The sequence below is a fragment of the Carassius auratus genome, chromosome 24 (genome assembly GCF_003368295.1).
Source record: "Carassius auratus strain Wakin chromosome 24, ASM336829v1, whole genome shotgun sequence".
Taxonomy (NCBI): Eukaryota; Metazoa; Chordata; class Actinopteri; order Cypriniformes; family Cyprinidae; genus Carassius; species Carassius auratus.
Window position 1 is genome coordinate 6,773,594 of NC_039266.1, and position 288,358 is coordinate 7,061,951.

At 37.8% G+C, this 288,358-nt stretch overlaps 4 protein-coding genes across 8 annotated transcripts; 3 read left to right on the forward strand and 1 right to left on the reverse strand.

Annotated features, from left to right (window-relative positions):
- Positions 1 to 35,677: 35,677 nt before the first annotated feature.
- Positions 35,678 to 194,096, forward strand: adarb2 (adenosine deaminase RNA specific B2 (inactive)). The gene is made up of 10 exons (XM_026200840.1): positions 35,678 to 36,149; positions 141,481 to 141,567; positions 142,187 to 143,112; positions 165,104 to 165,218; positions 176,466 to 176,634; positions 178,949 to 179,100; positions 179,325 to 179,493; positions 185,176 to 185,357; positions 188,326 to 188,507; positions 189,949 to 194,096. The coding sequence occupies exons 1-10, from the start codon at positions 36,077 to 36,079 to the stop codon at positions 190,108 to 190,110; spliced, it is 2,217 nt and encodes a 738-aa protein (XP_026056625.1). The 5' UTR covers positions 35,678 to 36,076; the 3' UTR covers positions 190,111 to 194,096.
- A 520-nt stretch (positions 194,097 to 194,616) lies between these two features.
- On the reverse strand, positions 194,617 to 235,576 carry wdr37 (WD repeat domain 37). 5 transcript variants are annotated; one of them, XM_026200843.1, is made up of 16 exons: positions 235,374 to 235,576; positions 234,164 to 234,269; positions 233,125 to 233,300; positions 227,256 to 227,352; positions 226,750 to 226,845; positions 226,139 to 226,203; positions 224,045 to 224,128; positions 219,615 to 219,750; positions 218,163 to 218,234; positions 217,959 to 218,003; positions 217,363 to 217,439; positions 215,619 to 215,853; positions 215,347 to 215,488; positions 197,440 to 197,574; positions 196,890 to 197,004; positions 194,617 to 195,487 (listed from the first exon to the last, which is right to left on the reverse strand). In XM_026200843.1, the coding sequence occupies exons 3-16, from the start codon at positions 233,257 to 233,259 to the stop codon at positions 195,356 to 195,358; spliced, it is 1,566 nt and encodes a 521-aa protein (XP_026056628.1). In that variant the 5' UTR covers positions 233,260 to 233,300; positions 234,164 to 234,269; positions 235,374 to 235,576; the 3' UTR covers positions 194,617 to 195,355. The 5 variants fall into 5 exon arrangements, with proteins under 5 accessions (XP_026056628.1, XP_026056626.1, XP_026056627.1 ...); XM_026200841.1 differs by having other exon boundaries at positions 234,164 to 234,353; XM_026200842.1 differs by lacking the exon at positions 234,164 to 234,269.
- An 821-nt stretch (positions 235,577 to 236,397) lies between these two features.
- idi1 (isopentenyl-diphosphate delta isomerase 1) lies at positions 236,398 to 240,207 on the forward strand. The gene is made up of 5 exons (XM_026200847.1): positions 236,398 to 236,680; positions 237,237 to 237,400; positions 237,520 to 237,612; positions 237,824 to 237,954; positions 239,380 to 240,207. The coding sequence occupies exons 1-5, from the start codon at positions 236,565 to 236,567 to the stop codon at positions 239,695 to 239,697; spliced, it is 822 nt and encodes a 273-aa protein (XP_026056632.1). The 5' UTR covers positions 236,398 to 236,564; the 3' UTR covers positions 239,698 to 240,207.
- A 43,202-nt stretch (positions 240,208 to 283,409) lies between these two features.
- On the forward strand, positions 283,410 to 287,239 carry slc35g2b (solute carrier family 35 member G2b). The gene is made up of 2 exons (XM_026200848.1): positions 283,410 to 283,883; positions 285,756 to 287,239. Exon 2 carries the CDS (start codon positions 285,776 to 285,778, stop codon positions 287,018 to 287,020), a length of 1,245 nt encoding a protein of 414 aa, XP_026056633.1. The 5' UTR covers positions 283,410 to 283,883; positions 285,756 to 285,775; the 3' UTR covers positions 287,021 to 287,239.
- The last annotated feature ends 1,119 nt before the right edge of the window (positions 287,240 to 288,358 follow it).

Here is a 288,358-nt window from a genome sequence, read left to right on the forward strand (position 1 = left end):
AACGTAATCCACTGCATCCTCAGCGACTCTGATGTCAGGAGTAAATTATGACTGCTATGTTCATTATAACATCCAACAACAGAAGACCTTAATCGCTTAAGAGTCATTCTTGACTGGATCTGCTCCAGCGGTGAAACAATGGTGGACTGATGACAGTTACTCAGGGGCGGAGCTAAGGTAAGACGCCAGTCCAGTCTGTGCTGAAACGCTACTGTCAATCAAACTATCAAGGGAGGGGCATCTGAGATCGACTCGATTTGAGAAAGGGGTAAAGATTTTAGTAGATTTAAAAATATAAAAATAAATCATTATAGGGTGGTTGTGTACACACACTGCCAACACACATTTCAGTTCAAACAGCTTGTAAAAGTGCATGTAGCATCTGATGACGCCTTTAAAGACTTGACTGAACTTAAACATTAATAGAAAGTGTTTAGTCTGTGACCTCTGTGTCTTTACCCATTCTATTATTTACCAAGTGGAGTGACCTACACCGATAGCACTCCTGGGAATGACAAAAGCAAGCTCACGTGCCCTCCACACACCGCAGAAAAGGGAAAAACACAGTGGACAGTGATTGAAAAGGGTTTTGTATTTCTTGGCTGGAACAGCTTGTTGTCTCAGACTGAGAGATGACAAGACGTTCCTGGGTGCTGACGAGGTAACGATGATTGCGGCAGGAATAATGAAGGGCATGCTGACAGCGAGCGTGATTACATTTAGATCTCTATCTCCCCTGCCAATAAACCAACATGGCTGCTCCTTTACCTGCTGGGATTAATTAAATCAAAGATAAAGATAATAAAGGTAATTGCAACTGCCATCATCATGGTTCATAGTTGGATTCATGCTCCTGCTGTTTACACACACACACACACAAACACAATCACACACACACACACACACACACACACACGCACACACACACACACACACACACACACACTCACAAGAGTGAAGGCAGACACAGGAACATACACATTGAGTGTTTCTTCAACTATAGAACAAATTGAATCTCTATTTTTTGTTACATGAATGGTCACATTAAACTGCCATGCAAGATTGATTCATTCACTGATTTTAAACAAGCAGATTTATTTATTTATTGATTGATTTTACAACATGTATAATATAGAAAGCTTCCCAGAAGTTCCCATAACAAATTAAATAAAGCTTATTGTTCTCTTTTACATGTCATTTTTTTATTGACTATTGTGGACAGAATATGACAGGTGTTACATTGAATCTAAAATTATATAATTTCCACTAAAACTATTAATTAAGTTTATTTAATGTGCATTAAGTTTATTTGGCTTTTATATTGTTATTTGTTTATAATTATAAATAAATTAGGAAAATAGTATAATAAATAGTTTCGATGAAGTGTAGCACATAACACCACAAGACTTTAATTGTCAGGAAAAAAAAAAGTTTCTAAAATAGGCTTGTTTCATATAATTCATGTAATTTTATTTCTTTCTCTTTTGATTTTGGTGTAGAATATGAGCTGGACATGTTTCCATGAGATCCACACATAAAATGCATTATATTCTGATCACTGTTCATTATGGACTGTTAGACTAGATGAAGAACTCCATGCACAGTGCAGTGTTTCATCCCTGAGCCATCATCCTCCAAATCTCAAGACTTCTGACTCCGCATCAAAGCCTTTTGTTATGAAAGAGGTGGAAAATTGCAGAGCATCATCCGATATGAAACAGGAAAGGATATCATCCCTGTGATCTTCAGCCCACGGAGACCCACAGCTATAAACTGCATAATGATCATATTATAGGCGTCATAAAGCTCTGTTTTTGTAGTCCCACAAAGCTCGTTAGAGAGCGATATCAAACTTAAAGCATTACCCTTGAATAACTTTGGCTTCAGAACTTCATTTCTTTATTCTCAGGCTCTCTCACATCTTCATGTAGCTGCCAGCTATTGGAATGATTCTTTAATGTGAACATTTTCATCCATTACTTCTCTTTATACGCTCTCAATATAAAACGTTTAATGCAAAAAATAACTTTGAGTGTTAATCGACCAAGCGTATAAATGAGGCCTAGGGGTATTGTGGTTCTTTGTTCATTGGATGGTTTCTTTTGCTTTTTGTGTTCATTAACCTTTTTCCATCAGGTTTCCCTTTCACACAAAGTTGGTTACACATAGCAACAGTTCTGTTCAGTGTTATCATTTATACAAATATTCAGCTAATAAATGTAGCTGAAGTGTTAATTGTAGATCTACCATAAAAATGCATTGCTGTGTTGACAAAACACAGTTTGAGACTTAATGCAGAATGTCTGTTTTATTTCTTTATTTTTTCATTTTGCCGACGAGAAACAATCGAGATATTAAAGCGGTTTCATTTGTGATCTTTCTAGTGTGTGTCAGATAATCCCCCTCAGTGGACCGGGCAGCGGTGGGCTTGAGTGTCTGCTTGTATTGAGATTACTCTCTAATGACACTTGAAGTCCCTCTCCATGAGGCATGATGAAAACAAACTCTGATCAGAACCCGGCGATGGCGTTTTTCAGGAATCAGCTGCTTTGTTCGATAAACTGAGGTGCTGCTTGTAAATGATTAGATCTGAAAACTAAAACTGTTCAAGGGACTGTTGTCAATTCCCTGGTGGTTTACTTGGCATTTGTTAAGGAAGTTTTGGGCATATGGTGGATTTACGTGCGCACAGATAGGCTTTCCATTGTTTTCATTAGCTTACAGACCATATGGGTTTTGACACATTAGCAGATACTTGATGGCCAACGCATTAGTGTGGAAAACACAGAGGTGAGGACGAGTGAGAGAAAAATGATTGTGAACACGTAACAGTCTTTACTTGTACACTCATATTTTATTAGTTTATGAGATCATCTCTGAAGCTCTTGAGAGATTGCTGGAGACCAGTGTTAATTTTGACACTAAATTTTAATTTAGTTTTAGTCTTAGTCTTTTGACTATAATTCTTTTTAGTTTTAGTCAAGTTTTAGTCATCTGATTTGTTTTAATTTTAGTCTTATTTTAGTCGACTAAAATTGCTTGGTATTTTAGTCGACTAAAATTGCTTGGTATTTTAGTCGACTAAAATAAGACTAAAATCAATAACAGATTTACTAGACAATTTTTTACAGCTGGTATAGGAAACAAACTTAACCAAAATATATAAAACACAAATTCAACTTTATTTCAACACAACTGTGTCTTTATTTCGATTCAAAAGCTTTTATGCAGCAACAAACACTGTCATGATAATATAAACAATAACTAGCTGCCAATTGACCATCAATAAAAGAAAAATAAAGTTAAGTCCAGGACCTTAAAGTTTACAGCTGAGCTGAACAATAAGTGCATACATTTAAAGTAAATATTTAATAAGTTGGCAGTTAGGTGGATAAAAAAAGTAACAAGATTTTATAAGGTATTCATTTGTCTAGCAATATTGTATGTTTTAAATACTACAATATTGCTAGATTTGTATGTATAATGATAGGATGTGAACATTCATGTTTCACATGACTAATATAGAAATATTTGTGATATTGTCAACAAGTAGAACATTATAAAATATACTAAACATTAGTATTAATCAAATGTATTTATCATGATATTACGTATTAGTATTGTGCTCTCATCTAATTTGAAGAAGGGGCTATTTTACATTACTTTTCAGTTCGTAATATTTAATGCTACAACATCTACGCACTGCACTATTCCAATTTTGCTTAGCTCAATAAACAAAAGAACATCGTTGTAAAATTACATTTGAGAAAATGCCCAGGTGGCTCGTCTGTAAATGTCTTTTCAAATTGGTTGTGTTCTTGCCACGAATGAGCGCTCTGCGTGCTTTACACTTTGTTTTGTTTTGTTCGTCGTCAAACGTGAAGTGAGCTGTGGACATTTTGTCGCTCTTTTAGACAGTAGGGACTTTAAGCAACAGCTGCGAATGGAACGGCTACAGCGACCGGAAGTTTGCCGTCACACCGCTGTAGCCAAGAACGTAAAAGTCACTAAGCAACGGTAAAACAGAACAGCGCAACGCAGCATTAATTCATTTATTGAGATCCAAAAAAATATATAATTTAAAAAAGCAAGAGAAGGATTGCTTTTGGCGTTAAATGACAATCTTTTGTCAGAAGAGGAGTTTTTAATATTGTATGATGTAAATAAGTCTAAAAACATAACATTTATTTACCTAACCTCTCACGTTGTAGCGACTCTGGCAAATCAGCTGTTCTCCAGTAGTAGACCGTTAAATTAGAACGTCACAAAGTAGCAGTTAAATTCGCGCAGGCGCAATACAACGCCAGAATGGCGTTGCCGTTCCACCAGAGGCTGTTGCTTAAAGTCCCTATCACCTCTTCGAATGCCGAAAACCTTCGCTTCACGTCTCAATAAGTCAGGCTCTGATTGGTTCTCTTCTCTCATGCAGTCTGTTCTGTTTTGCCGGTTCTTTTGCTCATTCCTCGCATCTCTCCCGTCTGCTGATTTGATTTTCGTCACAGTCTATTTTCGTCTCGTCCTTTATTCGTTGACGATAATGTCAATCAATTTAGTCATAGTTTTAGTCTCCATCAGTGCCTTCTATTTTAGTTTTCGTTTCGTTTTCGTCAGCAAAAATATATTCGTGACGAAAATAATGACGAAAATATTTAGTCAACGAAATTAACACTGCTGGAGACTTGAGTAGCAGTCTGCATTTGCTGTACAGTACATTTATTTTCATTGCTGTCTACGAGAAACACTCCAGATATTTATAGACGTGTCATTTGTGATTTGTCTTATGGTATTTAGCAGACATGAAGCTTCTTGAATGTTCTTTCACATTTCCCTTTGTGCATGCCAGATGCATGCCATTAATAGAACATTGATTGGATATTGTAATGATCTGAACATGTCTAATTAAAAGTGTATGTATAAACAAACAAACAAATAAATAAAAAGGCATATGAATTAAAAATAATTGTAGTTTATTAAGTATGTAACTTTAATAATAATAATAATGAAAATACAATTTATTTTTATTATTATTCCTTTTTTCCAGCCATTGTAGTTTATGAAAAACACAACTTAATTATATAATAATAATAATAACTGTTATATGTTTTGTTTTCTCCATTCACTGTGATTTATTAAATATGCAACTTTAATAATACTAATAATGATAATAAAATGTATTATTGTTGTTGTTGTTGTTGATATTACTGTTACCCTTGCCAGCCATTTTAGTTTATGAAAAACGCAATTTAATTATATAATATTAATCATAATAATACAATTTTAGTAGTATAGTATTAGTAATGATAATCATATGTTTAATTTATATAGCTCCTTTCCCAAGCTTGAGGACACTGTACAAAAGCGGTAACACAATAGACAGTTGAGTCACATAATCATAAACAGTCATTTCACAGTCAACTAATCAATTAATCAAATTAAGTGGACAGCAGACATTTGCCCAGTCCAGAGATAGCCATGATTGCATTTGCATATCATGGTATAATTATATACTGGAAACAGAAATCCATAACCTAGTATAGGTAACAACAGTAAAAGGATAGTGTCAAAGAGTAGTAAATGTAACAACAATACACAGAACGAAAATACTCTTCTCAGCTTGTAGTACAGGATAAGCAGAGTGTTTAAAGAACATGTTATGACTGCTAGTATTGAGTGAACAAGTAGGTTTTGTGTTGTGCATGATTTGCTTTTGTCAGATGAACCTCTGAAAGGTAGCTGGTATGGCAAGCATTCACATTCAAGGGCATTTTATTGCAAAAACAATGTTTTCTCATTCTAAGATATCATCCATACTATTTAAAATCTCTTAATGACAAATGGCTAAATAAATAAATAAATAATGGGAAGTAAAACCTTTCCCGAATTAGAAAAGTCCAGCGTTAAGGGGTCACTGGTGTCCAGATCTTTAGAGACCTCTGGCACTGAACACAACATATTTCAAGGTGTCAGGGAGGCCAGTGAGCCAGTTCTCCTGTGTAAGCACTACCGTCGAGAAGAGCCAAAGAGGCCAAAAGATTTCTGGGATGCTGACTCAGAGCATTCTGCCTTAAGAGTCTTAGCTCAGAAAGTGCATCTGAGGAAATACCAGTGCCCTACTTTAAATTGCGTGTGTTTTTATTCCATGAACCAACTGATGGGCATAAAGAAAGCAGCTCCTCTTTGCAAATCACAAAAATAGTATGCATATTTTTTTATGCATTTGAAACTATATACACACATATATATGAATCACACACAATTTTTTTTTTTAAATATATTCACAGAAATACATTTATGTAACTTTAGTCAAATTTTCTACATTTTGTAGTATGTTGTAAATCTGTTGTTGTCCATCAGGTGAGCTCTGTGTGTGTTGAGTGATTTTTTTTCTCCATGCTTTAGGTTGGATTGTAGTCCCCAGTGTAAAGGACTGGAGAAGATGGACACATCTCTTAATCACAGAGCGGTGGCCATACAGAGACTGCAGGAACACAGACTCATTATGAACAAACCCTTGTGTTCACCGGCACCAGATCAGTCTCTCCACCTCCAGAACCTAGGAGGATTCAGCAAACACCTGACTTAATCCCTGAGCTGGATCAGTGGCCGGACCAGCTGAAGCCCTTTAGCTAATGAGGCGCCACAGAGACACCCTCACACTAAGGATCAGTAAAGTACACTAAATCAAAGAGCAGGTAGATGATGGACAGAGACAGAGATGGAAAGGGCACATTTGTTTCTTTTGCAAATTGATCAGTGGATCGGGTGTGTTTGCAGAAGACCAGTCTACCTAAAATCTAATTTATAAATTTGCATTACTGTCAGCAAACATGTCAGCAACACAGAGATAATTATGCAAAACAGCAGTTTTATTGACAGATGGGCTGTGGCAATGAGAAGCAAAGATCAGAAGGAGAGTAATATGCAGATGTAAATGTTTCAGGTCTCTTAGCTGATGGTAACAGATGATGGCCTCTTGCATGTGATCTGGAGGAGCGGTGGAGAATGGGAGCGGTGGAGCAAAGAATCATCTAATGGTGAGTAAACACAGGTAAGTAACTAGGTAAGTAGTCAGGCTTAGTTCGGTAATGAAAACTGTACAACAGATGATGAGGCAGTGGGGATGAGTGCAGTTAAATAGGGAACCTAATAAGCTGAGACAGGTGTGGGCAATCATAATTTGGGTGATTGGTTAGTCCGGCTTGGCGGGTCCTGGTGCAGAGGGAGAGAAGGGTTTAACGAGGGAAATGTAAAAGGCGGGATGAATATGATACTGTTTGGGGAGCTCGAGCAGGTAGGTGATCTTGTTGATCTGCCTCTGAATGGTGAAGGCAACAATGTAGCGGGGACTCAGCTTCTTGTAGAAGACACAGATACCTGGTGGACAACCAGTCCCATACTCTATTGCTTGCTCAGAACCAGTAGTCAACAGCTGGAAACTCCAAAGGCTCTTCAGTCCAGGGGAAGAGTGGGGGCTGAAAGCTGAGCATGCACTGAAATGGGGTCATATTGGTACTATTTACTTGAGGGAATTTTGGACATACTCGGCCAAAGGTAGAAAGAGGCTCTAGCTATGCTGATCTTTGTGGCAGTATGACTGGATGTACCGTCCAAGCTCTTGGATCTAGCGCTCAGTCTGGTCATTTGTTTGGGGATGATATCCAGAGGACAAGATGACTGTAACTCAGATGAGCTTGAAAAATGGCTTCCAGATGTGGGAGATGAACTAGGGACCCCAGTCCGGGATGATCTCCTCTGGATGTTCGAAGTTTTGGAAGACGTAGCAGAAGAATCACTGCAGTCTCTAAGGCTGTAGGGAGACTGTCACGGGGATGAAATTCCATGCTTTAGAGAATCGGTCCACTGCTACAAGGATACATGTGTGGCCCTCTGATTTGGGGAGATCAGTGACAAAATCTACACCAATTTGTGACCAGGGCCTTCATGGCGTGGGACCAGCTTGCCCGCCAGGAGTTGACGAGGAGATTTAGTCATGGCACAGACTGAGCAGCTCCGGACGTACCGGATGGCATGCTTCACTTTGTCAGACAGGTGCTATTTAAGTAATTTCTTGATTCAACATGTCTGAATCAAGTTATTTAGTTATTATATGCACTTGTGTTCCCTAACGAAAGGAAAATATATTTACCAATATATTTCTTAAAATATATTGTGATATATTGTAATATATTATTTTCCCTTTTTATTTTCTAATATTTTATATATTTGAATACATTTAATAATATATTGATGATACATATATTATATAATATATTGCAAAATATACAAATGATTGCCACTTTCAATATATTGCAATTATTGGAAGTTGACGAGGAGATTTAGTCATGGCACAGACTGAGCAGCTCCGGACGTACCGGATGGCATGCTTCACTTTGTCAGACAGGTGCTATTTAAGTAATTTCTTGATTCAACATGTCTGTGTCACCCCTCTGAACTCATTATATTGTGTTTTCCCTCCAAAATGTGTTCTGTGTCCCTGGTATAATACAGATTTATTATTTTGCACTCCTGACAGAAATTACTAAATAACTGTCACTGCAACAATGTTCTATCAAAACATTGGTCAAATATTGAAGCTAGAGTTTTTAAACTTTCAATTGATGCACAGTTTGTCCAGATCAAGTAAGAGAGTGATATTTAACGTGCTGTGAAAGTGCAACAATATCCGATCTGTGACGGCAACAGGGTTAATTAGTTATTGTATTACTATTATTATTATTATTATCCTATCTTTACAAGCCCTAATCCTGTCCGTCTGTGTTTGTCGGTTCTTGAACATCTTCCATATGCTCTATGTTCCGATTTGAATTATTAAAGACTCTCATTCCGTGAATTCCTTATCTCCTTATTCATGTCTTCGTTGACTCCTTATTTAGTGTGACAGAAGAACCGACCTAAACAGTTTATTGTGTTTTACCCCTCCATTTTGTTTCTGTTTTTCTCCCAGTGTTTTCTTTCCATTGTGTCCCATGGATCCCCTCCTTTGTCCGGAATACCACCTCCTCCTGCTGGAGCAGAACGACATACTCTTTGCATTCTATGATGCCAGTTTGAACATTGCATACAGAGCGCCGTCGTCCAAGGATGGTCCCCAAGTGAATTCTGCCGCCTTCGTGGAGTGGACACTGGTGAGAAATGCATCTCCATTCCCCGCCGGTTCCCAGGAGTTAATCACCAGCGACTGAGTGGAGGATCGCCCTGGATGGAGTGCCCAAGCCGTCAGACCAGGCGCGAGAGCCGGCTACAGAGCCCACCACAAGGGAGAAAGCCGCAAACGTTGAGCAAGGAGATGAGTTTCACTCCCTGCATCGCAGCTGAGGGTGAGCGGGGTATGGAGTGGTGTTGGTGGCAAAACCGGGAAGGGATTCTAATAGACTGGGAGTCTGAAATGGAAATCGAACAGCCCCCTCTTGTCTCTCCGTCATCTCAGCTGGTCCCGTCCTTGGTTCCCTCATCCAGCCCTGAGGGGGCTTGAGGTCCTCCAGTGCATGCTCCTAGAAAGTGCTCTCCAGTTCCTGGTCCTAGAAAGAGCCCCCTAAAGCCTGCCCTCCCACCTGCTCCAGCCTCCTCCACTGCTGTTTTCTGGCAGCCCCTCTGCTCACCTTCGGCTCACTATAATTGCAGTGTGAGCTCTTCCAGCGTCACCCTATTTGGAGTCTCACCTCTGCCACCAGCCTCCAAGGCCTGGACTCCGCCTCAGCCCGTAGATCCAGCAGCTCTGTCAACTGTCAACCATCAATTCATCCGCTCCACCAGGCTCCCTCGTCCCTCTGGCTCTGACTTGGTCGGGTGTCGACCTGCCATCGCCTCTGGACTCCTCTCTTCTGGCTGTGCATCGTGACTCCGTCCTGTCAGCTTCATTGGGCTCCTTCCTCCCGCCAGCTCCACCTTGGTCCTCAGTCTCACCTTGGCGTCCCTCTAGCTCGTTGCCTCTCCATCTCTGCCTCGGGCTTCTCCTCCATCTGCTTGTTGATCCTGGAACAACATTCCAATCAACCAATCAGAATTGAGATATAACTTTAAAAAAAAAAAATCTGTTTTAGTCTTAAAATCAGGGGTTTTTAGGAATTTTTGGAAAAAATTATGGGTAGGGTTAGGTTTAGGGGTAGGGATTTGGTTAAGTCTATATTTTTAATAATAATGTTGATCCAGGATCAACAAAAGATGTCGTACTAAGCAAAATCACGGTGACCTTCCCACCCACTCCCCTCTTCATGTTGTTCCTACGGTACAAGCTTGCACCTTCCGGGACGGGGGAAGTAATGACACGCCCCTGGACTCATTATATTGTGTTTTCTCTACATGTGTTCCGAGTCCCTGTTATTTAGTTATTATATGCACTTGTGTTCCCTAACGAAAGGAAAATATATTTACCAATATATTTCTTAAAATATATTGTGATATATTGTAATATATTATTTTCCCTTTTTATTTTCTAATATTTTATATATTTGAATACATTTAATAATATATTGATGATACATATATTATATAATATATTGCAAAATATACAAATGATTGCCACTTTCAATATATTGCAATTATTGGAAAAAAATAAATATATATAAGAATATATGCCTAATATATTACATGATATTTTCCAATATACTGCAATATATTTTTGTTTCATAAGGGTTTCCCCAATTATCCTGTCATTATAAGCCCTAGTCCTTTTAGTTTGTGTTTGTCGGTTCTTGAATGTTTTTCATTTGCCCTATGTTGCCCATTTGGATTATTAAGACTCTCGTTTTGAGAATTCCTTGTCTCCTTATTCCTGGCTTCATTGACTCCTTGTTTATTGTGACAGTCTGGCAGTAATCATGTCTGGATGTGGTTAGTAAAGTTATCTTTAAATCACAGTTATTTCATGATTTAAAAAGAGGGGGCAATACATTTTTCACATAGGGCCAGGTGGGTTTGGATAGCTTTTTTTCCCTTAATAAATGAAATCATCATTTAAAAACTGCATTGTGTATTAACTTGCATTATCTTTGTGTTATATTAAAATGCATTTGACGATCTGTATCTTTAAAGTGTGACAAATATGCAAAACAAGGGGCCAAAACCTTTTCATGGCACTGTTTTTAAATCCATTTTCTTGGTCTGAAATATTTAGAGGGCAATATGTATTTTTGAATGCTTTTAATAATACTTTTGTACATTTAATATATTTTAAAATATTTCTCAAAAGTATACTTGTAACGATATGCAAATCTCCATATTGATCGGGAAGAAGGAGGCGGGAACCGGCGCACAATCAAAACATAATTTTAATATTCAAAGTAAACAAAACAGCGCGTCAGCCCCTCACGGCGACTGACGCGCACAAATAAAAAGCAAACACATAAAATAATATCCCAGGCCTGGTCCTCTCTCGTCCTTCACGGTCGTCACTCCAGTTTTATATCCTTCCATCTCCTACGTGGGACTCGATACTAGCGGTGGGGCTCAGGTGTAGCTCATCTCCAATCACTACACCTGGCCTCACTCCTCGTTCCCACGCCTCTCGGCCCCGCCCCACTCGCCACAATACTATATATATATATATATATATACATGCAGAAGCTACATTAGTATCATAAATGTTTTTGCTCTCACACAAAATGCCAAAATGCCTTAACACCACAATATAGCACAAGATAGTTTTTACTCTGAAGTGCTTGTTGTTTTCTGTACTTCAATAATCTCCCTCTAAGTAGATGTTAAAGAAAATCAGCAGCATCTGTTGTTACCATTGGCATGTGTGCAGAGGGGATTCAAAGAGGTGTAACCTCTGGCACATAACCCACTTTCATTTAATGATCAGAGACAGGGAGCATGTGTGTTTGTAAGGGTCCTAAGCAGCAGAATCTCTTATTCTGTCTCTTTTTGTGTCTCTATGCATCACACATGCACTATTAAGAATACTGTAGAAAACTAGAACTATCATTTGTAAGTACACATGTAAATAAACGATCAACCTGAACCTGCTGCGAAATCTGCATGGTAAAATCTTTCACCTTCACACAAAATTCACAGTTGCTTTGATTTATTTTGAAGTGACTGGATTTATTTCAATGAACAGCAATAAATGTGACAGCAACTTTAGTTTTAGGGGATTGTTCAATTGTTTAACCCTAATTATAAATAACATTTAGTGATAAATATCATTTGGGGTAAGCTTTATTTTAAGGTGTCATTTTTACAGTGCAATTATACATTTAAGTACAGAGTAATATTTATTAACTACATGTACTTACTTTATGGTTAGGGTTAGGATTGGAGTTTGGCTTGGGGTAACTCACGTGTAATTATGCATAATTTATTGTTATTATAGTAGTAAGTAAATGTAAAGTGTAACAAAGACACAGAAAAATTAATTGTTACCAGCATTTGTTTCCCAACAGTATTCAATGGAAGACCATTTTACCATGAAATGAAAAAAAATCTCATATTTTTTACTTTTTTTCCCCAATTCATAACTTTGAGATATATGTTCAAAATTGCAAGACAGAAACTCACAATTCTAATAAAAAATACTTTATTCTTACAGTTCTTGCTTTATATATATATATATCTTCCAATGATGATTTTATATCTTGCAAAATATAACAATTCTGACTTTGCAATTTCTACTTCTCAGAATTTCATTTTGCAAATTTGCAAAAATGCAAATGTGAGGATAGTCTGAGAAAAAAAGACAGCTCTTAATAGCAACAAAAACCCCTTGTGTGAAAATGTGTGCAAATAACAATGGAATGCAAAGAACATGCAAGAACATTCACTCTTGAGGACAGGCAGGAATCTCGATCTCGAATCTCGAACAGCTTGAATGTCCCTTAATGTGTCAGTCTTGAAGGCAGTCATGCATGGCTCTGTATTCGTGTTTAATTGCTCCCCAGTGATCACTCTACGGGACGCGTTCACTTGAGTCTTGAAGGGGTCTGTGGAAGGCGAGAGTATAGGCGTTTCCCGGGATGATGGCATAATATATTACTGTACATGTCAACAAGGTAAATTTTCCCCTCTACTGCTGATTGAACTCCTAAAATGTGTAAAGGCATAAATAATCTTGCCTTGCTGACATTTCTTTTTAAACTCCAGCAATCTGAGTGTGTGCTGAGTCAAGCGTGATTAATTAAAACTTGCGGCACTCGACATCAAGGGATTAATTTTCGAGATTTAACTGTGTGAATAGGTTTTGTGACTGTGTGAAAGTAATGTTTCAAAATCACACCGCTTTTATGAAGCTTTGATTGATGTCAGGTTGTTCGCAAACCTTGGTTTTGTCATGCATTTTGACATCTGACTATAGACTCTGTTCAAACACCTTTTAGCTCCCTTGCTGTCTTTGGTCTACATAGGCAGCTGCCTAAGGTCAGAATCCTAACTGAAATGTATTCTTATAAGTAACTGACTTTAAACACTCTACTTAGGCCACAAATCCTTATGTCATACAAAATGCATTGGAGATTCAACAATTAATTCCAGTGGAGTTTGATGTTAGCATGTTGCTAAAATAAAACCACAATGTTTTAACCAAGTACATAGTTCACACGATTATTGGGTAAAATATTAAGATTTTTTTAGTTATATAATAGTGTTATTATAAGGTGTCTATAATATCTCTGAATATATTTTTGGTCTTTTGGCTTCATTTCATATAAACCGTGTTAAAAATAACATCTGTTTCTCTAAGAGCATTGAGACGAGATTTAGCGCCATTCTTGCGAGACAACTCAAGCTGCTCCTATCAGTAGAAATCACTGGAGAACTATTAAGTTTGATAGAATGATTACAGTTTCTGCAGTTTCCACCGCTGCCAGGATTTCCAGCACTTCAGGTTTGAGACAATGCAACATTTGTTAAACCTTGAATGTGAAAGTAAAACTACACTTGACTTGTTATATTCGAACACTGTTCGTTTATTTCACTATAGTTCAATACGAGATGTTCATACTTGTAGAATATCCCTGTTTGTTGACAGAGGCTCAAGGCTTTGAAAAAAATAAATCATTTATTTAGTAACCCACCAGAAGAACCATGAGTAATCCTATGGCGAAATGTCTCCTGGCTGAAATATTGCATTTGTGAAGGAAAGTTTACCTTTCGAGAAAGACGGATGTTGAATTTAGCCTCATAAATTTAATATTAACCTTTCCTTAGGGTCGTATAAATCTTTTTTGGCAGGAAGGGAAATGTATATTCAAGCACAATAGCCAGCAAGTTGCATGTATTCCAGAATAGAAGATTACCAGTCAACTTTATGATGTCCCGTATGTATAATCTGACTGTTGACGCACGCTCTAGAATTGCTTCAGAGTTAAGCTTTGGTGAGTTTTGCTGAGTGTAGTCCCTTCCTGATGCAAGTTATCGTAACTTTGCAGAGAAACTTATTCACAGGCTTCACTCAGTTCTGTTTGATTGCAGCAGAAAATGTCATTTTGGATGATGCAGCACAATGTTTATTTTTACGTCTGTGAAATATGAAGACGGCCCATCAAAGTAATTCTAATCACTGACAGAGGCCAGAGGAAGAATTAGTTTGTGTGTGTATGTGTGTTTGTCCTTGTAATGTATGTTTTCATACTGCGTTCCCGCACACTCCTCAAATGTCCTAAGCAAAGCTGATTAAAGAGTGAGAAAATTATTAATATTCACAGCGAATGAGGAAAGTGATTTTAAAGTTAGCACGTTTTAATTATGGAGAAAAATATATATTTTTCTGTGAGATACATATACTGTATATATCACAACACAGGTAAAGCGTGAAAGACCTCAGAAATCAAATGTATATGCCTCAACTTATTGTGAATGATTTATTAGTGCATGTTATTCCAAAGATGTTAAATATGTTTAAAATATGTTTAAAAATAAGACTATTGTGTCAATGTAACTTTCTGCCATCCTTTCAAATAAATTGACAAATATAGTTTATTTTAAAGTTTGCAAACTTTGTTTTGTTATAACTGAGTTCTCATTAGTTACATTTAAATACTTCCATGTAATCAGTTTATAGATGGCTCAATCAGACTGACAAGCATTCATGTAAACATTGATCTGGATGAGTGTGTTATTTCTTCTTGAAAATGTATAAATATTTCTCATTAAGGCTCATGAATGTGAACGGTTTTGTTGTTTCTTTCTTTGTTTGGTTGTTTTTTATATAAACCATTGCTTCTGGATGAAATATCTTAATGATTTTAATTTAAAACTTAATGAATGAAGTTTTTCACTTCACAATGTCAATTAATGTGGCATACTTGTGGATCATTGTGATGTTTTTATCAGTTGTTTGGACTCCCATTCTGATGGCACCCATTCACTGCAGCTTGGGGGAGCGGGATCATGTATGGGGGGGGGGGGGACTTCACGGGTCTATGTTGTTTCCTATATAAAATGTCAAAATTCAAAACAGAAGCTGGATGTAAAATATTATCTCAGCAATTATATGAACATGGCAGAGCAGCAGATTGTTATTCTTTATATAATTTTGACTAGTTTTGGCTTATTTGAAGGACATCATTGGACCCTGACTGGACCTGGATTACATTCTGCAACATCTAGACAGACCAGGGACTTATGTGAGGATCCTGTTTGTGGACTTCAGCTCTGCTTTTAACACTATCATCCCAAACCTCCTCCTGCTCAAACTAACTTCTGACAGACAGGCAGCAGCTAGTGTGGCTTAGAAAACTCTCATCCAGCACCTGTGTGATCAGCTCTGGTACCCCCCAGGGTTGTGTCCTCTCCCCACTGCTCTTCTCCCTGTATACCAACAACTGCATGTAAAGGCCACTCTGTCAAGCTCCTAAAGTTTGCAGACAACACCACACTCATCAGCCTCATTCAGGATGGTGACGAGTCTGCTTACAGGGTCGCTGTGATTTTGCCAAGTGAGACGTGTTCCTGGATCAACATCTTTTGATGATCCTGGATCAACATTATTATCCAAAGTTATAGATTTAACACAATCCCGACCCCTAAACCTAACCCTACCCATAATTTATTCCTAAAATCAGAGGGAAATGATAGCTGATTAACAAGGGTGTAGATGCACCTAACTCTGATTGTAAGCCTAAAACAGATATTTCCTGAAACGTTATATCTCAATTCTGATTGGTTGATTGTAATGTTGTTCCAGGATCAAAAAAGATGTGGCAAAGATGTTGCAATTTATTTAATTTCCATTATCAATATCAGTTCTTACAAATGAGTATGGTTTAGTATCCAGGTTATGTAGTTTAGAGTAAGTTAGAGGATTTATCTACCAATTTTCACTCTGAGCTACTTCAATTGTATATTTGCGACCATCCCACAAACAGATAAACACTGTCAATCAAAACTCTGCCACATCTGAAATATGATAATGAAGCTGCCAGAAGATTTAAAATCGTAACTATATGGAAAGAACTGATTTCAGATAAATACCACCCACCTGTTCATTTAGTCTCGCACATCCAGCAGCCAGATTTGCTTTGTTTCTGACCTGATTTTCTCGTAGAGTCACACGATATTCTGCTATTTTAAATGACTTCCATTTCTAACACAATACTGTCATTACTTCAGAATGACTGACGTGTCTTGCTGGAGGTTTGATCTTTTTGCTATTATTTTTATCTGACATCTCTTTGCCTCCCAGGCAGGTCTGTCTACGTTTGTCGATGAGGGAAGGCAAATGGGATGTCTTACTCCTGCGTTATCTCACATCGGCCACGACTGCCCACGTCGTCGGTTTAATTTACAGAGGTTTGAGGAAGTGAAACCCCAGACGGTGTTAGCCCTCTGTGATCTTTGACATGACAAAAGACGAAGCACAGGCCATGCGGCTTAACTTGCAGGATTTATACAATAGCCTTTCTTTCATTTGTTCCTAAATCTGAGGCTAACTTTGACAGACAGACAAGCTTTGTTCTGTGTCTTCAGTCCGATTTAGTGCTAACATCCCTCTGGAAACAATTAGGAAATCTTTTCCCATGCCCTTATGTGACATCCTTGTACATTTTGAACTTTTTGCACAATCCAAATTAAGATTCCTCTTGTTAAACATTATAATATCATTCAAGTTTTAATGCTTAACTGCATATCGTTCACTTTGATTGCTGCCTGCATTCGTAGCATGCTAAGTTGTCATCTGCCAAAAGCACCAATCTGAGTGGTCCAAAATCAATTCTAAATGTTTACTACTACCATCTGCTGTTCATATGGAGAAATATGATTTTTCTGAAACATGTGGTGGCATATTAAGTAAAAACATTCTAGCTGAGGTAAAACCTCCAATATTTTTCCTCTCTGCTCGCCTGTAACCATGTGTATTTAATGTGAGAATAGGCGATGTATCACTTTACTGCATTTAATCAACCATAATAAATGGCTCTAATATGATCGTTAACACTCACTTAGAAAAACCCCGTCTCATCCTCTTAACTGCTTCTAACACAATAAAGGATATTTAACTCTTCACTTTGAAGTCGTTTTGGAGCCGTTTTATTTGTTGTTGCTAAGGATACCCTGTCACCATGGCAGTAAAATCTCTGATACTAATATGACTGCGTTGTTTGGCTGAAGTAGACCGTAGGGAAAAGAAAGCCGTTGATAGCTGATGAGAATATCTTGGTCCACGTTCTGTGGGTGGTTAAAGAATTCTTTGCCATGTATCGTTTATAATAGAGGCCAAACGGTCAGGAATGACATATGAGTTTCATATGGAATCAGGATGACAATCAATGCAAAGTGAGTTATTTAGGAAAATAATCTTTACTAGTTACAGTACGCCACAATTAACTATAGAAATGGCATCAAGATCTTGAGATATTGAAAATATGTACACACACACACACACACACAAACACAAATAAATAAATACAATAAAAGACATTACTGTTCTATAGTTTTTGGTCAGTAAGATTTTGTTTATTAATATTATTCAGCAAGGATGCATTAAGTTCATCAAAACAAATATTTCAAATAAATACTGTTAAAATAAATACTTTCTATTTCTCAAATAATCCCCCCCCCCCCAAAAAAAAAAAAAAAATAATAATAATAATTTTGTGACTTCTGAAGGATCATGTGAAACTTAAGACACTGAAGATTAATGATGCTGAAAATTCTGCATTTCATCACCGGAATAAAATACATTTTACTACATATTCAAATAGAATCTAGTTATTTTAGAGTATCATATTTCACAAATAACTGTTATATTTAATCAAATAAATGGACCCATAGGAAATATGTTTTGCTCAGTGTTTGCTTTTCCTAAGATCAGTAGACTTAGATGTGATTCTCATGTACCTCTCATTTTAGTATCAACAGCATTTCAGATGTTTCTCCTAAAAATACTTAGGAAAAAATGGAAGTAGACACAACTGAGACATGAGAAAGTTCTGGAAGAAAGGAATCCAAAATGACAATGAGAGAGAAACGTGCTAGAAACATGGGATATCTCTTTATTGTCTAAGTTAATCTATGCTCAGGATACTAAGCGTGATTCTATTATATGTCTTAAGATGTCTTCAGTTTTATTTTAGGACAAACATTAAACTTTTATTAATATATATATATATATATATATATATATATATTTTTTTTTTTTTTTTTTTTTTTTTTTTTTTTGCTTTGCTTTGTTTAGTATAAATATTTTGTCTTGTACAGCCCATTTGTGCATGTATGTAAATATAGTTTATGGTTTCCTCTGTTAAATCACAGTGCAATAAAACACAGTCTACATTAAACAACTTCAAAAATGACAATTTAGTGCCTTTCACATACTTGACTTGATGCACACTTTGTAAAGTTGTTGAGATATCTTCTAAAGAATTACAGGAGACAAATATGAGACCCCCCAGATTATTTAAGAGATCAATCTAAGCACATTGTGTGATGTTCTTAAGATCTCTAACTATAGCTTTAAATGAGACCATTGTGAGAGTGTTAGAGTTTTTGTCTCAGGAGACAAGTTTGAGAAGCAGGAGACTCAAGCAAAAATCTCCATTCGATCTTAAAGTTATCTCATTTCTGTCTAGGACAAATATTTGAGATGTAAAAGGGACCTTTTATTTATTTTTTATTTTTTTTCTTCTATGGGCAGCCTTGATGAACATAAGAGACTTCAGGAAACATTAAGCAGTCTTACCAAGCCCAAACTGCCTCGGGGTCTCTGACTGTCAGTGACCTCTAACTGAAACACTGACACTTGTACACAAGTCATTGCACACGTAAAATTGATATAGACAGATAAACAGCACATAATACCTTACTGCAGCTTTGATGTTTTTAATTATTTGTAGCATTGTTGCCTCTTTTGTAATTTATTATACATATAGATTATTCACACAACTGCAACTTTAGTTGTTTTATCTGTGATCTACATACTTGTTTTTTGAACATTATATCTTGCAATTGTGACAAGAGGCTGCCATAGAGGCTTCTGCCCTGGGTCCTCATAAGGATTTTGTTTTTGCAGAACACTGCAGAATACTATCACTTCTCAAGACAGTAACTGATGGAAAGGAGTGGTTTGGATTACTTGTGCATTATTGTGATGTTTTTGTCAACTGTTTGGACTCTCATTCTGATGGCACCCATTCACTGAAGAGCATCAATTGGTGGACAAGTGATGTTATGCTAAATTTCTCCAAATCTAGATCTTGGATGGTCTAAGGGTACATTTTCATTTTTATGTAAACTTTTCCTTTAAAAACCATTTTACACTTGATGGAAAATGCACTGGAATTTTAATTTCTGTTAAAATTCCTAATTCAAGCTGCAATTATTTTTTAATTGACTGTTAACTGTTTTTCTCCTTCCTTTTGTCTTCTTCTTCTTTTTCTTCTTCGTATTCCTTCTCCTAGGCTTTCATGTAAATGTCTAAGCTCTGAGGTTCTGACCATCAGACCTTCTCTGCAACCCTTTTTGTGATTGATTATATGCCATTCAGAATAGTACACACAAGAAAAAAAAAACCTGAATAAGTGAGAGTGAATAAGAGAGAGAAAGAGTTTTCATACTGTGTGGATTTGTAATCAGTGGCAGGCAAAAGGAGCTGCATTGGAGCAGCAATCACACGACACATGAATCACCGCTGGTGTATTCAAATTTAGCAGCTATTACGGAGAATTTCCTCTTATTATTACTAACTTTTTTGACCTTTATATATATATTCAACTCCTTTAAAACACATTTCACACTAGTTAATTTGTCCACAAACAACGTAGAATTGTTTGTTGTTGTTTATTTGGTGGCACTTTATAATATATTTCATAAGATGCCCATTTACAACAAGCTGAAATTATTCTTTAGGGTCTTAAAGGAAAGTCTGTAATATTGTTTGGTTAAAATTTCTCAAAAATATATATATATTTTTTACCCTGTCAAAAACAGCTCACGCAGTTTTGTAGCATCTTCCTTTAAATGTCAATGAGCTCCGCTGACCCCGCCCCTCCCTTCCGAGCCGCTCTCAGACGGTTTGTTCCAGACGGGATATACTGTATCGCCCACCGAAGGGCAATTCAGAGTGAAAGCAATCATAGCCACCATATTGAAGGGTCGTTTCCAATACAAAAATGTGAAGAAGAAAAAACAGCCCCTTCAAATGGCCTTCCGGAATGAAGGATAGACACTTTGGGCTCCCATGATCCTTTGCGCAGATTCTTTACATGGTGATGGCACCTCTTTGTGGACACATGATGATGACGCAGAAGGGCACTTCAAGAAATAGCTGTTTGGTCCCCTACACCCTTCAACCTTTCAAAGCTCTCACTCTGGAGGGTAAACCTTTTGAAGGCTTTGGGCGTAGGGATGTGCCCTTCCGAATGGAACGCAGAGACTGTTTACTTTAGCCATATTCGTTGTGAAACTTGCTAATTAGCACATTATTAGCAAAGGCAATTTGCTAATGAATCGTGTGAAGATAGACACATTAATGTAGATCAGGGGTGCAAAAACAAACGTAATCCACTGCATCTTCAGCGATTCTGATGTCAGGAGTAAATTATGACTGCTATGTTCATTATTACATCCAACAACAAAACACCTTGATCACTTAAGAGTCATTCTTGTCTGCATCTGTTCCAGTGGAGAAGCAATGGTGGACTGATGACAGTTACTCAGGGGCGGAGCTAAGGTAAGATGCCAGTCCAGTCTGTGCTGAAACGCTACTGTCAATCAAACTAACATGGGAGGGGCCTGTCTGTGTGACATCACAAAGACAGACAACTGAGATCAGCTCGATTTAATAAAGGGCTAAAGATCTGAGTAGATAAAAAAAAAAAAAAAAAAAAAAAACATTAGGTTATTTTTTATCATCTTTGGGTGGTTGTGTACAAACGCTGACAACACACATTTGAGTTCAAACAATTTGTAAAAGTGCCTGTAGCATCCAATGAACGCTTCAAGGCAAAACCAACGTTTGTTATAATATTTCATAATCTTTGTTAACGATACAACTGTTTATTGTTAGTTCTCATTAGCTTAAATAATAGTAACACATTCAACTTTAGATTTTTAATGTGTTACTAAATAAACTAAGGTCAGTATATGCTTTAAAAGTATGTCCATTATTTGTTCATGTATGCAAATATAGTAATTTAATACAAAATAACAAAATAAACATGTTTTGTAAAATGTCACTTTATATAATTAATTATGTGGTAGAAACAACCTTTTAAACAACCATTACAAAAGTTCTTTTTTTTCTTAGTAAGGTTAATTTTATAGCTTTCTTAAATACAATTAAATAACATTTCACACAATTTGAATACAACTTCATGAGTGGAAAAGATGCACGCAGAAATAGTGGAAAATACATAAAATATGTAAAGGAAATTAGATCAAATAAATTTGTTTGAAAAAAATCAACCCCTGGGACGTTAAAGTGCTTGAAGTTGAAGGAACACCCAATTAGATCTGCCACACTATAATTTGAAGTCTTTTAAAGCAATTTATTTAGTCTTTTTTTTTTTCTTGCACATTCCAAACAAGGTAATTTCATAAGAATCATTATCTAAAAGCCATGCTTTTAGCATTTAAAATAATTTTTTGACGTACTAAAGACAGAAGTTATGGCTGAGTGACTGTGTTTAATCTGAAAGCATCATCCAAGCAGAAAATGAGAAAATGTTTTATAGTTTCACAAATCGTACAAATGAAACAACAATGCAGGCCATCTGTCGCCAGCATCAAATCACTGAGAACACTGTGACCTTTTCTGATGTCACAGGCAGCATATGCTGGGCCGCAAAGCCATCCGAAAGCATGTGTGAATTCTGCCAACTTAATAAACAATAGAATTATTACAGTACAGGGCTAAATACTGTGCTTGTATTCCTGAGGATTTAGACACCAGGACAACATATGGCACAATCAGTGTAGTCAAAATGAAAAATACATTGGGGAAAAAAGGCAAACAAACAAACAGCGACTGTATTTTTCAACCTAAATCCTCCCATGAATGCAATCTGCAGCTACCTTGCACCCCCCACCCCCCTTTTAGTAAATCCAAGGGGGAAAAAATGAAATGTTTCTGCCTAAGTCCTGTGGAGTGTCAGGCAGGATATTGGTGAAGTGGCTTAACATCTTGCGCTTACGTTTCTCTCCAAACTTGACGAGCGGCTTCAGATGTAGCCGAGCTCGGAGGAAGTGGTCTGAAGGATTACTGTCGGGGCGTAAAAGAAGCAATTAATCGCAGGCTCGGAAATACTGCGATATACAGTGGAACTTCAAGGACTTGTGGAGTCTTTTCGGAAGATGATCCAGTATTCGCTAATTTGTGCCGAGTGGGCAGAGGGAGAGAGATGGAAAAACTTCTTTAATGTGTTTGTGCTAAAGATATGTGACTAATTGAAATATGCTGGGCCGTGCCATCAATAAGCTTGTGAAAATGGTCTACAGTGTGGGATCAAATATTTTACTCAGCTTAATGAATTGAGACAGATGATTGTGAATTGAATGATATGAAAATATACAGTAGACATGTTATAGTTTTGTCACTTAAAGAACTGTGATGTCTAGAATGTTTAAAATGAATGGACATGTTTTGTATATAGTGTTCCATCTGGCTTACAGAGATAATGAAATGTTAGATTTTAAAGAGTGTTTGTCAGAAACTTTTGTGGGGTGTACCTGGAAATTTCAGTTACTTCTTAAAGTTGCTGAGATCCAACACGGTTCTCAAGCTCATGTTGGGATTTCTGCAAAGGTCAGGCTTTTGCCTGGAGGTTTTCTCATCTCTGTGCTTGAGCTCAGATTATAACCACAACAGTAAATGTTTCTGTGTGTATCGTCACTATTGTGTAAATCTTCAGAGAAACAGCATCAAATATTTCCAATAAGACAGATGACTCTTGATTAGTGTTATTTAGGTAGCACTTTATTTTACAGTCCTGTTCCTTATGTACATACTATGTACTTATTATAGTAATTACAATAACTATGTGATAACTAGGTACTAACCCTGAACCTACCCCTAAACCTAACCCTACCCCATGTAGTTACCTTGTGTTACCAGAACTTTCTTATATTAATACACTGTAAGTACACTATAAGTACAAGTGCTCGTACTGTAAAATAAAGTGCAACCGTTATTTATTTATTTATTTATTTATTTATTTATTTATTGCACATGGTATAAAGCCCTTTTCTAAAAATAAATAAATAAAATGATAATAATTCTGAGTTCATATAAATATGAATAAACAAGTCAGAATTATGGGATCAAAATTCAAACTTTACCTTCAAAGAAATGAGGAAGAGTAAGTATCTAAACATTATCAAAACTAACATAAACATATTATTTTGAGATAAACAATAAAAAAATAAAAATAAAAACCTTAAATCAGCATTTGGTTTAAAATAGTAATTTCTTTTATTTTATTTAGAACAGGGGATACACATATCCAAAACTTGATTTCTTACATTTATGTATGTGCTTTATTTATTGCAACAAGACTGATAATGCAGAAGCTACAGTAGAAGTGATGATTATCAGTCAATAATGGCTCAAATATTGCTCTGTCCCTCAGCAAGCATGTGATTTCTAATGATTTGAAATACTGCAAGCTGTATTTAAGACATATAATGAGGGTGAGTAAATTATGGTCAGATGTGAAGTTTTGCTAGTGTATTTTTATAGTTTTTGACACAGGAGCAATTCACAGCCTCTAACTTTGTGCCACAACTTTGACAGCCCAGAATTTCTATCAGAAACCTTTCCACTGTACCTGACAGAAAGCGCTAGAAAAGCCCAGACAAACACAAATGCAGTTGTACAGCTCACCTTCACCAGCGCGGGTCGGTCTGATTGGAACTGGCACAGCCGAGGCATTACCGCAGGACTTGCTTTTGCAGTTCTCTGTGCGCTACTGTCATGCTGGATATGTGCTTCAGTAACACCTGACACAAACGGAAGGGAAAAAGCAATTTTACACACTTTAACGACTCATGAAGTCGCCTCATGTCCCCAAGTCTCCGCCTAGCCCTTCCGCTTTCTTGTAAACATAGATATCATTTATTTTCCCCATTCTTTTTGTTTCACCTTTTAACTTTTGCTGTTTTTCTGTGATAAGCTCCACAGACCGGAAATGTGCATAATTAGCCCATTATGAAAGGCCAGTGAGCTGATTCACTTCTATGACATTCAGGACACCTGTGTCTGTCTCTATCCTCACACTGAATTAAATAGAGCTGTTTATTCAGACAAAGAGCAGCTTGATCAATTTGAAACATGAAAATGTCATAATTCTAATTTTTTTCCTTCCCCTGAAGTCCACTAATTTAAGTTTCACATCCATCCATCTCCAACTTATTCTTGCCCATTTGAAGTCTGTAATGCAGAGAAAGCTCATAGCGTTCTATATAGATGTAAAATGCATGAGAAAGCTTACTGTGCGTTTGTTGTTGTAGTCACATCCCTCTAATTTACTGTATATTAACTCTGTGTTAAACTGTGACAGGCCAATTTTGGAAGCTCATCTGTTTAAGGAATAGTTCAACCATATGACAGGATGTATATGAGTTTGTGTTTCATCAAAACATCATCAGCGTGTTATCACTTTCTCACAAGTGGGTCCTCTGCAGTGAATGGGTGCCGTCAGAATGAGAGTCCAAACCGCTGAAAAAAACATCACGATAATCCAAAAGTAATCCACACTCGAAAAGCTGTGTGTCTGAAAGAAATAAAGTCATCATTATGACCTTTTTACTGCTTAAGACATTAACTGATGGACTGGAGTGGTGTAAATTACTTGTGGATAGTTGTGATGTTTTTATCAGTTTATAGGACTCTCATTCTGACGGCACCCATTCACTGCAGAGGATTCAGCTCTGAAAGTTACATAATATTTTCATGGAACATCAAAATATATTTATTTTATATATATTTTTAAAGATTCTGTAAATATTTCATAGCAATTTTCATATTGTTTTAAGATAGTTAACAAAAAAAAGAAAAAGAAAGAAAAACATTTAAAACCTGATTTTAAAATGCAAAACCCTTTTTAAAATGCAACACATATATATATGAAGTTGGAAGTTGGGAAGTTGGGAAAGAATTTAAAAAAGCTGGTCCAAACTGATCAATTTAAAATCAGCATTTTGATTTGTAACACTCATAGTTTTCATACTGTAAGATTTACAGCTTTCAGCTCCCATCTGTGCACTCTGGAAAACTTGAAAATGTCCCCGCCAGACCTCGGTGTTGTTCTTGCATAAGAATGGACATTTCTATCAGGATGAATATATCATCTTCCTCTGTCTTCTTGCAGACATACCTTTGGCACTTCCAGGCTGCAATGTTAAGCACATATTGTGTTCTGTGATGGCCCCAACCCCCACCACAACCCCGGCGACGCCAGCTCCATAATAACAGTCATTCTGAATTAACCTTAGTCCTCCCAGAATGCCCCACTGTCAGTGTGATTATGCTCCGCCTCCACAGCCCCCTGCCACAGGAAGTCAATTGTTTTGTGTCTGTGACCGTGCATATGACTGAATTTATGTGCCTGAGACCAGACAGAATAAGATGTGATATTTCATTCTCCCTTTTCAAAATCCTGTCTTTAAATGGCAATATTTTTATTAAATATTAGTATTGCTATTAGGCAACATTTGCGCTGTGAACATGATACTTCCAATTGTGTAGCTTGTTGAGCAATTAGACACTTGGTTTTAACTTGATGGTTAATAAGCAAACAAACACATAAAAATCAAATAGACTTTTATTAAAGGAGATGCAAGAGACTTATCAACACATCAAAATATCATTGAAACTTGGGAGCTGGACCAGTAAGCAACTACCATAAACACCCTAAAACAGCATGACAGCATGTTGAAAATGTACCTGCATACCTTGCCAAATACATAGTAACACCATAGGCATGCATAATTACTGTATTATACATGGCTATGCCAGCAACCAGCCACAACATTGTGACAGTCACTTCTGCATTTTTGTTTGATTTAAATATTTTATAAGCTTTCTGAGTTTGGTTTCTTTGAGCTTAGAGACTGTGACCTGTGATTGTGCTGTTTAGATTTTGAAGATGGAGGGTGAATTTGTGCTTCAGGCGGGTATGTGTGTTTTGCCTATGGACAAGAGGTTTTTGTAGAAGTGTGTGTTTGTGTGTGTGTATGTGTGTGGGAAGGGGGTAAGACATCTATGGCGGGCAGATGAAGGCAGATCTTCAGACCCTTCGCAAACCACATGTGAGGCGCCTCAGCACAAGATAAGACCTAATCCCTCCCAGAGAGCTGAAAAGTCAATATCCACACACACACACACACACACACAGACACAATCAAAAGAGGCTCCAAATCTATGTCCATGGTTTCACAGTAACTAGCAGAAACAACTATGAAATCTTAAAGGTTAAAGGAATACAGTAGTTAACAAAAAAAAAAAAAAAAAAAAAAATGTAATTTACACATTCTCAAGTTATTCCAAACCTGTATAACTTTGTTTCCTTCTGGGGAGAACAAAAGGAGATATTTCAAAGAATGTTCATGCTGTTATTATAATTACAATTAAAGTGAATGAGAAAAAAAAATGCAACAAAAAGCACACGAAAAATTATCCAAGTCAGCTGAAGCCATCTGATAGCTTTGTGCAATTCACAAACTGCAAAATAAACAATTTGTTGAAGATCTATAAATTCTGTCCATACATTAAAACTTTCTTATTGCAATAAAATAATTCTTAACTGCAATAGTCTTATTTTCTAACTTAAGAATTAAGTTTAGAATATTTTATTTTTCCGAAAACATTCATAACTTCTTTTCCTTTAATTTTTCATAACAAGTTCAACTTTAAAATAATTAAAATTCCTGAAAAGAATTTAGATTTTGGATAACGTTGAACTTGGATTAAATCCTCAAAGATAAGATGTTTTAATTAATTTCATGAATCTGTTGGGTTGTTTTATAAATACAAAACAAATAATAATAATAATAATAATAATAATAATAATATATGACTTATTCTCAAGTTGACTGTCAGGTCAAAAATAACAAATTAATTACTTAATCAACTCAAATGAATGAGATTAATTAATTAACATGCACATCATGTGCCGATTAAAGATAAAGTTATTATTAAAGATAATAGTTATCATTGTGTTTATAAAAAAATAAAAAATAATAAAAAACACTAAATAGACATTACAGAAAGGTAGCTGAAATATAAGTAGCTTTATAGATAAATATTTTAATTTAACATACAAAAAAAAATAAAAAAAATAATACAACTAAAAGTGCCAGTAGGTGGTGGCAAATACCTGTCTTAAGTCAGTGAGTTATTTAATCATTTATTCAATTGATTCGTTCAAACAGCTGAAGTGACTGCCTTTACTAATTGTTTACTGAATCATTGATTCACTCAATTCATTTAAAATGTGAATTCATGATTGAAACGCTGCTGTGTGTTGATCCAAGATGCACAACAGTTCTACTTGGGCTTTATTTTCATTAGTGAAATTACTGAAAATTTGCTTAAAATATAATTATTCCCACATTTGCCTTATCTTCATTTTTACGTAAGAACTGTTATGTAACTTATTTTTGTATTTCCACTAGCCAATGATGATTCTGAAAGAAAATTTGTTATAGTATCACATGCAGCTTTCACGCGTATCTGACAGAATCACCGTATTACTTTTAACGTTTATTTTAGCAAATACTCCGTAAATTCAGATCAACAGCATTCATTTGAACAGGGTAAACTTTATCACTCGACTGAATCTACACATGCATTTAAGGTGTTCTTGCTCCTTCCAAGCAATAAATGCACATTTTTAATGATTGCTGTAGTGTGTTCATCAACCATTCAGGTAAAGTCAATACGACCCATCAGGGGCTGCCAAAATTATATTAAATTAAAATTTTGCATTTAGCAGACGCAAGCGACTTACATTACATTCAGGCTAACCATTTTTTACTATCATGTGTTCTCTGGGATTCGAAGCCCCAACCTTGCTAACCTTGATAACGCAATGCTGTACCAGTTGAGCTACAGGAATCAGCCAGGGCTATAGAAATGCATATTAATTTTTTATATCAAGTAATTCTCCATATTATGCTTAGGCTACCCGTCTTTCTATCCGAACTTACATCTAGTTTTGACGTCCATTCGGGGGGATCAAGTCTTCTTTAGGCGGGTCAGACCCCTAAACCCCCTCCCCATGCATGATTAATGTTGAAGTTCCATTTTTGTTTGGAAAAGAGCAGCTTGAACATTCACAAAATAGCTCCTTTTGTGTTCAACAGAAGATAAAAAATAAAATAAAAATCATGGCTTTTGCATGAGATATGGCTGAGTAAATGATGGTAGGATTTTAATTAACGGCTACCAATAATGGCTGGAATTCCACTGTCATTTATTATGTTATGATGCTTCATGTTTATGAGAAAGCTGGTGGCAGGCGAGAGTCCTCATCTCCCACGTTCTCCTCTCTCGCTCTCTCTGTCTTCCTGTGTTACGCTGCAAGTATATAGAATCTAACGAATGACTAACATTCCCCCGGGGAGAGTGTTAAATAAACAGACCACTAGGCACTCTGACAAAATGGAAATGATCATATCATTAGACATAACGCATCTGTCATAAGAGACAAGACGTTGAATTCACTGCACAATCACAAGGAGTCACACTAAATTTGATTACTGGCTATAAAACACCGCTGCACATTAACAGCCTAATAAAACTGGGCATCTCTCATAACATGCAATGTATTTTATGATTCACAATGCCACTGCTGCTGAAGAGTTTCATTTTGATTGGATCATATCAAATTTCCTTGAACAAATTAGGCTTTTCACGTAGCGTAACGTCATGCTTTCCTCACACTGAGCACAGAACACAAAACATATTGTTTTGATTTTTCCCTTTCCTGTTTTCATAGGATCAGGTGAAGTATGGAGTTCCCAAAAGTGGTAATGACAAAACAACCAGAAAAATGAAGAGGGAAGAGATAAAAAAAAAGTAAGTAATGTTCAAGAAAAGAGACGATGTGGACAAAGGGGGAACCACAATTTTTTCCCTCATCACATATTTTACTAATCTTCGTAAATTAGATACAATTTGAAAACTACTCAAAATTCATCCTGTGCGAACTGTTATGAAATCAGACGTGTTAGTATGGAAATTGTACTTTCAAATATTTTAGCTATATCCTCCCTATAGTGGTTGGTGTCAAGTGTCATATTGCAAAGTTTACTGATGTTTCATAATCAAATCTTTTTTCAAATCTGACAAAATACATATCGTTGAAAAGGTCTGAATCTCAAGGTCCCATATTTCGTGTTTATTTTAATAGAATCTACCAAAGAGCAAAAAAACTTGATTCTTGATATTTATTTACATGCCAAGAAACTAGCAAACTTCTTTATTCTTATAAATATTCATTTTTCAATTCCTTATTTTGTATTCATCAGTTCCTCACATATCAACTGAATTGAAATCATGTTACATGTGAATGGAACAAAGCACAAGATACTCATTTTCTAATATATATATATATATATATATATATATATATATATATATATATATATATATATATATATATACAGATGTAATGTTGTTATCTAAATTAATATATTTGAGACAGGATAATGCAACAAAAAAAAGTTTGGGTGTTACAATTATTACAGCACATAACCTTGCATAACCTCACAGGAACCTTTTTAATATCAACTTCAAATTTGGAACATAAGCAATTTAGACGTATGCATTTGATTTTATATCAGTTTTAGATTGCAAAATATTTTGAAAATATATTAAAAAAAATAATTAAGTACATTTACAGTAAATTTAAAATTCTATAAGTTTTTTTTAATGCTTTCACTTCAGCAAATTTTCATCTTTGAAAATAACTTACTTTTAACATTTTATTGGTCATCATACATTATGCAATTTACTGTGAAATCTGTCAACTGGACCTCTTACGTTTGACAAAAAGCTTTGCCTTGCCCATACTGTAAATCTGGGCAAAAGTTGTGTACTGTATTCCAGTTTTTAGTTGATTACAGTAGTTGGGTTCTTAGAGGGCCCAGGCACCACAGTGGTCAGTCAAGGGGTCATAATAATTACCTTACACAGTATACTCCAAGGGCCCTACAGTGGTCAGCTGTTAACACCAAGGTTCCTAGAGTTATTAGCAGGGAGCTCATGCTCTGTGTGCTCAGGGGCCCGGGGTCCCTAGAGGTCAGCTTGTGCTGTGTGAAGCCCTGAAGGTCACTGCGGTCAGTATACACTGTATGAGCTTAGGTGCCAAAGGGCCTAGGAGTCCAGCAGTTTAGTGATTATCTCACACTGAATGCATTAAGGATCCTGGTGTTGTACTGTTTTGGCATCTCAGGTCATGGCCTCTTGTATGTTATTACTTAAATATGAACACTTTTTTTTTTCTTTTTCTTTTTTCTGTAAAACCAGGATTTGCACACATAACTCTGTCTTGTGAAGTTATGCCCCAGTCATTTAACAAAGTTTAGCCCCATGGACAGTGATCAGTAAAGTGAAAACTTCCCAGAGCAGTCCAGCCTGTCAACATTAAATTACAATCAATATGAGTCAGACCACATGTCTACATCTACAGTGTAAAGCCTTCTGCAGCATGAAGAAAAAGCTAGAATAGGCTGTGATAGTAGCTTAACATATAATTGGGTATATGAGACAGGGACATTTTATTATTATTATCATTATTATCATTATTATTATTATTAGTTGTTTTGTTGCTGTTGATGTCACTGTTGTTATTGTCACTGTTATTTTATTATTTACATTTGTATTTGATTTATTATTATTATTATTATTATTTGCATCCTAGCGACAACATAGATTGTTTACTTGAATTAATTGAAAGCTGCAGGTTTATCTGTTTTAATCCCTAACAGCAGTTCTTCTATGATCCTGAAAGCATATGAACACACAAGCAATGTTGTGTTTTTTTCTTTTCTTTTTCTTTTCTTGCAACAACCCTAAGCGCGCAGTTCTTTTCCTGAAGTGGCCATTTGAATTTTGTCCATAAGCCGTAAAATACTTAAAATGAAATGTGGTGCAATGAGGTGTCACAGTGTGTCATGGGAGTGACATATAGACTGATGCCATTTACAGTAAGTACAGGGCAATTGAAGTGAGCACACTGAAGGTCTCATATATGACTGGCACTTTATTTTAAATAGGACAACAACATTAAATCAATGTTCATCGTACAGAAGCTTAAGAAAGATGATGAAAAGTTGTGCTAAAAAGAACTGTCATTCTGTATTTTTATTTATTTATTCAGGTTAGTTTAGTCTGTACTCTTCACTAATGGCCTCAACAATTCTACAATAATAATTATTATTATTGTTGTTATTATTATTATTATTTAGGCAAATGCTACTTTACGGATTTACTTTTCTGTCTCAGAATTATAAATTAAAGTAATAATAATAATAATAATAATAATAATAATAATAATAATCATAATACATTTTCGTTGTCACCGATTTTCGCTGCCGTCACATCCTGTTTGGTGAGACAACTTGATGCAAACATCCTCTCAGATCTGACCTGAAATCAGTAAATAACTATCTCATCCCTTTTCAGTTTGTGTTGGTCTCAGTTTATTGTCCCTTGTTTACTTGTGCATATAGAAGAACGTGAATAGACGAGCTGTGCTGATGTTCTTTCTTACACACACACACATACACACACACACACACACACACCCTATGGGGTTATCAGGAGGCAGTTTACCTTGCCAAATGTTCATTATGTCCCCAGATAGTGGCATTGGCAACTTGTCACCATCATTGATTTCTCTTAAACTGCAATTTGCATGGATATTTGTGGGTGTCCTCCAGGCAACCAGTGTCCCCTCAGACCAACCAACACCCTCTCCTATCCATCCTTTCACACACACACACACACACACACACACACAGGTACCCATGCAAACACACACTTTTCCCCTATAGCCCTCATGGAAATGTTCCAAGCGCACAAAGGAATCTCAAAGTGACTTTTCTGTCAGCAAATATGCCGTGTTTTCAAATGTACTTCCATTCGCTCTCCATTTTTTCCTGCAGTAAATGTCACCAAGTAGTCGCACTGCTGGTATTTTAGACGAAGTCTAATGACATTTGACAGGGGAAAAAAATTGCCTTTTGTTTTGTTAGCAAAATGTCAACATCAATGCATGTATGTCTACGATTATTTCAGTTTAGAAATCTGTCGATCAGCAGATTGGAGGAGGTATTTGTTTTAAGGGAGAATACGGTTGCTTCTGAATGCATTTCCAAATCTGCACACATCATAAAGTTATTCTTCTGAGGATTTTTATTATTTTTTGCTCCTCATAGTGGTGTTAACATGGATGATGCCTTTTATACTTTCCTCATAATACCACCTAATTTTGAGTGAGATCAGCAACAACAACAACAACATATCAGTATTTACTGAGACAACCCTTTAAATAAAAAAATATATAATTAAAAGACAATAAGTAATTGTGCTAAGTTAAATAGCTTGACAGAAGTCAGGGGAGTGTTCTCTCGAGGACCATACAAGACTGTTCTGGCTGTTAGCTAGCACCACCAGCTACACGGACAACGTTTATCAGAGCCCAATCGTCCGAGGATGGTCCTCGAGTGAATTCCTTTGCCTTTGTGGAGGATTGTCGTCATGCCCCATGGATGATCTTGTCAGATCCCAGTGCCCAGCCCACCATCTCCCCGCGGTGTGGAGCCAGGTACAGTGTGAGCGCAGAGAGGAGCTCCACCCCCTGCAGTGAGGTAAGCTGAGTATGGCACGGCGAAAGTGCCAAGACAAAGAGGAGAGGGCTCCAGTCCAGAGCTCCCTCCAGTGCCCATTCCAGTGCTCGCTCCTAGAAAGCGTCCTCAAGTCTCCGCTCTTCCAGAGTGCCATCCTGTTCCAGTGTTCAGACCAGAGGGAGCCCCTGATCCAGAGTTTAACCCTGAATGCCCGGAGGCTCAGAAATGCCCACCCTCCCATCCACTCTTGCCTCATCCACTGCTGTCATCTGGCAGCCCCACTGCTTGCCTTCAGCCCACCATCTATGCAGTGCTATCCGCCTGCATTACTGTGGCTGGAGTTTTCTTTGACTACTCCTCCAGCCTCTTAGCACCAGACTCTGCCTCGACCCATTGACCTGTCAGCTCCATCATGGCTCCTAACTCCCTTCTCTCCACCATGGCCCAGAAGTCCACTAGCTCCGCCAGGCTCCCTCGTCGCTCCGTCTCTGCCTTGGTCTGGCGTCGACCATCCTGCACCTCGGGACTCCACTCCTCAGGCTTTGCCTCATGCTTTCGTACCTGTGGCTCCATCAGCTCCTCCTCTGTACCCTGTCTCTCCGGCTCCACCACGGCCTCCCGAATCCACACCTTCACGTCAGTCATCGCCGCCATCTGCTCTGCCTAGGACCTCTGGATCCTCCCCGTCGCCCTGGCTCATCTGCTCTCCATCTCGGCCTCCTCCGCCACCTGCTCCACCACCGTTGGTCGGCCCCCTGGAGTTGGTGGCCATTCCTCCTCCATGGCACCTCCCTCCATCGGCTCCACCGCTGGTCAACATAATGGCTGTGGCCTGGGTCCAGCTGGGCTCCTCCTACTCCAAGCCCCTTCTGTCTCCCCCCTGGCTCCTCCCTCCATCTCCTCCCTGGACTCTGTATGCTGGACTATGTATCCTCCTGAGCCTCCTCCCTATCCTCACTCCCCCCATTGTCCTACAGTGTGAAGATGCACCTTCCAGTAGGGGGTTTATGTACTCCACGTCTCCTTGTTTCTGATCCCGCACTCCACCCAGCACAGTTTGTGACACAGAAAAACAAACAAGAGTTTCACCTGGGCTTCACCCATTTAAATGTCAAAAATATTCAAGTAACCTCATGATAATTCTCTGACAAACAGGCTGTAGGTTCAGTTTGACGAGTGGTGGGGACACGGCATGGATCTTATAAAGTGATTTATTTTTTTATTTTTTTGAAAAATTTAGCATTACATCACTTGGTTAGCAATGGATCCTCTGCAGTGAATGGGTGCCGTCAGAATGAGAGTCCAAACACCGAACACTAATAATCCACACCACTCCAGTCCATCAGTTAACCTTTTGTGAAGTGAAAAGCTTTATGTCTGAAAGAAATAAAGTCATCATTAAGGTGCTTTAACTTTAAACCATTGTTTCCGGCCAAAATATGAGTTCATGATCTAAAACACATTCTAAACTAGAAAAAGTCCATCCCCTGTTGGGATTCACATCAAAATACTCCAACACAGTTGTTTGGAAATGTTTTGGACTGTTTTTGATTGTAAATGGTTTTTGATCTGTGCATATTTCTCTCCTGATTCAGGCGAGATTACCTTTTCACTGGAGAAAGCAATATTGTGAACAGAGGAGCCATATTTTTTTCACAAGCAACAAAGTAAAACAAAAACAAAACATGTTAATAAAGGATTTGTTTCTTACAAGTATGTTTCTCATTTTACAAGATGTTTACTAATGGACTGGAGTGGGGTGGATGACTTGTGGATTTATTGTAATGTTTTAACCAGCTGTTTGGACTCTCATTCTGACGGCACCCATTCACTGCAGGGGATCCATTGGTTAATAAGTGGTGTAATGTTTCTCCAAATCTGATGAAGAAATAAACTGGCCTGAGTAAATTTTATAATTTTTATAATAAATATTAATATTATTATTTATTATTTTTAGTTATTATTATTATTAAATGCTAATTGACAACAATAGCCTCAGCTATCATGATACATCCAATATAAAAAGGTAGATTTGCATAGTGCCACTGTAAAATAACTTTCATTAAAAAAGGCTATTTACATTATCACATTATTTAATGATTAGCATATTAATCATACAACTGGAAAAATGGTAACACTGCTGGATAACACGAATCATCTGGATGACACAAACTTGTCCAAATGCTGTAGTTATTTAAAGCAAAAAGGAGAAAGTCTCATATTTCTAAGCTAATAATTTGATTTCTAATTTAAACATTTGTATTTTATTGTCTAATCAGAAACATTTTCACTAATTTTCTTAAACTTTTAAGGCCTCACCTAAACGTGTACTGTAAATGTGCAACTTTTGCTGTCCCAGCCACATCTCACCTCCTGTCTGTCCTCTCATCGGCGCGCATCAGTGCCATCATCAGTGCCATCGTCACTCATTCAGAGATGAAGGCTGAGTTCGCACGGACCCCTGGGATGGGATGGGATGGAGCAGATGGAGGTGTGCCATCGGTCGTGATGTCAGAGCGCAAGGACTCTCATGATTGGCTCTAATTAGAATCTGCGGCAGCAAATAGACACGCGTCCTGCATGATTGGACTCAAAGTGGCTGTTGCCAAAAAGCGCAGAGAGGCGCAGGAGCTCCAGACGCGGGAGGAGGACCGCTCCAGATACGGTCAGACAGGCGAGCAGCACTTTTAGCTTGTTATCGAGAGCTTATTAGAAGAGTGTGAGGCGGAATAAAACGCAGCTGATATTCCCGGAGCGTTTCGCGTGCGCAACTGCAGCACGACAACTTCAGAAACATCAAGCAGAACAAGTTCTCCTAAATCTGAGCACCATGGCATCGGTCCCCAGCAGCCAAGTCAAGTGCAAGTTCAAGAGGAGGAGGAGAAGGAGGTGCAAGCGAAAAGGTAAAGTTTGTTTGGGTCGTAATTGAACGCTTTTCTTCACAAAGCCGAGGTTGCGCGCACGCTGCCTGGTATACACCGCGTGCAGTGGCGATCATCTCCGCGTAACTGCGCAGTCTGGATGTCTGGACGCGGGTTTGTGTTTGATGCGCGTCGGTCGCGTCGCAGTCGATCCTCTGTCAAGTTTGTGTAAACATATGACAGCTCGCTTCAGATGCGCACGGATTCACGCTCGCACGGGGAAAGACTCGCTCGCGCCGTTTATTTCTCTCGTGCATCCAGTATTTACGGTACTGATATCTGTCCTTGTGGTAACCTCAAATTTAAGATTTGACCTCATTTACGCCCTTTGATCGTAATGTTATACGACGTTTTCAGCCTCGTGTTACCGTTGTATGCGCATTTATGGGATTTTTCTACTTTTAAATAAACTGACTAGCCACAGTGAAAACTTAAATGGGGTTTGTTATGAATTCCTTAAGGTGCCATTTCTACCCAATTTATATCTGGAAGCTTGTATAGACGAATTAAATCATACATGTAGATGCTACAACAAAACATTCTACAGTTTAAACTGTAATTATGTGTAAACGCTCTGTCAAAGTGTTTTATGGCTCGATAACATTTTGTCTAAATTGTGAATGTGAACATTTTTCTTTTTTAGCACATTAAATATTAAACTGCTAGTGTACAAAATATCAGTAAATAAAATGATCTGTGACAAACTCCCAGCTACCAAGCTTTATACTGAAACTATGTGAAGTTCCTTATATACCATAAACTGTTTTGTGAGATAAACAAAAATGCATTATGCAGTAACAAATGCATTTATTATTAATATGTCAGAGTGAACTTGCCAACATGAGTTTACAGTACAAAATGAAAATCTTTTTCAAAGGTCAGGTTGAGTAGAAATAGCACCTAAGGTAACAACAGCACGTTTTCACTGTTTATTATTATTATTATTATTATTATTATTATTATTAACTAGTTAATCTAAATTACCTGCTTTAATTTAAGTAACAAAAAACATGACTGAATTCATCTAAATTAGTTTACTGGTATTTTAATGGTCCGATCATTTAGAAATAGTCCCTCAAGGTATTCGATTGGATCTCCATTGGCACTATTATTATATTCCTAATAGGTCTAGTATAGTTCTACAAACTAGTATAGAATATATTAAAGTACTCTAAATTAGTTCAGAAAAAAATATTTGCATGTATAACATGGCTCTTTTGTTTAACAGTTTAATATTTTTTTAAACAATTATGTTGTCAGCACATAGATTTATTATTATTATTATTATTATTATTAAAACTAACTATAATTTAAATCTATCATTTAAAACTTAGTATTTTTTTATGTGAAGCAGGAATTTTTAGGGAAATAATTTGCAGCATTTCCATTATCAACTCTGAAATGTCATTATATTGTAATGAGACCAGCGCAGCGTAATGTGATTGAATGACAGCGGGCACGCGTGCTTCTCATCTTACTTTGGTGGCTGCTAATAAATGGAGGTGTGTGACGGTGGGGAGGTTCAGGAACACCTCTGCGTCTGCTGTGGCAGGTTTTGCGCTGCGTCTCACCCCGTCTCTGCTTATGGTGTGACCCGAGAGAGGCTCGGGCCGTGGGCTGGATGGGCTGATAACGTGACATTGATCAGCAATGTTGCTCGCGGTCAGTCTGTCCGTGTGCCTTTTCGCTGGCAAATAGACACGGATTTGCCTGGAGATTAATGTCTGCATTGCATGGTTTTGCAAAACTGTTAAACATGTGAACAAACAGTTGTAAATAAATCATTATTTTTTTTAATGTAAATATTGAATACAGTGGTTATGCAATATAAGACTGCATATCCATCTCATTGTTCCTGGTTTTGCTTACGAGGACATTGTGATGGAATTACTCTGGTGGCCTGCGGTGTGGAGTCATTTCATGAAGTATCATTAGTGTTGTGCAATACACACACTGATGTCTGTCGACAACTGCGGCCTGACCTATAACCCAGAGTATTAATAACCCAAGCAATCGTAAGAACATAGACAATAGTTGTAGTGTAACATCGAGGCACATATATTTACATAATGGAAACGACAGAATCGGTCACACAACATTAAGCATTGCGTATAAACATTAGGGGAATGCGTGTGAATGCGAGTGTGTTGGAAGGGCTAATTTATCAGCTGAGCTAATGGGAAATGATGGTGCTGGACAGAAGAGTAGAATCTAGGAACGTAGAAAAACATGCTAGAAAGTGTACGTACTGGTCAGATCATTTCGACCGCCAGATTTTCACAATCATCTTTATCTATTTCATCATCATTATAATAAAAGATTTTCATTTCCACTGGGACAATGTACTTTACTCGGGGGAATTCAGACAAAATTAATCACATAAAACCAGATAACGCCAGCAGATTGTTTTAACTTCTCCCATCTAATCTCTCATAATGGAGATGAAAACATAATGCCGTGTCTCGTTCTAACAAATGCTCATTTTTCTGAAAGCCGAAACAATTCGTTTTATTGTCTTCCTGGCAAATGGGCGCCGTTCCGGGATTATATCGACATGGCATTTGACGGTCTAATCCTCAGCAAATGCTTCAGATTATTACAGAGCATCCAGTGCATTAAAACCAATGTGTATTCAAACGCACATAAGAAGATTTTGCTCCTGATGTGTGTGTTTTTTTGCGCGCCAGTGTAGTGTAGCGTTAATGTTAGCAGAGGTTACTGAGGTAACACACATACAAACAATAGAGATTAGTCCACAAAACTGGGACCGTTTCTCTTATTGCGATCAAGTATGTGCTTTTTTAACCTTACATATTTGGTACTCAAATGCTTTTGAACAAGAAAGTGTGTGTTGAGGAATTGTAAAGTTGTTTGCTGATAAGTTCAAGGTAAGCAGGTCAAAAGCAGACCGTATTGGTGCAGTATATGAGAAGTATTAAATAATACAGTGTTGGATGAGTCAATACATTGGTGCAGAAGAACTACATTTAGTTGTGAACTTGTTAAAGGTTAGTGGTTGCTGAAGTGTGTGACTGCCCCGCTGTGGCTCGTAGCAGAGGGTCGTTCTGTTAGCTGGCTCCGGTGCAAATTAATCACGGCCCAGTTATTTACCCCCCGAATCTTTTGGGGAAGAGTGTAGTGAAACCCTATCCACCATTAGAAAGAAAATTTATACTTCCAGATAGAGTAATTTTAATGAAATAAAAGGCCACTTAGGTGTACTTAAGTCCACTTTTATTTAGGTTTAAGATTTGAGTACACCTTTTAAAAAAATGCACTTTTGAAATGTTGTAAATCATTGCTTTAATAATCTTTTATCATGATTTTAAGTGCACTTATTTTTATGTTGATATGTGGTTATGAATTAAACTGTAGTGTGTTATTCATTATTACATTTAGAGTTAATATATATATATATATTTTAAATGTAGTAATTTGCTAATTCATCAGAAAAAAATAGTTATTCATTTGAGTGTGTGTGGTGAGAGAAATACAAATTTATATATATTTTATATGCTATATACACACCACACATTATATGTTAGTATATCTGTATTGTAAGCGTAGTATGAATTGTTTCCATACATTTTTTTTTTTTTTTTTGTCAGTATATTCAACAATGCACATTAAGCAGATTTCAAAGGCAATAAAAGTAATTCTGGAATTGTGCTGAAATTGTGAAGTCCTATTAAAAAATGCTCTAGATTTCAGCTAATTGCTTTTAATATGAATTTAAACTGTAATGCATTTGAATTGTATTGCAACTAATATAAAATTAAAGTATATTTGTTTAAAGTGTATTGGCTTTTATATAAATACTCTTGTAAAAGTCTACTTTTGTTACACATATAATAAGATTTGACTGAGAGCTGAAACCCTGTATTTTGTTTGGTTTATTTAAATGGATGTAACAGCCTTGCGTTGGTATCCTATTGTGTATGAATGTATCTGCTGTTACTTTTTGCTATGTCTAACAGTGTGTCCTGGTGTGTGTGGATGTTGACAGACATGTTGTCAAATCGGTGAAGTAATTGCCACACACATCTCGAGCTCCAGAAGGTCGAGCGGTTGCGGCGATGCGGTCAGAGGCCAGCAGAGACTCAAACAGTTCTCCAATGTGGCACATATTCCCCATAGGCCAGTTTAGAAAGCAGTTAGGCAGCCTTTCTCGCTGTTACTTTGTTAGAATTGTTCATTATCTGTCTTGTTATTACACCTGATTCTACATCGTATTCTTGATTGAAGCAATCGGAGGTGTGTTTAGTTAAACCGCATTGAGCAGTTAATAAGAACAGATTTACACTGCCTTTATTATATCCAAAATAAATATATATGATTGGTTTGAGGATGAAGATTTAGCTCCGGCATAATCCAGACACCCCAAATCGGTTGTACCGGAAAAGGAAACGCTTTTAGCCGTAATCAGATGTAAACACAATTTTTGTCCCGAGCCCGACTTCATTACACTTTCCTCTTTGTGAGCAGTGGTGATAAGGATTTTTTTGGTGAACGCCGGTATAACACTGCTAGCATTTAAGAAGTTAATGAAGGTCGTCACTAGCGTCAACCAGAGACCTGTGTGACGGCAGCGTTTCGATTCACAGACACCTCCCTGATTAAGCGTGAAATATTCCGTGGTTTAGGACACGTCGTCCTCCACAGAGCGTTTGGATGGGGAGGGGAGGGAAAAAAAGATATTAACCCTGAACGGTTTCGGCTTCCTCCAGAGGGACCGTCGATAAAATGACCGAAAGAAAGAAATGGCACAACTTTACAAATTAGCATAATTAGTAATTATCTCTTAATAGGCCCTCTTGGCTTTTGAGACTTGCTTCTTGAATGTCTGCTTAAAGTTCAGCGAGTGAGAAATAAAAAAAGTAAAAAATAATGTGTAAATGTCTCAATGCCACACATGAGCTGCTGAGATAACCGTCTAATTGAGGTGAGACCGTCTGTAACGTTCTCGGGACAGGAAGAACAATCTGGATCTTTAGTATTTAAAAATCATTCTACAACAGTAGTGGTGGATGCTATGTGGCCAACATTGTGATTTAGGTCATTTTATTCCTAAAATAAAGTTTGATTGAATGAATTTTCATTTTATATTATTTGAAATGAGATTCAACATTTAAATGTGCATTTTTATCCATTCAGGTTGTGATGTTAAATGCATATCACCATATGTGATGAGCGTTGACCCTTAATCGTGCTTGTATTTTATATATGTTATTGTTCATACTGTTCGTACTGGGTAAGAGTTTTTTTTTGAAAAAAAAAAAAAACAGGAAGACTTTTTATTCATCAAGGATGCTTTCAGTTGTTTAAAAGTGATTTGTTATCGCACAATGTCGGTTCTTTTTCTTTTGCACTTTTTATTCATCAAGTGATTTAAAAATAAAATGCATGGGTTTAATATTGTTAATAATGTTTCTTAAACAGAAAATGAGCATAATCGAATGATTTCTGAAAGATCATGTGACACTGAAGACTAAATACTTTACATGTTAAAGTAACTAGTTTATATTGTAGTAGCATTTTACAATGTTACAGTTCTACTCTTATCTTTCAGCAACATAAAACATTGAAAAAAAAAAAAAAAATGACCCTAAACATTTGCATGGTATCGTCATATTATACATTCAAATAAAATAAAACCTAATTTAAAAAAAAAAATTGGGAATTACTTGATTCATTTCATAAGGTGAAAAGAAACTTTCCCTTTTATTTAATAATTTATGCATTAGATGCTTTGTTGGTGTTATTTCATCACTGCTGTATAGCTCAGTGTGTTAATTATACTTTCGTCCATCACATTAAAGTGAAATATAGATATTTTAGGTTCTGCCTGATAATCAAAAGTACATAAACCTGTTTCTGGCATACGCTGCTAGTGGACTCATCTGATCTGCCTGCCCACTTGTGATTGTGCTGCGAGCAGTTATCAGATGATCAGAGTAATAATATTACAGGCTATGAGAGCTGACAGCACAAGCACATCTCCATAAATACCTCCTGCCTGGAAAACGAGCACCGCACTGCTATGTGGGCCACAAATCAATTAACAATGCCCACGAGCGAGAACTACTGACACCGAGACTTCTAATACTGTGAAATCAGTAGCTTTGCAATAATATTATTAAATCTAATGCTAAAAAGTTTTATTGTTGTTATTATTATACATGCACATAATTTTTTTTTTTTTTAATGTCTTATTTTGCTACAGGGCCCAAATTTTACATAGCACATGACGACCTTACACATTACTAAAATGGTTTATCGTAACAAAAAGTCCTTATTTACTGTTGTTTAAATGGCAAATATTAACACGACACTGTCAAATAGAAAATATGACACATTTTGGTTCCTAAATGTGACTTTTGAATGGCTTAACGTTTTCAATGACCGCACGAAATGCATTGTGTTTTGCATATTTTTGACTCTGTAAACCATATTAATATTAGTTTTTAGCATTCTATGGTTAGTAGCATTTTATTATTTGCAATTAGCCTTGTTTATTCTGTTGAGGTTCGCTATGCTTAAGGCCGACGACACACTGGATGTGTGGCACAAGCGTCTCAGCTGTTTGGCATGTCCATTTTTAATTCGGCTCCCATGTTAACAGGTTAGAGCTTGCAGACTGCCTGCGTGAGAAAACGCATGCATGCTAGAAATAGAACCGACGGCTATTTTTCACGCAACACGTGCGCGTGTTGGAAGCATTTCCAGGCAAAATACATGTCTTTTTGTACACAAATACATATTAATTCATGACATTTTGATATTTAAAAGTCTATAGGTTGACATAAATTCAGAAATAAATGTAATTTTAAAAATAAATAAATAATTATCGATTTTCAAATATTGCACCTGTCAAACATACAGTAGTCTATTTTGCCGTCAATACTGTTGACAGTGTCCTTTATCAGTAGGCGTAGGTGTAGGTGTGTAAAAAAAAAAAGTTGATATTGTTGTCATGAAGTCAAGAGCCTGGTCTGTCGGCGGCCTCCCTCTATTGTCACCTACAGCAGCAGCAGCGCGCCAGCGCCGCGTCAGGAACGCTTCTGGTGTGTAAAGACACAGAAAACAGGAAGCAGCCGCCCACGCTCCTGAGACGCCACGCAGCCAGTGTGTCACCGGCCTAACAGGCCTGTGACTGGTTTTTGGGTTGTGACACGGGTTTCAGTCTATATGCTTTTAATATGTTGAAATCATTTGACAGATTTAGAGGATGATGATTCCAGTATAAAAATAAATCTGAATGTCATTGAATATGTTCAAAATAAAGATGAATGTGGATTTAGATTGTCAGCTAGATGTTGTTTTATTCCTCGTGACCTTCACGAGAGAGCAGTAATCCATGAATCTCAGTAACAACGTTCCCCATAAAATGCTTATTTAGCACTTAACCACACCGACCACATCCCTGCTTGTGCATATGCCTGTCCCGGTTGTGGTATTATTTAGATATGATTATTAAGACAGGTGTGAGTGAATGCGATATGAGATATTTGCTTTGTCTTTGTTGGCAACGGTGAGATTATATGACGCTATGACGCATCATTCCACATGATGCCATCTTTAAATAACGTTTCCGTTCCTCATAGCCTTCAGTAAAGCTGCCCTCATCCATCGATTTCAACATCCTTTAGGGGCCATGAGCGGAGACTAGGCTTATCTTGCAAATCCTTGCCGTGCATTAGCTTTTTCGAATCTAATTCTTCTTGCGTTCCTTTTTTTTTTTTTTTTTTGGTTTCGCGATTTATTTTTTTCACTCTCATTCCTTTCGTTATTGTGTGTTAGGCCTGTTTGTTTCTGGGCAGGTCTGATTTGAACAGCTTTTGGGGACGCTGGCCGATGTATTTGTATTCAAACACTGTATGTTCGAATTGCTCCTCTATTTCGTGTGATAGCCCAGAGTGTATTTGGTTTTCACACAGAGTGAGCTCTGACACTCTCTCGGGGTGAGATTTGCTCTCTCGTTGTTTGCGTACTGGCTGCCAGGAGTCAGAAAGGATGGGGTTTATGTACTAGAGAGCAACACTTTCTCTCTTGTGTGCTTTCTGTGGTTGAACTACCTGGTCTCCTCCAAAGCCGTGTCTGGTCAGCCGATGGAGGTTGAAGGATACGCCGGACCCCGGGCGATGTGTGATATCAGGCTTATAGGACACAGAGGATGTGTTGCCATAGCAAGAGATTGCATGTGCGCTGGCGTGTTCATGTATTGCAGGTTTTTTGGTTTCTCTAATATCTGAGCATACAAAAAAAACTATGCAATCGCTTGTAGTAACTTAGGTGAAGCAGAAAAAGTGACAAACACTGTAAAAAAATGACTGTGAATTTAACTGTAAGACACTGTAAAAATGCTACATTAAAAATCTGTTAAATGGTTTACGGTAAATTCCCCTACTATATACACTGAAAAACTGCATTGGACATTACATGTAATTTTACAGAAGTATATCGTTTTTGTAAGGGGAAAAGGCTGTATAATTTACAGTGGAAAAAAACGTATTGCATCGCATTTCAAATTTAACATGTTTTGGTTGAAATAACCATGTTTTCTTGGTTTATTCTGAGCAATTTTGTATATTAGGGTTGTGTGTCAGATCTAATGTTGTTAAATGAATGTTTATTGCATTACTTCAGTATCATGTGTGTTACATCAATGTGTTTAGTGTCTGTGTGAATGACTCTGTGCACTTTTTATGAATGTTGTTATTCAAAAGCTGATTGTGATGGGCTTTGGTTCATCATGTGGCTTTCTCATCACCATCTGCATTTGCTGGTTATCAGTGTATTACAAAGGTACAAACAGATTTCAATAGGTTGGTATATCAACATTATAACAGTTTAGTGTTGTCATGGTACCAACATTTCAGTATTTGGTACGAATACCAGTGAAAATCCACGGTTCTCTGTACCAATTTCGGTACCAAAGCAAAAATGCTAATTAAAAAAAAATGTGGTTATACATTAATTTAATCCAAACTGTGTACTGGGCTTTTGAATTTTAAAGCCAAGAATAACAGCTTTTTTTAAAACAGTTTGTTTAAAAATAGATTATACATATACACATACTTTTTTTTTTTTTTTATTACAGTGAACGATACCTTCTGTAGGAAAAAAAAAGAAAACTAAATTTCTCAATTATCACCTCCAGGTAAAAGAGAAATGTTTTTTTTTTTTTTTTTTACCTCACTTTCTGTGATGTCACTTGTCTCTTGTGTTTATTATGATAATTAAAACTATCAGGTTTTAGCAATTAAATTATAAATTCATACAAGGGAAAATGTGTCTGATTCTGTGTGAATAAAAAAGACGATGGGTCTCATTTACTAACCAAATTTGTTGGAGTATGAACATTTATATATGTGTGTGTATTATATCATTCTATGGCATGGGAAATGACAAGTTATTCTGTGCATATAATGCAATTAATAGTGAATGAGACCCATTACTTGTTTTTTCTTTTATAATCTTTCTAAAGGACATTTCCTACTTATATTTTAAAGTAATCTTAATATTTTTTTTTTTTTAATTTTATGTTTTCGTGCACAATTTCACCCTTGTGTGCACACACTCATACAACAAAAGTCATATCATCTCTGACCGCGTTTCAAGAAAATTCAGTGGCTGTTCTATCATTAAAAAGACTCTTAGCAAAGGCAAAATAAGTGTTCTTTCAAGTGCTGGCGAAATGAATACCTCATAACACTTATTTATTGTGTATGAGAGCGAGAGAGAGGGAGAGGAAAGCAGTGATAATGTTTGTAGTTGTTTCTATATATAAGGCTGATAATCGTACTCTCTGCCCACAGCTGAAAGAGGGTCATTGTGCTATTCTCGCTAATGTGATGGAGGTTCATTTTAATTTGAATGGACCGTCAAAACAAGAAGAGGCTTGAATGTGTCGCCCACATGCACACACACATCAGTGCATGGTGATACACACACACATGCATACAGTCTCTGTTCTGAAACCCAGTGCCACTGTATATACTGTCTGCTTACACAGCATCTTAAACTTATAAATCTTATGTGAATGTTTAGACCTCGGTTTTCCTACACAGCATTTGATGTCAACCGAGTTTGGCATTAGCATATAGCATTAGCAAGTAGAATAGACATTCAAAATGCATATAATTGTAGCATTCACTTTAGATGTGTTTATACAGGAGTGCAAAAAAAAAAAAGGAACTTCGAACTATAAAATATCTTCAGAACTTTACATTTGAAACGAAAACCACTAATAGGTGATGGTAAATCACGGTTTTAATTGTTAATTATAGTAATTGATTCAATCATTCAAATGATTCATTCAAAATGAAGCAAGTGAACTGCTGATTTCAGAATCCTCCTTTTGCTATGTGGCGAGTGGGGCGGGGCCGAGAGGCGTGGGAACGAGGAGTGAGGCCAGGTGTAGTGATTGGAGATGAGCTACACCTGCGCCCCACCGCCGGTCTTGAGTCCCACGTAGGAGATGGAAGGATATAAAACTGGAGTGACGACCGTGAAGGACGAGAGAGGACCAGGCCTGGGACGTTATTTTATGTTTTGGTTTTTATTTGCGCGCACCAGTCGTCCGCGAGGGGCTGGTGCGCCGTTTTGTATTTATTTTGTGATTATTAAAATGTATTTTGATTGTGCGCCGGTTCCCGCCTCCTCCTTCCCGATGAGTAAGAAGTTCATATTGTTACAGTGGTGCCGAAACCCGGGAGAAGGAGGGACGCGCTGCTGAAGATCCCTCGCCACTGTGGTGAATCCGCGGTGCCCTCGAGCTGGCGAGGTATGTGCCGCCAGGGACGCTCGAGGCGGTGGGCTGGAGCGAGTTGCCGGGGACGGGCGAGCTCGCTGCTGGCCGCCCACGATATGGAGGGGCGGCTGCCGTCCGTGAGGGAGCGGAGGAGTCGGCGCCGTTCGCCAGGGGGCCGGAGCCTGCTTCCTCTGCGATGGAATCCGGAGGGGCAGGGAACGGGGGACTCCTGCCGCTGCCCAAAATCGGAGGAGCCGTCGCCGTCCATCGGGCGGCGGAGGAGTGTCGCGCCGTCCGCCGAAGGCCGTCCAGTGCCACCGCCAGGCACCGCGGAGGAGATCACCCAGCTGGTGGAGGGCCGAGCAGCAGTGCGTCTGGGAACCGGATTTTTTTTTTTTTTTTTTTCTCCCCTCTCTCGTCCTTGTCGCTCCTCCTTCCATCTCCTTTTCTCTCGCCTCGTCTGTCCTACCCCCAGGTCCCTGCAGGTCTCCGTGAGCGGTCCCCCCCGGAGGGAAGGGGGGGGGGGGGAGTAGAGCGCAGTCTCGAGGGTACCCCCCGGCCTGCGAGGGGCGATGGGGGTATGTGGCGAGTGGGGCGGGGCCGAGAGGCGTGGGAACGAGGAGTGAGGCCAGGTGTAGTGATTGAAGATGAGCTGCACCTGCGACCCACCGCCGGTCTTGAGTCCCACGTAGGAGATGGAAGGATATAAAACTGGAGCGACGACCGTGAAGGACGAGAGAGGACCAGGCCTGGGACGTTATTTTATGTTTTGGTTTTTATTTGCGCGCACCAGTCGTCCGCGAGGGGCTGGTGCGCCGTTTTGTATTTATTTTGTGATTATTAAAATGTATTTTGATTGTGCGCCGGTTCCCGCCTCCTCCTTCCCGATGAGTAAGAAGTTCATATTGTTACATGCTATTTCTGCCCTAGTAAGATATGCTAAAAATGGTAAGAGTAATATACTAGTATGCAGTTTTGACTTTAGCAGCTGTCTTTATGATGGTTTATCGTAATCATTTACATTGACTCAAAAATGCTAAAATAATTCCGGAACTAAATTGTGTTAATAAGAGATGCAGTGATTGTCAAAACAGAACAGAACAGTCCATACTGACAATATTGTGTCCTTATAACACCCCAAATGTACTTAACTTAATGTGAACTTGACCATAACAGTTTTGGTTGTATAACGTATAAGGTAGCTATAAAATAGTGATCTAAAAATGAACGTCTTGCTCAAGTCTGTGCTGGTAGACAAATATATTATTTCAAAACTGGACTCTTTGACCTGAAAGCGGACAGATGGCCACCCTAGATCACCCAGTCATTAAAAAATTAATGACCTATACTGAATTTTAAAAATACCTTAAAAAAAAAAAACACATGTATAGTCACTAGAATTTAAGTTATGCAGTCTCTCTAAAATGAAATTTTTTAAAACCCCTTTTCCAGTAGTTCATGATTACTGGATAAGTCATGGACCATTCATTAATCAAGTTCATTAATCAAAAGGTTTCACATTTTCATTTACTTCAAGCTTACGTTGATCTTGAATTAATCTGATGGTAGGAAATCCCTGTTTACAGAAATTATGTACGGATCAGATGCATAATCATGATAAATGAAAATGTTAATTTGACAATGTTGAAGCCATTGCAAGCTTGTTGCAATGCATGCTGGTATGGCTTTCATCCAAGATACATGCGTTGCTGCCTTAAATTTTGAACCTTAAAGCAGTGGTTCTTCTTAAAAACAGTACTTTTGTTTCTTTAAGACTCAAAGACCAAAAAGTACCAACATTAGTGTAGTGTACAAAAGTAATCAGGCACAAGCCTATGATGCCTTCAAATGCAGTCTGCTTTAACTGGATTACTTGGTTTTGGAACAGATCCATGGAGTTTCTCGTACTCATACACGCGCTATGAGATACACTCTTTCTCTATAAAACACACACGCTCCTGCAAAATCGAGACAGGGCAGTGTGATGAACTCTCTGCAGTGGAAGCTATTATCTTGTTGTCACCTGTTCCTGCAATTCTTCCTGCCTGCCACTCTCAGTTTGAGTTTAAAAACTATTGGAAGGCCGAGAGAGAGAAAGCGCAAGAGAGACTGCTGTGTGGAGCACTTTGTACAGCAAGGTAGCACTTAACTTACTGCTCTGTAATATGTACTTAACTGAGTAAATTTTGAGTGTAAGTCAAGAATGGAATCAAGAGCCTGTTCTGAGCAGTAGTGTGTGTGTGTGTGTGTGTTAGCAACAGGGTGGTTGTAAATTGTGGGTCGTCTAGTTATGGGCAGTAGTAAATCAAATGATGGCCAGCAGTGATTAAATTACTCCTCTCTCATGATTCTTTATTGAATTTGAGGTGTTGGTATGTTGCCCACACTGGATTTGAGAAGCGGGTCGCATGTAATACATGGCTTGCCATTGAGAATGTATAGACCAAGCAGCCGCAAAGCACAAAAGGACCCTGACGGGGCCGTCCACCCGTCGGCCTACATCCTTATACCTATCTGGGCTTAGCTAAGCATGAATGGCCACAGAGTATCAGAGGGTGAGCGAGACAGCGAGATAAATGGGAGATGGGGCTTGCTGCCAGATGGAGCTTATAATGTCACTAATCTGTGTCTGCTTGTTTGTGCGAGTGTCTTGGAGAAGAACTTCTGACAGGAACACAATTCACTCCCGTGGCTGGATCACACTGATAGCAATTCAAGCTTCATATAGCTGCTCCTTATCAAGAGCCCAAATCTGGACGATTAGCGGCTACATAAATATTAGTTTTCCACTTTCTGCTTGCTTAGCAGTTTCGCTTATTTTACCCAGGTTGAACTTTATGGCATGTTTTAAAAAAATTAGGACAGTCATTATTTGGTTAGTTTGCAAATGGCAGAGCTGTAGCATAGCAGTTAGCATACAAATCCAGACATGTATCCATCTTATTTTGCAAAGTGCAAGCTATGTTCTGTAAATGTGAGACTCAGGATTTATTAGCCAATGTTGGTAAATATCGAGAAGAATATCAAAGTGCAGTAAATAGAAAAACTATTTTCAGTACAAACCAGTGTGTTTGATTATGAAAAATGCATTGAAGATTTGATAACAAATACTAGATTCAGGCAGAAGAATGGACTGTTTATGTTTAACTAAAATCACTGGAAGGAAATTACATGGAAGCCTCACACATTCAGGTTACAAATGGCTGCACACACGCTTGAATTAAAAAAGGTAGATATTTGGTGCATCGAAACCATTTCTTCCATTGTCCTTGTCATTTCCTGTCGTCTTTCTCAAGATGACCAAACCAGCCTAAGTACCAAGCAAGAAGCTATAAAAATTATTCTGAAATAAATTTAAAAAAAACTAAAAATATGCTATGATTTGGGTTTAATTTTGAACTAAAGATGCTTTATTATTTGTAATTATTTTGATTTGCTAGGACGCAGTGTCTTCTTTGCTTTTCATTTACAGACTTATCAATAAAAATATAATGATTAAATTTTAAACTTAATGATTTAAATGCTGATTAATTAATGAGATTAATTGCACTTAAATGCATCTATCGATATTTGTTTAAATAGAAAAAGCCCTTAAATGAAGATCATTTAAAGATAAAGCAGATGGCTGGACTGACTGCAGACTTATGGAGTTGTATTAATGTTTGAATTGTTCAGATACTAGGAGATTTATGCACAGGAAAGGGGACATGAAAAATTGTGTTGGGTTACAAAAAATTGCAACTGTCTTGCAAAAATGTCACAATTTTGTGGAAGTAACACAACTGACTGAATAACATCAGAAACGATAAAACTGTGAAATGTCTAGGAAACTGATAGTGCTGTGTTTCAGAGAGGTGGGCAGAGCGAAGGTGTTAGGTTGATCCCCTACAGAAGATGGATTCTGCTCTGGTGTGTGGGTCATGATCTATTACACACGCAGGGCTAATCGCTCTCACTATAATTCCACGCTCTTGCTTCTCTCTCTCTCTTCGTGCCTCTCCGTGGCTCTCTTCCTCTGACACCGCAATACCACACAGGCCCGGAGGTCAGGATTACAGAGAAATAGCGTGAAATGAGAAATCTTGGTTTGAGGGTACTTTCTGAGAATATGAAATGTGCAAATTTACAATCATTTATAAACCGCTCTGTCTTTTTGATTGGTTTATTCCTCCTATTGTCCCAAGAAACTGCACCCACCTGTGATCTCTGAACTTTGGGGCAGTTGATTTTGTTCTACGTTTGGTTTGGAATGTTTTTATTTGGAAGAACATAACATTCTATGATTTTTGGGAGGGCCTTTAGCCCAATTGTACTAATCTGTTTATCACCTGTTGCTTTTTTATTGGTTGTTACCACAAATTGAGGACCTTTTACAATAGTTAAGAAAACTGCGATGGGACTATTCTTACTTGAGGAATTGGCTTCCTAGGTTGTCCGTTCTAGCCATCCAATCATTGAGTTCTCCGATGCGGATCATTTGGAGATCACCGATCAGTCCTCTGCTGACTATCGGTGTGGTTTGAATTCAGAGCAATCTTCAGGAAACTATCAGGGGACATATGGACTGGCCCATTGTTAAAAGGCTGAAATGCAATATCATTAAGTTTAGGAGTCCAGAGCCGAGGAGCCAGTGGAATAGATTTATTGTCTAATTTTCACTCATTAGTGTTCCATAATGAACACCCTGTTCACCACACAGAAGAATTTCACTCCATGATTGAAGACATCCTGTCTGGCCCGCCTTGTCTATACCTACAAATTCCTCTAGCTCTCAGTCCACGGGCCAACGAAAGATTGCAATTTGATCCTTTATTGGCAATCCACAGGGGCTAGCGGCCAGCCGTCAAAATGCACATTATCGCCTCCTAAGCAGGTGTTCCAATGTATTGCACCTTTATCACAATGCAGATTTGTGGCAAGTTGGGCAATCCATTTTTCAATTTGGTCTCCTGCCTGAGATAAATGAACAGATGTCCATTGATTTTCTCCCCACTGCACTCACACGCCTTGTTTACACCTGACAGCCCGACTTTATAACTGAGTGATTATTTGAAGTAACACGCATTATAATTAGCCATTTTTAATTAGTCTGACAATTGGCAGGCCATTTACAGAGGCTCTAATTGTACACATCCCTTGAATCTCTTCTTTCGTTAACCTCCAGTGAAGTGAGTCAGCTGAATTGCTCTGCAGTGCTCAAGTTAAATCAATGTGACCCTCCACCCTTGCCAAGGGGCCTCTCTCTACTTGTCACATGGTTCTTTAGAGGGAGCCCCTTTTTTCTTTTTCTTTTTAACACTCTTTTATTGACTGGCCTTGAGTGCCAACACTTTAGTGGAAAAAAAAAACATCCATTTCAACTTAATTTGATAGGCATTATAGTTGGCACACATTACTACAATTGTTGCTCATAAGGGCTAGATGTCTTCCCTTGATTAAACATACCACTTCAAGGTAAAGCACAACAACTCTTTATTCCAGCACCGAATGCAGCCTGGATCGCATTTCAACGTTTGAAATCCCCCAAAGTAGTGTTCTGTTAGGCAGTTGTTTTTGTCTCCTTCTGAAACAATATGCAAAGTCCCCAAGCACTTGTCATCTATGTGTCTCCGACTCTATTTGACAAGATCACAAAGCCCAGAGCATCTTCACAGGATTCTGTTCACCAGCTGGTTATTTAGCTATAAATATACACATATAAAACAAGACTTGCTTGGTACCATCTTGTACTAATGAATAGAGTCAAGTGGCGCGCAGCAGATATGCCCTCAAATGCATGCTGTCACCAGCGATTTAATTGAGCCTCTGAAAACGGCCCTATTGTCTTAATGTCAGCATCCCATCAGCCCTCAGTAATGTGCGGCTCTTACTGTTGGTGGAGCTCTGGCAGCTATGACAGTGCATAGCTATAATCTCTGGCAGGGGGTTAGGAAGGGTGGAGAACCTTCATCAAGCTCTTCAGGTGGCACAGGAGAGGAAATTGCAAAAGAGGGAGCCACGAAATGGGGCGTGCGGTGAGGCTTTATCAGGAGAGCCAGGAAAGTGGAGCAGAAACATTCGGTTAGGGTCGGTTTTGAGAGAGCACGAATGTAAGCGAGGATGAGAAAGTGATGAATGAGGAAACAGGGACACTTGTCACGGAGAGGTGGGCAGCACGCTGGGATAGAGGGACAGCTGTGACATCTTCCATACAGGGGTCAGTGGGCCTGGTCTTCCGTAGGCAATCCTCCGAAGACCAGTGGTCGACATGGGAAAGGACATGCTCCGCAGTTGCAGGAGAAAGATGGATTCCTAAAGCACAGAAAGAAACTGAGGGAAAGAGGGGTTAAGCACAGGGGTGACTGGCTGTCCCAGTTTAGAAAAGGACAGGATGATGGATGGAGTCTGGAGGTGGAGAGGTAAAGGAACAAGGTTGTGGAGACAGGTGATAGCGTGTTAAACCACGGCATTGCCGGGAAGGCTGGCTGCTGCTGAGCTGGAGAGTTGCTTGGGTTAAGTGCAATGCACTTGTTTGTGTCGAGCATCTACAGAAAGGCAGCGCTCTTAGGCACAAGGCGGAGAGAATGGAAAGGCTTAGAACACCAAGGAGACACGGGAGAGTAGATCTCAAGCTCCATTGAGCACAATTACAAGGAAATGACAGGAGGATTGGGACAACAAAGAGTGCCGAGAGGTGCTGTTATTTGACAGAGCGATCCAGAGGGTGGAAGTTAAAAGGTTAAGGCCTTGCTGTTTGTTGCCTTTCTCCTTTTGCTCTTCCCATGGCCGCAGCCATTTAGACAGTGGTGGAGATAGGAGCCTGGGAGTGATGGGATTAAGTTTGGCTCGTTTAAGGCAAATTGGCAGTTTCAGAGAGCCAGAGAAGAGGAGGGAAGTTGGCGTGCAGGGAATGTCAGTGATTATTATGGGGTGGGCACAAGTTGCTGCTGTCTTGCTGTAAAGGGGCTGTGAAGCACGGCTCTGCCTCTGCTCAGCTTGAAGATGACAAGCACACAGTCTCTGCAAGCTGGTAGTACGCTCATCGGAAAAGCATCGCCTGCTTCTCTGGCATCTCGCCTTCTAACTGTCCCTCACATTGCACTGAATGTGTGTCAGAATAAAGCTGCCAATGAACTCCCTGATCTTTTGCTCTTGGACCTGGAAGCTCCATTTAAATGGTCTGCTGTTGATTCTGCTTTAAGTTTGAGATGGATAAACAATCCAAAACCAGGTGTAATTTGGCCCTAACACAATTACGAAAGAATTAAAAGCAAATGTTTTATTTATTCAACACTATTTAGGAGGCATTCCAGCAAGGCTACATAGGTGGGGATTCCCTTTGCCATGAAAGTTAAATTCCCTGGAAGGGACGAGCATTTGAAGCCAGTTGGTGTACAGTTTGGCCCTGCATTTTTGACACTTTCCATTAGTCTAAAACCTGATTCTAAGAACTGCATACTGAAAAAAGGGTCATTAAAAGAAAAACATTTGTGCTGGGCCAGTAGTGAGGGAGGAAAAACGGTTGGCGGAATTAAAAGTAGGACAATTGCACAGCTGTGGTGCATTGTCGAGGGACTCTTACATTGGTGCCACTGTATCTCACTGTCACAGAGAGCAGAAAAAAGTCATGACAGGGAGACCCTGTTGCAGGTTGTCTGTTATTTCCTGTGTTTCTGTGATTTGGAAGCAAGGGATGGAGAGAAAGCCAATAGGGAGGAAAAGGAGACATAACATGGGACATTTTAATAATTTATTGATCAGTTACAAGTTAATGTTGACTGGAGCTTTCAGGCTTCAGGATTTATTGACTTTATTATTCTCTGAGAATATTCCTTCTCTAATAAGCTGTTAAACACATCTTGAAAGCCAGACCTGATTCCTGAACAAATAATTTAAACAAGTTTTGTGGAACAGATCAGATGATTAATTTATAAAGTTCTCAAAAGAGAGATAAGTGAGCTTACAGTAGATGTCAAGATTTTTAGTCCGTGTCAGATTTTGACCTGTTAAGCTGAGTCAAAGACCACCACACAGTTGAAGATGGCTGTCTAGACTGCTATTAACCTACTGATCAAAAGAGAATCGTTTTAAACATCATTAATATTGTCTTCTGATATGTTCACATTTATTGCTTTAGAAGTGGTTGTGGGAGTCCCTTGGGATGAACTCAGAGCTGTATATTCTCCTGTTTCAGAAATGTAACTGCAGATTTTGGGTTAATAGCTTATCCCATTGACCATTTAATAGCCCGTAGTATAATTCAACCCCAAATTCCTTTTGTTTAGTAATTACTGAGATATTAAATGCCTCTAGACCATTCCAGCACCATCTTCAGTTCAAATAGATCAAGTGAGTTTATAGCCTTGGTTTGGTGTTTATCCCTTCTTTCATGTCATATAAATTAAAGCCATGTTACTGAGGTTGATTCTTACAGGCAGTTGGCACTAGAGAGCCCTGAAGTGAATGATGGTGTCAGTGAATTGCATTGACTCTGTGCCTGAATATATGGGACAGCTAAGGTGATGACAGATAAACGGGGCTCGGGAGAGAGCACAGAGAGCCACTCCAGATTCCCATCTCCACGTATTTCATTCTAAATTATTGTTCTCTTTCACCACAGAGGGCCCTCTTGCCTACTTGAAAACCTTGCAGTCAGGCTACTACAGATGCAGGCCATGGTTGCACAAACCTGTATGCCAAAGATGCACTAGGTATGATCGGAATGTACACATACTGCATACTACTAACTTTCAGGAACTAAAATATGAAGTGTACAATTTAAGAACACTGCATGGAGTACTGTATCATACAATACAGTGCTCTAGACTTGACGTTCCATTACCAAAGTGACTAAAAGATCCAGAATTAATTGACCTGTTTGGTTACACTTTTTTTAAATGTCCAATTTATACATTCTATGAGTTTTGCAGCTACAGTAGATGTGAACTATATCAACTACACAAGTATTGATAGACTGATAGGTTAGGGTTAGTAGAATAAGTTGACATGCTTACAGATTTACTTAGAGTCAGTAGAATGTCTGGAAACCATCACAATAAAGTGTTAGCAGATATTAAGCAGACCATTTTCTAATAGTGTAAGGACATGTATCTGCAAAGTGACTTATAGTTAGCAAAGGTGGACCATCAAATTTGAGGTTAAATTCATGTTTCATGTGTTTTACCAGTTTGTATTGATAATATAAATATTATTTTCAAAACCGTAGTATGCAGTACACTGTATAGCATGGCTAATAGTCTGCTAAATATTTCACAAGAACACTTAACCAATTTATGTAAGCATGATGCAGTTCTGTCTTGGCATTAGCAGGTGGTATTTTTGAGAAATGCTTTTGACTCAGTTTGTTTAAGCCTAAAATGTTTCCTAATAGAGTCATCAGGCCCCACTCATTGGCTAATAGTTTAATTGGGTCCATCTGGAGGTGGCTGTGATGGGGAGGCCACCACCGTCTGAAGGCGCGTAGAGGGTAATTTGTCATCCTGTATTCAGTGACTGGCGTGCTGTTGCAGGAAAAGTTTAGGGAAGCTTTTTGGCAGATGCCCAGCCCCTCCAACCCCTATCAGAATTGTGTGATGATTGGACGATTTCATGTTCTCCTGGGATTGTAGAGGAGTCCAGATGTCCTCCATGTACAATCATTCACTATATTTGATTGCAAGTAATAAATGGAAATTACCACACTTTTTAGTGCGCTAAACACCATATTAGATATGAAATATCACATTTTCACTCTAGTGTACACCACATACATTCTTATATTCCATAAAATGCCCAAACAAACTTCTGAAGAGCATGTAGCTGTAGTCAAAAACATTTTTTTTTTTTTTTACAAGTTTTGCACTCCAGAATGTACTTCTGATAAGAGTGACTGTGAAAGCTTGGCTTAGAATGTATTAATGTTGACTATAATAATTCTGCAGGTGAGTTAAATGAGTCTCTTTTAATTGTTGTTAACATAACATTTTATTCAAAGTAAAATTGATACCTCAATATAGAAAATATTATTGGCATAAAGTGCATGTTAAATGCTTGTCTTCACTGATTTGTATGGTTTAATTTGTCTGTTTATTTGAGACCATTTTGCTTTTTTATCAAACAAGCATAATTTAATTGAATCAAAAATGATTTTTAAAATGTTAACATTTAATTAGATGATAAAACAGATCAATTAATCAGATTATGCTGCATATTGCCGGGAATACGCAAAATAAACAGAAAAAAAAAATGCATTATTACAATACATAGTTGTACCATTGAAATCCAGACTGTAGCATATGAGGCAAGACAAAGGCAAATAGGAGCTTAATAAGGCACCCTTGCTGTTTTCAAACGGCATTTCTGAAATGCATATGCTGGTTTTCTTACATGTGCCTTTTACTTTTACACAAAATAGGATGCATCTCACCTGTATCATTAGCTTTCCATATGTTGCACCACCTAGAATACACTTTCTACTAGCCTGCCATTTTCAGGACTTACTCTTCAGCCATGTCTCAGGTTAAAAAGCAGTTTTAGAAGTGCACATAGATTGAAATCCAACCAGAGAAGCTGCTTCCATGGGATAATACAGTCAATACATTCAGTCGCTTCCTCAAATCTTTAGCTGCTGACACACAGCCGGTGAAATATCCCTCTACCAGAACATGCCTTTGAACTGTCAGTGCATTCCCTTCTCTTGTCAACTAGTGTCACTTTACCTCCCTGATCTTTTAATATTTATTTATTTATTTATTTTCCAGTAAGAAACATTTGACTTTTCTTTTGCATTAGATGACACATATTTGGGAAAGTGTTGGCGCAGTAAAACACAATCTGTATAAAAGGTGTTGAATCTCATTTGATAGATGAATGGAGCCACGTTCCATTATAACAATGATGTGGCCAATGAAATGACCTTTAAATGCAAGCTGGCCTGTATGCTAACTAGCCCAAGGTCACCCATGCATTGCGACTGTACTATAACAGCATGACAATGCCCACGGGTCTGAACCACATCCACTGATTGAGTGCGAGTGTGAACTAGTTGCATTCCCTGCTCGGACGCTTGGAGACCAGAAAGGTTGAATGCACTGTGGCCGTGACCGTAAAATGGAACGCAGTGTTTCCATTAGCTTCTAACAAAAGTTGGAGTCACTGGGCCAACCTTTTTCCATTTCTGCAGCAGATACCTGTGAAATTATGTCTGAGGTCGACAAATTGTGCTCCCGTTAAAACAAAAGAGGACATTTGGTGACCCAGTAATATGTGAAATGCTAATTCAATATGCAGCACTGCTGTTTCATAATGTGACCTAGAAGTAACAATGACTTTAGGTCTTTCCAGTGTAGAAGAACACTATGAATTTATTAATATTGCATTACCGTCAAAACATATTTGTAAATTTGGGCCCTGTATGCGTCTACATATCTACATAGTTTGGGGTCTATAGTCTGTACATACAGTATCAATAGTTTGGGGTCTTAAAATTTAAAGTTTAAAAAGTTATTTGAAGGATCATGTGACTTGCAAAAAAGTTTGAAATAGCTTTGCCATCACTGGAATAAATAAAATGTTTAAATATAGTAATATAGAAAACATTCTAGACTAGACTAGACTCTAGACTAACATGCAGTTTTTTTTTTTTTTCTTTTGTAAAGTTTGACGTAAAATACGGCCAACTAGAAGTAAATATGAAATTGATGGGAATGAATAGTTTAATATAAGTCAACAAAGTCTTACAGTAAATACTCTCTAAAGCTAAACTTGATATTTTGAATGCGCATTTGAATGAATAAGCAAAATTCCAGTCCAGTGCAAACTGCGACTCGGACCAGCATTCCCGTTTACATTATCGCCGAGCGTGTGTGCCATCTGAACACAGATGTGCTCTGATTAAGAGGATGCAGATGATGACAGAACTGCATTAGTGTGATGTATGTGCTGTTAGCCAGTGAGCAGCTAATTCCAAATTTAACACTTGATTTGCACATGTAGTCACACCTGGGTGTGAGTGAAGATTTAGTGCTTGTCTCACTGCTTTTGATGGCTTTTAGAAGTCCTTTTTTGGAGTTCTGATTTATTTGTTTGGTATCCACTAATGAATTATGTTTATAGGTCAGAAATGAGCTAAAAAGCTACATTACAGTCATTCGTGCTACACCTGGCAGTTATTGCATGTCTGTATGGTGGAAGAAGCATGGCTGTTTATCAGCAGCCCCACCACAGAAATGCCTGACACACAATAGTGAAGGGTGAGATTTATCTTCATTTTACTGACGTTGCACTCACCACACATTAACTCCTGAAGCAGCGCTGACAAGAATATGATATGAATTACTACAGATATCTTATAAAAGCTTGCATGACACTCTATTTGAATAACTGACAACGTACAATAGTATCCCATGAATGCATTTGTGCTTTATTGTTTAGAGCAGTGTATTGTCTAGCTATGAGCAAGTTCTTATTCTTTTTGTAAAGGTTGATATAAGACCCTGCTGAAAGAAAAATGCTAAAACTTTCAGTTTGTGTGTTTGGTTTCGGTTGTCATTAGCGTAGCAAAATGTTAACATTAGACCATGTTGAAAAAATGCTAAAACTGACCTATGTTCTTTGTCTGTGCTTCACTTGTTTAAACTGGTCAATCAGGTCAAGGAATGCAAGTTTGTTGTTTTAGCTAGAATTACTAGCTTAGCACAATGTTAACATCCAACTGAAAAGGTATAGGAGTTTGAACGTTTTTTAAAGTACTTTTTTTAAAGACTATATTGTAATTAACTACGAAGTGTGCAAACCATCTAATAGAATCAGGTTGTTGCTAAAGAAGAGCGTTTCAAATTAGTGAAGTCCGTTATGTTGAAGATGCTCCCTCAGAAGCCATCTATACTTATCTCCATAGATGGGCATCTCCTTAGATGGGTTCTCCTATCATTACCAGGTGTTTTCCTCTGCTGTGTCCAAGCTCGTATTTATCCTAATGAGTGCCGTTTAGTCACTCAGACCTCCTCTGAGGCCCTGAGGTTGAATCAGGTCAGCGGTGTCTGGTGAAGGGCCCGGTCTCCCTCCCTCTCTGCTGTCCTCTATGCCTTTCCAGGTCACCGTCGCACAGTGTGATCATGGCAGTGTCAGCAAGCCACCCGCCCATTACAGACACCAGAATGAAGCTCTGACATTGACACTGTTGCTTTTCCTGAAGGGGCTGGTTTGGCGAGAGATTGGCTGTGTGTGTGCCCCTATGCGTGAGTATTAAAACACATTTCAGGCCAACAAAGATGTTGCGGTTCACAGATTGTTCTAATGCCGCACCTGTTTGGCAAGCCTGGCTGTGCTGGCTGATTGGATTGACTTTTAACGTGTGTGTGTGTGTGGAAGTGTTATAGGATTTCCGTGTGTTAATCCTCATGTACACATACTGAATATATCAAGTTGGATCGATTTTTGACTGTTTCTGTTGTTTGAGAGTAAATTTAGGGGATCACAAGAAAACTGATGTTGCACATAAAATTGGCAAAAATGGAAAAGTCAACATTCACAATTTCTTTTGTAACACAAAGAAAGCAACATTTTAAAATGTGTCGTTGTTTTGAAATAAAACATTCTCATGGACGCATGAGCCTACAAATGATTTCTTGCATAGTCAGAATTTTGATAGCCATGTAATGAAAAACCAATAGGAGGTTGGAAATTGAAGCAGTTGCAATTATTCTCTAAACTTTGTTCATATGATTAAAATTACCCGGTGTTCACTCTAAATGATGGGATACTTTTGGAAATGATGGGATTTGAAAAATGGGCATTGACGATGTCAGAATGTGTAACCGTATATTCTACAATCTGAAAAAATAAAAATAATAATAATAATAATGACATCGCACAGTCTGCCTCGGCTTTTATTCAAGATCTCACTAGGGGTTATATTGTGCAATCTGACAAGCAACAATTATAAAAAACTGAAAGATATTTTATGCTATACTAAACATACTTCATTGAATTCCTTTTAGTATTGCCTACAGAGTCTTGTTTTCTACTTAATGTGGAATAGTGAAAAATGTCAGGAATAGTACAGATGTGAGTGGTCCAGTTGTGGTAATTCGACGCCTCCCTGTTATGCCCTCTCCCAGCCCCGCCTTGAGGAGGATTTGCTCGCTGAGGCTGGAAGTCATGCTAGATTAATTAAGAACGAGCCTGCTGACTTTCAAGTGGCACTGGCGAAATTAACCTCACATCTCAGCTCCAAATTCAGTGTTATTCCAGCTCTGATTACGACTCTTATTGCTTCGGCTCAAATGAGCCTTACAATCCAGCACACAGTTGGAGGCGGCCAATTCCTCAAATCAGAGCGCTGGAGATGAGGGGACCTTTTTCAAAACCCCATCAGATTAGAGAGGGTAATCATAACACAACAAAAACACATCGATATTTGCAGTCATTTGTTGAACTGTTGAAGGAGGCAGGTGTTGGGTTGAAGCGCTGATTTCTTATTCAAAATGTTTAAAACCTGTAAATCAACTGTTTTTGAGTTCTACATGATTAGAAATCATAAGAGTTTCACCATATGAAATTAAAGGTATAGGTTTGCTCAGCATCTCACTTCACAACCATGATACTAACATTTCCTGCCAGGTGTTGAATCTTGGATTTTAATTGAATGTTGATGTGCTACTAAAAAAACTCCTCTTTATCTTGTTTCACTTATTAGTGGCAAGAGTCTTTGTTGTATTACATGTATTGCACTGTTTGAACTATATGACCTTAATTGACACAATAACTGTGATCAAGAGGTGTGCTATTACTTGAGTAATCGAACTAACGAGTTCGGACAGAAAATCCCATTTGCTTGAACTGAAGGACTTCAGAAATTTCTTAGGACCAGTACATTTATTGTAACTTGTTGGTGAGCTCCTAATTGCGCCTTGAGCTAGTAAGCAACCACCCAGGACACTTTAGTAACACAGCATTGGCCTGGCATTATAATGGCACCAAGCATTCAGTCAAATGTACATGAAGTTTACGGATTCTCTCTGTTTTTAGATTCCTCCGTGTTCATGAATGTCACCCTGCCTTATAGTCAGGCGGCACCTGCCTTTGGGACAGTGATTCCTTGTCAGGATCAGACAAGTAGATTTGGAACAGGAGTCTGCAGGAGATAGTGACTGCCTCTGCATCTGTAGCATTAGCTGTCCATAGATATCACTCACCACCAGATGTATGAAGCACAAATATGTGTGGAAAGTTTTTCAAATTTATGACCAGGTCTAGTCATGTTGTCAGGTTTGCCAAGCAGTCAATGTTTGATTTTATAGCCTTCAATAAATGAAACTATATGTTGTCCACAATAAATAAATTGATTAGAATAATTGTTTTATTAAATATTGCTGTCAAATTGTAGACTTGTAGGCTATTTTTATATATTATATTAAGCACCTTTGACTGGTGCGAGAACCACTGTGTCCTTGGACTTTTAATACTCTCAACATTTACTTTCCTATTGTCACTTTACATTAGATCTCCCTTAACATATACACAGCACTTGACATATATACCCGTGCACACACACATACACATTTCCCTTGTGTCGCTCACACTGCCCTCCAGGTCTTTCTGTTGTTGTTTTCCTAGCGCTAGCCCAGTGCCCCTCCTGCAAGCACTCTCTGACCTTCAGTACTAACGTCCAACCTCCATCACTGTCTCATGTCAAGTCCACCCACCCCAGGCTTGCCTACACACACACATCAAGTTCACACTTTTCAAGAACTCATACCAGGTTCCAGCAAGGATTGGTGTTCTTCAGTCTTTTTGTTGTATTTGGTTGATGGCCACATACCAAAACAAACATCAACCCTGTTCTTCACTGAAAAGACCAGAATATTTTGGACTGTTTTGGACCGATGTCCTCTAAAAGCTTTTTAAGTAACTTAACAAGCAAGACTCACTTAGTCAACCAGCTTAATTACATTTATTCATCCTGGTCTGTTCTGGAACACTCTTATCCATATTACAGATCCAGCATGTTTAAAGGATTTCTTAAGGTTTGGGTTGGATTGCGACGGGCCTTGTGGGACCATGATCCCTGGTTTTCTTAATGTCTTGATTAACTTGGGAAATTACTTGAACAAGGTTCCCCTGTTCCAGGAGATATGCAAACGGTTTCAAATAAAATATAGCTGGGTCTGAATCCACCTCGTCGAGTGTGAGTCTAGTCCTAGCTTTTACCTTATTTGTGACGAGTGGGACGGGGCCGAGAGCCGTGGGAACTGAGCGAGGCTGGTGGAGTGATTTGGAAATGATCCACTCATCACACAATGGAGTCAGAGTGGGAGATGCTTTGTTAATGTCTTTTTGTCTTAGTTTTATAGTGCTAATTAATGTTTTTTATTAATTTTGTATGTTACACATGATGTGGATTCATCTGTATGCTGAAAGTTTTCTGTATCCAAAATGTCCAAGTCAGAGTCCACACGAGTCCATCCTAGACCAAGTTCATTCACAATTGCAAGTCCAAGTACCCTAACGCTATCAAACACACCAGATTCAATTCATCAGATTGTTAGTATTACTTCAAGACCTGAAATGGAGGAGTCAAAAAAATCCAAAATGTGTACTGTTGGTGTGTCTTCAGAAATAAGGTTGGAAAATCCTGGGCTGGCATGTGCATCGTGTGCACTGCTGCATGGAACCTCAACCGACCTTTTTTTTTTTCTTTTTTTTTTTAGGTGTTTCTCTCTGTTAATCTAAAATGTTTGTGTTTGTACCAAACACTAATAATCCAGTTTTTTCCTCCAAGCCGTTACACAATACTTCTGTCTAAAATAAGCTCTTTCTGTTGGTTACGGAAAATAGACCTCTCTCTGGAAGTTTCAACAAGCCGGAAAGTTCTGACATTGTGTGAACAGCCTCTAATCTGGGGAATTTGACAGGTCGAGGACATACCTGTAGGCCTAAGCCCTAGTTATTACCCAGAACACATGGCTGTTCTCTTTCTGCCCATTGGCCACATACTTTCAAATATACACACATTGTATGAATCTAGGGTTTTTTTTTTGTTTGTTTGTTTTTTTTTAGTTGTTTAAGATATCTGTCACTTATACCAACAATGTCAAGGCTTATGATTTGTTGCTGAATTATGGCTCCCAAAAACATCAACGGAACAACATAATTATATTTATGATGGTGGAGAGGAAAGATGGTACAGTGGGTATGAAACAGTAACTCTGATTAACTACATCAAGCAGACATTTGGCAAAGGCATTACCCAGTGTGCACTCCTTCCGTGCACGCTTATCTCTTCTACTGCTGATGAGGTCCCCTCTTGCTCTAGTACCACAAAGGTTTGGGGGAACTGTTCTCCAGACTGAAAGGTAAGGCACATACCTGATTTGGTCATGACTAGTGATAGACTGAAACATCAACCAGGCCAACAATTTACCATTTTGAGATTAGCAACACTGGCCAAAGACGGTTTATAAGGACCGCTTATCTACATAAGCAAGTCTTTCAGGATAGTTAAACTTGAAGAATTACCCTTGATGAGGGCTGTTACAGACATGAATGGCCCTTTGGAAGTAGCTCTACTGTCAGGTCAATCCTTACAGTCTCCTCTTCTACTGCTGTTAGTTACTTAACCTGTAGAATTTAGGCAGGGTTTGTGCATCCATCCATTCAGATTTTGCTTTCATTGTTTTGTGAACCACTTCATTTCATTGTGGCCCAGTATTGGTCACAGTATATTTATTTTTTCCTCATTGTATAGATTTTGCCAGCTCTAGTGAATGCTTAGTGGAGCTATCATACCTATCTCTTGTGATTATTGCAAGCTCTGAATCTGAACGGAGTGGAATGGACCGTTCTGTCAAGAACGAGATCACAACATATCAAAGGTGCAGTATTATAGGAAGTTAAAGAATGTCTTTGCGCTTCAGCTAGTGTGTATTCATTTTGCTTTTGTCTGGCACTGGACACTGCATCCATTGTTACGCTCCTCAGTGAAGGAATTGGATTTTTTTTTTTTTTTCATTCCTACTCTCTGTGTGCTGGTAGGGAACCTCATATGTTGTGATGGGAAACTTAATTAGGAAAGACATTCACAAAAGCCCCCAGATGAACTTACTATTTGCTATTGTGTTTTACTATGTTATGAAGTTAAAGGAGAAAATGGCATCCACTTGCTTACTTTGAGCATTGTTCTCGATTTAACCTGTGTCCTTTGGCTCAATATGAACAAACTACCACCTGAGGAGTTTTGGACATGGTTCAAAAGGCCTTGAAAACTTTCCTCCCGCAGTTGTTCTTCCTGTTGCAATGCTGTGCCATCAGTCTTAATGTAAGCTCTCATAGCTGGCTAATAACATGCCAAAAAAGACTGTTCACAAATCGTCCATGCAGCAAATTCATTATCCTCTGATGTTTGCTGGCAATGAATTTTAAATGGCTGTCTCTGCATGCCTTACCGCACATAAAAGATACACATTTAGTAGTGGTGTATGTGTGCGTGTGTGTGTGTGTGTGTGTGTGCACGTGTGCCAGTTTGCTCTGAAATGGCAATGTGGCCTTTACCACCCAGGCTTGCGCATTCTCGCTCGCACTTACAAATTTAACATGAGTTATTATGGCATTAGGCCAGGTACCAAAATATAGAAAGGTCACATTTTTAATACCTTTTTCCTACACATGGTAATCAATTTTGGTCTAGGCGTGCTAAAACCTTGAAAATGTATATGTATCCCTCACATGGTTAACCTACACCGTTCCTTTTCAATAACTTTGTGTCATTAGCCGTGACCTCCATCTGTCGCAGCTTTGAAATTTCACAATCATGGCACATGAGGTCAAACTCCAGAGCCCAGCCACATCCATCCATCTCCTCATTGTTGCAAATTAAAATGGAAGTCGTGGTGCGTGTAGTCTGCAGAACAGCACACAAACAAACACTTACTCGCCCACTGCAAGAACCCGGGCAGCTTCTCTCAGAGCGACATGAACCCGAGCATAATCCTTCTTCTTGGAGCCGAGGTAGCGTTAAACTAACTGGAATGAGTGCGGAGCACTGGCTAAATGGAGGGAAACAGCCATTCACAATGTCCCCATAAACTGCCTGTCTTGTAAACTGGAGGATTAAAGCGCATAAAATCCCCTTCCTCATACCCACTGAGACAAAGCAGAGCCAGCCAAACCACTCAACTCTTGCCCTCAGCGACTGGATCACTCCCCCTCGCCCCAGGGTTTCACCCTTGGATGGCCACGGCGGCGTCATAAATCTCCATGAAGGCGCCCCGGCATGCATTATACAGTATGGACCTACTTAAAGATTTTCATTTTTCATGAGGAATATTTGTGAAGCTTTACATGCCTGGGTCCAGTCGCATTCACAGGCATCGCAACAAATCGAGAACACTGTGGCAATTCATACCCATAATGCCGGTGTGTGCGAGTGCTTTAGCATTCCCCTCACTGACTCTACTAAAGGCCTCTAATTCCCCTGGGACCCACAATCGTATCTACAAATCGAAATCAGCATATGATAATAGTCTTTTAATAGCAATGTACAGACAATATAATGTGACATAACAGTGCATAATTTGAAACCACATTACTGTAGATAGGCCTGTAAATGTGGAATGTGAGGTGTTGTAGCCTGTAGGGGTTAGAGCGGCGCTAGCAGTTGTAACCAGCCTAATAGCGGAAAGTGAACTCATTAGAGGGCCGTCACCACAAGAGAGAGCCTATTACGGGGATGAGTGGAGTGGAGAAGTGCGTCTTCATTTCTATTCAGCACATGACCCGACGCATGGGGGGGGGGTACTTTCCAAGGAGCACGGTCAAGCATGACTGGCGGAAGTGATTTCCTTCCTCACCACTCCCTGAATTTATCAGGCGCAAGATTTTTTCCCCTCCTACCTTTTTTGCCTCTTAGTCTTTTTCTTGCTTTTTTCCTGATTTGTTTTTGCAAGTATTTTTTTATGTTTTGTTTTCTTTGATGTTATGGGAAGATTAAAAATAAAAATTTTCTTTTGTATTCCGCATGAGATTTTCTGATCAAGGGTGTGTTTCCTAAAAACATTGCAAGCTTCTGTAGATCATAGAGACCATTGGTGCCAATTGTTGATCTACTTACTCTTACAATGCTTTTGGGTAATCCACCACTGGCTGTTGCTACACTCTTAGGCCCCATCCACACTGAGACGCGTTTCGCTGTATATGAATAAATGTATTGTATAGGTGTTTCATCTAAATGAATCTAGCGTTTTGGGAGAGTGAAACCTATGTTGTTGGAATTCTAGAGTGGATAAATCTGAAAACGATGCCTTCTGCGTTTTCGTCAGGACAGCGAATCCATACATTTTCTGAAACAATGACATCATCAGCCCACGTCTCGCCCCTATTCAGACACCGCTACGTCATGTAACCAAAACAAAAACATGAACAAACACCGAACAACTGTCTTTTTATTAACTTACATTTAGCACAGATTAATAAATTGTTCCATATTTGTTTGTATAATGCGCACAAGGTTTATGCACATAGTCCAAGTCTTCTCCATTTTTAGTGTATCTCAGAATTACATAGCCACATACTGGTCTGGCATGTATACTAAATTGTTTTGTGGTTTCGTGTAGACGCAGATATTTCTTGAGGCGAGGAAAAAAAAGATTGGATGGGGAGAGCTCTGGCTTTGTGTGGAAATAGCCTTAAAAATAAAGGTTCGTTATTGGTAATGATGGTTCCATTAAGGAACTTTAACTTCCATGGAACATTCAACGTTTTTAGTTTGGAAAACGTTTCTTTAGATTATTAAAACGCTCTTTAAACTAAAAATGGCAATACTGGAAAAACTAACTTTTCAAAATGTTTTATTTTTAAGAGTGTGGCTATTTTTTTTTAACAAACTCCAAGGTGTCAGATTTTTAACTGGAAAACAATAAAACTGTTGGAAAAAAGGAAGTAGTCTTGTTGTATGCGCAAATGATAGGGTGGCCATATGAGGATTTTAATATTCCCTAAAATCTCCAGGTTTAGGCTGTTTGCACTGAGCAGGTCGATTGTTGTGTGATATTCATGAAAGTTACAGAGAACAGACCAGACTGCTCCTTATGCTTTCGAATCGTTCTCGCACCTACTTTGGAGTCTTTTTTTTTTTTTTTTTTGATTGGTGTGCAGAGACGCTTCAAGACAAACGAACAAACAAACGCATGTACATATTTGCATCACTTCGATCGTTCCCTTTAGGACTCACCTTCTCACGTGCAGCCCTATGATTGGTTGATTATGTACAATACCTGCATGTTATTGGTCAAACTGCTTTGGCAATATTAAAATCCTGGCCGGGATGTTACCTGTATGAATGGCTAATATGGCCACCCTAGCAAATGGCCTTATAGGAACCGGAATATCATAGAGACTGGGGAATGAGCTCTTTTGACTTGGGCTCGTAAGCAACCATGTAGCAAATGGTAAATGGACTGCATTTACATAGCGCTTTCAACAGACCCTATGGTCATCCAAAGCGCTTTACAAATTGCCTCACATTCACCCATCCACTCACTCATTCACACACAGATGGCGATGTCAGCCATGAAAGGCGCCATCCAGCTCGTCGGGAGCAGCTGGGGTTCGATGTCTTGCTCAAGGACACCTCGACACTTGGTCAGGTGGAGCCGGGGATTGAACCACCAACCTTCTGGTTTGTAGACAACCTACATGAACCAAACCATGCAACATGATTAATCCACAACACACCTGCATTATGCAGTGTTGGGGGGCCTCCAGGAACGAGGTTGGGAACCACTGATTCAGGAAACATCTACTGTACATTGATTGTTCAGCTTTCTTGATTTGCCTGTGAGAAAAGTCATCAACAAAAGTCGAACAGCTATTTTGGAAAAGCGAACCATTCATTTAATGCCTTCATTAAGCTTTGAATCCTGTATCTCCTTGAATGTGAAACAATCCTTGACAACCTTATTATGATTAACATATAGAGTGCAGCCCTCGAGAACACGTCCCTCTTTAATGCCACACAAAGCTTTAATCCGCCAGCAGCTCCCCAGTTAGAGCCCATTAAACTACTGTACTGAGCACCATGGGTAACTTCATCATAGTGGCAGCTGTACTAACTCCATTAAAGAAAGCTTTCTAATTAGCCCACACTGCAATGGGTGCTGTCTTCAGGCATGTACTTACTAAGGGTGTGTGACGAACCTCAGTGTGATAGTCTTGGAAGCGGTTTGTCCTCAGTAATGAGTCCGTAGCATTTGGCTGAATACATTATGCAGAACTATAAATGTGCTGGGGTACATTTGGGAGTAAACACATCCATTTCATCTGAAGAATGATTTCAAAGAATTTTATTTGACTATATAAAACAAATACAGCAAACAACATCTTCATAAAACTAAATCAGCAGAAAATTAGAAGATTGCACCCATGTATTGAATTTAGCATGGTTCACAAAAACTACTTTTGAATGATTGACATTTTGACAAGAAAATTGCCACATACCTTCTTAGAATGATATCGCAAACAAAATTGCACACGCTAGCTGAAAATGTTCAGTTCTAGCCTAATTGGCTGGCACTATGCAACATCTTAGAGATAAGGTGTACAGGTTTCTGCCAGTCTGCATGTTTGAGTCACTAAGTAGCAAGTAAATTAGATGTCCAAGAAACAGTTCGACATATTTCAGATTGTCTGAGTTGTTCCCGTAGAAAACAAACACACTTGACTTCTTATTTGCATTCTGACATTTCAGGTTTTGTTTTTGTTTTTATTCTGTCATGAAATGAAACCATTTAAATAACTTCACCCTTAAACATCCTAAATACTGTGATTTTTGTCACGTTATGTTCCTGTCAATTGAATAATGTCTTCATGTATAAATGGGTAATCTTGACCAAAATAAGTAGGGATGCACCGAAATTTCGGCCACCGAAAATTTTCGGCCGAAAATGGCCTTTTCGGTTTTCGGCCGATAGACTTTTATCACCGAAACAACACGGCCGAAATGTTGTGATGACGCAAACAGAAACCGTGACCTGCACGTGCACTTGCAAAGCGCAGACCACGAGCTCCACGCGACATTCACTTAACACCAGTGAGAACATTCTCTCTCTTCGTATTCCTTTATTCGCAGCACTAAAAAGTCTCCTAACAAAGAAATTAAGACGGACCACGAAGTAAAAACAAAGAAAAGTACAGTCTTATAGAGTCTGTTCGCACACGTCTCACTGAGATCTTTTCGGAACCTCTGCACTTTATCGCGAATGTGCTTGATCCGCGTTATAAAGACCATTACTTGGATGCGGAAATAAGGCAGCGCGCACGAGAAATGATCCAGGCCGCGCTGGATGCGGAGAACCCGCGTGGAGACGGAGAAGCGCCAAGCGCAGGAGACAGATCAGAGCGCAGAAAAAAAGACTCGTCTCTGCACCAGATGAGTGGCATGAACCATCGCTGTCTGATATGTTCAGTGGAATTCTGCAAGAAAGTGCCTCAAATAATAATAATACGTTGGCTATTTTGATCTTAGGCTACTATATATAATATATATACACAAACACACACACACAAACATATATACATACATAATATCAGATTGTAGCCATATTTAAGCTAGATTTTCTGCTAGATTTCTGCTTTAATTTGATAAAAATTTTTATTTATGCCCTGGCCCTATTTAAATACACTCTCAAATATTTCTCAAATGTCAGACAGATGTCAAGCTCAACTGCTCAACAGCTAGATGGTTATCTGTCTGAAGTCCCCATCCCCAGAAGTGATAACAGTCTTGCCAACTGGAGAAGTAATGCACTTTCTAGTCCTACATAGAAAAATTTCAAATGCACTTCACCTAAATGCACTTTGTTTTTATGAGAGAACTGTTCATTTTAAAACCTTTCTGCAGGCCAGTAGGCCTGTACATTGTTATTAAATATACACATGAGTGGGATACATTTTTAGTTTAAATTTAATTTTATACTGTGCATTGTTGCAATGTGCTTAATAAATATTTGCATCATTTGTAATTATGTATTTTTTTTTTTTTTTAAATAAGTTATGTAATTGTAATTATCTTTGAAACTTTCATATTAATTTAGTAAAGTTAGTACACGGTCATAGCAATAAATGCAATGGTACTAATAATTGGCATAATTTCTTTCGGTGTTTCGGTTTCGGTTTTCGGCCTTGGTTTTCTCTTTTTCGGTTTTCGGTTTCGGCCAAGAATTTTCATTTCGGTGCATCCCTAAAAATAAGCTGTGACGTTCAGCAGGCTTTATTCTAAATAAAAAATAAAAATAAAAATTCTAAAAACTCTATTACAGATCCACTACATATTAAGTTGTCACCATGACTAAAATGTTTAATAAATCACTTGTTAAATATCTTTGCAGAAAAGATGCATAAACTACAACTACATCTTGTACAAGCGTGTCTTATAGATATTTATTTTAAGAAATAATTTGAAGAAAATGGTAACTCGAATTCAAAATGACTTGAAGGTATAAGACCAGTGGACTATTATTAACTATAGATTTTCTCTAAAAACAAAAGCAGCTTTTAGCCTGTCACCATGGTGCAGACATAAAATGTCAGACAAACAGTAGTAGTTAGTTGTTTTTTTTTTTTTTTTTATATATGCAAACATGAACATGTTTGACTGTTGCGCTCATGTCTCTTGCAGAGTCTCATGCATGAAATGGCGTTCTAAAAATGTGGTGCTAAAGTTAAAAGTTCACTCCCATCTTCTTTGCATGTTTTTCCTATTCCACTGCCTGTATTGCATCTTTGTCAACACAAAAGCGCATTCTGTTTGAATGTCGCCTAGGGATATAAGCGCATCACAAATGAGCGGTTCGTCATGTGCGCCGACATGCGGTTATATCATTCTTTTCTATTTACTTTTATCATTGGCATATTGTCAAAGTGTCTGATTCTAATGTTTGGGTAATATTTCTATTAAAAAATTGCAATTCCTTCATTTAAAAATTAATTAATTTAATAAACTTTGGCTGTTATAATATAATATAATATAATATAAAATAAGGTGATACTGATACACATTTTTTTTTTTTTTCTCAGGTAATTAAACCAGACATCTGCCTCACATTAGATGCTGTTTCTCCCTATAGTGGGTTGGCAGTGACTGCTGAGCCGTCACAGTGTCCACTGCCCTCTCCGCTCGTCTCTCTGATAAGCTCGACACATTTTCACCACGACTGCATGTGAAGTGGCAGGTGGGGAAGCATCAGTCATCAGGAATTCACAGGCTGTTATCTGAGCTGTGGAGAGTTAGTGCTCACACCATCACACACATAATGGGGGTCCTGAGACAGGCTGCAGTACTTTCCGTTTATCTCTCTCCTTTTTTTGTTACTTTTGTCCACCTTGTCCTTGAATTTTGCTGCTGGTACAATATCGGTTCATAATTAAAAAGTCCAGGACCTAGGACCTACTTGAATGAAAAAGCTGAAGGTTTATCATAAATGGGGGTAACCTACAAAATTGAAATTCTTAGCATCACTACTGCTATTGCTAACTTTATTGATCATAGAGGTTGTTTAAATCGGTTATCATGTATTTATATTATATCTGAACGACTAGACTATTTGGCTGCCAAGCATCCAACTAGATCATCCTAGTATACCAACACAAGTAAAACCACACTGTACACCTTGGCAAACATATAGAAACTCCCTGGTAACGATCCACAATATATTATCAATGTGGTCAACCAGTTTTCAATTGGAAAACATAATTCAAATGTTATTCAAACCTCTTTTATTTTAGCCAGTTTTACTTGCAGAGTAGTAGTAAAGAGTGAATGGGAATTAAATGTAAACAGTAAAAAACAAAAAGTTAGACCCACGTCACTCAGTTGAGCAAAGCTATGAGAGGGAATTACTGTGGTTTTAATTTGTTCACGTAAACCTGAAGTGTACATCGGTGATTACATGTTTGCTTGGGTATATTTCAATTTCAAATTTACACATGCACCTTCAGGTTTTTTGCACTTAGTAGTTTGTCCACAAGGTGGCAGCTCTGCCCAGGCCTGCTGTTACACGGTCTGAAATGAGACGACAACAATAAACTACCAGAGATGTAACAAAAGACAACCGTGTTATGTGAAGGGATATGTGCAACTTTACTTTAAATGTGCATAAAGATATTTGTGTTGTTAATAACTTTTGGAGAGAAAAATTGCAGTCACTGGACAAGGGGGAAACAACATTCAAGTGCGCTTATGTCAGGTGTTTATGTTTGTGAATGCTACCAAATGGAGTATACATTGAAAGTCTGTGCGATCGGCTATACTCATACTGTATAAGCATTCAAGTCCAAACTGAATTATACTTCGGGCTTTAAACCGTAATTCATTGCAGGTAGCCATCCAGACTAGACTGTTCCAACATGTAGTATATTTAAAATAAAAAACTCTTCTAAATATTAAGTGCATAACCTGATTCCACCTGAACTTTAATTTCAAGCACGCTGTGAGAGCTTTAAGCACTCCTCATGTTAGCTGGGTCATTCTGACATAGACTATAAAAGCTGGTAACACATCAAGCTAGTAGCAGTTGTGGATGCTCTCCTCTCTCCTCTCTGAGCTCTCAGGTGGGTGTATTGGAGCGTCTCAACAGCACATTCACTCCATCTCTACCTGTCTATCCACAGCTGTCCTGCAGTGCTACACTGATGATATGAATTTAACAAGACCAGGCAGCTAGTGCATATGTACAACACTAGCTTCCTGTAGAACAGAGACAATGCTAAGGTTTAGACTTTAAAAAATCAATGTGATTAACCTTTGGGCTGCCTTTTAAATGTTCTCTGCTTATTGAGAGACACAAATCTGTGTGTTCAGGTTTATATAATCATGCAAAATTCATCTTGGGAAGGAGAGACTTTTAAAAAAGAAGTTATGCAAGATATGCGTAACTGTACTGTGCTGTGTGTTAGCTTGGTTAGCTATGCGTCTGTGAGCTCCTTAATCTCTGAACACAGCATAATCAAAGGCTTTTTATCACTCTAGAACAAATTAGACAAGACTGAATTATGCTTGATAGCCATGCTTTCACCTCTGAAAGTCCTTGGATTTCCACACCTTCATAACATGCTTTCAAACTTTAGGCTTGCAACAACACTCCCTCACTCTCATTCCCTGCTCCTACACATCTCATGCCATGTTCTTTAATTAACCGCTACATCAATCTGTATTATCAACATGTAACTCTTTACCCCTGCTCCACTCTTGACCTTTTGCAAGTGTGGGTGATTGCACAGTTCTGCACAACATTAGCCCACTTTTCTTTCTTTTTTTCACCTGTTGTATGCATAGTAAGGCTTTAGAGATCCTTGAGCCCACAAGTTGAACTCGAGGGTATGTACAGTAGTAAAGTCTCGGAGTCAGATCGGGGGTCATGGAAAGGTTGCACTCTCACCTGTCATAACACAAGGTCATCACACTGAAATATTCATCTGATTTTGTAATGCTTTAATGGACTTGACCATCTCCACGACCTTTGGTCGCTTGGGGAATAGCATCAAAATGTCCACTGGGAACCTAAGAACATGTCAAGAAGCCAAGCGATCCCCCTTCACCTCTGAACTTCCTTCCCTAATGGATCTATCCATTTCTATGCATTGGTTTCCATCTGGACCATGTGAAGACCCCTCTCATCAAGGTCAACACTCCAGACTTCAGAGAAGCCTGTCAGGGGCGGTGAGGCGATTATAGTCCTGTCTTTGAGTGACACGCAGGGCAGGCCGGGTGCAAAGAACATTGTCTGACTGACTTGAACTATACAGACTCACCAGATGAGACCCTGTGTAGGGTCTAGTCCTCCCGACAGGCCTTTGGATTTTACTGATGGTGTCACTGAGTTTGCACAGTGACCCCATTTTCCTCATGCTTTGTTTAGGTCTGACTTTCAGTTGGAAATGTGAAGCACTGCTGATTGAATGTGAGCTTTGGGTGCTTCTACTGAGTGGAGAGTCCTGACCCTATAGATGAAGGGTTTCAACGTCTTCCTTAGGCAACAGGTTTTCACACTTAAAAATAAAGAAACTGAACATTTTTGCAACAAGATCCTTAAGTCACACATCCATGTAAACTAGCTTTTTTTAACATGTTCCGAATAAATGGTAACTGACATGGTGATGGGATGCTCTGAGTGATTGCCATGGTGTTGCTCTGCAGTTATAACATATTCTAACTGGGTCCACAGTTAGAGCAAAATAACCTGACACATTGTCCCAGGCCCTGTGATGATAAAGGACCCTCAGTACTCTTATCCCCACTTAAGTTCTCTATGGCAGTGTTTGAACTCTTTCCAATTAAACACAGCATTAGCTTGTTACTAGAAACTCCAGGACCTGAAAGAGATGAGGGAGATATCCAAAATGTTTATTATTGGTGTGCCTCCAGGAACAGGTTTGGGAAACACTGCTCCATGGTGTAGTTTAATTGCTGGGAGAAGCCCCAAATATGGTTCCAGTCACCATTAGCTACGACCCTAGGCTCTAGTCCAAAGTGTTGATGTCATTCTGGTCACTACATTGCGATGCTCAGGGCCTTATCTAGCCAGCAAAGTTATCCCTCCCAGACCAGGCTTGAGGGTGGTCTGGTTCATGAAAGTGGTCATGATGTACCAGGCCCTATAGAATTGCTTACGATAGGCCTCATTGTAGTTATACAAAATTTATCGCTGATTGGTTGCAGGTTCATCTTGAGTGTGTGTCAATGGGATTTTTTACTCCTTTTGTTTGCTAGGTGAAAATCATAAAAATTATCTTTTAGAACATTTACATTTATGCATTTATCAGATGCTATCATCCAAAGCAACTTGCAGTACATTCAGGCTATACATTTATTTGTATTTATTTTTTACAGTATGTGTGTTCCCTGGGAATTTAACCCACAACCTTTTGTGCTTCTAATGCAATGCTCTACCACTGAGCCACATGCACATTAGAAAAAATAGTAGCAATAGTATTAAATCCCTAAACCCAAGTATAAGTAATAGCAATTGTAATGCTTGCCTTAGCAAACCCCATTAAAAAGGTTGTCAGAGACACAAGCAATCTTTTGTTTGACAGTAAAACGAGTCCAGTCTCTTACAGGTGACAGTGTGATTTAGACCGTGTTTGAGCACTTTCTCATTCTAATGAGAGACTCATGACACTTCTGTATGTAACCTTTAATGTTAATGAACAGGAGTTTCACAAGGTTAACATTCAGTAGACATCACAGTAAAGTCTCTCTTTCTCAGACACATACAGTCTACATAGTCTGAGAATGACAGCTGAAAGTCTTTCATGAAGCTTGTGCAGCTGCAGGTCATAATTACCGATTAAGGCTTGCATTGGAAGACAAATGCGCTGTATAATCAGGGAGCAGATCTGCTTTTGAAGCCGTCAACAATAGATTGTAATTAACAAGGTAATTGGCCAGAGATGCCTAAGATTTTCTGAGCCCTTCATTATTTGAGATTTTGGTCTTCTCTTGCATTCCCTGGTCCTCTGTTTTGAAGGTCTTGTTGTTTTATGCATTCCTTGTGGTCTGTCATGGTAAAATCAAATAAACCTCATTTTAATGAAACAACATTTTCAAAAGATGAGAGTTTTACCAAGAAAAAAAAAATCGCATTGAATGTTAAACAACATTTTTTTAGTACAACTCAAAAGCGACCACACACTTCAGAAACTGAAGTTACTAATGCAAGTTAGAAACTTATGGAGCAATTTTAATAATCCTGTACAGTACATTCAGTGTTGGGTATAGTTACTTTGGAAAGTAGTTAGTTAGGTTACAACGTTACCATCAATTAAAAGTAATCAGTTATGATACAGCGTTACCTATTCATAAAAGTAACGCGTTAGAGTACTCATGCGTTACCAAAAATTAAAAGCCGTTTGCAGCGGCTCACACATGACAGACACAGCCCCCGGCCCCTTTAAATGCACCTAGAAGTCGTGACTCCCGACAATGAATAACGTCAGTCATCCGACTAAATTAACACTGCAGGATAACAATATCAGGAAAGACAGTCAGAAATCGGCTATTCCACATGGCGTTTTATTTTATATCACAGAACATATTATTAATCAAAATTCGCACCTACCCAGCCCGGGTAGCCTAGGCTACTGTTTATTATGAGCACCACAAGATAACTCCTGATTTTTCTTTAACTTTAAATAATGCAGTTATCAAAGTACAAGTATGCTTACTTGTAAACACAACCTTAAACAGGCTTGCAGATTTAAATCCATTTAGAAATGATGAACAACCAGCCAGCCAATGATCTAACAGAAATTAACAGCTGCCTGTCAAACAAAAATGATAACAAACCGAATTAAATCCTTCACTGCCACACAGGCAAATGACAAATCGCTTAATAGCCGAACTAATTATTATTAAAGTGTCACTCACAGTCACAAGCCTAAATTCGCTTGAACACAGTCCTCTTACATTTACTCTTCAAAGTCGTGATTAAAACGTAGCGTTAAATTTGAGGTAGAATTTTTGGCGGTCGACAGAAGCTTTTCACCAAAGCAGAGTGTGCATTTTACCGTTATGTTCTTTTCTTTTTCGTTGACAAATTGAAAATAATGTGCGTACTTCCATAAACCAAACGCTGTCCTCTCTGCTATCTTGCCGGGAGTTCGAAACCCCCCCCCCCCCCACACACACACACACAGGGTCAGGCGCAGGGCACAGACGCATCACAGCCATTGACTTTACGATCACAGAGCTTCGGCTCCGCTGATACATCCGCAGGTGGCACAGTAGACCTAGGACTACTGTCTGACAAAAAGCAGGCTGCAGTCGGGATTTTCCTTTCCTTAAAATAACGGATTACTTTTTTTAAAAAATAACGAAGTTACTGATTACTTACGCACGGAACTAACGCGTTAAGTTACAAATTTCAGGAAAAAAGTAATTAGAGTACTCTAACGCGTTACTTTGTAACGCGTTACCCACAACACTGAGTACATTACTGTCTCGCTTTCCATTCCATGATGTTTTACAGTCTGTAGTAAATGTATGAAGCTTGATATTACCTCAGAGAAGTAGATTGTTGCCTTAGCTTGGAGACAGAACATTTCTATGGCATGTAGCAATGTTGAATGCCACATCTTTTGTATGTTGCTCAGTTTGAGCTGTGGTATGCCTATAGCAGCGGTTCTCAATTCCAGTCCTCACGCCACCCTGCTCTGCAAATTTTGTATGTTTCTCTTATCGCTTGAGATTTTTGTTCCATTCGAGCGTAAGTGCCCTGGGAAGTGGAGATCACAGGATATTCCGGCATGATTCCAGTTCGAAGCAAATGAATATGTTCCATTCAAAGTGCATTGAAGTGTGCAAGATTTGAATTTAAATTGTATTTATTTACAGAGGTATATGATGTAACGTGTGTGTGTGAAGACATTGCACAGCGCAAATCCTTGAATGAGTGTTTTAAAGTGAAGTAAACTTCAACAGATATCATATTTATGCACGGAGCTCACTTCGAGCTGATTATCTGAATCAGGAGTGTTAACAGAGTGAGACATACAGAATGTGCAGAGATGGGGCGCGAGGACTGGAATTGAGAACCGCTGGCTTATAGGATCGGTTTTTAACTGGAAAAGTGGTATTGGACAACTACAGGGAGACTAAAGGGTTGGTCTTTTTTGCTTTCTTGGTCTAATGTGACTTTGCTCATAATATGTGAACTGTGTTCATATGCTTCCATAGATGAGAACTAGATTTTTCATTCATATGATTATTGCTAAAATAGATCTACTTTTCTCCTTAATGGTTATTTAGTACATTTTACACTGTTTTGGATGTAGTTAAAAATAAATTTAGTTTTCCCAACCAACATGGAAAGGTAAAACAAGACAAAAAAGTAAATAGAGGCATAATTCAAAAAGATGCTGCAGAAAAAGACATTCCATACAATGTCCATGCTACTTGTTTCCATAGAATGCAAGACAATGGTAACAAATAAAAAAAAAAAAAAAAAAAAAAGGTGCTCTCAAATCTCAGTCACACTTGCATGTTCAATAGTGACCGTGAATATGACACATGACACAGTTTTGAATATGTACAAGTGCAAATGAGATATGAGAGCTGTAAGCAAGGGTAAGATTTTTAGTGATTTAATAGCTTTGATTTCGGGCTATTCCTCACACAAAGACTTCATAAGGCTAGTGAAGTCATATTGACTACATTTGTTTTTTTGTTTTTTTGTTGTTGTTGTTTTTGTAATACAAATACAATATTTCCTTGAGGTATGTGGAGAATTTCAGAAATGGCATGAAGCAGCATATCCTATTAAGTAAACGCTGTTTATCAGAGAAGTAGGATTCACTTATGTTGATTTGACCCAGAGTGGATCCACTCAATTTAACCTTGACTTCCATTTTATCCGCCTGAATTTGGCTATTATATTATCCCCACAGCAGAATCACTCCATTTGTATCTTCATTATCTACCGTACATTCAAGCTACTATTCAGCAATAATGAGCAATCTAGTTTTTTCAGATCGAGTTCCTCAAATATCTGGATTTAAAGATTTTTATCTTACACCCATTTCCAATTACAGTTGTTTAGATTAACGTGTCACCATGGTGCTTGTTTCCTTGACAACATAGCTGTTTACAAAAGCTCAGCCTGCGAAGAACAAAAAAATTCTTAATTTTCTTGTTTATTCTTAGTTAATTCACTGCGTCACATTGCTTGTTTTTAAAGTTCATAAAAACATCTTAATTATGTTTGAGGCTTTTCAGAATTCAGATAAAAGAATTCAATCAAGTATATATTTTCCTGGTCAGTTGACTAACACATTAACAGAGACTGAGAAAACAACCATAAATAAAAAATAAATACAAATTATCACCCAATATTGAAAATATATATATTTTTTGTGTTCCATGGAAGAATGTTTAAATGGTGTTTAAGACTTTTTTTTTTTTATATATAGTTAGCATATTGATATACAAAACCTAAAAAGAACTCTCTTTTGGGAATTGATTGAGCAGGCAAAGACGTAAATAATATATAAAGTTTTCAGATCTTAATCTTGGAATTCTGTCATGTTGTCGAGCAAGAAGAAATGGAGCCAAAGAGAAGGCTGTGCATTTCTGACTAGCTACATAGTTTTTTCTCTCTCTCTCTCATGTAATTGATTTCCACCGCCATTTGTTTAGATTTTTCAAGCAAGGCAAAAGCCGAGATGATAGATGAACTTCTGCGAAAACCTCCAACCACAATCCTACATCTCTAGCTGCTCTCTCCAGTCCTCCTCTGCGTGGAAATGGTTTCAGTTCTCTTTGATGTCTGACTGTGTGCTTCTTTATTAAATTGTTAATTAGAATATCTTGTCTTATGATGGCAAAGATTTGAATAGGGACTGCTATTTTAATTATACTGCATGTAAACTACACTGCAGATAAAAAAGAAACATTATTAGCATTAGACTAAGTATACCTACATAAAAGCTTCAGGGGGTTATAACTGCAAACTATGTCTGTGTACACGCACACAAACACACTTCATGAATATTTCAGTCAATAAGCTATTCATTAGCACAAATATCCATCACATTTCTATGTTGTTTTTTCTCTCAGACGAAGCAACAGCTCTGATCTAAAATTTGATATTAACTATGATCATATGGTTAATGCTTCAGTCATATCTTGTGACAGCTCAGTTGATCAAACTTAACATGTCACTAAATCGATAAACTGTCCATTTAGCTTCGAGGCTAATATGTCTTGTGTACAGTATATGTGGCTACCTTTAAGGTCCTCCCTATGGGCTAGGTGCACAAGATGGCGCTGGTGAGCTTCAGCGACGCGAGTGTGTGCATACTTATTTCTGGTCAGGTGACGCTCGCATTGACCCTAAGGGAAACTTACATACGAAACTCGGCTAGATGGATACAATTCATGTTTTTCAAATTTAACAGCGAATAGTGGTATATCAAAGACACGAGTAAACATCCTGCCTAAATTTTTGCGTACCTCTGTTTGGAAATTAATCAAGATACAACGCGGAGATTGCTTTATTCTTCTGTTGATTATGCGGATCAGCTTCAGGTTAATCCAGTCCTTTATTTGTAAGATCATTTATTGGTTATTTATAAGATCATAAGGTTTCTGACTCAAACGAGACAGATATTTCTGATAAAGTATGTATGTTTTATTAACTTTATTTGATAACAGTTTATAACTGTGTACAATTTAACGTAATGCTATTATGGTAGGTTTGCATTAATTAAAAGATCGCTGTTTGCATTCATGTGTTTTTATCAAAGTTTATCTGTTTTGTAAAATATCTGCAGCATAAATAATTTTGTCTATAAGCAGCGCGCGTATTTTGTTACAAATTCTTCAGATAAAACCAATATTAAAATTAGTCATGTGTAAGTTGTTTTATTTTATAGCCTGCTTTTTTTTTCATTTCAAAATGTTTGATGCAAAGTTGGCTGTCAAATAATACAATTTGTGTAAATGATGCTGAAAAACAAACTAATGTATGTGCACAATTGAGAAATGTGAAGATAAATCACAGCCCATGTCTTACAAGGTGAACATTTCATTAAACAAAAAAATAGTAATCAATGTAATACAAACATTTTCGAGAAATAAGTAATTTTACATTTACATAATTGGTAAGGTAAAAATAAATTATGTATCTGTGTGTACACACCATGAGTTCAATTTTCATTTCGTGAACAGTATAGGAACATTAGTGTATTTAATTCATTCACCGGCCCCAAACATACACAGTTTCAAATGCATTGGCTCAGTTAACATTTATAGAATAGTAATAATAGCTGTGTATATATTATTTACATTTGAAGTGATATTATAAATTCTTTAAACCTATATAGAGGGTAATATTTGGATTTCTCTGGTTCTCTGCACTGGCGTTTAGCACAACCGGAAATATCTACGCACACACTCGCAAGACCGGAAATCCAAGATGGCGGAGATATGCAACTAGCCCATACTGCCTAATTCTAATTAGAACTACTTCTGCTCCCAATTGCTATAGTGGATCAGTTACGAATTATAATGTGTGTAAAGTTCTAACATTTAATCAAAATGTCCATATTTAAATGCATACACATTATGAAGTATAACCATGTGCATGGTGTTTGGCAGTGTTCAAAAAGATTTGCCGGATGTCTTTTCGATTGATCCCTTCTTGAGACTTCAGGTGGAAACTAAAATACCACATGACTCTGGTGTTTGTCAAAAACCAGTAGGTAAATTATGTATCTCAAACAGTAGAGCATGGCACTGTAAATGCCAAGGTCATGGGTTTGATTCCCAGGGATTGCATTAACTGATAGAACTGTAAATAACTTAACTTTATTTGGATAAAATCATCATCCAGTGCATTAATGTAAATGTAATTAGAACAGAAATATGTATTCGGGTGATGGGAGAATAATGGCAACATTCTAGAGTTAGACTGCAATAAAATCCCTGAGTAACCCCTAAAAATATTTAAAATACCTCACATCCCATGAGTGAGAATTACCATCTGAATGGGGCTTATGTAATATACTTATAGTTCTGTCATGCCTCTTTCTAGTATTTTTACCATGCAAAATTTACTGGATTACTGACTTTACATGTTTATGACGAGTTAAACTGCATGCACTTTGCACAAAGTTGGTAGGCAGACAAATCTCATGTTTACTTGTCCATCGTTTCAAAACTGCTTTGTAACGTATTCATTTTAAATGAGTCGAGTGCATTACTGTAAACACCCTTTTTTCTTTTTTTGTGCTTGTTTTACAAACTGGGGGATGAGTCGAAATTATTGTCTGTGGCAATCGACTGCAAGTCACAGATGCTGTCGATAGAGCTTAACTCACATTGAACCCGGTACATTATTTTAAACTTCATCGACCAGGCTTAAGAATAAGGTAAACCCACTTCAAATTTTGTGCATTGCAAAAAAGCTTCTGCATATTCAGCTTTAAAAGAACCATGGATGACCAGAATGGGATAAAAGTAGGTTAATACCCAGTAATTAGTGGCTCCAAAGTGCTTTTCAGTATGAGATATTTCAGATCAGTCAATGGTGTAACAAACTGTCACCCATGCATTTCACCTCCATTATCAGTGTGATTTCTGTTTTACCTACTGCATTTTTCACTGCAAGCAGTCTATTCATCTGGTTGCTACACACCTCCATTTCTCTTTTAACATTCATATCTTTTTCATGAGAGCTTTATTAGGTGCTAGTAGAGGAGCTTTGGTTTAATTATCAGACTGATGCCAGCTGCACTCGTGCGCTGTTGTCTGACATAAAAGGCTGCTCAGCAGAGCTGGCTATGAATCAATGGCCAATAAAAATGTTTGCTAAGACTGTCTCTTACTTAAAGGCCGTGTTAACGCATTTAGCCTTTGGGGTTTCTTTAGCGGAATGTTAAAAACATAAATTCCCTCTTATACCACAGAACTGTGAGATCAAGCTAGCAGACTGCTAAAAAGAAACACGCTAGCTTTGCTCATGTGTAAATATGATGATGTAACACCCGTTTAACATTTTACTTTGTGTTACGCAGTGTTTACATGTTAACAGAAATAAACATTAACGAGGCATAGTATTAAGCAGGACATGTTCCTGGATCTATATGCTTTATTGTTCCTAGAGAGACATCCTTGTGTTATCACCTGAATCTCTTTTAATGCTGAAGTGTGCAATTTAAACTAAACTAGTTTCAGTAAATATAATTCCAGAAAGATCTCCCCAAAATTATATAAAAAAAAAAAAAATTGAATAAACTATTTTAACATCGTAAAGTACACTCTCTACAACTTTAAAAGTACCAAAATCAGACTAAATTGCATTCACACTGTTGATCTTATGTTGGTCCATATTATTTGTAGTCTAAACTAAAACTGACTACATGAGATATGACTTCACTTTAATGGTGAGGGACAGTGTGAATGCAAAGAAAATCAGGTTAACTTAGATTGTGTGTACACAAAAATGTTCATGAAACAAACTCAAACCACTATTTTCACTAACTGATATTTCACCATGAATACACACTTAGTGTAACCAAGATTCTCTTTGTTCCTGTTTGTACTGTGCAAAAAGTATCTACCACTATTTAAATTGTTTGTCTATGTATAAATAGATGCTGCCAAATTTTAAAGCTGTAGTGTGCATGGTTTATGATGTTAATCTACATTTAAAGACAACATGAAGAAAGAGCTTTTAGTACCAGGGTCAGAAATGTTTGCCCCGCTGGAATTGAAAAGCACATGAAAATGTTAAACAGTGTGAGGAGATGTAAAAATAATGCCACCATTGACACTTTTCTTTCATTTTCACATTTTAGTTTAATTTTTAATTTCAGTTTAATTGTAATATACATAATAGATTTAGTCCAGTTGTGAAGAGGCTTACTTTTTTTGCCACCTTATCTTGAATTTGTGTTACAATTTTGTTCATTTTGGTAGCATTATTGCAATAGCCCCATTACATTTTGACCATGGTTAGTAGCAGTGATGCTTAAGCTGCCAATGGGAGATAAAATCCCACTCATTCTACTGTCCTGTATAGAAGTTGCACACGAGTCAAACAAAGCAGGAACATGAAGGTAGTACAGATAGGAAATGCCTACTAAGGACAGTTGGTATTAATGTCCACAGGGCTTTACAAGGACATGCTGTTTGGACACATTGGTCAAAAGTCCCCTCTGAATTTATGCTTCATTTAACTAGATGAATCCTAAAAATGCAGCCCACTTCTGTTCTGTGAGATGCTTTGCACTACAGTGTATATACAGTATGCACTCACATAAAGAAGCTGTGTTTATTTGCATGAAGAAAATAGAAGATTGTGGAAAATGTATTTTAATATTTAAGTAAAATTGTTCAGTTTATTCTAAATAAACAATTAAATGTAATGGTGATGATTAGTTACACAAAAACTGGATGATATTACTATGGAAAAACATGCATAAAAACTAATTTCATGATGTAGTCTATGCATCACATTCTTCTGAGTCAGATATATTATCTACATGTAAATAAGTTAATTCCAAACCTCAAGTTTGTTTTGTTTATACAGTATATAAATAATAAGCCATGCATGGGACACAAATGAAACTGAGAACCTCAGACTGCACCATTTAGTCATAACTGCTGTCTGTCGGTCTTTAGATGTCAGGCATTAGTATTGCTCCAGCAGTGAGTCTCCGGGGTCAACAGTCCCTTGAGCGCTAAATTAACCATTTATTTTATGATCCCTTAGATATATCTCTCGCATTGCTGTTTTTATCTTTGATGGTAGAGCCTCAGTCATCCACACAGAAAGATTAACCAACTAACAACTGAGCCTTAAAATGACCTTGAACAGGGCCAGGCAGGTGGTCTCACATACAAACACAATAAATTAATCTAGTCGCTTAACAAATAAGGTGCCCAGCTAATAGCGCACTGCCAGAGGGTTATGTCACCACTTTATAGGAACTGGTTTAATTTGTCTTTCTGCTCGGGAGCAGAAACGGAGGACAAATCAATGAAAGTGCTCTGCTTTCCAACATAAAGACCTTACCAACACTGAAAGATAAAAGTCTGTAGAGATGGCAATGGTTGTTTAACCATTGTATTTAACTTTTCTGGATGATAAGTAAGATTTGAAAGAGGATATTCTAAGGGTAAGAAGTACTCATGTAGCTGACTCTTTAAACCAAATTATGAGATGAAACCGTGACAGCAAGTGTAAAGTCCAAACAATGTTTCTGTTTATGTCTATGCTGTTACTGTTATGTCTACTTGTTCTTGTAACGTTGTCAGATCTCAACATGTGTTTATAATCACTGTTAAGGATACCCAGTTCAGCTTGAAATTCAGTGTACATGTGTTCAGAGAGTATTTTCTCTCCAAAAGCAATCTTTTAGTGCTCAAACCATTTGACTATAGTCAGAACATCTATTGATTTTGAATTATACCCCCACAGGGAACCCTTTGTAAAACTGAGAGCTGTTGTTCAAGCCAGGTTTCCCTTTTAGTGTCAGTGTAGGGACAATCTAATGTTTACTGACACCAGTGCTCGAGTGGTAATGATCGCCTTTGGTGCTTTCCACCATGTTTGTCTCAATGATGGCCGCCAGTGAACTCCAATCAATAATGCAGCCTGAGAAGCCCTTCATGGCATGTTTCCTTCCTAGACTCGTCTGAGTAGTTCACACGGCCCCTCAAGAGCTGTTTTTCTCTCTGCCATCTCCGGTCAGACTCACTCAGGCTCTCCCATTTGTTTCTTCCTGCTTAAACCATCCTAAGGTGGTTTTCCGGGCTTAGTTGAGCTGGTCTGATGGTCTTAGAGAGCCAAAGAGCACCTTGGGGGAGACCAGCTTGGATGAGTTAAGACCAGCAACTCGGACTGATTCAGAGCTCTTTTTTTGCTGCAGGATTTTCACTAATTTGTCCAAGTCGTCACGTATGGCTCCCAAACATACACATTTCAAAGCATCTCAGTATAAACTGAGGACAGAAGACTAAATGATTGAAGTTCTAAGTACTTATCTATTACAACACACAAACCACAAGCCCAGAAGCCCACCCACATCACACATCCTCAAGGGCTGTTTGTGCTTGCAGAAGAATATTATTCCACTATTTAATCATTTTAACTCAACAGTCATATTCTTTTCTTTTCTTGATTACTCAGTGTGCAAGAAAAGTGATTTGCATAAACTACTGCACCATTTTGTTACTGTCATTCTCATTAAACATAATTACATCTGAAGATGTGACGATCATGTCAGAGATAATGATAATAAAAAGATGAAAATGTGCTCTAAAGGAACAATCTAAATGCAACATTTTGATTTCATTTTCACAGATTATTCAGAAATATTAGATCTGACCATTATTAGATTGTAACTTTAGAAATTAAAGCCACTTATACTTAACATTTAAACACACAAACACTCTTCAAATTGAATAATTGTATCCGATATTGTATGCATTGTATGGAAAGAGCATGCATAATTGGCAGTCTGTATGACTGATGTGTTCACAGTATGGCGTTCAGTGATTAGCGGAGGGTGAGACATTCATTATGAATTCCTTTCAGGGCATTTCTAGGACATTCGGTAGGCTGTCTGAAAATCCCCCCTCTCCTCATCAAGCCCCCCCTCTTCCATTTCTTGTTAATGAGGTTTATTAAATTACAAATGTTCTTCACACGTTTTAACAAAAGATTAAATTGGCAGAGCTCTATGGGGAATATGTTTTTATAATGCAAGTGCAATTAGCAAAAGTAAGGCAGCAGTCTGAAGAATCCAAGCAAGTCGTGTTGCATCGCACGGTGTAATTCAACACAATGAGTTAGCAAACAGAGATATGGCTAATGTCGAGAGAGAGCCTGCAAAAGTTGTATTATGTAATGGTTGAAACCCTGAATCCAGTGGACCCTGTGACCTGACTTGACCCTATTGGTACTGTCCAATGTCTAATCTGATCCCGACCCGAAGTCAGAAATACATGAAAACGGCTAGCTAAGACAAGACTTAATGGTGATGGAGGCTATATAAAGGCATATGTGATGGTAGACCCACACCTGGTCTGAAACACAGCTGTTTTTTGGTTCCACTGTAATGGAATTGAAACAGACCTTTTATTTTGATGGGGAAAAAAATCTACCTTTTGTATTCATCAAATCAGCTGAAAGACATCTCTTTTGTGAAGGATCAAAGTAATTCAGAGTTGGATTGGAAAACACATTTCACACTGAAGGACTTTGATCGCAGACAAGCCTAGATATTTAACCTGCCAAATATTACATACACATTACATATCAGAGCTTCTCCCAGATTGTGTCATAAATAAAAAATCAGGATTAAAATCTTAGTGTGTGAACGACATTATATTATGTTGGAAACCAAATAATACAGTACGTTTTGTCTGGAACATAACCGTGACTGTGTTCCATTTTGCAAGTAGGGATTGATTGATGACTTGATGAAATAATGGACAATAGATGAATGGGAATGATGGAAACGTTGCAGGTACATTGAGAACATTATAGGTGATTCTGATATCATGAATGATATTGTGAATTAATTACCCTATTAGGAGCGCTTCACATGATTTGCTTTCATGCTTCAGTGCACCGCTAATACAAATGTCCACATGAACACATTGCAGATAGCATCAAGGAGGGGAGTTTTTATGAGATTGCAAGGTTAGCACGATGGTGACAAGGTGGCAACACTTCTCTAACCTGTTCAGAGTCGAAAAAAATAAGTAATGTAACTGCAAGAACAACAGTCACCCACGTTTACAAGCACTTGTGTGAGATGGTTAAGAGACACACACAAGTAGTTTAAACAAGTACAAGAGTATGAGCAAGAGCTGTTAACTTCTGGAGTTATCATTGTACACTATGAAATGGAGTGTTTGCATCAGAACAAATAAGTACTCCTCACCACAGTTGTAAAGGCGATGGCTTCCTTCTTCCACAAGGGAGTTTTGCGTCACAATGGCTTTGATTGCAGGCCTACTGTTAAAGAATGTGATGCTCACATCAACCAATAAGATGATGACTTTCAGATTTTATTCCCAAAAAGTGTCCCATTTTGTGTGCCTTATGCATCAGATGGTCAGCCAGTAGTCTGTGGCCGATGTTATGCTGCTAATCAAAAGGCTGTATCAGAAGTCCGTGACTAATAACCCAACATCTAATGTTGTAGTACAACAGAGTGTAACACTCCATCTTGATGCATCAGTCAGTATTGTTTTGTTAATTTGGTAGTGTTGACGTGAGTCACGTGCTAGTATCTCGTGTTATTTTGTATTGGTTTTCTTGAGTAGTTACCTGAGTGACCTATTGTTGACCTCACCTACAGCATGCACGGGACAACAACCTTCATATTTTCTAATATACACACTCCTGTTCTAACAACTAACAATCATAATAAGCTTGAGTAGAAGACTTAATCTGCAAGATGGGAAAGGGGGATTTGTGTACAGTCACAAGACCCCATTGGCAACTTGCTCTACTTTACAATTGCTACTAGATGATGCCGGCAGTTCATTTTATGTTCCTTTTTTCCCCCCCGTTCCTTCAGAAAGAGGATGCAGAGTGCCAGGATTACACATGCTCTCTCTCACACACTCTATAACACACATCGCTCAGTCATAGCTCCCAGGGTTGTCTCTAACCATGACAGATAGAGCTCTAAGTCCTATTGACTGGAGGAGGGCAGGAAGGTATGAGAGCAGGAAGAAAAAGAAGGGACCGAAGGTATGAACGAAGGATGACAAGCAGTCCGGTCCTCCAACTGACAAGTCACACCTCATTAGCGGGTCTAGAGGTAGAGAGAGTGTTCTTGGGTATGGTAGAACGGGAATAGAAGGTTCCGGTTCGTTTGCTCGGATGCACTAGCACACACATGCATGTACACACACTCTTCTTACCCAACAAAAGCATGCTGATGGGTTGAATTATGCTGACAGGCTCCAGTCAAAGGAAGGGGGCTGTGTCACATGCAGAGAATGAAACATGTCTTCATGTCAAGTGCCTCACGTTTTAAATGGATGGCCCCGCAATCTTGCCATCAGCGACTTATCTTCTCAGAAATGGAAAAAAGGGGGCACCTCAAAGAGCTCCACATAATAAATCACCGTAATTTGTTACAATTTTAAAAGACAAATATGACAGGGTGGAATTACTTCGCAGTGCGGCAGACAGTCATTTGCAAATGCCATAAAATACAGGTATAAATTCACACCAAGAGATGCAACAAATCTGTCGCAGACCACCTATCACACATTTATAGAAGTCTGCATATTTTTCGCAATGCCTGATTTTTATTTGAATGTTCTCAAATTGATTGTTCTCTTGTGGAAAAAGTGCACTTTAGTGTATTTTTTAAAAGATTATCTTAATTTACATTAAATAATTAAGTGCAAACTAAATGTAATATTTTAAACCACTTAATGACGTGTACAAATTTGCAGTAAACGTTTACTTGCAATTTTTAAAATTCTATTGTATTTGAAAGTGTTCTGTTGAATTTACTGAAAAGGACCAATGACAAACTAATGTATACTTTAATTTCTGTTGAAAGTTGTATGCCATGTATTTGAATATTTCTAATCACACATTTATGATTAAGTTTACATTGTACATTTAAAATCTAATAACTTTAACTACTGTTAGTTATAATCAAGTGCTTTTAGATGTACTTTTACATTACAAGTATGTTACATCAATTGCACACATGTAAACATGACTACTGAATCACAGCACAGATGACAGTCATGCCAACTAGCATACACTCCAGGAAGTAATAGTACACTGTATATGCTAACTGTTACATGTATACAATTCTGCTAATGCTAATGCAGAGGTAGCTCTGATGCACTGGACACAATTCTATCTTGTAATGAAAGACAGACCTTGATAGCAGTGAAATGATGCTTAAAGCCACAGAGGTTTCTTAAATTCTTCTCTGGATCTGCTTTTCATATTCCATGTGAATAGACCTGAATTGATGCACACAGACATGTGACTGGCTTTTGACAGCTGCAAGAAGTGATTTGCTCTGAGCATGGTACATTCTTACCAGATGCCTTTAGGCACCTGCTTTTTGTCAGGTTGTGAAAAAGAGGGATAAATAAAGGGCTACAAAGGTGAATAAGAACAGCTGCTCGGATGCGGCACTTTAAGGCCAAACCCACAGCAATCAAAAACTACAAATGTGATCTCTGTAACATTGTAATCTCAACTGATTTCAAGACCGCGAATGTACTGAATAAAGAAGTCGAACAAGAGTTTCAGAGGAGGTTGAAGTATACAGTACAGTATATGTGTGAGTTCTCATGGCACAAAGGTAGAATAGTTACAGTCTAATAATAGGCAGGTATTTTGGGCCTCCGTAAATGATGACCTCCCTAGTTGGTTCTTCAAACAGTTGATGAACAGGAGAGGTTTACACTAAAATTAAAAATAAAGCATGTCCATTAGACACTTACCACTCTATAAGCTGTAACTAATTGTTTTACCCAAGTAGCTGGTTAGTTGGATATATCTGGGCCAATGCATTTTAGACTAGGTGTTTTTTTGAAGTAGAAAAATAATGACGATTTGATACTTGGTAAGGAGGATGAGGTGAGTCGGAGGTAAGAAAGCGCTCTGAAATATGACTGTAATTCTGCTGGAGTGCATTGAGGATTTTCCTCTTCCCTCTGACAAAATCCCACCATTTCAAGAGATTAACCTCGGCATGCGATAAATGTTAAACTTCTTTTCCCCTCCAATTTCCTTGAAGCGGACTCCAGAAGCCATAGCGCGTGTAAGATAAAAAATGATCACCTAATTCACTCATGCACAAAATACATTTCTGGGGAGCGGAGTAGAGAAGTCGTACTATAGACTCTCTTATTCAGAGCTCTGCAAGTACCTGCAGCTTGGACTGAATGGCCGATATATAATCATTTGGAAATGCATGCATAATAATTTGTTTCTAGCTAAAAAGGCATGAACTTTGGATTTTTTACCTGGACATGAAAATTTGTATTCTGACATTTGACTTTGATAATGCCAAAAACTACCGGAGTATTAGATTGTCTATAGTTTAATTATAAAGATTCAAGTCCTAAATCTAAGTTTGTGTAATGAGCCTAGACCATATTATTGTGTTAAGTCCAAAGTCTTATATCCAACGATATATTTTCCACTTTATACTTCAGAAAAATTAAGGTTTTAATAAATCCATAGACTTGAAATAGACTTTCAAATTTTAGACTTGAGACTAAAATGGCTACAGGCCAACAATTCCAGTCTAATGTCTCTGCTTAAGACTAAGGCCCTGTCCACACGGAGACGGAGCTTACCCCAATCCGATCTTTTTTTTCCTCGTCTCAAGAAATATCCGCGTCCACACGAAACCACATAATGATGTAGTATACATGCCAGACCAGTATGTGGCGCTGTAATTCTGCCACAGAGATACACTAAAAACAGAGAAGAAGACTTGGACTATGCTCATAAACCTTGCGCGTGGTACACAAACGAACATGGAACATTACATTTATTAATCAGTGTTAATGTTAGTTAATAAAAAGACAATCGTCCAGTGTTTGTTCATGTTTTTGTTGCTGTTACGTGACGTAGAGGTGTCTGACTAGGGGGGAGACGTGGGCTGATGACGTCATCATTTCAGAAAATATACGGATTAGTCATCCAGACGAAAACGCAAAGACGGCGTTTTCAAATTTATCCACTCTGGGACCCGGTTTAAAAAAAAATCGGTTTCACATGATGAAAACGCCGGATCCGTGTGGACGAAACGCCTATCCGATAAATAATTTGTGCGTATTCACAGAAATGCGTCTCCGTGTGGACGGGGCTTAAAACACTTAATTTCTAAACTACAAACAGAAGCTTTTGCAGTGTAGTTAAATGTGAACAGGTGGATCACAGCTTGGAGTGGAAGATCAGCAATGCATCCATGAAGACATGTAAGAAATGAGCTTTGCCAAAAAAAAAAAAAAAAAAGATGAAAGAATAATGAACAAAAAAACCCCACAGCTTGCACACCTTGCAAATGCCACCTCCCCCTCTGAATTATGCATGTGGACAAACAGTGAATGACTAATTAATGTCCACCGATGGCACAACAAAGACGTCCCATTGCTCCTGTTTACTGTAAATGAGCTTTATTGCCTTGCCTCTTCAAAGCAGGGGGTGTTGGGAAGGGACAGGGGTCCGAAGACAGGAGATGAATATCCTGATACCTTGGTTCTCTACAGTATCTTTAATACTTAGGCTCCCACATAGACAGTCTAAAGACTTAACCACCTGCGATCAAGCAGTCAATATGCTTGCGGGTTTGTTTTGAGTGAAAACGTAAATTATTTTTTCCCTGTCTCTCGGCAGTCTTGGCTCGCACGTTGGATATGTGACATGCTCCCGCCTGCTGCAGTCGGCTGATAATATGATGGAGCTGTCTGAGATGGATGCAGACAGAAACGTAGCTATTAGTATTTGTGGTGGTGTGTGTGCGGTTGAAATGTCACACACAATCTGCTGGGCTAATGACCCCTATTTGTTAAGGCAATGTTAATCGCCTCTCTTTGACTTCTCAGGCTTCACAATTCAAAGAATTATAGCTTTCTTGAGACTTGTCCTTAAATGGCAAAGGTCAGGTTTGAGTACCACTCATCACTGTATTATATTTATTATGACACATTAGCTCTCTAACAAAACCTAGTGAGCTAGGTTTGATGCTGTGGATTTTAAGTTATGTTAAGACCAAAAATATGCTGTCTTTTTAAAATACCTTGTTTTAGACAACATCGAAGGCAGAACTGCATGCATGATTGAAAGAGAAAGCAAAGCAACACTAGTTGGATGGTTTTTGCTTGTCTTACAGTCTGCTTAAGCGGAAAATAATTACTTGTCCAATTCTTTTGCTGGCTAGGCTCGAATACTAGTCGATCCTCCAGCTAAAACCAGCTCTGTTTGAAAGTTTAAGTATTTGGCCACATGTACTGAATGCACAACACAAGTGTTTGTCAATCAAGTAAACTTTAGGTTTTCAAGTTAGGTATTGTTGTTAGCCACATGCTGATGTTGCTTGAGGTCACTAAGTTGCATTGGCTGCTACTAGATGTTCTAATTTGAATAATTCACTAACTAAAGACATCTCAAAACCAATTCCTTTTACCAAACATGCTAACTTTGAAGGTCACCAAGTCTAAATACTGTTGGTTTATATTAAGCATTGGTATGTCTGTTGAATTCAACAAAATCTAAACAAATCATGTAGCTTAAACGTCGATGTGTCTGTTCCTGTCAGTAGCCATTGTTGCTGCAGATTTGCATAAAGTTGAACTCTTCTCAACTTTATCACATCGCAAACCGTCACTCATGTAGTCTCAAATCAGGAACTTTCGTAAATGAATGACTTGGTCGCATTGTCAGTGTAAATTGCTGTCAGGGTGAATGCTGTGTAGGAATTTGGCAGCAAGACAGTTTGCACAGTTTCAAAACTCAGCTTTTGTCTCGTCTCTTTTGAATCCTTCACCTGCACTCAAACAGACACTTCAGCTAAAATTGTCTGAGAGTGTTCCTCAGACAGAACCATGAAGAACCACGCAGACTTGACGGTTTCATTCCAATGGTAAAGACGTTTAGCTTGTTCAGTCTGAGTATCACTGTCTAAAAAAGGCAGAAATAACTGTGCAGGAGACAGGTTGACAGAAGAACGACTGTTCGTGGTTGTCGGATGCTGAAACCAGGAAGAGAGAACAAGACTGCTGTTAATATCTTTTAGTGAAGACAAAGTGATGAAAGCCTGAGTTCTTGGGCAAAAACGATTCAGGCGACTGCCTATTGCTGCTGTCTGCTTAAATCAAAATTTCCATGGATTTCTGGCGGTCAGATCCCCGAAAGGTTGCAGAACCTCTTCTACCTCTCTCTTGTTTTATTCATGGGCTTTCGGTTCATTTGCCATTTCTTCACTTGTAGGTTTAAAAGACAAACAGTGCAGCAAATCCGTTGGAGCACTGTTTGACTAAATGACATTTTGCTGCACCGCCATGCTAATCGTAAAGAAAACAGTGGCAGATCAGTGCTTAAGACCACTTTGTCTCAGGGTGAACATTTCTCACCGTGTCGCTGACGAGGCCTTTGAAGTTGCTTGGAAGAGAAGTGACACTAAACACAAACACCTAGTTTGTCCCAGCTGTGCAAAATAAGATGCTACATTAGAAAATACAGTTTAGATGTCCAAGTCAGTGTGGATTTATTAGTAAACATTTTTTTTTTTTTTTTTTTTTGCATTTTGTGAAAGGTTCAGTTTTTGTTTTGGATGAAGAGTCAAGGTTTAAGATCAGTCAGTCTTCATATATCTGCCGCTGATGTCAGAGGAAACGGGCCTGATGCCGTCACCTCCCCCACATTATACGCAGTGCCAGTAGAAAGCCTGAGGGCAGAGAAAACATTATTTGTCAGGAGGGAAAAGACTTTCATTTCCAGTTTGTCAGAGCGCAGGTCAGTGATTGTGTGGATGATTTATTACAAACCTGTGAGAAACATGAACAGAAGTTACTTTTGACTCTGGTGCTTTGTCAGTCACCTTCCCACTTTCAGTGTATTTTTTATTTATTTTTTATTTTTTTTTGGAAAGTGAAGTACTCTATTAAACCCAAATATTATGGCGGGAAGTTTAAGTAGGGTAATGCATTACGCCAACTTATTGACTATTCTGTGACTGAATTCTACCAACTTAAAGAGCCACACAGACGGGAAATCAAAAATTACCTGTATTACAGTGTTTACACTGATGGACAGCTACATCATACAATGTGCAAAGTAATTAAACCAAAAAGTACATGATTTATAAAGTTAATGGCTTCTAAAGTAAGGAGTCGACACTAAATCGCTGAAACGAGTCGTTATAGATTTCAAATCTTTTTTGCCCATCTCTATGTACGTCACTAGGAGCACTTTGCATAATAATCTCCACCTACCGTCTTGGGAGAAACGGAACTCTGACCCCCCCCCCCCCCCCCACACACACACACACACACAGACGCTCTGGTTGGTGTGATAGCATCATGTCGAGGAGACCGTTTGTTTTTAATTGTAAAGGCAAGTTTGTTTTATTTTCACTGCCAAAGAATGAAGATCAGAAGAACCAATGGCTAAAATTCATTTTTACCACAATAACAGAGCAGTACAACAAATCCCATTTGTTGTGTTCACAACATTTCACTGACTGCTTTTCTGAACTCGGTGAGTACAAGGCGGGATTTTCAAAGCGTTTGGCCATTAAAGAGGGTTCATTACCAACTTTATTTAGACCAACAAGCATCTCCGAAGCACAACGCGAAGTATGATTATGAAGTTTTGTGTTTGTTTTCTCCCGAGCGTCTTATCAGTATGTGTGCTGTCTGCAGCCTTTGTCTGCGCTGATCGTCATGTACAAACACGTCATTAAAATGAAGTGTAACAAGTGCTGCTAACAGACATTCTGTGATAAAGTAATCCATATGAAAACAATGTGATCTCCGTTTTTCACGTCTCCCTTCAATTATATCTAATGTGACCACGCCCCGGCGCTGAATACACTATTCAGATTCAAACTGAAGCGCGCGGCTTGAATACACCAACACAGAAGAAAAAGCAGCGAGACTGTTCAAGTTTTTTATTTTACTGTTTGCTTCGCGGTGAGAGGAATAAGACATAATTCACCCCAAAAAGATGCTAGCGCATTGTTTACCATGAAGTTGTGTGCGGAACAACCAATCAGAACACCGTATGCTACCGAAAGGTGGAGTTTAAGGAAACTGAATCTTTTGAACAGCTTCACGTGAACCGTTTGAGGATCTCTGAGAATTGAGGTAATTTTAAAATGATATTTTGACAAAATGACAATGTTTTTTAACCTTGGATGGATTTAAAGCTATTGTACAGGACTTATAAACAGTGATAGGAAGCTTAGAATTTTCATCTTACTGGCTCTTTAAGAGCAAATTCTGAAATTCAACACTGACTAGTGTTAATATTTGTCAGATGTTGTCATTTTAGTCTTAATCTTAGTCCCATGTTAAAATGTCCCTGTTAGTTATTATCATATTTAGTCTGCCTTGTCCTATTTAGTTTTAGTCAAGTTTTAGTCGACTAAAAATCGCAACATTTTAGTCTAGTTTTAATCAATGACAGCTTGGTCTATTTTACCTCATCTAGTGTAATGATTTATTTAAGGCTTTTTATCATATAATTTAATACCAAAGAGTTATGCAATCTCTGTTTACATTATTATATTTTTTGTTTGTTTTAGCTGTTTTCATAAAGTTCCTAGCTATTCCAAATGGCAATAGCGATTTAGATTTTGTGACCTAAATAGTAAACATAATTAAAAATGTTTTTGAAAGTTTGTATCTTTATGAATACATTTAGTTTCGTCTTTTGTAAATGAAATTGAATGTTAATATAGCTTTTAGTTTTAATTGATTTGACCTTATCTCATCATCGTCTCATCTTAGTCATGGGGAAAAAAGTTTAACGAAATTAACACTCTTTGACTAGGGACGAGCATGGGGTGATGACATCATTTCACAAAATATGCGGATTGGCTGTACACAGGAAAACGCAAAGGTGTCTTTTTCAGATTTATCCACTCTGGGTCACTCTGGATGAAACACCAATATGATAAAAAAAATGTACGTATACAGCTAAACTTGTCTCCTTGTGGAAGGGGCCTTAGTCTATTATAATTTTCAGTTCATAGACTATTTAAAATAAAATAAAAAGTCAGAAATTCAATTGATTAAATCAGTGTTGTGCTGAAAAAAGGAAGACTTTGATCGAAATGGTCATGGATGAGTCTGCGAGTTCAGTGAAAGCTGAAAAACACAACTTCTGCCAGCTCCCAGCTGTTTGGGCGACAGTACCATTGAGGTCTGTTGTCAGGAAAATATTGCACCCAATGCACCATGGCACAGCACTGGATTTGTCGTGCTGTCATTTAATGAGATCACATTGCTCATCAAGGTTCATTTGCCATGCATAGACAAAATAGATTTAATTAGCCGTGTGTGCGCATGTCTGTAGCGTTTCCTCAGAAAATAATGACACATTTTCATGTAACCATCAAGTTATAATTAGACTGTTGGGTTTATGGAAAGCGTTAAAGTTCAGCAAATGACAAACAAATGTGTTGCCAATTAGGCAATGTTGACAGGCATCTATGTGTGACTTTTCCCTCACTTGACGCTTTGTTCGTCTGTTAGTCAGTCGGCTTGGGTTCATTGTTTTTAGAGGGAATTGATATGCTAGTGTACAGCTGAGCCATGTACTGGGTCGTTCAGCCTGGCAGTGACTGAATGGAGCCCGTTGTTGGGCTTTTTCAGCAGTATCCAAGACTTGCCAGCTAGCAGAGGCGTGTAACTCTGTAAACGGACCACCAGAGGCAGCATACAGGCTTGTGGGCTGGATGTGGAAGTTGAGCAGGTGGGAAGAAAAGGTTAAGGGTCAGGATAAGAAAAGAGTTCGCCAACACATCGTTTATGATTGGAAGTGAATCTTACAAGACTGGAGGCCCTTCAGTAGGTCAGCTGTGTTTGAGCAAATGAGCACACTAAACGGAGAACATTATTCAACATTGTATTGTCGTTCTTCACAAGAGCTGCTGGATTGTCCTCCAATTACGATTAAACATCAGGTGACAGGATGTTAATTAATGAAAGTTTAATGAAGTGGAAAACAAACATCATTACAATATAGAAAGAATGTCATCTGCATGTTCTTTAGCAGTTCTCTTAAAGATTACGCCTCATTAAGCAGTTCTACATGTACGTTTTAACCACCTACAGCAAAACATCTCTAATACCCAAAGCTGTAATTTTACGATAAGTATATAACTATATATCCCTGTCTGAACTGTTTTAGACAACAATGTAAATTCACATCAGTAAGTTTTGCTCATAATGAAGTTGAATAAACAGCAAGCCTCTTGCTCGCACACTATTGCTGTGACTGATTTATGTTTTTCCGTGGCGTTTGGTCTTAATTGCACAGTCACGCATGTGTGTGAGTCAGATGCTGACTGATGGATGCCTGAATACGAGAGTGTGGGTCGTCTTTCACTCGCTGGAAACGTTCATCTTGATGGAGGGAGATCTGGCGGAGCAACATGTGGCAGGTGGTGAAAGAAGGATGTGGGTAGAAAAATGAAAAGAGTACATCAGGCCTCGCTTTCGAAGTCTGCCCGCAGCAACAGATACATCAATTATACCACCATGTTTGAGAAATTCCAGTAAAAGTCTGGTCGGTATTAAGGAAAAAGCAATTATTCTATTCTGCTCTATTCTATTCCTATATATATACTCTGTGTGTGTGTGTGTGTGTGTGTGTATAAATAAATAAATATATATATATATATATATATAAATAAACAGCATGGACCGCATATATAGTTGTATATATATGGGTATATTTGTAGCAATTGTATTGGTCAATTATCTATTTTTCAAAAGTATAAATTAAGTAAAGATCATGTTTCATGATAATATTTTATGTAAATATGTCAAAAGTAAAAAAAAAAATATCAGTAATATGCATTGCTAAGAACTTCATTCTGAAAACTTTAAAGGTTTTTTTTACCCTCAGATTCAAGATTTTTGGAAATACTCAGATATTTTCAGTGAACACTGAATACTGCAGGAACACTGTGTGTGTGTGTGTGTGTGCGTGTGTGTGTGTATGCATGCATGTATGTATGTATGTATGTATGCATGTATGTAATATTTGTATCATGGGAGTGGCACTAAATATTTAATGCTCTATTTAAGTAACACTAACACCAAACCAGGCCCTAAATATAATTGATAGTATTAACACAAGCAAACACATAAAAAAAAAAATGTAAAAACAAAAAAAAAACTTTGCTGCAGCTGCTAAATTTGTGCTTGCTTACACAACTCTATGAGGTCTTTTATTTTTACTTGGATTTCGCTAAACGCACATCAGAGCGCTTTGCATCGCAAGAACAATGCTGAACCAGGTGCGCTACAGAGCAAGTTTACGATGTCAGATATATGATGCTAACATTAAAATGTGTTAGTTTACAATATATACACTATGGTAAGAATCAAAGTTTACTTTTGAATGATTCATTGCACAATGATAAATCTGTAGCGATTGATTATCTCCCTCTTTAATTATAATTAGTGTGAAAGGTAATAAAGGTTGCTGGTGTTTTACTGCCACTTGTGTTCATTTCAGCTAGGGATTGCAGTGAATTTTATTTTTATTTTTTTTAAGTGGTCTTCAATACTGTAGATTTGTAGAATCTGTAGAAATTCAGATTATCATTTTTTTTTTTTTTCAATACGCCTAGTTCTTAGCTGTAAATTTTTCATTAATTGTTTTAAGCATTGTAAAATCTGATAAAACAATACACAAAACTAGCATAAGCACTTAGGAGCTAAGCTTGGTTTGAACTGATATATTACTTTTAAAATAAAAAAAATTATTTAATTAAACACAGCAATATGTTTGTCGCTCGTTGCATTTGCTTTAAAATTTGTATACAGCATGGTTTCAATAGAGCGAATTCAGTTTCTGTCCATAAAGGCTAAAGCTGGGATTCAATCAGTGAATCCAGGAATAAAGTGTGAGATGAGTGTGGCCGGGGGGCTACAATTTTCACCTTCCTGGCCCTGGATCTGCAGAGTCCTGCCCCAGACAGATGAGTTGACTCTTGTGTGGGCAGCACAGGGTACGACCCAGTGTGCAGCCAAAGCCACATGTTAATGCGAATGTAATCCACATCCTGCTATGAGATGATCCCTGTGAACCTCTGCCAACATCACCATGCCTGGAAGTATGCTCTCTATCATGCTTTCTAGTAACTGAAACATCAGCCGGCCCAGCTGAGCTTGAATGAGTATGCGTTTTAATCAGTTGTATGCATAGCTCATTTTGCCTTACGGATGTCAAATACATGGGTTTTTCAGAGTATGTTATATGATTTATTTGTGTGGTTGTACTTTTTTTTTCTATCTTTTAATCAGATATTTAACACTACAATACATCTGTATATGTATCCTGAGAAGAAAACCTAAATGCATTCACTGCGAATCTATTCTAATAGCGCTTTCATTGCAGGAAACACACATGCTGCTTATGTATGTGCATTTAAAGTGCTTATGTTTATAATACAACTAATTTCCGAAAACATGTTAGCAAGGAACATTTGCAGTCTGTGAACCTTGGAAGTGTGGTAAGTTAGCATATAGCGCCTATTTAATCTGATGACACTGCAACTCCCTGGAAAATGGGCATGTGATATACAGAATTTAAAAGAGCCATTTACTCCGGGCTGAATGACCTGTGATGATTGCTACAGATACTGCCAGTCAAGTACAGTCATCATCGGGAGTAAATAACTGATAATGCTGCTGTCAGCAGCCTCTTTATCCTGCCCAATTACAAATGAGTCAGGAAAAGAGAGGATGAATATAAGGGAGACCAGCGCAAGATGTCACATGGGTAGCACTATCTTAGTAACTAAGATTTTGAGAAATACACGTGTTTCTAGCAGTGCCACTGAATGCTATTTTGGGGTAAGTAATGCCATTTTATTCAGCAAGGATGCATTATTATTGATCAAAAATAACAAGTGACATTTACATTGTTACAAAGGTTTTTTATTTCAAATAAATGTTCTTTTGAATTTAATCAATTATAGACTCATCATAGACACTGAAGCTGAAAATTCAGCTTTGCATCACAGAAGTAAATTAAATGTTACATGATATTTAAATAGAAAACACTTTAAATTGTAAATATTATTTCACAATATTACCATTTTGCTATTTGTGACCCTGGACCACAAAACCAGTCTTAAGTGTGATTTCTCGAAATGTGAAAGTTGAAATCTGAAAGCTGAATAAATAAGCTTTCCATTGATGTATGGTTTAAGATCAAAAATGCTGAGAAAATCAACTTGTTGTTGTACAAATGAATGTTATTGTACAAATGTATTCTTAGCCATGTATATTACTTATTAAAAACAAAGTTTTTATATATGTACGGTAGTGAATTTACAAAATATCTTCATGGAACATGATCTTTGGTTAATGTCATAATGATTTTTGGCATAAAAGAAAAATCTATAATTTTGACCCATACAATGTTTTTTTTTTTTTGGCTACTGCTACAAATACAGATGCATCTCAATAAATTACAATGTTGTGGAAAAGTTCTTTTCAGTAATTTAACTCAAATTGTGAAATGTGTGTATTAAATTCAGTGCACACAGACTAAAGTAGTTTTAAGTCTTTGGTTCTTGTAATTGTGATGGTTTTGGCCCACTTTTATCAAAAACCCACCAATTCACTATTTCAACAATTTAGACTACTTCATATGACCAATAAAATAAAACATTGTTAGTGAATTGTTGGTCTTCTGGAAAGTATGTTCATTTAATGTACATGAACTCAATACTTTGTAGGGGCTTCTTTAACTTTAATTACGGTCTCAATCCGTTGTGGCATGGAGGTGATCAGTTTGTGGCACTGCTGAGGTGGTCTAGAAGCCCAGGTTTCTTTGACAGTGACCTTCAGCTCATCTGCATTGTTTGGTCTCTTGTTTCTCATCTTCCTCTTGACAATAGCCCATAGACTCTCTATGAGCTTCAGGTCTGGTGAGTCTGCTGGCCAGTCAAGCACACCAACACCATGGTCATTTAAACAACTTGTGAGGCTTTTGGCAGTGTGGGCAGGTGCCAAATCCTGCTGGAAAATGAAATCGGCATCTTCAGAAAGCTGTTCAGCAGAAGGAAGCATGAAGTGCTCCAAGATTTCTTTGTAAACGGGTGCAGTGACTTTGGTTTTCAAAAAACACGATTGACCAACACCAGCAGATGACATTGCACCCCAAATCATCACAGACTGTGGAAACGTAACTGGACTTCAAGCAACAGGCAACAGTCCAGTTCTTCTTTGCCGAGGTAAGACGCCTCTAACGTTATCTGTGGTTCAGGAGTGGCTTAACGAGAGGAATACGACAACTGTATCCAAATTCCTTGACATGTCTGTATGCCTTGACCCCAGCCTCAGTCCATTCCTTAGTTCACTCAAATTCCTGAATCGATTTTGCTTGACAATCCTCATAAGGCTGTGGTTCTCTCGGTTGGTTGTGCATCTTTTTCCACTCAACTTTCTGTTAACATGCTTGGATACAGCACTCTGTGAACCGCCAGCTTCTTTGGCAGTGAATGTGTGGCTTACCCTCCTTGTGAAGGGTGTCAATGATTGTCTTCTGTCAGATCTTCCCCTTTGATTGTGTAGCCTAGTGAACCAAACCGAGAGACCTTTTCAGTCTGTGTGCATTGAATTTAATACACAATTTTCACAATTTGAGTTGAATTACTGAAATAAATGAACTTTTCCATGACATTCTAATTTAATGAGATGCACCTATGTACCCTAGCGACTTTAAGACTGGTTTTGTGGTCCAGGGTTTTTGAACAAATAAATGTAGCATTGGTGAGCATAATACACTTATTTCAATTTTATTTTATTATTATTATTATTATTATTATTATTATTATTTGTAATTGCATTAACATTTTGTTTCATATTGGTTTCACTTGTCTTAAATGTTGCAGAGAAGCCTATAAGTGTCGAAGCTTTGCAAATATAGTGTGACAACATGCCTTGCTGTTGCTACATGTTCAATGAACTTAAACTATTTAATAATATTTTGCAACCCAAGATTTTATGATTTATGAACACACAAGTATAAAATGAACTAGCCCAACTAGTGCAACATCCACTTTCTTTGGAAATTTTCACCACCTGTGCTTGAGAAGAAAAGAGCAAAAAAGTCATTTCAGGTCACAAACATTAAAAACTACAGTGTTCTCAAAGCATAACATTCACTGTTATTACATATCCGGCATTCTCAGTGTGGGTTCCTTTTTGTAATGCAGTGTGTGATGCGACCATTAACGCGTTTCAGAATGCAGAGCAGGCGGTCAGTGATAACCTCTACCAATCTCTGAAGATAAGACTGCAATCTGGAATGAAATCTACTGATGGCCTGCTCAAGCTGTCAATCAGCAACCCCTCTTCCTCGCTTTCTTTTCTGTTGTTGGGTGAAAGGTTATGTGAAAGACATTGCAGCAGTGTGTTAGAGGTAACAACTAATATCTGTTCACTATAACGTTTTTAATCGTCTTTTTCTTTCTTTGTTTTTTGCCTCTCAAATGGACGTTCACCTCTCTCTGGGACTCTTTTAACAGGTATGTGTTCCTCACTTAACCATTACCCATAGTCTTCCCTGACAAGCATGCTATCCATTTTGGCTCCTTCAGGAACATTGAGGGCTTTTTGACCAATGTTCCCTTTTGGGTTTGGGAACAAAGTAAAGGTTTGTCACCTAGAACACATGATGTAGTAGGTATCATGCCTTGAACTTCTTGAACTTTTTTGTTTTGTTTGTTTTTTTTGCCATGGAATACAAACTTTTTCATAGCAATTTTATTTTGGCGAACTGGTGGCTACAGTGTTGTTCACACATGAGGACGGTAATTATAACATTTAAATATTTCTTCTAATTCTGCAAGAATGGGGAAGTTCACAACACAAATATAATGATAACCACATAAAGGAACAAAATCTGTAAAATCACTTTCAGAACCATTTTTTTCCCTATCTGATGAACAATAAAAACACTGACAACCAATCAGAATCCACCTAACTTTAAAGAGCTTAAGAATTTAAAGTGGCAGGCAACGCAATACATTTTTATGATAAAGACAACATTGTTGTCTATTGGTATGGAGTTATTGCTATAGTTAGTGTAGTCACGATACTGGAGTTTCTAAATTTGAAGAGCTTGAAAAACATTGATATTAAATACCATCTGTGATGCCATGGAGGAAAAAGTGCTGCAAAATTAGCAGCATAAAATTGTAGATTTTTATTGAAAGATAAATACAACAAGGCTATAACATGATGGTGAGGTATATTTTTACATGAATGAAAACGTCTTTAGGTGGTAAAACACTGGGGAAAACCTTAACAATAATTTGAAGAAAAATATGCAGATACTTAAGTATTATTTTTTTCTGTTTTTACCCAAAAATAAGTCGGCATAGGCATTACAGAGTGCAATCAATATTATGAATTCAGTGCAGATACATTTTATGAAATACAATAAAATGGTGTGTTTTCCGCCTCAATCTATGATCAGAAGCCACATCAGAACAAAAAGTTATTTCCAACACTCAACTGATGTTATTAAGCAAGTTTGGAGTAAGAATAATAAGAATAGTAAGAATATATAAGAGTATAAGAAGATATTTATGGAAGTTTTGTCTTCTACATCTAAAATAACAGCATATGGGTTTTTCAAATGTTCGTTTTTGGTTAAATTATTTGATAAACTGCTACAAATTTACAGACAAACTGTTTAACTTCTTCGCATTGCAACATCTGTCATTTTCCAATCGTCTGTAACCAAATGCTTGGTAAAGAAGTTGTTTGGCACAGTGAATTTGCTCAAACCGTACACTGCACGATGGACGACAATAGGCCTCTTCAAATAATTGAAAAGCTAAATGTAAAAATGTAGAATAGAAGCTAATGAAACGGCTCCTTAAAAATGTGTCCTTTCAGTGGTGCTGTCATATTTCAATTTAAAACACAATGCAAAGCAATATTAGGCTCCAATGAGGCATAATAGAGAACAGGACCCGAGGTTACAATCAAATTCCAAACACCGACCATGATGGAAAGTTTGAACAAGCAGTCATTATTTACCAAATAATAAAAAGACGTTCACCGTCATTATGAACCTTTTTCCTATTATTTCTATACCACTGTGGTAATGTACTATGAAGGTTGCACTTTAGCATTACCATAATTAAAATTGATGCCTGAGGCATTGTGAGTGAGCAGTAATAGATCATATCATTGTGTCGGAGATGCAAAGACACAGATCATTGGCTACCGAGGATGAAGTCAAGTGATTGGGAAAATACTTCATTTATTGCTACTGTTAGTGGCTACCAATGAAGTCTTGGTTCCTCAAATAGCTACTAAATGCAACCATTTTTTTTGTTGTTTGTTTTCCCCAGAAAATGAAAGCGTAGATGGCTATTTTGCATTTGTCATGGCTGAAGATGTAAAAAAAAAAAAAAAAAAAAAAAAAAAAAAAATAGAGTTTCCTAATAATCACTTTAATTAAACATACTCAAGCTAGAGAGATTCTCTCAACAGTGGGTGAGTTTTTGAAAGTGTGAAAACTCTGGCCATGGACTGAGAATATAAAATGGTTTGACTGACAGCTGGATCACATGGTATTGATTGAATCTCGCACCCAGTCTGTGTCTCTGCCTCTCTGTGTTTTAGCTGAGCTTTGTTTGTTTGGTTTGCTTGGCAGCTCTCTTTGGTTATTACTTTGCGTGGTGCCCAAGTTATTGCCTGGTTTGAGCGAGATTGACAATCCAACCATCGTAGCTAGTCCCACCTGTAGATGCCAGTTCATTGTTTCACACCATTAGTTTAATATGGTATTATGACGACGACTTATTTCGATTTTAATGTACACACTTATAATCCCAATAAAAAAAAATTAAGTGTACTTTCTGACTAGAAAACTTAGTTGAAAAGAAAATGTTTAACAAATTTAGTTTATGAGAACAGCAAATGTAATTTGCATAATTTCTCATATTTAGTTTGACAACTTTGTCTTATTTTTCTATGGCTAAAACTAATTTCATAGCTTGAATTTACTAAATTTACAAATAAAAATAAGTCTACTAAATACACAAATAAATATATTCCCAAATTTACATAAATTTATGAAATGACGACTTGATTACGGACTTGCAAGTGAAATGTTATGTACACAACAGTTATTTATTTAGATTTTTCTTGGTTTCTTCACGTTTCTCATCTCATATTTCATTAGTATTTCTCCATTTATGATGCATTTTCATATTTTTTAAGATTAAATGTCCCCATTATTGAAGAAATGTTGGTAATTCCAACATGACATGATTAGGGTTATTTCATAACAAAGTCAACTGATTTTAAACTAAACTACTTCCTTTCAGGCATATTAGCATGAACTCCGAATGTGCAGTTTCATAAGCAGAGTTCCTGTTGATTTTAGTTGGCGTTATTTTCCTACAGTATTGATGAGTCATTGTCCAAAGCCTCCGTAAATTCCAGTTAAACGGGGAGCGAGGGAGGGGGAGTATGGCTGCGGATCGCAGAGCGGCTGCTATTAGCTGTTAATTCTAAAACAAATTATGCAATTAGCTCCCCCATTAGAATGTAGGCCATGCAAGAGGTCGACGCAACCTTCACTTGATCTACTCCTCAGTCGAGACGAAAAAAAAAAAAAGAAGAAGCCTATTATATGCTAGAATGTTAGCCTCAGTACAGCAGATCTCAATAGCTCCACACCAACTGCCTTTTATTTATAGGATTTTCCATAATGAAGTTTCAGTGGTATTCGTGTCTTAAACAAAGAGGAAAATTGTCTGCTCGTCTGAGATAATATTGTCAAGGGAACTACATAGGCTGTGAATTTCTTCAGTCAGCCCCTGAGAGGAGAGGTGAGGATTTCAAGGTGTTTGTGAAAACACCACTCTCAATAAACTGTGTATTAATTACTAAATAGAAACCATTACCTCAGTGGAAACTCTTTGTCTTCAATTATGTCATCCTGTTATTTGTTCTCCTGATTCCATTTCTATGCTGTGAGCGGTTTGATGTTTTTATTTCCTGGAGTTCAAGCGTCTGTTTGCTTATCCTCATTTAAAACGCAGACTAACAGTCGTGTTGTAATTGTAGTTCTGTTCCAAACGTTTGTGAGCTGTATCACAGTGTTTTAAATCAACACAAATCAACTGATACGGTGTATCAACTGTTCTACACTGACGGCCACTTTCTTAACACGCATCAAACAAATAAATTAAAGTTCATTCCAGTAAGAGTTTGGTGTTAAATTGTTTTGCTAGGCTAACAACTTGATACAATAATACAGTTCATTTGAATGAATTTTGGCTGTTATTTATTTTATTAGTATAATGCTATATAATAAATAATAATAAATACTATTTTTGCAGTATGTAGTATGCAAACTATGCACAGTTTTTCACTCATTATGTGATTAGATTTTCATTATTTTCACACTGGCGTTTAAAATGTTGCATTATGTATTCTGTTTCACATACTTTTTTTTTTTTTTTACTAAAACGATCAGCATTAATTTAAATAAAGCAAAAATTACATAATACCAATAGTAATAATAACAACAACAATAATGTAGTAGTAGTTTATATTTAAATGAAAACTAGAACTAATGTTTTATATCACTTCGACTAAAAGTAGGTTTATATATATATATATATATATATATATATTCTCAAATAAGGCAGAAACTCAGGAAAAAAAAGGAAAAAAAAAACATCTAAATAAAAGGCAATTCAAAAATATTAGTCAAAACTGTAATAGTATATGAATAATACTGAAATAAAACTGTAAGTGAGTTTTCGGTTTCGAATATTGTGATTATTGTCTACCTTTTGGAACAATCTCTGTGTCACACAAGCAAATCACTAAAGTTTGGAACTGAACTGATGAATAATAAATTTAGCCATTATTGCTCATTGAGTTTGGATGTTTTCTTTTTTTATGTTGATAGTGTGAATTTTTAATTTCTTGCTGCAGTTTCATGTGAAAGCACATTGTTTGTACGATTGTGGCTCCAAAAACACTTTTAAATGACCACTTTAGAATCGGCGATATGTTATTATTTTTTGCAAAAACCTGAAAAATGCTTCCATACAGCTAACTGTGTAAAGGTCTGCTCGATAGGGTTTAAGCCAACATGGCTGGAGTAATGAGCTGGGATGTTATCTGTCCCCACCAGAGAGGTAAATACCGCTCTTATCTTGAAATGTTTAGCCACATGTTTAAATCAATGCCAAAAGGGCAGACAAAAAAAAATACATGAACAGTTGAACACGCACACACTTGCAGCACACTTTATGCAATACACTTTTCACAGCCATGTGAAGTCAAAATTTTTTGTTTTTGTTTTTGAGTTTAGTACTACCAGGTTTCTGCCAAACATCAGGTCTCAGAAACCTAAACATATTCATCTAGAAAGGTTAATGTGTGTAGAGCATTAATACTCAATTCTGGTCCTGCCTGTTTATATAAACAAAGTTCTGTTATTAAGAGATTGGGAACATCTGGTATAGAGATAAAATGAATAGTTTATTCAAAACATTTTTCACTTCAGAGGATTCATTGGTTTAGCAAGTGATGAAATTCAAAATTTATCCAAATCTGTTCTGATGGAAAAGTAAACTCAGTGTGGCCTTAGGGTTAGTAAATATTAAGGAAATTTTCATTGTTGGGTGAACCAGTGCTTAAAGTTAATCTTATCTTAATTGTCAAATAACAAATCAGCTACAAGTCATGTGATTGCCAAATGCAGTGTGTCTTAGAATAACATCCAAATCTAAAATCACAAAAAATCTGTAAGGTCCATAGAGGTCTTTTTAAAAATAATTGTTTGCATTTTATATATATATATATATATATATAAAAAAATAATCAAAACCCCAATTCCTCATATTTTAGCCATTTGCTTACAGCCACATGATTATCCAAAGCTCTTTCTAAGACACGGAGTGCATGAATAGCTGAAGTAATGGTACTGACCTCTCATTGTATTGTTTTGGGTGATAAAATGCCGGCTGATAAATGAGACCTAGTAATTGGATTATGATAAAAAGGTTTTCAGATTGCGGAATGAATGGCCATTTGAAATTGCATTAACGTTCCTGACGAGAGGAGAAGGTAATGGTGAAATCCGTGTCTATTCACACTTTTGTTCTAGCCCCTGAGTCAAAGGGTGTGCGTTAAAAGGAGACTTCCCTTGCTTATTGCTAATGTAATTATCAGTGTGACCGTTGCATACATGAATTATGTAAAAGTGGCTGAATATTGTAAAAGCAGTTTTTGTGGCCTTTCGGAAAAGAAGAACATTACCGCAGAGTCCTTTAGCTCTGGCAACTTCTTTGTTCCTCATTATTGTGGCATAAAGGCTTTCATTCGGACCTTATTCTTCTTGTGATGGCTTTTTTTTTGGCCTTTACAATTTTTAGAATTTTTATAAGGCCTGCGATGAAATTACTTGCATGTCTAAATCACTTTTATAGTGACAGAGTATTTTTTTTTTTTTGAAACATTTTTTAAACCTTTTCCTTGAGGACAAATCACATTTAGTCCCTGATTTACATAAGGTATATATTTTATATTTCTAAATTCTTTCATCATACAGATGCACAGAATAATATGCATTTATTTATTTTGCAAATGTATTCAAAATATGGAATTGTGTCTATGCAAATGTATGTAAAGAGAAATCATTTCATATAGTCATCAATGCAGTTGTGAGGATTTAGTAAACATTCACGTAAGCTGTCGGTTTAATATTTGGCACACGCACAAGTGATTGTGTTCAGTTGTATATAGTATAGAACAGTGCTACATATTTGTAGGAAATGCGCCTTTGAAATTCATGTGCAATTTCTAAGATTGCACAAGTAAATTAGTAGCCTTTATTTGGGATCTTAGTAAATCAGGTGCATTTTGGTATTTGTAGTGGAATAATAAGAACTGAAATCATTACTGATGGACATTTACTTTGTGCTCTGTTAAATATTCCCTTCAGCTGAAATTGATTTAGAAGGAATGTTGTTTTCGATTTTAACATTGGCATTATTTACTTGATTTTTGATTACCTATTTGGTGAAACGGCACAGATGTTTCACCCTCCTCCACCTCCTAAAAGCTGAACAGATGATGTGCTTCCTCAAGCTTGTTTTTTTCTGCTCTATACAGCTGGAGAGAGGAGAAGCCAGACAGAATGAAGAATGAGGTGGACGGTGGAGAAAAAAAAAAAAAAAAAATATATATATATATATATATATATATATATATATATATATTTTATACAGTATATATTTACTGTATATTTAAGTCTAGTTGCTTCTTTGATAGATTTAAATATAAAGTTTGATTAATGGGACTTAAAAAAACTACTTTTAGCACAGGTATGTTAGTACTTTTGTTAAAGCCACAGACTACCAATACAAATTAATTATCTGCAATAAATATGAGCACGTTTCTTTCTTTTTTTTATTCATTTCCATTATTGATTTTTTAATAATCTGTTTCAAAATTTGAGAAACCATTTTCATGTTTAGTACAGTATATGTTGCTTGTTCCAAAACTCAGTTATCTACCAAGACAACATTTAAAGCCAGTGTAGGCATTTTCCTTGCTGTTCCAAAAAAGAAATAATAATAATAATAATAATAATAATATATATATACAACAACGTGTGGAAACGGCAATTTATGTATTCAGATTTTTTTTTATTATTATTTATTTGTGGAGCTAGAAGTATTATATATATATATATGAATACATAAATTGCTGTTGCCACACGTTGTTGTAAGAATTAAATAACTAATCAACTATTTCCCAAAACTGTAGTAACTCTGTTGCACTTCATTTGAACTGTGTTGGTTAGGCAATACAAGTCTTTCATTAACAACACTGTCACGTGCATGATTCAGTTCCAGATGTTTGACTTTGTCACAGGTTTCTTCTTCTGTCACACTCAAAGGTTCTAATGTACTTTCTTCAAAAGCTGCTTTCATTCTCTCGACAAGCTAAACCATGTAGGATGATATCTGTAGATATGGAATGATTGATATAGATTAAAATGTGTGTTAGATCGCTTATTTTGCCCAGGAGTGTGATCTATGTCCATATGCTCTTCTAATAAGAAACTATGCTTTCAACCACAGGTCTAGAACTGTAGACCCAGTCACAATTTGTGATGCTGTTTGCAAATGTTTTTCTGATTTATGGTTGCAGGAAACTCAGAATCTTTGTCCTAACGATAGAACATATGACCATTACTGCTGATACTTTTGGAAAATGCAGCCCAGGTGAACTACTGAAATGGATAATCTTGAGTAGGTTGAGCGTCAGCAGTTTGATTCTTAGTTGATTCAAGTTTTTTTTTTTCATCATGTAGTTCCCTCATACACTTCAGTTGAGTAATAGTTTTTTTTTTTTTTTCAGTCAGGATTCTGTCTTAGAAGGCTGCTGTACATGTAGACAGTAACAGCGAATCAGCTAACTATGTTTTGGACCATAGCTTCTATTTAAACTTGTTTTTCTACTTTTCTATGTGTACTGTTAACCAAGATTTCCTCTAGGCTGAAAACTAGCAGTCTAGCATTTGGAAATTCACCTGTAAAATGCCCGTGGATGTCTACCAACACCAGAGATACTAGATATGCTGCTTGTTACTGGAGAGTAGCGTTACATTACCTAGGTGGCAAGCCAGTGGTGGACCGGCAGAGTCTGGAGGTTGCAAATCAACCCTTAGCTTCCTAAAGAATTGTTTCCAGTGTAAGCTTCAGGGAAAACTCTGTGGTTGCTCAGGTGTTTCAGTTTTCTGGATCCCACACGTATGCCATGCCCTTTTCCTCTGCTACCAGTGTTTGTTCTTCACACCGCTTGAGTCCCATCTGATCCTACCATTAAAACGCTGACCTGAGTGGATGAATAATCACTCGGTGCCAATTATCTTTACACACTGGCAGTTAATATTCACTCCCCTGTCTGCGCTCCTGCATGTTGCTTCCGATAAAAGGCATGTTTGTTTAGCGTCTCTGTATATTCACACCTCCATCACCCTCCTCCTCTTACACACAGCTGTGCAAGAAGTGCTCGGTGCCCAGAAACGAGCTTCTTTCTACCTGAACGTCTCCTCTAACAAGCGTATGCTTCGAGAACCGGCGACCGGGAGTAAGAGGAAAAGGCTGTAACATGCTGTTAACAATTACTCCGAGAATTATTGTGAATCTCATTAGACTCAAGCTGCACCTTTTAACCTTGTTAGCTGTGCTAGAATGAACACTGGCCCCAGAATGCATGTTGGGTAATTAAAGGTTGGATCAGGTGGCAGCTAGGCCGAGATCTCTGAGCTGCAGTCGCAATTGAAATACAGATTGTGCATCTGGCTCATAATAATGATACGGCATCTTAAAACAGGATAAAACTTTGCTATTTTGGGATATTTTTGTCGGATGAGGAACTGCTTCACTGGAGCCGTTGAAACATGCCGTTGAAACAGGCTTATCTGTGCAAAGGTTAATGAGGAGCGGTGTGGTGTTGGTAAGTAAGACACAACAAAAGCTCTGTCGTTCATATCACCGAGCGCACATGCCATGGAAGAGCTGCAGGCATCGTCAGGCACACTGAGAAACACTGATATGATTCCTGTCTCTCCAAAAGCATCTTCAGTTTGCCTAATTACTTTTCTGCTACTTCAAGTATGCTGGTTTATGATGGAACCATTATTGTTCCGTGACTGTTCTTGATGATAGCCGTGATACAGAATTCAGGCATTTTAAGTGCATGTGAAACGAGTTTCGCAGTTTCCTAACCAGGCACGACATAACTAGTTTACAGCAAAAGTGATTTGTTTGTTTACGCTGAAAACAAAAATGCTGTGCAGTGAAACACAGTTACAGCCAGCAGGAACTTTTTTGGATGTTTAAGTGTTATACAAAGTTAGGTTTTGCACTAAAAAGATTTCACTGTGGGCAAGTCATGACATGTGTCGGACTCAATAGCTGCGTACAAATTCAGCTGCAGCATCCATTGAAGGCCGCAAAGAATAGAGAATTGTTATTGTCGCCTAGCAGCTGTGACATCTGCCATTGACGAGCAGCAGTAATGGACATAATTTGTAACCATCTAAATAACGAAACCGCATTCACAACCCGTCTAAATAAGTTCACCTTGGTCCCTTTATTTACATAATAAAAAGTATTAAAAATAAATAAAATAAATCTATAAAATTACATCTTAATCATCACTTAAACTGAATGCTAATTGTTGTTTACTCATGGCTAGGTTAATGCTAGTATACTAGTACTGTATACTATAATGTTAGTATATAAAATTTGCTCCTGTGAAATCTGAATTGGTATTGTTTATTTATATGTCAATGTCCCTTTCAAGGAATGTGGGTTCACTCTGCCGCCATATTTGCAATGCCCTCTGGGCAGCTCAAACAAGACCAAGTCCTATCTAGATGAATGGGGGAATCCTGAAATCTCAAAAACTGCTCGCTGGACTTGTGATTTAAATCACATATTTCAAATCTGCAACAAAATCTTAAATTAATTGCAATGTGAATGTTGTTTCTTATGCTCAAATTGTGTCCGAAAGCTTATTTTTCAGGCTAGACCAGCCAACACACATGCGCAGGTACAACGCGCTTATGATTGTGCATGCCCATCGGCTACTCTAGCCAGCGGTTTCTACGGGAACCGAAGCTTCTAACTGCGCGTTGCAGATTCTCCCATTCATAAGCAGTGTTGGGGGTAACGCATTACAAGTAACGCGTTATGTAATCAGATTACTTTTTCAAGTATCTAGTAAACTAATTCATTACTTTTTAATTTACAAGAAAATATCGGAGTTACTTTTTCAAAAAAGCAACGCCAGTTACTTCATTGACCCATTTATTGACTTACAAGTCTCCTGTCCCCATATTTGAAGAAATCGGAAGTCCAGAGGCATTGCGTGCTCTGTGTGAACATGTAGTTCTACGCTAAATGTGAATGTGCATTAATTCATCCTGCTCAAAAAAAAAAAAAAAAAAAACATATATACTATTCATCAAAATTAATTAAAACCATGAACTCAGAATTTGACACAAACCTGCAATAATTATGCTAAATAATGCATGTATCTAATCCCATTTTGTTAACTAATGTCTTTGCTGCTGACCTTTTGATCCAGTTCAACAATAGTATTAAATAAAATGACTTAAGATTAACTAACGATTGCATTAATTTTTTTCTTCTTATATGAAAAACTAGCAAGCCCTGCTCTTATTTAAAAAGTAGCGCAAAAGTAACGTTGCATAACTTTCCATGAAGTAACGAAATTAGTTACTTTTTAGGGAGTAATGCAATATTGTAATGCAATATTGTGATGCATTACTATGGGATTATTTTTCCGCCAATTGTATTGCAGTCACAGATCGAAAAATAATGTGCATAAATAAAATATTAAAAACACGTGTACAATAACGCACAAAACCGAATTTTTTAAATAACATAAAATAAAATAACATAATACACAAAGGGAATGTTTCTGTCACCCACTAACAAAATATTTATGACTTATTAGCTGTCATGACTCTATAGCTGTCAATCTAGAACTTGCGGCCAATAGTGACACTGAAGCCTCCCCTTATTTACATGAAACTCAAACTGCAACTTTTAGAAACCTGATTTTGCTTGAGATTTGGAAAATGTTGAATTCATGTTTCCGTTCTGTGCAATAGAATTTTAAATGCGTTTACATTTTTGATTATTTTTTGATCCATGACTGCGCTTTTTGTTATTTAAAAAAACTGCATTTGTTTTTCGGTTTTGTACGTTATTATTTTACGTGTTTTTAAATTTGATCTTTGCTTGTTATTTTTCGCTCTGTGACTGCAATACATTTGGCGGGAAATAATCCCATTAATTACCCCGACAATTTTCATAAGTATAGGAGTGAAATGTCTTTGTATTTCTATAGTGTGTGTGTGTGTGTGTGTGTGTTAGCTTTAAGGCTAATGCTAATATACACCTGAAAGTTGCTTCTCTGAAATCTATATTTGTGTTGCTTACTTGTGTGTGTTAGCTTAGGGGTTAATGTCTATATACTAAAAACTGCTCCTATGTAACGTTCAAGTCCTCCTGGTAAGTTCATATTTACATGTTGGGAAGTCATAATTATGATGACAGCCCTCACAAAAATTAACCATGGTTTCACTACATGTTTTTTTTTATTTATTTTTTTAAGACCGCAAGGTTTTAACTGTTTTTGGAGACTGAAAAACGTTTTCTTTTTTCGCTTTTCATATTTGATTCACTTTACGAAGGTGCTTTAAACTAAATCATTATATGTTCTATATTCAATACAATAAAAAAATTTTCACATGCAACTTAGCTGGTTTTATTCTAAATGAAGAAACGTATTAATGCGAAAAACTTACTGTCACTACAGACGGTCATATCTTCCATGTAAAAATTAAACAGTTTGATCGCCCCTCCCCCAATAACTCCTTCTTCTATTTAGCATTAGCAACTAATGTAAATAGCCTATTGAAATGGCTGGTAAAAAAATATCATGCCCCACTTCCTGTTTCAGTAGTAAATGCATCAACACGGCACTACTACTATAAAAGAGACATTGAGTTATTCCTTCACATAATGTGTAACTGCTGCAGGGACCATGGGATTGTTGTTTATACGTTGCTGTTATGAGTGTAAGAGAGAATTGTGGTTAATACATTTGTGCTGTACATTTATATAGAAAGGAAATCATAGTTTTTGTTTTGGACTGTGTGGTAGGTTATCCTTTTTAGGCAATCATAACTTGGCAAAAACAATCCGACTCAAATTAAACCGTGAAAATAAAAGTGGATCCTGAATTATCTGGGCGAGGGAAGTGGGCTGTGCCGTGTCATACAGTCCGAAGAACTATATTGAGTTTGGGAAGGGTAAAATTAGAGTCATATGTGTCACAGGCAGGGACAGATTGCTGTAGCCCAAGCATGTTGTTGGGTGTTTTTCATGCTTGGCAGTTGCCTGTGTCGCGGCGGCCAGCAGGCGAGAGCTGAACGCTAATTGAAGCGGAGGAAGTGGTTTGCTCAGGGGCCATGCCTCAGTCCCCAGCACCTCCATTGCTTTGCTCTGCTCCCCTGGGGGGCGTGAAATTGTTTTATGTGTCCCTGTCATTGCAGAGCTGGAAGCACCACAACTACGCACACATACATACTCATTTACACCATTATAAGCACTGTGTCATATGCCTACCAGGCATACACAGCTATCTGCCTTTGAGACTAGGCATAGCCCATTATGTGCACCGAGGGTGGGTAATATTGTCCTTTTTATCACCTTTAATTGAGCCGTGTGAAATAGGAGATTTCTGTATGTGGTCAGAATCAAGGTTAGAGCAATTATTAGAACAATTAGCCCCTTCCGATCAACTGGTTCTGCTCTTTTACACTTTAAAGAGTAATAAAGCTGACTGAGCTTTTTGAAAAAGTACCTGATTTGATTTAAAATGTTGTCAATATATGTTTTTAAATGGTATATTTATGTATATACATGTATGCATGTATTTAAACGATACATTTATACATTTAGTTTTTAATTCATCAAGGACATATTACATTGATCAAAAGTAGCTGTTCTTCAGACCAGAAGTTCATCAAATAATCCTAAAAAATAAAATATTACACTTTCCATAATAATATTAAACCATTCAACTGTTTTAACGTGTAATAACAAATTTTTCTTGATTAGTAAATCAGCATATAAGAAAGATTTCTGAAGGATCGCATGTCACTACAGACTAGAGTAGTCATGTAGACATTTAAAACCGAAAACAGGTACAATATTACTGTTTATATTTATTTATTTTGCCTTGGTGACAACTTGATAAGAAACGTAAAAATCTTGCCAACCTCAAACTTTTGGAAGGTTGTTTAGAGTATACCTTAAAGTTCATTAAACATATATAAGTACACACTGCGTATCTGCAAACAAAATTATTCATAGCGATGTTGCTTTTTGATTCTTCACTGTCTGCACTTACTGACAAAAAACATTTTGTTTTAATGCCTGGTATGGCGTAGATTTCCCATTTGGCCTGTGGAAGTGCTGGTCTACCCATTAAACTTTCTAAATGGCCCATGTGAGTTTTAGACTTCAAACTTTTCTTAACTTTGCACTATTGCATAATTTGCATGTGTATGCATCATAACTCATTCTGCGTGTTTATTTGATTTTTTTTCCCCTACTTTTAGTCTGCATACAATTTTGTTGTTGTTTTTTAAGCAGTATCACTGACTGTTTCGAACATATTGAGGGCAGTGGAGCCTGGGGTAACACATTGTTGTGGGGTTTGAGAGGCGGGGGAAGTCAGTTTGGGCGTGTGGGTGCAGCGAAGGTTGGTGTGGTTGTTTGCTGGACTTGCGTCTTTTTGGCCCAGGCAAGGCAGTGAGGGAGATAAATGGTCCCCTCCACCCGCCATACTAAGTAATACGGTGGATGATAAATCGCTGCTTTCATTGACGCCAAAATTGGAATCATTGGGTCCAGGAACCAAAAAACTAGGAATGGCCCTTTCGCTAGCACATAGTCATCTGTTAAAGTGCCATACCTGAGGCCACACAGGGTAGTCCCTCCTCAGCCTCTCACTTAGATTAATGATAGGAAATGAGTCTGGGAATAGGGACCTTCTTAAGACACAGCCTCTCCGTGTTTATCATGAACCCTGGCCTCTTGCTTTACACTAAAAGCTTTGCTGGGGGGAAAAAGATCCCTAGATGTTTATCTTTTTCCGGTATCAAAGGAAAGATTGGTACAATCGGCAGTGTAAGCTTCGGCACTGTCAAATAAGAAACGTGTAAAACAAATCCCTGTCTGCACGGAATGACTTGTTCAGCTAATGAGATTTACTAATTACATCACAACACCAAAATGTAACCTTTTCCAGTCAGTAACCCTTAACCTGCAACTACTGCAGCATGCATTAGAAAGAAGTGCTGTAGTACAGACCAGCTCACTGAAACCTGATTCCAGGCTTAAGTCTGAGTCAAGACCTGATAATGAAAATATATCTCTTTAAATAGCAGATCCCCAATTATCTGTGATATCCTGGTAATCAGATATAACTGAGCCCCTTGTTACCCCTACTAAATAATTTAATAAATAAATGGAAACCAGCATCAGCTGTTTTATGGTCTTAACTGATTTAAGATGGTCTTAGCTGGTTTAACCTAGTCTTCAACCAATGTCAAGGTGTGTTCAGCTAGTTCAGATTGTTGATTAAAAACTCATCTAAAACCACCCAAAAGAAAAGTCTGAACCACTTGGGCTGGTTTAGTGTTAAAGTAGTTGTTGTTGTTGTTGTTGTTGTTGTTTTTTAGTTGATTTATATAATGTTTTGCACATTTTGTCATCTGCCAGATGAATATCATCTTGGTTTGTATGTACACAATGTAAAAAAAAAAAAAAAACAGTGTGTACTTAAACCCACATATATTTTTTTTCATTTGGCAGATGATAAAATAAACCAACACTTTTTCGGACACTTTTTGTGCTCCATTACACCTCTTCAATCTTAACTAATTTTACAGACTTGCTCAAAACAGTTAACACAAAGAAACCGCTTGGGCTGGTTTAAACTTTCAACAGAGACTTTGGGATTGGCTATTTTGACATGGACCATTAAAGTGGTCATATGATGCAATTTAAATTTTTCTTTATTCTCACTGTTGCCGCCGGCGCAATGTAATGGATATGCTGTTTCATTGTGAAAGGAGGGCAATTCCAACTTAGCAAAAACAGTCTGGCGCCTTTGACCCATAGCCTGTAAGTATGTTTTCATATTTAAAGGATTTGCCACTCATGATTTAAACGTGAGTTTGTTGCAGAGAGTGGAGTAGCACTTATTGTTTGTCGTTTCTCAGATCACAATTGCAGAAATAGTTATGTTTGTTGCGCGATACGCAGCGCAACACACATAAAAATACAGTACAAAAATACAAGTCATTATAATTAGTTATGTCCCCACTGGATGCAACAAATGCCTCATTTGTTAAGGGTTTTATTGGTTTTGTCTCATCGGACCAGGACACAGCATCACAGTATGGCAAGGGGCTTAAAATTTCTGTCACACGCTTGAGGGATTCGGCCAATCACAACGCACTGGATAGCTGGCCAATCAGCATGCACCTTGCTTTTCAGAATGATGGGCTTTTGAAAAATTATGCATTTCAGAAAGGCGAGACAGAGGAGGAACCCTAATGTACAAAATATGCAAAATGTATTTTATTTACCTTTACAGCATTAAACCAAATACTTAAAATAATGTTCTTTTTAGCAATGCCCCTTTAAGCAACCACCTGACAATTACCCAGCAACCCCCTCAATGTCCTAAAAACCACATAGAAATGCATACAAATACTCCACACTTCTTAGCAAGCGTAGGAATTCCCTGTTAACCAACCACAACAATAGTTTTGTATATCTAGTTTCTAGAGTCAAATGACCTTCTTTCTTTTTTTTTTTTTTCTTCAGAAAGTATAAAAGTCTAGTTTATTTTATCTGTTCTAAATAAATGTATGAGAAACAGAAGGTCATGGTGACTGTTTAACACAATGTTAATACACTTCCTACAATTCTGGCTCAAAGAAAACACAATGAAAGCAAATTGGCGAGCACCAGCATTAATGTGAAGTTGAAACACTTGTCAATGATTATGGACCCAATGTTGGAGAATTATGATTATTACTCATTTGCCACTGTTTTATGTGGAGACTGCTCATTTGCATATTTTACCCGGGTGTAACAATCAGTGGAATGGGATTATCTCAGCAAACATGGAAATTCCTGTAATTAATTTTCTCCTAGCAAAACATCCTCTTTGGAAATGTAACTTTTGCCATCACACACACACGCATGCACAAAAAAAAAAAAAAAAAACCTGTGTCGTTGTTGCCCTTTCTAATGTTCCTCTGTTTTCCTTGTGGTTTTAAAAAGCAAACGTACAATTAATGATTTAACGTAAGTAAATGTTTGTTTGTAATGCTCCATCACAAAAACATTATTTCTACAGTTATCAAAAAATACAGAGCATAAACCGATATTATTTAACTAGTAGTCAGGCCTGTTTAATTCTAAATTATCATATTGTAATATTTTGTGCTTGATCCTCTCTTAATTGGACGTTTATTGACTGAACAGTAGTCATTTGTGTAAATCGGTGGTTGTTGGAGGTATGCTTGCAGAAGCAATACAAACATAAATGATCATACTCTTGTGAGGAGGTCGAGAGGTGCAGAGCACCATAAATCATGCTTAAGGGTTAACGAGACCCCTGACTGTTGTTTGATAAGGATCACACCGTCACAGTGAGTAGCATCAACTTATTGTATCTTTTTACTTAACCTCTCTGTTTCAGTCCCCAGTAAATGAGCACATACATTTGTCAGGCATGACAGAATGCTTTCAGCACAGTCAAACTCAATGCATCACTGAACACATAATGCATTATCAAGCAACACTTGTGTGAGAACACAACATTCCTCCTATGGGGTTTCAAACATGAAATGTTGAGGAAAAAGTCCCTGTAAGTACCCTGGGCGAGAATGAATGTTAACCGGCTGTGGAGAAACACGGGGATTAGGCTAGGGATGGGAAGATTCCCTGATTTGCTCGATGCATCGGCATAAAAAGTTAACGATGCGATTAGGGATGTCAACGATTAATCGATGATCGATTAATTGTCGATAAGAGATGCAATCGATTAAGGCTATCGATGGTCGGTTAACCGATTCAATGTTGGGCTGCGTGCGGCTCATGCGCACTCAACACGTGCGAGCGGCTGTGAGTGACGGTGACGATATATAAAAGCATCATCATTCATTCACAATGTACAAATTAAGCTTTTAATGTGATTTAAACTTTAAACTACATTAAAAGAGAAACAACATAAAAGTTCTTCAACATTAAATGCAATAGAAATGTAGTTACTAATCATTTCATCAGATAACTGTTTTATATCGTGCGCTTTGCAGGGCTGCGGGACACAGTGACAGGACAGGTAGTCTATTCATTTCTACAACTTGTTAATTCATTCCTACAAATTATTAATGTGGCAATTGTCCATGTTTCATTAATTTTGTTCCCTAAATAACCCATGATTTAAGTGAAATAAGGGAACAAATTAATAAATCGAACGAATTCTTAATTCATGAAATCTTTAATTTCCCTTCCCATGTTTACCACAGTAAGAGATGCGAAAACAGTTGTTAAAAGCGAAAGATAATAAAATAAACCTGGGAAATTAGAGGGTTAGACTATGAAGATTTAGGAAAAGAAACAATGCCTAAATATACTGAATTTGTGGAAATTCGTGACCAACCGGCAAACCAGAACAAAGCCGCGTAAATGAAGACTATGGGGTCCAAAAGCATGGTCGCGATCTAACATTTTCCAGTTAACCTATTATTCCTCTAATAAACAAAGCTTTTATACCACACTTGTCATAATCAGATCTTATCATTTCTAAATAAATAATTGCTGGATTCAAAACAGCGATTAATAGGCGCTGTGACCGACACATTCCTGGAGCATTCAGTTTAAATAGACCGTAGTATACCGGTCCTGTCTGCTGTTATGCCAAGGACGTTTTTGCTCATATGAAGAGGATCATCTTTTCCGTCTATATGCGAATGCGTGTTAAGTACAAGCCTAGTTTACATTATAAATAATAGTTTAACATTCAAATACATTGCGAATATGGAAACATTTCGATTTGTGCCGAATGAGACATGAGCAATAACCTCCAAATAAATCTAGCCAAAGCCGCGCTCGCTCATCCTCGTGTGCACGCATGCACTGTCACGATCTAATGCGCTGTATGCCGGATTTTTAAAAATCTGGGACAGATTTCTAGGACAGAATCCAGCAGGATCAAATTAATGTGAGCAACTGTGTTTTGGTGCAGCAGCGCCGATGTAGTTCACTTAATGTGCAGCGCAGTCACACGCGCTCCACTTTTCGGATAATTTTATACAATAATGTCAGTTGAAAACATTGCAATTGTGCTTTAAAATACAACAACGAGCACCACAAAACCATTTAAAGATGCGCGTTCAGCGTTCTCCGTGCGGGATTGGAAACTGTTAACAAAGTAAAATGACCTCAAAAGTATGGCGCGCTCTCTTCATTTTATCAAATGATCATAATCGCATCTATTCATTTTATAATCCTGCTACTAGCATTTTATTCAGACTAAAACCTCTTTAATTCAAGTGAGAAAGCGTTTTGTGTGTGTGTGTGGCTTTTGCACATCCTGTCATACCGCTGACTGCATGCCTGCAATAGATGCATTTTGCAGTATTATGGTTAACGATTAATCGATTAATTGATCGTTAATTTAAACGACGATCGATCATGGAAATAATCTAAATTTGACATCCCTAGATGCGATGCATCGGTTTAAAAAGTGTGCATCAGAAACAATTTGGCATTTGTGTCGCGATGCAAGATTTCGAACATATTTGCAATGGTTAAAAACAAACAATGAATTGATATATAATTACTTTTGGATGTGCTATACTTTTATTGTTTAGAAAGTGACCAATAAACTATGATCAATATTTTATATGTAGATTGATTTCTCCTCTCTAAACTGTTTAAGCTGGTTGTGTCACCACTAATGCTGTGTGAATATATGCATCATAGGAAAAACTGTGATTGAAGTCCAAAACCTGACTTGAAATAACCTAACAAATCAATCAGGGAAGCGCAATAATTCTGAGTAAAATATACATTTTGCTAAAAAAAAAAATTGGAGTGATCCAAAAAATGAGTGTATCTTTGACTGAGTCATGAGGTGCACATCTCTAGCAGGCACACATCTCAGTTGGCAGGTCGATAGGGATATCTGGAGCCTGTCTGAGGTGTCCGCTGAATTGCAGGGGTCTCCTGCCAAGCTGGGGGTGTGGATTGAGGTGTGATACCTGTTGTATATGCCGGGGACTTTGCGGAGGCAGCTTGCGTGCCACCCTGTGCCGTCGCTGAGCAAGAAGGTGGCTGGGCCCCGCTGATGAGTAACTTGGAGAGGGGCAGACCAATATAAAGCAATATTGTTGTCTCTGTGAGACCTGCGAACCTTGACCCAATCTCCAGCCTTTGTCAAGGAGTATAATGAGAGATCGAATTTCTGCTTCATCTTCATCTGCTGGTGGGTGACTCTTGGTAGTAGTCCCTGAGGCAGTGCTGGGCTGAGCCTGTCGAGGGGAAGGTGGAGCTCACATACAAGCATGAGGAAAGATGGAGAGACCCCCATCATAGAGTGTTGGGTGGCCCTGTAGTGCAGCAGTATGTGATGGATGGCCCGTGAGAAGGTCCATCCCTGAAATAAGTGCACTCAGAGTTATTCAGTGACTGGAAGCGTTGAATGCCACCGTTAGCTTGTGGGTGATAGTATGCCGTGTGGATGTGATGAATATTGTTTTTGAGGTATGTTGTGAACTGTTTTGGTATGTTGTGGCTATTGTCAGTAGTGATAGTGTTTGGAATGCCCCAGCGGTAAAACTGAGTCCAGGAAGTTAATTATGACCTGAGAAGTCACAGAACCGATGGCAATGACCTTAGTCATTTCAGACATAGACAACTACTTGGAAGCATTTGATATGAGGGACTCCCTGTATTTAATCACATATGTCTAGCTGCAGATGGTCCCAGGGCTGTGATGGCCAAACAAGAAGTTGAAGGGTTGGGGTTCCTGGTGACCAGTCTTACAGTTCAAGAGACTGGCAGCATAGACTTTTACCAGTGCGTTGATGTCTGTATCTATCCCTGGCCACCAAACCCGGTCTCTGCAGTGCTGCTTCAACTTCACAATATCCAGGTGCCCCTTGTGGGTCACTGCAAAGACACTGGCACGTAGGGTGCTGCGGATGAGTGTGCAGAGGCCACATGCCACCCAGGTGTCACCTGTGCACACCTGTGTGAGCACACCCATAGCATCAGAGCATGCCTGTGACCACACCCATGGCTTATCCTTATGCAGCAGTCACCGAAGTGGAGTAGTGGTAGCAGAATAATGTGGGAGGAACTTCAGGTAATAGCCTGTCTTGCCCAAAAATGAGGCAACATGTGCAGCTGAGCTGGGTTCCAAATTGCCAAAATGGCACCTACATTTGATTGAAGTGGTATCATGCCATCTGCCAACAAGCCAGAAGACCACATTATCAATGGCTGGTGCAGAGAAAACAATTTTTTTCAACATTTAGGGTTAGAGTTTTTGGAACAGCTGGTGGCGGAGCTGAGTCCAAATGGCATACGCATGTAGCGAAACACACCTGCATGGGTCACTGAAGCTGTGAGTTTTCTGCTGTCGGGGGACTTGTAGGAAACCTTGTCTAAGATCCAGTTTAGAGGACAAAGTTGAGCCATGGATCTGAGCAATGAGCTCTTCTCAGGTAAACAGAGAGAACCAGTCTGGGATCACTGCCTTTTTCTCCACCCACTGGTCAACACACACCCATAGGGCCCCTGATTTCCTCTGAGCTACCACCAGGTTCAAGAAATAGGGTGATGCATCCACTGGATCAATAATACCAATGTCCAGTTGCTGCTTAAGCTCACCCGAGACACCATCACAGAGAGGCAAGGGAATGCGTAAGAGTGTCCGTAGCCACAGAGTGAAGCAGAGGGTGCTAAAAGTGGCTGTGCTCTGAATAAAAGGGCTGTATGTGTGCATATTTATGAGAGGGAGACTGTCACCAGTGTCCAAAAGCAGTCGGATGCACACCTCATTTAGGGACATTGAACATGCTTTAAATGAGACTGGTCCAGAGTAGGCATTGTGAATGGAAGTGGGAGCATGGGCTGTGAGATGTGAGGAAGATCCACCGTTATCACAGGACTTTGCTGTTTGTGGGTGTGGCCGAGACCGCTGCAGAGGAGTCTGCTGCTGCCAATCTGTCAATCTGGCTGGGTTGTAATGTCGATTCTGGCAAGGGTGGAGGGGGCAGTACAGTCCACAATTGCTTGGTGTCTGGTCAGAGCCAACACACATGCAGCTGCACTCTCTACTCGTAATGCAATTGTGATTGCCTTGGACAGTGATAAATCATCCGGTTCTAACAGCAGATTTTCACACACTTTTGCATCGTCGGTATGTTCAGTTTACTGGTGAATAATTTCGTCCTTCAACGCACCGATCTTGCATGAGCTTGTCAGTCCCCGCAAGTTGGCTACATACTGTTGCACAGAAACACTGGGCAGCTGGTGTCTTTGGCGGAACAGAAAATGTTACAAGAGATCACTCTGTGGGGCTGCAAAGTGTGGTCAGTAATTCCATGGCTGTGTCACAATTGCTTGTGGTGCCCAACTCAAGCGCTCCCAGCACACGCTGAACCTCGGCTCCCAAGCAATGCAGTAACAACACTTTTTGGTGAGTTGCGCTCACATCAGTCAGCCCCACTGCTACGATGAAAGTCTCAAAGGAATGTAACCAGCGAGTCCAGGGAATCAGAGGCTCGCCGTGTAGAGCAAGGAAAGGAGCAGGAGGTGGTAGTGCGATATCATCCATCCTCATCGTAAAATGTTGCGTTTGAGGATCACACAGCCAGAAACATCAACTTATCATATCTTTTTACTTATCCTCTCTGTTTCAGACACCAGTAAACAGACACATTCATTGGGTCAGGTATGACAGAATGCTTTCAGCACAGTCAAACTTGATGAATCACTGAACACTAACTCAGTGCATTATCAAATAAGACTTGTGTGAGAACACAACACTGACTACTTTTATAGAGGTCAAATAAAGAGAAACAGGAGAGAAAATGACATCTGCATTAGAAAACTGAATTTGCTAAGGAGCAACACTGCCCATGGGACGTGCCTTTTGTGCAGCTTTTAATTGGATATGAATATCTTGACTATTAAAAGTTATGGTCAGCTTACACACTTGTATGCGCTTCATGAGATGAGGCCAGTTCCACTGTGGTATGTGTGATTCCTGTTTTTACTGGTCAACGTCTTATTTTATTTTCATAGTATGACAAATTTTCCAAGTAAAATGTATTAAGACTTGAATGTGTATTAAGGTTTAACCTAGTAAATAATATTGGCTGCCTATTGTTCATCCGTCCTGGTGAACGAGAAACAAAAATTAAGGCAGGACTGAATTTTATCCATTGGGAATATGTTGGATTGTAAAAGAGTTTATTTTCTGTGAATGAACATGTATTGATGAATCCTGCAAAATAAGATTGGGAACATGTATTAAGAAGGGTCAATTTCATGTTGATTTTTTTCTGACCACATTTATGCAGATCCTGTTGTGGAACGATGCGGGACGCAATGAATTTAATATTAGATGATTTGGACTTGAGGATGAAAAAAGACACCAATAAAAATTAGAGTCTGCATCTTGTCTGTTTTTCGTATCCTTAAGCTAACAAAATGCAAAACATCAAATGGCACCATAAAGCATTAAAAACAGAAACCATTCAAAGATCCCTGTTTATTTCATCAGGCGCCAAATTCTCTATAATTTATTGATTGTGAGTGGCCTTAAGATTCATCTGCTTTGAAAGCAATTACGGCAACTTGTCCAGAAGCATCAGGAGTATTCGCACTCACTCCATTTTTCCAGCTCTGCCTGAATGCAACAACAGCGACATTATGACCCTGAGCTTAAAATACCAGCTTGTTGCGACAAACCAAACTAAGTGTGCCCTCAAGAGTTGGTTTCTGATCCGTGTCTCCAGGCGTGACACTGGAGCAGAGAGCTCTTCCCGTGGTTTCGGAGGCTTTGCTCCTCTTAATGTAGCAGAATGATTTGTAGGGTTCTGAAAATAGCGTTTTTTCACGCTTTCAAAGAAAGAGAGGAGATGAGAGCAAACATAAGTCAGGTGTTCCACAATCAAAGAGAAAGAACTGGAGCAAATGAGACCCTTTCCAGTTCTTCAGGCTCTGCTAATGACGCTGCTCTACTCTATGACTGTTGATGACTTCTAAAAACACATTTAGACATCATAAGGGCTTTGATGTAACATGTCAGTACGATAATTTGCCAATATTGTCATTGAAGGACTATCCGGCAGCATTTTAGCTCGTTTTAAATTCCGCCACAACACATTTGGTGACTCTGTGAGGCTAATTTTGGATGCAAAATGTGAAAAGAGCACAAGGAAGTACATTATGAAGCATTAGGCAATTTTTATTTCATCAGATGTCGACCTGATAGCCACCCAGAAAAAAAAAACAAAAATGACTGAGTCATTAGACAGAAATATGGCAATTCTTTTTAGAGGAAACTAGTGTTTTGCATCAGTACTCCTGAAGAATTGGTCGCACAAGAAAGAACAGCAAAAGGCTTTTAACATCTCTACATATAGAACTGCTCCAGTTTTATTATTCTGAAGACTCTGGCTAAATTTGTCTTGGTTTTTCTTTGTCTTGGTTTTTGCTTGAGTGGTACCGGAGTATGTTTGATTAGTTGGATTTGACTCTTAAGCAACTGAGATTGTGCTCATCTGGTGCCAGGGCAATTTAGCTCAAGCATGTGTTCGTACATGAGAGAGTGTTCCTAGAAGAACCACAATCATAGTAGTGTTTTGTTCATGAATGTGTTTTTGAACAGGTCATTCACATGTAGAAAGAATCAATCTTGTTGTATAAAAATACATTTTGGTAAGGATAATAAAGTTTTTAGTGATGCAGTGATATAGAAGTCTCAACTGATATGCCACTATTTATTTGTTGTGACTGAAAAATGGCAATATTTAAAAAATGCTATGTCTAAATATCAGTCTAAATATTTTTTTAAGAAAATGTGAAACAAAGAAATAATAAATAATTGTGTTTGTATAATATATATATATATATATATATATATATATATATATATATATCAGCTAAGTTAAAGAGCCACACAGATGGGAAATCAAAAATTACCCATCTGAAAAAAATGTATGATGTAGCGGTCCATCAATGTATACAATGTGCAAAGTAATTAAACCAAAAAGTACACGATTTATAAAGTTATTGGCTTCTAAAGTAAGGAGTCGACACTGAATCGCTGAAACGAGTCGTTTTAGATTTCAAATCTTTTTTGCCCATCTCTATGTACGTCACTAGAACACTTTGCATAATAATCTCCGCCTACCGTGTTGAGAGAAACGGAACTCTGAGCTGCCCCACCCCCACACACAGACACTCTGGTTGGTGTGATAGCATCATGTCGAGGAGACAGTGTGTTTTTAATTGTAAAGGCAAGTTTGTTTTATTTTCACTGCCAAAGAATGAAGATCAGAAGAACCAATGGCTAAAATTCATTTTTACAGAGCAGTACAACAAATCCCTTTTGTTGTGTTCACAACATTTCACTGATGACTGCTTTTCTAATCTCGGTGAGTACAAGGCGGGATTTTCAAAGCGTTTGGCCATAAAAGAGGGTTCATTACCAACTTAAATTTGGACCAACAAGCATCTCCGAATCACAACACGAAGTATGATTATGAAGTTATGTGTTTGTTTTCTCCCGAGCGTGTCATCAGTATGTGTGCTGTTTGCAGCCTTTGTCTGTGCTGAACTTCATTTACAAACACATCATTAAAATGAAGTGTAAAAGTGAAAGTGTGAAAGTGAAAAAGTGAAAGTGAAGTGACATTCAGCCAAGTATGGTGACCCATACTCAGAATTTGTGCTCTGCATTTAACCCATCCGAAATGCGCACACACAGAGCAGTGAACACACACACACACACACACACACAAACACACACACACTGTGAGCACACACCCGGAGCAGTGGGCAGCCATTTATGCTGCGGCACCCGGGGAGCAGTTGGGGGTTCGATGCCTTGCTCAAGGGCACTTAAGTCGTGGTATTGAAGGTGGAGAGAGAACTGTACATGCACTCCCCCCACCCACAATTCCGTCCGGTCCGAGACTAGAACCCACAACCCTTCGATTGGGAGTCCAACCCTCTAACCATTAGGCCACTTGTTCACGTGTAACAAGTGCTGCTAACAGACATTCTGTGATAAAGTAATCCATATGAAAACAACGCCCCAGCGCTGAACGCGCTATTCAGATTTGAACTGAAGCGCGCGGCTCCGGCTTGAATACGCCCATAACAGAAGAAAAAGCAGCGAGACTGTTCAAGTTTTTTATTTTACTGTTTGCTTCGCGGTGAGAGGAATAAGACATAATTCACCCCAAAAAGATGCTAACGCATTGTTTACCATGAAGTTGTGTGCGGAACAACCAATAAAACTGACTATGTTAGTTGACCAATCAGAACACAGTATGCTACCGAAAGGTGGGGTTTAAGGAAACTGAATCTTTTGAAAAGCTTCGCGCGAACCGTTTGGGGATCTCTGAGAATTGAGGTAATTTTAAAATGATATTTTGACAAAATGACAATGTTTTTTAACCTTGGATGGATTTAAACCTATTGTACAGGACTTATAAACAGTGATAGGAAGCTTAGAATTTTCATCTTACTGGCTCTTTAAGTGCTAAGTTAGTCATCACAATTAAAATGTACTGTATGGGGAAAAAATGGACACTCGTTTTGAGAATTGTTTAAAATTAAACGTAACTATTGAATTATTAGTGTTTTTTTTTAAAGATCATTTTCAAAAGTCTAAAATAAAATGGACAATTTAATCTCAAATATTAACTGGTAACTTTATATATATTATCGGTTGATGTGGTAGCGATTATAACTTGTCAATTTTAACGTTCACTAAAGATTTAACTGTTATTTAATTATTAGCATCCTTAAATATTTATTATAACTGAGCTTAAGGGGGCAGCAAAGGTGATCTAAATGTAAAAAAAAAAAATATATATCATGTACTTACTGTTAACTGATACATAATAATAATAATAATAATTATAATAATAACAATAACAACAACAACAACGACAGCAACCTATAGCTTGCACCTGTTGCATCTTGCACTTTTGCCATGATCAAAAGAACGAATGAGTCCATTGAGCGAATAATTCAATTACTCGCACATAACATACAAAATTTAAACTCATTTGTCGCAACTGATTTGTGTAACAAGGTGCATAATCTGCAGAATGGATCATTGAACGAGTCAGTGAATGAATGTGCAAGACTGCAAGTTTCTCTTGTTACTCCAAAAGTTCTGAAAGGGAGAATTGACCACAGTAGAACATAAAGTACCCCTTGTAGCAACACTGAGAATTCACCGTACCGTTGTGAAAAGTAATGATTGCAAATATTCAAGATTACAAAGCTAGAATGGTTTGTGTTATGCACAGAGCCTTGTACAGACTCACAGGTGGTATGCAGACTAGACTATATGTCCCACACCTGATGACCCATTTACAGAATCATTCATGTGATTAGAGAATATAACCACTGAGCTTTTAGTATTTACTATTATTACATCCTTCAGCCTCACTTCTCAAACAGATGCCATTTATTCATCCTTGTATAATGCCACAAATTAAAGCAAGTGCATGCTGTGGACCTTTAGCATTGATAAAGCGATCGTTCACCCATTGTCTGATATTCTTTTGTGTTGTTCTTGTCTCTCTTTCTTCATGGAACCCATAAGAAGCAGTTTAGAAGAATATGCATGCTGTTCTTTTCAGTAAAATGAAAAACAGTGAGTGACTGGGGCTGTCAAGCTGTAAAAAAAAAAAAACTTAACAGAACATAAGAGTATTAGAAACATATTCTAAATGAGTCATGCACTAAATTCCTAGTCTTCTGAGGTCGCATGATGGGCATATATTGCAGGTTTGACATCAGTGATAACACAGGTTTTTAAGATTTTTCATACCTCTCAGGATAATGTTTTTTTTTTCTTCTTTGTATGTCATGAAAAGTAGAACTTCATATTTAGCAGTATATCTCATTTGTCATGCTGAACGGCTATGTTTAAGCAAAAAAAAAAAATGATAATTACAATTAATTTTTGGAAACCACACTTGCCATTTATTTATTTAGATTTTTAGCATTGTACTAAAAGTTAAGAGGTTTAATTAATGAAGTGTTTTAAAACCACTTGCTTTTGATTCAAGACATTGAGTCTCCCAGTGTCTCTCTGGTCTTTATCGGTGTCTTGTGCATGAAGCCACATCCACCCGCATATATGGGCTGCCCCGTAATTTGAAAGTCTCAAAGTATCAACATCAAACACTTCTTTTAATTGACTCAGAAACGCACTTAGCGCACTGCATGCGATTGGAAATGGGATATTATGAACTGTCAGTTTGCATTTATCGCAATTTTGCTCTGGGATTTTGAAAAGCAATGGAAAACAGGAGCCGGGCTGGAGAAAGGCAGTAAAGGGCTGAGCGAGCGACTGTTTAAAGACTTTATCTGTGCCCTAAACACACACACACGTACAAACACACTCGCAGTCAATGTTTTTGTCATTCGAAACGCAGCAGCATTGCAGTTATCATTCTTTAAACATTTTGTCTTTTAATGGTTGAAAAGGGGTTGGAAAGAGGTCAGGCGTCTTCTCTGAGCATATTAATAGTAGCCATTATGAAATTAATCTGATCAGAGCATGAACCGGCTTATTTTTAAATTGTCTCTAATATCACACAAGCCTTCTTTCTTGTTGTCTAGCTAAACTGGGCTATTGCACTCTGGGAATGATGTGCAGTAGGCTCCTTTTATGAAGTACTTTTTTTTTTTTTTTCTTCTGTTTTTCCCCCTTTCATTTTCTCCACTCAGAGGGCCGTCACTGAACAGGTCCCTGGCGACTGGCATCTGAAACTTATGACTAGCCATGTCTGCAGACATCACGGCGCAACCAAAGCATGGCAGAATGACAGATCGTGCCTTCAATATGTACTGACAAACAAATTAGTGAGAAGATGCTTTGCGCTGCATAACAGATGTGGTGGGTGCCGTGGTACGGAACAGCCGACAGAAGGAAAAAAAAGAAAGAAAGAACCGCACCCCATCTGGACTAGTGCGAGCCCAGCGGCCCACTCATTCCAGCCCCAACAAAAGAGATGGGACACAGTGGAATTACTGCTCACGCGATAATGACAGACGTGAATGTATGAGGGAGTTTCGTCAGCTTTGAGTCCTTTTCACACACTCACCAGTCTATTATAAATGTCCAATGGTGCATATGCAAATATCACAAGAGAATTGTCATTTTTTTATTAATTTATGTTTTAAAACAATGATCGAATTCATTTTTTCTGAATCAAAAAAATGTCATTTCCATCCCATCACATATGCTGTATTGGATTTTATTGGAAACATATTTGGAATAAAATGACCAACTTGTTTGTCTTGCTAAGGCTGATTTCATCAGTTTATTTATCCGAAATACATAAATTCTAAATCTGTAATGTTAAGTAAATTGAAAATGTTAAAATGTCATACTTTTTGAATATAAACACACTATATTTATAAACGCACTATATTTTGACAAACTGTATTAAGCTTATTTTTCTGGCGTTTTGTGTGTATATATATATATATTTTTTTTTATTTTAAGAATTACATTTTAGATCAAAGGTACATCCCTATGGATTTTAAATTATGGATTTAAACTGACAAACAAAATAATGTACCATTTTCACCCAAAAATTGCTTTTAAATTTCACAAACAGTTATGAAGAAATGGTAAGTAACACATTGAATTAAATGTGAAGTTTTGAAGGAGAAAAACTGAAATAGAGTTTGCATGTAAAATATACTCTTTAATTTAGAACTTTGACGAATAATTTTTACACCGTGTGATAAGAAAATGCCCATATTTGAAGAGATCTGTGGCATTGTAAGTAAAAATACAGAAGGATGTTTGCAGACGGTAACTGAAATAGATGCAGATGGTTATTGCAACATAAAGAGAAAACAAGAGCAGAATGCATGTGAAGAGAATGAGGGCAGAGGGACTGATAAATGAAAACATTGACTGACAGAAACACTGGGAATAGTGCTGCCAACTACAGCATAGGGAAATAAACCACTCTTGACTCAGTTGATTTTTAGCAAAATAAGGGACATTTCTTGTCTTTATAACACTTATGCCAGGTGAGGAGACAACTGACCATTTAAAAACAAAAATAAAGGGAATGTGTAATAAAGCACATACTGTGTGATGTAAGTATTTGCATTTAAATACTGAACACATGTATGTTTCCTTTAAATGTGTGATGATCCTGTCTTCTATGGGATGGTTGACAAGCCTAACTGGGAAGTGTTAGATGTGAGATGGTGGGGAGGCTGCCGAGAGAAAGCCGTTGCAGAGAGAGATGTGTTAGACAGGAAAAGAAAAGGCGAGAAGAGGGTTTGCGAGTGAGAACGTATCATTGTTGCATGGCGGGTGGGGGCCTGTGAATGACACGCAGAGAAACAGTAAACAAGGAGAAGATGCAGTTGATCTGAGGCTAAGCGTGTTGAGAAGACAGAATAAAAGATGGAGATCTGATAATTCGGCGTGATGTATGGAGCCGAGTCTCTGAGGTGAAGGGATTGAGTGTGAGAACTCGACTCAGATTAAAAACAAACATTGTCAGACGGTGTAACTGTTCATCTGTTCGACGCCTCCGCGGGTCCACAGCTGACTCACACACACGGCTGTTGTTAGCTGAGGTGGATATTACACTGAGTCCAGTACTACATTTGTTGTTACTGTGTCCACAAGGTGAATTGATGTCCACCTTTTTTATTCTTTTTTGGGGGGGCATATTTCTGTATATACAATCCAAACGTCTTAATGTACAGACTCGTAAAAGGAATCGTTCAGCCCAAAAGTTAAATCATTCCATAATGTATTCACCCTCAAGCCATCTTACAGTAGGTGTATACTGTATGCCTTTCTTCTTTCAGACAAATGCAATTGGAGTTATATTAAATAATATCCTGGCTCTTCCCAATGATGTTATGGCAGTACATGGTGCCCAAGCTTTTGAAGCTCCAAAAAGCATATCCATCCATCATAAAAGTAATGTTAATAAATGTCTTCGAAGTGAAGCAAAGGTTTGGGTAAGAAAAAGGTCAATATTTAAAACCATATTTCCATATATGTTCTTCGCATGTGACGTTTTTGTGCCTACAAGCTCTTCATCAGACATATTTATATTTAAAACTTTCTAAAATATTATCTCTGGCTTCTGGAAGCTGGCGTATGTGTGTTCATGAAAAAAAAGTCAAGTTATGACATATGAAGCAGGTGCGGAAGCAGTTAAAGTGAGAATTGACGCCTCTTTCATTTTGGTCATTTTGGCTGTTCATTCTCATCTGGTTTTGTTTTCTTTTGTCTTGTTTTTGGACTGTGAAACATTGGCCCAGGCCAGTGTTGCCACCTTGTGGACAAAAAAAAAAAAGCAAAAAAAAATGTTAAGGCGCATGTACAGTCTGTGCAGTTGTAGTTGTATCTGACTGTGTGCATGAAGTTTGTGTGAATATGCTGGTGATTAAATTTGCACATGCTCACTGTACACATAACCTAGCAGATATGTAATAACTGAGGAATACGTTGGGTTTAACAAACACTCTGGGGGAGGGAAATGTATGTCTCTCTGTTCCACTCACATACTCCGCTCCAGACCGTATTTCAGCTTGTGTTGCTTTGTGACATCCACATCATTAAAGGAAAAGCAAACTGGCCAAATTTAGTCAGAATTATATGTAATAATTGCAATTACTGAATCAACGTTTCATTGTTTTTTGTTTTTTACTTTTTGTTAACTTTATACGTTTTCACGATTTTCAGCTTGTCTGCCTTGAGCTTCATAGAAGTTGTAGCTCTTAGGTAACTTCGATTTCCATGGAACTTTTCAGTCAGAGTTGGCTTGAGGGCATTTCAAGTGTGAGAACGTGTCTATGTCTAGCGATAGAAGTTATAGAAGGATACCAATTTCCTTCTCCCTAGCACTCCCTGAATGAATCCCAGACACCTTCTGATGAAGCTGCCTGCGGCGTGGAGACGCGATCAGTCTCATCTTGCCCTGACTGGCCATGCCGTCACGACCATCCAGGGTGGAAGACCGGACAGAGAAAGAGTTTATTTTGACCATCCAGACCTGTATCATAAAACAGGGTTTTATTTCTCAACGCTGAGTCGCTGACATCATAAGGATGCGTCATTGGAAGTCACACTTCATAGCTGTTTTTAACAGCTTCATCAAACGTTAATTCTTGTTCAAAACCTAGCCTAAACAGTTAGTCTCTTGCAGTGTTTCTGTTACACCAAAAGTATTTTACAATAAATCTAGCAGAAAGGTTTTTCTTGGTAGAGTGGTAAATTGCACGTGATGTTGACACGAACATGAGTGTTTGTGGTTAGATTATGAGCTAACTGACGTTCTGACAGTCAGGAGAAGAACTTAAAAAGAAGTGTTTTAGGAGGTACGTCAACATATGCAGTGTGGGATCTCTTATCATGAAACAGATCTTAGTACGGATGGCAACCTTGACGTTTGACAGTGATCTCTCTGTCTTGTCTGCACGTCAAAACAACCAAAATCACAGCTAAAGGGTCTTATGTAATAATAATAATAATAATAATATAGAAATATACACATGGTAATACAATTTTATAAGTCATCTTTGTGTTTTCCAAAGTTCTTTTGCACTAAAAACTATCATTATTTAGGAGGCATGTTTGGGCATTTTTGCTATTCATTTACACAACAACAGCATTTTTCGGGCCTGAAAATGCAAAGTGCAGTGTGTTTCTTTGGAAAGTGACATTGCCAACTACTGGCCTGGCATGCATAATACAGTGATTTTAGTCATTATAACACAGTGCTATGTTTAGTCTGTAAGGAAACATTTCAAAACTGTGAAGGAAAACCCTTTCCATTTTTAATACAATGTTGTACCCATAGTTTAATAAAGACTTTTCTACTTTCTTACCAATAAAAATTATATTGATCATTTTGGGGTCTGTTCCTTTAATTACTCATATTAAATTGCCTTTATTGTTATTAATGCTCACCAAACCTGCATTTATTTAATCCAAAATGTAGTAAATACAGTAATATTATTACATTCTAAAAATTACAATCTTATATATTGGGTAACAATATTGCCATTATTGCATATATGTTGGTTTCAATGTAAGCAGTCACAACAGTTTTATTTATATTACACTATTTACACATTTATGAGCATATAACCCATCCCCTGCCCCTAAACTTACCATCTGTCAATAAAACACACGATTTAACAGGAAGATACAGCTACAGTCGTAATTTATTTAAAAGTCTTCTGCGGCAAAACGATTGATTTGTGAGAAGAATAGACTCGTTCACAGTACACTGTAAAGCTCATCCTGTGTGTAAACAAATTTAAAATATGCCGCCAGAGGAAAGCGTTACGTCAACCATGGTTGTGAAATATCATTGGCTCTTGTGTGTCTTGTGACCGATTGCTTCATGCTATGTGAGTAATTTTCAGCATCATTACTCATTAACTGTCACTTTTGATCAATTGAATCCATCCATGCTGACTAAGGTATTACATTTTTATTTTATTTTTTTTTATCTTACTGGCCTCAAACATTTGAACAGTTGCATACTAAATCTGCCCCGTAACAACTTTTACGATCTTTTGCCCATGCTGACCAATCACGGATCCTCACTCCCACCAGTTCCCTCCTCTTCCATTGTGACATATAATGCCAATAAGCACAAAAGCTGATCTCGTAATGTTAATTTAATCTTGTGTTGGATGGCTTGTCTGTGCCCACAGCTGTTGTGGGCAGGCGATTAGGATTGGTGCCCATGGACCGTGGCGTTAGCAACAGCTAACGTGCTAAACCTCTGTCCCTGGCATGGAAAAGAGTAACACATGTAAAGCAGATGGCTGGTGCACTATGTCTTCTGTTGGCCCTAATCAGGTGCTAAATATCACTCTGCTCACTCGGCCTGATCCTGGAACCCACAACACAGAAATGCCAGAAATTATAGTCTGGAATTATTGTTTTGAACAAAAAAGGGGCCTTCAAGTCAAAAAGGTTGAGGACCATTGTTTGTTATTTGCTTCATTTGTGATTTTTAGGTTGCAGTTTTTCTTAATGTGGATGACACTGGTTGTCTTCAAAAGGAGATTTAATCAGATTTAGCTAACTTTTTGGGACAAATTTGTGTTGAAACTTTTGTCAAGTCCAAACACACACACACACACACACACACATATATAGATGGTTAGCACACACAAAAGGTGTCTCTGCCAAGCTCCAGCTGAGCGGTCTGACAGAAATCCGATTCCTAGCGCGATGGCGAGACAATGCGGCCTCCCTCATTTGCCACTTCACCAGTGTTTAATCGGTGGTCTCCTAGACAGAAAGAGTGATTGAAAGAAAGGAAGAGAAGAGAGATAAAGAGAGGGAGAGAGAGTCAATGATTTCCCCACTGCCTTTTTGAATAGAGTCTCTAGTGTCTCATCTGACCTGACGGTTATGAGGGCCATGGGAAGATGTGATTGGCTCATTACCTCTGCTCGCTCCTGATAGCCGCGGAGGGTGCACCAAAGCCCCTCTCGTCTTCTGAATTTACACCGTTTCTCTCTTTTTCTCTGTCTCCTGACAACATGGCAGTCTGCCAGGCTTCTGGTTTTGACCAGACATTTGCCGTTTTCTTTAGTTCATAGGAACGATGTCAAAAGTACTTTGGTACCAAGACAGTGCTAAAGAATTACAAGTCGAGAAATACTAGAGAGCTACGTTATATTGATTGTTATATATCATGGTATAATATGTTAATATATAGACTACTGTAAGATAGTTAAGTCAAGTCATCACAGCATCAGTCCAGTTTTTATTGTCACAAGATCCTTGTAATATGATGGTTCTTAATTATCAATAATTATTACTGGTGCTTAGTTATTAAAACATTTCTAAACCAAAACTTGTGAATGGTAGTGTATAACAGTAAAAAAAAAAGTAATAATTATAAATTAATCAATAAAAAACAACAACATCGATAATATTTAAATGACATTAATAAATATTACAATTATTTCAGAAGAATAAAAATGTCACTATAACTGTTTGTGCTATAATTTTCATCAAATAAACGCAGTCTTGGTCTTCTTTATTATTATTATTATTTTTTTAACATCCAAGCTTTTCACTGGTATTGCATATATTAATATTTAACTTTGTACGAGTATCTTGAATAACATACTAGTTTTTTCTCCGGTCTTGAAATTGGTAGTAAGAATGGTGATATTTCGACTCCTGAAATCTTGCCAGCGGTAGTTCAGAGAGAAGAATGATTCGTCCTTCCTCAACATGGCAGCAGTAATGGATTGGTTTTAAGAGCTCCAGCTAGTTGCTCATATTGTTTGGCTTCACAGACAGGCGAGTCAAAGTGCTTGAGGGTGACATGACAAAACATCCAGCGGTGACAGCTGACTGAGCATGATTCCAGCGATTGTGTCTGTTGTCTTCTGTTTCTGTTGTTGATCTATAGGCGTGTTTGTTTTTTATTTTCAGAACCCTTCAAAAAGTGTGTATACTGTATATTTCAACTCTTTTAATGTGTAACTGAAATTAGAATTTAAACTGACACCATGTCATTGACCCATACCATGTATAGTAGATGTATAGTTTGCCAAATGAAGTACTTTACTGAGCTGTACACTGTACTCTCGTTCTCATTTGTGAGATGAACAGACTTCACATTTAATTTCCTGTATGCTCCCTTTGATTCTTGGTGTCATCACATCTGTGTAACCTTCAATGGCTCTGTAGTGAAGGCAAAGCTCTGTGCTCGTTAGATACCGCTGAACTTCGAGAGACCTCCACATCATCGCTCCGAGTATGAGAGTCTGTCTCAGCACTTTTGTGATTGGTTGATGACAGTGATAACACCTCCCATCACTTATTCATGCCCTGTTCTCCTCAGCCATCATTCAGGAAGTGACACACAGGAAGCGTACAATGCCGCTACCGTATCTTCCCTGCTATGTGCTGACATTCAGCACTTTGGTTGTGCTATATGTGACCTATAAATCCTCCACACTTCTGATGGGAGGGAGAGAGAATCTCTTGACCACTGCTTGGGAAAGCAAAATAATTGGATTCCTGCTCCTTATCACACTCAACACATTACGACTTGTCAAAATTCCCTGCTGCCAGGGCTTGGTCACGTTTCAGTCAAGCAAGAGGGATTTCATGTGGCTGGCTGATAGGTGAGACTTTAATAGATTGTGTTATTGCCAGTCACTGGGGGCAGTAGTGTCCGACACGTGCCTTAGACACTCACGTGATGATTCTTGGTGGACGTTACTGTATTGACCTTTTTGTCTTATTGTATTGCATCTTGTTGCTATTACAAAACTGCACTCTCTATCATTTAAGTGGCTTCACTTCATTCTACTTGCAGTAAGTGGGGGAATGTTTTTTGTTTCTCTGCTATAATGTGGAGATGACAGCAAACCTTTCATGACCGTTTGCAAACAGATTCACTTAAGTGATTGAAACCCTGGCCACAAAATGATGATAAAGTAGATTTTCGGAAAAAATAAGTGACATACTGAGTTCCATGTTTTCCCATGTCTCTCAGATTGTCTGCAATCTAGGTATGATTAGGGCCCCTAGGGGCCTCCTCAGGCTGTTCTGAGTCGAAAGGGCTCATCCCCTATTCAGGTGATAATCAGATGCCTAGATTTGTCCTCGAGGGGCCTTTGAGGCCCCAAACATGATTTGTGTACACTGCCTTGACTAATTCCCAAATTTCTATAATATTCTGGTAATAGATACATCTGGGCCACCCAGTTGCCACTATACACTGTCCTGAGTCAAAATAGATGACTTAAATGTTTCTACAAAAATCATGGCAGATATGGCAGGATCTCTGTATACCATCCTCAGTCAGAATGACCTACCCCAATGTTTCTGGTACTTGGGGCCATCAAGTACCTCTGTGCACCTCCTGGGGTCAAAAGAGCTCACTGCCATGTTTCTACATAAATCAGGTGCCAAGATAGATCTGGAGCCCCAAAGTGCCTCTGTACACTACCACCGGTCAAAAGAGTTCACTCCCATGTTTCTTCAAAAACCAGTTGTCTACATATGGGTCCCAATGCAGAGTCTCTGTTTACTACCCTCAGTCAAAATGACTAGCCCTGATGTTTCTATAATTTTATAATGCCTAGATAGGTCAGATGTCTATGGGTCCCCATGCAGAGTCTCTGTTCACTACCCTCAGTGAAAATGAACCACTCTATAACATTCTGGTGCTTAACTAGGTCTGGGGTCCCTTTTTACAATACCCCAGGTCAAAACGGCTTACTCCAATGTTTCTATAAATTAGCAGATTTCTAGATATGACTGGGGCCCTATGCAGGATCTCTGTACACTACCCTTTGTCAAAATTATGCACCCCTATTATTCTATCATTTTCTGGTGCCTAGAAAGGGGAACTCCAGTACACTACACTGTGTCAAATGACTCCACACCCATGTTTCTACAATAATCTGGGGGCCTCTAGGGGCCCATATAAATAGAGACAGACAGACATGCACACACAGGACATATAGGATACTACTGATGTAAACTTTTTTAAACAAAAGAGAAATGTGTGATCAATTGATATTTTCAGTGATATTCTTTTTTTTTTTTTTTTTGATTAAAGTTTATTGATAGAAGTAAAACTTTTAGCATGGTTTGTTTAAAATAATCAATGTACTTGCATTCAAAAGGTTATTTTTGAAGGGCCATTGTTATTGGAGTTTAAGATCTCATACTGGGACAGAATGCAAAAAGGTTTAATCAGAATTTGCATAAGTTATTATCCTGTCTGAAGTAGTCAGAATTAGAAAAACCACTTGTCCTGTTCTGAATCATTACATTTTATATAGCCTATGCGAGTACACACATTTCACTTCTTTGTTCACCCAGTGTCTCTCTTCTATACACACATAAAACCTCTGCTTCTTTTTTTTGTCTGCCTATTAAAATTATTGATCATTAGGAGATGCTGAGAAAGGTGGGATGTAATTATGAGTCCAGGCAGCTTTGTCAATTCCCCACAGTCTGGGTTGAGCCCAGCAGAGACCCTAATAGGAACCTGCAGTGTTAACAACACACACACTCACATGGTTATAGAGGGAAACAAGGGCTGTGAACACTGTGGTTTCTCAGCAACTCAACCAGAAACTCCGTTTCCACCACCGTTAAAACCAAGAGCATAATCTATATAAGTATGCAAACACTGAGGCATTGCAACTGTGTAATCCCATTGTACATAGTGTTTTCATTTGATTGCCACAAAATGTATTTCAGGCTGAAAAATCACTCCATTCTTTTTATTTATAACTTTGTAAGAAAAAGTATGTTTTACAAATCATAGTATGTGATGTATTAACACAAACATTCTTTTCCTTTTTACCTTTCAGAGAAAATGAACATGTTGACTACACTGATCGCCCCTTACAAGTACATAAGCCCAGCAGCCAATTGCACAGAAGATGAGGACACGTTGAGTAAGTATGCATAATCACTGACACAGACCCTTTCATTAAATTAAAACATTAAATTAGATTTGAACATATACAGTATACAGTATGCTAGAAGAGTTGGAGAAAGGCAGCACAACAAAAACAACATTTTGGTCCTTTCTCACAATTTAGGCTTGCATCCATGTGTTGAAGTTTATTTTCACAGATGAATTTCCTTTGGTTCCATCACAACACAGTTGGGGTGTGAAATAGAGGCTTTAATGTGTGATCAAACTTCCACACACTGAAATCTCATAACCGTCTGCTCTCCTGCATTACAAAAGAGCGTCTCCTTTGCATTGTATATGGGGGAGACGTTTGTACCCACTTCAAGTTTAGACTCCAAGCCAATTTTGTGGGATTATGGAGCGATTTGCCAGATAATGCCCCATTTTAGAGGATTTGTCTTTGGGTTTTTGCAACAGTTAAGTTGAGGAGGCTTTTCTCATATGGAACTCTTGCTTTGGGGATGGTAATGGCAGTTTGTAATATCAACTTGTATATGACTTTTATCAGATCATGTGAGATTATGAGTAGAATGGTGAAGAAGATAACACTCATTGAGAGCCTTGATCATAACATGTAATTTATTCTTCCAACCTAGGCACCAGCAGTGCTGAGGTCAAGGAGAACCGTAACACAGGAAATTTGGAAGATTGCGCTATTGTTTCATCGGACTGCCAAACCCTCTTCCTGTCCGATGCACCCAGGGATGGGGCATCTGGCCTCAAGAGAAAGCGACCTTTGGAGGAGGACAATAATGGACATTTGCGCAAATTGCGTCTGTACTGCAAGAAACTGGCATGGTCCGATGCACCAAAGAACGCTCTGGTCCAGCTGAACGAGCTGAGACCAGGTCTACAGTATCGGATGGTCTCTCAGACAGGACCAGTGCACGCACCTCTCTTTTCCATCGCCGTGGAAGTCAACGGACTCACATTTGAGGGCACAGGCCCTACAAAGAAAAAGGCTAAGATGAAGGCAGCTGAGATGGCCCTGAAGTCCTTCATCCAGTTTCCCAATGCCTCGCAAGCTCACTTGGCCATGGGCGGACTGAACAACCCCACGGCTGACTTCACCTCGGACCAGGCCGACTTCCCAGACACGCTGTTCAAAGGCTTCGAGCCTGATGGCTGCCGCTCTGCCGAGAGCGAGTTGCTGTCTAGCGCCCTCCGTTTGCGCCACACATTGGACTTGATGGTGGTGCAGGCGAGGCAAGGAGATCCCTGTCTTCCCCCACCTCCAGGTCCCACTACCCAGCCCAGCCCGGTTGTCCTGCTCAATGACCTGCGGCCCGGTCTAAGATACGCCTGCCTGTCAGAGCGGGTTCAGGGCAAACGGGCACACCGCAGCTTCGTCATGGCTGTTAGAGTGGACGGCAGGATATTCGAGGGCTCAGGTCGCAGTAAGAAGCAGGCAAAGAGGCAGGCGGCTTTGTGTGCCCTGCAGGCGCTCTTCAACTTCATGCTGGCACCTGAGGCGAGAGCGGGACACCGGCCCAGTAGGATCAAATGCCCTCATTTGCCCCAGGTGAGTGTGCCAGTCCAGTCGCTGGCAGGCCACTCGTTCCATACGGCGGGCCTTAATAACCAAAGCAGCAGGAATACTGGGATACAGAACAGCCTGCCAAGACTTAATTAAGAGGGAGGAGATAATGTTTGGGGAGGCATGGGACAGTACAGATGGATTATAGGGGAGAGGTTAGGCTATAACGCAGAGCAAAAGGTGGAAGCATTTTATGTTAGCACACGGATTTAACATTTACTTTGGGCAGGACAGGACGGCATATCTAGTATAAACACACACATGTGTGTGTACTTAGGAAAGCAAAAGGGCCAGAGGTAAACATAATCTATTCACAGATCTATTCAGATGGAAAAAGGATGTAAATGAGGCAAATTATCATTTGGAAACCTCTGACTCCAGAGACAAAGCCGATGCACCAGCAAATGAGGTTTTTTTTATTTATTTTTTTTTTTTACTTTCCATGTGTTTATAGAACTAAATTGCAAAAGTATTGTTATTTTGCACAATCTCTAGTTTCCTCATGTATGACATGGCAGTGTCTATAAACATTAATTCAATCTGTTGCCCAAAGGAGATTGAAAAAAGCACAGAGCAAATCGACAAACAATCCTCAGACCCATTCTTCTGTTATTTAGTCAAATATGTAAATAGCAATCAGACTAGGGAAATAATGTTTTTTTTTTCTTAGAGAACTAAAATGTATTTTTGATCCCTTGTGTGTCCACACAGAGTCAACATTTAATCAACATATAGTGATGTCAATCAATAGTAATTTTCAATTGGATTATGTGATATTGTAGTTAATTACATTGTTTTAATTGCAACAAGTTTCTATGTTGATTACCATACAGTACATACACAGTCTATAGTTTGGTTAATTGTATTACTTATTGGAAGAATTGTTTATCATTCTTATAAATAAATTAATTATGGAACATTGCTTCCATTTTCGAAAAGCAATAATCCACTCATGACCTCGCATTACAAGAATTTTACCATGATTAATTAATGGAGTTTTTAAGAATAACCAACAGATCTATATGGTTAATCAGTATATTATGTGGTGTTTGTGACTTTTTCTCTCCAAGTATGCACATGTATATGTGTGCATGTCTGCATCAGCTCTCCTATGTGTGTTTCTTGTGTTGTATTAGTATTCATCCCCTTCCTGCACAGAGCCGACAGGGAGAATGTTGTCTTTCCTCTCCTACTACAGCAGCCAAACAACCTGCACATGTTTGCCGGAGAGAAACTTCTCTTTTCTCCTGCTCGCCACGCTCTTTAAAAGGATTTATAAGAGGATTTGCCTCACTAGTTTAGTTCCAGAAATGCACTTCCTTGTGGAAATTCTTGAAAGTCAGACTATGGCATTGGCTATAGAGTCTCTTAGAAATGATGACCGAAACATGCATGTGTAATTAGAAATGTTCCTTCCTTTCCATCACAAAATCATCCAGCAGCCGGTGGAACGAGCGTTTGTGCATGTGTGTTTGAGCTTGTATGACGATTTCTCAGTAGTCTGGAGATCTGAGGGTTGGATGGCGCTCAAACCACTGCCTGTAGGGTGTCTTCCTGTGCCGCAGGGCCCTGCTGATAGCAACCGCTGCCAGCTCTGCCGCTGTCACACTGCTCTCAAGACCCAAGGTTTTTCTCTCTCTTTCTGAAGCAACTTCCTTTAACAACATTCATTGCAGCAACTAGTACCTGCAGCTTTTCTATAACGAAATATCATTTTTGCTTCAGAAAATGTAATCCACATTTTTAACACTTAATGTAACAGAATATTTTGGTATTTCTTTCAATGTTTAATTTTAAAGAAAAAATGTTGCTTGATTAATAATATTTGCAAATGTTATTAAATTTAAGAGTAAATCTGACAATAGCATATCACCTCAAAATCAATATAAAGAAAAAAAGATATATAGAAAGAGTGATTTGAGATAAGGGTCACCTTTGGAGTGGAAAAGAAGGACAGGGAGGCTCCGAAGGACTGGTTGGAAGGCATTTCTGGCACAGATGGAATATTCCTTATAAGATCCGACCATAGCAATGTGATGCCCCAGGCAAATATGAACAATAACTTGCAGGCTACCCTTCTCCACCACCTCTTAAATGAAAAATTGAACCGTCATCCAGGCTGCATGCCTTGTTGCCCACATCCCTATGCCTCTTCACATCTCTAAATAATGACACTCACACACATGCACACACACACACACACACACTCCCTGCAGGGATTTACCTGCATGCTCTGAGAAAGTCAATATAACATTGAAGCAGTAATATGAGATCCAGGTACGAAACAAGACTTAAGTCACCCCAAAAATATCCATCAATCATGGGATCACAGTCCCTCCAGTGCTTTCCTAACTTCATTCCCAGCTAAAAGGACGCATAGGAAATTTGCTAAACCATGCCCTGCATGTCTGCATGCTTCACATTTTCATCACTATTCCTTTGATTTCAGAAGTATAAATGCAGGGCAAACTGATTTGGCATCAGAAGTCTGCCCACATTATAAGGTAGAATGATTGCAGTGCATGGTTAGGTTGATTGGCCACTTAATCTCTCAGTGAAGTCACAAATATCTGCAGCGTTGCCAAGTCAACGCACAGACCCTGCTAAGGCAGCAGAAATCAGAGTCTGAGCAGAGGGTGACGCTGGTGCCACTACAGGTTCTGACCGTGCCACCAGTATTGTTAACCTTGGAGCACAGCGTATTTGACTGAAGAATTTACCTCAGCATGCTGCTAAATATCAATCACTGCCTAATCATGAGTGAGGTGAGATGGTAGGACTTCCAGTTGCAGCAGATATTTAAAGTGCTCCTATTATGGGTAATAAAAGGTTCATATTCTGTTTTTGGGAGTCCCCAACAACAGGTTGACATACATGCAAAAACATGCATGAATTGTCTTAAAATATGCATTTTATTTTTTCCCTGTTTTGGTCAATTACTACCAAACTATTCGTTTAATGTTTAGTTTTGCCAAACCCCTCCTTCGCCTGACTGATTCTGAAGTCTGTCATGATTGGTCTACTGTGTGCAGGGCAGGTCAATAACAGAATGCCCATCAACTTTACTCGGTGGTAAACTATTAGTAAACACCCAAACAGCCATGACATATACGTTAGTCCAATGCAGAAACGTATTGATCAAGCACTGCAGTTTGTACACCAATGTATTGCTCTATTCTTTATCAGAACTACAAGTAATAACAACGACAAACATTTGTTATTCATTCATACATTTCTAGACAATTGTGAGTGAACAGATATTTCTGTTAGAGAGAGACCTACAAGCTGCTCGGAGCGAACACAATACGCATAACTAAATTTATATGCTGCATGCTACAGTAGGCTTCAGAGTACATGTCGGCAACCGTTTTTAAAAGAATTACCCCACTTTGAATTTATCAGTCGCAACTTTAACGAAACGATCTTTAATTCTTTTACAATCATATGCTTTTTGATCATCTTGTTTTGCTCTGTGATGTGCATGCATCCTCTGTGTACAACGGTTTAACACAGGGTATGTCTAAAAACACTTCTCTCCTCCAACTTCAAAACCATCCTACATTGTTTAATTATTTTTTTTTATTTTTATTAAAAAATATTTTTTGACCATACTTGCATGCTTAAAAATAGGTGGAAATTAGGGTAATGGGAAGGGGTGAGGGACTTGTTCAGGGGTGGAGGTCAGAATGAGGGGCAGTATAAGGGCAGAATGAAGAAAAAAAGGGTGTTAAAAAGGGTTAAAATGAAATGAAGAACCCCCAACCTTGCGCTTGACAAGGCAATGCTAATTGCTAATGGGCGGGTTCAGAATGAGGGATTGTTAAAGGGTGGAGACCGATTGAGCAAAGTGGAAAATGGAGTTCAGCAGTGTTAAAGACTGGGATCAACTCTTTGAGATTTGCTGCTTGCAGTGAAGTGATAAGTGTAGGGTCATAATAAGGTAAGGGTTAAAGGGTGGGGTCAAAGTGAGGGTCAGCAAATGAGGGGATGTTAAAAGGAGGAGTCATAAAGAGTATTAAAAGGCAGGGTCAGAGAAGGAGAGATCAGGTATGATTGGTAGTGTTGGGCAGGAATGTTACCTTTTTAAAGAGCAGAAATGTGAAAGCAATGGTGGAATGGTAGAGAGAAGTGAAGTTTTGCAAGGAAATAAGAAAGGAAAATAATTCGGAGGCAAATATGAAGAAACTGAGATGGTTGGGTTCAATTTACTTAATAATGTGCTCAACGTCACTGGCAGGTATTTAGCATGGAAAATGAGACAATAAAAACTATCGTCATTACAGTAGCTAATTTGCTTTTCTGTTTTATTGCATTACTATGCACCAGAAACAATCATATACAGAACAATAACACCTAAACCGAAGAGGATGCATGGTGTTATGATTTTGTCTGGTAGGTTTCTCAGTCCTTTGGGTTCTCTTATTGAGAACGACGACATGTAGGTGTCTCGCTTTCTGCTTCAGTGAATTATGCCACATTTTTGATATATGGATGCAGTAAGTATGCATGGACTTTGACTAATCTAGCATGGTAATTTCCCCAGCAGAGTGAATTAAGACCGTTTTCATACACGTGAAGGTGACCTTGCACCAGCCTGCCATTTGGTGATTATTTTGTCCCTCTTTCTCTCTCTTTCCTTCTCTCTCGCTCTCTCTCTTTCTCTGTTTTTAACCCTCTGACTTAATCACTCCAGATATAAACAACCCTCCAGCAGCCATGAAGCAAAAATCATTAATTAAGACTGCCACAAAAAATTAGAGATGGCAGGATGGTAAGAGAGCTAGAGAGAATACAGATTGCAAAGTGTGAAACAGACATTATGAGCATAATTGATGAACATTATAAGCACCTACTAAAGGATCTCCACATCACAGGCACTGTTTATTTTTTGTAATATTGTTAATAAAGAATATAAAGAGTATTATTTAAATCTATCACATAAGGTCATTGTCATTAGCTGTTGATTAATTTCATCAACATTAGCTCAGCCTGATAGCTAACAATAACAATGAGGAGGTTTTTGCAGTAAGTCAAATGTATTAAAGCATCAACAAGTCAAAAGTCTAGCTCACAGTTTTCTTTTCTAAGCTTTTTGAATAAAGCACCCATTCAGCTTCCGAGGCCTTGTAGGATTGAAGTGTCAATTTGAATTCACTGGATGCTTGCATCACGGCCACATTACAACCTCATGTGTGCATTAATCCATTGTCAATTATTCCTTAATCGATTTTATTTTTACAAATTTGACTATTACTTCTGTGCATTATTTGAGGAGTGATTGGCGAGCTGCTCAAACAAACAGAGCAATGTTTAGCTGTAGTGTTTACAGTCTACAGTGAAACCACCTGCAGATGTCTACATTAAAATGGCTTGGTAAAAATCATGCCAGCTTTAAGTGCAATTTCCTCTTAGCTTGTCTTTCAATGATAACGTTTTGAAATATAATAGGAGCACTTTACACCCAAAAGGTTATCATTATCAGGAACTGTCTCATCCCTATGCAAAGTATGACCTATAAAAATCTTTTCTATTATTTCAGCACAAACACACACAAGCTGCAGTGCAATCCCATGACTTTAAAGCATAAGAGGTTTTCTTCAGTTTTTGTGGCAAGAACAATCAAATATATGATACACTGTTAAATGACATTGAATTAACAATAGGTATTTCAAACACATAAAGACAAAACGGATGCCATTTGTCTGCATCTGTCAGCAAACTGTTAATTGGCCTTTAATATGATGATTTTGGTTGATGATGTGAATTCCGGTGTTTTTAGTTATAAACAAATTTTAAGTATCAAAAAAGTATTCAGCTGTGTCCTACATTTTGCAGGCCTTTGGATTTTTTGGAATTGGAATGAAAATCATTTTTATAGAATACTGTCGTCAAAGATGCAGTTTTGAAGCAAAACGTAGATGTTTAAACAGACAGATTATGGATGAAAACTAATATGATTACTCTACTTTTAAAGCATACATTTGATTTAAACAACGGGTCTACATAATACACAAATATGGAGTTCATAGGGGAAGTATTGTAATAGCCCTACAGTTACTATTAACATTTTACATAAAATAAACTTATTTAATCTCACAATTCTGACTTTTTTTCCTCACCAATGCAAATTTATATCTCCTAGTTCGGACTTTAGAACCTGATTTAACTCAACAATAGTGAGTTTTTCAATTCTGAGAGGAAAAAGCTAGATGTCAGGAATCATTACATCTTATCAGAATTGTATCTATCTAAGAATAAAGTAAAACATTTTAAATATACACTACAGTTTACTATATATATATGCATGCCATGGCTTCCAAAGACTGCTACTTTTACAATCATTTAAAGTCATTTTCTGTCACCAGATAGGCCCCGCCGACAAAAAACACCACTATTTGCAAACAGCAAAATGGTGTATAACGTCATATAATCACTAAATTAATATAATTAATTAATATAATAATTAAAATGTCAATGATTGGAGCTAATTTACTAGAGGCTTGAAGCTGTTGTTCTACTACTTTCCCATTCTGTCAAAATAGGACAGTAGTAGTCGTTCTGTGAAATATTATTAAAATTTAAAAAATTATTTTCTACTTGCATTTATTTTCATGTAATATTTAATCATGTGATGTAAAGCTGTATTTTCAGCATCATAAATCCAGTCTTCAGTGTCACATGATCCTTCAGAAATAATTTTAAAATTCCGATTTTGAATGTTACTTATAAGTTGAAAACAGATCCGTAGGAAACCATGATGCATTTTTTCAGGATTATTTTATATAGAAAGTTCAAAAGAGTACACTGTATATGTATATATATATATATAAAATGTGTGGCATTTATGGTAACATACTGGCTGTGGTTGCCAGAACTTCACCATGAAAAAATATGGTAGCAACATTTTAGGTTTTACAGACTTAAATAATTGCTGCTTGCAGTGAAGTGTTAAGTGAGTCATAATAAGGGGATTGCTAAAGGGTGGGGTCGGAGTAATTAAATACTGTGTTTCATTAACTGATTTACTAATATCTGTTTTGAGCCATTGTAATGCACTGATAACCACCAAAAACTGCTGGTGATGAGAAAGTCACATGATGAACCAAAGCTCATCACAAACATATTTTCTACAAGCTGAGGAGGGCAATACTTGTATATAGAAGGTGCACAGTGTCATTCGTACAAACATTAAACCCCATCATGGTGACACACAGTACTGAAATGCAGCAAACATGAATGTAACAACATTAGATGTAAGATTAAACACTAGTGTACACAACTGATAAGAAACTAAAAAGAAACGTTTAACGGTATTTTACTGTGAAATCACATTAAATGTAATTACATTTGTTCACTGAATATAGTATGTAAACTTACTGCTAACCAGTTAACAGGTTTTTACTGTAGCCTTTTTAGTCTTTTACTGTTAAAAATCACAATTATTTTATACATTGTGGCGTTATTATTATTATTTTGAAATAAAATGTAAATGTGATGTTTAAGTAGTGTTGAAAGATATGATTTGATCCCAGTGGCACATGGAAAAGCCCTGATTCTGTAGGTCTGTTGCGGAGCTTGAATTCTGACTGCCTGACTGCCTTGCTCTTCCCCTGTAATCATCCGGATTGATGGCAGTCTTAAACACACACTCACGCCCACAAACACTCATCATCTCTCGCACCTGATGGTCTCCTGTGATCAGTGCGCATGCTCATAATCACCCTCCCAATGAGATGCTCACACTTCATTAAAAGCATAATCAAGTTCATTACTGCGCCATAGACACTCAGCTAGCAGACAGGCTCCGATAAATCACAGACAGTGCCCGAGTGTGTGTGTGTGGGGAGTTTATCTCACTGAACCAGGTGGAAAAGTACAGGCCAGAGGAACCTATCTAAACACACGTGGCCTTTTACTTGACCTTATGCCTAGTTAGACTGTGTATGTGCATGTAGGCTACATCTAGTTGCCCTATCCATTTGCACCACACACATCGCTAGGCATTAAATGCTAAGCCTCCACAAAGACTGGATTCTTATCTCTCCAACTGTCCCGTGAGAAATCAACCCCCTCAGAAACCTGAAGCCTTTTTGTTTTTAGCAAAACTGACTTTGTAATATTTAGCAAAAACAATATATTCTCTCACATTTAAAGCCTTAAGCAACGAGAGGCAATAGATTAGTTATTCTTAGGTTAAAGGGACAGCTCACCTTAAAAGAAACCAAAAAATATCAAATATTCTATCAATTACTCACCCTCACATCGCTGTATGACTTACTTCTCTGGAAAATAAAATATATTTTTATTTTGATATGTTTATTGTTTTGTTTTTTTTTGTGTGTGTTTATCACATGTGAAATATGTGAAACATGTCTTCATATCTAAGCACATGGGTTTCCCACATGTACACCATGAAAATTTTCCAAAACCAGATTTCACATGCGTTTCATATATTTTATGTGATTGTGTTCTTGTGGTTTTATCCGTAAGGGACAGATTTAAAAAAAAATGTGACAATTTTAATTTTTGGGTGAACCATTTCTTTAAGTGGTGATGTTAGGAATGAAGGGGGGAGGGGCATATTTTATATCAAAGATAAGTCATGAGTGGTATAGACTCAGGTTTAACAAATATGCCATATTTTGACAAAATTTCACGAGAAAATTCAATAATTAAATTAAAATATGTGTGATCATTGTTTCACATGAGGCAAAAAGTTTCCCATGCAGATTTGACCAATGTAAGCGAACCTTTGGTCTCATTAATGAAATCTCATTCCACACACAACAGAAAGTCACAAATAGCAGCATGGACAGTGGAAAATCCATGCACCCATCCATATGTACATGCATGAGATATGCATTTATTAACTGTAAGAAGGATCACATTAAAACAAATGACTTCACACATGCCTTGTATTTTATTAGAAACACACACGCATGCCTTCAGGCTTTAGCCTGGCACTGCGAGCGTGAGTGCTGTTTATGTACAGGCTGAAACTGATCTGGACATATGAGTAATGAGCAGGTAAAGAAATGGACCTAAAGACAGGACGAGAGATGGAGGTTGGGGGACTAAAAGACCTTCAGGATTAATTAGGCGTCAGATTGGTTGCGGGGCATGGGCGCTCCTTGCATGCAGAATGTCCTCTCAGCCTGCCGGGTCATACCTCAGCAACATACTCACGTGCTTTCTAATTTTTGTTTCATTCTGCTTGTGTTTTTGGCTCCTTATTGTGTTTTTTGCAGCTTGTTGATATTTCACACTTTGTTTCTCAACAGAGCACGAAAAATTGCACAAGTCTTGGGCTCGTAAATGATTGTTTTTTTCTTTTTAGTTTTCGTTCTGCGGTGCCACTGTGCCAGGCGGCTGGCTGTCGCACTGTATTCAGAACAGATGCAAATGATTGTGCATTAACTTGCTGCTGAATTCAGGTCCCATTAGAGCCTTTGACCTCATTCAGTTGTATTTTTAGTTGGGTTTGCCATCTATCTACTACAAAGTGACATGAGCAGCATATCAAAGATGTCAGAAAGGATGCAAAAACGGGACGATTAGTGGGTCACCTTTCAACCTTTCACATTATGTCATTTCCTGAGGCACAGGAAGTGCTCGTCTTTGAATACCAATTGGTAATTCAAGATGAAATGGCTGTTATGAGCTTAATATTCATTCCTGACCAAGAATGCTTGCACTCACTTTGAGAGAACATTGTGATATTCAGAACATGGCTGATATGACTCACAAAACATCTTTCCAATTTGAATTCATTAATTGTTAAAGGAAGTTGGGCATGCAGTTGCAGTGGTGCAGTGACTCACTTTTGAAGCTTTTGTAAGAATCTTACAGTATGTGTAACGGATAGTTCCACTCAAATGGAAAATCACTCATTTCCACTTACTCTCATGGTGTTCCAAATCCATGCGATTTTCTTATGTGGAACTAAAATAAGACGTTACATAAGTACATCTTTTGAATTAAAAAAAAAAAGAAATAATGTTTTCCAGTAAAAATATATTTAAAACTAGTTTATAAAGTTAGCTTGAAAGCAGAACAAATAGTAACATTAATTTATTTCTTTGTAGCACCCAAACCCCCCCCACATTACACTTTGAACATAATAGTATAAAGTAATTATATGGACTAGAGTTTGTTGTTGTTGTTGTTGTTGTTTTAGTTGTTGACCGTTTCAACCAGATTCTTCTTTAGAAGAAAGTAAATCACAGGTTTGGAAAGACCCATGACCCACAGTGAACTTGCCCAAAACGCGATTCTGCTTTTAGACCAACGTGCAGTCATCTGTGTTTTAATATTCCATCAGTACATTTATAATACAAAGTCAGATTGCTTTAGAGTGCTGTTTTGAACCCTTTTTAGCCCTTTTTGCCTTTCAAACAGCTTCATGACATGTACAGTGCAGGCATTTGTGGTAAACTGGTTTGCGTTAGCACCCCACCACAAACAGGGAAATTCCATTTCCTGCCATTTCTAAAGCAGAGCTTCCCAAGAACTGTCATGTCGCTCACTATATGCAACACTGACATTCTCAAACCTCACCTCTGCTAATGGAGATCACACTAGTGTACGTACCCCCATGCAGACAGATAAATGAATAATGTTGTGCATTTAGTTGAAGGAGACCAGATTCTCCAAGAGCTCCTCTCAGCTCCCTCTGCTGGTGAATTTATGAATTCGCTCACAAGACCATTAAGATATTTCGGTGTGAGTTGACATGGACTCTATCCTTGTGCATGCCTCCGTGACTGCCATGTCAAATTAGGACTTTTCGTGTTTTTTTTACAGTGCCCGTAATGACAGTCATAAGTGTCAGTGCACAGTTGGGAGGCTGACACACTGTCTGCTAAAGAATTCCCTGTTCTTCCTCTATACCCACACACACACAGCCATTAACCAGAATTGTAAAACATCCTTTAGCAGCAGAACTCTTTCTTAGAGCTGGAGGGTGGGTTAGTGAGGTCTGACCATGGCAGTTAACTTTACACATCAGCTAACACCCTCCAATCATAGGTGGAGCCGTTGGGACTGCAGAACAGGACTGTAAATCAAAGCAGATGTTGTACAAGTGCATATTCGGATGCAAAGGTTATGTCTCATAACAATGACACGTCCCTGGTGATCCACGTGAAGAGAAACGGTGAGAAGTAGTGATACTGTAATTGACTTAGCATGTCGCTGCGCCAAGTGTAAGGCAGCCTGATCAAACCAGGGACTAATGAAGGAAATCTGTGTCGTGAGAGGCCACGGATTGATGTGCAGACTTAATAAATGGCGTACACGATGCGGAACGCATCAGTTCATGGGCTGGGGTTTCTGAGAATGTTGTGTTGTGTTAATACAACACATTCTGGCTGTCTTGACTACGGAGTGTAATTAAGTGAAGGAAGCATACAGTGCTCTGGGAACACAGTCATTTCTGCCTCCCGTTTCAGTTTCTTCAAATGTTTGTGCCCTCCTGTTCACATTCATTCAGGTCTGGGATGTAGTGCTGTTTAAAAATTTTATTGGAGTCATGTTAGTATACAGTATATAACACAGTATATAAATGGTGAATCTCGTTATCTGCTTGTTGAATCACGAAATATCAAATACTGATTCTGGGCTCAAACCACTACTGAGGTGAGATCACTATCCCATCAGTCTATTCATTTAAAGCATGCATTTAAGCTAAGAGTCTCCAGGTGCACAGTATCCTGGACCGAAATAATTTAATGTTTTAGTAAAGATTAACCACTGTCTGACAAACCAAGATTTCACTATGGAGGTTAAGGTCATGATTTTTCAGTAGTACTACAGCACACCGTGAGTGTATATTAGTATTGTTTGTGTTTTACTTTTGGGATCTGATACAGCTGCTGGACCCAGAAACTGTAGCTTTGTTTCCATCCATTTATTTTTATGTGCATTTTTGGATATCGCATTAAAAAACACTAGATGGAAAAGCCAAGATGCACATAAATGTGCATATATAACGTATTTTCTATACGGTAAAAAATCATGAGTATAAACTATAATAGAAACATTTACGGACTAATTCCTCAATGCACATGAAAAGTCACATGACTTTGTGCAATGGGACGGATAACTGGACTAACCAGTAGACTGATTTCATTGCACAGCATCTAAAATGTTATTTTGGTCATTGTTAAATGCCTGATCCAGAATCTGTTGATAAAATGGGTCGGTCTTTCACGACTCTTCTCTGAGAATATAATAGATGGATATTGTGTTTTATTCACATGTGTTATGCATTATTACAGTTAATTCGCAACTTTGGATGGAAACATAGCTAATGTAACAATGCTAACTTTCTACTATCGGAATTAAGCTATTTTGAGGGCTGTGTACCACCCACATATAAAAAAAAAACAGCAAGGTTGGTTTTTTTTTTTTTTTTTTAGTTGACTACATTTTTGCATGTAAAAAGAAAAGTGACTGGTTTTTGTTTTCTGCAAAACAATGAATATCCAAGATTTCAGTTGGGTGTGTATATAGATTTTTTTTTTTCTTAACATTTTTGTCTGTTTTTCATCATAAGGATACATCTATGCAAAATTAGCAACAACTGTATGCATTTTAATTATAACAGCTATGCACTTGTTTATAATCATTTTTTCAGGAAGAATCTCAGTAGGGAACAATCTTACGTCAACCCTGTTAACTTTAATTGTGTATAGTATAAAACAAATAACTTGAAAGTGAACCTATATCAGCATTAAATTATCTTTCTTAAAAGTATCTGACTGTAACTATGATCCAGAAAGGCGCTCACAAAGACAGAAATCTGCTTCACACATCAATACATTCCAACCAAATAACTTACTTGAGGCATACTGGCTTTACCAATCACCAACACGGCGCAACACTCATTTGACATTTTCTCTTGATTCCTTGTTGACTGTTTAGAATTTAAAAAGAACACCTGAAGCTATGAATCAAATGTCAGGTGTGGCAGTGTAGTGGAACTATATCAATACCGAGTGATATATGGCCTGCCGGAGGGTTTTTTGCAGGGCTAGGATCAGCGCTCAGGAGTGTCCAGATTATTTGACCATGACAGAAAGGGCACTGCATGAAAAGGTTTGGTGCTCTTGCTGTACCCAAGGGTTGGACAACGGCATGACTTTGTTTTTCTTTCTCAGCAACTGTAATTGCTGAAATTGTCAAATCCTATTACAAACATCATATATTTTTACTCTCTCAAACTCCGAGATTCAGGCAGGGTTTGCTGGTAACCAGGTTTGGCAGCAGATATGGGAGAGTCTGTTCAAAGGAAGCAGACTGGGTTTGAAGTGATGTCTGGGATGGTGCACAGTGCTCTGGCTGGTATCTTCAAGAGAAACAGAAGTGATGGAGTTGTGATGTTTCTGGTTGATGGTCAGAACGTTCTGCCTCAAAGATGACGGCAAAATGCTACTTCACAAGGTGTTTGAATGCGTCTCATCTCCTGTAGCACATGAAAGGTCGAGGCAATATTTGAAGTAGTGCATGTTTTCTCTTTGGTAGGATGATTTGTTTGGATGCTGTTCTGTTTTATGCCTCTTCCTAAACAGACACAACTCATTCGATGCTTCAAAGCATTGAGCACCAAGTATTTTTTCTTTCCTGATTAAAAAATAAAAATAAAATAAATAAAAGCTGTGGATCATTCAGGTAACAACACAGTATTGAGAATCAAGTGGATGTAGACTTTTGAACGGTGCCATTTTTTTAATAAATTAAACTATTATTTTCTCTTGTGGACTATGTTAAATATCTTATTCAGGTCAGTACTAAATAAACAATAACATGCATTTTGTTGCAATGCAATGGTTTATTTTTCTGTGGTAAATACTGTCCAAACCTTCCTTAGCACATATTGTACTTCCAGGGGGTTCTGTTTGAGCTTAGCGGCCATCATTTTGATGAATAGTAATGCTAACATATAGCATTCTCCAGATATCATTTATCTCTCTTTGCTCATAACGGTCTTGTTTTGTGTCATTTGTTTGTTGAGTTAGCTGTATTAGCCAGTAGCATTTGCACAGTTTTACGAGTAATGATGGCAGTGTTTTCCATGGCCTTTCCGTTAGCAGGGCTCTTCACAATCAGGAGTGGATTAATGAGCGATGCGTGAACAGCCCTTGCGGTCAGACGAGGGTCGGCCCAAGAGGTGCTCGTTAAGAGAACATCACACTCATTCCCTCTCTCCGTCAATCTTTCCTCTTCATCTTCCCGTACCTCCTCTGTGTCTCAATCTCCCCAGCTAACACACAAATTCATTCTGAGGGGCAGGTCATGTTATTCCTTTGAAGGAGCCTCTTCCCTGTCCTCTTTATTTGATGCATTATGTATAAAGGCCCTGATGTGTGTTTTACACCCTCTCTGGCATTATTAAACCATTTCCACTCTTATCTATACTTTTCTATCTTGACACAAGGGTTAATCAGGTGGGATTGACGCTGAGCCTTTAAAACAAGCTGCCTCCTACTGGGGCTTCAGTTTTTTTTAACCAGGTTTTCCACTCTGGAAACCAGGCCATGCACACTGTTGTATTCGGCCCGAACTTTGAGAAAGTGTTGTCTCATAGATTTTAAAAGTAAGTCAGGAGTACAGGCAAAGGATCAGTGAATTGTAGCGTGGCACCTCTTGGCGCACAGATAATACCAGGTTGAGTGCACATGGAGAGAGAATTAAGCCCATGCAGGGCAACAGCACCATGGTGCCATGATAGTCTGTGGCACAGATTGAACTGATCCTAAAAGCTGCTTTCGTATCTGTGTGCCAGGTCTGTACAATCAGATGGCCTCACTGAAGCAGGACAGTTATTGGGCGTCAAACCCTGCAACCTAACTGCCCACATGAAAGTGCACACACACACACACGTACTGTACACGTACAACTCCCGAACAACATCTGTTTTTTTTTTGACTGCAGAAGTGCATGATGAGTCCATCTGTAGCATGATTATGATCCTCACTGCAGGTTTGTTTGTGCACATCTGCGTTATGGCCTGGGAAATAAAGTTTTTCAGCTAGTTTGGTTGTCAGTGTGTTTATTTGGTAACTGAATCTGTTATCATGCCAATTCTGTCCAACCCAGTCTTCACATCCAGTCAGGTTGGGTAGTTTCTTTAACGAAACAACAACCAAACAAACAGTAACACTTTCATTTTTATTGATGGTCCACTTTAGACATTCTACTAAATATGAGTACTATGGAGTAACTTTGCAGCTTTGTCATCTAACAGTTGTTAGACTATTAGTAGACTGTCTGCTTTATCTAATATTTTGACGTTCCCCCAGCAATTCTATTGAGTATAAGTAACTGTTAACAATTGAGATTTTCCCTCATAATACTCCTATTTTGCTGCTTATAGATAGTAAGGTAGTTAAATGGGATAGGATTAGGGGATCTAGTATATGGTCATGCAGAATAAGGATTTAGTATGTGTTTTATAAGCACTAATAAACAGACAATGTGCTAGTAATTTGCATTCTAATAAGCAACAATAGTGAAAAGTGTTCCCTAATATAACGAGTTCCCATAACTTTGCAAGTAGATGTCAGCTTATTATATTAACCCTAACTTATAAGTCTACTAGTGCTCTATCAAGAGTAGACAAGTACAGAAGTTGCAAATTAATGAGTTAGTTGTCATGTTGTTTCAAGGTTACTTACAGTTAGTAAAATGTCTAAAGTGGACTTTCATAATGAAGTGACCCAGAAGGCACCCAGAAATCGATGTACAATATAAAAGATTGTAACACAAGGATATTTAAATTTTTATGTTGAATTACAGTTAACTTGATACAGCATCTTAAAAATGCAGTGCCCGTGATGTGAGATGCTGGAAGAAACCGTAACTTGTAGCATAGTAATCAGACACGTCTGCTTTGATATTGATGTGTAGACCTCTTTGTTCAAGTCTAATAGAAATCCCTTCTCACAGTAGTTAGCTTTCATTTTACATTTCATTTTAGAAGCTAAAAAAATCGGACCATTGCTTTACCAGGTCAACTTATTTTTCCATAACCTCTTTCATGATGGTGGAGGTCATTTGTTCCAGGCCGCAATATGTCATGATTCCCGTAGGCTATTGGGGTCAGGTGCATTGTCCATCCCTCAGGTTAGGTGACCCAACTCTCCTCCAGAGCGTTAAAGGACCCAAATCAAAACTCTCTGGTCCTGCTATTTCGTTTTGGGTGTTGGGAGTCTTACAACAGACAGATGCTGTTTTTAACAGCACTGGTGGCCCAGCCAGGCTGATCTGACTGACAGCTCCCCGCTGATAGAGCAGAAAGCGTGGCCGGCTGAAAATCTGTCTTGCAGGCTGCAGGGCCATCTGGACCTTCTGCACGCTAAAAGGTTGGACACGGTTTGAGGCGACATCACAAAGCTGCACACAGTTCATTTTAGATGGGCGGGGGCTTCGTCAGCAGTTTCCTCGGTTCCCATTTTTGTTCGCGCAGAATGAAGGGAAAACAAACTGTAAAACAACACCAACAGAAATGAAAGTGTGGACTACTTGTAAAGCCAATGCCAGAGATCGAGACAGAGAGTTTAATAGCATGGGTAACGGAGAACAAACAGGAGTGAAATGTGGGGCACTGTAGGTACCAGCCACTTTGAGATTTTCCAAAGCTTCTGCGGCAGACTTCCAACGGATATTGATTTTCAAAGAACCCACTCTGGGCAGCAGGGCGGAGGATGATATAGCCATGGAAAGACACTATTAAAACTTCCTGAATGAATTGTTAAATACCACTATAAAGAAATAGAAGACATGGCCCTATTTCTTTGCAGGCACTGCTTCTCTGTTGGGCCCTGATAAGCCGTGGGGGGAGGTTTCTGGAGAGATGGCCCTCACACACGCCGTCGTATGATTGGATTCTCTCAAGCTGGAGATTGTAAAACGCAGAGTTGTCACAGCCGCACTGCTAGGAAATATATGATGCTTGCGTCATACAATTGAAGCAATTAATTGCAGGAGTGTTATCCAGAGTTTGAAGGATGTTGAGATTTATTGACATGGCCTGTGCAATAAAAGCATAATGATATAAATGCTAATTTCATAATGATATAAAATTGCTTCATTTTTCCTTCATTACTTTGTTGTTGTTGTCTATTTATCTCTGCATATCAATGTACTAGTTATGCATTGCAGTGTACTGGTCCACATTGAATCAATGCACTTTTGTGCATTTTAAATCACCATTCAGTATGACATTTTGGGCTTTTACCTTCGTAAAAGACAAAACAAAAAAAAACAAAGATCATCAAGACTTTTCTCTGTTTCTGTGCGGGTAAAGTTGGTCGCTAAACAGTGAGCACTCTTCTGGTTCTCATAGTATACTATATAGCTAAATCCCAACCCTCACCTGAGTCTGAAGATCAGGCAGTGGAATTTTCTGCATAGTCCTAACACTTTTCCCTGCAGAGGAAGTCATGCATTGCCAGGACCCTTTTGTCAGCAAGAAGCCCCCAAGGGATAGACTTCTGGGCCAGGGATCAGTCAAGAAAATTTCCCTGTTGACATTTGTGTTCCTTGCACAATATTGACATCTGAGGAGAGATGACGGCAGCAGTGCTACTGACATTCTACATTACCTTGGGAATTTGAGTTTTGGAAAGAGAGTTGTATTGAAAACTGTTCAAATGTTGTGCAGTTGTTGCTTTATCTGTAGTATAACTTTGATCATTATTACTAAACTTCCACTTAAGCCTAAAGGCCTGTTCACACCAAGGTCGATAACGATAACGATAACTATAACGATAAAAAGTATATACACAACTATACTGAAACAAAATCACTGAAATCTCTTTCTGATTTTTTTATTTTCTTTTTGCAGCTGATTAGTGATAGAAACATTGACAGCCAAATCAGAATCCTCCTTTAAAGAGCTTCAGCCTTTTAAGTGAAAGGCGACAAAACTTCAGCGTGAGCTTTTAATACACAGGACTTTATCATCTGCTCTTGTGAACACTAATATAGTTATTGTTGATGAAGACCAATTTGAAGCTATATGTTTTGTTTCAACAGCTGCTTTAACCTGCTGAAACACCAACTGAAACCAGTTTAACCTGGTCGTTGTTAGTTTGCAGGCTGGTTTTAGAGGGGTTTTGATCACTTCGTCGACTAGTCAGGCTGGGAGCTTGACCAGGTTAAAACTGCGTAGATCAGCCAGCCAGCATAGGCTGGTTTTGGCTGATTTTTGTTTGTTTGTTTTTCCAAGCTTGGAGAACTAAAGTGTGAGTTTCAAGCTAGTGATAGGTGTGACATCGTTATTGGCAGTCAATGCTTAGAGCCATTGATTTTATAGAAATTCCTTCTAAGTACCAAAGCACAGCAACCTCCCGGGTTGAGTAAAGAAATTATCACTAGTTACAAGAGGTAGAACATCATGGTTGAAGCTAAATATAGCAGGAACATATTTAGGTGTGTGTCATGTCATTTGTGTGTTTTATTATTACTATTTTTTTCCTAGACAGCATAAAGAACCACCACACATCACAAGATGTTATTATCTGGTCACATGATCCACAACTTTCAAACTGAAAGGAGTTGGATTGCAGTTTTTCTCTGATTTGACAACCGGGGTGGTGTTTTTTTTTTTTGTTTTTTTTTGTCTGATTAACATTCAGCACAAATTCTCTAGCAATGTGCCAGAGACTAAATCGCAATTTTTCTGCTTTTGATTTTGACTTCCTTTTCATGGCCTCTTTTTCAAGGTATTAGAGTCCTTTTTGAGTGCCCTAAATATTTTATTCCTGTCTTTGATAACTAATTTCAGTCCATTACCTGCAAGAGTTTTCCCTTTTTGCGAATCAGTGTGACATTATTCCGCATTCAGATTTGTGAATACAGATGTATGCAAAAGACTTCATTATAGTGGCATATCTTCAAAAGGAATCAAATGATTTGATTGCCATTAATGGTTCATGTTGAGACAAGTCTTTGAAACGTAAAAGCTCACATAATGTGCTGTTGGCAGGTAGCAAACAAAAGACAGAAGCCACTTAATTTCCCTGAAATGGTCAGTGCTGGGGCTTGTTTTCCCTCAATTTATCTCTTTCCATCGCATATATCCTCTACCCCCTTTGTGTGTTTGACTGTGTGTTTTTATTAGTGGTGCTACACATCAAGCATCGCAATTACTTTTTCTTCAATTAACCTTGGTATTAAACCTTGCCCTATTACTACAGACATAATTGATACCTCAAATCATGTGACTTATAGAAAGAATACACAGCAACCACCCAGAACATCCTAGCAAACACTTCTGACAACATAGCAGCTCCCTAGCAATAGCACAACACGTTAAAACCCACATAGACAACACCTTAGCAACTGTTTACCAATGCCATTTCACCTAGCAAAGAAAATGTACAAATGTAGCTGTATTTCCAGAGGGGAATGTTGGATCATGAAGGCAGAGGTATGAGCACCATCGCTGAAGTCTGGCATCAATCCAACCATAGCTCACGCCTGTGTCTTTGAAGTGTGGAAATGTTTGGCATCCCTTTTAATCCGTTTAATGTCACCAATAAAAGATGTTTTATTAAGGTGACATTGGGATTACTGTTTAATTACCACTGAGAGGCATTTAAATATGTCTGCCAGCTTGGCAAGCTCAGGCTAAAGAAGTGCTTTACCGTGAGTTACTGCTCACTAAAGCAGCCAAACCTTAGATTGAGCATCATTTTGTTCTTATGTTTGGGTTGTACAGTATGAGACATTTCCCAAGAGGTTTGTTGCTGTACACAGCTGAAAGATTTTCTTACAGTTGTTGCTGTTCATTAAACTTGGATAGAAATTTTTGAACATAAAAAATAACAGATGTAGTTCTTAAAATAGAGTATGAAAAATTAATGCAAAATGTTTTAATAAAAAGCTTTCTTTTTCTCTACTGTGTTTTGCCTTTGTAGGGCAGAATATGTACAGTAAGCACAATTATGATAAATATCTTTAAAGCTAATAAAGCATGATGTTTCACAGGAAGATTCACTCAGAATACAATGCACCTAATGCATAAAAGTGTTTCTCTCCCAGAAACCTATTTTGAAAACTTTTTACGCAGCTCAGTGCATTAAGACAATGATATTAATAATTAAAATTAAATTTATGCATTTAGCAGATGCTTTTATCCAAAGCGACTTAGTGTTATTCAGGCTATCAATTTTTACATATCATGTGTTCCCGGGGAATCGAACCCCCAACCTTGTGCTTGCTTGCTAGTGCAGTGCTCTACCAGTTGAGCTACAGGAACACTAAATATGTTAATATTAAATATTAAAGACCAAATACAGTATACAGTTCATAAATGTGTTACATTGTTTTTACATGGAAATATTATTTAAAATAGGTGTGTGTATGTGTGTGTGTGTGTGTATATGTATGTATGTATGTATGTATGTGTATATATATATATATATATATATATATATATATATATATATATATATATATATATATATATATATATATATAATATGCAAATGCTGAAATAGCATAGCGTTTTTGCTTTTCTGCTAAATGTCATTCAGGGTCCACAGACAGGAACATGCCTGTTGTGTTATGATGGTTCTCCAATCAGATCATCAGCTGCTACATACTGTGAACATCCTTCATAAAGAGGGGCAACTGTTTTTGCCCTCCATTTTATTTCACCGGACGCTTGGCCCACCCCTCATTATTATCATCTGGCACTGTGTGTGTATGTACTGTGTGGATATGTGTTTGCCTTCATAAGACATTAATTGCCACAAACAGCAACATAATACCATCAGTTGTGGACGTGGTATGAAAAAAATCCACTCACACAGGTTCAGGAACAGCTGGACGGGGCAGGATGAGCCGAAGCCCGTCTGGTGAATGCAAACGCAGGGTCCAGGTTATTTTTCAGCCTGGCAGCCTGAACCCTGAGCTCAGAGCAATGGACAGATGGTCCATTTGAGACGCTACCAAACTAATCACGCTGTTCCATTAGTGAAAGTGTCTCAGATAAATGTCTGACCATGAGCACGCCCGTGGTCTCTTCTCCTTCCAATTACTCTATTGATGGCCGGTGTTTTGACACAAATTAATTGGGTCACCGTGTTGGTGAGGGGGGAAAAATGCCACAGGCAAAGTCATTGTGTGGTCATTCAAAAGCAAAGCTATTTGCTGAATTTAATTGATTTGAAATTAAATATGCATAATATAGATATGATTTAAAGGCATGTAAAATCTCTATTATGCAATATCTTGTTTGTATGAAATAATTCTTAATCTTAATGCAACAGTAACAGCAACCACACACACAGAGTAGCACTCACAATATTGTTGGTAGTTTTATTTTATTAGTTAACAGAGCATTAATTGTTGTAGATTCAGACATATATTATATATTTATTATGTGTTGTGTTTATATTGAGACTATGTACCAAAATAATTACAAATATCGTATGTATTTGTATTCTAACATTTTATGTAACTTTTAACAGAGTAGGCATCAAAATACAGTTTTTAGCTTTTAACAGAGTAGGCTTCAAAATACAGTTTTTAGTGTGTGTGTGTGTATAATACATGAATGGTATTTCCATTTAAAAAAAAAAAATAAAAAAAAAAATAATATATATATATATATATATATATATATATATATATATATATATATATATATATATAATATTATTATTATTATTATTATTATTATATATATATTTTTTTTTTAATAAGTAAAAAAAAGCAAGCAAGTAATAACACATTTACTGTTACTGTTGGAGATACCTTTGCATTTGAATTTAAATCACCTTTTGTACTGATATGGAACATTCTAAAATATGTGTTACTTAAATTTATTATTGGAAGTTACTATACATAGTTTTTAGTACTTTACAGTGTGATGATATGGTACACGAACAACAAAATATTGTCAATATGAACATATATTTTTAATAAGGCTATAAGTTTACCAAGAACCTGTTGTCAATTGCAGGAGTTTGCGGATGCGATATTTCACCTGGTGCGAGAGAAATACACCGAGCTGGCCGGCTGCTCCTCGCTGCTGCATGCGCGTCACAAAGGCCTGGCGGGCATCGTCATGACCAGAGGTAAGGCATCATTTCAATCGGCCTGTGAATTATTTAAGAAGTTCAATAAGGGTAGAGAAAGCACCTTGGTGTGGAGCTTTGGATGAAATATTTAGTACTTTATCACCTGTGAAAAAGCAACAGACAAAGATGCACATATATCAGAATGGAGTCAAAGAGCAGATGGAGAATAGACTAAAATGATTTAGAGGCAGTGGAGTCTTGGTTTTTATTCTTTAGAACAATATTAAAGGTGATGTGTGCAATATTTCCAGATGTTTAAATACTTTCCCTCATAGACTGATTCCTGTGAAAGGTGTCAACACTTTGTATCAGTGGTGCTATCAAAACAGTGTTACACTGTAAGCATCCAACCATCCTGACATAGCAACAGCTTAACCAATGACAGGGGTTTGGGGTCTGTCAATCTGACCAATGGGAGGTAAGTAAACTGTTTGGGAAACCTGTTTATAGACAGTCATTTTAAACAAATATAATTTGATTTGTTTAAATGACTGTGCAAAACTCCCTTAAACTAGTCTGTTGCTATGTGATTGCTAGGTTGGTTGAAAATGCATTGGTAGGTGGTTTTAAAGTGTTTTTTTTTTTTTTTTTTTTTTTTTTTAACCAGATGAAAATCACAATGATCACATGATTTGGGGTATTATTCAGTCCATAGAACAAAATGGTGTGGGAAAAGTCACATGCCAAAGTCTAATATTTAGGAAGGGCTTGGAAAAATAATGTTAATTTCTGTGATCATGTGACCTATAATGTGTTTGTGAATATCATTTTACATTTATTTAAATTTAAAATGTGTTAATGTTCTGTGATTGGTAATATGATATACAAAATTAATAGAATTTTAGTAATTCTGTAATGTTGATTTGGCTATAATTATATAAATTATCTTATTATTAGAGGCATTTCCTTATAAAAAAAAGATTCAATTAAACAAATATTTAAAATACCCACATAAATTTGGATATTTAAACTGATTAAAATGTTTAATGTTTTGTGCCATTAAATTGTGTCATAATGTGCCATTAATTGCATAAATTTGTGCAATTAATTACCTTGTAATTGAGTCTCTGTCCACACAAAAACTTTGGGTATTTTCAAAACCGCAGCTTTTTCTATGTGGTTTGGCCATTTGTCCACGCAAACGCAGCACCAGATCACTGAAACAGAACATTTTTGAAAACTCTTGCCAGTGTGAAGATTTTAAAAAACTCTGATTACAGTGTTATTGTGTGGATAATGAAACCGGAGATTTTGACTTGTGATGCCGGAGCATGCGCTGTTATCTCCGCCTACTGGAAAATTTTCAGGCTTCTGATTGGCCAACATGACTTTACAGTAAAGATCATATCGCCACCTGTTGGTTTGACATGCTCTTGACAGTGCTTCATAGCATGGTTTTGTGTTTTCATGTGGACAGACTTTATATATTTTTTTAAATGGAGGGAAAAACTGTTTATAAAAATACCTGTGTACGTGTGGACATGGCCTTACTTGATTTGTTAATAGATTAATAGGCATAAAATTAAATGTTAGGGGTTTGTCTAAATAGAATAAATAAAATAGGATAAATAACTATATATTAGTGCTGGGCAATGATTATTATTTTTTTTTTTTTCGTAATTAATCACATTATGCACAAAACTAATAATGCATTTAAAAGTAGTGTGATAACATTTGGTTTGCAAACACTTTAAACGAATAAGGTGCTTTTTACTGCAGTGTTCCTTTTACATAGTAACAGTTAAAATATTTTTTTTTATTTCTATATTAAATTAACATTTTTATAGAAAATATTTTCTAGTTTGTTATAGAAAAACAAGTTATGCTCAGAGTCCAGAGCCTCAATCAATACACTATAAAGGACACGTTCCTATTAGAGACCTGCACGATCGCGGGACAACACTTGTTGAGCAGGTAGAGACTCCTGTGTGCAGGATATGGGAGAATAACAAGGATGTGCTCACACTAGGCAATCTTAGCCATGCCGGAGTGTGTTTCACCTACAAAGTCTGGTTCGTTAGACTAGTGTGATCGCTCCATTTAGCAGTCCCTAGCTCGGTTGGAAGAGGTGTGCAAGAGCATGGTTTAGTTATATGTAGATCAGTGAGTTTGAGCGCTAACCACGCCGAAGTGCAGATACATGCTTCTGATTAGAGCTGTAATCGGTCCCACCAGAGTCGTTGCTTTAGGGGAAGTCGTGGCCTAATGGTTAGAGGGTTGGACTCCCAATCGAAGGGTTGTGAGTTCTAGTCTCGGGCCGGACGGAATTGTGGGTGGGGGTAGTGCATGAACAGCTCTCTCTCCACCTTCAATACCACAACTTAGGTGCCCTTGAGCAAGGCATCGAACCCCCAACTGCTCCCCGGGCGCCGCAGCATAAATGGCTGCCCACTGCTCCGGGTGTGTGCTCACAGTGTTTGTGTGTGTGTTCACTGCTCTGTGTGTGTGCATTTCGGATGGGTTAAATGCAGAGCACAAATTCTGAGTATGGGTCACCTTTCACTTAAAAGTTAGGCCCGACAGGACCCGAGCCCAACAGGTTTCGGCCCAAGCCCGACAAATACATTTTGATTGACAGCTTTTTAAAAGCCCGAACCCATTTACAGCACGACATTATTCAAATGTGTGCACACACACAGCTCTTTTTCCTTTTGTCAAGAATGAGTCATTTATACTTGTTTTAACATAATTTATTCATAAATAACGTAGACTATAGGCCACTTGGAAGTTGGAATAAAGAAATAAAATAAGTCCTCTGTATCATTGTAACATCTCAGCCCTCTAAATAGACATAGGCTCATTTAGCCTATAAATAGACCAACTTGCCAATAAAAATTAGTTTTTTTAAACAAATTAAATTTAAATAAATTTTAAATTAAGATTGGTATTTGGCAATAATGAAATTAAGATAAAGGCTCCGCTGGATTTGCTTCGCCACTAGCAGCTGACATTTAATAAAAGAATAATGCCAACATTAGTGTAAATACTCTGTCCACATTATGCATTTAAGACACAATGAATATTTAGTTATCATTTAGAAAACCTTTACTCAGAGATTAGGCTAACCCTGCATGTTTTTGTGGAGGAAATAATTGAATCCACTGTAGATGTCTTCAGCACGTTCCTGCACTCACTGATGGTGCATCATTATTCACTCATTATTGTCATTATAACTTTCAAAACATTTCCACACCTCAGACTTTGCTTTAGTTGCTGGTGCAACCAAAATGTAATCGCCAGAGGCAAGCCTCCGTTACACCTACTCAGCATCCATTTTCACATCTTTCTCGCATTAATCGAAACACATTACATGACCGTTCGTTTACCTCGCAAACCAGAGCGCAAACCCGAGCCCGCGTAAGATGATATAAATTAAGCCCAAACCCAACCGAACCCGTCGGGTCCCATCGGGTTCGGGCAAAGATCTTCAGCTCTACTTTTGATACATGCTGCATGATTGCATGAATATTTCTAAGTGGCAAAAGCGCTAGACCTGTAAAGCAATTTATTGTGAGAGGGACATGTGTTACCTCGTCCCATACAACTCAAAATAATAAACAGCAAAGTTAATGAAATGATTCACTCCATTGTGTTGAGCGAGAGCGCTTCTCTGCTTTCTTCACGTGCTTTTGGAAACTTCCTATTTCCAACTTATAAAGTCATGATTACGAACTCATTGCATTATTTTCTATTAAAAATAACAGTGGACAGTGGTTTGTGAATGTTAATGCTATAATGCTATATATAATGACTAAACCTTTAACTAAAATTAAAATGAAAACCAAGCATATAAAATAAAATATTCATAATATTAATAGTATATCTCTACTAAAAATCTCTTTGATAAGATGCTAAGAAAATAAGTCTAAGAAAATTAAAATTCAATACAAAAATAACAGGGATACTTGCACTATCCATATTTATTGAGGTATTTCTACTGAAATATACAGTATATCCCGCGATTATGAATTAAAACCGCTCCGTTGCCGAGCAGTGACAGGTTGACGTGATGTTTCAGTGTGTTTGTGTAAGACCCAGCTGCAGGCTTTCAGGAGCCATTGCAGGATCAGTATCAAGTTTTTCTTTTGAAGACCACAGCTCATCAATTTAGACTTCAGTGAGATCTGACCTAATCCCTGTCCTCGCTGCTCGGTCTCGCTCTCTTTCTCTTCTTCCCGCTCTGTCTGCCGCACAGTAATTGCGGAGCATGTTTATTAAGACTGTTATCTTCAAAGATCCAGACATCGGTGCCCAAGAATTTGTGGCAGGCGAGCAGACACGCAAACTTGACAGAAACACTGGGGGTTCTGTTCACTGCTCTTTGAGCATCTATTGAATCTTTTAGACTGGTACGGGCACCGGTAGAATATTAATGCGGGTCCAACTTTGAATCGCGAGACTTTCACAGAGGGAGTCATAACCTGAGCGAGAGTGCTCCTCACATGACTCTTATTGGATTATTTCATCTGCTAACTTAAAGGAAACAGACACTGCTTGAATCAGATGGTGTGAATAATCTTCTTTCAACCAGGCACGGTACGGATGCCGGGATTTGGGTTTTGAACATCAGATGCACAGTTGAAGGGCTGGTAAAGGGAACCAGACGTGTCTGCGTCTACATTTGGAGAACAGATGATTGTGTTTAGAGCAATTGGGAAGTGGAAGGACAGATTCCCGTGGTGGAAAATGCATTTTAATTTCAACCAGGTTCTGAAAAGTTTTATTCAAAAGATGAGGTTGTGTAGTTATGTATACAACAATTACTCCCTGTTCAGCATTTGCCAATTCTGAAATCACAGTTGTTTTTCACAGATATTTGAACTGTTTATGAATGAATGAATTAAATAATGAATTCATTAATTAATGTTGTTTCAACCAAGTGTCCATGCTGCCTTTGAATTTCAAGTTATGTCAAAGACATAAGACAAAATACTCTGTCACATTAGTGGTTCAAACATAATTTTATGAAGCTATGAGAATACTTTTTGTTCCTTTATTGAAAAAATGACTTTGTTCAACAATTTTTGTCCGCCATGTCATCAAAAATATCTTAATTTGTGTTGATGAATAAAGGTCTTATGTGTTTAGAATGGTATGAGGGTGAATAATTAATGCCAGAATTTTCATTAAGAGAATTATCCCTTTAATAAGGCAAGCTGCACATTTTGAAACAAAGTTGAAACATTTTTTTTTTAATTGAATTGAATTTTTTTTTTAATAGTTAACCACAGCTAAAAGCATTCAAAAGTAATTTACTTAATAAAAATAAATGGAGAACTAAAACTTTAACTAAAATTAGAATATATATCCATAGATTGTATATTGTATATTTCGGAACATGGAAAAATAATATGAAACCATAATGTGGTCAACTATTATAGAAAATTAGCACATTTAACTGTTTGCCAACAAGTCAGATTCAATACTTGACAGTGATGACAGTTATTCAGTGTCTTTTTTGTAGATACAGCTCATTCTCTAAGCATATAATTTTATATAAGCATACCATATCTGCGCAAAGGTTTCCATTTCGGTAGGAATTATCTCAGGAAGTTGTAAATGGTGATGATGTGCACCGCTATGACCTTATTTAATATTCAAACATTTTACCATGCAAGAGCAACTTGTAAAGGATCAATTCATGAGCCTCTTTATTCCTAATGGCATGTAAATGACTTGGTAGACGATGACCTCGGCCATTTGCTTTACCCCTGAAGCAAATATGTTTAATGCAAATGCATCAATTTTCTAAAATAATCACTATCTATGACTTTTTTTTTTTTTTTACCAAAATACACTGTGTCCTTTCTTGCCAATCCAATATGGACTTTCCTAGACCTCCCAAGGCAGAGGATGCATAAAACCCCATCTAATGATTCCTTATGATTTGATGGCCTCATGAAGGAGCTGATGAACTGCATTCTTTCCTTGTTTTGCGAAACAAAACTCATTTAGGAAATGCAGGGGTAATGATGCTTATTAAGCTCATATCAGCATATGGGCTTTCCCCTGCAAGACCCCCGCTAGAGTGACCCATGTGCTGATTAATAGTGTCTGTGTCCACGGTGAAACACTCTCTTACCTCTCACTCAATACTGCACTGTCTCTTGACGGTTAAAGCGTCTGCTGTAGTATTGTCTCTGTTGTATTTTATATTATAACAATTGTTATTATAAGAATGATAAGAGTTGCTATTTTAAGATAAATAAAAAAAATTCATAGATTAAGTTGTTAAATGTTCTGTTGTCATCGTGTTGCATTGCATTACAGGGCTTTGATCATGAAACTAAGCATTTAACATTATGGGGAGTTCTAGAGTGACACCTGAAATTAATATTAGATATTATTTTATGCATTCTGCTATAAAGATCTCACTTTAAACGCTATTAGAATTTAGTCTTACTTTTGGCCATACAATTCATAGCAACTGCATTTTTTAATTGCTGATGCAATTATATATACATTTCTGGATAAAGATGTTTTTTCCTCCTTGATTATGATATCCATATTTTCAATATACCATACTAGAGAGAGGGAAAAAAAAAAGAAAAACTGATGCATCAAATAAAATACTCAAGAAAACAATGTATGCAAATTTTTATTTAAAAATTTTATTTAAAGGTGCAATAAACAGACACATTAAAAACAGTTAAACAAAAAAGTTTATTATTATATAGTATATTATTTTATATTTCAGGCATTTCTTTCTACGTCTAAACAAATTCAAATTTTTGTTAAAGGAAATATTTCATTCCTCCTTTAGGCCATCAAAGATGTAGACGAGTTTGTTTCTTCATCAGAACAATTTTGGAGAAATTAAGCATTGCATCTTTTGCTCTCCAATGGACGCTCTGCAGTGAATGGGTGCCATCAGAATGAAAGTCCAAACATCAGTCATCAAAAGAAATCCACAAGACTCCAAGCTGTTAACTGACATTTTGTAAAAATGAAAAGCTTTGCGTTTTTAATGAACCATTTCCTCACTAAGACATTTTAAACTTTAAACCAGAATTTCTGAATGAAATATAAGACCATAATCCATAATAATTCTTCCCCCAGTGAAAAAAATAAATAAATAAATAAAATCCATCCCCATTCACATGAAAAGTACATATGCATCTAGAAGTTTTTTTTTTTTTTGCTTGTAACCGCTGCTTGATCCATGCATATTTCTCTCCTGAATCAGTTGGGACAACTTTTTTTGGAGAAAACAATATTGTTAACAGAGAACTCACATTTCAGCCAAAAGCAATGGTTTTAAGTTAAAAACATCTTTATTTTTATTTGATTTGTTTCTTACTAACGTGCAGCTTTTGGCTTTACAATATGTTAATCGGTGGACTGGAGTGGTGTGGATTATTGTGATGTCTAATCAGCTGTTCAGACTCTCATTCTGACGGCACCCATTCACTGAAGAGCATCCATTGGTGAGCAAGTAATAAAATAGTAAATTCTAAAAATAGGAAAAAAACAACCTCATTTTCGCATGGCCTGGGGGTGAGTAAATGTTCACCAAATGTAAATGATTTTGGAGAACTGTTTTTAAAGACATTTTGTTTTAAAGACTACTAGATGTTCCACTAATGCGTGTTTTTTTTTTTTTTTTTCGCACACTTGCCTTTGATACTGTGGTGTTCTCTTGTCTGTTCTTTACACAGCGGTCCACTGAAGGGTAAAGAGAACGGCAGTCATGTTCACATCCAGGGAGTTTGTCTTTGTACCCACCTCACTGGCACAATGTGCTTTCTCAGAGATGTTGATGATTATTGCTCTTCTAAAAGCAGCAGTGCCCACAGGCCTCACCACCCCCTCACACCGAGAGAAGAGCCTTTACAACAATTTCATGCCGCTACAGAGAGAAATTACTACACACTCTCTTTTCTTTCTCTCTGCCATCACCAGATTGATCTAAACTATCATTAAATGGAACAGCATGGAGAGAGAACCGGCTGGGAGAGTGAGGTGGTCGGGGCCTTTTAACTTGTTTTTTTTTCCTGAAGTGTTTTTGCTTTGGGGGATTGTTGAATAAAGATGCCTGAACACAAAACCTGGGCATGCTGGGTCCCTGCTGTGCACTGTACCGATGCATGCTGGGATAGATCAGGTAAGGCAGGTGGAGACTGGGCAGAAACAGCTGGCATTTGTCTTTAGAGTCTGTCTTTGATAGATGGAAAGGTAGAGTTCCTATAATAGTGTGCAAAAAGAAGTGCATAACTCACAGTGATGGTTGTGTGCCGGGCAGCTGCATTGTTTTCCTCAAGGATTTATTTTTCCTGGAGAACCGGGATTCTCTTTCCCTGTATGAATGTCACATTGGACAGCAATGCTATCATTATTGTCAAAAATATAGTGTAATGCTTTATTTATTATGAATGTGTTCTCACACAAATGAAAATTCTGTCAGCAAGGAGATATTCTGAAGAATGTTAATGACACTCTTTTCCTTAAAATGAATGGGAGTGGGAACAAATAAAAATGACAAATAAATCCCAGATTTTTACATGTTGTCATCTATTCCATATTTGCATAATGTTATTCATTCCTGTATTTTCAGCATCATTCCTCCAGTCTTCAGTGTCACATGATCTTCAGAAATCAGAATAATATGATGATTTACTGCTCAAGAAACATTTCTGATTATTATAAATGCTGAAAACCATTGTCAAACTGATACTTTTTTTTTTATTTTATTAAATATTTTGTTAATTTTATTTTATTGTATATTTTGATTTAAAAAAAGTTCAAAAGAACAGCATTTATTTGAAATATAAATATTTTATATTATTGATGTCTTTGTCACTTTTAAATCAGTTAAATGCATCCTTGCTTTACATTTTTTAAAAATAATCTGATTGCAAACTTTTGAATTGTTATACATGTAATTATAATGCAGGAGATATCAAAATAAATCTCTGATAATTCTACCTTTTTATGACAAGGTGGTGCAATTCTGCAAAAGCAATCATATGAATTATTAATTTATGATACTGTAATTGTAAAAATAAATAAATACGTTAATCCTTTGAATACCTTAAAAATTAGAATAAAAAACTCCCATGTATTTACAGTTTTAGCAATATATATGGTGTTTTTTGTAGGTACTTTTCTTTTCTTTTCTTTTTTTTTTACATGGACCTTATGCTAAAGTTCTCTTTTTTGTGTTTTCCAGAAGAAAGTAAAGCATTTTGTAAAAACGCTTGGCAGAATATCCATTTATGAATGAAATAACCTTTTAAACTCACAGTTTATATGAAAGCATGTAGTGCTCCACGGTTAGAACGTCCAGAAAACCTCATATCAATAAGTAAGGAAAAAATGAGCTATTGACCGCTTCGATCTAGACTTATGGCTCCGTTAGACCCCGTCTCTCTTTTTCTGACTCACGTTTCATCTATTTCTCCTCTTCTCACTGCCTCTCTCTCTCTCTCTCTCTCTCTCTCTCTCTCTCTTTCTCTTCTTGGTTCAGCAAGCAGTGAAAGGTGGAAGAATGGATTTCAAAGGCTATGCCTTTAACCCCACCTCAATATTAGTTTTTATTATTGTTATTGCCAGCGAGCCGCGCTGGTGGCGTCCGGGCCACGGCGTGCAATTCCGTCTGGGCCCCGACTGATAAAAGCTCATATGTTGCCTCTCGCCTGCAGGTCTACATGAGGCAGCGAACACTAAATTTTTGAAGTGATGGGGAGATATATATTTTTTTCCAGCACACAGAGCTTTATGGTTAAGCATGCTGAGACATCCGCTCACACGCTTGAGCTGTCCTCAGTGCAGAAATCCCAGTGAAGCCTGTGTGCTCCTGTCGGGGCCGTATCGTGGCCGAGCAGCTGTGAGACAGGTACAGCGGGCCGTGGCAGGTGGAGATGCTTTGTGCCGGCGTTGTGGGTTTCGTCTTGCTGTGGCTGATGAAAATGTCACAGAAAAGCTTTGTGCACTGATGACCAGCGCAGCCGCAGCGAGTTAGGAGCTACTCATCCTTGTGTAAAGAACATCAGCAAAGAACAGCTTTTATTGTGAACTACAGCACAATTTGTAGTAGTATCTGTCCAGATAAAAACCTTGTGCATGCAGCTTATCTTATAAAGGTCACATCCTACATGTATATATTTTTGCACCAAAAATGGTTCAAATTTGGTTCCATTTTCTCTCTAATCCTTAAACCAGGAACACTTGATGCAAGTACGCAAATGCAGATTGCGAATTCTTGGCAAATAGGAATAGAGAATACAGTAGAAATCTGAAATATTATTACAATTTAAGACAACTGTTTTCTTTTTGAATATTTTTTTTAAGTGTAATGTATTTCTGTGATGTGCAGCTGTATTTTCAGCATCATTCCTCCAGTCTTCAGTGTCACATGATCTTCAGAAATCATTTTAATATAATGATTTACTGCTCAATAGATATTTCTGATCATTATCCATATTGAAAACAGTGCTGCTGCTTATTTATTTGTGGAAATCATGGTACTTTTTTCTTTAAAAAAATAATTTGAAATAGAAATATTTTGTGACATTATATATGTCCTTACTCTCACTTAGATTCACTTGTATAGAAAAAATGGTATAGAAAATGCAATGAAAATTGCAAATGGATTTCACAAAAAAAATTACAAAGAAATAGCAATTACTGTAACACATTACATTAAACATTATATTTTCGAACAGAAAGAGTGAAATTGAAACTTACTCCAATAATCGTTGCTTTATTTGCAAATTAGAATTATTATTATTATTATTTATTTTTATTATTTTTAAGACATATAAATGTAAATGACCTCTGTTATGATTGGCTGATGCTTCTTCACTTGACAACACTTAAGTCCTGTTCACACCAAAGATGATGAATAAGACGAATTCCCAAAGTATACACCACAACTATCATAACTCTATAACACAAATACAATGCAGAGGAATGATATAGATGGAATCACTTTCAGAATTATTATTATTATTATTATTATTATTATTATTATTTTAATAGCTGATGAATGTTAGAAACAATTGGTAGCCAATCAGGATTCTGCATTAACTAGCTCGAGCATACAAAGTGTCAGATAACAAATCAGCAGTGTGCACATGTAATGATCAGGACATTATCATCCATTGGTTGTATGGCAATATAATAATCACTATAGTTGTCTATCGTTCCTGGTGTGAACGGGAATTTATTTGCAGTATTTATTGGCATTTATTTCCAGTCGGATCCAATATTAAGACGCTGTCACGTGTGTTTTGTTCTCTTCAGGTCTGGATCTGAGACAGGCCCAAGTGGTGGCGCTATCGACCGGCACTAAATGCATTAATGGAGAGTTTATCAGTGACCAGGGTCTGGCGGTCAACGATTGTCACGCTGAAATCACCACCAGACGAGCCCTGCTGCGGTTCCTGTACTCCCAGCTAGAGTTACACCTCAGGTAAATGACACATTTATACTGTACATAAAGCTTACATAACCATGAGCACTAACCCAAACCTTACCCACTACGCCGGAAAGACAACACTTAATTTATTTATGAGTCTTTTTACCTTGTCAGGACGCTCCCAGTGGGAGGGTTTGTCAAATTTAGCTAACTTCTGAAGACAAACCTGTACCCAGTGTAAGATGAATTAACCTACACTTACACACACACACACAATGCAGTAACTTCAGTGTGTAAACAATGTAATGTTATGATGCAAAATAGATTGTTTTTTTTTTTTTAAAGAAACCGCTTTAAAAAAAATGACATGAGCAATGAAAAATAACTGCATGCTATCTAAACTCTGTACGCATGTGAAGCATGCACCACACGTACCACAGAGAAAATGACTTCAACTTGTCTATCGGTTTGTAAAAAGAAGTTAAATCCAATTTATGTTAATGCACTTACATTGGAAGTCTGGTAGAAATATGCAATGTGTATTTTTTTCTAAAGCACTTATTTTGTCTACACAAAAGAAATGTGAGTGTTATCTGAGCAGTAAAGACGTATATATTGTCTTCTGAGATGAAACTACTAATTCTGGACAGATAAGCACAGTAAACCGTGTCTTTGTCCGTATCAACCCTTCTGAAAAAGAAGTTTAACTTTATTGAATGTGCACTTGTAGTGTACTTCAAATCTTTAAAGTATATATATATATATATATATATATATATATATATATATATATATATATATATATATATATATATATATATACACTATAATTGCAGATAATATTAATGAAATAAAAAGGGCACTTGTTAATTATGTTACACTTTATTTAGTGTCCTTGTTACAGTGTAATTATACATTTAAGTACTGAGTAATATAAATTACATGTACTTAATATATGGTTAGGGTTACTTGCATGTAATTATGCATAATTAATTGTTATTATAATGGTAAGTACATGTAACAAGTGTAACGTCATGTTTGCGCAAAAGGTTGCAAGGAGGTAGGCAAATATATATATATATATATATATATATATATACATATATATATATATATATATATGTGTTGACAGGCAGGTAGGAGAGCTTATAATAGCCCCCGGACCGAGGGATCTGATTGGATGAACATTTTATGGCCCTGCGACTTCCATAGATGATATAAATACATGAAAATACATTTAGAACACTTAACTTAGTGATCACTATCAGATGAGAAGATATTTTCTACCAGCAAAACAAAAAAACCTAACTTTTTGAACCTAATCACCCACTTAACTTCCATAGTAAGTACTTTTATCATAAACAAGATATTTGCTCAATTTTCACTCCAAGTCCAAACGATTTACTGCACTAATCAACAGCATGTCACAGATGTTGTCAAGAGAGCTTAACACATATTGAACCTGAACAACTCTCTTTAGAGCTTTACTCAAATAAACACATTTTCTCAGAGAAGCACATTTCACAGGCGACTAAGGACTTGGATGTACGTTCCAAAGTCTTCATTCTTCTTTCTTAGAGAAAACACATTATCATTTGAGTCTGGTCTGGTGTTGGAGGTATCATTGTGCGGCGGCAAAGACTCTAAATGTCTTCCTCGATGTAGCAGATTGCTGCTTAGAAAAGCCTCCTGTAATGTCATATTTGCATATGCGTCTTCCCAGAGTGCATTATCTGGCGCTAAATGGGTCTGGAGTCTAGTTTGGAAGATAAGTCATTACGTTCGGCAAATAAAATACCACGCCGGCCATCGGCACCTTCCTCAGTAGACAGATCTGGTGCACCCTTCACATCGCAGGTCGTTTGCCTAATTAGCACAGCTTAGATGCCAATTAGCGACGATGATGTTTGTGTATGTAATACGCTCCCAGTGCACAGTTCACCTCGTGCACTATTCCAAAACGTCCTTTGTAAGATGTCACAGTGAGGCGTTAGTGCTAATTACGATGATGTGTGTAAAAGTGGGGCGGCTCCGCGGGAAACGCCGTGTCCTCCCTACAGCGGACTAGCTACAGATCATCTGGGTTAAAGAATTACAGCTCGCTGTTGTCTCGGCCATTTGTATTCGCCTTGTTCTGACAGAGTAATGATTTGAGATTGTGTACCAGAGAGAGAAAGAGCGCGCAAGAGGGGAATGTGACAGTGATGGAACTAGCCTTGGTCGCGGCAAGGCCAATATTTGTCTCCTTTGTGTCTTCGGCCCATTATTAGCCGGGAATGTGAGCGGCGAACGCTTTCAGACGGGGTTGTTTCTCATGTCTCCCTTTTCTGTTCTCTCTTCCCGCCTGCGGCCTGCGATCACTCTGAAGCAAAAGGAAAGAGGACTGGGAGCAATCGATCTTCGTACGGCACAGAGATTCCTGTTTGAGACTCCGAGAGAACGTCCTCTTCCACATGTACATCAGTACGTCGCCCTGCGGGGACGCCCGCGTCAACTCGCCGTATGAAATCACCTCCGACTGTAAGAGTCTTCTCTCGTCTGCATCATCTCTTCAGCTCACTTCTGTTTCTAATACAGACTTTTTGAAGTGTCCAGATGCTACGCGCTATATATGTTAAGTTTGATGGTTTCAGGGGTTTTAAAAGTTAATCCTTAAGGAAAATATAAATCAAATGTAAATTTTTGATTTAAGTGTATTTTTGAATAAATGATGCACTCAAAGACCTTCAGTATTTCTTTCTCAGTGCACAGCAGCAGACAGTTGGTGAAGAAGTTTCACAGTCACCTCCGGACAAAGATTGAGTCAGGGGAGGGTACGCTGCCCGTGAAGACCCCCGGTCCCTTTCAGACGTGGGACGGAGTCCTTCAAGGAGAACGTCTCATCACCATGTCATGCACCGACAAGATTTCCAGGTCAGGATCAAAAACGGCAACATTTCACATGTTTCACAAGAAAACGAAGTAATCAAACACGGGTCTCAGCTTTGTTTCTGGAGTTTCCCGCTATGTGAATGAACCATCTGATCCCGTGTGTGAAATAAAGTGTTTTGAATTAAAATCCACATTTATGCCAGTTCCTATTTCACTGATATTTGGAACCGTTTTCCCCTTGCTACAGTATTTAAATGCAGAATTAGCATTCCATTTCGTTTGTATTTCTATTTATTCATTTCATTTAGATTTTTGAATGTAATATATATTTGATTTGTTGTTGTTTTTTAACCTTTTTTCCCCTCACAGAGTAGGCTCAGCATCCCTAAAGCATGATTTGTGGAATGCTGGACAGTGTATTGATTTAAGGTTTACCTTTATTAGAGGATTAGTTTTTATGAGGAAGAAATAGCTTCGTTTAAACATGCCGACTTTTAAACTGCATTATAATGGCTGAGGGAAAGGTTGGCGTGATATTTGCCTTGAGGAAGGGAGTTATCCAAACCCATGCTGTTTGGGACTGGCATGATCAGTTTTATTGTCTTCTGATGATGCCTGTGCATTGATTAATAATCCTTCCATAATTAGCTTCTGTATGGGATACGTCACACTGTTAATCTGTGTCCTCATGGGCATTCTCTGTTTTGATATGTACCTGCATTATATATGTAGACTACAGCTTTGTTTTCATTATTTATAAGCCATTTTTCCTCCAGTGTGATTACTCCAGTTTCAGCCACTGTGTTGCTTTCACGCTTCGGTCTCGTTTACACTCATTCCTCACCTTCTGTAAATGTGTGAATCACACTGCCCAGAGATATCACACACACTTCCTCGCCTCCAACACACACAGCTGTGTTTGAGCTGGCTGCCATATGCTTGATTTAATTACCTCCATCAGTTGACTTTGTTTGCTTATGTGAGCGTTGACAACCTGAGAAGTGTGATTCTGAACGTTTCTGATTACTTGTACTGTTAGCTACACACATTTAAACAGAAGTCAAGGCTGTGATCAGTTAATGGCATGGATTTAGGGTTAATAGGGAGCTAATATTCTGAAAATGTTCTTTGGTATAGAAAGATTCAAATAAGAAGTTTTGCATAAAGAAAGTTGGTTTTAGATTATTTTCTCCCCTTTTTTTGGCATCTTTTAAAGCAGTGAATCACCCAACCCTGCATGTAATGTGTGTATGTTCGACTGGCCACAGGGACAGAGTCACATTAAGGTGAAGCTTTATCCCCTGGGCCATTAATTTGACCAATCAGATTGCATCGGCCAGGACCACACGGGTCTGATTCTATCTGGCTAGGTCATGGTGTGGGGTTAAAGTAATTACTTTAGAAAAAAACACACAGAATAAGACAAAATAGAGCATCCAGATCTTTTTTCGGAGTGCCACTCCTTTTCCATTTTATATCCCGTTGAGTTATACTGCTCTTTTGTTGAGCCCACAACTCCGAGGGGTCGTTGATCAAGGTCACCATCAAGAGCAGGCTGGAAAAGAGGTTTAGAGTCCTTATAGTCCCTTATAGACCAACTCCATTCATCTCCACTGCCCTCAACCAGCTCACCCTCTTTTTCATCCTTAGTCGCACTCATTTTTTCATCCCTTCATCATCTTCCCTGACCTCACATCATTATCCTCCATCTCACCCTCCCGCGCTCCTCCACTGCCTCCGTTCGGCCACAGGAAAGCATTTCTGTGATGATGGATCCCTACTGCGAAGTATAATTTTATAAATTAATATTTTGCTTTCAGTAAGTCTTTAGATGGCATAACATTTTATTTATATTAGAACATTATATTTCACACACTTTAAACTCTTTTATTTTCTAAATAGGAAAGAAATCAATCGGTTTGTAATGTGTACCGGGGCTAAAGCATAAAGGTTTAATACATACACGTATTTGTATTAAACCTTTAGGCTTTATGCTCGGTACACATTACAAACTGATTGATTTCTTTCCTCTTTAGAAAATAAAAGAGCTTAAAGTGTGTGAAAGATAATGTTGTCAGTGCAACTGTGCTCACCAAGGCAGCCTAAATGACGCAAATGTCTGCTATGTGCTCTGTTGAGTAGTAGGCCCTGCTGGGTTGCATTGAAAGACTGTGATCTTGTATCGACGATAGCCAGAGATATTGTCAAAAACATCAATTATTGGCAATATTGAGAGGATTTGGCATTTGCAATTAATGTAGCCTAGGCCCTTTACTTTCTTATTTTTATTAGGCCTATTACTATTATGAAGTTAATTAAATTTAATTAATTACAAATAATCTGCGCCGCAATATTACGGCATAACTGACACGCTGCGAGGATAGCGAAAGATTAGGCCATTTACTCAATAATAAATGTAAAAAAGTATATTATACAATAATTTATAGGCCTATAATTAAAATATTAACATTGAAGTCATCAAAAAAATAATTTAAATAATAAGCTTTTGACTATTTCAATCAACGACTTTCAAAAACAACATGTTTAACACAAAATATGTTTCTTCAATTTTTTTTCCCCCGTGATGTACGGGCCACAAGAGAAATATTAAGGGAATACATTAAAACCGAATATGCGGCGTCAGATGCCAAGAGCTCATTCCATTTTTACTTTCACTTTCTGCATAGCGAATTGACTGAGATTGACATGCACCCGCATTACTCTTGTGCGATGTTTGTAGCTTGCTTATGTGATATCTATTGGCTTCGCCTTCATGACTTATAACAGAAATATTGCGAAGTAAGCAACTACCAACCGTATCAAAAAAATGTACAAAACCGTGGCAACACTGTTCTATCGAACTGAACCGTTACACCCCTAATATATAGATTCAGTTGTTTATAGATTTCAATGCCTCTTGCAGAATATGCAAAATTTTAATAATTTTAACATTCAAAATGTTAACGAAACAAGGATCATGAAAATTGCTATTCCACATAACAGATGTTTGTATATTCAAAATAATAAGACAAAATAATAACTGAATTAATAAAAATGACACCGTGAATCTTAATACTGTGTTGCTTCCTGGATGATCCATGACACACTTTTTGTTCTGTGTTAGTTGGTTGGTCCTGAGCAGTTCAACTCCCTGTTGTTCATCTGAAAAATCCTCCGGCTCCTGCACTTTCTTTGGATTTCCAACATTTTCTGCATTTTTGAACCCTTTCCAAAACTGACTATGATTTTTGTGATCCATCTTTTCACATGGAGAATAGTTGAGGGACTCTTGCATCACTATTTTAAGGTAAAAATTTGATGCTCAAGAAGGCCACAGAATGCATCAGAGGGTGTAAACTTATGTTTATGTTTTAAATGTTATTATGGTGTTTTAATAAGATTAGGTAATTCCCCTGCCTGATTTCTGAGTCTGGATTCGATACAGAAAGCTTCCCAGTTTTGCAGAGTTTTGATAGATAGGTGTTGTTATTGTTCGACAGTAAGGTATGCCGAGCTGATTGAGTGGAGTGGATGTTTAATTAAGTTGATAAGTGCTTTAATTGAAGCCATAAATGGCATGCCTGTGAATATGATCCGTCATATTCCATTTGAGTTTTATGTAGATGAACACATTACTTTAATGGCCTGCCGTTTTACAGCACTGGAGGGGGTGCTGCGAGAGAGCGAGATGGGGGGTGAGGGAGGTTAGGAGGAGTACGAGGGAGGCTCCCACCGTTACATTTCTACAGCAGCCAGATGGCTTTTCTTGCAAGAGAATTAAAAGATGTTTCTAATTCACAGCGTTGCCTCCTGGGTAAATTAATATTGCAAGGCCGAATCATTTCTATTTTGGCAGAAAGGGAGAGAATAAAAAAATCATTTAGTCTGGATAAGCAGGAGATTCCACGAGCAGATTGTTGCTCAGGTAAACGGATCCATATTTGAGATGCTGGGTGGCAGCTCTTGAACAGCGCTCCATGTTAATTGACTGCTTGCGAAAGCAAAAACTATAATGGCTTATTATTCATGAACAGGGAGAGAGAGGAGCCTGCAATCATTACCGGCATGATAAAGAGGCATTAATTAAGCAAAAGAACAATGATGTAAAAATTAGCTGCTTAATATTTTTGTAAGTGATTGCGCTTTTCATAAATACATAAGCTTGCAGTCCGGGGTTAAAACAAAATGATTATTTTGTATGGTGAGATCCTGCATTCTGAATTTAGCTTGTGATCAAATACAATGCTATCTATCTATCTATCTATCTATCTATCTATCTATCTATCTATCTATCTATCTATCCATCTCTTAAACTTTTAATGCGGTGTAGATACTAAATGTAGTTATTTCAAATGTTTTGTCCATTTTAAACTGGCTGAGATCACAGGCTATCTCTTTTAACAACTTCCACATTGGTTGGGTTAATACAAATCACTTTTAAAGAATAAATAGTCACTAGCAATCACATATTTATTCAGGGAAATGTGGTTTGCGACTGTCGATCACAAGCAGTCTTCCTGGTTAAAGTTGCATCACTGTTTACAAATATGTGTGGGCAAAAATTTTTAATTTCCACTTTATTTGTAATTCCTATGAGAATGACTCTATTATGGCATTTTTAAGGTTCCTAATATTGTTACTGGAACCTCATATAACAGGTTTGCATGCAAGGTCAAAAAGTGCTTCAGGTTTCTCAATATATGCATTTGATATCACCTAATTTTCCAACGATTCTTAAGCTATTAATTCAAAGAAATTCTAAGATTCACTCTCTCTAATAATATCCTTTCCGTGAGCTTACTCCTGCTCTGATTGGTCAGATGGCCCAGTCTGCTGTGATTGGTCTACTGTGTACAGTGCATGTCGGAAAAGATATGCCCAATTGCCATAGTTCTGTAGTTTGAATGCCTGATAGAAAATGTACAAATCGATTATTGATCATATTTACAGGTTTTGATACAGAGGAGCCAGCTTGTCTAAATAAACTGGGGACTGAGCCATCTTTCAGGAGAAAGTGTTTTGTGAATCCCATGTTGAACTCCCCAAGATTAGAGAAGTGGTTGTCAGTTCAACACAAAAAAAGATTGGGGTTGTACTGCTGTGGTACAGTGGAAAAATGCATTTTTACCACTGATTCTTGCAGCCTCATTTATGAGAATTGAATATAAGACAAATTTACTCTCACATAGTAGGACAAAGCGTCTTCTTGACATGAAGTTATTCACATGAACAAGCGACAGTGTTTAAGGGTGGGTCAAATTGTTCACAGCTAATCAACGTAGAACATAGACAGACATCATGCTAATGTTTTACCACATGACATGTAACCATCACGGAAGTGGGTTTCGAATTACTGCCCACTCGTTTAGGCTGTTCACAGTTGATTCTTTATTTTGGGACACTAACTTTATCATGCACTTTCGGTTTTACAACTTTGCAGAACATTTACATTCATATACAGCTACATTACACACATCATGAAAGGCAATATTCGAAATGGCATAATCGGGACCCTTTAAACGGGTGGTTTATGGCCAGCATCTTGCCATTAACACACATTCTGTGTGAGCTGTGCTTCATACATCGTGTCCATGCAGTTCTGCTGAAGTTTCTCTAATGTGTCCGAACCTAAAATAGGCTGTCCATGGATAGAATATTGGCCGTTTTCAAAAGTCTGGGATGAGACGACACCTTTCTTAACTCTCCCCTCTACACTCTCCACAGGTGGAATGTGCTCGGCCTGCAGGGGGCGCTACTCAGTCATTTTGTGGAGCCGGTGTATCTGTACAGCCTGACGGTGGGCAGCCTGAGACACACGGGTCACTTCTCCAGGATGATGAACCACAGGTTGGAGAGAGTCGGTCCTCTGCCAACCTGCTACCACCGTAACCAGCCTCTACTGAGCGGTATGTCCTTTAAACCTTTTCCATTTTCATCTTCTAAAGGTTAGCTAGACTCTAGCTTGGCTTTTTTTATTTTTGGTCCCTGCTGACCAGTAGATCCCTGTGTAACTGGTCTCACTCACACCTCTCCATGTGGGATTCTAATCATCATCAAACAGCATGGGAAGCTAAAGATGGTGTGAGAGTTATAGAGGCTGTGCTTGTAAACCTCGCTCCCTAGCCTTAAGATGTTCATTAGCGACTTGTTGGCACACCATGTGAGTTGACTCTGGTTTGAATACGTAGGACCAGATTCACTAGCAAACACTAGTTGTGGGTTTGAATCCAAGGGAAATCTCAAATTAATAAAATATATGTCTTGAAAGCACAGTTAAACCTAAGACCAAGCCATTGCTTTAGCAGACTTGACCTTATGCGCACGGAGGACACTCTGTCTCGCTCCATCACTTTGTTAAACTGCTCTCCTGGGCCTCAGTATGGCAGACGGACTGCTCTATTGGATCCACCCATCCTCCAAATCAATCTCATCAAACACCTTATCACTGCTATTGAAGAGGACAGCGATCCATTCACTCTTCCTCTCACGCCCAGTGGGCCGCACATCTCCGGCACGGCCCCTTTGACCACCATTGATGAGCTTCTCTTCCTTTGTCTGGATTCTCTTGTTGGGGAAAATGGGCTGGTTATTTTAGGCATCGCCATCATAAAGGGTGCAGAGTTCCCAAGAAGCGGCTGAGATCTCTTATCGTAAGGGAAGCAAATGACCCCTTCAGTCAGGAAGCTAAAATGAGGCTCTCCTCGGTGGTCATACCTAAACTTAACTCTAAGATTAGCACAGCAGACATGTTATCTTAAATACAGCATCGCATTTAGTGTTTTAGCAGCATTCTTGTGTAAAATACTCTGCATGATGTATAGACAACATCATTAGTGACAGTAAATGAAGACAGCTTGAGGGAAAATAAGAATGACTGGTATTCCCTTCAAACTTTTTCTGTGACTCATTATTTGTATATTATCGACTCATTATTTGGTTTCACTTATGCACAAGGGAGGTCATTAAATTGTGTTTTACTAAAATGCAGGTTGCAAATGTTAGATTAAAGCGCCAAACAACAGCATGTTTACAAATAAGGTATATTTAATAAATGTGTGAATATGAAGGTGCTTAAAGGTTGAGAAATATCATTTACATTATGTCCACACACACATTACATGAGATGAGATGAAAACTCTGGACATATTTGTCTTCAAGATAAATTGTTTTATTCTACATGAAGTTTGCAATCTACTGGTCCAAACAGTACGAGTATGAGTGAAAAATAAAGGCTGGTGCAAGCTACATGTGTGAAGTATGTGAAAGCCAGCTCAACCAGTGCATGGAAATCCTTTAAACTGAATTTATCAACGTATTGACTGTATTCAAGAAAGTAAAGGAACAAAACAAAAAACAAACTGCTTCGCGAAGCAGCCAACTTCATACATCCAGGCCAGTAGGTGTCAGAATATAGAGTCAAGAGCTACTCGAATAAAGAAAGGATTACTGATAAACAGAACTTACTGAGCACACCTTTAATTAGCTTAACCAAATTACATAACTATCTTAGACCGTAAGACTTTCATAATCGGCTAGTCAATCTGCTTCACCAGCTCTGTTGTGCTGATTCACTAGCATAAACCAGATTGAACTAGCAACTGGTTCAGAATGGAGACCCATGCAGATCTAGGTCTAGATGATAAACGAACTGCCAAACTCTTGAATGATTCTCTTTGTTAGCAAAATTCAGACTGTGTATGACTTTACTGAGGATATCTTTAAATACAGGTCACACACTTTAGCACATCACTTTTAGAAGATATGAAGTGGCACTTAAGAGTAGCCGTATGTCAAACACAGTGATCAGCATCTTGTGTAAAATACTCTGGATGATGGATAGATGACAGCATTGTGACTGACAGTAAATTATGAAGCCTGCTTGAGGTAAAATACAAATTAAATGCTCTATTACTGACATGTAGGGATAAACCAAATGCAGAGTATGAAATGACGCTGTGAATGAGCAAGGGCTTGAGAAAGCAGCTGCAGTTACAGCATAAAAGGATGTGCACGTTATTATAGGAGACTATTTATTCCACCTGTTTAGATGCACTGAATAGAAAATCTGAGATTTGCTGGAGGATTAAAGGAATAGTTCAACAAAAATCAAAATACTGTCATTTACCAAATGCATATGAGTTTCTTTCGGCTCTTAATGCATTGTTTCTTTCTGGAGCATCAGTGAATGTCTGAACGTTTTTTTAATAGTTGTGTTTGAGTCCCTCAGTGTGAAAATATGGATCTGAAAATCATACAGTCCTTGCTTGAAATGGTTCAAAAGATGCAAAAGATGCTGGAAACTGTTGAATCTGCAGGACCTGGATGAATCTTCTGAAGAACCCCATTAAGAACCCAGGGTTCCAAAACTTTTGAATGGGGTTATTTTAATAAATTCGGCTACTATTTTTGTCTTGTGGACTAAAAGTAAACATCTTTTATGTAAAATATCTTACTCAGGACATGACTAAATAAAAAATAGCATGCGTTTTTTTATGATCTCTCTTATTTTGTTAAAATTATTAGGGGTTCCCTGCACGGAACACTTTTGCATGCCACTTTATAACAACACTACTGCACTAAAACATCATTGTGTCTCACATATAGCATTCACAAGTCAGCAGTACAGTACATGGGCATGCTATGATACTCTCCACTTTAAGAAAGAAAGAATGCCATGCTAATTGGTGTAGCGATGCGGCAATGATTGAGGAGCCCGAGAGATGCTTTGTGCCTGGAACCAGTGTTTACCTCAAAGATAGCACAGACGACACACAGACATGCTCGCCTGCTAATGAAACACTTCAGCAATCACATGCTAAATAGAACCTCCCTCGAGTGCTTTCTTACCCTCCCTCTCTTTTCTCCTATACACAGGCCTGAGCAACAGTGACTGCAGGCAGCAGGGGAAGTCTGTGTGTTACAGTGTCAATTGGACGGCAGGTGACACCCAACTGGAAGTGCTCAACGCTTCTACTGGGAAGAGAAGAGACTCCGGGGATCCGTCCAGACTTTGCAAGCATGTGCTTTTTACACGTTGGATCAGACTCTATCGCAAGGTGAGCTCACCTTTGTATGCTGGAATAGAATTTGAATGCTTTCATACTATAAAGCAGGCAAAAAACGGTACACAAAAACAAAGTATTCGAAAACCATAGCTAGATGACCTACCACTTCCGCTGAGATTCTGGACACTGATTTATGAAAGGCAGTGAAATGACACAGCTGGCACTGGTACCACAGGTCACATGACAATAACAACACTGGATGTACTGTAGTGTGTCTGAATTTCATTCATGCAAACCCATATTCATACGACAGTATATAGACATACTTTTAATGGTAATAAAGTTAAAATTCAAATGTAGTAACTATTCTGACAATATTTAATTTTGTGCGCCCTGATAGTGTTTACATCTTAAACTGTTAGATGACTTGACATAAATGCATAACACAAACTACACTAAATACATATATGTGTGTGTGTGTGTGTGTGTGTGTATGTATGTTATTATTATAACAATTATTGTAATCATTTTAACAAAAGCAAAAATAATTTAAGAACATGCAAAAAATCTGGTTCTTGAGTGACCGGTTGCTGGAGGGCAGGGATTATTGGCTGAGAAGAGTTCATTGCGAGGGGGAGGTGAATTTAATCGTCAGTATTCATTTCATGGTGACTAAGTCCTGTTCACACTTGATACACAACAATAAATCTGAAGTCACTGTGCATTTGATATACTGCCTGCTCACCATAGTAGTCTATGTCTGGTGACCAGGGATGCTATAACATGGGAAAATTGTTTAGCGTCAGCTTAGAAAGCCCCGGCTGGCCACTGTATCTTTAGAGTTCACTTACTGGAAGGTTAGGGATCTTGATCAAGGTCACAGTCAATGGAGAGTTGAAACCTAGGACCTTTCAATTACCAACCCAGTTCCAGTGGCATTTCCTCAGGTCAATATGAAGAACTAGTTGAGGATGAATAATTCTGTTTTTATTAACCACAACAGACAGCTCCCATTTGCTATGAGATGGGGGAAAAAAAAGCGTAGGGCAGAATTAGGCCCTCATCATGAAAATGTATGGGAGAGATGCCGGCTGCTGTACCAAATGCTGGCAGTTAAAGTCTAATGACTGTGGAAATGGTAATCATCTTGAAAAGCACTTGAGCGGCCTCCCAAGGCAAATGCTCAGCGCTCGCAGTAAGGGACGCAAGAGCACACACGCTAATCTCCAAAGAAACTTTTCTTTTCTCCGAGCCCCTCTGTTCACCGTTCCCTCTTTTTGCTCACACTGTTTTTTCGTGTGTGAGTGTGCGACAAAGAAATGCACAAAAGCACGGAGAATGTTCAATTGCTTGTGAAATTTAAATGGAGAGATTACACAGCTGCTCAAACGCCACGTTTGTGCCGGCTCATTCGTTTTGTTTTGCACTCTCACCATCTCTTCTGTCTGTCCCATCCCGCTCTTCTTCATTCTTTTGTTTCCTCTCTCTATAGCTGGTGGTCCGTGGGGCGAGTGGTACGCCGCTGTACTGTGAAGCGAAACAGGCGGCCGGCACCTACCAGACTGTGAAGCTGCAGTGGTTGAAGGGTCTACAGGAAGCAGGACTAGGGACCTGGGTCAGAAAACCTCCCGAGCAGGAAAACTTCACTGTATGAGTGCAGAAACCTGACCTCGTCACCAAAACCACCTTCACCTTGCAACCAGTCACCACAGAAGCCCTATATTTCACCCCTAAAGTCAAAAACATCCCACTGCCAGAAAATCTCCACAGGGAGATGACAGGAGTCATGACTAAGTGGTAAACCTTGTTCTGTCAAAGTCTCGCAAAATGTTGCTACCAAGTAAAGGATGAGGCACGGAAGAATTTTGTACCTTGCCTTTTATAGCTTCTGTAGGGATTTTTTTTTCAATAGAAAGCATTACTATTTGTTGCAATTAAATCCCTGCCAAAAGTCCTGATATAGGAAAAAAAAAAACATTCATGTGTATGTAAAATTTTTCGACATTATGAAAGATCCTATACCTTTCCTCAAAATTCTATTAAAACCGAGAACAATAGTGTACCACCTTGTTCTAGCTAGCTAACATGTTTCCCAATCACTGAGTGCTATGCTAAGCTAGAAGGCTAAGCTACGAACAAATTCAACCCAAAATGATTTTCTAGCACTTCTAATCAGGCTCAGAATTGAATACCCAAAAAGTGGTTTCCAATGGAATTGCTTTTTTATCCAAAGAAGATATGATCTTACAGGAGATTGAAAGCAATGAGTTCAACTGTTAGGGTTGTCAAATGTTCCGTATAATATGGAATCGTTACATATTTAAGGCATCAAGGTAGCTTGTCCCATAATCACAGGCATATGCTATAAGACCTAGACAAATTTCGCAACTGATAATTAATCATTCTTTTTCACAAATCATTGTTTCAATTGAATTCATAGCAATTTGTGCAAGGCTTTAAGACCTCGCAGAATCCTTTTTGTGTAGTCGCTCCCGCTTCACATCTAAAGGCAATTCTGTTTTGATATCAGAAAATCAGTTTTGACAAATCCAAACAATGTGATCATTGATCATAAGAACAGCATCCATCTAGGCAAGAAGACATGCAATCTCCCTGAGGGAAGATGTTTTTCGTTAGTTAATATCGTTAAATAGATAGAAAGAGAAAAAAAAAAAAACATTTTAATTTGAACTTCTAGTGTGTCTTAAACTTGGAGCCCACACTCTCCAAATTATTTCATTGAAAATTATTAATTTTCATTCATTCATTCAGGCTACATGGTTGCAATAACATTTTAGTTCAAAATCTGAAATGCTGAAAAAAACATGCTTTCTTTGACTTACATTTCATCGATGTTCATTTGTTATTCTTTCAGGTTTTGTATGCACTTAATTTAACAGTACGTAGTACACCGTACGACATAACATTAAACTATAACGTTCTTTTAATGAGTTCCAGGAGCTTCTGGAATACCTTTAGTGTGGAGGTAGTTCATATCAAATTAGTTTTGTCCTCTTGTATAACACTCCCAAGATTTAAATTTTCTCTGCTTTTCAATAAACTGCACTACAGAGGAAGTTGCAGTGGCCATTGAGGCCGAATGCAGGAGAAATCGTGCATACAGTCCATAATGGCATGCAGATTATCACAAAATAATTTAGATTTTTTTTCCCCATCACTTTTTAAAAACCAAAAACATGGAAGGTTAGGGTTACCATTAGGGTGTGCTTTGTTCTGAGAAACAATACATGTAGCTTTCGCAAGACTTTTGACAGAACAAGGGTTACCAACAATGGAATTGACAACAAGGGAAATGTAAGAAACGGGGACATTTTCTCAGAGCACCGCAGATGGAAAGATGGCCACCTCTCTCTCTCTCTCTCTCTCTCCACTGACGGCTCTGCTGTAGCCGTCATTCAAACGTGTGCATGTGTGTTAACCTTCGCCAAAGTGAAAGGCAGCCGCCGTCTTGTCATTATCTGCCCGTTTCCGGATGGCCTGCCCCTGAAGAGCTCCGACACGCTGTCCAATTAGAGGTCCTGTCAGAGTGATGCGTCCCTCTTTTTCCTCTCTCTCCTTTGCCTTTGGTTCACTGGTACAACTTCAAAATGGGGGAAAAAAAGAAAGAGGGAACGAAAAAACAGTAGGGGTTGACATTGCAAAGACAGGTTAATTCAGCTCCATTTGGGTTGTGCAGGTTAGAGGTAATGGTGACAAGCTAATGTAAATGGTGCCATTACGACACCCCAGGTCTCTTGCCGTTTTTGGAGCAGGGACAGCTTGCTGCTTTAATACCTCATTTCCACTCACCGGTGACGTGTCATTTCTCCGCTGGTTTCTCTTTGTGTGTCAGTGCTGTATCTTTACACAGGGTGTTCCAGGGGGAAACGCTGGCGGATTGATGTAGGCACAAAAGTGCCTAAGAGTGCAAGTAGAGATCCGTGATTATGGAGTAATTTGTAGTTAATGGATTCATTTACAAACCGAGCACATTACAAATTGCTTCTTAAAGCCCGACCCAACCTTTGAAACGCATGCCACTTTAACCGAGGTTTAACCAATGATTCTCCTGCATTCGCTTATTTAATTTAATTTACAGATACATCCGTGTCTTTTTGATTTAGATGTGCACTTTTCCGTGTTTTAGTGTGCGTGTTTAAACCTTGAATCATTTCCTCAAGTTATCATTATTTGTCTGTGAAGATGTTTGTTGTTGTATACAAATACAATCATATTACTCCATGATTATTATATTTTAATGGTGGATTCCTTTCTTGCTGTAGTTCATTGTTACTGCATAATTTGTTACCGCTTTGAGTATATTATCACAGCACATGTTTTTGTTTTTTTCATAAGCTTTCAGTATGTATTTTCAAATGCCAGTCTGTCAACCTTTGCTGAGATGTCATGTATCCACCCCTTTACAAACAGCTCAAGATGTTACAGGGACACCTTGTGGTGGCACATATATTTAAGGTTTTTTGACACCTGTTTAAATGTCTAATGGTATATTATATATATTTTAAATAATGAATCCATCCCAACTTAAATGTGATTATTTTGTCTACTAATAGAAATAGAATATCAGTAGAAATATGGTGAAACTGACAGATCGAAATATGTAACCCAGCATTACCTACCTTTGGCTTCTTTCTGTTATCTGGATTTATTTTTTTTTCCCTAAAAATGCTGATGAAAACGTAATGATATTGAATGGAATGATCTGTTTCGTAGTTATTTGCACCACACTGACAACCCAGTTTTGAATCTGACATGATTGGAAAGACTGTTAATGCACGTCCGTCTTCTCTGTACTTATTTCACTAACATTTGTTTTATGTTTGGGTTGAACCTTTTCTTCATCACAACAGAAACATGAAAAGCCCCAGACAAAACTACATCAAGTAATTCAGTCCTAAGGCATGATTGAATGGCAATATTGTACTAATGACTGTACATTTTGTAAAAATTTGTAAGAAAAAGATTTAAAGAATACCCTAAAGATATGTCTCGATAAAGTGTACATTTTAACCCAAAAGCATATGCTCCTAAGGTGTGTACATTGCACTTGAGTTAAAAGTGAATGTTTATGTGAATAAAAACAAAAATGTTGTGTTATACTTGGACTTGATTCTGTTTGTTGTGCTGTAAAAATACTTTTGGATAATGCATTATAAAAGTAGTTTAAATGCATTAATTACGCCTTGTAATGCACCTAATAATGCATTGTAAAATAACCACAGTTAGTACTATTATACCCTCTAATAACTCTTTAAAATGCATTATAAATTTACACTTTTACACACACACACACATATTTATAATGTGTAGATTCCATCAAAACAATGCGATCGTTGAAAGACATCTTCACTTTATTCTGAAGCCCAGCAGTGAATGCTTCTGATGCTAGATCTCTACATTATTATAAGATGCAATATGTTTCTCCAATACAGCAAATTAAGTCGCTCTCAAATAAAAAAGTGAAATGGCTCAAATACCCCACAGAACATTGTATCAAGTTAAAGACAGCTTAAATTTCTCATTTTTAAAGGACGTTCTGATGGGTCATATGCGTTGTTGTTAGACAGCTGGATAAAAGATGAGTTTTTGATGCGTCTTTGCGTACATTTCAACTCTAAAGCCAAATACAGTCCATTAAACATGGACATCACACAAATATACATCGCATAATAAACATCTTGAAGTTAGACCAAACAGATTTAACTGTGTACGTGATTTAACTGACACTTTCCACCAAGAATTCTAGCACAGTCCAAAGCAGTTCTGTTGAAAGCCCAGTAATGCAGTAACGATACCAATTGTAACAATGATGGAAGAGCTTCCATTTAAGGATTATTGACAAATGTCGCAAGTCATTCGAGCGAGGTTTCTGTAGATACGGCTAAGCACAGTGGTTCACACATCACAAGAAGACCGGAGGACATCAGGAAGCCTTTCAAGCCTCAGCAGACCACACTGAGCCAGGCATTGACATTTGGTCCGATGATTATCGACGAATATTACAATATCGAAAACTCGCTGCCACAAACAACTCTTCAATCTAAAAACTACAGCAGTGAGCAACACGCAAACTTGTTCTGATTCAAATATTTACTTCTACAGGACTTGAAAGCCCTTGAAATGGAAGTGAACATCAATCGTAGGGCTTCATAAACAGTCGATACGTGTTTTTTTTTTTTTGTCGTTTTCATATTGTGAACAAGAATACACAGCAATTATACAGCATTTTTGCTTCACATATTTGACAAGAGAGGTGGGTTTGTCATGCAAATGGACTACAGCAATACTGACAAAAGCTGATTGGCCGCTTGAACGGCAATCAGAACATCAAGAAGGTGCGGATCAGTAAATGCGATTGCCGATTTTCGTTAACAAAGGCAGAGTGCTTTAAGTTTCTTTTGCACATCTCATCTCTATAAAAAGCAAAGCAGAACTCTATGCAAAACTAAGTGGGGGAAAAAAATCTAAAATGCTATCGTGAAATAAAAAGTAATCTGTACAAAGAACATTGCACAACAAAAATACCACTAAAGTGAAAAATGACTTGCGTGTAACAGCGGCAGGCCGAATGAACGAACGTTTCGGCAATGTCCCGGTCTCGCAGGATTCACGACTCACAAGTTTCATGCAAACATGTAAAAACAAGACTGGGAGGAAGTTCACCACACTATATGACCTCGATATGCAGAATATCCATGAAATTGCGTTTTCCACACACGTCAGAAGGCGTGATGGGATAATGTCCGTAGACGTCGTGTGTCTTAACACACACGATGTGATGTGCACTTTAAAATCTACTGCAAGTGTGGCACAGACGAACGTGTTCAGTTGTGATCGCGTGGATGGGCCGTGTTAAGCTTGTGTACGTGTGAAGTGTGTCACTTCTCCTGCAGCAGGGCAGGGATGTTGATGTTCCAGCCGATGGCCTGGCGGTCGAAGCCACAGGTGAACAGATTGCAAGCTTGGTTCTCCTCGTTCCAGGCAGAGCAGCACACCATGCGCCGATGGCCCTGCGTGTCAAGTACAATGTGGTTGTCAGGACACATAAAAAAAAAAAATACAAAACATGCTAATGCAATAGTTAAAGTGATGTGGCAGAAAACCTAGTAAGATTCATTTCTGCCTTTCATTGTTCAATTCTATAATGGACCTTTGTTAGAGACTGATTTAAGATGCTCTTCATAAACAGCGACTTAACTAAGAGCCACTCATCTGCTGCAAGGAAATAACACATCTCAAGAGAATGGCGTGTGGGACTCAACTAATGTTGACTGTTGATGTTCAGTGTGACGCTAGCTAAAGATTTCAAACGTACATTATGGATATGCTGGATGCACAAAACTGGATATTATTAATACAGAGGGTTTAAACAGGGAATTTCATTTAAAGTCACTTTTTATTGGGTTAAACCGTTGATAAATCTGTATATGTTTACAATAGACACAGTTTAAACAACTGAAATCAATTTAGTATTAATGTAAATATAATTAGAAAATGTTACTTTAAATTCTAAAATAAAAATATCTGTAGTAAAAATTCAGCTATAACTGGAAATAGGAATACATATTCCTAAATCTGATTATACATTACCATTGATTCCAAACTTAAGATTTGTACATTTTTGGCTTTATTTATTTATTGTTTTGTTTCTTTAAAGAAATGAATAGAGATACACTGTAAAGAAAGACTGGGCCGAAGGACATAATACCAAACACAGTTTTTTGCCTTATTCCCAATGCATTTTGACATTTTTTTCACCATTGCATATATAAAACAGCCAAAAGTTGCTTTTAACTGTTTTGTTTCAAAGAAAAATGAATGAATAAATTACAGAACAACAATTTTAAAATATTTACTTGACACTGAACATTTTTTACCATTCTAGAGATTATACCTACAAAGTATAATTTAAACTAACTTTACACATATCAGTACATTAGAATAATTTCTGAAGGATATTAATATATTTAGAATAACATTAATATTCATATTTTAAATATATTAAAGTAGGAAACTAGAACTAACTATTATTAAAAGTATTGTTTTATTGTATTTTAATCAAATAAATGCAACTAGATACCTTTCAACAGAAGTATATATTTATTCTGTACATATAAATGTTATTTTACTGTTTTATTGAAATGTTTTTAGCTTTTTGAACAGGCTGCCATATTTGTTGTAAAATATGTTCTAGAGGAAGTCAGAAAATGCCAAAACTTTGCTACCTACAATTTGAAATAACAGAGTTTGCATCAAAAAAAAAAGCAGCTTTTTATTATTTTATTTATTTATTTTTCCCAGAAAGAAAGAAAAATAATCAGAAATATCTGCTGGTTAAAGAGTGCGAGACAAACGGACAAACATGAAGCAAAAACGAAAGGTAATAAAAGCTCCACTCTGAAAGAGACGCACCTGTCTGTTGCTCCGAGGGAGACGGGCCAGACGGACTCCGTTCATGTCGAACAGCCTGACCTGCCTGTTGTCATGTGGCAGAGCGATGATCCTTTGGTTCGCTGAGACACTTATCCTGCAGGTTACAGCCAGAAAATCAACCAATAAACTCAATTAAATGTAAAGAAACAAGCAGCATCTATTTACACCAGATGCAGAAAGCTTACCTCATTGACAAAGGCTACTTTCAATCCCATCGGTTAAACAATGTCCAAAATAACTCTTTGTGCGAACAGCATCTTTTGCACTTGATGTAAACAAGATGTTGCTATTCAATAGTGCAAATAAAGCTAGATACGATTTACTAAATGTTATTTTTTTAAAAATCTTCCGTACTATTCCTTGTTCAGAAGCCTGACTTGACTTCATTCTTTCAGAATATCTTGATATAGAGAAATAAAGTTTCTCAATTTCCCCGAACTTTTTAAAACAGGCACCGTGTTGTCTCTGCTTGTTCAGAAACAACAGTCTCAGGAAGCGGTCTTACACCTCGCCAGCCTGCTGCTCTTACCTATTAACGGCGGAGTCTGTGCGGATGGTAGCAATTGGAGATCTCATGTTCTTCAAGTCCCACACCTTGACGGTGCGATCGTCACTTCCTGACACCACGTTGTCTCCCACAGTGAACACAGCTGACGTCACGGTGCTGAAAGAAACAAACGGCTTGTCAACAAAACCTCACTCTATCACACATACACACACTTCAAACATGCTCCAATCACTCTTTAACACCTCAATGCCAAAAATATAATCCTGAACAAACGCACATGGTTTTAATGAAGCACACATACGTTTGTAGAGTTGCAGAAGGTCAAGGACCTCGGCTGCTAATGTGAAGGACACCCATTTAATCCTGATCATGAGAGATAATAATTGTGTTCTTGAGCGTGACTCTTAACTCCAGAAAGCTCCAGCAGGGATTGTCCCTGAATGAAGTGTAGTGTAAGGGACTTTAAATGAAAGATAGTCTCTCTCTTTTACTGGAATGACAAATTACTGTACAGAGTGTCTAGATAGTGCTCAAGGTGATTAGGTTATCTCCGGTCTTATTTGCAGTACTCAACGGATCAAGAAGCAGATCACGTGAACTCCACTTTCTGCATTTCCATTGGTAGTCTATTATTTTTTCATCAACAAATAGCTATGACTGCCGATCCTCAGTGTCACTGCTAAAGGTCAATTCACACTGCACCAGCAGATGCATCAGAGTTTTGTCTGATCAGTGTGTTAACCCTGTGGCGTCTGTAGCTGTTGGTTAACACTTGTTCTCAGTGAATGAACATGTTGAATTGACATTTGGGGCCCTATAATACACCCGACGCAATGAGACGCAAGGAGCAGCGCAAGTGTGTTTGCTAGTTTCAGTCCAGCGCCACGTCGTTTAATTAGCGAATGCATTTGCACCTTTTTAGACCAGCGGTCTAAAAAACAAGTGTTCAGGCGCATTTCAATTTTAAGGAGCTGAAAATAGACTGCACCATAGACCAACTCAAACCTGGTCTAAAGTCTGGCGCAATGTTTATTCTTTGTTATTTAAAGCGCGTGTTAATATAGGCGTGTTAAGTGTTCCACAATTAAACACAGGGACGCACAGCAGCACACAAACATGCCAAATATAAAAAAGTAAAGGATTGCAATGCATAAGAATTTTTTGTAGGCTAATTAAATATAAACATGCCTACATGTCATAATGGATAGTCATCGCGTGTATCAGAATTAGGCTGTCTTTGCTTGCACACACGCAGCTCCGTTTCATCTCAGAGACGCATTGTCTTTGCGCTTGCCAAATTCCGCCATGTAAATGGCAAATCCGTCATGGCACGAGTGCAACTGGCTCTTAAAGGGAATGGAAAATGAGACTCTGATTCGTTTAGAATCAGAATCAGAATCAGAAAGAGCTTTATTGCCAAGCATGCTTACGCATACAAGGAATTTGTTTTAATGATATAAGCTTCCAGTACACAGAGACAACAACACACAGACAAAAAAAAAAAAAGAGAGAGATTTACAAATTGGCAAATAAATAAGTGTATAAACAATTGTGCTATAAATGATAATGGAATAGGACTGAGTGAGATGCAGGAATGTTCTAGGATGGAGGGTTAACAAATAAATATAAGGCTATTGCATGTTTATAAGCATAAGTAGGGAACATTTAAAGCTGCAGTAGGTAACTTTTGTAAAAATATATTTTTTACATATTTGTTAAACCTGTCATTATGTCCTGACAGTAGAATATGAGACCGATAATCTGTGAAAAAATCAAGCTCCTCTGGCTCCTCCCAGTGTCCTATTGTCATTTGCAGAAAGTCATCCGCTCCCAGTAAGAAACAACCAATCAGAGCTTCAAAAATGTTCAAAATGTAGAAAAATGTATATAATAAGCGAGTACACCATGAATCCATTTTCCAAACCGTGTTTTTAGCTTGTCCTGAATCACTAGGGTGCACCTATAATAAGTGTTTATATTTGGTCTATTTTAGATTGCTTCGGGGGTACCGCAGCGGAGTAACCCAGTACCTTTGTGATTCTTCATAGACATAAACAGAGAGAAGTAGTTCCGGCTACGATGTTCTTCCGCAAGACGCAAGCAGTTGTTTATTAACCGCTAGAGTGTCAAAAGTTACCTACCGCAGCTTTAACTGTTCATGAGGTAGATTGCCTGGGGGAAGAAACTGTTCTGTTGCCTGACTGTTCTGGTATTTGCGGCTCTGAGGCGCCGGCCAAATGGCAAAAGTTCAAAGATGGGGTGACTTGGATGTGTGGGATCCAGAGTGATTTTCTGAGCCCTTTTCCTCACTCTGGATGTATACAGTTCTTTAAGGGTGGGCAGGGGAGCACCAATAATCCTTTCAGCAGTCTTCTGGTGTCTGATTTTGTTGCTGAACCAAACCAGACAGTTATTGAGGTACACATTACAGACTCAATGACGGCTGAGTAGAACTGTTTCATCAGCTCCTGTGGCAGGTTAAACTTCCTCAGCTGGCAAAGGAAGTACAACCTTTGCTGGGCCTTTTTCACAATGGAGTCAATGTGATTGTCCCACTTCAGGTCCTGAGAGATGGGGGTCCCCAGGAACCTGAATGACTCCACTGCAGTCACAGTGCTGTTCATGATGGTAAGTGGGGAAAGTGCAGGGAGGTTTCTCCTAAAGTCTGCGATCATCTCCACTGTTTGGAGCGTGTTCAGCTCCAGGTTGTTAAGACTGCACCAGACAGCCAGCTGCTCAACCTCTTGTCTGTAAGCAGACTCGTCACCGTCCTGGATGAGGCCGATGACTGTAGGGTCGTCTGCAAACTTTAGGAGCTTGACAGAGGGGTCTTTAGAGGTGCAGTCGTTGGTGTACAGGGAGAAGAGCAGAGGGGAGAGAACACATCCCTGAGGGGCACCAGTGTTGGTGGAGCAGCTGTTTGACGTGAATTTCCCCAGTCTCACTAACTGTTGCCTATCTGTCAGAAAGCTGGTGATCCACTGACAGATAGAGCTAGGAACAGAGAGCTGGGTCAGTTTGGTCTGAAGGGCTGTTGGGACCAAACTGACCCAGCTCTCTGTTCCTTTATTGCACGTTACACCCAAAAAACACCCATTACTCATTAAGAGAATAGGAACAACCCATTTAAACCATGCGCCAGGGCGCACCAACCGTTTTTCCGTCGTTAAAATAGCAAAAGTGGATTTGGACATGTCCTGAGTGCACCTGCGCTGTGCACTTTACACGTTGTGTTTAGATTGTTAAAATAGGGCCCTTGGTCTGCATCTGTATGAGGTGAATTGGCTTTAAGGACTCCAGTCCAACCCTAATAAGCAAATGCTCAGGAGGATTTGGTGCCACTCTACAGTGACAATATGGGTCTGCTGAACATTGTTGGGCAGGTAATAAATAGTCTTGGCTTAACCGGACATGTTCACCACCTGATGTAAAGTTTGCACAAAATAGCATGATCTGGCAGAAATCACCGGTTCCAATCTGACTGGTTCACTTCTATGCAGCTTCTGGGATTCACAACCTTAGCTCATGATGAAAATGTACTTGTGGGAACTTTTTTCTCAAGATGCAAAACACGTTTCGATATGTACTTATTGGTAGGTTTTTCGCATCTTGTGGAAAAGTTCCCACAGGTACGTTTTCATCATGAGATCAGGTAGGGGATTCAAACTGGACAGATTTGGATTATACTGAGCAACTTCATATGCATTTACACTGAAAGCTGGTCATCAAGTAGATGCATTGGTGACTGCAAGTAGGCAGTTTGCATTTCTCCTAAACCAAAGACACTTGATTCAACTTGTCAGCTCATTAATAGAGAATCCAAGACCTGAAATAGGTATATCAGACAAAGGAGATATGCAAAATGTGCACTGTAGGGCTCCAGACCAACATTTGAGACCAGCGCCACTACGTTCTATAGATGGTGGCGCCAGGAGCAAATTTGATAGTGCGAATATTCAAAATAAATATAATTTAATCATAAAATTGCTATTGTTTTGCATTAATAAGTGCAGTTACTAATAATTTTTCATGTTCAATTCCAGTTTTTAGTTTTTGATTATTGTTTATTGTTTATACAGAATTGGCAGTAAAGCACTAAACTTGAGTTAAGATGGATCTACTTTTTATATACAAATCTTTTTTATATATTCCACTCTTATTAAATGTACCATTATTTTTTTAGAATATGCAACTGACCAACTTCACTGATTATTTGTGATATAGTAAAAAATTTAAGAAAAGGGTCAAATTCTGAAGAAAACGGATTTCTTGATTTTTGATATTTTTTCATTGTGATTTTATAATTTAAAAATATAGAGTAAAAGTAGAAATGAATGACTAATAAGCCAATAAGTGCTCCTCTGCTGCTGTCTACTGGTTATAATTGTGATATTTATTTATTTTTTAAATTACAGAAGTGTTTGTTCAACAAAGTATATTTTCTTCATCTCATTAAAAAACAACATTCAAACTTGATCATCTTTAAGAGCTTTAAAGTGCTGGAAATAGTTGTGTGAAATGCTTGAAAGTCATGGAAAAGTGCTTAAATTTCTCTCTCAAAAGGTTGTACAAACCCTGAAATAAAGTTAGTCGCAATGGCAGGAAAAATGTCTGGAGCCCTTCAGTGTTGGGGATGGGGGGCAGAAACACTGTTGGTAACCACTGGTCCAGCCAATAATGAGACAGACTATGTAATTGAGGGCGTGTAAAGAGGAACTACTCACTGGTCAACAGTTTCCGTTAATGCACTATCTTACAACAAGTTAAAATATCTAGATTTTGGATGCATGATGTAGTATCAATTTTCCAGAGCCTTGTACTTTTCTTCAATATCCAATTTGGAAGTCAACATTGTGGCAGAATTCTCAAAGAACAAGTCCTATTTTGTGATCATTTTAAGTGGGCAATTCTTGGCCAAAATAAGCTGTGGACCAGACTTCAAACTTGTAGTTGAAAGTCTGTTAATGTGGGCCCACATGTGACTTTTGTGATGAGGCTTGAGTTTCTACAACAAATTCTATTATTGTGATGATGAAATTAAACTCATCTTTCCCTGGATGGAAGGACCACCCTCTGCTCCTGTACAGGGCGTGAGAGCACCAGCAGCTGGGGTAAAATGAGGCAGAGAGAGTGTGTGTGTGATCTGAGACAGTCTGGGTGAACAGCAGGAATGTCAGCAACCCTCAGGGTCACAGCGCACATTTAACTGCTCCGCTCAGCACACACTCCTCCATTTAATGGACCTTAATATTTCTAATCTATCACGTCATTCCCTGCTGACATTTCTCTCCTCTTTGTATTCCCTTCTCTCGGGAGAGCAAGGGAGAGAAAAATGAAAAAAAAAAAGGGCCGGAGTGGTGCTTTGCTCGCCCCTAGCCGTGCTAATTTGAATTGACATGATATTAAGGTTTAATTAGGGGCTAAATTCTGCTGCATTAAAGATTTGGTGTTGGGTTTGGCTGTATTTAACAGCTTTGCTCCGCTCGCTCCGGCACAGTTCACATCCAAAGTGAAGCGTGGAAACGCTTTCTGACATTGCGGGTTGCCACCAGAAAGCGAGGGTGGGGGCAGTGGTGGAGCTGATAATAGATTAAAACTTTGATTAAAATCCTATTACAACTCAAACGATATTTTGGGAATGTTCCGTTCCTCCTGGGACCACTGACAAGCAAGGTCGAGACTCATTAGAGGAAGCGCTGCATGTGCATTTAATAGAGATCCAGTGTTGGAGTATAATAAGCTCTTTAAAACAATGGTTAATGTAGTTGAGTGTGGTTAAAACTCTTGCTGAGACTGGGAAATGTGTTGAAGATGCTTTGAGATGAATGGAATTCATAGTTATGAATTATAATTATGAAACATACATTTAAAACCGAATTTATTCCATGTACACAGTAGTGTCCAAATTAGGGATGTCAACGATTAATCGATGATCGATTAATTGTCGATAAGAGATGCAATCGATTAAGGCTATCGATGGTCGGTTAACCGATTCAATGTTGGGCTGCGTGCGGCTCATGCGCACTCAACACGTGCGAGCGGCTGTGAGTGACGGTGACGATATATAAAAGCATCATCATTCATTCACAATGTACAAATTAAGCTTTTAATGTGATTTAAACTTCAAAGTACATTAAAATAGAAACAACATAAAAGTTCTTCAATATTAATTGCAATAGAAATGTAGTTACTAATCATTTCATCAGATAACTGTTTTATATCGTGCGCTTTGCAGGGCTGCGGGACACAGTGACAGGACAGGTAGTCTATTCATTCCTACAACTTGTTAATTCATTCCTACGAATTATTAATGTGGCAATTGTCCATGTTTCATTAATTGTGTTCCCTAAATAACCCATGATTTAAGTGAAATAAGGGAACAAATTAATAAATCGAACGAATTCTTAATTCATGAAATCTTTAATTTCCCTTCCCATGTTTACCACAGTAAGAGATGCGAAAACAGTTATTAAAAGCGAAAGATAATGAAATAAACCTGGGAAATTAGAGGGTTAGACTATGAAGATTTAGGAAAAGAAACGATGCCTAAATATACTGAATTTGTGGAAATTCGTGACCAACCGGCAAACCAGAACAAAGCCGCGTAAATGAAGACTATGGGGTCCAAAAGCATGGTCGCGATCTAACATTTTCCAGTTAACCTATTATTCCTCTAATAAACAAAGCTTTTATACCACACTTGTCATAATCAGATCTTATCATTTCTAAATAAATAATTGCTGGATTCAAAACAGCGATTAATAGGCGCTGTGACCGACACATTCCTGGAGAATTCACTGCTGTCACTAAACGGTGACGCCGAGCATCGTTCACAAGTTTCTGCATGGACCTGACTAGGGCACAGGTTCTAAGCCCTGGGACAAAATGGGATGCTTTAAGGAAAATTTATAGCCTACTAAGTAATAGGCCCAACATAAAAATAACAATTTGTTTTCATGTTTTTTTTTTTTTTTTTTTTTTTTTTAATAGGCTATGCGAAATATATCCGACTTAAATAGGCTAATTAAGATTAACGGATTTAAAACAGAAGTGTGGGCGCTCCATAAGTTCACAAAAAAAAAAAAAAAAAAAAAAAGGATGACAACGCATTCTGTTTGTTTGCTTTATTTTACAAGAGCACAAATCTTCTGTTTTTATTGTGAGTGTGCACAAATGAAAGTAAACTTTTGCGGAAAATATATATATATTTTTAATGTCTCAGCTGTTTCGATCGCCCCGGAGCCTGCTGCACACGTATATTCTAGCGATTCAAACTTACATCGCAGTCTGTTCATTATCAAAATAAAATGTCAACTAAACATTAAAAGGTTACACTGGTCAGTTTAAATAGACCGTAGTATACCGGTCCTCTCTGCTGTTCCAAGGATGTTTTTGCTCATATGAAGAGGATCATCTTTTCCGTCTATATGCGAATGCGTGTTAAGTACAAGCCTAGTTTACATTATAAATAATAGTTTAACATTCAAATACATTGCGAATATGGAAACATTTCGATTTGTGCCGAATGAGACATGAGCAATAACCTCCAAATAAATCTAGCCAAAGCCCCGCTCGCTCATCCTCGTCTGCACGCATGCACTGTCACGATCTAATGCGCTGTATGCCGGATTTTTAAAAATCTGGGACAGATTTCTATAGGACAGAATCCAGCAGGATCAAATTAATGTGAGCAACTGTGTGTTTTGGTGCAGCAGCGCCGATGTAGTTCACTTAATGTGCAGCGCAGTCACACGCGCTCCACATTTCGGATAATTTTATACAATAATGTCAGTTGAAAACATTGCAATTGTGCTTTAAAATACAACAACGAGCACCACAAAACCATTTCAAGAGGTGCGTTCAGCGTTCTCCGTGCGGGATTGGAAACTGTCAACAAAGTAAAATGACCTCAAAAGAATGGCGCGCTCTCTTCATTTTATCAAATGATCATAATCGCATCTATTCATTTTATAATCCTGCTACTAGCATTTTATTCAGACTAAAACCTCTTTAATTCAAGTGAGAAAGCGTTTTGTGTGTGTGTGTGGCTTTTGCACATCCTGTCATACCGCTGACTGCGTGCCTGCAATAGATGCATTTTGCAGTATTATGGTTAACGATTAATCGATTAATTGATCGTTAATTTAAACGACGATCGATCATGGAAATAATCGAAATTTGACATCCCTAGTCCAAATAAAAACTAGCATGAACTTCTTTCTTCCATGGACACAAAACAATCTCAGAATCTCTCTACAATATGAGTTATATATTTTTTTTAAATGTCCTGGCACTTCCGAGCTTTACAATGGAAGTTAATGGAGGGGTCAAGACTTTGAAGTGGCTTTCGGAGGTTAATAAAGGCCTTATGAAGTTAAGAAAAAAATCTATGGACCAACTGTCTTGTCCATCTTGTCTCACTTGAATCCGCTCCTTGAGACTTGAGTCTCTGACCTTCTGTAAGCCCCGCCTTGTTCACACAATGATTGACGTGGCGCGAGGGCGGGGACACGTGATCGGCTCGGAATGCATTTTCAATGTGCACATTGAATTTTGCTACATTCATTGCGGGACACTGAATGAAAATGCAATCGTAAGTGTCTTGACTGTGAGTGTTAATGCAATTAAGAAAAATAGCATTTGAACTATCATTTTCCACAGTTTTTGCTTGAACATGTTAGGCATATCTAATCATTTCTGTAATACATTTTCATTTTAATTTTGCAACTTATAAAGCGTTAAAATTAATATTCATTTTACATTTTAAAACTGGTGTAGTAAATGACAAATTAAAATTATGTAATTTAATTTTCATTTTCATTTTGCACCAAACGTTGCACAAATGTATTGGAAAATGTAAATGTAAATACAGAAATGCATTGCCATTTTACATATTGCATTGTCATTTTGCATATTACATCCCAAATTGAATAATGCTACCCACATGCTTCCATATAGGATGTCTTAAGGTTGAGTAAATCATTGGGTAATTTTCATTGTTGGGTGAACTGTCCCTTTAAGATTAAGCAATTATAAGTAAGAAGACCATTAGCAGTTCAGTAATTACAGGTTCAGTCCCCATAAATTAACCTTGTGTTTTGATCATCATAAATAAGCCCTTGCTAGGTTCAAAACTACAGCCTTTTGGCCTCCAGCCTGAATCAGTCGGAGTCTGAGAAACAGGAATAGGTGGGCTTGTCATCCAGAATTTGTGTGATTTGTCTCAAAGGATACAGCAGCTGTGATTTTTCTTCAGTGAGAAACCCATTCTGACACATTCCCCAAGATAGCAGGTGTGTCTCCCTCTGTCTGTCTGAAATGGAGCACACTGGCGATACTCTCATAAGCATCCTGACAGACAGATAGCAGCTCTGACAGGAAATGCCCTGCAGATCAAAGAGGAATGAGGCAGCGAACACCACGGGCGCTTGTGTACAGCGACACTCCTGTCAAGCTTCATTTGTAAAGCGCCACTCATTAGCATTTGCACCATCATTAGATGATTAGGAGATGACATTTCAGACCCTTCCACTGCCCTTTTGAGTGCCAACATGAACGATTACAGGTTCAAAAGGTCACAAATTCACTTTTTAATCCTAGTTGAGTATCAAGTCTCAAATCCTCTTTTGGTCCCAAATGCTAAATCGTGGAACCCAAAACCATATATTCTGAACAATGCACAAAAAGTGTACAAGTTTAAAAAAATACACAAAAGCACCACGAGTATCATAAAAGTTGTCTATATTACTTTTGCATTATACCAAAATCTTCTGAAGCCATATGATGGCTTTGCATGAGGACCAGATGGAAACTGGGATTAAAAATCTTGATACCCACCTTGGCCCATTTATCTGAGAGTTCTTAAGAGTTTCTTCATTGACTTTGTAGATCCAGTTTAATCACCAGACAATTTGCAAGTCATGGGTGTATTGTCAGCATGAAATTCAAAACAAGACGTGTGCACATCAAGATGTATTCAGTTGCACAACTCTAAAGCCTTCAGACTCAAGTTTACATCTCTGGGTCACACTCCATTGTCTAGAAGCACCAGTATTCTGTAGTTAGCTCTAAAAGTGCGACTCTTTAAAGTTTGCAACACTTACGTTGCTAAAAATCAGAAAAACAGTGGGCAAAGGCTTGAACGTTTCAATCTAAGTGTCCATATGTCATAATGCTGCACTCATGGTGTGTCCTGATGCTCTGGGTTAGTGATGTGAGACAGACATATGTCAGCTGTACTGCACAACGGAGCTAAACTTCACTCACTATTAGAAACTGTACAGCAGTTTAAGAGCCTCAGTCTGCATAAAATAGACATACATCCTCTTGCTATATATCCTAATAGCTAAACATCTGTTACAATTGTGTCCACGAAACACTACTCAGATGTGTTACAAATGTAGCTACAATGCTGTGAAAAAATATGTACACCTCATAAAAACTATAGGTATAGGTGTGTGTGTGTATGTTTGTATATATATATATATATATATCATAATAAAACAGATTTTGGAGGTGAAATTCATTGAAGGGTTAGTTCACCTAAACATGAAAATTATACTATACCATCACTATTTACTCACCCTCTTCTGGTATCAAACCTATAAAACTTTATATATTTTTTTATCACACAAATTATAATTCATTTTAATGAAAGCAGACAGATTTTAGTCCCTCCACATATTCCATTCATCCAAAACTTAAGACGTTTCAAAAAGTTCAGACATTACTAGAGCCCAACCGATATATCGTTTTGCCGATTTTATCAGTTGATACGAGTCTGTCGCAGTTATACTGTATCAGCTAATATGCTTTATGTAAGTTAAATGCTGCTCTAATCTAATGCGCTGCGGCACTGTAACACACACACACACAGACTACAGACAGTAGCTCGTACGTCACGCGCAGATCACTCGCACAGAATCATTCAACGCGGAGATGTACTGTCAACGCTGTCCTGAGATTTCTCAGTAAAATAGCTTAGAAACTGAAGAGTTTAAGTATATGTTTCTTAATAACTAAATCCCACAGCATCACTACTACCAGAGAGATGCTGCCATGTAGAAATAATTCACACAAACAATCGCTCTCACTAATGCATACATGTAAAAGTAATCTTTGCTGTGCTGCTTTAGAATGAGCAGAAATCTGTGAGAAATAAAACGACCCAAAGGCAAAAGACCTGATAAAAATGAGCTGTTATAGAAGCAATAGCCATGTACGCAGCACTGTGTCATATGCCATAGCAGTGCAGAAGGTGTTTTTCTCAGCTACAGACTTATTTGTTCATTAATGATGTCATCAGCGACTAGTTGACTTTGACTTGACTTTCATCACATAAAAGTCGAATTTAGAAAATCAGAAGTCGTTCAACCCCTAGTTTTCTGTTCATCTGAATGGATGTGCAACGCACCTGTATTTGACATTGTGTAAACTTTATTTTGAAGGCACCAGACTCGCTTTCGCTTTGTCTCACATACGCAGAGAGAGAGAGAGAGAGAGAGAGAGGAGATTTATATCGGTCTGGCGAGTAAACCCCAAAAAATTTACTAACCAGTGGTGATTCAATTGCCAAGGTGTCCGTAGAGGGTTGTGAGCTCAAACTTCACCTGTGTTTGCTGCTTTAAATCATCCGCACCAGCATCTAAATCGTCACATTACAATGATTCTAGTTTGGCATGATGATATGATGAATGGATGGTTCCTTTTAAACAGCAGACGTCAGAGCTGATCTGTGCATCATTGCATGTGTCTGCGGCGCACAGGAGCTGATCGTGGCAGTCAGTGCTGGTGTTTATACCAGCCACGCTGCATGGCAGAAATCACGCTCATCACATCAGTCACATCACTACGTCAGCATATTATGTCAGTACAGTCAGGAACGTAGCAGATAAGAAAGTTTGTCTCAACAATTCATCTCCTCCTTTGATCACCACATTTGAATTATCATTGCTAAAAATGTTTATGCATATATAATCTGTTTTTGTTCTGTATGTTCACACTAATGGGAAGGGAAATATATTTTAAGATTTCGATATTTGATGTGATCTATGTTTGTACTTTGATCAATGGTAAATAAAAGCCTAAATTAATGTTTACATCAAATAAAGTAATCATGCATCTTCAGAAAATTTGTCTTTATAAACTTTCTGAACAGTTTTGGGTGCATCAATTTGAACAGACAGAATGGTCTCAAGTTTCATTAAAATATCTTCCTGTGTGTTCATAAAAAGAATAGAAGTGTTATAGGTTTGGAATGAACGGAGGATCAGTAAATAATGACAGGATTTCTATGTTTGGTGAGACACACTGTAAAAAAGCACACTTTTTTTAATTTGTCTTTGTTACACGTTACCTAACAATGAATTATTCATGACTACATGCAAGTAACCCTAAACTAAACCCTAATCCTAATCTTATAGTACGTACATGTAGTTAATTAATATTACACATCTTTTCATGATCTTTGTGATTATTTGTGAAATTTAAATCTAACATAATTTTTTTATTTTATTTTTCTCAGTGTATGCCTTTTGACAAAGAAAAGTCAAAAGACCGCATACTTTAACAAATTACATTGTTAGTGATGTGTAAAGCTTAAACAGAAATGTTAATTTATTATCTGGAGAATGTTAGTAAATGAAAAATGTTCTGATTTTACCATTCTATCACATTAACATTGTTATTTGTTACATTTTATCACATTGACCCATTAATACTATCGCAATAAGGTTCGAGTTTAATCAAAATGCCTACTAGTGTTGCGCAGGTCAATGTATAAACAACCCTCACCCGACCGACGTTTTCAACTAACCCGACCGCAACTCTGCAAAAAAAGAAAAAGAAAATATTGTACCCGACCCGCATTTTTTTAAAAGTAGTAAATGCTCATCGTAGCATCATTGGACTATAGGAACTAGGCAAAAAAAAAAAAAAAAAGAAATACCAACACAAAAAAAAAATCCTTCTTATATTCTAATTTTGTCAAGAATTATTTCGTCAATAAGCCCAGAGAGAAATGCACATTTCATATGGATTACATAATCAGAGAGTAGCCTATTTATTTTGTTTTTAATATTTTCTTTTAAAAGTAGACTTTCCAAGCTTTCTGTAATATATAGCCTATATTTCTCAAATCTGTGAGGCACAAGCTGAGTTTTGGTGCCCTCCAGTTCACATGCAATGCAAGTGATCGTGCCAAAATTAAGAAACAATTTAAACAAAACGAAAATCTTTAAAAAGAGTTTTCTATAAAACAAAACTTAATGAAGTCGTCAAAATCATGTTTTGCCAAAAACAGCGTCTTCACCCTTTCTCTTGCCGCCTCCACCTACAGACTGAGCTCGTGCATCATCTTCGCGCCAGTTATTCAGCCGATAAAGTTTAGGCCTATGTATTCCAAAATTGTGTCTAGTACTATATAAATTACAAACATTTAATTGGCATCTTTATTTCAAATGACCCGACCGACCGCGACCCGAATATCATTAAAAATATTTTTGGATGACTCGTAACCGCAGGCACCCACTCATTTCGGATCAACTCGCGCATCACTGATGCCTACATATGTTAAAAATACAATCACAATACAATCCCAGCCAATAGGAACATATTCATTGCTTATAATACAGCTGTGTAGAGCTGGAGTTTTTGGACCAATGAGATTCCACTGTGGGCTCTATTTGATAGAAATAAGAAGAAACCAAGCGACTTAGTAAGTGTGTGTATATGCACATATATGTGCATGGGGTCATGTGGAGTAAACACCGGTGGAGGAAGTTAAGCAAAGGGAGGAAAACAGGAAATCAGAGTGATAGGAAGTCTGAATGACAGAAAGTCAGGATTGTGTATGTATGTGTGTGTGTGTGAGAGTTTGTGTGTGTGTGAGAGAGAAAGGTAGTCTGGCATGACTCCTGTATGCTGGACCCACAGACACGCTCAGCATGAATGAATAAAAAACGCAGCCTGTGTGAAGGTGTGTAAGTGTGTGTGTCTGGTCTTTAGGAGGTCCTCAGCTCCTGCCAGGAGCGCTGCAGAGCTCATTCATCTTACGGTCCCAGTGCAGCAGAGCATTCACTCCCACTGACAGCACAACACCCTCTCTCTGTCTCTCATGCGTGACTCAATCAACCCACACACACACACACACAGCACTGTACGCCACTCATTACAACCAACAGCTGTCTGTCTCTAAAGCACACACACACATCTGCATGCAGAAATACTTCTATACACTGCTATTTCCAGTCTAACTTCTCATTCATTAAGCCTTTCGGTGCATCTCCGAGTCAAACTTTCTGTGCCAGGCGTCTGAAGAAAATGTGTGAAACTCACCGCTAGCATGCCAGGGTGTTGTGGGTGGTTATCAGGCCATTGATAATTGGTTGCTAAGGGGTTCAGAGTGTCTTCTATAATGTTGCTATGCAGTTGTTAGAATAAGATATTAGGCAAAAGTCAAAAGAGTGCTTTCTGATGTATGATATTCTGGTATTAAAATGGGATATTTAAAGCCTTACGAAAGCCATTTTATTTTTTCCCCAGATACAATTTTATTTTTACCGAATTTAATTTGTTTCTGTTTTAATGGTTTAATTGAATTTTAATAATCGAGATGGATGTCTAATCAATTGAATTCATAAATATTAACAATTTAATAATTGATATTAATGAATGCATCCTGGGTTTGGATTGGAATGACATGAGGTTGAGGTTTGTATAACTACACAAAATCATTTAGTCAATAATTGTTGGAACTCTGTCTGAGACACTGATGAAAAAGTGCCAAGGTTTATCACAACTGCATTTTGGAGTTTAAACCTGAATAAACAACAGAAATGAAAGAAAAAAAATAAATAAAGAAAAAAAGTTAGGTTTCATAGTAAATCCTACACCAACTTATTAACGTTTTAAGATTAATAGGACCCAGCAAAGGGTTTTATTTTTTCACAAATTTAGTTTAGCCTGGATTTTGTGTATGGATCTATATTATCAAAAGCAGTGGTCTTTTAAAATGCACATCAAACAAAAATCAACAAAAATCTGCCATTTGCTGACAAAGTGCAGCACACCAGAGGCTTACGGTTTAAAAAAAAAGAAAAGAAAAAAAGTGTGATATCCTAACATGCTTTATATATATATATAAACTGGAATTTTAGAATTACTACTCTGAGAACTACATTACAATTTAATATATTTCTGTATTAATTTATCTAAATTAAACTAAACAAATGCAAAACTGCATTGCTTATTCATACAGAAGCATGTAGAACATGCAGACTTTATATTTAAATAGCACCTACATTTTGCATTATACAGTAAATTCCTTTTTTATCATTTTTTTTCCCCTGAAATTTCATCTGCATGTTGAGCAGGCACTAGATTTTTGTGTTTTATCATCCAATATGCAAAAGTTGATCACTATGAAAAGTAGCTCCACACTTTCTCAAACAGCTGCGAAGATCTGATGTACAGTATATTTCTAAATATTGGAATAATAAAGATGCAACTAAAGCTTCATATTTTCCTAAAGCAACTTTTTCAGACTTTCTTTGCCATTCCAAAGTGCAAAAAAAAGAAAAACCTTGAGAGAATCTGCGACACAGGTGTCTGTGTTGAGTGTTGCTCAGGTGAATTCAGCAGCTCAACACAATTAGCTGCGTCTCATCAACTCTGAAATCAACGTGATACTCCACTCATATTCAAGTCTACAGAGAACTGCCTCTGCTTTAGGATTCTTGCTTTAGGTAACACAAATTCAAATCCAAAACAGTAAAAATATATAGGTTTTTATATATTATATATATGGAGAGAGAGAGTTTTCATTTTAAGATTGTTTTTTTTATTTTTTTATTCTGTGTCATTTTTAGTAGTTTTTTTAATTAATTACTTAGTTTGTTTTGAGTAGTATTTTTTTAATGGTTTAAATCATTTTCATAACGTTGAAATACTTTATTGGTGCTTAGATCTTTTGCATTTTTTAAAATGTGTAATTATTTTAAGATTATTATTATTATTATTTTTTTATTTTATTTTTTTTTTTAAGTCTGAGACAATAATATTTATTATAATAAGTAAATAAAATGTTTAGAACTATAGAGAAATCTCTTTGCTCTAATAAACCTCAATCCCTGGGAGTTAAAAAGAAATATGCAAATGTTAATTTTAATAAAAACATTTCATTGAATATTATGTAATATCCATTTTATAAAAGATGGTTATTTGTTTGGTGTTTAAAAACCATACCAGCTTCCTAATCTTTTTATTTTTTATTTTAACTTGTTTCTCACCACAAAATCAACTCTGAAAGGGATTCAGGATTGACACTGTTAGATATTTGTTTGAGGGTGTTCGTGGAGTAATATAATTTCCTAATTACGATTCACTATTGCTTAAATATGAGCGCTTTGAGTAATTAATGAAGTGAGTGAGTGGTGTGCGGCTGCAGATGATCCACAGCGATCCCGGTCAGAATCGGAGCTCCTCGTCAGTCTGAATGAGAGTGAAGGACAGTAATTGACTTTCCTCGGAGGCGCTGGCGGTGGGAAGCGGCTAATCTCATTACGCTGATTGTCTATTTGAGAGCATTACGCCGGGATCTGACGGAATTATACATGTTGGGCTTGAACATAATGAGCGGCGTGTAATCCCTGGTAATCAAAGAGTGCAGCGCCTCCTCGTTCCTGCTCGAACCAGCACACAACTGATTTCACACGCCAGCAAAACACGAGAGGGACACACAGGCAAAATACACCAACCAGCCGTAGTACAGCAAAGGGTTCGCTTTAACTCGGCTTGAAGAAATTGAAGTGAATGAAATTAAAGCGATGTGATAAATAGGCCCAAGTGTTCAGAAACAAGCGGTTTCTGTGCTCGCTGTCAATGCACTGCCACCTTGTGGTCAGAGGGAATAAAAGACTAAAAGAGTTTAAATAATGCCCACGTTATTCATCAAACTAAATACATTTCACATATTTTGAATGTGTCATTCTAGATATTATTTATACACTAGTATAATATTTTTTAATAATCTGAATTTGCTTTTTGCTTTATATTTTCAGTTTTCATATTCATTTTAATTGAAATTTTAGTAACTTTATGTGCTTCTGTCATTTCCTTTTTTTTTTCTTTTTTTTATAAGTTTAGTTTTAGTAATTTACCTTAACCTTATTTAATTTTGGTTATTTGCCAAGGCAACATTTCTATTTCGATTTCAATTTGTTATCTAATATTTGATATCAGATTTACTCCAACCATTTCTAATAGTGTAACAAATTACATTTTACAAATTACTTACATCCTGTCATTTATTAGTTTTTGTTTTAGATTTCTATTTATCTTTCATTTAATATCTCAGTTTTAGTCATTTTAGTACTTCAGTTTCAGTTAGCTGTCAAAGCAACATCTCTAACATTTTCATTTCTGTTATTTGTATTATTATTATTAGTTTTTCATCTAATATTATTTATTTCAATAACAAGAATATTTATTTATTCTTTATTTCAGTTAACAACACCACTGATGTTTATCAGCTAAAATTACTACTTTCCCAGTCATGAAAAAGTATTTTCATATTTTGCAGTTTTTGATTAAGAATACATTTTATTGTCTCCACTAGATAATTCTGATTTAATATTACTTTGTTAAATTCTGGTCAAAGATGTCTTGAGTTCTGTAGTTATGACAGTAAAGTCTTTTGTCTTGCTAACAAAAGGTCAGGTTGCTAGCAGATGGCCGACAGTCACTGATCTTGACTTTAGAAGAGCTCTTGCATCACTAAGATTTCATTTTTACTCTCATTTGGCACCAATTTTTACTTCCATTTGGCACTTGGCAAGTGTTTCTGTTTTCATTTATTGCATTTTTGTTTCATCATATGTTATGCAGACAGTGAGATGTCTGGCATGTGAGACTCGAGGTCACGTGACTTACTCGGTGTGGCCCTGGAAGACGTTGACGGAGTGGATGGAGGGATCTCTGAAGTCCCACAGGCGGAAGGTGGTGTCCCTGGATGAGGTGACCACCAGACGCTGGGTGGGATGAGTACAGCAGTGGGTCAGCTCTTGATCGTGACCTGCAAACACACCACACACACACACACACACACACAGACGAGTGTAAAACAGAGCTACTTGACCCTGAAACCCTGGCAAAGGAGCCAAGCAAAGCCAGAGAAGCATCCCGTGCAGCGGTGTCTGGTTTACCTGTGAGGGTGTGCACCAGCTCAGAGGTCTCTACATCATAGAGGTTGGCGGCTCTGTCCCAGGACGCAGTGACCACCTGCTTTCCTCCCACCAGCCAATCAGCTGCGATCACCACCCCCTGGTGGCTCTTCAAGGTGGTGGTGGCCACACGGATGGTGGGGCATTCACTGGGGCCCTCTGCCTCGCCGTCCGCCTCGTCTTTATCAGAGAAGTCCCCGTCATCGTCCAGCGAGGCCTGAATCACAGAGGAAATAAGAGTCATGAAACAAATGCATGTTCAAAGCGGATTCAGAGTAATAAATGAATGAAAAGATCAATAAAAGCATGTGTTCACACAGCCATTTACTGAACATTTTAAAGCTACGCTATCTAACTTTTGGTCTATAGTTTGTTTGATTATTTTCTTCTTAACGCCATTCCAGCATCTATGGCTATATTCATGGTGGGAACCAGTTAATCCACACACAAGGCTGTTAAACACACAAGTCAAGGGGACAGTTTAGAGAGTTCAGTTCACTTAACCCCAGGAGGTTTGCAATTTTGTACAATCCATGGTCTTTTTTTTTTTTTTTTTGCAACATTAAATGTTCAGCTTTGCGGTACTTATAAAACATGCTTGCTACTAAAATGAACATCAACTGAAATTAAATCAAATTTACATTTACATTTAGACATTAAGCAAATACTTACAAATGAGGACAATGGAAGCAATCAAATTCAGCAATATATAAAATATTTCATTTCAGCTAGCATTTCTCATTTGGATGTAGTGTAAACTGTACTAAAGTAACTAAAACTCAAGAAACAATTTTACTACTATAAAATGCAAAAATTCCTAAAACCTGAACTTAAAGGTATATATTAAAAGGTTTAACAGAATATATTTGGTTCAAGTATTTTTTGCACTCATTCATGTATTTATTTATTTTTCTCAAAAGGAGTTACATCTTGTAACATTAATTACACAAAAATGGAACGCAATGGGGGAAAAAAGGACAATAATTATGTCAAATCTTGAATAAATTCATTCAGTTTATTTCCTTAAAGCTTTAGTCGGTAACTTTCGGCGCTCTAATGGTTAATAATCAGAACTGTGTGCAGAAGAACATTGTAGCCGGAGATACTTCTCTCTGTTTATGTCTATGACGAATCTCCACAGCGGTTCCTACCTCAACCAGTCTGAAATAAAACCTATTATAGATGTAACCTAGTGATTCAGGGTAAACCAAAAACACGGTTTGGAAAATGGATTTATGATGTACTTGCTTATTATATTTATTTTGTACATTTTGAACACAAAAAGTGCAGCGTTAATGTGACACACTTTTAAGTGAAACACAATATTTAGTGTAGGGAACAGATGTACGATAGTTACAGATGTTTTTAGAGTTGGAGCAAACTATGTTTTCAGTATTAAAACAACTAACTTTTTCTTAATAACATACACTTATAAACTTAGCACAAAAAAATTGCAAAAACATTATACTGACTTTAATATTTATGTTGACTTTTTGCATTAGCAAGTCACCTGGATTCGGATGAGCAGTGTGTTTGTGTGTGTGTGAGCATTGTGTGTGTGTGTGTGTGTGTGTGTGTGTGTTAGAGTCTGTGTGAGAGTGTGTGTGTGTGTGTTAACAGTATAAAGTATACAGTATACAGTTTGTACAGTATAAAAACCATTAGGCCTATGGGATGAACCCATTTTCACAAGAACAAACGTGTGTGTGTGTGTGTTCACACTTACACTGATGTCTGCTGGGGGCTGGGGAAGCGGCAGCTGTACCATGTAACGCCAGATGTGTGCCGTCTGGTCCCCGGACGCTGTCAGGAAACAGACAAAACAAACACAGATGGAGCATTATATAAAAAAGGACAGTCATCTATCAAATCACATTTAAAAGCATCTGACAGGAGGGGGAAGAGATACACATAGAGTTATGAAAAAAGATCTAGTTTTCAGTCTTATGGGAAAATAAATATTAAAAAGCAACTTAGGCTTCAGACACAGGATAAATGAATCATCATTAACATCTTCACAGTAAGAGATATGACTGCTGCATTAGCAAACGCTCATACATGTGTCTTTAATGTGTAATAGATGGTTATAACCACTGGACGGCGCCATAATGCATCAGCAACAAGTTATTTAATGAAAATTACTCTTTGCTATTCTCAAAATAAGTGATGCACCCGGAATGAATTGCAATATTTTAAATTATTTAATTGTTTCTACTCAAATAAGAAACATTCACACTGTGGCTATAATACTTTTTTTTCTGCTTGTCTATATTGTTATGTTTCACATGGGAATATAAACCCACTGAATGTGCTGTTGTTTACCTGTAAGTGCCATCTGCTCTGTCGGGTGGAACTTAATGGAGTTGACTGCAAGAATACAAAATAACAAATGTGCATTAGAAACAATGCAACATGCTTAACACTAACCAAACCCAGAGCATGTCGGATCTGAAGAAAACAAACTCCAGATGAAAGTTAATTTACACAAATGCTCACACACAAACATAATGTGAAAGAGCTTTGTACCTGATCCAGCGTGGCCGGCATATTTTAGCAGGCACTTCCCAGTCTCAATACTCCACAGCATGGAGCAGTGATCTAAACAATATTGACAGAATTCATTCAGAGAAGGCAGCTTTACCATCACAGGAACAAATTACATGTTTAAATGATTCAAATAGAAAACAATATTATTCACAATATTACTATTCTTACAAATAAATTCAGCCTTGGAGAGCATTAGCAACATTACAGATCATTAAAAGTGAAAATGAATACAGATTTTGAACAACAGTGTATATAGCAGTAGTGTGTCATTTTGCAAAATGAGCAACCCAGTTAAAATGTAAATCATATTTAAGTACAAGTTAAAATTTTTACATTTTAAAATGTAATTTATTCCTGTGGTTTCAAAGCTGAATTGTCAGCATCATTACTCCAGTCCTCAGTGTCACATGATCTTCAGAAATCATTAAAAAAAAAAAAAAAAAAAAAAAAAAAAAAATGTACTTTTAAAATTAGCTAAATTTATGAATACTTCCCAAAAGATTGAAAGCATAAAAAAACAGACAAAAATGCCCATAAAACATACAAGGGTTAATAATCTGGACGAATCTTCTGATTTTTTAAATTTGACTTTAATGCGATGAAAGTCAAGTCGAAGTTGACTAGTTGCTGATGACGTCATTAATGAACAAATAAGTCTGGAGCTGAGAAAAACACCTTCTGCACTGCTATGGCATATGACACAGTGCTGCGTACATGGCTATTGCTTCTATAACAGCTCATTTTTACCAGTTCTTTTGCCTTTGGGTCGTTTTATTTCTCACAGATTTCTGCTCGTTCGAAAGTAGCACAGCAAAGATTACATTTACATGTATGCATTAATTAGAGCGAGTGTTTGTGTGAATTATTTCTACATCTCTGGTAGTAGTGATGCTGTGGGATTTAGTTATTAAGAAACATATACTTGAACTTTTCAGTTTCTAAGCTATTTTACTGAGAAATCACAGGACAGCATTGACAGTACATCTCCGCGTTGAATGATTCTGTGCGAGTGATCTGCGCGTGACGTACGAGCTACTGTCTGTAGTCTGTGTGTGTGTGTGTTACAGTGCAGCAGCGCATTAGATTAGAGCAGCATTTAACTTACCTGTACAATAAGCTGTTTAGAATGTGCGTTCTCAATTTCGAGCACCCAGTAATATAATCACACGTGTCTTGTGGAGCTTTTGAAGTATACTTTTATTTGTCATTTTAACTGTTTGGAAATGGAGTGTAAATGTGGAAGTCCTTCAAATATTTCTTATCCTGTTGCGCCCTCTATAGGACCAGCGACTAGTCAACGTCAAGCTTAAAGCGTCACGGCAGAGCATTGACAGCGACTATTCAATTTGTCTGTGAAACCCCTAATCTGGACAGGAAGAAAAAAAACTCTACTGAGTTAAAAAATAATGGGTGCGGTTGTGTCAGACTTACCAGCTGAAGCTGTGCCTAAAACCAGCGGCTGAATCCGGGTCACAGCCAGGTCCCATATCCCATCCCGGTGTCCCACGTACTCCTTGACCAGCTGACACACTGCACGAGACGTGGTGGCTTTGAAACTGGACACAATCTGAGGAACGGACAGGAGAGTGAGCATTGGGTCAGAGTTTCACACACACACACACACACACACACACACACAGATCTAACTACACAGCTACAGTAAGCAGCGCAGAAGCATGGGGAATCAATACATGACTGTAACACCTCTACACTTATGACACACATCATGTGGTTACACTGTGGATTGTATGAACACTGCATTCAGTCATACAGTCTCTCAAACATGATCAAGGTCTACGAAAGGAGAGCGCAGTCAATACTTCTGAAATGAGAACGATTAAATTAAAACACCCTAACAAACAATAATAAGCAATAAAACAAGAACAGCATTCAAACCCCATTAAAATATATAAAAGCTGACAAATGTGAATAAATTTATGACTGAAAAACAAATGAATGGCAAAATAGTTTGCAAATCGTAAAAAAAGAATGGCATGTAAATATATGGATCATCTCTGGAAAATTGAAGAAGTTGAGCTAAGAGAGCAATGGCTGTTATGGTGTCGATGCATAGAGTAGATATGTATCAATTGAATGCCAGTAAATGACACATTCACAAAAGCACACAATATTTTTTTAAAAGCAACTAAAATATCTTGTATAAAATAAAATGTGCATTACCGAAGGGATCTTTAGTAATATCACTGTAACAACCTTTCCTGCTAAACTACCATGGAATCGGATGTTAAAAGTTTAATAGGTTAGACATTTTTAAAAGTTATTAGAAGTTTAGGATCTGTAATGTGTAAGAAGTTCACCAAGGGTGCATTTATTTGATTAAAAATACAGGTCACACAGTAGTATTCTGAACAATTTATACAATTATAACAATTTAGTTTAGTTTTGACTAGTAGTTGTTTATTTTAAACCTTAGTCGACTGATCACACGTTTATTAATAAACCATTTAAACCATTATAATGAGCCTTTAACTGCTTACAAAGCCTATTTAGCACTCAAGCGCACTCATAAAGCTAGCCACAGTGCACTGCAGAAGCTATGATTATGAATGCGTCAGGGAAAAACAGTAAGGAGGCTGCATTAACATTTTAATAATTCACTGATAAACTAGTGCTTTCTTTGCTTTCAGTTTAAGAGATGAAGTCGGAGACACTGTCACTGACTCATCATCTCCACAGTAGTGGATGCTGTATGCATGTTTCCCACAAATTACATAATCTGAGAATATTTGTTTTCCATTTGAATGGATTCATTTGAAAGTAGACATTTCACTCTCTATAAATATATCTTAAATGTCTGTAAGGCAAAAATATACACAGAGTTTTGCTCTCAAGTTCAGAGACTGAGATAATGGCATAAAGCACATCCTGTTTGTTTTCAATAATTTACAAAAGCACGTTATGTTGTTATTGTGCACACAACTAAACATATAGTTTTAACAGATTTGAAAGATGTATAACTCTTATCTGTATGACCAAAAATTTTTGAGTATTTTAAGAACAAGTGAGCGCACCGACGCCTCCATCTGTCCTGCAGAGAGCCAGCATTTCTCATTTTAAAGAGTATATACTGTATTAGTATATCACTAATTAAAATTTTGCAGATCATTTGATATTTAGATATTTGAATAGGTTCAACACTTGACTTAACATTTCAACTGCTCCCTCTGAAAACATAAAATAGATATTTTTTACAATTTACAGCTACACAATTGTAAAATACTCTACATATGTTCTGGTTAGTAAAAAAAATACTATACAGTAATCTTTACTAGCTAACTACAGTGATGACACCAACATAAGTTGACAAAAAATTATTTAGGGATGCACAATATATCAGTGACCATTTCATGTTGTTGTTTATTTTAGTTTTCTAAAATTTTAACAGCATCTAAAACTAAAATATATAATATAATGTATAAAATCTATGGCTAAAACTTAAATTAAAACCTAAATTAATTTTAAATCTCTAAAACTTAAGTTAAATCCCCTCTTTTTTTTTCTTTTTCTTTTTTTTTTTTAAACAGTAAAGATTTATAATAGTGGCAATTATTAGATAGTATTATGAAAACTGGCATATCGGCCAACATTTCTATATCTGTGCATCCCCAGCATCATCTGTAAAAGCAAATACTCAGAATAAAGAAGTATTGAGGTACATTGTCCTAGCTTTAATAAAACTTGTGGCATCACAGGAAGCAAATGACTTCTATAAAGCAATGGATGAGGGAGGTGTGCAAGCATGTCAATATGCAGCCTAACCACTACTAAGCACTGCTGAGCCTGACATTTCACTGGAGGTAAGAGCAAACACAGCAAGCACAATGAGCCCTCCTCTCAGCACTGTGAAAATGCTCTGTATTATTAGAAAACAATATTATATAGTAACTGAACAAGCTCCTCACATACTGTAGTTCTATCAAACATCCAAAGACAATCATGAAATTCCTTGAACTGTCACGTACAATATCCTTCAAAGTCACATTGAACCACGAGGGTTTTCAACTACACTGCCTTTCAAAAGTTTGGGATCAGTAAAATATTTTATGTTTCTTATGCTCTTCAAGGCTGTATCGATTTGATTAAACAATACAGAAAAAATGCAAGTTTGTTAAATATTATTAATTACTCACCTTCATGTCGTTTCTAAACGCGTAAGAAATGCGTTCATCTTCAGAACACAAATTAGGATATTTTTTATACCTTTCATAAACAACCATGTAATTTACTTGATCAACGTCCAGAAACATAGCAAGGAGATCGGGAAAATAATCCATATGACATCAGGGGTTCAACCGGAATTTTATGAAGCTATGAGACTATTTTTGTTTAATTTTTGCGAAAAAAACAAAACACTTTATTCATCAATTTGTCTACTGTGCATAACACTGACACAAATTTGGAGAGTTTCCACTGAACCTAAACAGCGTATGTTGTTCTGTGTCAGCTGCGCCACACGGACACATTTTCTATGTTTATTTAAGCTTTGATTTGAACAACAACAAAAAAAACTTATCCACGTGGCGCAGCTGATCCCAAGCATTTGATTGGCAGTGCACATATTTATTACATCAAATCGAAATAATATTATTACAAAAAAAAAACAAAAAAAACACTAAAAGTAGTTCCAGTGTCTGTTGCTGTAAAATATTCTCTGAACTAAGGAAACACAGTACTGTGATTTGTTGTTCATGATTAATAGTAAACAACAAAACTAACATTACTAACCGACTATTATTTAAAACATTAAAAGTATTATGCTTTATAAATTATTAACAAGTATGTAATAAACATGTAATAACTATATAGTAAAAATAAATATTATAGTTAGTTAAGATAACTTATTTTCTTGTTCTTATCCTTGTCAATGGATCTCAGCTAAACCATACAACGGATTAATGGAAGATTTTCATTTATAAAACATTTTCGTTTCATTGATCGAATCAAGACAGTACTAATTTTAAGCAAACAATAATATTGAACATTCAATATTTGCAATACTGTTTATGGCATTAAAAAGCAGCTAAATGCGATAGGCCTAATATAGAAAAAGAAAATACGCTATTTACAGCCTAAAAACAAGAGAGCATTTTCAACACTGACTAAACGAGATTCATCAGCTAATGTTCACTGTAACGGGGGAAAGAGCTGTCGGTTTCTTCTCTTCTGTCATATCTTGTGTTTTAAAGGGGAGGGTTGTATGAGGGATACCACATTACAGAACTACTCAGCAGGGGGATCAACTTTATAAAGAGAGAATGTGTTTACAAACAGATTTAAACGGAGTTTGTTAGAACAGAAATTCCACAAAGAGGGGAAAGATTCATTTGGGTCCAATTGAGCGGTCTATAAACCCTTCTAAACGGTAATACCATTGTTAGATTTAGTCAACTGTCCTGGTTCTCTTCCAGCCTGCACATCTGGCCCTGCTCACCATCAAGATATTTGACCATGGCATATTTTTGGCGCAAAAGATTCTTACTGGTTTAGAGTTTGCTCAGATGGAGAACTAGTATGCTCTGATTGGCCTTTCATCAAAGAGTTCTTTAGAATCATGAACTTATTCAAGTGTTCATTTGCTCTGGCCAAACTGCTTGAATGGGGTAAGATTTGCAGGCAGAAGAAAATCAATACCAATCACAGGTTTCCAAGCCAACCGTTAAAAACTTCCATAAGCAAATTAAAGCAATACTCATTCTTGAGATCTGTCTTATCGTCTTTGTTAAGGTGTATGATGCTGAATTAGTGTTAGCGTTGGCTTGTCACCAAGCACATCACTACTGGGCTTTGACCCCCAACTGTTGGATAGTTCATGCATTTTGGCACACTGAGGAGTTAATTACCCATGAGTCTCCACCCCATAACTCCCAGTTCCCCACATTGAAGTTGCGAGGTCCACCTACTTTCCCCGGGAAAGAATTTGAGCGCTACATCAGTGAAACCGAGAAAAAAGAACAATTGTAATCCATGAGGACCAAAACATTTCAGAAGACCATTGAGGAGGTACACAGGTGTTTGGGTCCAGTAATGGAGAGATGTGGAAAGTTGAGAGAAATTACGACATTTGCAAACATCAGCATCTTCAATGCCTAGTTATGTGTCTTTGGGTAAGAACACTAAAAATTAGGGGTGCAAATATGGTATTTACAAAGCAAAAAGAAATAAACAAGCTGCTGCTGCTAAGCTGCTAACAGTATACATGGATACTAGTTAATCATTTTTTCCAATGTATTTAACTTGATTATGACCTTCTACTAAATTACATGAATATTTTAGTACCAATAAAATATTTTGGTACAATACACAAGTATTAAATCATACAAATGTTATGAAGTAAAATCAAAAATCTGTCATAAGTGGATTTGGTGAAAACTAAAAAGTCAATAAATAATTTTAGGTAATAAAGGATTATGTAAAAAAAAAAAACTGGGTATTACATATTATAATAAAATAAACTGAAATTACATAACTGATGGATTGAACTGTCATTGTCACTGACACATTTTACACCTCTACTGATCATATCATCGGTATGTAATTCAATGAAATGTGTGAAACTGGAGGTAGTTTGTATAATTTAAAGAAACTGAACAAACAGTGCAGACAACTCGGCACTAAGAAAATGCAACACTGAGAAGAAACAAAGACGCTTAACCAACCACCTAAAACAGCTTGCTCTAGAGATGTCACAAGCCAATAACAAAACTGAAAAGATACTATTTTACCAGTTATTCAGTAGTGTCAATTCCACAAAAAGCCATGTCAGTTGCATGCCATTATGGTACATGCCATTATATTAATTACATTTCTTACAGAAATAGTTGAACCAAAAAAATGATGATGTGGTCATCATTTACTGCTCATTTAATTCCAAACCCAATTTGAAACGAATTAAGATATTTATGAACCTTGAGAGATTTCTACCCAGACTGTATCCAAATTGAGTACTGAGAATCAATAAACAATGAAAGAATGATTATTTCTGGGTGAACTATCCCTTTAATAATTATAATAAACCCAATAATGGAACTTCACTGGTTTTAATCGACACATTTCACTGATATTGGTAACATTTTGGTATTGTGACAACCCTAGCTTGTTCATTTCTATAGTATCGACATATGTTAAGCAGCAAAGTGTCTAAGTTGTCTACAAAGAACAGGACTTTTCACTTATATTAGGGCTGTCAAAAATAGCACGTTAACGACGTTAATTAGTTGTTTGTTGTTAATTATATCAATTTTTTCAACGCATTTCAACGCAATTTCGAAAATTACAGCTGTTTGGAAAAGCATATGCATTTTTACTTGGTTTTACTGGCACTTGAACCCTTCAGAACGTGAAAATATCGATCCGTATTGTGGCAGAGCAAATGAACACCTCCCAAAAACAAGAGTGCCCAGAGTGCTACTTATGTGATGGTGGCGCATGTTTGTGTTTCTGAGTTCATTCTTTCGAGTTTCTCTATGCATAATTTCATAGATTTGTGGCTATATTTAACCACTGGTTCACCTAAAACTCTTACACTATCTGTAGTTAAATGGCATGGTTTGATATAGTTCTCAGGTAAATTTGATCTAAGTAAATGTTAAACTTTTGAAATTCAGAAAAAAAGAACCACATATTGATGAATCAATACAAGAAAATTATGTATCTGTGTCCTGTTATTTATCTTTTGGTATGCATTTCAGAAAACAAAATGGTTAGGATTCAGGTGTAATTGCAAATAGTGATTAATCCTGATTAATCCACTGAAAATTCTGATTAATTTGATTAAAAATTTTAATCATTTGACAGCCCTAACTTATATATTACGTTTTTTATGTATCGAGAGAGATTAGTGATTCTGAGAGAAATATTCTGAGCTTAAAAAAAACAGTAACAGAGTTTTACTCAGAATGAAATGTCAGCAAATAACCCCGTAGATACAATCATACCTTGCTAGTGGAGGCCTTGTATGTCGTCTTCAGCTTTTGGGAAAGTTGACTTGTGCTGTGACTTGCTGAAATTGTAAGATTATGAGTGAAAAATACGATAAATTATACATTACAGTTTTAGGTTTTAAGTTTACAATTTCATCCTCAACAGGTTTCAAGGTTTTAGGTTTTCAAGTTCTTCCAAACCAGACCAGATTAGAAAAAACATTTTCATAGACCTCACTTTTTTTTTATAAATGCATTGTCAGGCTCAAACAAAAAAGGCCCCCATTCTACTGTAAATGTTTGTTTAAGGAATTATATGGCGATTTGATTTTATGTTCCAGTTAGAAATGGGTGTAGCTGAAATAGTCAAACCTCTTAATTAAAGAAAAAGGTGTCCACAAATATCTGGCCATGCAGATCTACTGATAAATTAATAGCAAACTACACTTAAAACATCATCTTGTCATGTGAGGACACAGCTTTAGACACAACGTTAACAAATTATTCTCTCTGAATCATCAAAAATATATATCATTATTCAAAAGCTTGTTCAATGATCTGATATAATGCACGCAGACAAAAAAAGAAAAAAAAAAAGCTAAATGTCAGTTTTGTTTTGCATGTACCTTTTGTTTTCAGGGCTCCTTTGGTCAGATCACCGCCATCAACAGTCTGTCCTTCTCCAGCCAAACGTTCGTTTAGTGACTCAATCTCTCTCCTCACTGCACAAGAACAGAGCGTAAGATATGGCGTTCACTGATAAACTGAGCAAATAACTGATTGGGTCACATTTTCAAACTAACATACATTCAAATAACCCCAACAGTCTGAAGAGGACCCACGTCACCCTGAGGTTTATACCTTGATACTGACTGTACATTAATCTGCTTGATACATGACAACTTACAATTGAAACTATACATTCATTATTTAATATAAATCAATTGTAATACTGAAAACAATTAATGATTCAGATCTTGAGAATGCTGTGAGAATGCTACTTACTTAGCGTGAGATGATGTGCAAAGACTGTGATGTCATCATTAAATTAAATACAGTAAATCATGTAAACAGAGTCCAGATGTGAAAAAAGGCATGTTAAATATGACGGGAGCTAATTGGTACTACTCACATTCTAAGTTTTCAATGTAGAGATTTTCAAACTCCCGTTCAATCTGTCCAAACAGGTCCAGTAAGTTACTCCTCAAGGCCATCGGCAACTTTGAGTCCTAGATATTGAATCAAATAATCCATGTTACACATACTCAGAGAATGCATCATCAAAGCGCTTTCAAACTCAAATTACGACAAATGATAAATGCAGATTTTCCACAGTTCTACTTTGTACATTCTGACTATTAAAAAATAACATTAACACATAAAAATAAACTATTAAAACACAAGAAATGTTGAAGGAATCAGGTAAATGGTTTCTTTTTAAGAGAAAATAACAAACACCAGACATCTACTACTAAACTATATACATTTTACTGCTGTTGTAAAATATTACATCTAAAATGATGTAAAATATTCAGCTGTTCTAAAACTTTACATAGCATATCTCGCAGTTTTGAAACTTAACATCTAAATGTTTACTTAAAATATATATCTGTTCTAAAGCTTTACATAAAATATCTTGAAATTTTGAAACTTACATCTAATTGTTTTCGTAAAAAAACCTTGCTGTATTAAAGCTTTGCTTAAAATATCTTACCGTTCTGAAACTTTACATCTAAATGTTTTTTGTAAAATACTTTGCTGTTCTGAAGCTTTACTTAAAATATATTGCTGTTCTGAAACTTTACTTCTAAATGTTTACATAAAATATATAGCTGTTTTAAAGCTTTTCATAAAATATATAGCTGTTTTAAAGCTTTACATAAAATATCTTGCTGTTTTTAAACTTTATATCTTAAGATCAAATATACTACAATTCTAAAAGTTACATGAAATATCATGCTGTTCTTAAATGTAACATTTAAAAGTTTATGTAAAATTTCTTGCTGCTCTGAAATTTTACATTTAAAATATCATGCTGCTATAAAACCTTTTCCATAAAAAAAACTTAATGTTAATACTTACCTAAACTTTACACAAAATATCTTTCTGTTCTTCAGATAATTTCTGTCCTAAATGCATAATTTATTTTTGGAGTAACCAAATATTACTAAAGATAGAAAGGAACCGACAGAAAAGAATCACAACAAAATCTGAAAAAGTAAAAAAGTAGAGAGATCTCTATTCAAAAACATAACTAATCTACCAAATCAACTTACCTCCATTATCAAAGATAAGAAGTTCCAAGTAAAGTCTTTCAGCCTGATTAAAACTACACAAAGAAAAGCAATCCACAAACAAACATTGCTGTTGTGTCATTAAGATTAGCTATGCCCATATTAACTACTCCAGAACTACAGTCAACCAATGAGAACAGTGTAAAAGTCAACTGCTCTCCATTCTGTCAGTACCACATGTACTTATGTGTCAGAGAGAGAGAGACAGACAGAGAGAGAGAGCAATTAACAAACAAAAGCTTGTCGTCTACTCTTATAAACCTGCTCAATCCTAAAACTTGTGATCACCATAGCAACTGGACATAATGACAGCATTGAGAGGCTGAAAGGCAGTATAGTCTAAATCCAGTGAAAGGTTTACAGTAGGGACTGACAATCAGAAATGACCCTACAGAGGAATAGATGTAACAATCGAAACCAAGCGTGGGCCGCTCTTTAAAAATGCATGAGGCTATAGACCATAGAAGGGTACATACCATAGATATCCTCCAAGGAGTATCAATAAAACAGATAACCAAATGGCATCACGTCTCAAGTCTGACATGAGTTAGACTACTCTTAAAAGGGTCATATGATGCGATTCCATGGATTCCTTGGTCTTTGGAGTATTACAAACTGTTTGTGCATATATAAGATCTTTAAAGTTGCATAGATTCAAATCTCAAACTTAACGACATATTATTTATAAAGGTTAAAACTCAACCACACCCTCCTAAAACACATAGTTTAAAAAGTTTGCATGGACCCTACTAATCCGATCATAATAAGACTAAAAGCACAATCAGAAAACAAAGGTAAGACATGTAAACACGTCAATCGGACTGAATTGGCCAGATCTGACAAAAATTTTGATTGGATTGTAAAAGGTTGTTTACGCCTTTTGTAATCTGAGCGAGAGAACATATAAACACTGTATCGGATTGAAAACCGAAACTGGAAAGTACTGTGCATGCGCAGTGACGTAGAAATAGCGTAATGATGTGCAGAATGAGCTGTTCTTCCTGAAAAATAAAGTGTACCGCCATTATAAAAATCCCCATTCACTCAGCATCTGTGAAGTGGAGTAGGACAACATTCCACCAGTCCTTGTTTAAGACTCTCGTCATCAAACGCCTTTTACTACTTTTTTAGGTAAGCAGCACTGCATAACAGTTCATGTGCTGACTGTCGCCTAACAGAACCCGAAGTATATCGTGTAGGGCTTGGACAACGTGTCGAGGTCATCGATGATGTCGACGCAAAAAATACGTTGACGCAAAATATGCGCATCGATTCGTCAACCTGTTTTTATTTCTCCTTATGTGCGCTGAATATGCGCGATGGCCGGATCAACATTCTGTCCAACGTTATATAACCAATCCAGGGGTTTTTCTGCATTGATCTTTTTTTTTTTGGCGGCTGTCAAAGCCTTATTTGATCGGTGAGTGATGTAGAATAGAATGACTGTTGCGCCTGACAGGGCGCGTACAAGAGAGAGCCCCAGCTGCGCGCGCGCACTAACAGTCTTCAAACAATACGAGTGCTGTCTCTTTTTCAGTAAGCTAGGCCATATGTGTTCAGTAAGCTTGTTTCAGTAAGCTATGTGTTTTCAAGGCTTCAACGTTTTATTGAATGCTCTCTCTATACAAGTGCAAAGTAATGCATTCTTAGTCAGTCTTTTATTTTGTCATTTTAAGACCTATAAACATAGATTGCAATGTTAAGGAATTCATGTTTTTTTTTTCATTCAGATATGTAAATCAACATGTATAAATTTTTAGTAGTCAATTAATGGGGAGATAATCGAAATCGAACCGGTCTGGAAAAATTAATCGTTAGATTAATCGATGCATCGAAAAAATTATCGCTAGATTAATCGTTTAAAAAATAATTGTTTATCCCAGCCCTAATATCGTGTGCTTTTTAAAACAGCATGCGACAACAGCGGGAAACGAAACAGCATCTCCACGACATGGCGGCAGCAGTAACATCGAGAATCAAAGTTACGCCTTCTTTCTTTGAGTAAACATTTATGCATTTATGCGGCATTATGCAAATCTTCCCACACAGTGACATACGCGTGGGGTGTGTTTAAATGAGGTGTTTTAGGAGGGCATGAACAAGTTTAAACTTTTATAAAGAATATCTCTTTGGGTCTGAGACTTTAGTATTTGCAACTTTAGGGATCTTATCTATTCTAGTATCGCGATATTTTGTTTGGCGATACTGTATCGATTCTCACACACGGAATATCGATATAAAAAAAAAAAAAAGAATCATACAAGATTCATGGCAGTTGTTTCGTTTTTATTTAATCTCTGAACAAATCCTGAGTGACAGGAAATACTAGCATTAGAGCACACCACTAATGTTAGCGTTAATGTAGTTCGCTGCTAGTAATGGAGGGTAAAAGAATTGTCCCAGTTCCCGAGTCAGTGTTCAAAGCTGAAGTGTGCCATCATTTTGGCTTCTATGGTAACGTCATCCATGGGACCATGGCGAATCGGTTCCAGAGGTTCGCGGGGGGCGCAGCCATAGGCAGGAGGGATTTCGGCAATTCCACGCAGAACATAAATACAAATTGAAAAAAAACCCATTGAAATCCAAGTGGAAAAATTCAACATCTGTATATATTGATTAGATTTCTTTAGGAATGCTGTAAGCACTTTATTTTATACAGATGCAATTATTTTAATCAGATCAAAATATTGTATGTTACAATCGTAAACTTAAACTGTGAACCTTTAAGCAGGGTCTAAAAATATATATGGTATTTTCTTAAAATACATTTTATACGCATTAAACATTTGACTAAAGAATCCTGCAAGCACTTAAATTTTTCCCCCTTTACTCATACTGCACAAAAAGTGTTTCAATAACGTTGAATGTTACAGGGACTGATTATTGCAAATGCAGATTCCAGTGTGTTCTGGTTAAATACTTTATTTATTCATTGCTAAGGTTTGCATATGGTGGTGTGTTCTTAATGACAGTTTTCCTAATAATACTATTCCTAAAATAAGAAATATCCCAATATATCGCCTTGCTTAGAGAATCCCAATGTATCGCAACATATCGTATCGCAACCCCGATATTGTGATATGTATCATATCACCAGATTCTTGTCAATACACAGCCCTACTATTCACGAACAGCTTGTATCACTCCAAATGGATTGCATCATATGACCCCTTTAACATTTTGTTCAAAAAAATGTATGAAAACTTTTCGGGAACATATAATAAAGTCAATTTTTGAACTTGAACTGATAAAGAACTTCACTGAATGGGAAAACTGACCATTGTAATTGACATGAGTACAGGCCGCTCTTATCACTGACAAACTCCAGTAAAGTTTGTGTAAGGAATGTCAGTCAATAAGAGTCTCATTTAAGACAAACGTTGTGTGTTAGAGGATGAAGATTCCTGGAATACGTTACAGTACCAAACGATGACAAAAATACTCATTGACAGAAATACTTAACTCAAGTCATCTGTTCACCAGGTATAAAATGGACTTTGACTGTGACATTTAATTTTTTATGACACCGGTATTCAAACTCCTTTCCATTCTTCCAAACCAGAATCACTCTCAATAAAGACATTGATCCAGTGTTATTACAACATTATTATTTCTATTTTAACTACAATTTGTCTTTCAATTCAGTTTATTTTTTGTTATTTCTTAGTTTTACTTTTGGATTTCAGTATTCTAGGGATGTCAAAGTTAATTAATTTTCTGATATTAATTTAAATACGTTTAACTGCTTTTTTTTCAGGACCAGAAATGAGTTTTTCAGTGTTATGCAGCAGCATTCTTGTTTCCAATGTTATAATACACCTAGAATGAAAACTTAACATTTAAATTAATTTGTGGTCATTTGAATTTTATTTCATTTTTTTCCTGTTACTTACATTGTTTTTTTAGGGGGAAAAAATACTTTGTTGTTTCCATAATAACAATTAATCAATCAATCCACACTGATTACCTGCCACACTGAACATTTCTGAGAAAACTATCTTCTGAAACAGTTGAGATTATAATAATAAAAACAATATTTATATATTATATTTATATATTTTTTTGTATTATTTTTAATGTAAGAATGAATAAAAAACCTAGAATTTAAATGAGTTTATGGACATTTTATTTTATTTCATCACTTAGTTTTGAAAAAAAAAAACAAATTAATTTTATTTTACTTTTGGAATTCTTGATTCTCTCTCTCTCTCTCACTAATATATATATATATATATATATATATATATATATATATATATATATATATATATATATATATATATAAGAAAAACTATAAGAAAAATTATTTTAAAAAAAATGTTTTATATTTTATTATATTTTTCCATAACACTTAATTGATCAACTTGGGCTTCCTGGAGATGGAATATGTCTAAAATACATTATGTCCTGAAAAATGTTTCTTTTTAAATTTCAACTAAAATCTAAAATAATAGCAAATTATTTAAAAACAACATGACACACGTTTATGCGGATATTTCCATTTCCCAGCTGTCACGATTTGGTGGTTACCAAAACATTTTTTTTTTTTTTTTTACAATGTCACAGAACTGGCTTTGTGTCGTTCTTGACTGTGCACCTGGTCATGACCGCACTCTCACACAATAGTGTTCATAAAATGCAAACCACGAACTTCAAACCAGGATCTATACGTGCTCATGTGACTTTCAGAAACAGAAACCAACATACCTGTCCCTCCATCATGTCTCTCTGCATGCCTCTGTCCTGCTCGGTGCTGTTGGTCCTCCTAATGGAGAGACTGTGCGACTTGCGCTTCTGTTTGACTTGACGGGCGGCTGCGCTGTTTCCACTTTCAACAGGCATCCCTCCTCAGTGACGTCCCACTACGCACTTCCTACCTGAAACTGAGCAATCAGACGGCAGGGTTTGTCTCATCCTACAGCCATGGAGGAGGATAATGTGTCCCTTGTTGGAGACTATGCTGTATATATACCCTATCTCTGTATGTGATGTGTAAATAACAGGGTAAACATTGAGGGAGGAAACCTCAAGTAGCCATTGCTGATGACATACTGGAGGTATATGGTGTCTTTCCTAGGGGTGTAGGTTGATTTAATGCTAGTTAATCATACATCATCATAAAACCGAAATGTTCAAAAGAAGCTGTTGTAAAACTCGAAGAGACGTTTTGACAGAGCAGGTGAATATGACTCTAAATGTAAAGATGAATCGAATAAAATGTCCAGGACATATTTCTTCACAGTGAATATAGGCTTATATATATATAAACAATTACATAATTGTTGTATAACAGAAACAATTTTTGCTATTATTTCCTTACAATATTAAGAACGGGATCTTCTTATAATACATAAAAAATAAAAAATAATAAAAATCAGTTTCATATTACAATAACAAGAACATAAGAAGAATTTAGCTTATTTATCATGAAAGTGATCATTAAGATTTTTGCATTATTGATATTTTCTTAATGCTAAATATAATTTCTTTTTAGAGTAAAATATGACTTGGACATTCCTTTTGAAAACACATCATACTTGCAATTTTTAGATGAAGCAATGGATGTTATTTTAATGTAAAAGGAGAGCTCATTAAGTGTAAATGAAAAGTTAATCTCAGGCAAGCAGGCCATTTCCACAATAACATACAACAGAAATTTAAACGTCAGTCAAAGCATCTTAACAAGTCATAAAAAAATAAACACATAATGCTAAATAAGGGGCATGCAAAATAAAAATACAAATACCAGCCATGGAGTGCAGAAAATGATAAAGAAAGCAGACACATCCTCAGACGACCGCTTAAAGTGATGAAGAAGATCTCAGCAGGAAGCCCAGGACCGCGCTCCAGCACTGAACACAGAACAACACCAGCATCGACCGTTCACAAACATGACAGTGAAGAGAGGAAAGCTGCAGGCATGGAGCGACAACAACCTAAAATAACAGAGAGGAGGTGGACGGATGGATGGATGGATGGAGCAGGTAAAACAGACACCTTTGAGCTGAAGGGGTTAGTGGGTATGAAACAAAAAAACATGCATGAAGTGAATACACCTGCAGCATCATGCTCTGGGCTTCAAGCACATCTGTCATGAACTGTTGTGTTTGACGCAATTCTTCACAGATAGAAATCATTGCATTAATTAATTGCATTGCATTGAATGAGTTGCATCCCAAACTATGCACTATACAGCACACTCTGCACTTACGCACTCAGCTGTGCAGGCTAGTAATCTTATAAGGTTATTTTGCCCTTCGTTTATGAGATGGAGGGAATATTACATTTTTGATGAAAAAAAGATTACAAAATACAAACTTTTTCGGGGTTCTGGAATAATATTTACTTGTAAAGAGTGCATAGTAAGACAAGCAATAAATAAAAAAAATGAATATCAATTTTAATTTAAAGTTGACAATATAAAACATGATCCTAGTGAAACTTACATTTAAAAGAAACACATAATGGGAAACAACAATGTTGCTGTTATGAAATAAAAACGTCAAAGTGTACTACACAGACGAACTCCAATTAAAGTACTGTGAATCATATTACAACTGCCCGCGCGCGCACACGCACACGCACACACACACACACACACACACACACAACCATGTAATCACCATTGTAATGTCATGGTATATTGTCCAAAAAAGGACAATATCGAAGTTCCATGATGTTTCTTATTACGGTTTAAATTGTTCGCGTGTCACAATGTATAAAATCCCTGTATCTCTCTTCCTCTCTCTCACAGACACACACACACAGTTTGCTCCAAGGTCAGCTGGCCTGCACGGTTAAAACAGCACTAAACACAGTAAAACACGCTCGTTATCAGTCGTGTGTGTGTATGACAGCGGCTGTGTGATAATGATAAAGTGTCATTAGCCTGATTATCAGCTAACAGCTAATCCTCCATTATGACACACACTAGCGTATCTTTCAATAATACTCACAGTTATGATCCGAGCGCGTTTATCAGTCGCTGATGGAGGGATGCTGTGTGTTTGAGTCCTCCAGCATGATCTACACAAACACACACTGCGGATCCTGTCAGCTAATTAACCGAGATCTTCACACTTTGATGTTTTGTTGTGTGTTTTTTTATCAAACCCGTCACTGTCAGCAGAGTGTGAAGCAAGAGGAAATTACAACAGATCAAACGGGCCTCCTACCGGATGTAAAACTTCAAAATTAAAGTCTCAACCGGTATGCATTATTAATACTAAAAAAATATTCTTTAAACAAAACATAGATTCTCTCTACAAATACACGTATGAAACGTATCGTTTAATTCATTTGTAAACAAATGATAATTATTAATTTATGAATAAGTCAGATTTCAGTCCAATTTTATAAAATTGAGTCACATACGAAAGATGTTTACTGATATAAATTCTGTTTAATATTAAACAGTCAACTAAATGCGAAAAATGAAAATATAATTTCACGTGAAATATTTATTCATATATGCACTTATTAAATTGTTGACATCAATTAAATTAGTTATTCAACGTATTTTTTATTTACATTTATTTTAAATAATTTCATTATTATTATTACAATTATTATTATTATTATTATTATTATTATTATTATTATTATTATTATTATTATTATTATTATTATTAATTTGTTTATTTGATTGTTTTTAAATGGGTTCTGTATGCTGATTTTCCAGCAGCAACTGTTAAACAATAAATTACTGTATTTGATATCAAGTTCCAAATATTTTATGTCGAAATATAGCCTTGTTTTATATCAAATTATTATTATTATATTCATTTTGCTGTTGTTGTTATTCTTATTAATTGTCTTAAAATGTGTTATTTCGGTTATTTATTTTACTGTATATGGTTATTTCCTAGTTCTACCACACCCGGAAGACAGTCATAGGAATTCGGGAATATTCACCAATCCGAGGATGGCTTCACCCAACAACCAATCAAAACATTTGCTGTGACACGTCATCTGTAGGCGTAAACCCGTGTGATCGCCTGCAGTGGTCTTTTACTGTCTATGGCAGCAGTGATTGGTATACCTCTCTGTGCGCTAATATTAAGACTCGCGCATTATTTATCTTTGAGCAGCGCGTGGTGTGATGGCGTGTTGGTTGAGCTGCAGTGTGATTGGTCAGTGAGGGGCTCATGGCGCGCGTGTTATGGGCGGTTGTGCGGCTCGTCAGAGTAAACAAACCCGCGGCTCGAGCTCAAACTCACGCACAGCTTCATCTAGCTGCTCCACATCACACACAGAGTCACAGGTGAGAGCAGCAAACATCTTCACAACATTTATACAGATCATTTCATCCGCTACTGATCTCACAGGGTCAAAATAATGTGTCCTTATACTTTAGCACTATGCTAAACTAATATTTCTAGATTTTGTTTTTTTGTAATAATTATTGTAAGGAAGTGTCGTTTGTTATTATTATGTTTACGTTCTTTACTATTACGTCGATGCTATTTGTCTAATATGTTAAGATATAAATTAAGTTAGTGTAAATGTAGTTTTTTTTTTTATATTTAACAATATAATTATTCATTATTATTTAACTAGTTATACAATTAAGTATATTTATTAGTATGCTCTAAATGTTGTTATCAGGTTACCAAAAGATCAGGTTTTAGATTGTTTTAAAACAGTTGTCTTCTATTTGTTTAATACAGTAGTATGTGAAATGTGTGTGTGTGTGTGTGTGTGTGTGTGTGTGTGTGTGTGTGTGTGTGTGTGTGTGTGTGTGTGTGACTGTGTGTGACTGTGTGTCTGTGTCTGTGTGTGTGTGTGTGTGTGTGTGTGTGTGTGTGTGTGTGTGTCAGGCAGCTCAGTTCACCTGTAAGGATGCCAGAAGTTGACGTGGATCATCTGGATGAGAAGCAGGTGCAGTTGCTTGCAGAGATGTGCATCCTCATCGACGACAATGACAGGAAGATTGGAGCCGACAGCAAGAAAAACTGCCATCTCAACTCCAATATTGATAAAGGTGCATGATATTTTACTGTTGATTATAATGCATGTGTATGTTAACCAACTTTACTACTTTTATTTAGCATTGAACATATAAGTCATCAGTTTGATGATTTCCTTGCTTCCTCGCCTCAGGATTATTGCACCGAGCGTTCAGTGTTTTCCTGTTTAACAGTGAGGAAAAGCTGCTCCTTCAGCAGAGATCCAATGCCAAAATCACCTTTCCAGGTGTGTCACTGAGATTTCATACTATTTCTATACTATTTAACTCATTTGTCCAACACGGAATAAGCTGTAGGTATCTGGTCTTTATGATATAGAATAAAGCTTAAATAAAGCATAAATACCATAAATTAAATATGGCTCATCCGATCAGATTCTGTTTCAGATGGTGTCACAAGCTGAAATAAAGTGTAGCTTGTTTGATGTGCTTTTCCAGGCTGTTTCACCAACACTTGCTGCAGTCACCCTCTCCACACGGCGGGTGAACTGGAGGATCAGGACGCCATCGGGGTCCGCCGCGCCGCTCAGAGACGCCTGCAGGCGGAGCTCGGCATTCCCACGGATCAGGTGAAGCACTGAGGCTTTCCTCGGATTGTTACAGGATTGAAGATCTCCAGCCCAACTACAGCATAAAACCCACCCATTAAAAAAAAAAATACCAGCCCCAAATGTGTACTGACTTAAAAAAAATAAAAATAAAAAAATCTGTCCCGAGCGACTTGCATGCTGAAATATTTCCGGGAATTTCCCACGTTACAAGCGCACAAACTGAAACTCTCGCCAGTTTTATCAAAAAGTTGCCCAAATTTGATCAACCCACCCAACGTAACTGACATTACCAAAAAAAAAGCCCAATTGCAATCTGCCAACATTGTTTCCACATTGTTTCGGGAAAAGAGTCGAAGCTTCGAGCATGTCGAAAACAGCGCTATCTGGTGGTCAATTAAAATATAGCTGCCAAAACCCTGTGAAAGACGCTCTGTAGGACGAAGCACCCACCAAACAATCCTCACATCGATTCAAGTCATGTGCACGGATAAAAGCCTAACAGTGTGTGTGAATTTCTGTATCTGATCAATTCATTTACCCATTAAACCGTGCAATTTAATACCAGTATAAATATCAATATGATGTTATAATAAAACAATAATACAGTACACATAGGAATATTACAAATGTTTAATTTTCCTGAAATAATTTATATTCGTCATATTACTTGTATGTCTGGGTATCTGAAATCTGGGGGATCAAACATTTTGACACACAGTGATTCACGCATGTGAGAAATCTTTAAACATGCTTTGAAAAAAATAAAAATAAACCGGAAGAGCTGGAGGTTTTTTGCAGTGTGATCAGAAGTACATTAAAAGTTATTTCTGTGTTCCTCAGGGTTTCTGCCAGTCTTTAAAAAGTCTTGATTTCCTCTTCCACAAATTAAGGCCTTAAAAAGTCTTACATCAGTGCTGGAAGTTTTAAAATCAAGAAGACATTGCATTAAATGTTGCATGCATTTCTAAAAAATGAATATCTTTCTACATATTTTTGTCTGGTTTTCCAATACAAATATCTAAACATCTTTAAATAAAGATGCGGAATATAGATAGTTGTTGTTTTTTGACATACTGAAGAAAAATAATCCTAGTTTATGTTTAAATAATGTAGAAATATCTGCCAATGAGGAATGAAAATGTGTTTTCCCTTTGAATTAAGTTGATATTATTTATGAGCCTTCTGATGGATTTTATAAAAAAAAATTCATAAACTCACCTCATTTTAATAAATTCTCCTTTTTTTTCAGCGATCAGAATAAATTAAAAAGTAATGAAGATCTGTTAGAAGTTGTATTTTTTAAACTTGAAGTGTTGCTAATACAGCTGATTGTCTCGTCCCAAGACATTTACATCAAGAGTTTATACAATTTATTCCTTACATTTTCTTAACTTAGTCTTTAAAAGGTTTTAAAAAGTTTGTAAAAGCTGCTTGTTGTCCCAGGTGCCTCCAGAAGAGATGACCTATCTGACCCGCATCCACTATAAAGCCCGGTCAGACGGCGTCTGGGGCGAGCACGAGATCGACTACATCCTCTTCATGCAGAAAGATGTGGATCTGAATCCAGACCCCAACGAGATCCAGAGCCACTGCTACGTGTCCAAAGAGGAGCTGAAGGAGCTCCTGGAGAAAGCCCAGAGGAAAGAGCTGGAGATCACGCCCTGGTTCAGTCTGATCGCAGACACCTTCCTCTTCAAGTGGTGGGACAACCTCCATGACCTCAAGCAGTTCATCGACCACGACAGCATCCACCGCATGTAGGCCGCATCTGGAAAGGACTCTTTAACAGTTCATTAAAGCACAGTTTGGCCATGTTTCTGAATTTTTTGGACAGGCTAGGAGTTTTATTTAGCATTGAAGTTCTGATTGGTAGATTGCAGGAACACGGAGCATTCTGAGAGTCTGTCTGTCAGGACCGAAGGACTCAGATAAAACTATCAGGACTCATTGTGATGTTTACAGTTATGTAAAGTAATTACTAAAGAAGTAAAAAGATATTTGGTTTCTTCGTATTCTTATTCATTTTAACCCGTTCATTTCCAAACTTTTAGAAAATGAATATGGACAGTTATAATTTATTTATTCATTCATCCTTAAGCTGTTCCTCTCAATAATACATTGTAAACACTAGTGTGTGTGTGTGTGTGTATATATATATATATATATTTAAAAGCTCACTGCAGTCAAAAATGCAGTCAAATCAACAATATTGTGGAATTTTATTGCACTATTACAATTTAAAATAAGTCTGAAGAATAATTTCCAGCATCATTCCTCCAGTCTTCAGTGTCACATGATTTTCAGAAATCAGAAAAATATACTGATTTGCTGCTCAAGAAACATTTTTTATTATTATCAATGCTGAAAACAAGTGTGCTTCACATTTTGGTGGAAACAGTGATATCTTTTCAGGATTTAATGATGAATAGAAAGTTCAAAAGAGCATCATTTATTTAAAAAATAAATGAAAACCTGCTATATATATATATATAATTTTTTTTTTTTTTTTTTTTGAAAAGGACTGTTATACAATTAAAATATTTTGCATATTTCTCAAACTTAAAAATAATTTAATGAATTAATTTATTAAGGGGGAAAAAAGCTGTCAAACATACCTGGCCCTGATGTGAAAAATGTATTGCCCCCTCCTGTTAAATCATGAAAGAACTGTGATTAAACACATTATTTCAGAAAGCTGAATTAAACTTCACTAGCCACATCCAGACCTGATGATTACTGTCAGACCTGTTGAATAAAAAAAAAATAATAATCTCAATAGAAGCTGTCTGATGAAGTGAAGCATGCTTAAAGAGTAACACATCATCGTGATCTAAAGTTCAAGAACAGATGAGAAGTGCTTGAGATGCTGTGACATGATCTCAAACAGTCCTTTCATGCTCAAACCCTCCAATGTGGGATGAATTAAAACAATTCTGCAAAGAAGATTAGGCCAAAATTTCCCCACAGCGACGTGAGAGACTCCCGATTGTAGCTGTTCCTGCAAAAGGTGGCACCAATTATTAGATTTAGGGGACAATTACTTTTTCACTTAGTACAAGGCAAGTTTGGACAGAATTTTGCCCTTGACAAATAAAATCATAATTTTAAAACTGCATTTTATACTTACTCGAGTTGTCTTTGTGTAATATAAAAATTAGTTTGATTTGAATCATGCACAAAAAAATAAAACCAACAAAAAAAACAGCACTAGACTACCCTCTTTTTTGCCCATCTGTTCACTTCTTAAAAGTAAAAAAAAAGCAGGTCAATGCTTAAAGCACAAACAGTGCAGGACAAGTTGCATCCCAAAGTGTCATATTAGTGGTCAAATCCATCTTAAATAAATATCCTCATACTTCACGTTCATACTTCGCTTTCATCCAGCAGATGGCACTAAACCCCCAAAAAAACTACACCACAGAAGCAAAGGAACACACTGTACAAATCTAACATTGGACAAGAGCATTATCAGAAATGAGCCTTTCAGTCCTGTTTTATCTCATGCTGTAAGTGTATCATTGTACTGAGCATGAAAATGGCAGTCATTCAACTCAATACACACTGCTGCTCTGCTTCATGTGTTATGATTGAGTGTTAAGGCCATACAGAACAACAGCAGCTTTGTTTGTGCTACAGAAGCCCATCTGAGCTGATAGACCTGAGAGCTGTCAATCATCCAAGCATCGTTTATAAACTGCACTTCACCTGTGTGCTCAAACCATGAAGCACTGACAAGCATTCATCTGAAAGAACCTGGAGTAGAAAATGAAAACCCTTAAAAAAATTAATAAACAAGCATCAATGCCACGGTTTCTTTCATTTTAACCCCAATGCTTTGGCCATTAAAGACAGTCAGCTCTGCACTGCAACATCACAGCTGCTGAGAAAGAAAGAATCTCTTCTATTATGCACATGGATTTTCCACAGACAGAGATGTTCATGGGGGAAGGGTGGATATAAGAGGGGGATATAAGAGTGACCACCAGGGGGCCTGCTGGATTAAACAGGGATGAAGAACATCATGAAGAGCAGCAAGCACTTCAGCAGCACCAGCACATGTATTTTACATCGAAGTGTGATGTTCAAACCAGTGTACAACAACACAAATAACATCCTGTACCCTGAAATGGTCTTTTTATGTACAGTCTGGGACCTGGTCTGAGGACTGAGACCAAGAGTGGAAATGCTTTTAATTAGCAATTAAAAAAATGAACACAAAATATGCTATTTGAATGCGATAGATAGATAGATGTGTGTGTGTGTCTGGAGATGTGTGTGTGTGTGTGTGTGTGTCTGTGTCTGTGTGTGTTGTATTTCAACCTCAGGCTTACATATTTTAATGCATTCAGATTTAAAGAAGCTCAGTAAACCAATAGGAATTACTGTCCATGTGGACGTTTCTGTTCTTAAAGGGACAGTTCACCCAAAAATAAAACAAATCTGTCCTCATTTACACACCCTCCTGTCATTCCAAACCTTTATGACTTTCTTTCATTTTCACCCTTATAGTCCAATATATTGATGGAACGATTATCAATAAATCATAATAAAATTCCCCACGGTTAGTATTACCGTTTCATATTTTACTGTGATTTGATCAACTGAGGATAAATAAATACTAGTTTTAAGAACATCTCATATGCGCACAGCAAGCAGAGTAGTTTCGTTCTGAGTGAAAACATTGCAGAAAACTGGGAGTTTTTAAAGAGTGCTAAAGGAATTAACCAAATGAATATGTGAATGAATGAATTATGAATGTGCCCTCTGAAGAAAAGTTATGATGCACTTTTGTTTTCATCTTTGCGTCAATAATTATGTAGTGTTCTTAATAGCAATGCTGCTGTGTCCACGGCGGTTACGGAAACCACTTTAATTCTGCTGTAGCGCCACCTAGTGTCAGAGAATTACATTTACATTCAGCTTGGGTGCGGTTTTTGTCTGGCCAAAAAAATTGACTGAAATTGCATGCCCTGCTGTAAAATTTGGCGACTTTAAACAATTTAAATATTTAACCAATTCGGACAATTAATCCAGAATTACTTATGGAGTAGATAAAATCTATATAATCATTTATTCATCAATTATCATTTTGACTAAACCCTTTTTCATTATTTAAAGGCTGAAATGTGAGGTTTACCATTTTATGAGACCTCTTCATCCATTTTATATAAACTGTCGTCGTATATAATCTGAACATCATTGGTAATGTTATTGTTTTAGTGTTTATGCAAACAAAAAGTCATTTTATTTGTTGTATTGTGATTTTAAATATAAAAATGAAACTTAAACTGCACAATGTTTTCTGGGACAGGTAATTTTAGGTGTAGAGTAATAGAAAATACAGTTAGTACAACCAACATTTCTTGCCTTGCTCACTCAATACACTTCTCGTTTTATCCTTATGCCTTGGAATATATATGTTGACAAAGCAAACCATATGCAGATGATTTTGGTGTGTATTTGACACTAGTTAAAGGCATTAATCATGTATACAGTATGTATTAGCATCTATCTTTCCAATCAGCTCTTCGCACACCTGCTCTCATTAGAAGCTGCCTGTCTATTTCCACAGTTAATTGCTTTTCCCGCCATGATGCGCAGATTAAATTAATATCTGGCCCGACGGGTCATTCAGCCTTTCTGTCTTATTTCTTCTCATGTCTCTGTTTCTTCACAAACAACTCTTTCATCGTACCATGCTATTATGAGCACAGCTCTATTTTTGCCTGATTTGTCAGAATAGTGCCAGAGATCACTAAGAACTGCTTCAGCTCCCCTTAGAGACAAGACCGAGAGAAAAAGACAAGCAGAAGAAGCTACCTGATTTCCATCTCTAGAGTATACAATGACTGAACATGCTTGTTGTGAAGTGAATATTTTACATTTGAACTGTCTTCTGCTGCATCCAGAATAGCAGCACAAATGAAAGGTTTGTTTGAGTGGGAATTTACATTTCTTTCAGCCCGAGGTTTATTCTTTTACTTTTGGTATGAAAGGGCTTTTTACATTTGACATATTAAAAACAAACAAGCAAGACCAGCACAGATAAGCAAAAGAAATGAAACACATTAACTAAGTATCATAATTAGGTAGTTTTAGGATGCAATAATGCAATATTGTAATGCATCACTTTTAAAAATAACTTTCCTCAACACTGCAAATCAGTGACACTGTAATTCTTTATTTTTTACCATATATTAACCAGTAAAGATCAGCTTGGATGCCATTTACCCAATGACTTAATAGTTCTCAAAAGCCACTGGTAATCGAGATGAGCATCATCCTAATATGTTATGACTAGTCGTGAGTTCTTCTTCGTCCTTCAGCTCTCTATCCATTCATCTTTGAACAAGAACAGGAGTGGATGGGACTCAGAGGTGGCCGACTGTGTGTGCTGTACGCCTGTGACATATTTGCCTTGACACTTCCATCAGCGCGCGCTGCCAGGTCTGACCTGCCGAGGAAATGTCTCGTAGCATTATGGTTTGCCACACACACTTAACGCTCCAGGCTTCAGGCCTCTGCACTGAAGAAAAAGGTCAAGATAGTGTCAGGAACACAAATGCATTGTGCTACACGGTACTTGGATACAAACAAGCATGTGTGCACCTACACAGGGGAGGCTCGGATATTTCATTTGTGTAAAAGTAGCTGTAGACACACAGTAAGGCACGATATCTAACAATTTAGGTCAGCTCCCCCGTAATCTGTTTGGAAGATATTATAAGATGACTCACTCACTCAATCACTCAAACAAAACACAAATGGGCTCCTGTTGATGCAAATGGCGGGTGTCTCATCCGAGACTCAAGGGTGGCACACTTCTTATTCTGACGCAGAGAGCGAGATTATTCCCCCTCTACAAGAGAAAAACAAACCAGCATATAAGGCATATCCATGCCTGTTCCTCTAAACTGTGAGATTGTTTTAGAGAAACACCTTTTACAGAAGCATTATCAAAGCCACACACATATAGGGCATATTACTTTTGGTAAACATATATTCTCAAATGTGTATATGTGATGCACAAGAACCAGTGGGGTTTGGATGCATCTGTGTTTACTGATAAAAGCCTAGATTTTGTTCATCATATAAAGAGTTCAGTGTGTTTTATTTGATTCTCAAGTCGGGTATTTTCAAAGAGAGGTACACAGATGGACCGGAGTACAGGCAATGGAGAAAACTGCTAGAGAAAGAGGGCAGAGCCAGCCAGATCTTCATGATGACAGAGAGAAATGTCTCTGGCTGTGTAATTCCCTCCCACAAGCCATCCTGACTGACATATAGTCTTATCTTTCTTTACTGCTGGTGACAGGGTGTGAAGGCCCGACTACATCCACACATTCTATCATTAGTTAAGAGCACGCCATAATTCATGTCAATAAAACCAGGAACAGAAAGCAGAGTTTTACAGCTGTCCAGAAACTTGTTTTCTCGTACCTTGTCTTGAACATTTTCTACTACAGACGTAAAAATGACACATCATTTGGCATGTTGATGAGAAATATGCTCTTACCTTCTAAGCACTAAGCACTATGACACTTACTTTTTTCTATTTGACTAATTTTTAAAAACTTAACATGTATTAATTCAATTATGCAGTATCATTTGCATAAGCTTGTGTTTCCAGTTTCCTGCATTCAAATGAATGTAAGTCAGTGAAACTAAGTGTGTAGTGTGACCATCCCTTGAGAATAGACTATTTTGACTTACAGGCCAGTTGTAACCACCTCTAACAGTTTAACAACCACATTTCAAAGCATTAGTACTATGGAAGTGAGTTTTAAATAAACACCATTTACATTTCTTTAAATGAGGTTAAAATTGTTTCTTTTTGAGATCTCTCCTTCTGTGCATCATGTTCTGTGCGCTACTGATTTCTGCTTAACACAGGATCTCTTTTACTGAGAGGAGAGAAGGAAAGAGAGAGACTGAGAGCCAAGGGTAGAGACCTAGGACAAAGTTAAAGAATACTCAAGAGATGCAGGGAAAACAGCATAAAGTGGCAGAAAAGTAGTGCTTGTTATCAGCCTACCCCAGACAGCTGAGCAGCTAGAATATGTGCCTTCACCCACACATCCCTCTGTAATTACCTCTGACACAAAGAGACACCCACACACACACACACACACAGCCGGAGAGAGAAACACGACCACACATCCCTGCCCCCTCCAGCCTTATTGTGCTTTTCCTTGAATCCTCTTTAAGAGAATCAGTCCTTCATACTTGGTTCATTTCAGGGGTCTGAGTGGTTCACAACAAAAATGGCTCTTTTGTGAACATGTTGGTAATTAAAAAACCCAGGTCTGTTCTATTTCTATGGAAATGACAGAATGAGAAGTACTTCAATAACCATTGTCAAAAGCACAGAGAAAGAGAACAGTCTTTAATCAGTTTTAAAATACTGTGATGTTGCTATATATGTTTAAAAGACAGCTCTCCCAAGATGTAGGTTATGATTTTTTTTAATCTAAAACCATGGCCCTTGGTGATTCATAAAATGCAAGCAAGTGGCTGTAACGTCAAGGTGAAAGGAGTGGCTGGAAGCAAGTGCAAGTTAACAAGGTTTAATGAGAACAATGATACAGGACAAAAACAAGAGACAAAGATGACGCTGAAGGGAATACACAGTCCAAGATGGTGCAGGTGGGTGAAGAATCTGGATGGCGGAGATGAGTTGGCAGCAGGAGAGGGTGACACAGGAACTGCGAGGAAGCGAGCCAAAGGTAAGTTATGTTGCTGTTGGTGATGTGCGAAGACTGGATGGGGTTCCGGGGAGACACGGACATCCAAAGCAGAAACACACAAGAAAGCAAACATCAGACGAAGTACTTGAAACAATGCTCTCAATAACACTGGACGCTAGACAGACCAATATATAGGGATGAGTAATGAGTGACAGCCTGAGATCATGGTTTACCAACCGTGACATTACCCCCCCTCTAGGAACGCCTCCTGGAGTTCCCAGAAGGGCCTACCTGCTGATTGTAATCATCAATAAGGGAATGATCCAGTATGTCCCTAGCAGGTACCCAACTCCTCTCCTCCAGACCGTAACCTTCCCAGTCCACCAAGTACTGGAATCCTCGTCCCCTCCGTCTTGAGTCCAGAATGCGATACCGCCATGTAACTGAAAGACGTGATCAAGGACAGTGATCACTGTCTCCTTGGCTGTAGGTAATTTGGGCAAGGGAATGAAATGTGCCGCCTTCGAAAACCGGTCCACTACGGTCAAAATGACCGTCATGCGGTCCGTCAAGGTGGGAGGGCGGTAACAAAATCTAGAGCTATATGTGACCAGGGTCTCAAAGGGACAGACAGCGGTTGAAGAAGCCCATCTGGAGGTCGATTAGATGACTTACCACTGACGCAAACTGAGCAAGCCCAAACAAAATTGTGGACGTCGCGAGCCATAAGTGGCCACCAGAATCATTGCTTGACTAAACCCTTGGTTCGGCTTATCCCTGGATGACAAGCAACATTAGAGCAGTGACCCCACTGAATAACCTTGGACCGTAACTCTTCCGACACAAACAAACGATTTGGTGGGCAACCGGGCGGAGGCATTACCCCTTCTAATGCCGTCTTGACCTTTGATTCGACCTCCCATACGAGTGCTGAGATGACTATTTTCTCAGGTAAAATACACTCGGGAGTCACCAGGCATTCGGAAGGATCAAAAAGACGTGACAAAGAATCGGGTTTAACATTTTTGGAACCCGGGCAGTACGACCGAAAAAAGGTGCCCACCGAGCCTGCCTGGAATTGAGTCTTTTGGCAGTTCTAATGTACTCTAAATTCTTGTGATCGGTCCAAATGATGAAAGGTACCCCTGACCCTTCCAACCAGTGATGCCACTCCTCTAAAGCTAATTTGACAGCCAACCATTCTCTGTTACCAATGTCATAATTGCGTTCAGCAGGAGATAAACGAAGCAAGTTGGGAAAGAACTGCTCTTACTCCCACCTCTGATGCGTCGACCTCCACCACGAACTGCCGTGTGGGATCAGGGGCTACAAGGATGGGAGCCGAAACTAAGCAGATCTTGAGGTTGATAAATGAAGTTTCGGCTGCATCAGACCACCTGAACGGAGTACTGGGGGAGGTCAAGGCGGTGGGAGGTGAGACTAGTTGGCTGAAATTACGAATAAAAAGTCGATAAAAACTGGCGAACCCCAGAAACCACTGTAGGGCCTTACGGGAATCTGGAGATGGCCAATCTATCACAGCCTTAACTTTGTCAGGATCCATACATATTCCCTCGGACGAGACGATATACCCTAGGAAGGGGACAAACTGTGCATAGAATACGCATTTCTCCGCCTTGACAAAAAAAGACCATTCTCAAGTAATCTCTGGAGCACTAGTCTGATGTGTTGCACATGTTCCTGGAGAGACAAAGAAAAAATCTGTATGTCATCCAGGTAAACATATATAAACTGATCTAAAATGTCTCTCAACACGTCATTAACGAGTGCTTGGAAAACCCCTGGTGAGTTGGAGAGCCCGAACGGCCATTGGCCATTGAGTGCAGTGACATGGATGGGATTTGACACGGGAAGGACAGGAAGGTTCAGGTGACATGCAAGGATAGAGTCAATGAAATTACCTTCGGCCCCAGAGTCCAGAAGGGCGTGACAGTCGTGAGTGTGATTCTCCCACCGCAATTTTGCCGGAAGGAGAGTCGAAGATGTAGTTGAGGACTTCCCGGCGGAGATCCCACCCGATAGTAGCCTCAAACTTACTACCGGGCTGGCTCTACCCACCTGCATGGGTTTGTGATCGTAGATGGGACCGACCATGTTCTCTCGACTTGAGTGGCCCCGTTCCGGAGAGACGTAGTGGTGTGATGGACTGGTTTGTTTACCCAGACGATTAATACGGGCGTCCACCCGGAGCGCCAGGTCGATGACCGTTGAGTGTTGGGGGCAACTCGAGGAGGTAGATCTCCTTATGAACACGGTCGGCAAGCCCATGCAGGAATCGATCCCACTGCGCCGCCTCGTTCCACTGGATTGAGTAATCCGACGATTTCCCTTGTCGGAGGTCAGAGAGTTGGTGAGCAGCCTCCCTGCCGGCCGCGGCTCGATCGAACACTCATTTTATTTCTTTGGAGTGGGCATGGAACGAGGTGCAACATGGATGTAGATTCTCCCACACCACCGTCCCCCATAAGGCGGCCCTGCCAGAGAGTAGGGTAAGAGCAAACGCAACCTTGGACGCTTGTGACGAAGGTGCAGGACTGCAATGCAAAATGTATGGAACATTTGTTAAGGAAAGGCTTGCAAAAACTAGGCTCACTGTAGTAACTCTCTGGCGCCGGAAGTCGCGGCTCTGGCTGAAAGTGGTCCTGGGAGACCTCCCGGGGGACTGGTGGCAAAGAGGTGAGTTGATGGATGTGCTGGGTGAGCTCAGACACCTGTGTCACCAGCGCTTGGATCGTGCGTCCGGTGTTCACAGTGCTCTCCTGCTGCTGATCCATGTGGTTGAAGCTGTGATGGATGAATTCCGAAGTGAAGTGGTGTTCGCTGCTTCCGTGTTGCAGTGAGAGCGTTCTGTAACATCGGGGTGAAAGGAGTGGCTGGAAGCAAGTGCGAGTTAACTAGGTTTAATGAGAACAATGATACAGGACAAAAACAAGAGACAAAGATGACGCTGAAGGGAATACACAGTCCAAAATGGTGCAGGTGGGTGAATGATCCGGATGGCGGAGATGAGTTGGCAGCAGGAGAGGGTGACACAGGAACTGCGTGGAAGCAAGCCGAAGGTAAGTTATGTTGCTGTTGGTGATGTGCGAAGAGTGGACGGGGTTCTGGGGAGACACGGACATCCAACGCAGAAACACACAAGAAAGCAAACATCAGATGAAGTACATGAAACAACGCTCTCACAAACACAAGACGCTAGACAGACCAATATATAGGTATGAGTAATGAGTGACAGCTGTTGCTGATGACAATTAGTGGAGATGCCCACAAACAAATCAGTGCTGACACGTAACACACAGACTTCTCCCACATAGTGCAAAACCCTGAGATCATGGTTTAACAACCGTGACAGCGGTTACCAGCTCTTGAGAGTCAAAAAAAAAACCATACAGATAAACAAAATTCATAACTGTGGTCCCTGATGATATATTCAGGTCTTATGAAATGAAATGTGCAAAAATCCAATTCACAACATCAGGTGAACAGTCTGCAGTGATGTCTGGCTCACAAATGTAAAGCATTCTTTATTGTTCTACTGAAAAAAAAATGATTTGAATTACCAAAATGGAGTAGTATTAAACATTATAGTAATTTATTTTATTAATTTGACACAGTATTGCAATGCAGCTAGCCCAGTTTAATCCTTGAGCCTTTATTTCAGTGGAAAACTGACGGAAAACCTTCAAGATTCTGGATGAAAGCAATCCAGTTTTACTACATCATGTTTGATATTTTATCCACCCACCTTTTCTGCCATCAATCAATAATAAAAACGTACAGTTTTTCCCCTGTACACAGCGGATAATAGTGCTATTGCACAAAGCTCATCTTAGCAACCAAAGCCGAACCATTATGATTCAGTTTATCTAGCAGAATATCAATCCGCCTCTTTCTTGCTGGCCGGGTGATATTATCAGATTTGATGACACCGCCATCACAGTGAATACTGAGCATCGATTACTGAATTCACACAGGCTGCTCACAGCTGGACGACTGCCCAATGGACAGCACTCGATGCAGAACTTCATGACTGTTAAGCAAGACACAACGCAGACATGTTTCGATGCAGGCCATTAGTCACAAGCTAAATGAGTTTGATTTCTAAAGTGCATCAGTGAAAGCTGCTTGATTGATTTTATTATTCCAGCAGCTGACCATGCATCCAATTATAATGCTGTATTCTGACAAAATAATGGCACATTTGATGAAATATGATTGACTTTAAGAGACAGTGGGCTTGTACTCATTAGAGCATGACAGATTAATTACTTCATTTGCCTCCACATCCCAAAATGACCACTGCTAATCTGTTGCTATAGCAACCTGATGTTACCGTAAAAGATGCACATGGACTGCAAGAGTCACAGTTTCCTGTGCATGCTTTTGGGTGATGATACAGGGAAAAATAGGGAATAGTGGGGGCGAGCGGGTAATTGAATTTTAATTTTAACCCCCAGGTTAAACCGCTGCCAATGAAATTGTCCGTAAAATATGCTACTAATCATAAACCTTTTCACATTTCAGTAAGCCCAAGAACTGGCTTTTTATAGTGCTTACATACGTGATGTAACTGTTAAAGTGTTGCACTCTTTTCCTCCGCGATGCTGATCTCTGAAAGAAGGGTCAGAGATGAAGGCTGCAAATGTCGAAAGGCTTTGTCATAGTCGACGAAATCCTGAGGTGAACCATCTGTTCCTCAATTTCCATTCCACACAGCACTCGTGCAATGAAAAAAACTGGAGCTTTAAAGGAATAGTGTACCCAAACATGAATATTATGTCACTATTTATTCACAATCATGTTTTTGATGAATCTCAGTGCAAATCTTTTCCATATAATGAGACTAATTCACTAATAATATTCAATCAATCATCAATGATGATTCACTCATTTGTTTTGAATGCAAAAAAAAAGAAAAACAATCAAATTATATATGTTTTCCTTTTCTATATAAAATGAAAAATGAAATGTGTAATACAAATGGTGTTTTTCTGAAATTCTATGTGGTAATACTAAGATTTTCCTGGCACTGACTTAGCTGAACATATGGTGAATCTCTCACACGACTGCACAGATTTGGTTCACACACTCGTGCATGTATATCACGCTGAGGTCTGATGGTAAGGTATAAATAGTCTCAGTCCCGTGGTTAACGTCTTCATTTTCAGCTCTTAGGGAACTTCTGTAACTGCCTGGCAGCAATGTGTGACAAAACACACCTACAGAAATATTTTGGCACTCAGCCCTCAGAAAACACCCCTCTTATATTTTAAACCTGTCAGAGAATAATTAAGACTTCAGACTTGATACATGGTGTGTATTCCAAAATAATTATTCATCCACAAGTCCCGACTGCAGGCTGTTTTAACTGTAGATCACAGCGCAATTAGTTTTAAATGTAAAATAATAATAATAATAATAATAATAATAATAATAATACACTTTATTTTCTGTAGCGCCTTTATATGCAGATCTCAAAGTGATGAACAAAAACAAATAAAACACTGTATAAAATAGTACAACAAGCAAAAATATGAAAAGAAATAAAAATCAAAAATCATTTAAAAAATAAATAATAGAAATGTTTAATTAAAAGCTACCCTAAAAAAACGAGTTTTAAGGTTTACAAATGCTAAGAGTTTTAGCTTGCCTTATCTCAATCGGTAAAGAAATCCACAGTTTTGAAGCTAATGAAGAAAAAGCCCTATCGCCCATCAATCTTAAACGGGTTAATGAAACAGTTAAAAGGCCAGTTTCAGATGAGCGAAGGTCACGTGTTGGAGTATAAGGAATTAAAAGCTCAGACAAATATTGAGGTGCCAACCCATGCAAAGCCTTGTAAGTAAGCATCAACATTTTAAAATCAACCTAAAACTAACAGGGAGCCAATGTAAAGACTCCAAGACCGGAGTAATATGATATCTCATCCCAGTTTTAGTAAGGATTCTAGCAGCCGAATTTTGCACTACCTGCAATTTGTTTACGGTAGCTTTTGATGCCCCCTCCAAACAGTGATCAATCCTGGTAAACACAAAAGTGTTTATAAACCTCAAGAACAGGAAAAGACAGCATTGGACATAGTCTGGCAATATTTCTAAGATGAAAAAAGGAGGTTTTAACACTGTTTTGAACATTTGGCTTAAAAGTTAGATTTGAATCAAAAATCACCACTAAATTATTTCGTTTTGTTTTCAAACTCCATAATGAAACCATCAACGGGCAAAGTAACTGACCCAGCTTTATGTAATTGGTTGGGTGCACCAATGAACATAACCTCAGTTTTTTCACTGTTAAGACAAAAAAAAATTTGTGACATCCATTCTTTTATCTAGAAATACATGTGGAAAAAAAAAAACAAGCACAGTGTCATTAGGTGTAGTGTGTACTGTATGTAAATCTGAGTATCATGAGGTGAAATTTAAGGTGAAATTTTAGAACAAGAGATCTCAAAAGCTGACCAAGTGGAAAAATATAGATGTTAAAAAGCGGGGGGCCCAAAATTGATCCCTGAGGGACTCCTGATTGCACGACACCAGTTTTAGACATAAATCCACCCATATAAACGAACTGCTTACGATCAGAGAGGTAGGACTTATACCAATTACAGTAAGTGCAGTATCACAGACCCCAAAAACAGTTTCTAATCGAGTGATTAAAACCGAATGATTTACAGCGTCAAAAGTGGCACTGAGATCAACAAGGATCAAAATTGAAAGATAACCAGAATCTGTCACACTGTCAGTCTCTGTTTTCCTGGGTGTCCCCTAGTGAGCTCACTTCTCCTTAGGCACTTCACCATAGGCACTTTAATTCCGCTAGTCTGGTCATGTCTTCAGTAATTGCACTCCAATTAAATCGCACAGGTGCTGACAATCCTTTGTCATTAGTCTCCCTATATAGAGCTGTCTTTCTCTGTTGTCTGTATGGAGTCCTTACCCTATGTGTGAATTGTGCTTGTCTCCTGAGTCTTCCCTTTATCTTCTCGCTTCCTCCGAGTTCCCGTTCCATCCGGTTTCCTCTTTCATTTTTGGTTTTATTTGTCTCTCATGACTGTTTATATTGTATGTTACCTTTGTTACAATAAACCATACTTGCATTTGGATCCTGCTCTCACCTTGTGTTTTTCCCAAAACCCACCATCACAGAAGGACTCCATCCTCCAAGGATCCAGCTGTATGTCTGCTGCCACTTTCCTCAGCCAGCAAGGGGGAGAAAGGGGCTTTGAGGGCTCTCGCCTAGTGGTGTTCCGGGGGACCAGAGGAGGTCGCTCCGGAGCAAACAGTCGGGAGGAGGTCTGCAGCGATCTCCACTGTGGGCTCCCGTCGACCCGGGATTAGGTTGGGGACCGCCAGTTCCCCAGTATGTCCCGAGAGGAGAGGGGAGACACAGATCGGCCGAGCCAGCGCTGTGGTACCAGAAGCCCGCCAGTCCTGTGCAGCGGCACAAAATGGCCGCCAACCCAGCGACGCTAACAGGAGAGTCGGTTCCAGTAGCACCCTTATGAAAAAGAAGTTTATTCAAGTGTGTTATGAGTATACTACTTTTAAACAAAAAAATATGAAAGTATGTTTTTAGTTTACTTTTTATGTACTTCTCAGAAATGAGCTTTATGTACTCATGAGAAATATACTTAAAATGACATTTAAGTATACTTGACTTATACCTACAAAAAGTATAAATATATTTGAGCTATACTCCTAGAATACGTGTTTTCATTATTATACGGTAGAGGGCGCTAGTATACATCTTCTGCACAGAATTTCCACAATAAAAAAAAAACACAAGTGAAGAAGAAAAATGGAACAACTCATACTAACTTGATCATCTGACATGAAACAGCATCAAAACTGTAACCTTAAATGACAGATGAAGAGGTAATAATTACAGTTAAGCTTTAGGGTGTTGATCGACTTCATCTACATTTTGATTATCATTCTTAATCCAATTCATAGTCTTTTTTCAGCTTTTTGTTCAAAATGTTATTTCTTTATTTTTATGGAACACATTAAAGTGTTTTAAAAAAAAGAATGCATGATGCTACAATAAAATATTTTTGTTTACAAGCAGATACCCTGTTCTTTCTTTGGATGTTCTGTATGTTCAGATATTCATCTAACAAAATATATACACATTAAAACCTAAAGAGGGACATAGTAATATACTTAAAGTATGATTTTATGACTTAAAGAAAACTTATGAGTATACTTGCAGTATAAAACTACTAGACTAGTAGTTTACTGAGACTATACTTCAAAGTGTACAGTCAGTACACTTTAAGGGGTCAAATCACCAAATAGATAAAAAATTTATTAGAATAGAGAGTGCTAGAGTTAGAGTTTTTAGCCGTTTCTTGAAGATGGTTAATTACTTAACTGCTTTTCCTCAGTTAAAGATCTAATCTTGCTGCAGCATTCTGGATTAATTGTAGAGGTTTGATAGAACTGTCTGGAGAGCATTGCAATAGTCCAGCCTTGACAGAACAAGAGCTTGAACAAGGAGTTGTGCAGCATGTTCCGAAAAAGGGCCTGATCTTCTTGATGTTGTTTAAGGCAAATCTGCAGGACTGGGCAATTTTAACAATGTGGTCTGAGGAAGTCAGCTGATCAACAATCATAACACCAAGATGTCTGGTTGTTTTATGAAGGAGTTATGGTTGATGTGCCTAACTGGATGGTGAAATTGTGAAGAAGTGAGGGGTTTGTTAAAACAACAAGCAGTTCTGTTTTGGCAAGGTGATGGTCCTTCATCCAGCAAGACATGTCTGTTAGACAAGCTGAGATGCGAGGAACTATTGTCGGATCATCAGGATGGAATAAGAGGTAGAGTTGAGTATCATCACCTTAGCTGTGATATGAAAAGCCATGTTTCTGAATGACATAACCTAGTGATGCCATGTAGACAGAGAAGAGAATTGCTCCAAGAACTGAGCCTTGAGGCGCCCCACCTAATTGTTGCAACTAGCCCTCCAAAATACCATGAAGGATCTATCTATAAAGGTAAGACTCAAATCATTGGAGTGCGTTTCTTGAAATATCCTTTGCCAATAGGGCTGATCTGGTAGTTAACTGTATCAAAAGCTGAAGAGAGATCCAACTTAGTTGCCAGACTTGGTGCTTCAACAAAAGAGAGCAAGGCAGTCTCAGTTGAATGTCCATTTCTGAAGCTAGACTGGTTGCTGTCCGGAAGGTTTTTATGTGTGAGAAAAGCAGAGACTTGGTTTAACACAACTCGTTCAAGTGCATATATGGCAATATTACATATGGTAAAGGTCTAAATATATATCTCATATACATGTGTCATATATTACATCAGCTGACACATGAAACATGGCTATAATTCATACATATAATTCAATATAATTGTGTGTGTGTGTGTGTGTGTGTGTGTGTGTGTGTGTGTGTGTGTGTGTGTGTGTGTGTGTGTGTGTGTGTGTGTGATCGATTAATCACATCCGAAATAAAAGTTTGTGTTTACATTATATATGTGTATTGTGTATATGTATATAAATACAGACACAAATATAAGAAATGTATAAAGATACACAATACATACATATAATGTAAAAATAAATACAATACCAGATAATCATAGTCATATTTTTTCAATTCTCTTTGTGGATCAACAAATCATTGACACTGTTTTCTGTTGCTCAGGTTCTTTTGGAAATTTGAATTAGTTACCATAGAAACAAATTAACCTATGAAAATGGCTTTGAGTAGGAATATGATGAAGGACTGCTCTTGCTTGTGCTGAAGTCTTTCTGGAGGAGAGACCAATCAGCTGTATAATACTGATGAACATGTGCCACTAATGCAATGACGTAAGCTCGTTTACTCCAGCAGATCCATCAGCATTGATCCTTCTCTGGCCATTAGCCATCCAGGGTTTCCTCTTGATGCCACACAGCTTTGATTAGATCTCAGAGCCCTCCAGAGACAAAGTGAGCTCCAAACAAAAGCCTGCTTAGCGAACCCCTGCCCCCTTTGACAGGGTCTGCCCAGAGCAGCAGAAGCACTCTCAAGCACGCTGTGAGAGCGAGATGGAGAGAAAGATGCGCAGCAGACCGCACAGTGTCATGTGGCTCGTGACCTATGTTATGGTGCTTTTTCAGCGGCCGAAGCTGTGGTTTGCCTCTCTTTCCTCTGTGTAGTGCTCAGGCCCAGCCTCCACAGCACTTTTATCTTCTCCCTCTTCCTTTCAGGCCGCTTTTAACTCAGATGTTCACACACCAACATTTCCAACTTCTGCTTCAGTGGTAAATAAGTGAACAAACATTAAAGACACTAAATGTCTCATTGCAAAAAAAAAAAAAAAAAGAATACAATATGACTTTGCAACTCCTGAGAACATCGAGTGTTTTATTTATATTCAGAGTACTTTTATCTCGGCTTATTGGCAGTTCTGTTTAAGACTGCCTAGCAACACATCAGGTTTACTTACTGGTTTTTGTCTCATTCTACTCCTTAGTTCACTATGAAAAGTCTAAATACATAATACACAAATTTAGGCACTAGTATTAGCCTCGAAACACTAAATATTGGGATACTGATGTTTCGATTATTAGCAACATGAATGCAAAGGTCAACAGTTAGAATGCAAAATCTCATATATAATCGTCATATATGAAATATATTGTCATATGGAATAAAAACATATAAAACCTATTATAAATTGGAATGGTTTCATATATTAACATATTTTATAGATTAACATATTTTTTTATATACAGTATAAGTCATGTACATGCATATCCATCCTAAAACCCATCAATACATGTTGAAGTAAATATAAAAGATAGACATGTATTTAAAAATAAATAAATAAATAAAAAGCACATAATCATACAGCTTATTTGTGTAAATTGTGATTTAATACGTTTATATAAACAAAATATATATTGTTGACATGTATATGGTTGCTACATGTAAGACCTTATGAACATTCATCATAGATATTAATAACATACAAGTTTACTATGGGAATATTTATTTATGTTATAAACTCTTATCTTCATCTACCCAGAGAACATGTATGTATGTGGTAATTATATATCTCCACATAGGTTACTTATATTGGAATGTAACTCTTGATATAGGGCACTTTACAGTATGTTGTATATTACATTTCTGCTGTTAATGAAAATAAATGATGTAGCTTTTATAAAATTTGTGCTCCATTTGTGACATTTCCAGTAATTTCAGTAACTCTCAGAAAAAAAGGTACAAATGCTGACACTGGGGTGATCCGTTTTCAAAAGAATCAGATTCAGAATCAGAATGAGCTTTATTGCAAGGTATGTTTATACAGTACACACAAGGAATTTGATTTAGTGACAGAAGCTCCACAGTGAAACAGAATGACAGTTATAAGATAAGACATAAATAATAAAAATAATAATATACAAATATACAAAATAGACAACGTACAAAATAGCAAAAACACAGTGTGCAAAATAGACAATTTTGTATGTACAGGCATGTTAAGTGCAAATTTCAAATGTAAATAAATATGTGTGTTTATTATATGCATGACAGTGTTGTGTGTTACGCGGTTTATTGTTAAGTGTTCATGAAATGGATCGCCTGAAGGAAAAAAACTGTTCCTGTGTCTGGCCGTTCTGGTGCTCAGTGCTCTGTAGAGTCGACCAGATGGCAAAAGTTTGAAGACAAAGTGTGCTGGGTTTGAGGTGTCCAGAGGGAACTTGCCAGCACTTTTGCTCACTCGATAAGTGATGCGACATGACATACAGCCAAGTATGGTGACCCATATTCAGAATTCGTGCTCTGCATTTAACTAATCCAAAGTGCATACACACACCCCGTGAACACACACACACACACCGTGAACTCACAGCCAGAGCAGTGGGCAGCCATTTATGCTGTGGCACTTGGGGAGCAGTTGGGGGTTCGGTGCATTGCTCAGGGGCACCTAAGTTATGGTATTGCTGGCCCGAGATTCAAACCCACAACCTTAGGGTTAATAGTTAAACTCTCTAACCACTAGGTCGTGACTTTTTTGACTGTAGTCACAGCCTAGTGGTACAGTTCTTGGAAAGTAGGGAGGGTTGTACCAGTGATTCACTCAGCAGTCCTGACATCAGATTTGGTAGCTGAGCTGAACCAGACAGTTATAGAAGTGCAGAGGACAGATTCAGTGATGGCAGAGTAGAACTGTTTCAGCAACTCCTGTGGCAGGTTGAACTTCCTCAGTTGGCAAAAAGATATACAACCTCTACTGGATCTTTTTAACAATGGACTCAATGTGAATGTCCCACTTCAGGTCCTGAGAGATAGTGCTACCCAGGAAACTGAATGACTCCACTATCGCTACAGTGCCGTTCATTACGGTGAGTGGGGGGAGTGCAGGGGGGGTTTTCTTGCGAGAAGAGCAGTGCGGAAAGAACACAATGAGGAGCACCAGTGCTGATTGTACGGGTACTGGATGAGAATTTTCACACCCTCACTAGCTGCTGCCTGTCTGTCAGGAAGCTGTTGATCCACTGATAGACGGAGGTGGGCATGGAGAGCTGAGTTAGTTTGGACAGGATGAGGTTTGGAATGTCCGTGTTAAAAGCCGAGCTGAATCCACAAACAGGATCCTCACACGAGTCCCTGGTCTGTCTAGATGTTGCAGAATGTAATGCAGCCCCATGTTGACTGCATCATCCACAGACCTATTTGCTCAGTTAGCAAACTGCACGGGGTCCAGTGAAGGTCCAGTGATATCCTTCAGATAAGCCAACATCAGCTTCTAAAAGTACTCCTGAAAGTCCTGTAATTTGTATTTTCTCTTGTCCTTTCTGAAGATCCGAGTCTGACTAACATCATCTTCACTGATCTGAAGTGCAGGAGCGTGGTTGAGGGGCGTTGTTGGAGGTGTTAATGGTGTTTTTTCAAACCTGCAATAGAACTCATTCAGATCATCTGCCAGTTGTTGGTTCTCCTTAGTGCTTGGCGATGGTGTCTTGTAGTTGCCGATGTCTTTTAAACCTTTCCACACTGATGCAGGGTCACTGGAAGAGAACTGGTTCCTTAGCTTTCCAGAATAATTCTTCTTTGCCACTCTGATCTCTTTTTCCAGTGTATTTGGCCTGTTTATACAAGACTCTGTCCCCTTTCCTGAAAGCATCTTCTTTGGACTGACAGAGTTTGAGTCTGAGTGAATCATGGTTTGTCAATGTTGTATGCTAGATAAGTCATGGTAGGAATGCACATGTTTTCACAGAAACTGATATAGGATGTTATAGATTCTGTTAGCTAGTCCAGATCGTTGGTCGCCGTTTTGAAAACACTCCAATCAGTGGAAGTCATTCAGGGGAAGTTGAGGCCTAATGGTTAGAGAGTCAGACTCGTAACCCAAAGGTCTTGATGTCAGCAGGGATTGTAGGTGGAGGGAGTGAAAGTATAGTATTCTCTCCCACCTTCAAGACCATGACTGTGGTACCCTTGAGCAAGGCACCAAACCGCTAACTGCTCCTTGGGCACCACAGCAAAAATGGCTGCCCACTTTTCCGTGTGTGTGTGTGTGTGTGTGTGTGTGTGTGTGTGTGTATTCACTGCTGTGTGAGTGCACTTAGGATGGGATAAATGCAGAGCACTGGGTTACCATACCTGGCCACATGTCACAATCACTTTCATTCGAAGCAGGGTTGTAAATCCAGCTGTGCTTCATTAGTCCATTTTTTACAGTCCTTAATAAGTGACGTGACATTCAGCCAATTATGGTGACCCATACTCAGAATTTGTGCTCTGCATTTAACCCATTCGAAGTGCACACACACAGAGCAGTGAACACACACACACACACTGTGAACACACACCCGGAGCACTGGGCAGTCATTTATGCTGCTGCACCCGGGGAGCAGTTGGGGGTTTGATGCCTTGCTCAAGGGCACCTAAAGCCGCGTTTCCACCGCAGGAACTTTACCCAGGAACTAGGGACTTTGGCCTGGTACTTGGTGTGTTTCCACCGCAGGAACCAGGAACTAAATAAAGTTCCGGGTAAAAAAATGCCCCTCAGAAAGTCCCTGCTGGCAAGGTGGTACTTTTTCAGAGTTCCGGAATTTTCGGGGGCGGGACTTTGGCGCTAAACATTCTGATTGGTTGATTTCACGCAGCATTGGTTGAGTTCAAACACCATTTATTCGGATCAACATTTTCAAAATTTTACTGTTATTGTGTCATGAAATGTAATTTCAAAAGTATTTCAGGCGAGAATGTAGTTGTTTATAATTCAAATCTGATGTTTATTTATAAAGACAGCGCCTATTTAAAAATGTGTTTCGCCGATCTCTGAGACGGTGAGCTCCACGCAATCAGCGGGAGCTCAGTCCTCATGTATCCGCAGAGAGCAGCCTCTCCCGGGATAGACCTTCTGATATCTGCCGCTGGCTTTGATGTGTCTTTAGTGGTTAAACATAACATATAATTCAGCTGCGGGGTAAATCTAACAGGTTTTCTTTGGTCTGTATTCAATTTATCTATATGTTAAAATGAAAATAAAAAAGGCAAATTTATATAATATTTCGTTTCATTGTAATGGCTGTATATAACGTTACACATATCCCTGAACTAAGTACATTTATGCAGCTGTTATTATGTTTAAATGAAAACGAAAGGAGGCAGTGGTATTTTATATATACTGAGGGGAAAGATTTACTGGGCTTGCGTAGTTGCAGACATCACACTCCCCAGTCGAATGCACAAAGTCTGAACTAACTACTGATGATGCACGTCCAAAATCAGCATACTTTTTTTTTTTTTTTTTTTTTATCAGCGGTACTTTGTATTGAGAAACGCGCGCGGACCTACGTCACCTGTCATTTGCCTAATCTTCCCGGTACTTTACACCGCGGTGGAAACGCAGAAAGCAACAGGTCTGGGGGGAAAAAAGTTCCTGGGAAAAAAAGTTCCTGGTAAAAATGTTCCGGGTAATTTCGGTGGAAACGCGGCATAAGTCATGGTATTGAGGGTGGTGAGAGCACTGTACATGCACTCCCCCCACCTACAATTCCTGCTGGCCTGAGACTAGAACTCACAACCTTTCAATTGCGAGTCCGACTCTCTAACCATTAGGCCACGACTTCCCCAAAGGGTAGAGGTTTAGCTGATTTCAGTTTCTGCCTGTAGGTCGGTGTAAGATGACCAATCAGTGATCAGAGAACCCTAGAGCTGCTCTTGGGACACAGTTATATGGAATCGTTATTGTTCTGTAACAGTGATCCAATATATTGCTGTCTCTGGTGGGACATGCAACGTGCTGTCTGTATTTTGACAGTTCATGCGAGATATTTGCTTTCTTAATGTCCCCAAGTATGATAATTACAGAGTCTGAGTATTGTTTTTCTGTGTCTGTAAACTGATCAGCCAGTTTATGTAAAGCCAGGCTCACGTGCGCTTGCGGTGAAATGTAAACACTCACGGGAATGAACAAAGAAAGGAAATGGAGCTTTTCAGTTGATGAAAAGCACTTATAGATTGGAACAGCACATATTCTTTAACACTGTTACATGTACATCTGTACACCACCTTTAATTGATTTAAAAGCATGTCCTGGTGCGACACGATTTCCCTGCTGATTCTGCGTTGTGATCCGCTCTGAACAGCTGGAAGTCCAGCAGATTTAAAGTGCTGTCCGGTATCATGTCATTTAGTCAGGTTTCTGAAACATGGAGCAGCAGAGTTTGAAAAATCCTTATTTTTCCGGGAGAGGAGAAGAAGTACATCCGTTTTGTTGGGTACAGAGCAGAGATTCATATGCTTCCATAATTCACCAGATGAATGCTAGGAAGCACAATTCGATATCTGCAGTCTAAAGCGTGCCGGCTCACTTCCCCCATCTGCGCGTCGTAAACCAAATGTCGTTCTACCAAATGTTTAAAAACAGTATAAAATCCAAATAATGAGGTGGCCGTCTACAGTGCCATCTTGTTTCATTAAACGGTTTAGGGTGCAAAGGTTTACTTTTGGAAAAAGGAACCACCCCAGTGACAGCTTTTGTAGTTTCTTGTCTGAGAGCGTAATTAACAACTGCTCTGCGGTTTGCATGGTGCATTCCTTAATCATTTTAATAAATGAACAGCTCAAGAATCGTCTGACTCCCAGATGGAGCCCAATGCTATTATGTAAAATGTGTTGCATGTAGGCTAAGCTACATGCAGTGAGATTTAGTTCTTGTCCTTTTCTCTCATGTCTCCAAAATCCCTAAGGCCCAAAACATACTGTTCGCAAATAAGCTTCTAGAAATGTGTCATAATGCAAGTCATAATGCACACTGCATTCTCAGCACTGCTGCTGGAGGCATTATACTGAGTATTAGCATAAACTCTTTGCCTCTATTAGCTTTTTCTTTCAGGTCACAACGGGTCAACATTATGAATCTTGATGAGCCCATTACTTAAAGTTGACTAAGTGTGCTAACTGAATGACAACATTCACAGCGCATTTTATAAATATTTAAAAATGTAGTATTTTATTTATGTATTGGCTGATGGAAATTCTTCAAAAGCACTATTCATGACGGCTGTATAAAACCAGCATATAAAGGCCTCTTTAGTTGTTGAATTGTGATGAGGTGTTAAGTTGTTGACTACAAGCAGCAAATAAGCTTGAGGCTTTCACTGTGCATATGAAGCAGGCTACATTATGAATCAGAGAAAAGAAGAGAAGGGTTGTGAACAGCACAGCTTCACATTCTTGTGTAAAAAGAAGTGTTGGGAACAAACTAAAACTGTTGAACTGTTAACTACAATGTGTAACTGTAGTAATAAGCAAATATTTCAAATGAACAGTGGTGTAGTGCACAGAAAAAATCATTATATTTTTCTGACAAATTGTTCTAAACTGTCATTTAAACCTATATTTTTATTATAGGATGTTTATTTGAGAAAAGCTAAGCAGATGTCAACATTAGCATTGTAGAGAGAACTACAAACAATATTTGTCTGCCTTTTTTATGAAAAGTATTCACATACAAGCAGAAAAATAAGTAATTGTATAGACTTGTTAGGGTTTGAACAGTGGGAATTCCACATAGTGTTATGTATCTAAATCACACAGCTACTGTACTTATTAATATATATATGAATTTACTTTCTTTGGTGAGGTTATTATCTTATAGAGAGGAAGCTGTGGAGGAACAGCTATTTTTTGTTTACATGGACAGTTACTGTACATGCCACTTTTATAACCCACGGTCATTAATCAGAAATATTGAGCCACTAAATGCTGGGACTGATAAGAATCCAGATTACAAAAGAGCTACAGAAATGATATTTTAGGTAGTTCAGTTTTCACTTTAAATATTAAGCAGTTTTAAAGTAGCTTCCCCGACTCTACTGTAAAGAGCAAGTGTGTTTAATCCCCGAACCTGCATAAATTGGCTTTATTCACACAGAGACATAATCCCACTGCGCTCAAAATACCAAATCCTCTGAGTCAACATCAGTAAGCTTCACATTTCCTTCTCTCTCGGCTGCAGCATCTCCTGATATATGCACAATGAGAGGTTCAGGTTTGGGTGTTGCTGACAGCTGAGATGGAACAAATCCCAGGGGAGCACACGGGTGAGATTAGGACACTATAAGGTGGGCTTCATTTGCTGTCTGTGACAGGCGGTCAAGAGCGGTCCAGCCAGTCCGTGGTGAACGGAGACACATCTGCCCTGAGGCTCCGCAGCTGCTGCCCCTGTTCACCGTGCTGACGTTATGCCCCTCTGCCTCCCAGAAGGGCTCTCAGTGTTCCCATTGGCTGATCGTAAGCAGTCAGAGATGCATGAGTCATCGCCCTGTGCCTCGCTTATCAAGCCTGCAGGGTTAGTTGACTTCACCTGTCTGAGAAAGGCTAATTAACGTCTATTGTATACTGTTTGCTCATCTGCCACATGCTGTCATGTTAAAAAAGCTCTCTTTTAATTGGGCAAGAGGGCATGATTGCTGTGTAATTGCTCATAATTATGAGCTGCCCTTTACTGTTGAAAGACTTTTATGGGAGAGGGCTTTCTGGTTGGCCCATTTTCTCAAAGCATTTTTGTTGAACCTTTTGATCAGTAGCCATATGCTTACTGTGGAAACTTGATTTTCTATTTTATTTTTTGATGTGGATGGTTGCCACACAGTTGCTAAGCTGTTTAGGGTGGTTTTTAGCATGTTGCTATGCAGCTGCTAGGATGTTTGCATGGTTTATAAGTAGCTGACTGCTGGCTGTTCTCACAATGCTGCTTTCACTGTATGGAAAAGAGAACTTCTTGTTTTGAATTTCAGCAGAAGACCAAAATTTGTATAGTAAATGGCAGAATTATTATTCTTATGAGAGGTAACTAAATAGAATATTACTCTCAGAAAAAAAGCTACTAAATTGCATAATTTAGGTGCTAAAATGTACCTTTGAGGTAATAATATGCACAGCCACAGGTACAGTTTTTGTACCTAAGGGTGTAGACGAGAAAATGGAATCGAGTTCAATTATCTAGCATTGTGACTATAAACTGAAACAAAGACCATACATTTTTGACATTTATGTGCATGTTAGTCCTCTAATAGCAGCCATTCAAAGACCATACCAAGCAGCCAGATCATTTTCTGCCTCCAAAGAGACCCACAAATTTAATAAAGGCTCTCTTCTTTTGTAGTGCGAGAACCTCTTGGGAAAAATAGGACATCCCTGTTTCCATCCTGTAAATAATGTCATGCAATTAGGCTAAGCATACATCTCTGTGGTTACATGTCAGTTCCCATTAGTGTGCGTGTGTTAGTGTGCTGACTTATAGCAATTTTCTTAGACAGCAGTCACCTAGGATGAAAGCAGGAAAAAAAAAATGATTAAAATGGATTCAATATAAAAAATATATATATATTGTTTTGTTTTGTTTCCTTTTACTGTTTTAAATTTGTCTGCCTTGGTCTTATTTTGGGTTAACTTTGTTTGTATAGGTTTTCTCTTGTTTTTTTTTTATTATTATTAATTCATGAGCAGCTATTCATTAAGCTGTTTGAAAGTTAGCTGGGAGGCAAGTAAGATATTTGGCACTAGGTCTGCCATTTTGTTCCTCCTGTCACTCATCATACTACATCTCAAAATTATACCACTTTAAGTATGTTCTTCTCATGTATTTTTACTTTTATTTTAGACCATTATACAAGACTAGCGTTCAACTAAATAATTCACACATATATATTTTTAAATTGATATTAATTTTATTGAATTTTTTTTCACACTGTTCACCCACTGCAGAGATACACGTGAGGATGTGCATGTGATCCCTCATTATGACTCAGAGGGGGGCTTGTTTTCATCCCTCTAACTGTGCCGAAAAAGACCATCCCCCTTCACTAAGATTCACAAGCTACATACATAAAGAAGAGGCAGATGCTGAAACGTTTGAATTTCTGTGTACATCTTTGGTGTTTAAAATGCATTGCTCTCCATAGTGATGAAGAGATTTGTGACTTTTATTGTCCTATGTTGCTACCCCAAAGTTTAGAAGCATGAGCTTTATTTGCATGCTAAACCATATGTTTGACCCTCACAATGCAGCAACCATAAACTCCTGGCCATTAGAGAGTGTAACGTAGCCTGGTAAAACAAACCATTTTCAACTGTGCTAAATGTTGCATTACACCCACTTTTATGTTGTGTTGAGGTCCCAAGCCCATGTGAGCCATGCATTGATTCCCAAGGTCTAAACAACATCTGTATCTATATTATATCCAGCTGAGAAAGGACTTTAGAGAAAATTGCAGTCTTACAGGGGTCATATGATGTAGCTAAAAAGAAAATTATTTTGTGTATTTGATGTAATGCAATGTGCTTATGCAGTTTAAGGTTAAAAAAAAAAAAAACATTATTTTCCACATAATGTACATAATTGTTGCTCCTTTTTGCCCCGCCTTCTGAAACGTGTATATTTTTAAAAAGCTCATCATTCTAAAATGTGAGGTGCGCTCTGATTGGCCAGCTATCCAGTAAATTGTGATTGGCCAAATACCTCAAGCGTGTGAGAGAAATGTTAAGCCCCTTACCATAATGTGATGCTGTCTCCCAGCGCGACGAGACAAGACCAATAAAACCCTTTACAAATGAGGCATTTGTTGCATCCATTGGGGTTATAATTACTGATTATAATGACGTATACTGTCATTTGCGTTGTGTATTGCACTGCTTAAACATAAAACCATGTCTGCATTTGTGATCAGAGAAATGACAAACAACAAGCGCTACTCTACACTGCTTATAACCCATGTTTGAATCATCAGTGGCGCATTCTTAAATATGTAAAAGTACTTACAGGCTGTGAATCAGAAGCGCCAGACTGTCCTTCCAAAGCTGGAACTGCTCTACTTTATAGAAACAACCTTTGTGTACAGAGGCATTGTAGGCTACTGATTCAGGAAACAGTCCTCGTCATCCATAAAATGCGCTGCATACATCTGAATATTCGGGTTGGACTGTTCTGGAACAGTGTTGTAAAAACAACTTAAAGGAACACTCCACCGTTTTTTGAAATAGGGCTTATTCACATTATTTCCTACATTTAGATAGGTGGGCAAATGCATTTTTGTGTCAGTGCATGCATTGTTTTAGTTTGACTGGGTCGGCGTTAGCTTAGCTTAGCACAATGAATGGAATCCTTTGTTGCCAGCTAGCATGGCCTGAGTAAAAGTGATCAAAAAAATAAAAAAAACCCACCTAATTACTTCTTGTGGCCTGCGTATTCACAACGAGTACAAATAGCGATCCAGATTAACACTAGGCGATTTCCTAGGCAGATATTGACTTGGGACTATATTGTGGGGAAGCACAGAAGAAAGCACTGCTACTTCGGCGCAGAGATATCACGCAACACATGAAAACATCAACTCTATGTGAATACAGGTATAATATGGGTCGATCTATACATGCGTCATGATTAAAATAATCACTTACTCTGTGGACAGCTGTCCATTTGGTCCATTCGGCGTGGGGCGTTTTTTCCAGTTCACTTTGTCACACCGGAAAAAAAATCGAGTACTGCAGAATGGATCAGCGCCGTGAAATCCTCTGTAGATGTGACACAACTTCGGGCACGCTCATCTTGATCTGACGTGTTGAGCCTGGCCATCAATGGCAAAAACATGTCCCACTCTCTACAGCAAAGACACTCTATTTCCGTCGGCATAGATTGGCATATTCCCCCACATTCACACCACCAGTTCATGTTGGCTCTCATCCTCACGTCCTCAGGCTGTTGAGCGATCGCAACTAATACACGCGCATATAAATTTCACTCGCGGCTGGCTTGACGGTGTTTTTCTGAAGTGCGGCTGGCTTGACCGCAGTCTCCTACTGTCGTTCTATTTCCAAAGCACGCAGCTCGTCTTCTGTAAACTCTGGTTCAAATAGGTATGGTTCTGGTTCTTGACTGTCTGAGAAGTCACCCTCTTCGTCTCTCTCAAAATCAGCCATGTTCATCGCCATTCGTGTACTGTAAGGAAAATAGCCAGGCAGGCAGCTACTATTCACGCCGGTATGTTGACGGAAGTCGTGGGATTTCATGTGTTGCGTGATTCTCTGCCCCGAAGTAGCAGTGCTTCGCCTAAGCAGCAGTGCTTCGCCTGTGCTTCCCCATAATATAGTCCCAAGCCAATATCTGCCTAGGAAATCGCCTAGTGTTAATCTGGATCGCTATTCGTACTCGTTGTGAATACGCAGTCCACAAGAAGTAATTAGGTGGGGTTTTTTTAATTTTTTTGATCACTTTTACTCAGGCCATGCTAGCTGGCAACAAAGGATTCCATTCATTGTGCTAAGCTAAGCTAACGCCGACCCAGTCAAACTAAAACAATGCATGCACTGACACAAAAATGCATTTGCCCACCTATCTAAATGTAGGAAATAATGTGAATAAGCCCTATTTCAAAAAACGGTGGAGTGTTCCTTTAACCACTGATTTCCAGTTGTGTCCTCTTTTGGAAGACCAAACAAGTTTAACTAGTTTCGCTTACACAACGCAACACACAGCATCTCCATTACATGGCACCAGCGGCAACAGCGAGAATAAAAGTGACACCTTCTTTCTTTGTGTGAACATTTGGGCGGAGTTATTCAAATCTTTCCACACAGTGACGTAGACGTGTGGGGATGTGTTAGAATGAGCTGTTTTAGGTAGGCGTGGTTCACTCTTAATTTTATAAAGAATATCTCTTTGGATTTGAGACTTTAGTCTTTGCAACTTTACAGATCTTCTTTATGCACCAAGAGCCTGTAACACTCCAAAGAGAAAGGGCAATTTGAAATGACATCATATGACCCCTTTAAAGGTGCATGAAGTAATATTTGAAAAATGCTTTTGACCACAGTGTTGGGCCGAGTTTCTGTGATCGTTGTTGGACAGAGATATCAAAAGAGGAGCAAGGTCCTGTTGGGGTATGGACATGTTGTTTTGGTGCTTTCAAATATCAACATCGTTTGGCAAAATTCACTTAATGCACCTTTAATTTGATAAAATGATAAAGTTGCGCATTTTGGACAGTAACTTGTATATATACTTCTATTGAATCTCTGATCAAGCACTTATTTACTGCCTTTAACTATCATTTTGCATTATTAAGACACTGTTTTCCAAATGAATGTTGTTCAGTGCTTTGACGCAATGTATTTTGTTTAAAGCACTATATAAATAAAGGTGATTAATTGATTGACTTATAATCATCTGACAGACCTCACCGAACCGAATGTACGTCTGAGGTCAATGCTGAAAGAAGAGCTTGTATCCAGGAGGCATATGAACATGAATCATTGTACACTTCCTTGCAAGAGTTGCACTATTCTTTTATTCTAGTTTGTATCCAGGCAATTGTTGCCATCTCTGCATTGATAAAGTAGTTATTACCCCACCACAAGAATCTGAATAGAGTTCAAAAGGTAATCACAAGTAGACCTTCTGGCCTGCCTAAACCAAGAATTTAATCTATGGCTACTATGAACATGAGGATGATTGCATTTCTATTGTGAGACTGTTTTTTTTTTTTGTACCAGTAATGCCAGTGAAGCTGGGAGAACTTGGGCAACTTAAACAAGCAGTCCTAAAAGACCTGGGGCCCTATTTTAACAATCTAAGTGTATGGTTGGTGCAACAGGCGGATGGTCCAAAAGAGTTGTACCTATACTCTTAATGAGCCAGGTGTGTGTTTTGTGCATAACTTGTAAAAACCAATCAAAGACTCTGTTTCCCTTTAAAAACCATTTGCGCTCACCATGGTGGATTTTACATAGAGGAATTTGCAAGTGCAAAGACTGGACGTTTCTTTAGAGAAGAAACGGATCTGCTCATGCGCAAGTTTAAAGCGCATACAATAATAATCTTTTACATTGTAATCCTTTCATTTTTAATATTTGGCATGTCTGTGAGCTGCTGCGCATCCTTCTGTGTTTGCACCTGCGTTGCATAATATGAACACGCCCCTTAAATAAACAATAATAATAAATACTGCGCTAATACTGCAACTAAAACCTGGTCTAAAGTCAATGGATCAATCGTTTTAAGTTTCCTCAAAATAGCAGCACACCAAGAATGCACCTGAACACACCTTGTTTTCAGACCAACATGCCCATGGGCGAACAGATGGGCCCAAGTGCACTTGCTATTTAAACAACATGGCACTGGAGGTGAAAATAACTGCATCTGGCTGAAACTAGCAAAAAAATAAAAAAACTTGTGGAGGTTTTATGATAGGGCCCCCTGAGGAGCCATTGTTTATTAAAGGGATAGTTTACCAAAACATAAAAATTCTGCCATTAATTACTTGTTGTCATATCATTCCAAACCCGTAAGATCTTCGTTCAGCTTCGTTCAGTTTTCTGACCCTGCAAAATGCACAAGTATTGCAAATGATCTCTTCATTCGTGCTGCAGAGGTGGCATCATGAAGGAAGTATTCACAAACCAGTGCACTCAGACAAGCGTTATCTATTGCAGATGGACTCATTGAGAGTCTGAAAAACTCCTGAATTCAATTTAACATTCTCACTATAAAAAAGATTTTGTCAAGTCATCTAAAAAACCTGGCTGCATTACATCCTGGTTATACAACTTAAAGTAATGTTCATGGGTTAAATTAAGTTAATTTTCAAGATGATAACTGCAAAGTTTTATGGTAAAACATGCTATAAAGCACAAGGCATTGCTTTTATAGAACAGGAGCTTGTGGTCGAGCGTTGCAGAAACTTGGCACTTTCCAGTTAGAGAGAACACGGCCTTACAAAAAGCAAACTGCATTTCCTTAAGAGGAAAACTAGTAATTTTCTCCTGTTCAGTGTGCTTGATGCATCACAGGAATTATGGACCACTGGTACACTACTACGTACCTGGATGCAGATGTCATAAACTTGAAGAAGATGATCAGTTCTACATTGTCTCCAAAAGATGTTCAGGGACTATCTTGACTATCTGCAAAGATTAAATATCCCTAGGTTTACTTATAACATGCTTACTGGGTTTTCAAAGCATCAGGGATTTGATTAAAGAACAATAGACAAACCGAAGCATTGCCTTGACACTGTTATTTATTGCACTTTCATCATTCAGTTGCAACTGCAGTTGTGGCTATTGCAGATTTTGCAGGGACGGCCAACATCAGTGCTGACGGACCATCTGGTGACTTCACCTCACCTGGGACCCCTAAGTGTCTCTTTATCACCAAACTCATCCACCCTGCAGGCTCATTCTCCACTAAACCAAACAGCTCACAAAATGGTCCTCTTGAATAATATAATATCTTGTGTTCATGCCTCTTTCCACTGCAGAGCACACATCGTCTGTTTTTTAAAATCACACAAAACCATTTACAAATAAAGCAACAAGAAAGCATCTCGATGCATATAGTTTGTTTTCTTTATAGTCACTCACTTGCTATTATCTTTACCGGTCTCTAATTATCAATGTTTTGCCAATGCATTACCAGTGGTTTAATGCATTAGGATTAAGTTATAAAAAAGTTTTTGTCTGTAGTTAATATAGGTAGACAGGATTAAAAATTGGATAAATACATATAGAGTTATAATATTATGATACTTTCCATAACCATGAAAAGGATTGCAGACATCATGTTTATTATCAAATATATTATATGAACTATAATATCTGATAAAACAAGGTAAAGGGCAGAAAAGGCATGCCAGGAGTATAGGAACTAATGGACTGCAATGATATTCTGAGCTGTGAGGTCTGTGTTGTAAGAATAGGTTTATTAGTGTTAAAATTAGTGTGTAACTTTTACCTTGTCCTTTTACTGCATGTCATCTTGTGAAAAGAGAATGGAAGTACTTTTCAGCCAGTGCCTTCTCAATGTGGACATGTGTAACACGTTCCCTAGAGATCTCACAATATCTCTCTCTAGGTAAGTCGGATCTGTAGATCAATTACCCTTTGTCTCAGGGGAGACGATGAGGTTGACTCACTGTCAGTCAAGACCAGACAAATGCAAACCGCTGGCCAGGAATCAATTTTTCAGTCCCCTTTCCTGCGTTTTCCATTTGCCAAAAACAAGCTGTGCAATGCATTCATGTTTTAGATTCTGCCAATGCACCTCGCAGGGGTATGATGTATACTAGTACTGTATACTACTCATTTTTTAAATGTTGTAAATGGATAACAAAATATGCAATAACAAAAAGACAATATAGTGCTATCACATACAAGTAAATCATAGAGATATGAGTGATATTAGGGCAATTTTCACAGCAGTTTGAAGCTTACAATCAATGTTTAACTGCATTATCTCTGCACTGAATCACATTTCTCTCCTGTCTGGCTTGCTGTAGCTCAGCGTTTCCCAGATTTAACGTTCTCTCGGATCATTCTCTGTGACAAGCCTCTTGAATCAAACCAGTGGCCATCGTGTAATGTTGTGGGATTAATAGAAAAATAGTAATATGTCATAACATTATATTGCTACGACATCCCGCATCTTGTGCTGAGTAAGAAATATGAGTGAATAATTTGGGAGGATTTTTTTCTCACTGAGACATGACGAGAATTTTGTATTTCTCTCTCATTTCTCTTCCATTTCATCCAGGAGCTAAAATCAATATCTGTCAACAGGTATTTTACAGCACAAATAGATTGACCATGACCATGCCTTAAAGATTCAGTATCAGTTTCTAGCCTATCTTTGTTCACATTTTAAAATATTGTATGATTCATATGGATGTTAGATGTTGTTCATGCAGCCATAGATAAATGCCAATAAAGAAACATTATTTTTAGCTGTGTAAAGCACCACTGGCACTGATGGATCGCAAATGATGAGCCATCGTCTTCTCCTCATCAACAGCCTCTGTCATTATGCAATCTGTCTCTCTTCCACGTGTGGGTACTATTGTGATGCTGAGCGATGTGCAGTTTTGTTCATGGTAAATTTAGACCCAGCACATTTTCCATACTGTCAGCTGTGACTGATAATAGCATTTAGTGATAACACACACCAGTCGGTCGTTCCTATATTAAACCAACCCCATAGAAAAATGATACTCAATGATACTAAGTTACACTGCTCAGAATATTCCTTTTAAAAATGCTCTGTGCATTTCCTTTCATTCCCAGACACTCGGAGAAGCCAGTGAGTGGAGTGCACATGAAATAAATATGCTTGAGATAAAGAAGACGTTTGGCCATGCTGGGCGGCCAGGGTTGGCATTAGAGAGCTGTCTAAAGGCGTAATGGAGACAGATGACGGGCCGATACCGCATTAACACGGAGGAGAGGACAGCTGCACAGCTCACACTCACACATCCTTGAGTCTGAATCGTTCTTTACAAACTCCTCCTCAGCTGACCTGAAGACTTTAAGTCTGATAAAACCAGATTTTACATTTAAAGGCCATGGAAGGAAGATGCAGAAATGGAACACAGACTTGAAATCGATCAGAAGACACATAGCCAACCTGTCCTCCAACTAATACGCTTGTATAGGTCGTTTGTCCAAATCCCTGAAATACGACCAATCAGAGCGTATCCTACAATTGCGCCCCTATCGGCAAAAGGTCGTTTTCATATTAATGTTTTGTACTCTTTTATTTGCAGCCTGGTTTGCGTTTCGTGTAGCTCAGTTGGTAGATTATTATGTTATACGTATATGTAATCATGCTATCATGGGTTTGCTCCCAGGAAACAGACGTGGACGAAAATGTAAATGCTCAATAAATCATAATTTAGCATTATTTCTGTGAGGGTTAGGTTTAGGGGTAGGGTTAGGTGTGGTCATTCGAACGAATAAGCCACCTAGTAGAATATGTAGGAAATACTGTGAGATCGGTGTATAAAAGCCCACACATTGCATTTAAATAAACGTTCATTTTGATTAGCAATGACGTGATACGTCATTTCATGACGACAGACACAACGAGATAATGTCATTATTTTTACGTCCGCTAGAGGGCGCTTAACTTTAAAACGTAAATATAGATTGTAATAAATGCTTGTAAAAAACGACCTATGTGGTCGTGTTTTTTGTTCCGTTTAGCTCCAAATGAAGTTACACACTTTGCCTTTAAAGTCAGCATGCAATGCTACACCATCTGTAGGCTCACAGACAACTAAACACACACTTCGTCTCCAGTCTCATCGTTTCTTTATCCATGGAGTCTAAACAGAGACTGAACCTAAAGCTCAAAGATGATTCGCAGCCGTCCAGCTTTGTCCGTCTCATCTATAGACTATAACAGAACGCTATTACAATCCATAGATTGCACAAGAAAATATAAGGCAATGACTAACTATTGTTTTAATCATTCTTAATTCATTCAGATATTCCATATATTCCATATACAAAAATCGGTATAAACCTATAAAAACACAGTATAAAATAACTTTTAGAGGCTTTGACAACAAGATAGAAGTTTATATCTCACAATTCTGACTTGACTTTGTATCTTGCAACTATGTTATCTCATAATTCTGAATTCAAACCTTGCAATTCACAATTCGTATGTATTTCTCAATTATCAGAATTGCAAAAAAAAGTTATTTTATTTAACTTTTATTTTATTATGTGGAAGAAACAAGCTTCCATAAACATTATTTTAAAAAATGTAATTCCTTTTTTTTTAATTCCCTGGTAATTATTTCAATAATAATAATAATAATTTTACTATACTATATTTTTACCTCGAAATAATAATGACAGTTAATATTTAAATTCAATGCATTTTCACATTTTAAAATGTTTTGATAATGAAAACAGAAAAAAAAAAACAAATTAGTGAAATGCATTTTTTAAATGTTCTGATAATATAAATTTAGAATAATAATAAATATTTTTATAATGGTCACATTTCTCCAATGAATCAATCAATCAATCAATAATTGCCTGCTTTGTAATACATCAGAGGGTTTGTGCAACAATAATATCCATAAAATGGGTTTGGAAATATTAAAATAATTTTCAAGGAATAAATGCATTGGAAAAGTTAAGTTAAGTCACTGTTATTAATTTCATTGATTATTTGCAGCTCTGGAGAATATGATCATAAAATACAGTATGTCTATTACCCCTTTATAAACAGGGCCAAAACCTTCAGCATCCATCATTTGTTTGTGTTGCTTCAGTTATGCTTGAGTCATGACAGAGTGATGCTCTGTATATGTGCAGATGATTATTGTTTCTCTGGAGATGCTGATGATAATATCACACAGAGATCGGCTCATTAGTTCATAGTGGGCATCCGGGACTCATCTGAAATCAGATGGTAATACAGTTATAACAGTGTTTATTCTCGGGATCATTGGCTGGTTCCTCTGGAGCCTCCGAGGCACGAATCAAGATCCATGCACAATATTAGTTTTATAATATATTCATAATCAAATATGGCTTGCAATATTTGTATATTCATGTTGCAGTTTCTATGTAACTAACTTAAAATCCACCTGAATTCAAAATGTTCAACCTGATCTAACGGGAAATTGTGCATGTTTTACGTATTTTACAAGTTCCCCAACTGGATGAGCTATACCCTTATCCTCGGCCTGAAACCTACCCCTTACAGTCTAAACAAATCCTGCAAATTTGATCAAGTGACGTCATACAAATGTGTACGAGTCAGCCACTTCACACAACACAGTCGTGAGATAGCGATGAAATGTTTTAGACATCTATATTCCCTTGCATTTGTAAAAAGCAAGAACATTTCTGGCATGAAATCTTATTTGTTTTAGTAAAGATTTACCAACAGTTTTATATTCAACAGTTTATTTTTGTAGTTGTACTTCATTGATTCTCTTCTTCATAAACAAGAAGCAATTGTGTAGTTGTGTTGTTGACATAAACAAACCCATGAAACGAAAACATGTCTAAAACAAAGAAGTTGTTCAATATAAATATATAACCGTTTGCAATGCATTATGCAAAATATAACATCTCTAAACTAGTGTTGTTATTAACATAAAACTATTAAAGATACTTTTCAATAATTAAAATAGATATTACATACAAAAACTATACTATACGGATAAAATAAATAAAATAAAATAAGAGGCCAGGCCAGGCAAGTTTGTTTATATATATGTATATATATATATATAAAACAATTAAAATAATCATACAAATATAACAACAAAAAAAGGGCAGAAAATCTAAGTTTTGATAATTAATCATTTATGTAAAATTAATTAAAACAGTTAGGAATACTGTATGAAAAAAATAAGTTTAAGATGAAATACTAAAATGACTAAATTACTCAGATTTAAATGTACATTAAAGCTAAATAGAAATATTTTAAAATGCTAATACCAATGACATTAAAACTGAAATTGTAATAAATACTTTAAATAATTACTGATGCTTTGTATAAAGTTATTGAATTGCATGAATATTTATGATTTAATGTTTATTTATCCCATCAGGATAAATATCTGCCATTGCTATTTATGTTTATTGTGAAATCTGATTTATATTTGGGGTCTTGACAGAAACTGAACAATGTGTCTGTCGTTGTGCCAGTGAATGAAAGAGGCGACAGTTTCCCTTCACTCCAGAGAGAATAACTTTTCCTGAGATTTCTGCTCTGTGTGCAGTGAATCTCCTTCTCTATCCCACATCTGTCACTTAAAGCCTGAGAAAACACTGAGCTTCCAGCACAATGACAACACAGCGCTCGCTGCAGGCCGAGTCAACCGTGTAAATCACCCAGTGTCTATTAATGACTGTTCTTCTGTCATGCTCATTTATTTCTCAACATTTACTGCCTCAGCATGGATCTAGATGTTTCAGATTCACCTGACGCTCATAAAAACGCCCTGGAACGGGATATTAACACTGAATGATGTTTCTCTTTATGCCTGACAAATTAGGAAGCTGTAATGCTTTGCTTATTAGAACTAAATGTTGCATGTTTAATGGAAGCTGACTAGAAATGAAATGGTCTACAACTGAATGAAAGCCACAGTGACTAAAGGAAAATGCAAGCACATTGATGAGGTTTCACAAATGAAGTTGTAACTGAGCTGCTATTGCCCTTTCTTGAAGCTATTTGAAACAAGCAAACATGATAGCATGGTTCATTAAATCAGTTCAACAGAAAGAAAATCAATGCTAGCTGCCAGCTTCATTTCATTGGACTCGCATTTAACTGTTTTATCGAGCTGTCATATCAAGCATTTGTTTGCTTGTTTTTAACAATTGTGGCTTTAAAAGAGTGATTTCAAGCAATGCATCTGCAGAAATCAGTTTTTTTTTTTTTACATATCTATGAGTCAGAGATCATGCATATTATTGCTGTTTTCCAAGGCACTATTACACTATTGCATGAATTTAGGGTTAATTTTTAATAAAAAATTAAAATAAATAAAAAAAACTTTTAACAATTGCATTGGAGGCACCACTCAATTTATTTTGCAGAAAATGTGCAATAATAATTTACAAATATATTTAAAACAAAATAAAATACTTATCTACATAACTCACCAAGGACACATGACGTTGCTGAATTTTTTATTTTATTTTTACAAATGAGGCCCTTTTTAATTTTCTAATTGTTGAAGAATACTGGGAAAATATATCTCTCGTAAATTTTGGTTTCCACACAATTATTATTATTATTATTATTATTTTTTTTTTTTTTTTTTTTGCAGTATAATTTTTTTCAACAAGTCTTCCTTGAGCAGCAAATCAACATATTAGAATGATTTCTGAAGATCACGTGTCAATAAAATCACAGGAATAAATTACATTTTATAATATATTCAAATAGAAAACTTTTTTTATTTATTGTAATCATTTCTGATTAAAAATTCAGTCTTGGTGATGAGGATAAGAAACTTATTTTCAAACATAAAAAATATTATTTTTGAACACAGTACATCTAATAAACATTATATTATATTATATTATATTATATTATATTATATTATATTATATTATATTATATTATATTATATTATATTATATTATATTATATTATATTATATTATATTATATTATCAACCGATTCCATTTGCCTACATATTTCAGTTCACGTTTCAATGCAATTGATTATTTTCACCACAACATCAAACAGGGTTTTATTGATATAGACCAGCAGAAGTGCTGCTCATCAAGAAGTGAATCAATAAATGGTCTGGTCATTGGAAGATGTCCATTTATATCAGTCGATATGAACAATAAATGTGTGGTCCATGAGATGCGCTGAGAAGGAGTGAAAAGACAGCATAGCCGTCTCTAGCTGGAAGAGGACAACAATGGCTCCGACGTTCAGGAGGTAATTGTTCCTAGACATGTGTGCTCACATCCTTCTGTTATCCTGAGACTCATTATTACACAGAGATATGAGCAGACACAGGGACAGGGACAGATAAACGTCTTAGTCTTAAAGAGATTCATTTTTGGATCAACTATCTTTTTAAGACAGTTGGAGGATGAATGGAATAGCTGTGTTTTTAAGTCTATGTATCTCTCTTTTCTGCAGAACTGCTCTGACTCACTCTTCATCCAGAGTTAATGTGAAAGAAACGAGTGTCTTTTCTGTATAGGCCCATAATAGGACCCAGAAAGAGCATGAGCATCTCTCAGGATCAGTGTGACGTGTTACTCTGATAAATATTAGATATTTTAAATTCTTAGTAATATGGTTTTTTTTTGGGGGGGGGGGGGGGTGGTACTGGTTTGGAAATTTAGTTATATTTGCACCATAAAAAAGTATATGATTGCCAATTATTATTATTTTTGCAAGCATGTCTATTACAGTTGTGTGAAATTACTGTAGCAATTTTAATTGATAAATTGTACATTAATTATACCTCCAGTTGTACAGTTTGTTGAGGATCATTTTCTTTTGAGATACTATAACTATTATTTTTCTTATTTTTTATTAGATTTTTATTTCTATATTTTCTCCTCTCATATTCATTTTAATTAAAGTTTTAGTAATTTTGTTTGTGTTTTTATCATTTTTTTACGTTTATATAAATTTGATTTAAAAAAATCATTTTTTATTTAATTTTATTTATTTAATTTTCATCTTTATTTAGTTTTAGATATTTTACTACAGCAAGAAAATAACAGCGAGGCCTTGGGATCTAACTGAAATAAAAGTGTATGTTTTTTAATATTTTCTTTTATTTTAGTTCAGTTATCATGTCTCTTTCGAACCGAGACGTTTCTGTTGATTAGCGTAGTGAACTTACGATCGCATTCACGATTCCTGTTGAAATAAAGGGACTCAGTTTCCGACTACAAACAGAAAACTTTTCATGCATTTTGGCCATTCATTTACACAACTGCAGTGTTTTGGGCTGAGAACTTTTGCAACAGAATTTAAAGAATTTTTTTTTTTGAAAACAGTGACATCATACACACACGTATTACATGTTCAGTCTATAGGATTGTGCGCAATGTTAACTTGAAGAGTAAAGTAACTTCCTTATTAAGATTCCTTATTAAATGCAGTAATCAATGATATAATCAAATTTCAATTTTAAAGTAGTAATTAGAAACTTGTTGTGAATTACTTTCTTGAGTAACTTGAGTAACCTAACACAGATAACACTCAGAACACCTTAGCAACCATGTAGCAATGCCCTGGCAACCACCCACAACAACGGAGTACTGTAGCAGAGCAGCTCTAGTTTTCTTCAGAATGTTATTCTCCTATTTTGGCTTCTCCAAGCTCCAGTGAAACAGTGCATGATGGTAATCAGGGATGTGAGTGATCCCAATCTCTCCCGGCGTTCACATATATTGTAGCAGCTCTGTGATCTCTAATGTGGCATGCAGTTTTCCATTGGCTGAACATGCCATCCTCTAACTTATCCCAGGACGTGTTTCACTGAACAGAACACCATCTAGCCATTTCATCTCATTTAAACCTGCTGTGTCATTATTACAAGACAATCCACGGGCAGCCAGGCTGGAATTACCTTAAGAAATGGCTTCATTATATGATATGGCTTAGTTGACATTGGTCAATTGCCTGCCTATCTGAGCTGTTGAACGCTTTATAAAACTCTTCATTTCTGCTCATTCATCGCTGATTGTAGCACACACACACACACACACACACACACACACACAGCGTTTGTCCCTTCAGTAATTTCCCCAAGAAGCTGAGGTCATTTCCTGCTAGAAACCATGTGCCATCAAAAAGTGATGTAGATAGAGTTTCCACTGAAAACAAATGTTGCTAGTCAATTTCACAAGTAATTACCAAGAAACTGCGAGGAACACATTGAACTACATAACACTTTCTTCTCAAAGTAGGCCACTTCAATCTTTTTTGTTTTATTTACATCATCTTTTACAGTGAATGGTGTGATATTGGTCGATTTGAAGCTAAATGTCTTTTGTTTAGTTTTGTAACTTTTTTAGTATTCTTTTGAATTTGTCACCTGTTCATTTAAAGGAGCTATACCTTCCAATCACAACGATTGCATTCAGGTCTGTCCAGTTATTCTGGCGCTCAAAACTAAATCACCTCATATTACCAGGAACATTTTAAAGTACAAATCCAAAACATGGCAACTGAAGTGTACTTATACTCACACAAAGCCATCACTGATGCTCAACAAATCAATAGTGAGCCACAAACACACTGGAGTCAAAGAGGATGACCCAGTATTGATGCATAAATTAGCATGATTCATCTTTTGAGTCGATGGCATTGAGACGGCGATGTTAATAAATAAAGGTCAGAAATGTGTTGTGAGTGACCTGAAAGCGCTGAACTCAGTCAGACCCAGATATGAGTAACGTCCCACCAGATTTATCTGTGTGTATGAGTGTTGTGTTTGGGCAGACAGAGTCCCAGTCTGATCTGAGCTTCCTCTGCTGATTAATAATGTCTTGACCTCACCAGAAACTGAGGGTGAAAGACCTAAACAGTTATTAAACGTTGCATCATTTACTGTACGCTTGTCTCCGCTACAGTATATCTGAGGGTACATTTACACAACGTGATACTGGGCCATAATTGGAAGCAGTGAAATATTTAACATTTGACAACTGATTTACTATAGAAATGTTTAAAGACTGTCTGTAATATCCGGTGATTTTTTTTTCTCTCTAATATGGACATTTTGACTTGAAAATATGGTATCATTTACATGATTCATGTAATTCCTAACTGAATGTGACAAGAAACGTTTTTGTGTTATACATATACAAGTGCAAGTTTGAAATCTTATTCGCAAGGAGTTCAAAATGCCACCCTGATGTGGGTAAAAGCAAATAATAATGATTATTATTATGCAAAAAAATGCATAAAAAGTTTTCCATTTTTTGTAGAATACTTTGTTGTGTATACATCCTTTCTAAGTGATTGGGCATATAGGACAATTTTATGTCTGGCCCAATTACAAAAATAAAAATAAAACAATATGTGAACCATTTCTATAAACTTACATTGAAATGGGACCTGATCCTTATATACAGTGCTTTAAGTGGGCCGATACGCACAGGTACTCAGTACCGCCACTTCCAAATATAGCTCTTGAGCGTACCACCACCTCTCCGTGCACCCAGATCATTCGCGAATCATTTGAGTCAGTTTGGGAGTTCGGAGCGGGATCGCAAATCATTTGAATCAATTCGGGAGTTCGGAGTGGCTTCACGGATCATTTGAATCAATTCGGGAGTTCGTAGCGGGTTTGCGAATCATTTGAGTCAGTTCGGGAGTTCGGAGCGGGATCGCGAATCATTTGAGTCAGTTCGGGAGTTCGGAGCGGGATCGCGAATCATTTGAGTCAGTTCGGGAGTTCGGAGCGGGATCGCGAATCATTTGAGTCAGTTCGGGAGTTCGGAGCGGGATCGCGAATCATTTGAATCAATTCGGGAGTTCGGAGCGGCTTCGCGGATCATTTGAATCAATTCGGGAGTTCGTAGCGGGTTTGCGAATCATTTGAGTCAGTTCGGGAGTTCGGAGCGGGATCGCGAATCATTTGAGTCAGTTCGGGAGTTCGGAGTGGGATCGCGAATCATTTGAGTCAGTTTGGGGAATGCAAATCATTTGAATCAGTTCGGGAGTTCAGAGCGGCTTCGCGGATCATTTGAATCAATTCGGGAGTTCGTAGCGGCTTCGCGGATCATTTGAATCAATTCGGGAGTTCGTAGCGGGTTTGCGAATCATTTGAGTCAGTTCGGGAGTTCGGAGCGGCTTCGCGGATCATTTGAATCAATTCGGGAGTTCGTAGCGGGTTTGCGAATCATTTGAGTCAGTTCGGGAGTTCGGAGCGGCTTCGCGGATCATTTGAATCAATTCGGGAGTTCGTAGCGGGTTTGCGAATCATTTGAGTCAGTTCGGGAGTTCGGAGCGGCTTCGCGGATCATTTGAATCAATTCGGGAGTTCAAAGCGGGTTCGCGAATCATTTGAGTCAGTTTGGGGAATGCGAATCATTTGAATCAGTTCGGGAGTTCAGAGCGGGTTCGCGAATCATTTGAGTCATTTTGGAAGTTTGAATGCAGTAATCCAGTAGCTCTTTAGGGTATTTTTTCAAAATCCTTTTGCACATTTTATTTATGTTCAGTAGTTCTTTTTAGCTCAAGCAAATCCACAAACTAATAAAATAATTTATTATTAATAAGGTCGCCTGTTGACTGCTGTATATAAAAGCCCTTCAATATAGTTGTTGTTACCTCAGGGGATGAGGGGAATCATAATATATATATATTATTTAATTTTTTTTTTTTTTTTGTTGGCTATAATAGAGTACCGGCACCTCTTTTGGGTCACTTAAAGCACTGCTAGACTATCATATACAGACACGATGTGAAAACATTGCCTTAGAAATAATACTTCAGTTTTAAGCTTTTATATCTTGTTACTCTTTTTTATGATCGTTAATGGGCTTTGAACTAATCTAAAGAGCAATTAGATTTAGCAATAATGTAACTCCTCCCATTAACACACTCCGCGGAGATTTGTTAGTTTATCTGAAAGTGACAATTTACACTGAAATTCAACGATTTAATGTAACAATATCAATACAAACAAATTCAACAGTTTTGACAGTTTATGTAAGAATGTTGTTTCACAAGTGAGGTGCCCTGCATGAAAGAGTCTTTGACTGTACAGAGTTCATGAATATTTAATGAGGCATGCAGGCTTCTGATTGGCTGTGTGCTGCGAAACAATGCATGGTCCTATTTTACTGCTGCATCATTTCTGATTTTGTACCTTTGTCTACGAGTTCATAACATGTTCGAAAGCTGCCCTAACCCTCTTTCCACATGACAAGCGTGAAATGATTTCAAAAGATAATAAACTATAGTATGAAAAGCTATTTTGACATACACTATTGCTGTTTTGGCCATTTAACTCAGATGCTCAGGATGACAGAGGTGTTAGGAAGACTTCATTAAATTAACTCTAACGTTAAATGGCTCCACATTAAATAAGTAAAATATAAAAAGTGGCACTAAAAGGCTCGGTGGTGCCCATTTCTGTCAAGAAATCAGATCAGCTCTTTATGCATGTGCCTCATGACGCTGAAGATGATGGTGTTGTGTTGAAGCAGTATTCACATGGTCTACCCCACCCTCACTCTGCTGTCAGACAGGAAACAAGGGGTTTGTCTCGGGGAGCATCGCCTCTCTGTGTCCCCCAGCAGAAGCACGAGCGTCGGGAGGCGCGCACCTTGGAGACGTCCAGCGCGTCCGTGAGGAAACGATGGAGACATGGCAAGCGCAGTTCTCCATATCTTGACGCCAGTGAATTAAACACTTATGTTTCATCCTCAAGAGCTTTAAAGACAGCTGGACCCTTTCGTTGAGAGAAGCGTGGTGAGTTCAAATTGCTCGATTTGATGCGCAATATGGAGACGCATTTGCGCAGGCGATATATTTGCAGAAGGAGAAAATAAATAGGACGACGCGTTTTGATTGCTGCATGTGCGTTTTTGCGCAACAGTGATTGAATGTGATTGAAATTCTCCTAAATAATCTAATACTGGTGAGTAGCCTAAAGTATTTTGCGCTGCGTGCAGAATTTGCAGTTAGTGTATTTGCACGAAAGTGCATGCAAATTGATGCAAAATAATAAAAATACAAGCATATAAGATATATCGTTTGCGGGTGAAATACATGGTTAGTAAAATGTCCTAAATACATATTTCTGCACTAAATCTCCTCTCTGCTTTATATAAGCTACTGTGGTTTAAAATGATAATAAATGCATAATATCTAGCACTCGGTAGGATATTTATTACAGAAACCAGAGACATCTCTGGTTCAAATTGTTTTTTTTTTGTTTTTTTGGTTCAAAGGCTAGTTCAAACCACCAATAAATCATCCTTTCTCCAGCCAGATTTTTCATGTCTACATCCTCACGTTGTGTCATGAGGGCAATATGCCAATATGATTCATAATAGCTGTATCCTATAGAATGACATTTTTACGAGTTATGAGGTTACAGCATAATAGGTGGGCTTTCATCGGAGAGATATTGTTGATATTGTTGCCCCCTGGTGGGGCTTGTTAGCAACGTTATTTGCTTTCAACCGGGTAAAAAATAAATAAATAAATAAAAAAATCAATAAGACCATAATTTTTGTTTGTGTGATGCACTCAGAATTTATTTTTAACACATTATAAAGTATTTTGGAATGTATAAAATAAATAGATCCATAATTATACATCTTGTTTTACAGTAGGCTACACGCAAAAACGGATTTTTATACATTACTTAATGTTACAATTGTAATTGGACTGATAATCCAAACTCACCACTTTCTAGTTTGCTTCCCCGTTACATCATTTCTTCCCATCACACTGAATCAAATTCTGCTTATGAGCAGCACTGTACACAGTAGAGAGAGAGCGACAGAGAGAGCAGCGAGGAGGAAGACCACTGAAGCAGCCAGTTATCAATTATGTAAGATCTTCTTCTGCACTTCTGTGAAACAGCGGTGCAAGCCTGGCAAAAATAAATAAATAAATAAATAAGAATCCTTATTGTTTACTGTTAAAGATAGACTCACCTGCGCTATTTTCCTTCCATTGCAACTGTTTTGAAGATTATTATCAAATTCTACTTGTCGTGTTGTACAGACAGATAACGGCATGTGAGTTTGTAATGACAAGAAAATGAGTGAATAACACTTTGCTGACTTCCCCACCAAAGGAAAGTTTTCATAGTTCCTTTAACTATTGTCATGTTCACAACGTAAGAATTGGGAACGATTTTAGTTTAGGAACGCCTTCTGGAGGGACTAAATTAGCTCGTACTCTGGAATAGGATATAACCCGGCACAACTGGAGCTACCAGTAACCTACAGTAAGTGTAAACTGATTGGCCAAATGCATGCTGTATGAAACAAGGCACCCACTATTAAAAAAAAACATGCAAACACACAGTTTATATACTTACTCCAGGAACATAAAAAACAGCATTGTGCTGCTTGAACACAGAAATCCAGGCATTCCCCGTCCTCCATCCTCCAGCTGTTGATGTTGTTGCTTGAATGGCATTGCTACTGATCAGAAAAATCTCTCTCTGGGAAACTGTAGTTCTCGGTGGAAAGTCTTGGTGGATAGTTTTTATATCCGACAGGTTCAAAAGCCCTTAATTATATAATGTTCATGTTATAGCCGTTCTATAGTTCTATTTTCATATATTTGTGTGTGTTAATCCCGTGATGTCCGTGTGTTTCACAGCTCTTCTGTAGCTGAAGAAAATGGATCCGTCCCCCACGAGGCAGCAGTACGGCTCCAAAAAGAGGGTTAAAATCCACCCCAACACCGTGACGGTGAAGTACGCCACGCATTTCCCCCAGCCGGGCGACGAGGGATACGACGACGCTCCATCCTTCGAGGACTTCGGCTCGTTCATGGACAACAACCCGAGCAAGAGACTGGTGTCAGAGAGCGGCCAGGGCAGGACTTTATTCGGCACTATGGATTCCCGTCCCAGAGCCGATCAGAGAGATAAAGGAGTGGGCGGTCAGCTGGCGAGCTTCGGCGAGGCCTCGGTCCTGGCGTCGCGGGTCACCTGGGGCGCCCTCTTTGGGGCGGCCATCGCACACGGATGCGTGGCCCTCATTACACGTCTAGCAGCCGACCGCTCCAAAGTGCCATCATTAGAGCTCATCTTCATCCGCTCGGTGATCCAGGTGTTTTCTATACTGGTGGTCCTCTACTATAAAGAAGATCCCTTCGGGCCCAAGGGCTACCGGCTGCGTTTGTTCTTCTACGGGATTTGCAACGTCATCTCCATCACGTGTGCATACACGTCCTTTGCCATCGTTCCACCCAGCAATGGCACCATCATGTGGCGGGCCACCACCACGGTTTTCAGCGCCGTTCTGGCTTTCCTGCTTTTAGACGAACGCCTCGGTTACACAGACGTAGTGACGGTCGTAGGTAGCCTCTTCGGCCTGTGTCTGGTCATGATCCCCAACATCGCAGACGAAGAAAAGTCTCCTCTGGGATTCTGGAAGGAAGCCTTCGGCTACACGATGACTGTGATGGCGGGTCTGACCGCCGCGCTGTCCATGATCGTGTACCGGGCCATCAAAGAGCGGGTCAGCATGTGGGCAGCGCTCTTCACCTTCGGCTGGACGGGAACCGTGTGGGGGGCGTCCACTATGTTCATCATGCAAGAGCCCATCATTCCCTTGGATGGCGAGACGTGGGGCTATCTCACGGGAATCTGCATCTGCTCCACCGTAGCGTTTCTGGGCGTCTACTACGCCCTCAACAAGTTCCACCCGGCTCTGGTCAGCACCGTGCAGCATCTGGAGATCGTGGTGGCCATGCTTCTTCAGCTCATCGTGCTGCGGATGATCCCGTCCGTGTACGACGTCTTCGGAGCGCTGGTCATCATGGTCAGCGTGTTCGTCCTCACGGGGCTCAAGCTGTACAGGGTGGGCCGGGCCATCCGACAAGATTACCAAGAGATTCTGGACTCGCCGATCAAATGAGAGCATCGAGTGTGTGTACTCGGGTGCATGAGGGGGCATGTATATGTGTGTGTGTGTGTGTGCACAGTGTTTCCCGGCCCCCTTTCTCTTACAAATGTGCAATCGTTGAATGTCTGGCTCTTCGGCCTTTGTTTCAGATCGTGTCGTTGGAAGAGTGCCATCGGTGTAATGTCTTTGCTAACTGTTGATGTGTGAAAATAAAAACAGTGATCCATAGTGCTCCCTCTGATAGCATTGATTTTCTTCTTGTGTCGCTGAAGCAAGAGTAAGAGGCAGCAGCCTGAGTCTATAACAAGCGGGTTTGGATACTCTTACAGATAAATCACAGTTTCACACACCAAATATTGAATTTGTTACACTTTTTGTTTTTGACGTTCAGTACTAATCCAGTGGTTCTCACTAACAGATCCGATTATTAACAATTTATTAAATGTATTCAAATAATTTATTTAATAATTAATGAATTAATAGATGTTCGTATATATATATATATATATATATATATATATATATATATATATATATATATAAATAAGATCTATTATAAAATAGATAGATAATATAAATAAGATTTATTATATTGAGCCAATATTTCACAATATTGTTTTATTTGGTTTAATTTAGTTTCAAGCAAATAATAAAAATAAACTTGTACAAAAAATATTGTTTTATTGGATGTAACTGTATAAAAAATTTCTACCTTCAAACAAATGACAGATGAATTTGCACAAAAATATTTTGTTTGATTGGAAGCGAGACCCTTTTCTCCTCTCTTTTAAGATTCCTTACTTACTTACTTACATATATATATATATATATATATATATATATATATATATATATATATATATATATATATATATATATATATATCTACACGCACAATTAAATGCATTTAATAGAGAATTTACTAATGTTTTTTCTGTTTTTTTGGGCTCATTTCCTACCTGTTCTCCGGGTCATGACCCACCAGTGCAGAACAACTGCTCTAATCTGATCATTCAGTAAGGCTTGACTCATTCATATTTACGTGGGCTATTTTCCTAAAGAGAACAAAAACCCTTTTATAAAAATGTTCTTAAAAAAAAGCTTGTATTGATTTTCTTCAGTTCTGTCTTGGTATGCGAAGGCGATCGATTCAATCCCTGCCTGCGTGATGGAGGAATTTGTGCTTGGAATTAGGCATCACTGTATTTTTTATTTATTTATTATATTTTAATCTCATCAGAGTTGAAAGAAAACCTCTTCTGATAAGATTACAGCACCTCGAATGATGCATTATAGGCACAGAGGAAGTTCCTTCCATTTCGGTTCTGACAGTTCTCTTCAACTTCATCG

Coding starts and splice junctions, on each gene's coding strand:
- adarb2 (XM_026200840.1), top strand. CDS start 36,077: ATGGCATCGGTCCCCAGCAGCCAAGTCAAGTGCAAGTTCAAGAGGAGG. Junction 165,219..176,465: donor GGGCATCGTCATGACCAGAG/GTAAGGCATCAT, acceptor TGTTCTCTTCAG/GTCTGGATCTGAGACAGGCC. Junction 188,508..189,948: donor GGATCAGACTCTATCGCAAG/GTGAGCTCACCT, acceptor CTCTCTCTATAG/CTGGTGGTCCGTGGGGCGAG.
- wdr37 (XM_026200842.1), bottom strand. CDS start 233,259: ATGCCTGTTGAAAGTGGAAACAGCGCAGCCGCCCGTCAAGTCAAACAG. Junction 227,353..233,124: donor GAGACATGATGGAGGGACAG/GTATGTTGGTTT, acceptor TTCAATATCTAG/GACTCAAAGTTGCCGATGGC. Junction 197,005..197,439: donor ACAGACTCCGCCGTTAATAG/GTAAGAGCAGCA, acceptor TGTAACCTGCAG/GATAAGTGTCTCAGCGAACC.
- idi1 (XM_026200847.1), top strand. CDS start 236,565: ATGGCGCGCGTGTTATGGGCGGTTGTGCGGCTCGTCAGAGTAAACAAA. Junction 236,681..237,236: donor CATCACACACAGAGTCACAG/GTGAGAGCAGCA, acceptor TGTGTGTGTCAG/GCAGCTCAGTTCACCTGTAA. Junction 237,401..237,519: donor CAACTCCAATATTGATAAAG/GTGCATGATATT, acceptor TCCTCGCCTCAG/GATTATTGCACCGAGCGTTC.
- slc35g2b (XM_026200848.1), top strand. CDS start 285,776: ATGGATCCGTCCCCCACGAGGCAGCAGTACGGCTCCAAAAAGAGGGTT.